This window comes from Engystomops pustulosus, chromosome 1, assembly GCF_040894005.1.
Source record: "Engystomops pustulosus chromosome 1, aEngPut4.maternal, whole genome shotgun sequence".
NCBI lineage: Eukaryota > Metazoa > Chordata > Amphibia > Anura > Leptodactylidae > Engystomops > Engystomops pustulosus.
Window position 1 is genome coordinate 51,989,048 of NC_092411.1, and position 288,358 is coordinate 52,277,405.

A 288,358-nucleotide genomic window follows, 5' to 3' on the forward strand; every position below is an offset into this window, starting at 1 on the left:
ACATCTAGGTAAGTATAAAAGATTTTTTTTTTTTTTAACATATAAAGACTTAAAAAAGGCGATTTGGTGCCCTAAACCTCAGGTCCATAAGGACCTGTAGTTGTTTTAGGATCTCATAGTATCATAGTTTATACGGTTGAAAAAAGACACATGTGCATCAAGTTCAACCAAGGAAGGGAAGGGATTGGATGAGGAACGGATTTAGGGGAAACAATTCTATATAGCATAACAATCAATGTTATTTAGGTGTAATAACACATCTAGACCCTTCTTGAAGCTCTCTGCTGTCCCTGCTGTGACCAGCGCCTGAGGCAGGCTATTCCACAGATTGACAGTTCTCATAGTATACAATCCCTGTCGCCTCCGGTGATTAAACCTTGTTTTTTCCAGACAGAGACAGTGCCCCCTCGTCTTTTGATTTGATTTAATCTGAAACAAGTTACCATCATGTATGTATGTATGTATTTTGAAACTGCTGCATAGAGGTAACAAAGATAATAGGTAAAGTTGTCTTACATCCTATGAGCTATTGATTTGTGGGAAAAAGAAACTACAGTTACTATTTAAGTGAAACATAAAATGGGAAAAATAGCTGAACCTTCAAGGGTTTAAAACAAAACAGGAAACATAAATTACAACAATTCATCTTTTTATCAAATAGGAAAAACATATATATAGGAAATCTGGTACATATTGCACATATTTTTGACGCTCAGGTTTGCGCTTTTTCTCAGGTATTGCTATCACTATGCAGTATGTAGATGAGGGAGGCACAACCTCCAGCTCTGTGCTAGAGGCTACACATGTCGGTGCAGTGACTACATGTACACACATATAGCGGGAGCCGGTACCGCAGCACAGCGCAGGAAGCTGCACACTGCATCCCCTGTCTCCCTACATCCCGCAGCTGCAGTGATGGTCACATGACCCGGACCATTCCATCCCTTCCTCACTGGTCACTGAATGGCTTCCTTCGGGAGTCCTGATTGGCCGAGCCGGCTCCGATCTCCGCCTCTATCCCGTGGTTCCATTGGCTGGAGCCGTGACGCTGCGGTTCGGTGACGCGCTGCCTGTCGGGATCAGTGTTGTCGGTGTTGGCGGAGGTTCCGGGCGGTGGACGAGGCTGCAGGTACCGGATAACTGTGGGGCGGTGGAGGAGGGAGGAAGGGGGTGTAGTGCACGGAGGCTGCAGGGTGTATGGGAGGTGTCGGGAGGACGGGGCCCGGGATGTCCTGTACAGTATACAATGTATCACCCAGCTCTCCTGCCCTGTGTACAGCCTGCGCCCCTCCCTGCACTGCACGTGCCCCGCCCCCCCGGGCACAGTATGGATACAGAAGAGGATTGTCACTATGTATCTCTGTGTACAATGTGTGACTGTCAGCTTACAGCACTGCTGGTGAGGGACATGTAGTAATGTTACTATGTACTGTAGTCAGGGCTCCATATACAGTGCCTGCGGGGAGGTGACCCTCAGGGCCCCCCTATGTATCCACAAGTTATGGGTGCAGCCTGATAATAGAGATGTATTTCCCAGTAGTATATGATAATGTAGGCGGTAATCCGGGGCCCATGGCCACCCAAACCACCCACTCATTTTATGAGAAGGACCTTCTTCCACGAAATCCTCATACATCTGTTTCCGCTCTCAATACACATGTACACGAGCCATTTCAGGACCTTTGAAGGTCCTGTAAACGTCCAGAAACTGCAGAAGCAAAGCAGGCAGAAGTGATGCATCCTCCATTCCCCGAGAAGTTTGATTCCAGTACCATATGTAAATGAATTCTGGACTTGTAGGAGCTATAACATTCGTGCAACCCAGAGCCCGTGGGAGTGTGGTGTTTCCACTTTATCCACTGCTTTACTTCAGCCACGGAAAGAGCTCAGAAAACCGTTCCCACTGCACCTACTACTGTGTTCACACATCAGCACCCAGGTATGACTGCTGTTTTGGCGGCGAGCTCTAGGCCCCGTGTCTTCCTACAGCCTTATGCCTGTTCAGGCTGCAAATTATAAAGCAGATCCTAACAGAGCGCAGCCCAAAAGCATATAACATTCTTGTGCATGAGCCGAGGTGATAAGATATTAGAAGATCGCATCCACATATTTCACCGTTATGGGTCATATCCATAACAAAATCTGAATTCAGACCTCGGACATTAACCTCTGTCACAAAACGAAAATAACAGAGGTCTAATGGATCTGTTAAGATATCTATCGATGTCAGTGGACCTTTAATCACTTCTGTTACTGCCTGTTTGCTCCGCTTTTTTTTGAGCGGAAAATATGGAAGCGGCAATTTTTTCCTTGTCAAATAGAAACACAAAAGTAAGTGGTGCAAGGGAAGCCAGTATAAACAATTTTGACAGAATCGTTAGATCTCATTCATAATTTTTGTGGTTGAACTTAATAGTGGCCATCCGAATGCTGGTGTGAAGCCGATCTTAAAGTATCAAATTTGCATCAGATTTACTGAATGTATCAGGATCTATGCATGTCTATGGCAGCGCTGAGCTAGCTGACTGTTTTTCTGCTAGCTCACGGATGTTCAACCGATTCACCATGAATTTCTCTGGAATTGCTGGTCCCATAGAGGGCTCTGTAGCTATGGTTGGACTAATGTACCAGAACTTTATTCATGTTAGTCATTCTTTTGACTTTGCTCCTCAATGCACATGAGCATCAAAATAACCAGATGATTAAAAAAATAAAGTTTTATTTGCTGTTAGTTTGTACCATGGAAGTGCAGCACTATCTAGGTGAGAATTGTCACAACACCAAATGATGTACCTTTGCAGCTCCCTTGTAGTATCTTCCTAGCATTGATGTAGAGATCTGTGTCCCCCAGACCTCCTGGTTGCCTGGTGAATGGACGCTGCATCCACACAGATGTGGGCTTGAGAATTGGAACATGCATCTTCCTTACATGTATGGAATATCCCATTGGTATACTACAATTGTTCATTTCAGGAAGGTCCAACCCTTCAACCAAAAGAAAATTCACTTACAGTATTTTTCTGACTATAAGGCACACCGGATTATAAGGCGCACCATCAATAAATGGCTGCTAAAACGTCAAGGTTCATATATAAGGCGCACTGGACTATAAGGCGCACCTTTGATTTCTAAGAAAATCAAAGGATTTTTTGTGCGCCTTACAGTCCAAAAAATACGGTATATGCATTCCTGTCTGTACAATCAGATGTAATGTTGGTCCTTATAGCTGGTTAATTGTCACTAACACTATGCTTGATAAAGATGCATTCTATCACCAAACGTTGCTGTGGAATAAAAGGTTCACCTTCTTTTATTCAAATATTGTAGTGCTACCTCTTCATTGGATTTACTAATGTGACCCTTGCCTCAGGGCTTTGCATTAGTTTTGTGGCTGTGCTGCTCTGCGCCCCTTTTTTTTCTAATTAAGGAGGTAGTTATTGTTTATCTCCCTTGACATGGCTCATATTGTGCAGCAGATATGTCAGCATACATTCCACACATAACTTGTACAGTCTACCAGTGATCGACAAAGTGGACAAATCTGCAAACTGAAAAGCACGAAAAGTACATTATATTTACTGACACTCAGTACGTTAAAGGAAACCATCAGCGGTTTCATGCATGAAATACTGACAGACCCTCTTATTACAAGAAAGTTACTTTTACTCTGAAGCCCCTCGGTGTTAGAAAGTCAGACACAAGTGAATAGGAGGAGATCTGTCAGTGATGCTGAGATGGTAAAAAGATTGGTTGACATCTGACAGACTTCTCCCACAACAGAAAATCAACCACTTGTGACATAAGCTTTTGAGCTGAGCTCAATTACTGGTAGTAGTATTCTTACTAATACTTACTGAAAACGAGTTATAAAAATATTTAAATTAGGCTCTGATGCTCCCGATTAACATAGCTATGCTCATCTCCTTGCCCTAAATGGGAGCTGGGGTAATCTCGTGTCAACTGGAAGTGCAGTGAATGTGTGAAAGTATGCTACCCGTACTGTAATGTTTTATACTGGTGGCATACTGCCACATTCATTTTAATGGGCAATACGGCAATTGCAATCCTATTTTCTCTGGTATTTCTATTCTGTATGCCCCATAGAAGTCTATAGGGATGTTTAAAAAACATGTTACATATCTGCTGCATGCGGTTGTGTACCATATGCTGCGGTAGATATGTGCAGCAGCCAGGGAGACCAGAAACAGTGGGGTGCATTCTATCAGCCAGCCATCATATGCCAGCCCACCATGTTTTATACGGATAAGGTACGGATGCAGTGACATACGTGCACATACGAATAATATATCCTTATACGTCGATTCATACGGCACAGAATTGTAGGAATGGAGAAGCCACCCACAGGGAACTTCCAGTCCGCGATGTGGCCGGCTCCTCCCATCCGTCCCTATCTCTCAACATTGTAAGCGCTGGGAGATGGTGTCGGATGAGAGCTGCCGGACGGAAGCTCCCTGTGCTCCCAGGCAATCAAACCGGCGCACAGATCTGATGAATGCGGGACAGCGTTGGACGAGGTAAGTACACGTTTATTATTTTTAAATAGCCCACCCCAGCACTGCCCTAAATTATGTCTAAACTCTCATAACCCCTTTAAGCTGCTTTCCTTATTCACGTTTATAACAACGTTTTCTATTATTATTTGTTCTGTTCATGCCTGAAATAAATAACTAATGGTTTCCAGCAGATAATCTGCTGCAGCGATCACACAACAAAGCTCATGTTTACCACAACACAAATCTGTGTGGACAACTTGATTCAGGCCTCGTTCCATTGTTTTTATATTATACATTTTGGTGAGATGATAATAAAGAGGTTTTTTTTTTTTTTTTACTTTATATTTGTAAGTTTGTAATTTTACATCCCGCTGCAGAATTTTATCTCCAGTTGCAAAGTTCATTGGGTTTTTGGGCAATTTTGCTTTTGACACTGGTGCAGTTTGTAGTTGGTTGGTTGAGGGAAGTAGTATCTGAAGGATCATCCATTCCAGTGCAAGGATAAGCCTGTTATCCAAGAACTCATTACCAACGGCTAGTCAATCACTGCGTGCTATATCCATATCTGGTTGCTACTTGTTAGGTCGCTCTGTTAGAAGTATAAAAGCTACTTGAAGCGCACTAGATCCACATTTTGCCTGACATCCAATATTTACTATAAATGCATTAAAATGCTGTAAATCTAAGGCTTGGTATATATGGCACCATCATTGTGGCTAGGTAAACCATGACCCCCCCCCATTCAAATGTCTTTATAAATTGGGAAAATTAAGTCTAGGACAGTTTCAGACGTGCTGTATCTGACCTTAGTGTCGGGGAAGGCACAGTGCTCCGTTATAGTGATTTGATATGATAGGGGGAATTCATTAATATGTTGCAGGCTCCAACAACGCAGGTCTCGAAAACACACATTTTCTGTGACAGATTCATCATTGTGGTGATCAATCTGTTGTAGTTTAAGATTGTTGATTTTTACTTTTACACCTGTGTTTAGCTGGTGCGCCATAATGTGACTCGCACTCCACAGACTATTTTCCCACATGACTACGTCTCCTTTCTAGAGGCTACACCTTTTTTTTTTGTCACATTAGACCTAAAAATTCCAAAAGAACGCCTTCATAAATGTGTTGGTAAGGTGTTTTAGTCCGTTGCTTTGGTCCAAATCTGCCAGGCTTTTTGGCACTGGTGATTTAATGAATTTACCGCAGTTAGTTCCTGCTTCACCAAAAAAACAGCAGCGCCTAAGTGTAGCCATGATTACAGTGGGGAATCAGGGCATATTATACCATTATATCTCCGGCACAACGGTAGTCTAAAAATCCTCTAAACTAGGTGGTCTTAAAATGCACCCAACAGAGCTTGATGTTATTATGACTGTCTAGTCTAACATTTAAAACTCTAATAAGTCCTCTTAGTTTCATCTTTTCATGTAAATGGATTGGCCGAAGGTTAGAACAACATGTCTGCTGTCTCCCAAAAACGTCTCCTCTCCTGACCCGAGGATGTGTGTCTTATGGCAAGCTCCATTCATTTCTGTACAGCTGAGCTGCAGTATCGGCACAAACCATGGTCCGGTGCATTGTTAGCAGTGATCATTGGAGGTATAAATATAGTAATGGGGATCTATTTCTCTAGGAGTGCCCATCATGGGAAAAACACACTGTAGATTAAGCACTACACATTACAAAATTAAGGTACAGTATATACTCGAGTATAGAAGAGGACCTGCCGGGGAGCGTTGGAAGGTGAGTACACTGTTTGTTTGGTGCGCTGGCAGGCTATGTACTGGGGAGGCTGTGACCAATGCATTTCCCATCCTCGGCTTATGCTCGAGTCAATTTGAAGTGATGAGCGCTTCGTGCTGTAATACTTTTAGCTTCACGATCATACAGCATTTTGATTTTGGAGAGGACATATCAGGGTCCTCATAGATGTTGTTTTTTTTTTTTTTTCGTTTTTTTGGACTATAGGGTCTGCTCGTATACACACGCTAGGCTTGTTCTCTACACACCTCTTTTTATGTATTGAAGTAATGCACATACATTATTTATCCAGGCTAAAAAAGAAATGATACTTGTACAAAGTGGCTTTTTGTGCTAATTGTTTTATCAAAACCAAAAGGTTGCTGTTTTGTGCTGAGCAAACAGTGCTGCTGATGAAACAAACTTTTTGTGTTTCCTTATAACTTGAAATAGAACTTGTCACTAAGAATAACCTCTTTATATTACAGAATTTCTGTGATGTCCTAATACAGATAATGCACTTACTAAGGATTCTTCAATTAAGAGACTTAAAGGGGTTTTCCCACGAAAGAAAATTCTCACATTCCAATCCCCTAGTGTTGCTAACACAATAAAGATCATTTTAAACCCTTACTTTACAATTTTACTCCGTGTTATTGCTGTTTTAGCTCCCTCGGCTGCTCAGTGCAAAATCCCAGGGTGTGGGTGGGGCCTCTTCAAGCAGACACATTATTATCCATCTAGTTCTATGGGGTGACAATGTTGTTACATTATCAGGGTACAGGGTTTATATGCACTTTCATCTGGCTTCTGACATTGTATTAACACACTGACACATAGTAGACGAGGTAGATCAAAGATGCATGAGATTACACAGACTTTTACACTGTGAACTTATCTCTTTGTAGTTTGCAGCTCTTTCTCTCTGCTCACTATCTCCTGGTAGGAAGTAATCAGTGAGTGTCTCTGAGCTCCGTGCAGGGGGCGTGGCTACAGTACACAGCAGAGAAAGACTGAAATCTCATCTACACGATCTACAGAAATCCAAGATGGCGCCTGACCCGGAGTTACAGGGTCGTGTCTAAGGGCAACTGAAGTTGTGTATAGAGAGATAAGTTGGAATTGTATCTGTGAAATACAGGCAGTCCCCGGGTTACATACAAGATAGGGTCTGTAGGTTTGTTCTTAAGTTGAATTTGTATGTAAGTCGAAACTGTATATTTTATAATTGGCGATCCAGACAAAAAAATTTAGTCCCAGTGACAATTGGAGTTTAAACATTTTTTTGCTGTAATGGGACCAAGGGTTATCAATAAAGCTTCATTACAGACACCTTACAGCTGATTATTATAATCTGGGACTATAGTAAAGCATCCAGAGAGCTTCACCAGAGGTCAGAGGGGTCTGTCTGTAACTATGGGTTGTCTGTAAGTCGGGTGTCCTTAAGTAGGTGACCGCCTGTACTGTATTTTTGTTAATAACAGTGAATTAGAGAATGTGTTATTTTGTTATCCTGCGTACATATAAGAAACTTGTCTTCGTGGGAATACCCCTTTGAAACAAAAACCTTTCCACACAGAATTGTTACTCTGAAAGTTTTGTAACTTCAAAATCAAAGGGAGACCGCAGTGGGGGAGATGCATTACGGCTTCTTCACCAGTTTTCTAGCAGAGAAACTATATGAATCTCCCTGTCAATTTTGGAGTTTCTCCAACCAACACGCCACTATGGGCCTGTCAGGGCAGGGTGTGGAGTGCAGGTGTAAACGCCCGGTCTCTCACATTTATTGTAGTCTATAGCAACAAACTTTGCTAGTTCAGATCTGGTCTATAGATCGGAACTGACGGAGTATGTACCCATATTCACTAAGAGGCTGGAGCTTCTCAGTCTGTATGGGCACCGTTATAAACGAAAGTCTTATTGAATCTTCCCCCTGTGACTTTGCACTCTGTACCAATAGATTCTGCTCTGAAATTGCTATGTGTAGTATATCCATTTTCAGAAGATTTGCAGCAGAACTCTCCTCTCTCAATGGAATCTGTAACGCAAGTTTAAGCAAACCTGTTTGGGATTCGGCATAAACGAGAAGATAGCGCTCGGCACAATCCAGATTATTACGGTGGCAAACACAAATCAGTTGTGAGGTAACAGTGTCCACTGCGAATAGACTCCGGTGATCAATTCCTCTCCATATGGCACTAACGGTGTTGCTCAGCTAATGTGAAAAATAGTCCAATGAGTATTCAAAGAGAAAAAGATAAGCGGCACTCACCATAACTGTGCAATCGGTATGTTTATTTCAGGTGCAAGTACAGGGAGGAGCGGGACCTGGCAACGAGTCGTTTCGCGCCTACTGGCGCATCATCAAGCCAATGACGTCGTAAGCGCGAAACGACTCGTCGCCAGGTCCCGCTCCTCCCTGTACTTGCACCTGAAATAAACATACCGATTGCACAGTTATGGTGAGTGCCGCTTATCTTTTTCTCTTTGAATACTTAAGCAAACCTGTTACCAGGAATGTCATTTTACCCTTTTAACCTGTGCTATGCTCATTTTAAAAAATGTTTTTATCGGCGTTCTGAATATTGCCACTACTTTATTCAATTTTATTTCTCATTACCTTGCTCCCTGCCCACAGGAGAGGGTGGGGGGGCAGCTGCAGCCTTTGTGTGCCTGCGTTTCTGTCTCTATCTCCTCGTGCATTCTTTTTCTCTTCTACACCATCCTCTTTCTCCCTTGCCTACTCAATGCAGATGACCAGAGGGAGGGAGGTGTGCAGGGAGCTGGATGAGTGTGAGGAGAGGAGAATCACATACAGGCTGCTACAACCCCTGGGACTCACACTGCCACACACTACCGTCCGGGAGCCAGGTAATGTGAAATAAAGTTTTATAAAGTAGTGGCAGTATATACAATGATGACAAAGGCATTTTTAAAATCTGCATAGCATAGGCTATTGGAACTGTCACCAACTAAAAATTACATTCCTGGTGACGGGTCTGCTGCACACAAACATGATTTTGGCCACTAAATCTCAGGGGCACTAGGCTGAGAGACGGGGCTAAAGAATCCTCCACAGTGTGTATGAGCCCATAGAAATACATGGGGTGTGAGATGACCACAAAAACCTTAGTCCGTATCACCTGAGGAAATGGCGTTCATGTGCATGAGGCCTAAGCCTCTGCATTTTAGACCAGATTTGGATGCAGGTATAAATTTTTTTTTTTTTTTTTTTTTAATTTAATCCTTTTGCAGTTGAAAATAGAGAAATATTAGTTTCTATTTTGCTCTTATAAACACAGAATCAAAGATTTTAATAAAAATGCATGCTGTTCACTTGCCGTCACACCTGACTTTCAAAGTTTCAAATGTGCTCTAAAAATCTATCATAACTACATGTAACTTTAAAGGAAACCTACCACTTAGAATGGCCGGGGTAAGCTGTAAGTACCGAGCACCAGCTCAGGGTGAGCTGGTGCCGGTACTTACTTTCGTTAGTGTTATAAACCACGGTATCGCGGTTTTAACACTTTTTAAACTTTAGAGCAGAAGGGGCTTTGGCGCTGCGCGCGACCGTGCGCGCGCAACGTCTCCGCTATTTCCTATGTAGGCGCGCGCACGATCGTGCGCACGCAGCGCTGAAACCTCTGCTGCTCTAAAGTTTAAAAAGTGTTAAAACCGCGATGCCGCGGTTTATAACACTAAGCTCACCCTGAGCTGGTGCTCGGTACTTACAGCTTACCCCTACCATTCTAAATGGTAGGTTTCCTTTAACTCTTCCACTAACCACATCCTGTCTATTATGATCAGTAATAGATTATGCACCCAGCATTCTGTGGGGTCGCATTGTGCGCCAGTCTTGGCGACGCACAGCATGGCGAATAGACTAATTACATGATTTGTAATGCTCTGCAGTATTATAATAAAAATGTATTATTATTATTATTATTATTATTATAGATTCACCTAATTTATTAGGATGTGCTTTTTAATAAATTTGGAGAATTCCACTCCAGCACACAATGGGATCAAAAACTTTGTATAAGATGCCAGTTTGATAAATTCCCTCCTGTGTTTTTGTGGAGGTCCTTCTGTGAAAACCGCTTTAAAGAATTAAAAAGGTACACAGCCCTTACCAAAGCAGTGGACCTATTCAGGGACGGCACATAGATTGTAATACCTGACTATCGACAGATATTGCCCCTTTTCCAACGAACAAATTTAAGAAGCTGGTAGCAGTCAGCTCTCATGATTCCAATGGATTCCAATGAAAAAAGTTTCATCTTTATTAAAAGAAAATCATCAACCATCAAAATCAAGCATGATAAACCAGCACTAATTTTAAGATCCAGGCACATTGCCTGTGGTAATCTTATTATATTTGTTATTCATGACTGACTTCCTTCCATCTAAAATTAACTTAAAATTTTGTGCTGAAATTGTGCCTTAGTGGCTCTGGTAGGTGTTTGCTGATTCATTGGCTGATACAATGAGCAGAACATTACTTCCCCCAGCAGGAGGAATTTTATTTTATGCTTATTTTATTGTAACTGAGGGGCTCTGGAAATATGCACAAGAGCCCCTTAGGTTCATTAGCATAATTAAAATATTTATTCTAACAAATATAAGAATATTACCACATTCAAGGAGCCTGGATCTATGAGTAATTGCTTCTGGTTTATTATGATGCAGCAGGCAGTACCGCTTAGTGTGAGCCTTTGGAAAAGGTCACAAATACAGGCGGTCCCCTACTAAAGAACACTCGACTTACATACGACCCCTAGTTACAAACGGACCACTGGATATTGGTAATTTATTGTACTTTAGTCCAAGGCTACAATAAACAGCTATAACAGTTATCACAGGTGTCTGTAATGAAGCTTTAGTGTCAGTATTGATTCTTATGACAATCCAACATTTTTAAAATCCAATTGTCACAGAGAACAAAAAAGTTCTGTCTGGGATTACAGTGATTAAAATATACAGTTCCGACTTACATAGAAATTCAACTTAAGAACAAACCTACAGACCCTATCTTGTATGTAACCCGGGGACTGCCTGTATACAGCTTGGCAAAACCCTCCAGAAAAGCAGGGGAACCCAGAAGCCGTGGTACAGTCAGTTGGGCCAAATGTTTCTACTACTATGTTTTTAGTAGTATAATACTAAATGATAGACTGTTAATAGGTGTGACCACATACTATGAGGTCTTTAGTGTGGTGTGTACTATGTGAAAGGTTAGACATTTCTGTTTTCTTCTTTGCTGGATTTCTCCTGTATGTCAGGATTCATTGCTGGTCCGATGACATGAGGAAGAACAAATGCTTGTTTTTTGTGTACATACACCCTGTGGTGTTGGAGATACACGGTGAATGGGGTAAAGCTATCCATTGCCTCTAGCTGTTAGTGAGTCCTCTCTGCATGTTTGTTTAGTTCTGAAGGACTACTATAATATTTTGTCCAGACTGTGGTTTGAGTGGATAGAGACAATTGTTGAGCAGGTGTAGCTTGATAAAACAAAGTGAAGTAACACATATTTGAGTGGCATCTGGAATTTAGAAAGAAAGAAAATTTAAATTGGAGAATTTAGAGAGTCTAAGGGCACCCTGGAGGGGAGCGCTGCTCACCCCTCCCCTCTCCATAGGAAATGGTGCCACCCAGCCATTCTTATGGCCAAAGATGGAGCATGCTGATGGAGTTTCGGTCACGAAACGGTGAGTAGAAGTTGTATTCACCATACCAAGCCCTGGGCGCCGTCTATGATAACTTATATCTAGCCAAAAAATTATGCCCCTTGAACAATTGTGTCAAAGCGGCAAATTTGCGCAGGTGGTCAGCGTGGGGAGATAAGAATGGCAGGGTAGAAGAATGAGGTGTAAAACGTGACTTATATTCAAATTGGTGGAAGTTCAATTGTAGTCAACGCAAGGTGTTTTGGGGGTGCAGGGGCAGTTTTTTCTCTAATACCTCCACAATTCAACTTGACAGGTAGGATTCCCCGCCTCTCCAAGGATAGGAAACAACTTGGAATCTATTTAAAGGGGTCCCTCCCCCCTGTTCCTCAGAAGCCTCTGCATCGGTAGAACAGATATGCAAGGCTGCCACTTGGAAGAATCCCATGACTTTCTTTCAGCATTATACATTGGACATTAATTCTTCCGATCTCTCTTTCGGGCTGAAAGTGCTCTCGGCTATTGTCCCGCCCTAGTCAGCACTCCTTTGATATTTCTCCTGTCAAGAGCCAATGTGGAGGTGTTGGGAAAAGATTAAGATTGCTCTTACAGGTAATTGGATTTTCTGTAACCTCCCCAATGGCAGTGTTTTCCCTTCATGTTCCTATTGTTAGTTTGCATAAAAGTTCAAGCATCTAACAAAGGGAACAAGGGGAAGGGACCCCTTTAAAAAGATTCCAAGTTGTTTCCTGTCCCTGTTGAGGCGGGGCATTCCTCCTGTCAAGTGCCGCACAGGGTAGATGTATATATCTGTCTACGCCAGAAAAGTGGGGTAATTTGCACCTGAAATGCCACATTTACTGAAGGTTTTAGAACATTTTTATGCTCTTTTCTGTGGTCATGCCAAAAAATTAACCCACGCTCCAGATAATTTAAAGGGGTTGTCCGAGAGTTATGAAAATTAACTAAAGGTGGCCGGAGGGGGCTGCTTAAAAAAATAAAGAACTACTTACCTTCCGGCTCCCTGTGGGTGTCCCACGCTGCTGACGCTCCGGTCCGGGCGCCATGTAAACAAACATGGCCACCGGAGCAGCCCTGGACTCAGCTTCTGCCCGTGGCCGGGCACGCCTATCCGTCCCTATTCACAGCATTGTGTATGCGGGCCGGAAAGTTGTCGGGTCCGGCTGGAAGCTGAGTCCAACGCTGCTCTGTTTACATGGCGCCCGGACCATAGCAACAGCAGCGCGGGACACCAGAGGGCACCGGAAGGTAAGTAGTTCTTTATTTTTTTTTTAAACAGCCCCCTCCGGCCACCTTTAGTTAATTTTCATAACTCTCGGACAACCCCTTTAATATCGTGGCGCAGTAAACTAGACCAACTAACAGGAGGTGCAGAGTACAACTCTTCAGTCTTATACTGCCCCAGATAAATCCTCCAGCATTAGACACAGTGATAAATACAGTCTTGTTCTACACTGCATTGGTCTAAAAACCGACACATTAATACATCTCCCCCAATGTGTTGTCAGTCTGTGAATAAACTTTTGGCCCTGACAGCAGCACAGATGCTGTTGTCACCACAGAGTTGTGCCTGTTTTATCCTCAACATCTTCTAGGGAGCCTCCGATCTCCCCATTTACCTTATTTATTACTTTGATGTACTTACAGGAATTTCATTGTACGCAAAACATTTTTTTCCCTATATTTATACAAAACCTGCTTTTTCATTCAGTCATATGGTCTTCACAGCTGTTTAGAGAGGACCTGTCTCCCTTAAAAAATACTAAAGAAAGCAGCTCCTAGTGCTACAACAGATGCAGCAGTTTTACACTGCTAGCGTTATGGTAATCCTCCAACAACACTAACAAACACTGCTGCGCTGTGCACTAGAAACGCTGGACCGCTCTCAAAGCGGTCCAGCATATTCATGGCCTCACTCCATAGGCCTGCGGTGACTGCCGCGCATCATGCGGCAGTCACCGCCCCTAATCCTGCCCCCTTATGAATATGCCGGACCGCTTTGAGAGTGCTTCAGCTTTTCCAGTGTACAGCGCAGCAGTGTTTGTTAGTGTTATCGGAGGTTTCTGATAACACTAGCAGTGTAACACTGCTGGCACTTTTGTAGCACTAGGAGCTTTTTATTTTAGGAAGCAGCTCCTAGTGCCGTTTTTGAGGGTGACAGGTCCAAATTTTGAAGAAGTTTAGTTAGCGTAGCTTGTTTTTGCTCTATTTTAATTGCAGCATTTAATTGGTAAGGTCTAAACCTTACATTCATTACGACTTATCTGACAGTTTTCTGTGGGGGAGAAAACACATGAAGCTTCCCCTCCCTGCCAGTTTTTTGGCTTTGCTGACTCGCATGCCACTTTTGGGTGTGTCGGCGGATAGAGAGCGGGCATGGGCCAGGCCTTCATGATTTACTACAGTCTCAACCGGAAAACCAGTGGAGACTATAGCAAAAAAACCTCTGAAACGGTAGAGTTTGTGGTCCCGTTTACCATGAGGCCGTAGCCTTTTAACGGACACGGGGCTGGAGTGCCAGCGTGCGTTTAAAACGCCAGTCTTAATGAATTCCCTCTATACAATGCAACAGTTAAGCTGTGAGAGCCTCTTGTGGAAAGGCTGTAGTCTAATTGTAGTTTGCACAGAGCTGGGAAGCACAGGTTACCAATGGCTGTAAAGCCTGAGCCTGTTTACATATAAAGCTTGTAACTGGGTGCGTCACTAATCATCACCAGATGGTCTATAACACTCCTTTAATATAGCAATAAAGATTAATATTGATGTGTTGAACCACAATCACATCAGGAAAGGTCCAACATGTAACCTTTTAATTCGTTGCTATTAAATAGAATGATTAACCTTGAAATAATGTCATCATATTACTAATGAAAGTATATATCAGACTGCTCCTCTGATGCTGCCCCCTACACTCCTGCATTGCTCCTAGATCACTTATCAACATGACAGATGGTTCCTTTTTGGATTCTTGTGGAACGTCCTTGGGCCTCCATGTGTCATAATCTGGATCCACATTGTGTTCTAAGCTGGGTTCTCATTACTCACATCCATGTTCTGACCATAAACTAAGCCCTTACAGTTCTTGTAATAGATTTTTCCTTCTTCTAAGAACTGCAGTGCATTGTCACTACGGAAGAGTAGTCCTCTTTGTAAATGTGTGCCATGATCTGTTTTTTCCACACACGAGTCTCTCATCAGTTCCTTGTATTGTGAATGTGTAGCCTGCAGCAAGGCTTAGTGAGCGGATGTTACTGACACTTGCATTCCTCTGTCTGCAGAAAGGAATTCCATCCAAACAGGATTTTTACCCAGCGGTCTGAAGTTTCTCCTTGGCCTAAAGACACCAGCTTCAGCATGCAAGGAAATGAATGAACTAGGTACAGTATGTAGCTAAATCAAAGTGATCTTCCAGGCTGCTAATAATGCAGATGTATTTTGCCCAATTGTGGTGGGGGTTCATTCGCACTCCTTACACACTGGCACATATCGGTTGAACAAGTTAAGATGACATTGCACAGAAGGGAAGGATGTCATTGTTGACTTTCTGGTAAAGCAACAAGAGGAAACAGTCCAGAAAGATTATTTAAGTCAAAATGAAAAATCATGCTTTTTTACTTTAGTTATTGAGCATATAGTCTAGCCTTGGCAGTAAATTGCTATTCAAGTGGTTGTCCAGGGAGTTTTTTTCAAAACTTGGCCAAAGAGTTGATGGGACCATCTTCTGTGTATTAACTATTTATAAACAAAGTTTAAAATGTATTTGTTTCATTAAATTTCCCTTTCCACCTTTTTATCATATATTTCTTTGTGTGGTAGTTATGCACTGGGCAAATATCAGTTGGGTTATCAAGGGAATCTCAAATAAGCTAAAGCCACTTCTACTGAAGGGAAAAAATAATGCTATTAAATTAAGAGATTACCGTATGTGTTTGAGTATAAGACAAGGCACCTAATTTTACCACCAAAAACTGAGAAAACCTATTGACTCGAGTATAAGCCTAGGGTGGGAAATGCATTGGTAACAGCCTTCCCAGTAGTATATAGCCTGCCAGCCAGCCCCCTGTGGTATAAAGGTAGGCAGCCAGCCAGCCCCCAGTAGTATATAGTCAGCCAGCCAGCCCCCAGTAGTATTTGGCAGCCGGCCAGCCCCCATTATGCCCAGCATATAAAACAATAAACTGAGTACTCACCATTCCGACGCCCTGGCAGGTCCTCTTCTTTTCCATGTACGCCAGCTCCAGGTTGCGACAGGTCTGTTCTCACGAACCTGGAGCTGACCTTGTGCTGATGGCACCGGTGTACATGAAGTAAGAAGATTACCTGCCCGGGGTCGGAAAAGTGCCTACTGGGTTTATATTTTTTTTATACCAAAGTATAAACCGAGTGGGGAATTTTCAGCATAAAAATTGTGCTGAAAAACTGGGCTTATACTAGAATATATACTGTATATCAGGGGTCTCAAACTCAATTTACCTGGGGGCCGCTGGAGGTAGATTCTGGGTAAGGCTGAGCCGCATCAAGTTTTCCACACAAAATGCGCTTACAAAATATCATTATTCAGATTCAAATGTCATGGCGTCTCCCAGCGCAAGGAAAGCCCCGAGCTGGGAGACGTGTTCTCTCTATGAACGCGTCCTGTGCACCGAGGGGTCCCAAGCTCCTACCGCACTGAGCCCAGTCAGGGACACTCCATCCCCCCCTCCCCCCCGGTACTTGCCTCCCCGTGTCCCTCCCATCGAAGAAGATGAAGTCGCCGCTCTGACCTTCACCAAGTGGGTTCAGAGCGGCGACTTCATCTTCTTCAAGTACCGGAGGGAAGGGGATTAACCGGTTACGGGCCCTTTACTGTTTTTTCATGTCCATTTTTCACTCCCCACCTTCAAAAATCTATAACTTTTTTATTTTTACACGTAAAGAGCTGTGTGATGGCTTGTTTTCTGCGTAACAAATTGCACTTCATAGTGATGGTATTAAATATTACATGCCATGTACTCGGAAGCGGGAAAAAAATTCCAAATGCAATGAAAATGCATTTGCGCCATTTTCTTGTGGGCTTGGATATTACGTCTTTCACTGAGCGCCCCAAATGACATGTCTACTTTATTCTTTGGGTCGGTACGATTAAGGGGATACCAAATTTGTATAGGTTTTATAATGTTTTCATACATTTACAAAAATTAAAACCTGTACAAAAATTATTTTTTTGATTTTGCCAACTTCTGGCGCTAATAACTTTTTTATACTTTGGTGTACGGAGCTGTGGGTGGTGTCATTTTTTGCGAAATATGACAATATTTTCAATTATATCATTTTTAGGACTGTACGACCTTTTGATCACTTTTTATAGATTTTTTTATATTTTTCAAAATGGCAAAAAAGTGCCATTTTCGACTTTGGGCGCTATTTTCCGTAACGGGGTTAAACGCATTGTAAAAAACGTTATCATATTTTGATAGATCGGGCATTTTCGGACGCGTCGATACCTGATGTGTTTATGATTTTTACTGTTTATTTATATTTATGTCAGTTCTAGGGAAAGGGGGGTGATTTGAAATTTAATGTTTTTTATTATAATTTTTTTTTTAAAAACTTTTTTTTATTTTTATTTATACTATTTTTCAGACTCCCTAGGGTACTTTAACCCTAGGTTGTCTGATCGATCCTATCATATATTGCCATACTACAGTATGGCAGTATATGGGGATTTTCCTCCTCATTCATTACAATGTGCTATCAGCACATTGTAATGAAGGGGTTAAAACGAAATAGTTCCGTAGACCCGAGGCTACCATGGAGACGGATCGCTGCCCCCGGGGGAGCGGCGATCCCAGGTAAAATGGCGGCGCCCATGCGCCGCTATCTTTTTGAGGCTGCCGGCAGCTTTGCCGGCAGCCATCGCTGTGAAAGCACCCGCGATCGGTGCTAGCACCGATCGCGGGTGTTACCGGTAAGCCTTTGCTGCAATATGCAGCAAAGACTTACCGGCTATGGAGAGGGCTCAGCAGCTCTCCATGCAGCGCGACCCGACCGCCGCCGTGAATACACGGCGGGCGGTGCTTTTCCAGGTGGGGGCCGCAAAATGTTGGCCCGCGGGCCGCAGTTGGCCGCGAGTTTGAGACCCCTGCTGTATATAGAGCTGTGAACCTGCCATTTGTAAAAAGCTTTTCTTTTTTTTGACCAAGAAAAAGTCTGTAAACATGGTTTAAGCTAAATGTCTTGTCCAGAGAAAATAATAGATGGCCAATCTGCAGTGTAAGCCATCAATATCTAATTGTTTGGGTGTAGGGGACTACAACTATATTGATCAAGGCTCAGCTGTGCAGAGCAAGCTACAACTTTAAATCCAAAGCCCCATTTGTGAAATCACCCTTTGTTTCTAAATGCCAGAAACGCGTTTAGCTGCTTTTGTAAAAGTTTTCAATATTGCTGTAAGTAACTGTGTTAGCATTAGGACATAGCTGCTTATTCTTTCAGCAATAATGAAAAAATAGCCAAACGCATGGTAACATCCAAAAATGCCAGGTGTGAACGCATCCAAGTGTGAATTTACTTATCATTAAAACGCTTGAAAAGATTAAGCATTTTTCTCATACATAATACCGTATGTTTCTTTTCCCACTCACTGGGCTAATACCACTCTACCCCCTTCTTCATAAACGGACATAGCACACTTTGAAATCTCTAACATATTTAGTTTTGGTTTACCAACATTGCAAAATGCAAGTATGTGAAGAGGAGAGGGGGGAGGCAGCAAGGTCATAGAGAGAAGCGGGGAGCAAGGTAAACGGATGTTGCTGCATTTAAAGGAGTTGCCCATTTGTACCTACCCTGTTAAAGTCCATATTATACTTGCCCTGTTAGTGATCAACACTTGTTATAAATCGCTGATGTCTGTGGGGTCTACACCCTTGTAGCTCCATTTCAGCCAAATTCTGATACATTGGCACCAAAGAATGGAATGGAAAAGATGCTATATTGTTTCTTGTTGATAAACATTCATAAGTGTTATGCATTTACTTACTGTTCCGTTGTTCAATAGAAATACTTTTAGAGAAGAATTTAAATATTACACTTCAAGAGAAATGACTGAGCAGCAACTGTTTAGTGATGTTATGTTTTTTTTTTTTCTTCTTTCAATTAGATAAGTGGCATAAATCACCTGAGGCTAAGTAACTGAATTTCGGAGTGGAACCAAATCCTGCTGCTGTAAAGTAGTGAATTGTAAGTTGTCTTTATATTCAGTTATCTCAGCAGTTTTGAAAAAGTAATTTATTGGATGCCATAAAGTGAACCTGTCATTAGGTTCCAATAGTCTATGTTATGTTGCAAACTGTGTCTCAGGCTCCTCATGCATTCTCTCTCTCCTCCTCACTCATCCAACTCGCTCAGCTCCTCCCTCTTTCTGTCATGTGCATCGAACAGGCAGGGGAAGGAGAAGGGGGTGTGGAGGAGATGAAGAATGTATTAGCAGACTGAGACACAGGCTGCTGCAGGATTCACCACACTCTACTGGCAGTTTTATAAAGAAGTGGCAGAATGCTGACCAAAAGCATTTTTGCATTTCGCATAGCAGAGACTAATGGAACCGGTCACCCAAAAAAGTACGGGGTCACTTTAAATTTAACTTTTTTAATGTTTTAGTTAAAGTACAACTCAATAGCTCTTGGGATTTAGGACAAATTTGCCTATTACTTTCATTACCTCTGTCCAGCAGTTTCATTTTAGCTTGTCCCTGCAGTAGTCGTCTCCCCTGGCAGTGTTGATTATGTCTGTAAGGCCCCTTTCACACTTGCGTTTTTCACGCGCGTTTTCTGCGCGTGCTTTTGACGCGCAGAACTTGCATTGCATTGCATTTAAACGTGAAAAACTCACCATACAAGTCTATGGAGATGCATCAAAAACGCATTGCACTCTGAGACACTTGCAAGTGCAATGCGTTTTTCACGCATCAATTGCCATAGAAAAGATAGAGCTCTGCGTGAAAAACGCATTGAAATTGCATTGAAATTGCATTGAAAACGCGCGTGAAAAACTGAGACACTGAACAAACTCTGACTGAAAACTGATTGCACTCTGATGCAAAATGCGCGTTTTTCACTGACCAAAAACTGATCGCACCCTGATCAAACTCTGACGTGAAATGCAACGCGAGTGTGGAAGGGGCCTAAGACCATGACTTGTATACTATAGAAACTAGTTAGATTCTAACTGTTGGAGAGAAAGGGCTGCTGCTCCCTGCTCACTCTGGAGAGAAGGGGAGGTGGTGTGATGCATTCTGTGTGTAGCTAGCAGGAGAGTCTTGTGTCTGTGCAGATATGTAAAAGAAGAAGCCTCCTGATAAGAATGAAGAACCAGGGTTCTCCTGTTAATCATCAGCCCTTCCATTCATGTCTCTGATTCTGCAGAAAATTCTCTTTCTCAACCTGTACCTCAAGCTGTATCACAGACTCCTCTGCAGTAACCCTCCCCACTATCAGATTTTTGGAAACTATATGGTCACAGCAGAGAAACTGTTAACCCTTAGTGCTCACACAGCACAATCTGTACTCTGTATGTAATTGATTCACTGCTGGTTGCTACTACTTTTTACATGCTTCATGTGCTTCCATGTGATGAAAACTGCCAGGCTAGTTAAATAGTAAATTTCATTGGATAAAACCCTTTTATCAAATTTTGCATCAATCAGTTGTTCAACAACGTGTTTTGTAATATATCTTGCCAACAAAGAAAGAATTCTTCCTCCGTCTTTTCCAAACTGATTTGTTACTCTCAAATTTCTGAGCCCTGTCTACGTCTCTCATGATAGCCAAGAGAGTGAAGACACACAGTCTCCACAATTACTCCAGATTTCTGTCTTCAACAGATTAATTAATCTACCCCATTGTAAGTTCTTTGCCGAGTGTTTTCCTTGTTGGTGTGTCCACGCCTTTAAGTTTTCCCTAAGGAAAATTTAATAATGTGGTTTACTACTCGTAAGTTTATTTAATTGACCGACATTTTAATATAGGTTATCAATGTGAAATCAGAAGGGGGTGGACCCCTGGCACTACTCTGCTACCACAACTGTACAGCTTATGGAGATAAAAGTAGAAACCTACCTACACTGTGTAGCAGCAGGGCCCAGTTACTGAAGCTCTGTTACATAGGCTGAGATCAAAATGGCAAACATTTTGGCATGTACAGGCGGTCCCCTACTTAAGGACACCCGACTTGCAGACAACCCATAGCTACAGGCGGACCCCTCTGCCCACTGTTTTCTCTGGTGAAGCTCTCTGGATGCTTTACTATAGTCCTAGACTGCAATGATCAGCTGTAAGGTGTCTGTAATGAAGCTTTATTGATAATCCTTGGTCCAATTACAGCAAAAATTTTAAAACTCCAATTATCACTGGGACAAAAGAAAAAAAATTGTCTAGAACTTCAATTATAAAATATACGGTTTCGACCTGCATACAAATTCAACTTAAGAACAAACCTCTGGACCCTATCTTGTATGTAACCCGGGGATTGTGCCTGTACTTGTTTGCTTTTATATTTGGCTTGTAGGTTTGGTGTTTTTTTATAATTGCCTAGCTATACAGAGGTATATAACATGGGTCTTTTTTTGCTGTACGTCTACAGTGAGCAGTTTCCCATTAAGAACCAGAGGTTTGGTGTCTGTGCTTTGATAATCAATGTTTTTCTTGCCAGAGAGGCGTATGATGAACATGTGTAATATTTGGTTGCTTCCCAAGTTCAGCTAATGTACCCAGCAATGAGGAGATAGTTTTCTGGCTGTTCAGTATATTCCACCCCTGCCTACTCTCTACAGCCCAAATTGAGAGGCAGCCAGTTGACTATTTAATGAAAACAATGCGGCTGCAGATAATTACAGAAGGTCACGGCCCCTCTAGTGACTAAATACTGTATAGTTTATCTCCAGGCTTCTCTGCAGGAAGACATTTTGTAAGACACAGATATGTTGCTTCTGTTTATTCTCTATGTATAATGTCTAAGTGCAAATCGGCATGAATAGATTTTTTTTGCAGTTGTCTTATTTCATGAAAGCTTGATTTTATGCTTTACTTTATTGACTGTATTGTATTTGATTTTAAACTGTTCAAAATGGGGGTCTGAAACCAAGTGATAACCTAACTGATTCCCATATCAGTCAGTCTGACACACAGCTAAGGCCTAAGGCCTTTAGAACTGGTTTCAGAAATACTGCTCACTGCAGGAAAATGGGACAGAACAATTTTTTTAATGTATATTATGAGGTTTACTATTTGTTAGAAATAGAAAAAGATTTTAAGGAGCTCTGGGGCAGCATTCCGTACAATGCACTCCTTATTAAAAACCATTTCTATTATGTTTTTAATATTTCAGTTTATAGTGTCATGTGTTTTATTTGGATAGTATTGCTATTGGAGAAAAATGATTGAGAGGATACAGGATATATAGAGTTAGCAACTATACTCCACTGTAAACCAGTAAGAGCACTACCCCCCCCCACTCCGTTTCTTAAGCTGCTACAGAGAGGGAGGGGGCCAGGGCTGAGGGAGCAGGGGGGGGGCGGTCTGAGGCAGTGGAGTAGCCTGTGAGGGCTCTGGTAAATGCCCCAGGAGCCAATAAGTCTCATTAGCAAAATTTTACAAGTTGAATTTAGAAGAAAGGAGTCCATTGATACCAAATATAAGAAGATTACCACAGTCACAGTGCCTGAATCAATTTATAAATGTCCTTGGTTGATCATCTTTATTTTTCTTTAAAGAAATATTTATAAAGTTTTTAAATAAAAAAAAAAAATTGCTATAAATTTTTAGTTACGGTTTAAATTTCAGCAGACAAATAATTTTTCACTTCAAATCAGCAGTGTCTATGGGTATGTTAACTTGTTTTAGCATTGAAAAACACAAGAAATAAGGTGTTTGAATGTAACAACCTGCATCGGGTGTGTTTTTCTGCCTCTGCGAGATAAATCATTGCATGAAACCTATATATAGAACATGAGGCAATTATAGTCTCCAAATATTAGATGCATCTTGAGTTGTCATCGCCTGCTTATCTGTGTCCCAGTTTTGAAATCTGTGGGTACAGAACTAGTTTTTCAAGATAAAAGGGCTGAGTTTTAATTAGTGATGCCGCCTGTGGGGTGTGTAATAAGTATAATAGCTGAATAGATGTAGCGACCAAGCAACTCTATTACCAATATGATAATTGTGAATTTTTTTTTTAATCAAATGATTTTTTTAGACTTTTTTAGCTCAGTGCTGGTTTCTAAGTGTCTGTTGTAATTGCGCTTTGCATGTACTTGTTTATTGGTTTATGTAGTTGCCACTATTGGAATTAGATCTATAAGAAGTTGTATGTGTCATGCACAGTGCTTTAAAGAATTGGCACCTTGCTGCCTTTTCTTTCTCTCCCTTTAATTCCAGAAAGCAGCAGGGTTTTGGACATTTCATCCGATTTTATTTTTTTTAAATATTAACATTTTTAATGATGTCCTACTTCTACATATAGAGTTACTTTGATCTGTATATACCTTTTGTATAGATCTGCAAAGGAGCCAAAAACTCCAGCACTTTAGTTGTGGACTTCTGAGATACTGATAAGTATGCATTCTGATAAGAGAGCACAGAAAACAATGAGCTGCCATAAGAGAAAAACATCAAACTAAACTAAAGATCTACATTTCTGAACATGAGAGAATATTTAATGTTTATAAAATACATTTCTTTGTACTTTTCTCTTTTTATTTCTACATACTCTTTTCCTTGCTCTAAAACTTAAGAAAAAAAGCCCCTCTAAAGTGAGTGTAAGGTTTTCCTGTCAATGCGGTAATGTAAGAACGTACAGCTTTTTAGTATCTCTTTGGATTCAGTTGTATTTGTACACATTAAAGGACATCTACCACCAGGATAAAGGATTGTAAACCATGCACACTTCCATGTTGGTATGCGCCCTCTCTGCCAGGATTTACTTTTCTTAAAGCTTTTTATGCCCTTGTTTTAAGAGAGAAGACTTTAATAATTATTTTAATGAGCCTAAGAGGCTCCAGGCTCCAATAACACCTACGGAACCTGGAGCCCCTCAGGCCCATTTTGCATAATTTTTAAAACTTGTTTTGGTATAAATCAGGGCATAAGAAGCTAAATGAAGAGCAGATCCTGCCAGGGCACACACCTGCATGTAAGTGTGCTTGGTTTACAGCCCTTGATCCTAGTGGTCGATGTCCTTTAAGTGTACAGTGACCATTTGAAGGAGGCTACCTTGAAAGGGAAAGATGATATTTTTGAAGTCCTGCTGATCACTACTTCCTGATACAATTTCAGCACACTGGACATGCAAATTTCCAGTCATATCATGTATGTCCAGACAGGACCCTAAGTGTGTGTGTGTTTATGGGGGACTTGTAGTGGGTCATAGTGTCCGATTTATTTTAAGCTACTTAAAATCTATTTTTGAAAAATTAGGCAACCTATTTGACATCTTGATGGACTACCCTTCAAGTTAATAGAAATTGTTAGCTGGGTAACTGTGCTGTATATTGTGCTATACATAAGTTTATAAATTGTAGGCTTAGAACTTTACCTTTGAATTTTAAATGTATAGCTATTAATATTCATAATATGTAAATTGCTGTAAAACTTGGCATGAATGTAACACTTGTCGATAATAAGTAAGCACGTTGTAATGTTGTTCTTTTCATTGTATTTTAGACGTTTGGGCATGTGCTGACCATTTTCCATCAAGACCAGACCCTCTAAGTGCCTTTGTAAAGATGGGGTTTGGCATGGACCTTAAATTTTCACATGATGCTTTGTTAAAGCTTCAAGACTGGGAGCTGCGTCTCCTGGAAACTGTGAAAAAATTCATGGCCTTGAGGATTAAAAGTGACAAGGATTATGCCTCTACTCTGCAAAATCTTTGCAATCAAGTTGATAAGGAAAGTGGTCCTCAGCTTGACTACATCAGCAGTGTATCCAAGGTAAGGGTAGGGCTGGGTTGACATGATTAATATGCCTTCCAGGGTTATTTGGATCTTTGCCTTACGTCGATCAGAAATCCTGAGAGGTTATATATACTAGAAATGCACATTATATTTTTTTATTACACATTAAAAATAATTATTGGATATTTATGAATCTTTTCTTAATTTACAGTCATGGCTGCACATGGTTCAACAGACAGAGCAGTTGAGTAAGATCATGAAAAGTCATGCAGAAGAGCTCAATGCAGGTCCGCTCCACCGCCTCAATGTCATGATCAAAGACAAGCAACAAGTGAAAAAGAGTTATAACAGTATTCACCAGCAGATTGAGGCAGAGTTGTACAAGGTATGTTTTTGGAAAGTCTTGTTCTTGTGTTAATTGCACATTTGGGACATTTTTGTATACACTGTTAACCCCTTAGTGCTCAGCGCCTTACTAGTACAGTGCATGCCCCCTCTATTACCGCTCAGGTCCGTAGCCGATTTGGCTCTGCACCAGAGCTGAGCCGGCATTGGGAGTCGAGGGGTGTCAGAGGTAATCTACCGCTGACATCCCTGACTAACACTCGTGGTTGGAGTGGGCTCCGATCGCGGGTGTTTAACCCGCTAAATGCCACGATGAGTGTGACTGCAGAATTTGGCCCTCCCCCTGTGCCATTTTCGTGGGGGAGGGGGCGCTGATCGTTCCCATGGCAGCCCTAGGGAACTTGTTACCGGGGTCCTCATTTTCACTAAAGATTGGTTGCAGAAGCCCATGACACCTGCAGTGCAAAAATGCCTCTTTGCCTTTTATAAGTATTTGCATTATAATATAATTGTGCGTTATAACTTACCTTGAACCCTGACAAAATCCTGTGTGTAGTCTTAGGGGTTGGGCTTTGGTTTGTATGCATTTCAAAAAACATATGACTTGCCTGTATTACTCACTCCTCAGTTTTTGGCCCCCACTTTTGATCTCCTGTACAGCATTTGGAAATGGGATGATGTATAGGGGGTTATTGAATTTTAAAAATGTAAAATTTCATTCAAAACGGTAATTATCCCCAAAATAGTCAATTCTGAAAATATGGAAAAACAATATTTGCTTTGTAAGCCACGTGACAATAAATTATCCAGTCATTTAAAAAATTATGAAAATGTAAAGTAGACTTATGTCAAATGTTATTAAGCAACTAATTTAGGTGGTAAATCTATCTGCCTTTAAAAGCGATGATATAGAATTAAAAAAATGCAAAACATTTTTTAAAAAATCATCTTTCTTTCTTTCTTTCTAAATGAATTCAAAACTTACCATCCAAAATTTTACCACTAAAATGAAGTACAACATGTGAGAGGGGTGGGGGGGTGGGGGGGGTTTAGAAAAAAAATCTCATAATCGCTTTGATAAGTAACATTGTTCAAAAGTTATAACCATATACAGGCAGTCCCCGGGTTACGTACAATATAGGTTCCACAGGTTTGTTCTTAAGTTAAATTTGTATGTACCGATAAGTGAAACTGTATATTTTATACTTCAGTACTGTAGATCCAGACACACACCTTTTTTTTTTTTTTTTTTGCCCCAGTGACAATTGGAGTTTCCAAATCGCTGCATTATAAATAAATCCTTATTACAGATACCTCTCAGCTCATCATTGCAGTCTGGGACTATAGTAAAGCAGCTTCACCAGAGGTCACAGTGGGCAGAGGGGGTCAGTCTTTAACTAGGGGTCGTCTGTAAGTCTGGTGTCGTTAAGTAGGGAACTGCCAGTAAAGCGATGTCAGAATGCAGAAAATGGGGCTGAGCCTTAAGCTATAAACTGGTTACGTCCATTATCACATAAGAGAAAATGGCTAGAGTGATAAATCGCTGATGTCAAAGAACACACCAATGTGAATCCTCTCTTAGTGTGAGACCATTATGTTTGTGAACTATTAGTTTTGTGAGAACCAAAGCCTGTCCACACAAATTAAATGTAGCACCGCCAGTTCTGGAAATGTATCTGCACAACCTGGTCAAATAATTTGTTGTAATATTTCATTTATTGTAAAAAAAAAAACCTTAAAGAATGGGTTCAAAAAACTAAAAGAAGCCATACTCAAAGCTGCCTAGGTTCATATCTCCTCTGGAGGCAAATTGATTCTATAAAATGGCAGTCCACTAAGGTGTTTTTGGTCCATTGGAGTCAATTGGGTCTTTTGGTCACCAATTGGTGTCTGTTCTAACATTCGTCAGGGGCACCCTGGGCAGCTGTGAACATTAACATAACGTTCTTCAATTCTGATGATTCTTTAGTATCTTGTTGCAGCTCAGATTTGGTGCCTCTGCGATCAATGATTGGTTAAGTTGCCCACAGCCCCCATTAAATTCTACCACCTACACTTGTAGAGCCTGATGGGGGCCCCGAGCAGCATTGAAACTGGTGTGACTGGTGTAATGTGCCTTTTATTTTCTTCCCCATTTACATTATCAGGTAACAAAAACAGAATTAGAAAAACTGAAGTTGAGTTACAGACAGTTAACAAAAGAAGTGAATTCAGCAAAAGAAAAATTTAAAGAAGCAGTTACAAAAGGTAAGGCACATACTGCATGTATATGGTGAAATATATTTATGCATATTATTCATTTCTTACATTTTTTTAAATCTATAGCTATTTAATTCCTTGCACCCACTAGAAAACAGACATGTATCCAGAATAATGTGAATTTCTACACTCTTTTGAACTGGTCACTGTTTCTTCTGTGAACCACTGATTATACATACCGGGTATATCCACACCCATGATATATATATATATATATATATATATATATATATATATATATATATATATATATATATATATATATTATGTATGTGTATTATATATATTTTTTTTATTTAATGCCAATAGTTGTTTCCTGAAAGCTAAAATACTTATTTTCCTCAGTATGCGCAGTACCCATGTAGGTTATCCAAAAAGACAGACCACTTGACATAATGAATAGCTCAGCTCCAGCAGTGACAAGTCAAATGGCACAGCTCATATTACATTTTATTAGGCCTTTAAATTTTAGAGGACCTGTTTCATGTTTGCAAATATTTCCTTCACTTAAAGTGTTTCTTGGCAGCAAGATATGTGCAGTAGGGCCGGCCACAATTCATCTGCTATCTCCCACTTGGTTCCCTATTTAAATCAATATTTTAAGAAGAGAGGGAGATGCTGAAACATTACACATTCTGTGAGCCATTGAATCGAGCCAATTCTCACTACTGGCAAGACAGTTTGTGTTTTATTAAAAGTTAAGATATTTAATTGGGTAAACTATGCGTCTCTTTTATCCGTGTGCCATCTGTGTATGGCTTTGGTATGATTATTGGGAATTCATCAGTTGGAATTTGATGCAACAGATCTTGTTCATCCCATATTTTTTAATGTATATATTATTTCATTGAGTTATCAAAATGTTTGGACCAGAAAATCAAAGGTTCATCTCTGTACAAAATATATTAAAATCATAAGAAAATAAAAAAAAATGAACCATAACAAAGTTATCTGTACGCTTGGAAAAGAAAAACTAATAAATATTAATTTTTTTACAAGTCTTCCAAACACATTGGACACTAGAACCAAGCCTTATACATTTTTACAGGTCACTGCTGCAGCTAATCACTGGCCTCAGCGTTGGTTGACCTGTACAAGGGCACATGACATAATGTTACAATATTGTGTTGTAAAGCTGGTTTAAGACTACTAGATTGTGATTCTTTTCTGGCTCAGTGAGTTGGCATAAACAAAAAAAAAAATCTACTTTGAAGATAAGTTGTAAAATGGTTGTAAAAGTCAAGGAGGTGAAGAGTTCAGCAATGCAGTCAAGCTCTCCTCGTCTCAGAACACCCAATATGTTTAAGATGACATCCTTGTATCCAGGACAATCTGCAACAGGAGGTCGGGTGCATGATGTCAGGCACATCAGAGGGGACAATCTAAGACGGAGCGAGCTTGACTTGAGTGAGGATCTCTCCACCTCTCCTCCATACAGCTACCGTAATTTACTTCTTGCTTCAAAGTTTTTGTTTTCTGGATTTCTGTTTTTCTCGATGGGCCATGATAGAACATTAACTGGAAGGAGTTAACCCCATGACAACAATCTGTTAGCAGTTTATTAGGACAATTTCTACTGACAACTTCCCTTTAAATGTTGTTAAATTGTTGTCTAATATGCACAAGGCTTATAATAGAGCTGCAAACATTCTAAGCTTTTGGTTATCTGTAAGCCTGGATATGTGTTGTTTTTGCGCTGGCAGTGCCACGCATCCTATACAGAGTCCTATATTAACATTTTATGTCTGTGTTAATAAAAATTCCTTAATGTGTAGGCAGGCATTGCCCTTCCATGCAGTTGTAGTATACTAATAATGTATACACTAAATGAACCAATTCAAAACTGAAAAATATTAAAAATTATAAAGGTGGTAGCACTTTAAAAGTTTTGCTGATAAACTTGTCTTTTTTCTTCTCAATGCAACACAGGAAAAGAGACTGAAAAAGCTAAGGATCGATATGACAAAGCCACTATGAAACTTCACATGCTCCATAATCAGTATGTGCTTGCCCTGAAAGGAGCCCAGCTTCACCAGGATCAGTATTACGATTCCACGCTTCCTCTTCTATTGGATTCTCTACAGACCATGCAAGAGGAAATGATCAAAGGCCTGTAAGAATATAGATTTATTCATTGAGTTTTAATTGGATGTTGTAATAAGTCAACTGCACAAAACTGAGCTATAAAATAGTTTATATTAATGGCATAAACCTGTATTAATAAGGCGAAGAACAGACCAAAGGTTTGGACACACTTTCTCATTCAAAGAGTTTTCTGTATTTTCATGACTATAAAAATTGTAGATTCACACTGAAGGCATCAAAACTATGAATTAACACATGTGGAATTATATACTTAACAAAAAAGTGTTAAACTGCTGAAAATATGGCTTGTATAGGTTCTTCAAAGTAGCCACCTTTTGCTTTGATTATTGCTTTGCACACTCTTGGCAGTCTTCATGAACTTTAAGAGGTAGTCTTCACATCACAGGCCTGCCCTGTCAGGTGTAATAAGTGGGATTTCTTGCCTTATAAATGAGGTTGGGACCATCAGGTGCGTTGTGCAGAACTCAGGTGGATACACAGCTACTACTGAATAGGCTGTTAGCTGCTTTTTTTCTAGCCATAATACAAATACTAAGTAAAGAAAAACTAGTGGCCATAATTACTTTAAGAAATGAAGGTCAGTCAGTCCAAAAATTGGGAAAACTGTCCCCAAGTGCTGTTGAAAAAACCATTAAAGGGGTTATGCCACGAAACAATTGACTGCAAAAAGCTGTCAAAGAGGTTAAAATATTTCAAAAATCTATTTGTAAAGGTTACCTGGAATTAAAGATTCCTTTCTATTTGTTATTATGATGCTTGTTCAGCTTCTATTCTGCTCCACACAGAAGCAGATGTGGGAGGGGCCGGGCACATGCACAGCACTGACAGCGGCAGTTATTCCACACCTCAGCGCTACAGAGCGCTCAGCCTTCAGAGTCTCCTTCCACCTGCTGTGCTCAAATAGTCCCTACTTTACTGATCCAATAGAAATGTGTCATACGCCCCATGTTAAAAGTGCACCAAAAAAAGTTGGTGCAGTCTGTCAAAGCAGTGCAGGGGGCACCAGATTCATGAAGAACGTGCACCAGAAATCCTGAATCTGGCGCCCCCTGCACACTACACAGGTCACTGCACATAGTACACATGTACTATGTATTCTCACAGCATCATGGTCGGTCAGGCTGACATGCATGGATGCATAGATAAATAGATGACAGTTTCTCACATGTTACTGATCTTTAGCTACTTTCCTGCTAGTCAGGGACAGGGGCCCCTTTGCAGGAGAGCAGTGTAACATGGAGGGACAGTGAATGGTGTAGAGTACAGGGGGAGGACAGCAGTGTAACATGGAGGGACAGTGAATGGAGGAGAGTACAGGAGGAGGACTGCATCAGGAGAGGTCAGTGCTACATTGCTATGATCCATGTTAGGGGGGACTCCTCTGTGCAGCAGATAGTCATGTATGTCTGCAGTTACCTTGTATCTGCTGCTGGAAGCAACTGTGGAGCAGTGGAAATCACCTCATTCACTGGTGTAGACGGCTGAGCTCTCTGCTCCCTGTCTCACTTCCTATTGGCTGCAGTGTGTCAGGTGATCTCTCAGTGTGGAGTGATCTATAGTGCAGAGCAGCTGGTGGAATGTTTGTGCGCAGACTCGGCCAGATCAGCTGTTGCTCAGGACGGGACACAGCTACCACTAGAGGGCGCCAGCAACCAGGACAAAAAGAGTTATCTCAGTAAGGCTGCATATTTTGTAATAAGTGTAAATGGTGAAAGTACTTGTCACAATGCATTGGACCCAATTACAGCCATTTGCTATGGTGACACAACCCCTTTAAAGCTACAAAGAAAGTGACTCACTTGAAGGACCACCCTAGGAATGGAAGACCAAGAGTCACCACTACTGTTCATCTGAGTTAACAGCAGCTCAGATTGGAGACCAGGTCAATTACACACATCTCTACAACAACTGTTAAGATGAGACTGTGTACAGCAGGCTTTTATAGTGAATTAGCTGCTAGGAAACCACTGCTAAGGACAGTCAACTAGCAGAAGAGACTTGTTTGGGCTAAAGAACACAAGGAAGGGGATATTGGACCAGTGGAAATCTGTGCTTTGGTCTGGTGAGTCTGAATTTGAGATCCTTGGTTCCAACCACCGTGTCTTTGTGCTGTGCAGATAGGGTCAATGAATGGATTCTACATGCCTAGTTCCCACTGTGAAGCATGGAGGAGGAGGTGTGGTGGTGCTTTGCTGGGGACACTGTTGGGGATTTATTCAAAATTGAAGGTATACTTAACCAGCATGGTTACCACAGCATCTAGCAGCAGCATGCTATTCCATTGTTTATTTTTTTAACACGACAATGACCCCAAACACACCAGGCTGTGTAAGGGCTATTTGAAGGAGAGTGTTAGTATGCTAGTTCATATACCTGGCCTCCACAGTCACCAGACCTGAACCCTGTCAAGATGGTTTGTGGCGAGCTGGAATACAGAGTGAAGGCAAAAGGGCCAACAAGTGCTAAGCATCTCTGGGAACTCCCTCAATATTATGTGGGAAGACCATTTCAGGTGACTACCTCCTTGAAGCTCATGTTGAGAATGGTAAGCTTGTGCAAAGCAGTAATCAAAGCAAAAAGTTGCTACTTTGAAGAACATAGAATATGACATATTTATAGTTGTTTCACACTTTTTTGTTAAGTATATAATTCCGCATGTGTTTATTCATAGTTTTCATGCCCTTAGTGTGAATTTACAATTTTTATAGTCATGAAAGTTCAGAAAAATCTTTCCATGAGAAGTTGTGTCCAAACTTTTGGTCTCTACTGTATATTTAACATGCATTGTACTGTTTTCAAAGACGAAATGGAAATGTCCCATTCTAAATGTTAAACTTTTTTTTTTTTTTTTTTTTCAGTAAAGGAATCTTTGATGAATATTGTCAGATCACCAGTCTTGTGTCTGATGAAATTGTTGCTGTACATAAAGAAATTGAGACGTGTGTTCAAGAAATAAATCCAAGCACAGAGTATGAAAGCTTTATTGAAAAACATAAGTAAGTTTTAACTTGTATTGAGCAATGAATTTTGCAGACGAAAAACAGCCTTTAACCACAAATGCTACTTCTAAGCCTTTGTACGTAATTGAGCTGGAAAGCTAGGTGCTTTATTGTTAAATCCAACGCAGGAACAAATGAAGATAAATATCTGGCACAAAATTAATTTGCCATAACAGACTAGAATAGTTGAGTGATTTTTTTTTTTTTTTTTTTTTTAAAAACCTGAGATTTCTCGTAGAATCTAAGTCTGTGTATGGGGCAGCAACCCTTGAGGCATCTCCAGAGAGTAGACTTACACTATTGAAGTGATTCCTGTGCCCTATGACATATGACTATTAAATATTTGGAGAGATGTAGCAAAGGGCAAAATATATCTAGAAAAATTAACAACCACTTTTTAATTGTTTTAAGATAGTGTGGAGGTGCTTTTATTTTCCACTTCAGTTGTATCTTTTTTTTTTTTTTTTTTTAAATCTTATTTGACTTTTCCTTTTTTAACATGTTTTGTGTTTAATTATGTTTTGTAACAGATCGCCAGAGTCCAAGAAGGAGGACATCGAATTTGACTTGAGTTTACTGGAAGAAATTGAAAATCTGCAGGCGAATGAGATCATGTGGAACAGCCTCACAGCAGACAGCTTAAATTCAATGTAAGATATATTAAAATGTAATAAAAAAATCTTGTGGAGTTGTTGTTTGAAAAAAATGTACCTTAACTCCTTCTGATGAGAAGCTACTGTATATAGTCGAGTATAAGTAATTGATGCGGTTTATGTAAGGAAAATCTCTGAGTTCATTAGAGATGAATGGAGCAGAACGGACATGCTTGGCAATCTGCTCTATTCATCTCTATGGAGCGACAAGGGGTTCGATGGAGGTACCTGGGACTCCGACTGATCAGCAAGTTAAGCCTTATACTGTGGATAGGGATAGAGCCTAACTTGATTGGGGGAAAAACCCCTCAGGGAGTGCCTGTACTTTATGTAACAATTCCTCATGGTTTTCTAGATCACGGCTTATGCATCTGTGTGTCCATCACACGACCATGGACAGATTTCTATCCACTGCAAGTAAACATAAGTGTTTTATGGCAGGACAGCAAGCAGAGATGTAGAAAGCCATTAGGAATTGATACAGAAAGTATATTGAAAAATTGTATAACTATTCCTCACACAAACAATACCAATTAATTGCTAAAAAGCGGACAACCCTTTTAACTGTATGCCAACATTCATCTAGTCACATGATCCATTTAAATAATTTTATATTTTAGTCATCTTGTTTTCATAGAAAAATTGATAATTCTGGATGGGGTTATTGTCATTTATATGGCTGCTTCCATTTATTACCTCAGATTAAGCGTGGACTGGGCAGAAGAGGTTAACTGCAGGAATCATGCCATTTCTGTTCTGGATCCCTGCACCAGGCTGTCCACAGGTCTTTATCAGCTCCTGTCACTCGAGCATTAGTGGTCCCTCCATCTCCTATACCCGGTATAATGAGCCACTGAGAGGCAGCCACTTCCCCCACACGTGGCAGATGTCTATTTTTTTAATTTTTTTGTATTACAGACTATGAAATCCTGGTATTGAACTGTTTGCAGGGGAATTACATCGTAAAAGTAAAGAAGTTTCCATACTCCTTGCAACCCTAACATAAAATGTATAAATTGACAACTGGGTGTTAACATTTCATGGTGGCCAAAAATAAAACCCAACAGGCTGACAAATAAATGGCTGATCCAGTTCTTATATTACTGCACAGTTTTCATTGACCATAGGACTATGTGATTTTCCCAAAATATAAATCATATTTTTGTTTAAACCCAAAGTTGTTTTTCATATTAATCTCCATTTTTAAAATTCTATGACTTCTCTGTGCCACCTCTCCTCATTACCCTGTGCGCCACTCCTCTCTGTCACCCTTCTTCTCTCTCTATGACCATCTTGCTATGTTACTCTTATCTCTCTAATGCCCCTCCTCTAAGTTGAACTCTGTAATCTACATTGTCCCCCTTGTCTATATATTTTTTCATCTATGCCGTCTTCTATCTCTCAACTTTCCATGCACCTTCAATCTACTTCACTTTGCTGGTAGCTGGAATCATCGTTTCCCAACTCTGGTCCGGTGGTGGAGCTAATATCATCCAGGATCTTAAAAAAAATAAAATAAAATAGAATACAGGCGGTCCCCTACTTAAGGACACCCGACTTACAGACGACCCATAGTTACAGACGGACCCCTCTGCCCACTGTGACCTCTGGTGAAGCTCTCAGGATACTTTACTATAGATTGCAATAATCAGCTTAAAAGTGTCTGTAATGAAGCTTTATTTATAATCTTTGGTCCCATTACAGCAAAAAAATTTGAAACTCCAATAGTCACTGGGGCAAAGGAAAAAAAAGATTTGTCTGTAGCGACAATTATAAAATATACAATTTCGACTTGCTTATAATTTCAACTTAAGAACAAACCTAGGGACCCTATCTTGTACGTAACCCGGGGACTGCCTGTACTCTTAAGATGCTTAGAGAATTGTTTGAATTCATTTGATAACTGGCTTGGCTCTATTTTACAGTGCCATAATGTGGCAAGGGGAATACTCTTGTATTCTGAACAAGTTTAGTTTTTTTGTATTTTTATTAGTCTGTTGATTTTCCATCAGCACAGTATAGTGTGACTTTCACAGGAGGGGCCCATTCTATAAATGATGTCTATTTATGCCTTTCATTTCTGAGAAGTTATTCTAGTATTTCACTTCCCCTTTAAGGAGTAGTAACAATGAGCGTCAGCAGCTTTGGACATTTTCCTCTATAGTGAGATTTGCATAAAATCTGAATTTTGCCACATACAAGAAGAGCTGAGAATCTTCCTAGGTTGACATAGTTAACAGGTGCTTGATGTTTTTGTCATCTCTTGGAAGTCATCCAGGGACAGCTCTCATGACTTTTTACAGAGAATGAAAATGAAGGTTTATCTTTCTTCAAACATTCTATTGAAGTCTGACAGGAATGTGACATTTTTGTTCATTTTTAGACACCATTTACCACTGGCATTCACTAGATTAAATGAAATGTCAGTATGATTTTCATTTACATTTTGTATGAGATTATTCAATGTCTGGAACAATTCCCCCTTCTAACTATGTCCACACTGGGCTGGAAGCAATGATGCTTTTATTGTTTATGATGACACATTCTTGCTGTGATGGCTTAGTGATTAGCTTAGTCTTGTTATCATAAAATAATTAAAGGGGTTAATCGGCTGTTAAAAATTACTGAGGGAAGTGCTGGGGCGGGCTAGTTAAACATAATAAACATGTACTTACTTCCTCTGGTGCCGCCGATGTCCCACGCCGCGGTCCCTCCGATCCATGCCCCTGTTTGTTTACAGGAGCACAGAAGCCACGTACAGGGAACTTCCGGTCCGCGATGTGGCCGGCTCCTCCCATCTGTCCCTATCTCTCAGCGTTGTAAGCGCTGAGAGATGGTGTCAGATGGGAGCTGCGCAGGACATCGGCAGCGCCGGAGGTAAGTACATGTTTATTATGTTTAACTAGCCCACCCCAGCCCGGCCCTCAGTATTTTTTAACACCTGGATAACCCCTTTAAAGGGAAATCTAATATCAAAATCGGTCCTGATGAACCAAGGAAACCTACTCATAGATCCAGACACTGTGACTGTGGTAATGTTCTTATATTTGATATCCATGGCCTCCTTCCTTCTAAAATCAACTTTTAAAAGTATGTTACCAGAGCCCCTCGGACTGTAGCTTCAAAGGCTGTTAGAATAAGCAGAGCAGCTCTCCCCTTTCTCCCCACTTTCTGCTGCTGCTAGATCATACAGGCAGAGGGAGAAGGAAGACAGCAGGTTGGGCAAGGCATGTTCTGCTCAGTGTATGAATCTACAACACTGAGAGGCTCTGGTAATGTTCTTTAATGATGAACTCTTTTCTCAATGAGTAGCGCACTTAGAATGCGCTTTGCTATTTTGTACGTTGACAATGCTGTGGACTGTAACATAATGGATCACAGGACCGGATTGAAATTTTTATATTTTGGGCTAGTAAAGTGAATTTTGCAGATTTTATGCTGAAGAAACGTGAATTTTTCATGCTTTCTAATTTTTAGTCTTAAAAGAAATTTGAAGCTCAAAAGAAGGAAAAACGTTGAAATATTTTTTCTAACCAAAACATAGTGTTACCTTAAAACAGACATTTTAAAAGTGTTTGGAACGATAAGGCGCAAACTTTGCTATATTATGTTATGTTTTAGTGTAACTGGGTGTTGTGTACATTTTTGCCCTTTATTTATTTATTTATTTATTTTTTTCATTTGCAACTCTCTAGTTTTGAAGGAAACCTGCCATTTGTTTGATGCATTATGAACCCAACATACTTTGAGAATGCTGCAGCTACACTGATGCAGAATAATTTCTTGTTTAATCCCTGTGCTGAGTGGTTTGCTGAAAAAACCGTTATAAACTTCAGAATCTTGGGAAAGCTGGATTGACATTACACACAAGGCTTCTGAACAGCCAAGACAGGACTAATCAACCTGAGCTGGATCACTCATACACAGCAGCTGGGGGATGGTGCAGCAATTGATTATTCTGCCTGGCGGGGAGAACAGTGAATGCATCATTCTGTGGTGCAGTACATAACTAATGTGAAAGAAAAAGCTCCTCCCTTCCCAGCTTTCCCAAGGTCTTGTGTTATAATAGTTTTTCCAGCAAAACCACTCAGCACAGGGATTAACCAAGGTATGATTCTGGTTTAGTGTAGGTTAAGCGTTCTCAAGGTATGTTTAGTTTGTAATGCATCAAATCAAATGGTAGATTTCCTTTAAGTTTATACTTTCTGCTACTTAGACAGTATTACTATGTGTTTCCTGGTGTTCTTTGTCATAACCTTATACTCAACATATTTTAATAAACGTGTATATTCGAGTATAAGCCGATGTGCTGAAAATCTCTAAATCGGCTTATGCTTGAGCCAAGAAAAAAAACAAAGTGTACTCACATTCTGACGCTACCCCGGCAGGTCCTCTTCTATCCATCGATGCTCCTGCATTGGCTCAGTGTACCCGCGTGGTCTGTGAGGTCAGCAGGTGGCTGATGTCAGGGGCCACGATGGATAGAAGAGGACCTGCCGGGGGAGGGGGGGCATAGGAAGGTGAGTACGCTTTTTTTTTTTTGTCTACAGGCATTATATTAGCTGGCTATATATACTACAGGGGGCTGGCTGGCTATATATACTACAAGGGGCTGGCTGGCTATATATACTACAAGGGGCTGACTGGCTATATATACTACAAGGGGCTGACTGGCTATATATACTACAAGGGGCTGACTGGCTATATATACTACAAGGGGCTGACTGGCTATATATACTACAAGGGGCTGGCTGGCTATATATATTACAAGGGGCTGGCTGGCTGTATATACTACGGGGGCTGGCTGGCTGTATATACTACGGGAGGCTGGCTGGCTGTATATACTACGGGAGGCTGGCTGGCTGTATATACTACGGGAGGCTGGCTGGCTGTATATACTACGGGGGGCTGGCTGGCTGTATATACTACGGGGGGCTGGCTGGCTGTATATACTACGGGGGGCTGGCTGGCTGTATATACTTCGGGGGGCTGGCTGGCTGTATATACTTCGGGGGGCTGGCTGGCTGTATATACTATGGGGGGCTGGCTGGCTGTATAGTATATACTACGGGGGGCTCTCTGGCTGTATATACCAGAGGGGCTGTGACCAATGCATTTCCTACCCTCGGCTTATACTTCAGTCGATAGGTTTTTCCAGTTTTTTGTGTTAAAATTTGAGGTCTCGGCTTATACTCAAGTATGTACGGTATGTAGCAAAAATAAGACATGTATTTTTTTTTTTTTTGCTTTTTTGGGTGCCAACATTGCAGCAGTTTATTTAAGTTAAAGGAAACCTACTATTTGATATGATGCATTATGAATCAAACATGCCATTTAAATGCTGTAGTTACACTGATGCAGGATCATATTTTGGTTAATCCCTGAGCTGAGTGGTTTTGCGGAAAAAACAATGATAACACTCAAGACCTTGGGAAAGCTGGGTCAGGCTGGCTGCCTAGATCAACACATTAGACACTCAGCTTGTAATTACAAATGGAGGTTAGTCAAGACATGACTAAGCAACCTGAGCTGGATCACTCATACACAGCAGCTGGGGGGGGGCAATTAATTATTCTGTCTGGAAGGTAGAACAGTGAGTGCATCTTCCTCTCCTGCAGCGAAAAACTCACGTGCTAGGAGAAGTGCTGAACCAAGAGCTGAAGAAGCCATAGAAGGGACATAACTTCATTATTGTAATGTTATATCTGTTTTATCAGCAAAACCGTTTGGCACAGGGATTAACCAAAATATGATCCTGCATCAGTGTAGCTACAGCATTCTCAAGGTATGTTTGCTTCAACGCATCAAATAAAATGGTAGGTTTCCTTTAAAGCCCATTAGTGTATTAACAATGAATGGGGAACTATAGAATGGACCTACACTGTCCTATGCAATCAATCCACCCTTGTCTTTGGCTTGAAAAATACAGAAAGATTACTGATAGTCTATATAAAAAGTGCATTATAATTCACACATAAGTATAATATTAGAATTGACTGGTATCCTTTATACTGTAGCTGAGCACCAGGTGATCTTTTTAAGATTTCAGTGCGTGTTGCTGTTATAATGGCCTGTTTTATTCAGGCAGCGACGTGTCCTGCTTGATCGTATCTTTTGCATCTTGGTGCAAGACCTTGTTAGAATGAAATGTGTTAGTGGCTGCTCTGCCTTGCTTAAGACTAAGCAGGATTTATCACCTTCTATTTAAATGCCACCTTTGTGGACAGAGATTTCATGTTGGGCTCAATTTACTCGTCTTGTGTTGCCCTCTGTGTCATCTCAGGAATATATCACAATTTGTTTTTCAGGTTGAAAACGGCGTCGGAGGAGCTTGCTCAGACACAGCAGTCTCTTTTAAGCAAAGAAGAACTTTTGGCTGAAAAAGAGAAAGAGATCCAAGAATCTGCTAATGCTTGTGAAAAAAAATCTGAGTAAGTTCCTTGCTGTTGTTTAGCTAATGGCAGTGGTTAACATTGATGGCTCAGTCAGCAAAATAAAAGTATAGTTTGTGGTCAAGTGGCCCTGACCTTAACCCCTTCTCCGACAGCAAGGCGTGGATGAAATCTTTACTTGATTTTTCATATGCCATACGCAAAGTAAACCACTTGCATTGAACAAATGTGTCAGAGTGGTAGGAGCTTAGCGCCTCAGTCTCAAAATATATATATATATATATATTTATATATATATATTTATAAGTATGGTGGCTGCCGAATACTATTCTTGAGCCCTGTTTATCTCATAGACAGGAAAAAAATACTTCCCTGATTGAAGTCATTGAAACTCTGTTTTAGCAGACTATCATAGTGCTTATTATCAAATAACTTTTTGGTGCAGATACCTGGGTGGACACTGAATGTTTTTAAAAATACTTTTCATTACATTTCAGTCCTCTTTTTGTTTTTTTTCGGTATCAAAAAGTGCACAAAAAGGTTACAAATAAGATACTACATGTGTGAATTCATTTTTACATGGAAGTTACTGACTATATGCATTTGGTTTGTTCCTCTGTTCTTAAATGGTTGCTACATTTTCAGCCAAACTTGTGATATGTCTTATCGGTGAAAAGTACTTCTTTCTCTTCTCCCTTAGCTTATCACATTCTCCCTCATTCTTTGATAAAATCTCAGCTTAATTCCATATCGTTAGCAAAATGAGCAATGGCTAACATAGGATTACACAGAGTGGGGAGTGCTAAAAAATACATAATATAATGAGATCGTTTATTGCCCAGAAATAGGATTAGGCCTTGTGCTAACATCCTACAACATACTTGATCTATGCAAAGTTTTAAGTTTTATAATAACATTTAGGTTTATTGCCATTCAACTTGTCTATTAAAGGAAATGTCAGTTAAAGGAAATCTACCATCAAAATCAAGCCTGATAAACCAGCGGCACTTAATAATAGATCCGTGCACCGTGACTGTTGAAGTATCTTCTATTTGTTATACTTTTAAAATTATGCAAATGAGTCTGAAAGGCTATTGGTGTGTTGCAACAGCCCTTTGTACTCTGGATTCACAAGCTGTTGTTACATTGCAGCAGTGTGTCTCTGTCTCACTCTTCTCCCTCCCCCCTGCACTTCCTGTAATCTCAGCAGTAAGTGGGCAGCAGTGATCACATAGTGTGTCCTATGTGGAACCAGTGTCTTTGGTGACAATCTAATTGTGTTCTAACATTAAAAATAGATATTTTTTTTTATCTCATCAACATCTTCATGTATTTTCTTCTTGTGAAATTAGTAAAGGTAGCATTCCACAAACGTTTACACCTGAAACAAATGCATTCATTAATATCAATCTTCTTTCTTCCTTTTAATCAGTATTGTGCTGCTATTAAGTCGGAAACAGTCTCTGGAAGAGCTAAAGCAAACGGTTCAGCACCTGAAATGTACAGAGACCAAGCTTTCTGCACAGAAGGAACTGCTGGATAGAAAAGTTCAAGAGAATGAAGGGAAGGAACCCCCTCCGGTAGTGAACTATGAAGAAGATGCAAGATCGGTAACGTCAATGGTAGGTGACTTCTTTCCGTTTAGACTTTTAACAATATACAAGCAGATTACAAACTTTAAGTGGGCAGTTGCTGTCTGTTCGGTCAGATAGACCTTTTTGGACACCATGCACTTGCTTTGTTTGTTTTAATGTCAGAAGAACTATGGCCTGTCCATAAATTCCTTTCCATGCACTGGCCTGATTCCATATACCTACACAGTGCGGCGGACTCCAAGAATCTTAATGATATACAATGCAAGAAATCATCCCAAAAGCCCAGCGCCCAACTGTTATCTCCTGATTCCATTTTGACACTGTTTTGTCTTTGCATCATATATCACTGTGATTCTCATAGTTCGGTCCTTGCTACTGTGCTCAGTCTGTGAAATCCGATCAGTGCATGGTTGCTTGTCTTTGACCTAAGAATGAAAACATAAGCACGCTTTAGCAAACTTTATCTTAACCTATGAAAAAAGTGCCAGTGGTTCCATTTTACGTGTGATTTATTGCTTATTAGTCAGGTTTCAGTCGAGCAAAATGAATCCAGGTGCAGCTAGAGAAATGCTTATTTGTTGCAGTTTCTTTAAAGGTGATTTAGATAAACTGTTTCTTGATGCTCATGAGCAGGGTAGGTACTAAATGTACTAAACATTAATCCTGAAGATGACTGTTCAGTGTTGATGCTTTGTACAATAGCTGGAGAGCTATAAAACAATTTGTTAATGTCAATAACTCTGCTGTGAGTTAGGTAATGTAGAAATAAATGGTCTAATCTCTGGCTATTAACCAAGACAATTGTAAAACGCCTATTAGGGAAATGTGCATTGATAAGTGATACTTTGTTTAGACACCCTTCTACTTGCTGAAACAATGGGTTACATTAAGCTTAGATATTGGAGAAGACTGTGTGTCCTTGAAGATTAAAGGGGGGTCTCAGTGATTAGACCCCCATAGGTCACAAGAATGGGGGGGGGGGGTCTGGTGTACCTCTGTTGGACCCCATGTCACTGCCGGTCCACATGCTGCCGGTCGCGCATGTCCGGGCTGCTTGTTCATCTCTATGTTGCTGACGGAGATTGCCGAGTGCCGTACTCGTCAATCTCTGTCAGCTGTACAAAGATGAACGGTGCAGCCTGGCAGCTCCTCTCTGGGAGTGACGAGGGGTCTGACGAGGGTACATAGGACCCCACATTTTTGTGATATGTTGGGGACTAATCGCTGAAAATCCAACCGATCAGCATCTATCCTGTGGATAGATTTCTTATCTTTTGTATATATACCTATTATATCTTAATAATCTGTCTAGTTTTCCCATATTTGAAGTGCAGTTTCTAGATAACTTTAAATGTACCACTAGATGGAGCTGTGAGTCAGGACATAATATTTTATATTACTTTTCCAACGTTTTTTTTGCAAAAGTTTTAATCATTGTATTTTTATTCTCAATTATTCTTTTTTCGCTTGTCATACATGTTGTAAATTAAATAAACCTTATATAAAAAAAGACAATCCTAAATTGCCACGCTGTTCACAGTAAATGTAACAGTTATATTGCATTGTTAAAATATGTTCTCAGAGTTTCAATTTTGCTTCTCGCATACAGAGATTTTATTTTTTATTGTATGGGCGCATCCAAGTGGGCTTGAACCGATTTTTAAATGGAAAAAATGACATCCTTTTCTGGCATTTGTTTGGAAAAAAGTCATGGCTGTGTTGTCTATTGTTTCATTCTTTCCCGGCTAGCCTGGCAGTAATGTTTCCTTTACCTCTTCACTTGACTTCACTTCCATTTCAACCTGGTTATATCGGTTGTAAAAAAGAGGAGATTTGAAAAAAAAGAAAAAAATGGCTTTGAGTGCCGCTGTAGGAGAGAGGAATAAAAAAAGCAACTGAAAGAAATAAAATTTACTGCTTTTAATCAACTTAAGGTGTTCACCATCTTATTTCTTCTTTAATATTTGTCAAGATGGAAACGCTGACCATAAAGTAGTGTCTGGCCCCTTTAATGAATGCCATCTCTCTCCATAGCTGCCGCACACTCGATGACAGATGCCCATGTGTACATTTTATATTCTGCACATTTACATGCAGTCACCTAAGCTCCTGTCATCTCAGTGCCAGGAAAATAAAGAGAATCGGTAAAGTCAGTGACTTGGCATTTGACATCAATTCCAGTCCACATTTTGTACGGTTCATTGTTCCATTACTGCTTCTTCAGGTGACATTGAGACTAAGCTGTATTCATTCTTGTTAATTCGAGAGGCCGGGGCCTGTTCTGTAAGCGTCCTTATACTCATTACTGTCCTGTCCGATTAAGTGTCTGATGGCTGAAGACGACTGGGACTCCTCATTTTTACACGGCTATAAATTGCCCTTCTTGCAGTTTGGCCTTTTAGTTATGGCACAAGATATTTGTGGTCAAATTCATGTTTCCGGGTTTACTGCCGTTCATAAATCAAACTATAGATATGTACCGATTTTTATTTTTTTCTTTATAGGAGGGGTTTTAAAATCTTTACATTGCCAACAAGAATTCGACTGATGGGGGATTAACTTTGGGCACCCACATCAATCAGCTATGGAGGGCACTGCTAGCACACACAGGGTTTTAAATTTACTTTCTAGAACGTAGTGACGTAGGTGTAATTGTTGTCCCAATGTCATCCTCTTCATCATATGGTTTCCTTGTGTACTTGAAGTAGTCTCTCCATCTATCACTATTGCAGTGATGGGTAGCTATGTAATAGCCATTGTATACATGCTTTCAACTGTCCTTACATTTTCAGCTTGGAGGAGTAGGACAGGAAGCATAACTGGGGAGTGAATTAATGATAAGATAAGGCACTCTGGTGATATAGCTGGAGCTCCCAGACTGATTAGCATAACTTTTATAACTCTATTGCCAAAATCACGGCATAAAGTTTTGGAGTCCTGGGAAGAACAATTCCTCAGGAGCTGCTTTAGTAGTTGTAGTCTACCATCAGTGAAACTGGTGGTAGATGTCCTCTTATAGAAAAGAAAAACATTAAAGGGGTAGTCTCATTTGGTCATTAACATTTATCTGTTATATTGTATATATGTAAACACATTTCTTTTACTAGGGCACAACCATAGACTAATCTGCTGCTTTGTCTGTTGCTCAGACAAGGAATGGTTACTTGACACTTTACATAATGTACTAAAAGCATTAAAGGGAACCTGCCACCATATTGTTCTTGGTTGCATCTAGTGACAGGTTCCCATGACGCCCTTTCAATTAAAGGTAACACTTTTTTGGCTAAAAATTCTCTCTGGAGTTGGCCAATATCGATATACCCCAATTGACTTACTGCATGTTCTGGCTGTATGCCAGGTAAGCTTACAAACTTACTCTTTGGGGGGTATAAATGGCAGAATTTTTAGCCGCAAAAGGGTGTCCTTTAGTTAAAAGGGAGCTATCGTAACCTGTCACTAGCTGCAGCAGTAAAAAATATATTGACAGGTTCTCTTTAAACCACTATATGAACTGGTCAGAGTGTACCAAAATCGGGTTGGGTTCCTAGTGTCATCCAGATCAAGCAGTGCAAAAGCTGTTGTGAATGGCCATAGCTTTGTCCATTTTACGTAATCATGAGTTTTATTCTTGTCTTGGCTATAGCTGCACTATATGTGCAGGATAGCTTTATAATGGTATACATTATATTATCAGTAGATCCGTTCATTGTGGTTGTTCATAATAGTGTTGGATTCCTGCCTGGGAGTAAGTAGTTCTAGTTGCCCATGGCAACCAATCGGTGTTCAGCTTTCATTTTATAAACTGCTGTGGGAAAATGAAAGCTGGTTTTTGATCGGTTGCTATAAACCACTAGAACAGTTTTGCTCATACACTTTTAAAAATCTCAATACTTTGGATACTGATAAACTTAGATATTGAGTTTTATATACCGTAAGTAGCTTTGTTTCTGTGAATTTCATAGTTTAAGCAAATTTTCTTATTGGCATAATAATTATTGAGTTATAGCTGCTTATTTTTTTTCTATATACAAAATTACTGAACTCTGTCTGCATGTGTATGGTGTGTTATAAATAATTGAAATAACGATAGACATTTTATGAGTTTGTCAGTGTATTTCTGCAAGCACAACGTTCTCTAAGGGTACATTCCCATGGCCGTATGTTCGCCCGGATCGGTTCCCGGGGCAAAGAGAGGTGCACTTTCACCGGTAGTCATAAAAGTCCATGGGGGCTGTGATCTGGTCTCAAATCAGTTTTTCAAAAGGTTCTTTTGCAAGGATTTCCGTGTTTTTTTTTTTTTTTGGTCACTCGTGTTGTGGAACTCCTCCCTGCAAAAAAACTTTTTCTTTTTGTACTACTGTCACATGCTGCCTGTAGATTGGAGACTACGTACAATGTACGGTACTCAGTGGCGCAAGGTCCATAGTAAATGTCTGGTTATCTCCACTTGCTTTATGACCTGCTGTTCGCAGATATGACAGTCTACTCGGCTCATCTTTCCCTATATCATTCTGCTTACAGATAGGACAGCCTGTATAATCTGCTGAGCGCCTCCTGCTCTATAACATGCTACCCATACATCTAACACTGTGTACAATCATCTTATCTCCTGCTTCTCCATTACACAATGCCTGCACATAGGACACTGTGTACAATCTATCATCTCATCCTGTTCTTTAATATACTGCCTGCTGATAGGATACTATGTGCAATTTGGACACACTTTTGTAGTAACTGAAAATGAAAATGCAAAAAGTTTTTGTAGACCCATCCGTAATCTGCAAGCCAGCTGTATGATATTTTTATGAGTGGACATCTGTTAGTAAATTGCATTCACCTTGGCTTTCCTATATAGTATCTGCAGATTTTATAGACCTTCTATGGACTCCTTTGTTATAATCTTTATATTGCTCGTGTAGCTTTTTTCTATATAATGGCACTGTATGACTCACAACTCTTAGCAGTTGACTAGCTATATGGCGGCACTTACAAGAAAAGTGAGACTGAAGTACTATTAAGTCATTTCATTAGACTTTTCCTTTCTATGTCAAATCAATCAGATCCACACAAGTATATTGTAATTGCTTTCTACAAGCCATTTATTATTTAATGCATTTTCCCTTCTTTGACTGGACATCTGTCCCTTAATTTTGCTTGATGCCGGTGGCATGTTCAGAAAATAAGGCAAAGGGAAAAGTTAATAAAAATTGCAGCAAAATGACTGAAGAAAACTCCTCATACTGCAGACATCTATACTTTGGTATAAAGCTATTATAATTTTTTTTTCTGCTATGATCTAGAAGATGCTCAGTTTGAAAGCTCATCTTTAGTTCTAAGTCACATTGTCTGATCCTATCTGTATGGATCTCTATACACGCTGCAGATGTTTAGGTGTAAGCATTGTAACTTTAGACAATATATCGTATTATAAAGCAATCTCATTTGTTCATTCCATACATAAAAAGGCCAAGGGGAGCAATGATAGGAAGGTTTTTCAAGTGTATCTGCGTTCACCTAAAATCTTCTTAGGATGTGTCAGCAGTGTGTAAATATAAGGCAAAGATCTAGAACTTCTAATGCTAGTTAGTGGTGTCCTTCACTTGTCGGCTATCTGTTTGATACATTTTGGTGTGATGTGCAGTATGTACAAGCTTTGCATTACTGAATGACTTTGCTTCCCCCTTATTTTGATAGATTTGATGGGGGATGTGATAACATTTTCATGTGTTTTATCAATAGCAGACTGTTGGGCTTCAAACACCCAGCACCCCCACAGATAAGCTGCAGAGGGAACAGAAAGAAGACTCCATTCTCTTTGCAGCGGCTGAACCAAGTCCCTGCAGCATAGCTCCCATTTAAATGAGTGAGAACTGCTATGCATTAGCTTGTTCTGACCTCTACAGAGGAGATGTTTGCTTCCTGTCCCATTCTTTGTGTATCGGCTGCTGAAAAACGTTGATCTGTGAGGATTTGTATCATCATCATCATCATTTATTTATAGACCACCATTAGTTACGGGTTACACACACATTACATTAAGACCAGAACAAATACAAATCTTGGCACATTTTGGTAGAGATTTCCAGAGTATGGGAGATATACGGGAAAAGTCCTGGATATGGTTGTGAGAAGTGCAGATGGTAATAGAGTGGAGCTGATGGTCCTGTGAAGAAAGAGATTACTTGTGGGATGGTATTGGCTGATGAGTTCTGAGATATATGGAGGGGACATGTGGATGGCATTGTAGGTCATGGCTGGCATTTTAAATAGAATTCACTGTGCAATGGGTAACCAGTGGAGAGACTAGTAGAAAAGTGAAAAAATCAAGCAATGCCTTAACTGGAGAGACTGGCAGAAAGGAGAAGCAGAGAAGAAGCTAGGTGACAGATGGATTAGCCGGGCAGCAGAGGCATTAAAGAGATACTGAGAGGCTTCTATATCAGATTGCCAGGGTTGCAACATCTAGAAGTCCTAATCTTTGCAAATTATTAACATGTTAACCCAGAATACCCTTCCAAAGAGAACCTGTCAGGACACTAAACCAACTACAAATCTCCAAGAATATGCTTGCCTAGATGAGGCACTGCACACTGACCTCTAAAGTTCCCGTGCCTCCTCTCGCAGTGTTTCAATGACACTGGCAAAGCACCCTAGCTTTAGCACATGCGCTGTGCATACGTGTGTACTACACTGGCTTCACTTGCAGCATTGAACACAGACAAAGCTCATACTTGCTGATTGGGGACCTTAAACCACAGGTCCATAAGGACATCTGAGTGGTTTTGTGTCTCAAATTGTCCGGACAGATTACTTTTAAGTTGAAATGAAAAACTTCAAATTTTGAGGTTCTACTGCAACACTATATTTCTTCTTTCTATCTTTTTTTTTTTTTTTTTTTTTTTTTTTTTTTTATAAAGGTTTTCCCTTATATTGGGGCTATTTATTTGAGCTGGTCATACATATTGGGTAGCTATCAACCGTCAGCCTTATAATTGTTATGATTTTTTTTTGATTCTTCAGTAAACACATGGTTAATAAGTCTTCCTGCATTGAAAGTAACTACTTCTATTTTGGAAGTAAATGTGTGAATGAGTTTTCCTGTGATCCCGTAATTACATTACAACAATCCTTTCAACAAGGTGTATTTGTAATATGTTAAAACACAGTAGCAAAAAATAAGCTACTTGGTCAGAGATGGTTTATTGGATTCTGATCATGAATATATGTTTAAGAGGTGACAAGTCGGTTCTGAGAAGTGTAATTTCCACAGGTCTGTGCTAGGTTAACCGTTCTTCTTGAATTGATTTAATGAAATTTTTTTTTTTTTGTTTTTGATCTCATCTTCTCCATCTCTGCGGCTTATACTCATTGACTTTCACAGCGTGTGCTTTCTGACTTTAATCTTCTGCTTCTCAAGAATGTTGTGACCCATGTTCAAGGACTGGAAAAGAAAGAAAAAAAAAATCTATGTACCTTATCAAAATGGATGTTAAATTGCTCCCCATACCCCGCAGAAGTATTTTGTTATACGCTTATAATAGGTGCTCTTTGGGAACTTTGACTAAGAGACTACATCACTCTAAATCTTATTAGGATGTTGTGTAAAATGGGCCAGAAGGTCTCAGGAAATTTAGAGTAACACAGATGGTACTTGGTAAGGCTATGTGCACATGAACACTGTGTTTGGTCGTGTGATAGTCTATGTTTCAGCAGTTAGCACACAGCTTCATGTATTTAAATGGGCATAGACGCATTACCGTGGTTTCCATGGCCTGACTATGAGCTGACTGCAGGGCAGAGTTTTTCAATTGTCATCGGCACATGGATGCTCTGCTCCTATGTGAGCATTGAGTGGCATTTATCCCCCCCTTTCTCCACCTAGACAAAATGACCCACAAACCATACCCTACTGAGGCCCAAAACAAACTCTAGGTCCAGTTTTACCGTTAAGTAAGAGGATGGTACATTCTCACATATTTCTATGTGCATAGAAATCTATTTTCAATAGACTTTTAATAATGGGTATTACTTGTGGTACATATTTAGTAAATTCCTAAACTCTCAAGAAGAAATGATACAGAGCTACAATGAAAGGCAATTACCCACTAAAATCAACGCATATGGAGTAAGCGAGGGCAACATATAAACCTAAAAGATAGGACACAATAAGATTGGGCAACAGTAACTGGCAAGGAAATAGAAGAAGAGGGAACCAAACAACAAGGACAAAGGGACATTTAGAAATTTTAATGTGTATTTTGCTTATACTTTTTACATTTTGGCCAAGTAATTTAAGTTTTGTGATAATCCTACTAAAATCAGTGTTACAGATCTGCCTGTCCTCGTGCTCTCTTATATGGGTATTCCCATGAAGCCAAGTTTTTTTATGTGCTCAGGATAACAAAATAACACTTTAATTCACTGTTATTAACAAAAATGCAGCATTTCACAGATATAAGTCCAATCTGTCTCGATCAGTCCTGTTGTACACAATTTCAGTTGCCCCTAGACATGACCCTGTAACTTCTGACTTTGGGTCGGGTGGCTGTCATCTTGGATCTCTGTTTGACATCGTGGATCTGAGTTTCTGTGTCTTTCTGCTCTGTACCTGTAGCTATGCCTCCTGCACGGAGCTCACACAGATTCACTTCCTGCCAGCACATTGTGAGCAGAGAGAAGCTACAAACTACAAGGAGATAAGTGATCAGGGGGAAGGGGGAGACAGGCACATATCTGTGAGAACAGAAATGTAGCAGTGCTGATGGTGTAAAAGTCAGTAAGCCTTTGTCTGTCATGCCTCTGTGCAATTGGCAACTCATGCATCTCTCATGCGTCTCATGTCTTTTTTCTATGTGTCAGTTGTGTTAGTACAACGTCTGAAACCAGATGAAGGTGTATATACACCTGTACCTTGATAATCTAACCACATTGTCACCCCCACAGAACTAGATGAATAATAATGTGTCTGCTTAGAGAGTACCCACCCACACCTTGGGATATTACACTGACCAGCCCAGGGAGTGATAGGAGCTCAAACAGCAATAAACCAGAGTTAAATTGTAAAGTAAGGGGTGAAAATTATCTTTATTGTGTAAACATCACTAGGGGATTGAGATTTTGCTTTCGTGGGAAAGCCCCTTTAACAAAAGTTTACACATTCGATCTATGTTTAAAACTGTGGGAAAATATTCATTGCTAATATTCAGTACTTATTAAGCTGGAAATACTGGCAGCAGTAGGGAAGAGAATAACATGCAGCAGGTTCCCCTTAAAGGAAACCTACTATTTAGAATGGTCGGTGTAAGCTGTAAGTACCGGGCACCAGCTCTGGGTGAGCTGGTGCTGGTACTCACTATTGTTAGTGTTATAAACCGCGGTATCGCGGTTTTAACACTTTTTAAACTTTAGAGCAGCAGAGGCTTCGGCGCTGCGTGCGCACGATCGTGCGCGTGCCTACATAGGAAATAGCGGAGATGTTGCGCGCGCACGGTCGTGCGCAGCGCCGAAGCCCCTTCTGCTCTAAAGTTTAAAAAGTGTTAAAACCGCGATACCGCGGTTTAGAACACTAACGATAGTAAGTACCGGCACCAGCTCACCCTGAGCTGGTGCCCGGTACTTACAGCTTACACCGACCATTCTAAATGATAGGTTTCCTTTAAATACTATAAATACTTTAAACATTAGAAAATAAATCAAGTGTACTTTGACATACTGAAATCTAATTGTTGAAACAAAAATAAAACCCCTGACAAATCTTATAATGGAATACTTTACTTCATACAGGTAGGAAACACTATAATTAAAGTGTAGCTTTCCCTCATGGACAATGAGGTTTCCAAGTCCTTTTTTATTCTTAAATTGGCATGTAATCTTGTGAAATGTAGTTGACCTCCAAATTGATGTCAGGGCAGTTGCTCTGTTATTGGGAAGATGGTCTTTTAGAATTGACATGCCCAATTGTATTGAAATAAGTCTGCCGGCGAGACCTTTACAAGAGTAAAGATGTCATAGAGGAATGTTTGCAGATCAGCATATAACTGAAAATTAAACCATCTATTTGTATGGGAATGGTTCCTTGGCGTATTAACCTCTCTAATATAGCAGGTGCAAATCGTGCTTGTCGCTGCCTGCTCCCTGAAGCAGGAGATTACTGTGAATTTATGAGACACATTCTGAGTTCGTTCTCAATGCTTCTTGAGACTCCGGCATTATAAGACGTGCAGCGTACTTATGAAGAATTACTGGTCAGTAGTTAAAGGTAGAATGCTCTGAACTTTTTGTTTTATGTTACAAGTAAAGATATATTTTTCTGTTTATGTGAGTTTACAAACCTTAATTGCTTTTGCTTAAATATTTTTGTGCTTGATGGTATTTTTTTTAAATGGAACTGTCACGAGTGCTCCTGCAACTCATGCCTTGGGTTGCAGGTGCACCCGTGTATCCCTGGCTTGAGGCACCTCAGTGCGGCAGCTGCAGGGTTACTCACCCGACCACGCTCCAACGACGGCTCCTGTGGTCCAGCATGCGCTTCCCTGCCCCCACGGCAGCTTTGTGAAATTTTAAGGGCCAGCGCGCCGCTATTTGCTGCTGGTTGGTTACTGTCCTGATTTATAGCCTGCCTCTTTCTTTGTTCCCTGCTGGCTTACGTGATCATTCACGATAGTTTGTTGGGTCCACCACCTTCGATCCTGACAGGAACATGATAAAACATAGTCCATTATGGGTCCAGTTCTGTAAGGATCTACATAATAAAATGTATTTTTTGCCATACTAATTATTAAATGATAAATTAATGGGCAAAGGTAATTTATGTGGATGTAAGGGAAACAATTAGCTAAAATAGGTCTACCTGTTTATTAATAGGGCCCTATAGGAACCTGTCACTAGCTGTATGTGAAGAAACCATTCTCTGTGGCAGATATGGCATTTTAGTGGTTCCAAGCACAGTTATGCCCCTAAACTACTCCCTTAGTGTAACATGGTGCTTCACATTACTGGTCTCTTCATATTCCCATTTCTCAATTTATTTTTTTTTTTTTTTTTACCCCCAACTAGCACTTACAACAGTATTTTAGATGGAATGGAACAAGAGGGGAAAGGGATAGTGAGCCAAAATACTGAATCTTGCCAAATTTTCCCTGCCTACTTAAGAACAGCCCTAAATGATGGCCCCTAACTGGCCAATGTTCCCTACATTTAGTAGTGGGAAACAACAAGAGTCAAAAAGAGCAATCAAAACCAGAGTAGTGCTTCTAGACAAAAATAACCCGCTAAAGTATAATATCTAGTCAACGTTGAAGTCATAATTTGAAGTACATTTCCTGTAGCAGTAGAATCCCTGATCCCTGAGAACCTTGGTATTTTAACGGCTGGTTTGGGTGAACGTGCATTCTACCACTGTGTGGTACATCCCATATGACATGGGTAAATTATGGATATGTTATAGATAAATATTCCCCTGATTGTACTTTACCATTGATGGCATAGTTAGACAGTTTCTCAATTAAAATGTCTCTAAAATTCTGAATTATTGAGTCTGTTAGATGGCTCATTGTACACTAGGAAGTCTACCACCTTTTATACTGCACAGATTGCCCCTTGTAGTGACAGCCTAAGTAACTGCTAAATGATCAATTGCTGTTCAATTTTTTTTTTTTTTGTTTAACCCCATAGCGCAATAAGACGTACCCTTACGTCTTGCTGCGCATGGGGGAGTATGAAGAGGGCTCACGGGTTGAGCCCTCTTCATACTCACCGGGCATTTGCTTCATGATGAAGCAAATGCCCGTCGCTAACACCCGATCGTTAACCCTTTGCTTCATGATGAAGCAAATGCCCGTCGCTAACACCCGATGTTAACCCTTTGATTGCCGCCGGCAAAGCTGCCGGCGGCATTAAAGAGCCGGCGGCGCGTGGGCGTCGCCATCTTGGCTCCGATCGTCACTCCCCGTGACGTCACCGGGGAGTGACGATCCGTTGTCATGACAGCCTCGGATCACATAAAGATCCGAGGCTATCATGATCTCGGCTATCTATTACAATGTGCGATCTGCACATTGTAATAGATGGTATGCAAAATCCCCATATACTGCCATACTGCAGTATGGCAGTATATGATAGGATCAATCAGACAACCTAGGGTTAAAGTACCCTAGGGAGTCTGAAAAATAGTAAAAAAAAAAAATTAAAAAAAGTTTAAAAAAAAAAATTATATTAAAAAAACATAAAAATTCAAATCACCCCCCTTTCCCTAGAACTGATATAAATATGAATAAACAGTAAAAATCCTAAACACATTAGGTATCGCCGCGTCCGAAAATGCCCGATCTATCAAAATATAATAACCGTTTTTCACTGCGTTTTACCCCGTAGCGGAAAATAGCGCCCGAAGTCGCAAATTGCATTTTTTTGCCATTTTGAAAAATAGAAAAAATTCTATAAAAAGTGATCAAAAGGTCGCACAGTCCTAAAAATAAAAGCGTTGAAAATGTCATCAGAAGTCGCAAAAAATGACACCACCCACAGCTCTGTACACTAAAGTATGAAAAAGTTATTAGCGCAAGAACACTGTAAAATGAAGAATTGTTTTTCTGTACAGGAGGTTTTAATTTTTGTAAATGTATGAAAACATTATAAAACCTATACAAATTTGGTATCCCCGTGATCGTATTGACCCAATGAATGAAGAAGACATGTCATTTGGGACGCAGAGTGAAAGCTGTAAAAACCAAGCCTACAAGAAATGGCGCAAATGTGTTTTTTCATAATTTTCACTGCATTTTGAATTTTTATTCCGCTTCCCAGTACATGGCATGGAATATTTAATACCTTCACTACGAAGTGCAATTTGTTACGCAGAAAATAAGACATCACACAGCTCTGTACATGGAAAAATAAAAAAGTTATAGATTTTTGAAGGTGGGGAGTGAAAAATAAAAACGCAAGAACGAAAAAGGGCCTGGTCCTTAAGGGGTTAATCACCTTATTAAATGTATATAATAAATGCACATCCACAGGATTTCAAGCCGACCTGAAGTACTGAGGAAGGGAAGGGTAGCATGATGTCCTTGGGGGGAGTTGTACTCTAGCAGACTGAAGCCAGTGTTCCTTTCTAATTTAGATATATTATATAGGTCCGTTAGCCTAAAAACTGAACATCAATGAAACATTGGGGCACATTTACTTACCCGGTCCCTCGAGGTTCCCGAAAGAGCATTTTCCGCCGATTGTCTGCAATTCAATAAGATCGTGTGCCTGATTTCCTGAATGTGTCGCTCAGGTCCGCCGGAGTTCACCTTCTTCTTCCCGGTGTATGCAACACAATTTTAAAGTTAAATCCCTCTCTGTCTGAATCAGTCGGATCGTCCGACGGCCAGCCCCCTGATTTGTGTTGCATGAAAGTAGTCGTGATTGTGCCAAAATCCGATTTGCATGCAGAACAATTGCCTGCTAAATCCCTGTCCCAGCAGCGATCCCTGAAAATGTTGGAAAACCCAACGGAAATGCGATCCGCGGACACTTAGTAAATAAGCCACGTTATGTTACTATGTTTAGTGAGGGGCTCTGTGAATCGGGGACTACAGATTAATGATGGAGAGGGTGGTGTAGACTCCATTTAAGCCTAGTTTTCCATAAAATCTCTTAAATTGAAAACTCTTATTTATAGTATATCAGTTATTCTGACAAAAATCTGTTTGAAGTTCCACAAAGTTTGATCTCTTAAGGATCCAGAAGTACAGAGAAGACGTACTGCTGGGCTCTGTTTAACACCTCGCACAGCTACAACGCCGCCTCTGCTCCCATTTATCAGTGATGATGAACAATGCCTTCTCCTTTATAGTTGTACATTTAATAGCATATGATTTGTCATAATGTATTTTTGTTGACAAGCGCTGGCAAAGACACCTGTTAACAAACATTAGCAACTAATTAATTTACAGTTAATGGGTTTTCTAGTATGCAGGGTGTCTTGGCACTCTCTCAATTTCATTAGTGTTATGCTAATACAGTTATACATTTATTGGTTTGTCTCCTAATTAGATTATTTTCATCCTCTTTAAAAACCATTAATTTTTATATTAACAACTGCAGCCTCATTCATTGACAATAAATGACTATTCATGATGGTGAAATACGTAGTCAGGTAGAATAATTATTATATACATATCATTGGTTTTTTTCATTAGTTATCCGCAGTCAGAATACAAAATATCCTCGGCCAACTAACAAAACGGGAATTATATAAAACATATAGCTGTGTGTAAAGAGGGTGTCTGTTCAGATTTTATGTTGCCATGACAAATCTCCTGATATGTCTCAAAGTAAATGGCGCTCCAAAAACTGGTTAATAATAAATAAACTATAATGCCTTATAATTTGTGTAAGTAAGTATATATTTTTTTTCTCCTAACTTCAGGACAAAAAAGAACGGGTCTCAAAGTTTGATACGTTGCGCCATTCAATAGCTGGGATTATACGATCTCCAAAATCAATGCTCGGATCTTCATCGGTAAGTTGAAGATTCACACAAGTGTTTTTTTTTCTTCAAATAAATAGTCTTTTTGTATGTGCTAAATGTTTGACAGAATAAATCCATTTAAACAAAATATCCAGTTCAGAGCTCAAAAGTTATATACAAGTCAGTACCAGGAGATCTTCTCTTTGTTTGGGCAGAGACTGAAATCTATGACTCAAACAGTCATACAGTGCCGTTCAGGAGTCGGAGGTAGTCTAAGACACACCTACTTGTCTCATATTTGATGAATCCTGCATCCTCTTATTGGCTCATGTTTGCTTATAATGTCTATCACATCAAGGGCAGACTCCTATATAATGTACGAAATACATGCAGTTCCCTACTTAAGAACACCTGACTTATAGACCCCTAGTTACAAACAGACCTCTGAAGTTGGTTAATTTAATGTACTTTAGCCTTGGGCTACAATAAACAGCTGTAACAGTTATTCAAGGCGTCTGTAATTAAGCTTTATTTTTAATTCTGGTTCTGATGACAATCCAACATTTTTAAAATCCAATTGTCACAGAGACCAAAAAACATTTGTCTGGGGTTACAATTATAAAATAAACATTTCCGACTTGCATACAAAACCTATGTTGTACGTAACTTGGGGACTGCATGTACTGTCCTTTCAGTAAGTGTAAGGGTGTCAGTGTAAATCTTTATTTACTTTATATTTTTTCAATGACAATGGTAGTCATTAAGTAAAAGTGAACTGCAAGTTTAAAATCCAATTATAACTAGTTATTATTATTTTTTTTTAAAAAAAGATAAACTTCTCCACGTGCCATCCATTAGTACAGTACAGGAGAGCATTAGATGTTGTTAAAATGCATATGTTCTGATGTGCACACCGGATTATTCAACTTTATAGTACTGGCTCCTTCCACTAAGGTCCATAGTGCATTACCCTAGTACAGTGGTGGCCAACCTATGGCACGCGTGCCAGACAGGGCACACAGAGCCCTCTCTGCCACACAACAAGCTGCTGCTGCGTGCCGGAGCTCCACTGATTCTCTGAGCATGGAGTAGCAGAGCAGAGTAACACACTCTCTGCTCTGCTACACACACATCAGCCCTCGGACGGACTGTCTGCTTCCCAGTGCACGCTGCAGCTGACCTGTTGTGCTATGACTTGTGAAGCAGCAGCAGCAGGTCACTGCCTCTCTCTTTGCTCCCTCCCCCTCCTCCTCCTCACTGAACCTGAGCCCGGGAAGACAGAAGCTGGCAGCCAGGAGTTCACAGCAGCAAGATGACTGATAATGAAGATAAGGGAATTAGGTCCCTCACTACAGGCAGGGGAAGCCGGGTTCTCCATTGTCTGCTGTCTGTGTAAGCAGGCAGCAGCTAAAGTGTTAATAATTGACTTCAGTGTTTTGTGCCCAACACCCACTTTGCCCCAGTGAGGAGATCTTGCTAAATAGTTTTCCCCATCCCACTCAGTGCCTGATAGTTTGTATTTATTTTACCAGATGCGACTTGGACCTCATTTAGTCACTTTTCCTGGCACATTCAGTCCCTGCCCCTGTTTCCCTCCCCCACAGCGCTGCTTTCATCTTCTAAATTCTGATTATGGCCCCTTTCACACTTGCAAGTGTGATGCGCTGAACTTGCATGCGCTGGATTGGCCGGGCCGAATGCTGCAAACCAGAACTGAACGGACATGCTGAATTCACTTCCAGTTTGCGGCGTTCAGGCCGGCTGATCCAGGCAGCACATGCTGCGAGTTCAGCGCATCACACTCACAAGTGTGAAAGGGGCCTTAAGCCTAAATTCTTGTGATTGAGATAGATCCCCAAATGTTTGGCTTGTAAACAATGGAAAACATGTGGTGCGAGTTCATGGATGCGATGGTGCAGTCAGATGTACCGCTCTGATTAAGTTTAGAAACAGAATTAAAGTGCATGGGGGCTAACCATGGCTCAATTTTATATATGTGTTTCTATGGAAACGCATGCAATCTTGTTGAATGGAAGACACTGGGTGCTAGTTGACAATCTAATGCACTTGCATAGAAATGCACATATGATCAGGCCATGGCTCGCCCCCCATTCACTTTTAATGCTCTTTCTAAACAGAATGAAAGTGGTCAATCACAGTGTGTGAACATGGACTAAAGAAGAGGGCTAATCCTAAGAGGAAGCAAGAAAGGGGATGCGAAAACTGGTGTAGCAGTAGCATTGGTGTCCTTTTACATGATGCCATATCTTCACTGTATGGCGGTGATAATTATGACTATATGGCACCAATGTTCATCACTGGCATTGAAAGCAATTACTGTATGGTGGTAATATTAAGCATGATTCCATTTATGTTGTTGTAATAGTGATGCTTATCATGTGGCAGTATTATTTGGCCTTTAAATAGTGTTATTGGGGGTATTATTGGTCTAAATTACCATGCTGGCACTTTGCGATAGATAAGTGGCTGTAGGCTTGCAGTTTGGGCACTCGATTTCTAAAAGGTTCGCCATCACTGCCCTAGTACATCAGGCTGAAGTTATGGCTCATTTGAGTGTTAATTATGTACTGGAAGGTTTCTATATAGGGGCCTTGTCAGGATCACTGACCTAGGTACAGGATGGTAGCTTGCCAGGTTACACAGGGCCATTCTCTCTACCTTCTAAAACCTAAGCTATTTTAGCCGCCACCATTCATCATGTACAAGGCTGACGAGATACATTGCATTAGACAATGCCTAAATAGAATATTATACTCTCTAGTTAAACAGTCAATGTAGGGAACATCTCTTCAGGTAATGGAGTCATTAGAACTCAACAGGGCTCTTGTTAAATTGGGGGTTATCATACAAAAGGTTACCACAAAACAAGCATTCATTTTACATACAATTTAAAGATAAACAGTTTCATAAAATAAAAGGAATCGAAAACAGAACTTAATAATTAAGTTCTTTACCACCAGGATAAAGGATTGTAAACCAAGCACACTGACATACTGGTGTATGCTCCCTCTGGAGGGATCTGCTCTTATTTTAGCTTCTTGTGCCCTGGTTTTTACAAAAAAAGGCCTTTTAAGATTATGCAAACTAGCCAGGAGGGCTTTTGGCTCCATAGGTGTTATTTGCATAACTTTTAAAGCCTTTTTGCCTTAAAAACAAGGGCATAGGAATCTTAAAGAAGATACTGTCAGAGGGCGCCCGCCAGCATGTCAGTGTGCTTGGTTTACAATGCTTGATCTTAGTTGTATTTTCTGTTAGTTCACTGCCCTTGAATTTTTCATAAAAAATAATCTTTCACACCCACCCATTTGATGAACTTGATCGGCTATCTAATTTGCATGGGGATGTCCCAACTTAACAACCAGCATCAGAAATATTTGCCAGAAGTATTTACAATATTGGTAGTCTGCTAACCACAGCAAATAATGCAGGTATAATGGAATTTTTGACTCTACTTTTCGGTCAATAAGTTATTGCAGACACGATGGGTCATTACATTGAACTGCACTGCAGCAAATTCCAGTATTGTCCCAATTGTGTCTGGATTACCTCATCTCAGGATTATTTTAATCAGCCGCCAACAACTATATTCTTTATTTTTAGTTCTTAAAATTGATGCGAATTTGAATCCTTTGAATCATGTTAGTCTCTGTTGTAAACCTAAGCTATTCTACCTTGCACATGGTTCGATGTATTTGGCTCCTAGCTGCTAACTACTTTATGTGCTTTCCTCCCATTTCTGTAAGCATTTAAGTGTATATTATGCAAATAAACCTAAAACTTAAGCTTTAAAAGATCTGCATGCCTGCATATGATAGAACTGGATGAAATAGCAATGGCTCCGAGCATGGCTTATGTGCTTTTATTTAGTTTATTTACTTTTCCTCCACCTCTACGCAGTATTTTTTTATGTTCAAAAGGCAAAGAATTTCTTTTTTTTGTAGTTGAAATGGAACCCGTGGGCTGTTTTCAGCAGAACTGAATGAGAGGTGCACAGTGTGAAGTCAGCAATTAACAGTAAAGCAGTGAGACGAGAACTGATACGAAAACTTATGGCATGATATAAACTGTTACTATCTTCCTAAGTAATGTAGAGAGGTTATCGCCATACAGGCAGCTCTTATAACTATGTGGGTCTGTGGCTTTAAGTTGAGAAAGAATTATCATTATTTTTCTACTAGTCATTGAACCACCTCTATGACCCTTTAAAGCTGCTGGCAGAGATGCAATGGAAAGAGCAGCGTTTAACATATCAGCCTTAATGTGCCTGATCTGAGAAATCCTTGTGTAAGTGCCAGGTGGTTGTTCCTTATATGTGCATGTACTCAAGCTTTTTGTATCGCTTCTGTGTCTCTCTGCGCTGACCACTCTAGTGTCCATTCAGGATTCTGCAGTAGCCATCCATTAGTGCTGTGGTTCCCAACATTTTTCATAGTAAGGACCAGACAACTCCACCATTAGCCCATTCCTAACATCATCCCCTTGTGTGGCCACAAAGTATAATAACCCTATTTACTTTCCATTTGCAATATAATGCCCTCCCGTATTGGTGCCCACTTTGCTTAATGCACCCTTTCCTGCAGCTGCTCCTTTATAATGCATACTCCTCTTCAGCCCTTGCTATAATGCCCCCAGTGCAGTCCCCCTTTTGAGCAGTCCTCAACTGTTTGGTTTCCCCCTAGAACTGGGTGTTTCATGGCCGAGTGGTAGCCTTCATTGCACATAAAGAGGACACTCACTGAGCTCTTGTTGCACCGAAAGCATTACAACTTTCAATACTCGGTCATACATGGAGGAATGTACAAAGCTAACTTTTTCCTATGTCTCTTTCAACTTCTGTCCAATTCCCTAAATACATAATACCTGGTAAATTAACCCATACTTTGTAATACCTCACAAATCCGATAATCTGCAGAAGTTTTAACATAGGCTACATTCACACTGACTTGTGCCCGCCACACTGTAGCGCTGCTCACCTCTGCCCCTCTCCATAGAGTAACATGGGGCACTGCGCCGTATTCTGAGGAAAGATGGGACATGTCCTATCTTTTCATGGCTACGGAACGGTACGGTGTGTGCTGCACCATACCGCACCATACGGCAGCGCGCACCCATTGCCGGGGTGGGGGCCTATATCCGACGTGTGTACGTCCCCCCAACGCCCGTGTGAATGCAGCCTTAGTCTGCAAGTGTTTCTGAAGAGCGGAAAGACCTCAGATGCCAATGTCTTTTTGGACCAAGTGGAATTAATTTGATTTCAGTTCTGTATACAGAATGCTTCATTATTGTCATATATACATTTCTTCCAGTTCTTTGATGTCATTTCAACCAGCGAGAAACCCTTGTCAGAACAAGATTGGTACCATGGTGCAATACCAAGAGTTGAAGCACAAGAGCTGTTGAAGCAGCAAGGAGACTTTTTGGTGCGAGAGAGCCATGGGAAACCTGGTGAATATGTGCTTTCTGTGTTTTCAGATTCACAGCGGAGGCATTTTATCATTCAGTTTGCTGATGTACGTCTGAGAAAATTTTTTATTATCTATGAATGTTTGTTATATAACTTTCACTCTAAATCTACATGTGTGTGAATTTTATTATTGTTATTGCCTCCATAGTCTTTATAACAATGTTCCAACTCCCCATAAACCTTCCCTAGGTGTTATAATCTGCTGGTAGCATATTGTAGAGAAATGCACTTTGATTTCCAGCATGCATGTGTTATTTCAGTTTATTTACTTTATTTAAGAAACCGCCATTTTAATGTATATGATAATGAGGTAGTTGAAGCATTCATTTGGGTGCTGATGACACACTGTGTCTACCAACTGCCTCATTAGCATACAAATTTATCAGGGGATATCATGAAAATGCCATAAGGGACTGAAATAATAATGGTATGTTCGATATCCGTGTATTTCTTCACAACACGCTTGATGGAGGTTGCATATGCAAACTATATTATACTATGCTCTAGGCTAGGACCTTCGTGTATGGGGGTTTACAAGACGGGCTGACCATTCCCCAATGTACCTAGCCAATGTGACAGCTACTAACAAAATCGCCTTCAGTGTTAGGGTTCTGATAGAGATTTCCTCAATAGGTTCAAAAAAGGGATGCTGTGTGACAGATTTCAGAATTATCGATAGATTCCAAGGAGGAACCGTAGCTACCTAACCAGTGTTAGAGAAAAAACTGCTTTAAAAAATCTAATTATCCATGGATGAGCAGCTAAGGGAATATCAAAGAGGGCACCTAAAGCTGAAACGAGGACCATCAGTGTTGCAGGCTTCAGTCCTTTGTCTAGTCCTCCCTGCAAAAAATCTAGAATTTTAGCAATGTTAAAATGAATTAGATCTAAATTAGGGTCTTGACAAAAGGAAAAGAAAACCGGTGCAGTCTGTTGTTCTTTGAATGACAGACTGGGCCCTGCTCTAAGAGATATGGGATGTCCGGTAAAATCCACAAGTTTTAAAGTGATAGCTCCCTTTTGGATGAAGTGGGCTTAGTTCTTGGTCCTGAGGGAGTTTTTAGGACACTCGCTCAGGCCCTGGAACGTCTTGCACCAAACTGTGTTCCTTATGCACATTGATTTCCATTGTGGATCTAACCAATTTTGATAGGTGGCCCGCATCCTCCACAGGGAACAAGGGTCTTCCCGCATCTTCCTGTTCTGAGTCTGAGATGGAACTCCCATCAGATTTATGGAAACCTCCTGGATGCTTTCTTACCCCGTGGTGAGGGGGTATGAACTTTTTTGATCTTGCCAATTGACTGCAATGAAATAAAGAGTGAAAAATTTAAAAGGGTCTGAATACTTTCTGTACCCACTGTACAGATTTATTTATACTCGCTTTTTGGTTTAAAGGTATAAAAAATATCTGCCATTCTGAAGGTTTTTTTTTTATATCTTAGTTATTGTTTTTGGAGATCAATGACCTGTCTTGTATAAATCTGTATGACCAGATGCATTGTTACTTCAGTGACTATAGAAATGAGCTGATACCTGCAACATAATAATAAAACAAATTGTTGCTGCAAGTAATAAAAGTCACATTAAATTAAAATTTGATTTAATAAAATCCTTGAGAACACTTTGTTTTCATCAATGGGAAGACTTCTGCCACTGAGTGTTAATGGCAGTGGTGTCTATGGTTAAATATGACAACATCTTCCTTAGAGATTTACATTGCTTTAGTCTTCTAGCGCTATTCCAACTATTGCTCTATATACACTAGAGATCAAAATTAGTCACTCATTTTTTAGAAATAGTGTAATTTCCATTGATCAACATTTCATGTTTTATTTTATAAGGGGTACACTATGCCACTAGAACTATGTTTTACCAAACTATATCAACATAAACGCATTATTTTTAAAAAAAACTAAATGATCGTAATTGGAAAAAAGCAATGACTGTAGCACATAGAAAGATTAGAACTACATTTTCTGAAGCTTTACACACTTTGGGTTCAGTCTTTCTCCAGTATATGAATGAACATAATGTTTCCTAATAGACCTAAATAAATTACATTTGTATTCATCACTAAAATGAACTGTGGATCACTTCTCTGTCCATACAACATGCTCCTCAGTAAAGAGGAGTCTAGCCTTATTGATTATTTTTGCTGATGGGAAGTTTGGTCACTAAAGATTGGGCTTTCAGTCCAAATTCTCTTAAACGTCGAGACACTGTATGAAGATCCTTAACCAGTTGAGTTCTAAACTGCTAATCAATTCCAGCTGTAGTATTAAAATGCTTATTAGTTCATGATAAGCACAAATTACTTACAGGTATCTGAAAGTGTTTTCTAATTTTCACCAGTCTTCAACAATAATCTCATTTGCATTTTTATTCTGTGCTTTAGAATATTATTCAATTTATTAAATAAAATTAAAATACTGCTAGTTTACTTATGTTCGGATGTATTCACATAGGACTACACAATGACCTTCACATTGAGGAAATTATATGGTGTTGTCTAATTTAGACCTCTATTGTAGATGTTAACATATTAAATGATTATGGATTTATAGTGTTAACATGTAATAATAGACTGTATGAATAGTCTGTGGTCCATATAGTATGCATAGTCCACATGTATCCTATTGAGCTATGTATAAGTATGGTATGATTATACTTTAGAATACTTTCTGTAAGGTGGGGACATGTTTCAAGTAGATTCTGAGTAACCTACAGGATGAGTGTGCCATCTCCACCAAGTGTTAGGAGTTGCTGGCAGCATGCTACAGGTGCTAAGAACAGAATTTAAAAAAACGTATGTTGAGAATTTCTGCTTTTATTATCATGCTTAGAGAGCTCTCTTTTAACAGCTGTAAAACAGGTCTCTGCAATGCGAATTATACCCAAGCGTTCTTCCATCTGTGGCATCATGCATATTCTGTGTCCTCCCATAAAGACATCTTCTCCCTATCCTGGGGATTCAACTACTTCTTCATGAAACTGCAGACATGCAGGCAAATTGCTTCGCATTAACAGATAAACCTAAAATTACAATGTGTCATTGTAACTAATGATGAGCGGACCCCTTCCGCCTTATGCCCCTCACCAGTAACAGCCGTGATCAGTGTTATCCTATTCACGCCACATCACATTGAGTGACAAGATTGCTGCCAAAATGGTTGCGCACATGCCACCACTGATCGTGGGTGTTACCAGTGGCTGAGCTGACCCTTCTAAAGTGTTTACACCTGCGATGGGTGAAAGCACTGATCGCGGTGTTCTGATTCCACCCTATACCGATGGGTCCCCTCATCACCAATTGTAACATAATGTATGATATTTTGTCATGGGATCATCTCAAATGGTTGTACTTGTTGTACTTAATATATATCCTTGAATAGTGAAATATTTTTTTTTCCTCTCTAAACAGAATTTATATAGGTTTGAAGGAACTGGCTTTCCAACAATCCCACAACTTATAGAACATCATTATACTACAAAACAAGTTATAACTAAGAAATCTGGAGTGGTTCTGTTAAATCCTGTTGTTAAGGTATGTAAACATTTAACTGTTTAGTGTCATTAGTAGACATGAATGGATATGGTTAGTGAAGTTGAGGATTGGCAGTAGCTTTTGACAGAATCAGAATGCAAATTATTGGTCTGGGTAAAAACACAGCTGAAAGTAGTGGTAACCTTTCTAAAGGTTATGTGCTGATAACCTTTCTAAAGATTTAGGTCCTTAATATCAGAAAAGCTCTTTACACATCACACACAAAGGCCAACATCGCACATACTTACTAAAAGCAGTGTAGTGTGCAGAGGGAGCAAGATTCATGAATTGTGGTGCACATTCTTCATAAATCTGTTGCTCCCTGCACTGCCTCGACAGAGTGCACCACTTTTTTGGTGCATATTTAAGATGGGGCATGCAACACACTTCTGTCGGATTTTGCATGTTAAATGTGGTGCGTGGTCCAACTGTAACGAAATATGTGTCGCATGAAGAAAAGTGCAGCCGTGACACGAAAGGGTCACGTGCAACACAAATGTGGCACAGGCACTTCTTAAATACATGTGCGAAGTCCGAAAGAAAGTTGGCGCAAGGCTCCAAGAAAATGTGCCCAAAGAATGGCACACTAGACGGCTATCTTTATTCTCTGTTATCATTAGAATAGGACACTGCAGCACTGCTCTAATTGAATCGAACAGGAGCTGAGGCCGCATTCACACAGTATGATATGAGAAGCAATCCAAAGGCTCCAGTCATCATTACATGCTGAGTTCACATTGCTTTTGATAAATGCGATGGAAATGCAATGTTACCTCAACATGGGACTATGGGTGAAGGTTTTAGATTGCGTTTCTAAGTGCACCGTGTGAACGTGGCCTCTGCTGTAATTCTATGTATCGGCTGCTGAGAAAATCTGCAGTGCTTCTGTACATGGCGATTAATGTAGATTCTGTCTCAGCGGCTTTAGCAGTGGTTTCTATTGCTGGCAGATTGGAATGCCAACATATACATGTATATACTCGTGAATAAGCAGAGTTTTTCAGCACAAAAAAATGTGCTGAAAAACGTCCCCTCGGCTTAACCCACTTTAAAAAATTAAAAAATAACCCACTTTAAAACAAATTAAACTTAATATATTCACCCTCCGATGTCGACGCGGCTCCCCGATGTCAGCACATCCCCTCTTCTTTCTTCCACGTGGCTGTTCTTCTTTCTTCTGTCATGGACGCGGCCATGTGACCAATGCATTTCCCACCCTCGGCTTATACTTGAGTCAATCGTTTTTCCCAGTTTTTGGTGGTAAAATTAGGGGTCTTGGCTTATACTTGAGTATACACGGTAAGCCTTTAGTCAATAGGGGACATTTATGATAGGATTTTCTTGACTTTTTCAGCCTCTCAGAAATAGTGGTTTAAGCATAGAATCACTGCTAGTGCAATTCCCTATAAAGCCATATTTATGCCAGATTTATATATTAAAAAAAGCAAAATAAAAAAAAATCCTGGTGTATCTGCTTGTGATTGTTTTTTTTTTTTGTGGTTATTTAAAAAAAAAAAAATAGGCAGACATTCCCTACAGATTTATTAAAAGGCCAACAACACTCCAGAGGCAGTCATGGAGCTGTCACAAGGAGCCACCTAATGATAAATAACCCCCATTGTTTCTGGTTTCCGACTGGCCCTGTGGGCCCTCTACTTGGCTTGATAAGGCTTAAAGATTTGGAGAAATAAAAATTTCCGCAATGTAATTGATATTTAAAATGAATTTAACCCAAAACTGTAAATCTCTCGATCATCATTGTTAGAACTTTATGTGACATTTCTGTTTAACAGCAGTTGCAGGGGATCAGAATATGTGAAAATTCCCATAAAGGACAGGTAGAAAGTAATTACGAGGCTGCACAAGGAGCTAAAGTGAATTAGGAGCCATTTCTTTAAACTCTGCACTAGGATTGCCTGTAGCTGCAGATTAAAAGATATCCTCAATGTAAGATGATATTCAGCATTTAACAATAATTCAAATAGGTCTGTATTAGTTACAACAAATTGCAATGTTTATTCATGTTTATGTAGAAGTTGCGTAGTTCATGCATAGACCTTTTAGTAGATATCATACAGCATATGATCACTTGCATATAAGGAAAAAAATGTGCGTGGAAAAGCTCGGATGAATAATGATTACGCAGGAATGTGTTTTTATTGGTTACTTCAATTTGGAGAGTCCCAGTGGTGTAACTAGAGTCCATTGGCCAACTTGCAAAAAATTCCTAATGGGGCCCCCATCAGGTTTCAGCAGAGTTGTGAACGTTCTAGAAAGTTTTCTTGCATGAAAACTGGCTACAATTGACTCCAATATCCTGCTACCCTCCTTTGATTGCCTAATTTACGACAATAAAATTTGGTCATGAAACACGCTTGCAACTGACTGTGTGTGCATTAAGCCATCTACATACACCCGTGAGAATGGGCCTGTAATACGGCCTAATCCTATGGGCAGTAGACAGTGCAGCAGATGGGAGTCATTGCATTATGCAGGTATTTAATGCAAGGGCGTCTTCTCTGCTAGACAAACTGCAGTCCCGGCACTGTATTAACTGTTGCAGTGTCACTGCTGTTGTTCATCATCATATATCACTTTTTACACCCTACACCACCCCACTGCTATAGCCCATGCCAGCACCTAGCACAGGTTATAGCACAATTGTAAGCCAAGCAGGACTTGGACATTTTACTGTGGCCTAATAATGCACATAAATACATGCAAAACATATGACACCAATATTGGACACACACACATCCACATACAATAAATATATACATACATACATACTTACATGCATGCAATACATATGACAAGCTAATTCTGCATCCGCACATACATACATACATACACACTAACTGTAGATATAGGTGTGTGAATTAACACCCCCTCCCCCCTGCAGACCCTAAACTTGACTCACCCCAGGCAAATATGATTCTTCTCTACTCATATGCACATGACTTTGGAAGAAAATTCTAGAAAGGACATGTCATACTCTACCTGCATTGTTTGTTGTGTACAACACGTGTTTCATGCTCCTAGGGTTTACATGCATGAAACGTTTGCCATGTATTATTTCCACTCTCCTGTTATTATGAAGTCTAGATGTCATACAGTACTTATTGATTGTGACACTGAATATGGTTTGACTGGGTCTTTATGTATTTGTCTTGGCAATACACACTATGTATAAACATGAAATGCGCCAGTTATTTGCTGAAAGATACTTTGTCACCAGCTCATTTGTCATTTCCTTGATAGAACTGCTTCAGTAGTTATGTGCCTCTTGTTCTCCATCACTGCTATGAGTAGATCAGCATGTTATGACAAATGATGCCTGAAAGTCTAGTTTTTATGACAGATGGTGTGCATTCATGATTTGATAACTATAAAGCAGTTAGATGCACTTGTAACTGGCTCGTTCAGAGGACACAAGTTTGCATTATACATGTATTCTTTTAAGCTCTGTGTCCTCTCCCTTAAAGTACACCTGATATACAACTTGTGCCCATTACAAACTGTTACTGGGTAGACAGGATGGATAAGGAAATTATGGTGAGATTACTGACCACCAACCTGACCCGTTAATGGTGTTGTACAGAACATCATTAACTTCTATTAACCCCTTAAGGACACAGCTCATTTTCACCTTTAGGAAACAGTCCAAATTTTCTAATCTGCTCATATCAAAATATGCAGTTGTAACTTTGGAACACTTTATCTTACACAGATTATTTTCAGACTGTTTTTTTCATGACATGTTGTACTTCACATCAATGTTATATTTTAGTTGACATTTGGAATTGGAAATTTTGATACAAATATTGAAAAATGAGCAATTTTCTGATTTCTAAATTTTATTCTCATCATATTGATAGTCTAACCACTCAAATTGGTTGCTAACTAACTGATTTATGTTCACAACATTTTTTAAGTTCTTTTATTGGGCATTTCATTTCAGATTAAAATTTTTTAGAGGACAATTTATCTTCAGGGATTTCAAAGTTCTATTTATTAGAAGCTCCCCACAAAATCGCCCCATTTTTAAAACTGTACCCCTCAAACTATTCAAAATTGTAATAATCTTGCAATAATTAAAACAAAATGTAGGTTCTATTTGAAATTTTGACAATAAAATGATTATTTAGTCCTAAAATGTACACATTCATACTGGATAAAATGAGAAAACACATCCGAGATTCTGTTGTGCAGCTTTCTATGGGTAGAGAAATACCGCACATGTGAACATAAACTACTCCAGGGGCCACAGTATAGTACAGAACAGAGCTTTAAGAGGGCACAGTTTGATTATGTTGTTCCTGAGGTACCAGAACATTGAACGCCCCCTTTATAAATGATCCTATTTTGGAAACTACACTCCTACACCCTTGAATTTATCAATGGTTATCCTGAGTTTTTTTTTTAACACTACGGATGTTTTGTATTTACATTGGCTTGTAGAAGTGAAAATCCTTTAACAAAAAAAACCTTTCTTTGGCCCCTAATTTTTTCTTTTTAGACAGGGTTACACAGTTAAATGCATTCCATAGTTTGTTACCCAGTTTCTCTAGAATGCAATAATCTCCCACAATCCCAACCATGACCACAAACTGCTGTAGGAGTGCACAGTGTGGCTCGTAAAGGAAGGAGCGTTTATTGGTGTATTATGCTCGAACAGGTGCTATGCTTCATTTCCTGAACCTGTAAGAAAGTAGGGCAGTAAAAACCTCCAAAGAGTGTGCCCATTTTAAAAACTAGAGCCCTCAAGTTTTGTGTGTGGTGGTGGGGGGGTGCGTTTTTGAGTTTTACACACCAAATAGCATAGCTAACATGTAACTTATGTTCTATAGTTAATGGTGATATCCCATTATATAGCTTTTAATGTTTTGACTTGTTCTAAAGAATAAAAACGCATCTGGAGAGAAAAATTACACTCATCAATACACATTAATTATGAATGAAGTTATAGTTCTGGCCCAGGAAGCTCTACTTCTACACTTTATACATGCATGTTACTTCATCCTTGTTTCTCCCTTTTTAATTTCTCTTTGCCTTTTATCCATCTGTTTTGCCCCCTCTTCTTCTGTTTCTCTCTCTCATCTTTCTAAGTCCCGCCCTCTCTAAACTGAACGTAGCATCTCCCACGAATTGGAAGAGTGATCTCCTAGCTCCGATGTTTTCTTTGCCATTATATTTCTGGAGAACTATGAGAATGAAAAAGCAGCTACTTGGCGTTGATTTCACAGTTCTCAGAGTTCATCAACCTGCTTTCTTAAATTTTTTTTTGAGAGGGCACTCCTGCCACTGATGTCAATGGACTTTAATGCCTCCTGTTGTTGTTCTTTTACGCCTTTCATTTCAAACAAAAAAAAAAAATTGTTCAGCTTCCGTCCAATGTTCATCTCAACAGAAGTTGTGAAATCGGACACAATTAAAATTCCAGTGACATTAATGAACATTTTATTGGATCCATAAGTATTCTATATCATATTTTGTAGAAAAGGTCTGCCTGATCATTTTAGGCCCTGTATTTTACTTGCCGTACTAGATGAGCAGCTTTAAAAATAAGTCATAATTTGAGGTAATCTGTCACAAATTGTCTAGTTGTTTTAGAAGTCTAGTAAATTGTAGCCGGTTTTGCTAGCATTTTTCCATTTAGTATTGAAATTGTTTTGTGTTAAAGTCCTTAAACAACTTTTAGCAAGAGGAACAGTTTACACTTGTACTTATTTAACTAAAAGTCACACAAATACAGGCAGTCCTCGTCTTAAGGCCACAGTTATGGACACTGTGACCTCTGGAGAAGTATCTGGATGCCTTACTTTATTTCTGGGCTGCAATGAGCGGCTGTAATGTGCCTGTAATTATTTTTTATTGATAATGCTTGTTCCCATGACAGCAAAAAAAAAAAAAAAATGCAGAAAATCCAATTGTCACTGGGCCAAGAAATTTTTTTATCTGGAGCTACAATCATAAAATATACCAGTTCCGACTTTCATTTTAAGAATAAACCTAAATAACTTGTATGCAAAATCCCAGAAGTGCCTCAACTTATTTGTCCATCTTTGACTTGCCTTGTCCACCCACAAAGGAAAAATATTGAAGATTTTAGCTCATATTTGTCATGCATTGCAGCATTGTCTGGTTTTTCTATGTTAATAGAGCTTGACCTTTTCTTTTTACTTTGGCTCACTGTGAAACTATAACTATAAAAATGAAAATGCCTTTTAAGCATTCTATATACTTCCAGAACTTTTTTTTATTATATGACACTTATTTGCATTTTCCCTCAAACATGAGTTCAATTACGGAGAACTTGTGAAGCTGCTTCTAATAAGATAGACTAATTTGCATGCGCTTGTCAATAAGGCTTTAAGATTGAAAGTGCTTTGACAAAGTTGATCACGTGGCGAATAATCCGGCGCTCTCTCTCTAAATATATGCAGAGTGAGTTGGGGAAATGTGTGCAATTAAGTAATCTCTCGGCAAACCTCTGCATGATAGAAAATAACAGTTATCAGCAATAAAATTCTTGCACTGACTAACATCTACAGTAATTTGATTTGTGTTTAATTATATGAAAGGAAATTGCCATGCTGTCCATTTCTGAAGGCTGCCAAAATGCTAAATGCTTAATTAAGAAAGAAATGTTTACATGTGATTGATCTCTGCTAATTTCCTAAGAGAAAAAAATAAGTACTTAACATGATAAAAACTTTGTAAAAACATTTTGTAGAGGCAGGTCTGGTCTCTGTCTGTCCTAGTTGTCCTGGAAAACACAGGAGAAGATACAAATGATGATGAATTTGCTCATTTCTCAAGTTATCATTTCTCAAGTTCACACTTGCATCTTGGCTTTCTTTGGTACTTTCTCCTTGAATAGTACAGTACAGAACTGTACTCTCCTTGAAAGTAACTAAAACACTCAGTTCACCCATCAGGTCTCTCGCTTGCAACTCTGCACAGAGGTAATGTTAATGTCAAAACACATAACTCAGAAAAACTGTCCTCCAGCACCAAATAGATCGTAAATGAGGAGGAACATGATAATAAAACATTCTAAATTATTCAAAAATGATGTAAAAAAATACACTGCATGGGATGGAGTAAAGCATTCAACTGTCTTAGTCGTCTTCTAATGACTTAAACTGTCTTAGTCGTGATCTAATGACTCCCAAACAACAAACAGTGTTTTTAGTAGTTATATAATGAATATGGTGTACAAGTCAAAATTGCCTGATGACTTTGCTCTGTTGCTGTGTGAGAGAAAATTTATTATCATCTCCATACTCCTTTACGATTTATGTGGTGCTGGAGGTCACATTTTTTTGCTCTAGTTAAGAAGAGCGTAACAAAAAATAAAAACGAAAGGTGGGTGGAAGGTCTTCCGTTTTCCCTAGACCCTCTGTTCTCTGCTGTTAGCCATCCTATATTAATAGTGGAAACATAGGAGGTTGCTGCTATGTAATGGAACCTGCTGAACACTGTTGTGAACTGTGGTAGGCCTTTTATCAGGTCAACCTTCCTAAGAATGGTTGTTGCTGAAAATTGAACCAATAAAATGATGGGATCCACCACATCTGGTAGGAAATCATTTTACAATCTTTAAACAATATTGAGCTGCCACATACTTCTCTTTACTCAATAATACAACAAGTTACCCTCTTCTATTATCTTCTTACTCACTGCAACACATTTGCAATGACCTTGTCCAGTTTCTCTCCTCCTCTGTCACTACTCTCTGTATTCATGTCACTACTTTATTTGTCTGTAGAAAAAATGAAGAATGGATTCCTCCAGCGAGAGGAAAAATTTGAATCTTCAAATCTTTATTCCATTTGAAAACCAAAAACATCATAAAAAGGTTGGCATATTTCATATGGAACCCATCCTCAGTCATAACATAACTGCATTTTGATCGTAGTGCACATATGTTAAGGAGGATGTAACCTCATCAAAGGGTGAAGAAACACCCAACCGTCTACATAAAGCTCGTTAGAGAAACCCTGTAGAGAAACAAACAAACGTTATTCGAAAATGTACAAAATTATCATTTGGGTGAAAATCCTGAATTTTCTCCAATCTCCACTTCTGATAGGAGGATTAACATTTTCTGTTTTTTACCGCCATGGATTCTTGTAAACAAATTCTCTTAAACAAGCTGTTATAACCTGTTTACTACAAAGGCTTTCTTTTGATCAGTCCTGCACCTTCCGATTTTCCATTTATCCCTAGACTCCTAGACCTTTGGTGCATTTTCTTTTTATTAATCTGTTATCTTTCAGATCATTGTCTACCCCTTGTAATCTTTTTCTTGCTTTTATATGTTGCCCTTTTTTTTAAAGGGAACCTGTCACCATGGCCTTCATTTTCACTTAAGACAGATTACAGAAGCCCATGACACCTGCAGTGCAAAAATGCCTCTCTGCCTTTTCTAAGCATTTCCATTACAATATTATTGTGTGTTATAACTTACTCTTGCATCCTGACAAAATCCTGGGGTAGTCATAGGGGCTGGACTGTGGTTTGGATGCATTTATAACACACAATTATATTGTAATGCAAATGCTTATGAAAGGCAGGTGTAAAGGGCTTCTGCAACCTGTCTTTAGTGAAAATGAGGTGCCTGGTGACAGGTTCCCTTTAAATATGGTTCCTGAACTGTTGTAATCAATCAATCAATCAATCACTTAATACTTTTGGTATGTTTCAGCTTTTACACTCTTACTTAGACTTCTAGTGTTTGAATTATTCAGTTTTCCTTTAAAATAGAATATTTTATTTTATTGTGGTTGAAAACTTAGAACATTGGGTCTGGGTGAGCACTGAACAAAGTAGAGAGTAGAAGTTGAATAGTTGAGTTTTTGCCTGGATTGTTTGCCTTTGGTTGTACTCTCTAAATTGTGAAAATACAGTTGCGTTTCGTTGTCGGGCACCTAGAATTTTGTACCCCTATGGCCCTGAGAGTTTTTGTTGCTACTGTAGTGTGCCTGGCATTGGGTATATTGTAAGGCTGATATCAGGTGAAACTCCGAAAAGTTGAATTTGAATTTCTTTTCCGTAGCAGGTACTTCCAACACAGGAGGGAGCAATGTATGAGCATTTTTTCAAGACGAGTTACTGCTGCTAAACAAACAAAAAAAAAAATCCTAGACAATCGCTTTAATCATGTATTTTCTCTTTTTTCAGTAGTCTAGTAGGAGTCAGGGGGGTGGGGGGTTATAATTTAACTACAGGGTTTGTTTATCATCTTTAACTGTGAAGACTTAAAGGTCAGCATAGGAGGCTGTAAATAGCGCCTGGTATAGTTTTTGGATCAAGATCAAACTTCATTTGTATGTTGATGCATTGGGGCACAAAATATTGGCAGATGTACAGTGTACAGAACTTTAATGTGTTTAGTGCAAAGTGTGATGCTGCGAAAGAACTACTGAAACAAAGCTAATATTTAAACTGGAAGACACACTTTCCATTTCCACATCACCATTCTTCCAATTTTAGAAATAAGCTTTTTATGGTGTCTTGTTTGCGCTTTCCATTTAGCCCTTTCTAACCCTGCAGCTTAATGCTTCTTAGTTTGATCCTTGGAGACATGTTCCTTGTTATATATCTCTAGAGTATTGTCTGGACCGAGGTATAAATAGTTTGTGCAGTGTTTTAACATTTCAGTAGCACTTTCATACAGCCTTTGTAGAGAAGCTCTTGATCTTTATAGGCCTTCTCTTTTTATTCTGTGCTTGAAATACATAAGTGTTTGGTTCTAAGAAATGTGAACTGAATCTTCTGGCAAGGAAATCTGATCCAATGTGAAAATGCTGCTCCAGTGTAGTAACTGTAAAAATCTAAAATAAAAAGGCCATCAATAGATATGAGTCACTTGGAAACCTTAATGCAATTAACTTATTTCCCTTTTTTAGAAAGGTTACCAGTTCTTCTACTCGAGTAGTAAGAGTGAATTTGTTGTATGAAATATAAAATAGCTGGGCGGTGCCTGCCAGCTGCGAAGTAAAGGAAGCTAACGATAACTGCAGTAGACAACCAGACGGGTAGACATTGGGGAAATGAGACTTGAACTTGTACAAAACTCCACCCATTGTGTTTTTTGGGAAAAGGAGGGGCTGCCTCCACTTATCTTTTGCTGATAACCTGCATTGCTTCTTGCAAGCAACTTGTTCCTCATGCAGAAATTCATCAGCTACTACTGTAGTCCTGTCTATCTGCAGAGCTGAAGGGGGTTGTCCAAGAAGGTAAAAAAAAAAACCCATTGGTGGCTGGGAGCGGTTAGATAAAAAATTGTTCCCCAAACTTTTTTACTGTCTGCTCGGGCAGAGATTTGAATAGATGGAGGTATAATTCACTGGTAGCATGGAGAAAATGTGACTCTTCTCTTCAGAAGTTGCCTCATGTCTAAAAACAGCTGTAATCAAAGTACAGTGCCTTAGTGACAAATAAGTTTAGGTGATATGGGGGAAGATTCTTAAAGGGCACCTACCACCACAAATCTACCTATAAAGGTAGATTGGGTGGTAGGTGGATCAATGGGACGTGAGGATAGCCCTTTTAAGGGCTAATCCTCACGTCCCTGCACTTTTTTGATAACTTTTATTAGATATATATTCAAATTTACTTATGTGGCTACTGGGGTGTGGAGTAGCCGCATCTGAGGTTACACGAGGCGGCTACTCCACGCCCCAGTAGCCACTTTAACCCTCAAACTCACCCATCTTCGGCGCACAGCTACGCGTAGCTGCGCGCCCTCGTCCGTCGATCCTGCCGTCTGCGCATGCGCAGAAGAGCAGGCCCGCGCCTGCGCGGTCACTGCTCCGAAACAGGCGCGGGCCTGCTCTTCTGTGCATGCGCAGATGGCAGGATCGCCGGACGAGGGCGCGGAGCTGCGCGCCGAAGATGGGTGAGTAGGAGGGGTAAAGTGGCTACCGGGGCGTGGAGTAGCCGCCTCGTGTAACCTCAGATGCGGCTACTCCACGCCCCAGTAGCCGCATAAGTAAATTTGAATATATATCTAATAAAAGTTATCAAAAAAGTGTGGGGATGTGAGGATTAGCCCTTAAAAGGACTATCCTCACGTCCCATTGATCCACCTACCACCCAATCTACCTTTTATAGGTAGATTTGTGGTGGTAGGTTCCCTTTAACCCTGAACTGATGTAAGGGGTAAAATTTTGGTGACAGGTCTTCTTCAAGTTACAAAGCTATTCATTGTACTGCACAAATATATGAAATTATAGAGTATTATTTCTAAACAGCCTTTGGTAACCTGGTCAACATTGGTGATTATTGACCCTGCAAAATTCAGACTCTTCCGCTAAATTACTTTCATATAATTATGATTTCATATTTGTGTGTATGTATATGTTTTGCCTCAGTCTTCTTTGCAATTCAGATCTAATTTTATAAATTTCCAACATTTTTGAAAAACTACCGTATATTACACATTTATTTAGATCATGTTCTTTAAGTAATGCGGGAATGAATGTTTATCATATGAAAGGACAACAATGGAGTTATTCCAAGCGTAAAATATTAGTTTGATAAGAATTTACTGAGTATTATGAAGGCTTCATTCTTATCTGCTACCATGTAAGTAATTTTAGCATTCAAAAGCAGACGGCACCGTATCTGGATCATTGTGAAATGGTACATGCTGTGCAATCCTTATAAATACGCCATCATGCTGTAGGCTTTACTCTGTAAAATGAAATTACAGCAATGTAGCTTTTAATATCCTGTTGTGCCAGAGTATTTTACGAGCTTTTAAGATGGTTTCAGCAATGTAGTAGTAATTGTAATATTCTCTACAGTTTCTCCCATCTGCTTAAGAGATCTTTTATCAAGTATGGGTTGATATGATTTTTTTTTTCTCTTTTTTTTTTTGTCTGTTTCTGCAGGATAAAAAGTGGATTCTCAATCATGAAGATGTGACCCTTGGAGAATTACTGGGCAAAGTAAGCAAATGGCACTTTAAAATTGATCTTTTACGTTGCCAATGAGAATGTTTGATTACCTGTGCTATAAAAGTTTTGAATAATGTTTTACCTTTTATTTTTATTGCGCTTCCTGGCCTCTTTTTTTTTTTTCCTTAGATTTTGCCCATTTGTCATAATAGTGTGAGGTCCCCACACATAACAGTAGAAAATAGACTGAAAATATTTCCATGAATAGAACCTATAGCTCTAAGGCATTCAGCTCATACACATGGCCCTGAAAGCCCTCTGAAATCCATCTGTCCATGTGCTTGGCGTTGAAATGACGGGAACAACGCAGACTAAAACAATGTTCGTTTACAGGCATGCTAAGGGTCATTTTTTTGGGTTGTTGAGAATAAAAACTGAATAATGGGCAAGCTAGGAATAAAATAAACTATTTAACATGTATCCCTATCTCCCACCCAATCTCAGTGTTTGCAATCATGCTTAATATAATTTTACTTTAAACTACACCTGTATGACTTGTACATTCACTGTCCGGTATAAATGGTGAATAAACACCAACATTTCTCGTGTTTTTGGGCAAGGCAGACGTTCCTCTTAGCCAACACAAAATAATGAATATAATTATTCATTATAAGCATATACAGGCAGTCCCCGGGTTACATACAAGATAGGGTCTGTAGGTTTGTTCTTAAGTTGAATTTGTATGTAAGTCGGAACTGTATATTTTATCATTGTAATTCCAGCCAGAACTTTTTTGGTCTCTGTGACAAATGGATTTTTAAAATGTTGGGTTGTCATAAGAATCAGGATTAACACTAAAGCTTCATTACAGACACATTTGGTAACTGTTACAGCTGATCATTGTAGCCTGGGATTAAAGTACAACAAATTACCAATATCCAGAGGTCCGTTTGTAACTAGGGGTTGTATGTAAGTCGAGTGTTTTTAAGTAGGGGACCGCCTGTATACCTTTAGAGCAAAAGTGATCCAATGTCCAACCTTGTAGAAATATCCCAATGTCCATGTAATAGAAATAAAGGTTTACAGAGATTTTCAACAAATACTCGTAGCAAGAGCAATGTTTCACAGGTATTCCCTTTCCTCAAAGTCTTGAGTCAATAATGGATCACAACAGGGGCCGGAGATTTTCAGCAGGGGATTTCAGATGGGGTTTTATATTATCTTTGCAATTGTATAACATTTACCACCAGGATAAAGGATTGTAAACCAAGCACACTTGCAGGTCGGTGCTCCCTCTTGCAGGATCCACTCTTCTTTTAGCTTCTTTAGCCTTCATTTTTAATATCTTTTATTCATAAAAACAATGTAAATGAGCCTAAGGGGCTCCAGGTTCCATTGACATCTGAGAAGCTCGGAGCCCCTCAGGTGTATTTGCATAATTTTTAAAAACATTTTTTCCTAAAATGAGGGCTAAAGAAGATCAGATTCTACAAGTTTATTTTATACCCTACTTATGGGTGACCCATTCTGGTAGTCTCTTTTCCCAGATGTCACAGCAAGTTTCCCACAGCTGTTTTCTTTTTCACCTAGTCTACTACTCCACACTATAATCTCTAGACAATTCAGAGATGTGCCCTTTAAAACCTGCTGTACTCAGTTTCCTATGTAGTTTGTGCTTTTTGTTACGATTTGAGAACCATTTTGTTCTTACAGGAATTGTTTGTGGTCATTGTCATCACTTTGCTCTTTATATTTGGATGTACCTGTCCGATTGTAGTATTAGAAATAATCCCTTTACTAGGACTTAATTTCATTTCCCATATATAATCGAGTATAAGCCGAGTTTTTCAGCACAATTTTTGCTGAAAAAGCCCCACTCTGCTTATACTTGAGTGTATTAAAAAAAAATAGTACTGTAGCTCTCACCCACGCCATCCTTTTCTCCCCTGGGATTGTTTTCTGTGCTTAGCTCGGGCTTCCCGACAGTGCAGGCAGAGGCGTGTCCATGCTCTCTGGCTGCATATACAGACACGGCGTGACGTCATCAGGCAGGGAGACGCCACGTCGTAGTGTCTGTGTTCGGGAAGAGAGCATAGATGTGCCTCTCCCCGCACTGCCGTGAAGCCGGATGTCAGGTTAAGAAGGCGAGCCGAGGGAGAAGAGAACGCCGGGGGTGAGTACTAAGTTTATTATTTTATCAGGGAATCTGCTGGACGCTTTATTTTAGGGGGCACTGCTGTACTTTTCTTTAAAAGGGAGTCTACTGGACATTGATGAAAGGAGACTGTTACTGCTACTGAATAATTGCTGCATTTTACACTTTAGGCTTATACTCAAGTCAATACGTTTTCCCAGGTTTTTGTGGCATAAAAGCGGTACCTTGGCTTATACTCGAGTGTATGCGGTACCATTTTTTATTCAGTAGTGGAAAAAAACTATATTCTGCCTGGTTTTACATGTGTGATGGATTTTTCTTTATTGCACAGCTTGGTAAATAATGGTGTATAAAAGCAGATTGTCAGATACCAAAAGTTACTTTTTTGTATTTACAATCTCCAGTTGGCAGGAATTTAAATCCTGTATTAATTTAGACATTTTTATATAATCTACATTTTTCAATACATATAATGCATGAAAATGTAAAAACAGATATTAGCTCAGGGCCCCAGGAGTCTGGAATAAAGAAACTTTATCATTTGTAGCTTAAACCGATTTCCATCTATTCTGCACTTCATAATTTAGTTCTTTCTGTAAATTTGCCTTGAATTCCAATTTTAGTAAAGGGCATGTTGAATATTTAACTACAAACTGTGTGCTACAACTCATACATTTTACTATATGATTTTGGAATTATTAACTTAATTTCGTTTGCTATACAATGTAGGATTGCACAATGTATCAAAACCACGGGTTTTTATTTTAATGGTTCAATATCTGGTTTTCGTTAATTTTTGGTACCGGGCACTGATTGCCTATGTTGTTCTACAGATCCCCTAGTAGCTGTGTAGACATTATTATTGGTTTCTACAAGGAGTCTTCTCTGTGTTAGGCAGTGGAAAGGGAGTGCATCCTTTGCTATTTCTACATCTCTGAATAGACATATCATTTAGAGCACAGTGGAAGTCGTAAAAACTAAACCCACAATGACGCAAAAGCATTTTTTTTTAACACACTTGGTATTTTTTTCCAGCTTCCCAGTATACAGCATAGAATAATAAATAATGTCACTAAGACATCAACTTTGCTATGCAGAAAATAAGCCCTCACACAACTCTGTACACAGAAAAAGTTTTTTTCAGATGGGGAGCAAAAAAAGCTGCATTCTTAAGGGGTTAAACAGCTCTGAGAGGATTAACCCCCCCCCCCCCATCCCCCTCACTTTCAGCTTGATGTTTGAAAATAATGCTTGTAGCATATTACAGCTAGGGAGAGAGCAGAAAGGGTTGACAACTACAGCTATATAACAAATGGGAGGACAGAAAGACCTGTCTAAAATCTGGTAGACAGATTTGCCCATCACATAAACACACACAAAGTGCCATATACAGGTGTACAACCTGTATACAGACACAGAATAGACAAACAGCATGTACACAGTACAGATAAACACACACACGCACACACACAGCATATATACCTCACTTATATGTTATATACTGTTAAGGAGGTCGCACTGGTTTCGGACGCCATCTTGACTACTGTCCGCCATCTTAGATACAGCGGCCACCTTTGGGGGGGGGGGTATGCTTCCCTTTTAGAAGCTATAGAGTTAAAATGTTTTAATTCAGCTATTTTTCTCATTTAAACTGTTGTTTGCCTTTTCACAATATCCTTGGCATTTCTTACCGTCCTTCGGGCCTCTGTATTCTTGTTATTTATTTTGGTTATGAAGAAGCTTCTAGGAGACATTGTGTATATAAGCATGGCTGTAAACAAGGCCTAGTCATTTTTCCCAGAATGTGCTGGTACAAAAGCATAATGGCCAATAGAATCTAAGTACCTTATCTCCATTCATACAACACCCCAAATGCTGATCTCTATGTTAAAATATAGCTGTATCTGTTTGAAATAAACAGTTTGATTTGAGTGCATCGGAAGACCGACTGTGTCTTTCATTTACTCTGTCAGCTTGCTGCCGGCAGCTATCTCATCCTCCCTCAAAGGGTTAATTAGGACTCGCCTTACAAAAGTCAAGAGGGCTGTTGGGGCCCTGCATAAAAATCCCTAACAATACTAATTATGCTGTATAATGTGCAGCATAGAATGCATATAATGGTGTACATCCTCCATTTTTTAGCGTGTCAGGTTGGATGTTGGGGCCCCTTCACACTGTGAGCCCCAAAGCAGCTGCTATTGCTGCTGCCATAACAAAGTAGAAGTAACATTATTAGGGGCACATTGCAGTCTGTTTTTTTACAAACTATGGAGAATTTCTTAGAAAAATGTTCACTACACACCACCCCACACAATATCAAAAATCCTCCGATTATTACTCTCTAAGGGGTTATAAAAAGCAGTTGGCATTATGGACATGTAAAGATTGTGTATGGATTATTTGATATTTAGCTTTTTGATACTTCTTTCATGTTCCTGTCTTCCTGTACAGTAAAGCTATTTTTGGCCATAGTAGAGCTTCCTACATGGAAACCTCTACTCATTATATCATGTATATCTTACATTTTTTTAAATCTTTCTTTGATATGTCTTGCTTTGGTTTGACACATCTTTGCAAGTGAAAATTGTATGGGTTATTGAAGGACAACGAGTAGACTTTCTTTTATGTCTGAGAGTGAATCGCCTAAATCTAGTCATTTTAGAAATAATTCTTAATGCCTGCTTAAACGAAGCAGACCAGGAGAAAAAAGGGCATGCTGTAGATTGTAATATTCCTTTTACTATTTTCTTGAATTTCTTTTTTTATACTGTACTTTCTTCTGGTTTGTAGCCAACTCGATTTTTCTATTACAGGGCAATTTTGGAGAAGTTTACAAGGGAACATTAAAGGATAAAACTCCGGTTGCTGTGAAAACATGCAAAGAAGATCTTCCTCAGGAATTAAAAATCAAATTTTTATCTGAAGCCAGGTGGGTAAAGACATGAACAGTAGTGTCCGAGTGCATTATAATGGTTATGAAGATGAGTTTTATCAAGTGCTCTTATAATTTGCAAGGCGATTTAAAAATCAGTTTCATTTAGAAGTGCTATTTAATGCCAGACCATCATGCAGCCATGATGGAAGAGTAGGCAAAATTAAAGAAACCCCGTTGTCCAAAGAGGATCATACTGAAAATGTTAAAAAACGCTGCAGTGATATATAAAATAGGTAAATAAACTCTACTTTTCACTTTATGCTGCAGTTTAGGTACCTTTCACTTTCTTGTAACTATTTTAGCCGTTTAAGGACCAGGTAATTTTAGTTTTTTTTGCATATTGATTTTTCACTGCCTGTCTTTAAAAATCCATAAATTTATTTTTCCGTCTACACAGCTTTACGAGGCCTTGTTTTCTGTGTAACCAATTGTCCTTCCTAGTGACTGCATTTCATATTCCATGCTGTGTATTGGGAAGCTGAAAAAAACATTTTCAAATGCAATTAAGGCTACATTCACACGGATGTATAAAAACGGCCGTATACGTACCGTTTTTTACGGGTTACATACGGCCACATTCATTGCAATGGACAATACGTCCAACCATTTATATTGCCGTTTTTGACACTGGAGTGTACATACCGTATACTGGCCGTATAAAAATATAGAGCATGTCCTATTTTCTCCCGTATTTCAGTTCTGTATGCCCTAAGGCTACATTCACACTAACGTATGGGGGACATATATACGGCCGATATACGTCCCCCATACACTTCTATGGGCGCACGGCACCCTACGGGAGCGGTACGGTGCCGCACATGTCCTATCTTTTCCCATAACACGGCGCCGTGCGCCATAGGTTGCTATGGAGAGGGGCGGGGGTGAGCTGCGCTCACCTCCTCCTCCTCTCCCCGTACACTGCCGTTGCCCGCTACGGTACGATACGGGCGGGCAACGGCAGTGTGAATATAGCCTTAAAGTCTATGGGCATGTATAAAATACGGGTTAAATACGTGCTGCATACGGATGAAAAACGTCACGTATATACGGGCTCATACGGCCCGTAAATACAGGACTCGAGAAATCATACGGTCGTGTGAATGTAGCCTAAATTGTAGAAAAACACAATTTGTGCCACTTTCTTGTCTACTTTTTTTTTTACGGCTTTTACTATGACACTTCTCATGTATTCTTTGGGTTAGTAGGATCACAGGGATACCAAATTTGTATAGGGTTTCTTATGATCTTAAAAAATGCAAAAATTTTTTGTTACAAAAAAAAAAAGTTCATTTGCCCTATTCTGACATTTAAGATTTTATTCATACTTCGGTGTGCATAGTTGTGTAAGATATGATTTTTTATTTATTTATGTTTTTTGTGGTACAAATTCAAGTTTTTACTGCTAGAATTTTGGGGACTGTACGACTTTTTGATTGCAGTACTTTTTATTAAAAATGTTATGTGTTGTAAAAAAAACTAAAAAGTGGTGATTAGGACATTTGGTCGCTATTTTGTGTTATGGGTTTCACCGCCAGCAACAACTGTTTTTATACTTTGAATGGTCAGGAATTTTGGGACTTGGTGATTCCCAACATATTTATGTTTTTCTTTCTTTTTTCTATGTGTTCTAGGCAAAGGAGGGTGATGTTAATTTTTGTTTTTTATGAATGTTAATATTTCTTAAAGTTTTTTTTCCCATTTTTTTTTTTTAATTTACTAGGTTTTTTTTTTTTTAAGATTCCCTTGGGTATTTGAATGCTAAGGGGTTTGATCACTCATGCAATATACTGCAATACATCTGTACTCCAATGGAATGTATTGTAATTAGAGATGAGCAAGCACTAAAATTCTCGAGTGCTCGTTACTCAAGTCGAACTTTTCCCGATGCTTGTTTCGAACCCCATTGAAGTCAATGGGAGACTCGAGCATTTTTCAAGGGGACTAAGGCTCTGCAATAAAATGTCATTTTATTGAGAAATAAGGAAGTCAGTCCTGTTTCTTCGTTTTTTTTATTCAATGGAATATTCATGGAACTTCATTCGTGACCCGTGTCATCTGCAATGTGTTCTTCACACATATTGTTCTTCACATACTATTGTGAAGAACACCTTTCTGTACTCATGTCTTCTGATAAGTTAGCAGATGTACGGAAACATCTGCACTGTGTTCTGCACTGTGTTCTGCACTGTGTTCTGCACTGTGTTCTGCACTGTGTTCTGCACTGTGTTCTGCACTGTGTTCCTTTAAGTGAAAGCTTGTTATCGAGCAGGCGAAATACTCGTCCGAGCAACGAGCCGTTTCGAGTACACTAATACTCGAACAAGCATTAAGCTCGGACGAGTATACTCGCTCATCTCTAATTGTAATACAATATGTATTGCAGAGCGTGGCACTTTCATGGAGAGATGAGCGGTTATGTGGGACCCCTCGTTTTTGTGATCTGTGGGGGGTCTCATCACTGAGACTCCCACAGATCAGAAAGTTATGCCCTGTGGATAAGTCCTAACTTGAATTTGGTGGGAAAACCCTTTTAAGCAGTTAAAAGTAGAATCATTTGGATTTCTAATCTGTTCGTATCTTCTTATTCATTTCTGTTAATGGATTTGTTTGCCTTTTTCACACAGAATATTGAAACAGTATGACCATGTTAATATTGTGAAGCTTATTGGGGTCTGCACGCAAAGACAACCAATATACATAGTCATGGAACTTGTGCCAGGTAAGTGCATTTAAATCGACTCCTGTCTTTGATAGTATGGCCTGGTTTATGCAGTTCTAGCCATGGTTCAGTCATTTGGCATCATTGTTTATTTGATTAAATTAATTTTTCTTCTAATATATGGGAAATAGAGGCAGATTTAATTAGAATCCCTTGCTTGGTGTCTGGGTGGACATGGTTAGGCAGTAAACCAGTGAGACGCAAGACTTGGCTACATGCCTTCTGGGATTTGTCCAGCCCTGCACAATGTGAAGCTCATAACTAATTATAATTTCTACCCATTGTCCCAATTTCTGGTGGAGGGATGGTATTGATCATGCATTCATTTCAGTCACCACATGACAATATTTTCTAGCAGGGAGACCTTTTTTATTCTGCTGACAACATTTTTTCTTTCTTATGTATTACACCTATTTCCTGATCATCTTGGCAGCTATACACTCTTCTTTTATACAGCCAGCCCTGTATAAATCGTATTTGGTAATGGGAAAAACTGCCAATTTCCTATGAGATTTGATTTAGTTTTCCCTCTCTTCTTTTGTCAATCCAGTGCTTTGTCAGTTGCCAACCTTCACCTACACAGAGCGTGCCACTTATATTTACCCTGCAGTATTTTGGTTCATCTGTGAAACTGGGTGAAAGGGGGTGCCCCCAACCGTGCGGCCACGCCCATGGTGCACTACGGTGCTACTTTGCATATAAATTAAGATATATCTCCATTGCTTATAATGTGAAAAATGACACTGACTGCTTTGCTTTTTTCTGCTTTAAATAACGTAAGGACCAAAGGTAAACTTCCTATGACCACACAACCCGGTGTTTAACATGACCTGGAGCTTCTGGTGACTAAAGAGCAACTTTAGCATTAGGGTCTTCTATTGGCCCTGTTTTTGTTTTTTTTGTTTTTTTATTAAGTGGCCAACCCCTTTTTATTGGTGACCCTTCCCCTTTAATTTCTATTGTCTGTGCCATGTTATTTTATCACCATTTCTGAATATTCTGTGCACACACATTAGTTTGTTGATCATCTTGTTTTGCATCTTTCTGACTTAGCAGAACATTTTCATTCTGTAGAATACATGAGCACAGTTATAATGCATCAGTCCAGTGTGGTTTGGTTCTAATGTTTCATTTAGTGCCTAATATCCCACAACAAATGAGGATGGAATAGTTTGAGCTGCCCACTTATCCAGACGCGGAACACACATTAATCCTGCAAAACTAGACTTATTCCCCTTAATTTGTCTCTTACTGAGGTTTAGAACCTGCTGGCAGATTACACAGCTGTAATAATAGTACTCTGCACATTGCCCCTGAGATGATACGCTACATTTCAGTAATGTCATTATACCTCTTTAGAGTTTGGCCTCAGAATGTTATTTACAAAATAGTTTTTGCAGGAAAAGTAACTTATTGAAAAATTGAAGTTCCTGGTCCCTTACATCTTCTCTGTACTATATCTGCTCTGAAAGTCAGAAACCAAGTGAACTAATATACACTCACCGGCCACTTTATTAGGTACACCTGTCCAACTGCTCGTTAACACTTAATTTCTAATCAGCCAATCACATGGCGGCAACTCAGTGCATTTAGGCATGTAGACACGGTCAAGACAATCTCCTGCAGTTCAAACTGAGCATCAGTATGGGGAAGAAAGGTGATTTGAGTGCCTTTGAACGTGGCATGGTTGTTGGTGCCAGAAGGGCTGGTCTGAGTATTTCAGAAACTGCTGATCTACTTGGATTTTCACGCAAAACCATCTCTAGGGTTTACAGAGAATGGTCCCAAAAAGAAAAAACATCCAGTGAGCGGCAGTTCTGTGGGCGGAAATGACTTGTTGATGCCAGAGGTCAGAGGAGAATGGGCAGACTGGTTCGAGCTGATAGAAAGGCAACAGTGACTCAAATCGCCACCCGTTACAACCAAGGTAGGCAGAAGAGCAACCTCTGAACGCACAGTACGTCGAACTTTGAGGCAGATGGGCTACAGCAGCAGAAGACCACACCGGGTGCCACTCCTTTCAGCTAAAAACAGGAAACTGAGGCTACAATTTGCACAAGCTCATCAAAATTGGACAGTAGAAGATTGGAAAAACGTTGCCTGGTCTGATGAGTCTCGATTTCTGCTGCGACATTCGGATGGTAGGGTCAGAATTTGGCGTCAACAACATGAAAGCATGGATCCATCCTGCCTTGTATCAACGGTTCAGGCTGGTGGTGGTGGTGTCATGGTGTGGGGAATATTTTCTTGGCACTCTTTGGGCCCCTTGGTACCAATTGAGCATCGTTGAAACGCCACAGCCTACCTGAGTATTGTTGCTGACCATGTCCATCCCTTTATGACCACAATGTACCCAACATCTGATGGCTACTTTCAGCAGGATAATGTGCCATGTCATAAAGCTGGAATCATCTCAGACTGGTTTCTTGAACATGACAATGAGTTTACTGTACTCAAATGGCCTCCACAGTCACCAGATCTCAATCCAATAGAGCATCTTTGGGATGTGGTGGAACGGGAGTTTCGCATCATGGATGTGCAGCTGACAAATCTGTGGCAACTGTGTGATGCCATCATGTCAATATGGACCAAAATCTCTGAGGAATGCTTCCATTCCTCAGAGATTTTGGTCCATATTGACATGATGTTGAATCTATGCCACGAAGAATTGAGGCAGTTCTGAAGGCAAAAGGGGGTCCAAACCGTTATTAGCATGGTATACCTAATAAAGGGGCCGGTGAGTGCAAGTGTCAGTGGCTTTTGGGACATTTTAATGAATTTTATTTTTATTTTTTGTGATTTTATTTTTTGTACTTTTTTTTGTTTTTACAGTACTGGCATATGAACTAGTGATCATGTGACCACTAGTTCATACTAATGCACTGCAATAACCATGTATTGCAGTGCATTAGAAGTGTCAGCCTATGCATCTGGCAGGTGCCAGTGGCAGACCCAGGGACCTTTATTAGGTGCCCGGCTATGAAGTTGGCACCCCGCAATTGCATTGTGGGATGTCGGGAGGAGAGGAAGCCCCCTCCTTCTACAGGTACATAAATCCTTCAATCATAATATTGACCGCGGGATCTAACGGGTTAACAGCCATCCGGACATAAGACAAGCTGGAGAAATCCTTCGGCCTAGCCTAAGGCCCCTTAGTGACCGACGGAGAAATCCATATGGGCGGTCACTAAGGGGTTAAACGTTTGCCCTTGTTATATGAACTACCCCGATCTGTGACTTGGATACATACAAATCTATCAACATTTTAAAAATGGGTACAGGTGTGCATCATGTCTGCTGCACTGCTTTTGCCCAGTGTTACCATCAAGCACCTTCAACTGCGCTTTTATTGACAATGCCTTGTGACACAACCAATTGACATACAAAAAATACAAGAACCCATATGCTATAAATAAATGAATGAAATGAACTCTATGTCATTAATCACAAAATAAAGCTTTAATAGTTTGGTTTTATGATTCACGAAATTGTATGGGCTTTCTAAAATAGGTAGTGTTATTTCCAAGATGGCCGCAGTTCTTAGTTACAGCTACTCCCTTTTATGCTCTGCTCCCAGTGAAGATGTAACAGACTGTCCTACTCTGTTACCGTAGTAGTGATGTGTAACTGCCATCACTGCACATTACCCAACTGAGATGACGTCTCACAACATCACTGGACACGCTGGATGCTTATTCCCGGAATACCTCTTTAATCATGGGGAGACATGATTTTTTCTGCTACAACCTTGCTGGACGTTTTTCTGAGTACTTCAAGTATTACCCTGCTCCATGGATAACTGTGTGCTCCTGTGTAGTAAGGGGACACAAACAAGGAGGGTGAGCTGATTATTTTATATTCAGTTATCAGGAAGCTTGTCCACGTTTACGACTGCTAATCATCTGTATGTAGTCTACATGAATAAGGAGGGGAAGTTTGTTTAGACACATTGCCAGGTTAAAGGGGTATTTCCATTTAAGCAAATTAACGTTAATGTTTTTACAATAAAAAGTTTTTCAATTTTCCTATTTCTGTATCAATTCCTTAGAGCTTGCTAGATCTCTGCTTTTTGTCTTTCTATAGAAAGTTTCTATGTTTACTTCCAGTGGACAGAAATCTGACCCTGGGGCCACAAGTGCACAGCTCGTATAACCCACAATCTCTGTGATAGCGAGCTGTGCACCTGACTATGGTAGACTGTCCTTCCATAACTGAATTATCAAGGGAAACATTCTTAAGCAATGCAGAGCCAGTCTTTGTCCTTTTATCCTTATCGGAAACTCTGTTCATTACAGCCTGATTGGTGGAGAGCGGTGATTGACAGTAACAAGAAAGGGGTTTCCCTTCTCACGAACTGAAGGAAGTGGCAGGTTGAGAATGCATCCTGTTTACCCCATTCTATTCTACAGGAGTTCTGGAAATTGCAGAGCATGGCACTATTGCTATATCTGGCACATAAGAGTGCTGGAGATAGCCGAGAGCTGTACCCGGCCTTGTGATCAATGAAGATTGGGGTTCTTTCCTATGATCGTGGGGATCCCAGCAGTAAGGACCCATCAATTGAAGTATCCCCTGTACTTCTTGTATTCTTTGTAGTTCATTAGTTTTCTCTTTGCCCTGCAAAACATAGGATTTAATCACACATAAACTGTGTGACGACTTGTCTTATCATGCTCGTATGATCAGTATTTTTTATTAAGACAAAATCTTGTTTAGTGCCATATACTATTTCAGCCAACTATAAAGCTAAAAACCCAATAAATCAATACTAAAAAGATGAGAACATTCTGTTGTAAAAGTCATTTGTGGGAAATTGAGTCTGTAAGACATTTCTTGCTTCTTATGACTTTCATCAAACAGTACATGAAAATCGAGTAACTAAATACAATATAATTGGAAACCATGGAGCTGGAGAAAAAGATTTTTTTAATACAATGCAATATGTATATTGATGACTGTTTTATGATTTTTTTTCCACTGTAACTTAACGAAAGCTCTTGAGTTATTTTATGAATAGTTTGCGCTTTCATGCAGAACAATATTACCTAAAAATACCAAAAATCTATGCAGATACCTGCTGTTTGGGTATGCAGAATATCGGCGTAAAAAATTTAAGTACGTTTATGTTTAAATATTAGAGAAAGGAAAATGCAGCTAATCTTTTATGGATGGAAAATTTAAAAAAAATGTAACAGCAGTGTTTATAGCAGACAGATTCCTCCAGATCTCTGGATCTTTGGTACCAGGAACACCAACCCAGATTCATATGAAAAAGGAGATTCTCCACTTTCAGGTGACAAAACCCTGAGAATCTAGATACCAGATCCAAATTTGTAGCCCTCTAAACCCCTTCTTGCTCTATCTTCTTAGCCAGCAGGATACTGGAAAGGTGGATGAGGCTGCACAGAGGAGCTACTCACAGAAATTCAACAATTTTAATGTTTATTTTATCTGTAGCTAAATTTTGGAAGCAATAACATAAACTAATGTTCATTATATTAACCCTTTCCTATACAGGGAACACTTTTGTCTTTACTTTTTTATCTGTTTAATATTAACCAAAACTATGCTTTCAGGCTAGAAATATTATTTCAGATTTAGGGATGGTGTGATTTATTCATGTGAACATATGACTGAGGTTTCTATGAGCTCTACACATGTTCATCTATCACATTTAGAGGGGTGTGAAGATAACTACGGTATTTTCTGTTTGGTGCACATTTCTTGCCATCAAAGTAAGGTTTTATGTACTTTTTATAAAATGTTACAGTTAGAATAAAAATTAAATGAACATGTCTGTCTATAAATTCCTTAATGCAATTTTGAAATGGGGCAAGTGTCTGTTTTCATAAAATATATGGTTTGTTGGGGTTTAGTTTTTAATTCATGATGTTGTAATTTTGATTTTATTTGCACAAGTCAAAATTTTTAAAATTGCTCTGGCCAATAACACAACAAAATTTCCAGAAACTTCTGTCAGAGAAAAGGTCAAATATGCAGTGGAATTCTTACATAAGAAGCCTTCTGATGTTTACCTCCACCAGACACCAATGAAAACTGTGTAAAAATAGCCTAATCCTAATTTAGTTCCTAAGTAGCAGCTTTTGCTTGAACCACCATCGTTAGCACCGCATTGAAGTGGCTTATAACAGCAATTCTCCAGCAATTCTTATGTGGGTTCATAACCATTAGATCTAGTGCTTATGTCCTTTTCCCTTTCTTTTCTTAAATAAAAATTGGTTTGGGGATTACACCTCCTGGTGTGTGTCCTTGGAGAAGCAACACAACCCTATAACTGCCTTAATGCTGTGACTGGAAAGGGATAGCAACATTATTTTTTGCAGACACAGCATTAGGTGGGATGTATAATAATAAATGCCCCTGGATACCTCACCATTTGGGAGGCAGGAAAATATGCAAATATGTTTTCCAGGCTCGGATAAGGAAATGTGTGCCTCTTTCAGCCACCTTGTAAGGCACCACCCTTGACATCAAGCATGACTTTCTGAAAGCCTAATGACATGATGCAGGTTTAAACCAGACCAGTACATCTATTCCAGAAGGAGCTGATTTCTTACTGTAGACAGTGCTGCTTCAATGTGGTTGCATCTCTTCAGTACAGTGTAGGTTAACTGGTTTGGCTTTTGACTAGGGTTGGGAAGTAAGATGTATAAGGTATGTGAGCAACCTGGGGAGCTGAGGTTGCTTGTATGTAGGGCTTTTTATGTATTATGGAACAGCAGGAAAGTTGGAGTATGATCCTTTCACAACTTTTTTTTATTCCAGTGTCCAATAAGGAAATAAACGAAAGGCAAATATGGGATTTGTGGAAAATGGCCATTAACTGTAAAAACTCTTAACTCTTAAACCTCCCACTTGTTATGTTTGGGCTCTATAGGGGTAGTAATAGTAGAGTGCTTGTGCAACAGGGTACATTGTTACAATATTTACAGTTTTTACCTTTCCTGTCAGCATTACTTGCATTTATTGGAACAACTTCACATCCCCCCCCCCCCACCTATTTGTTCACAGCAGACTTCACATGGCCACTGTCAGATTGTGTAAATTAAATAAGACCCCTTGTGATAAAGCCTATCAATTCAACTGAGGTTTAGTACCACAAAAGGGGGAAATAGTATTGCATGTCCTCTATTAAAAGTGAACTAGTCTAGAAAGAGCTAAATTTGTTGTGGAAAGTTGCCATCAACTGCTTTTCTTCTTCAGTGACTAGTACAAGGAAATGCTGTGTTACATTTGGCCAATTAATTGGAAATGGTCTGCCAGATGCAATGCTTGTTAGGATCACAGAGGGTGATCCTGAGCTGGAGACTCCTCTCATTATGTCAGTACTTTCTAACCTTTTCTGCAGAACAAATTGTACTTCCTAGTGGCGTAATTTAACCTTTCTGGTAAGCCTGAAGATCAGAATTGACAAAACTCTCTTTGGGCCTGTAGGGTGTGTGTATATTATAGAATTATAAATATAGAAATATATATAATATATGTATATATATTATTTTTCTATTTTTTAACTGATATAATACCTCTCCCAACAACACCCAGGGGATTGAACATGTGATCTTCTGTTAATTTGTACCTTATTCTACACAACTACCGCATTAAAGTATAAAGCATTTTTGTATCATGTCTGTTGAAGGCCGCTAGAGGTGCTGAGGATCAGAAAGCTCCTGTGCGATTTCCACATCAAAGGAGCCATTCGATCACTCCAATTGAAGGGATAATGGAAGGGTCTGTATATGGTGGTGTCACTGATTATGGCCTGAAGTGCCCTTTTTTTTTTTTTTTTTTTTTTGTTTTCTGCATCGCAACTTGTACATCCAAATGGCACTATATAACCCCTTATCACCGGCACTTGTTTTCAGTGTAATGATCAGACTCGATTTTTGGAATGTGTCACGATAATTGGTCGTAACTTTGGAGTGCTTTAACGTATCTAGGAGATTTTTCTCGTGACACATTGTACATGTTAGTTGAGCAATTTAAGTTATAAGTTTTGTGTTTTGTTGCTTGAATAAAGTGAAAAATTTGAAACCTTTTTTGAAAAATTATAAATTTTCAAAATTTTAAATGTTTTACTGTCCAGGAACATAGTCGGACCACAAAAATATCTTGGTAACTAACATTTCTGGAATGTCTGCTTTATGATGACATGTTTTTTTTTATGTGCCCTCTCACTATTGGCCTATCCTAGAACGTTACTGCTCAGTTAACGTTCTTTCCTTTATTCATGATTCTTGTAATAAATACATACCATAATAGGATGTTGTTAGACTTAGAAATTTAGGTGTGATTTTTCTCATTTTCATTTTCGGTAAGACTCATGTTTTAAAGGGACAACTCAGCTTTCAAGTGAATTTGAGAGGCCTAAATAATAATAAAAAATATATAAATAACCCCACTATAGAAACTGCACTTCTTAACACAAGTAAAACAACTCTTACAAAGTTTGTTAACCCATGTAATGTTTCACAGGCGTTAAAACAATATGGACATGCGATTTAGAAACATTAAAATTCTTTTTGAAAGATAGTCATTTAGGCCAAAAATTACACTTTCACAATTAATTAAATGATGAAATACTCAGCAAAGTTTGATACCCAATTTCTTCCGAGTGTATCCCACATGTGTTGGTGAACTTGTGTATCTATACACGGCCGAGCATCGAATGAAAACCGCGCCATTCAGAGCTGGTTTATATTGTCATATTGTACTTTTATTGTCATATTGTACTTTTTTTTTTTTTTTTTTGATAATGCAAACATATAAAGACTTATTATTTGCAGGATGAGATACTGTATAGTTCATTTTAGGGTGTCTATACCTTATTCATGAGATTTTATCAACTATTTCAAGGTGGACACAAAGAAAATCATCCATTTTTGTTTTGGATTTTGAGCCCTTATTTTCCAGCCGTTCACCGTAACTTAAAAATAACATTTTATCTTTTATTCTCTAGTTCACTATGATTATGGTGATACTTCAATTATAGTTTTTCTTATCTTTGCTCAATTTCACTGAACCAATATTGGAGAAAATTGCATTTGATTTAGTATCAAGAACTTTTCAGAGCCATAAGTTCTGTATTTTTGAGGTTGACAGAGCTGATTAAGAGTTTATTTTTATGCAAAAATGGTTGCTATTTTCAGGAACACGTACATTTTTTGATAGCTTTTTGGAACATTTTTTAGTGAGGGAATTTGACAAATTTTTTTTTTTTTTCTACGCTGTTCACCATGTGGGTTCAGAATTGCTTTGGCTTTATTGTACAGATTGATTATGAAAAATCATCAGTTTTTGACCGTTTACCTTGTCGTTTGGCTGCTTAGCATCTGTTTATCTTAATAGATAAACAGGTTCAAAGCAGCCAAACTCATCGTAGACAGTAAAAAAAACGGATGCGTTTTTAAAACTCATCCATTTTGGAATGTTTACCATGGGTTTGGCTGCTTTGAACCTATTTATCTTCATTTCTAGAAGTATAGGCAGCTGAGAAACATATTTAAAACCAGCCAAAAGCATGGTAAGTGTGGTGGCACACGTGGCGTGGCACACGTCTAAGCAGATGGGAAAATGTTAATACAGGATGATACTGGCCAAACACATGGTAAACATCCAAAAATGCATGCATATTCAGTGTGTCTAAAAACGAATGAAGAACAGACCAAAAACTGTCCAAGAACGCACCATGTGACAGTACAATAAAAGTAGAATATTTAGGGTGATGCCGTTTTTGGGTCGCTTTCGGTTAGTGTGTTTTCAGATTGTAAAAAACCGCATGCGTTAAAAAAACGCATGCGGTTTTGTCCGTTTTTAATTGTGCAAATTCAGAAAGCCTGACAAAAAGGCATGCGTTTTTACGATCTGAAAACGGCCTAAAAACGCCATGTGTGACATCACCCTCAGGTAGAAGGAGGATATTGTGAAGAAACGTCTTTTAAAATTGCTGCTTATCATTTTATTAAATATGTCTTTATACTACGAAAAGAACTGTAGTTAAAAAGAAAAAACTAATTTTAACAGTTTTTGCCCTTCCTTATGAAAAACTTATTATAACTGAAGGCTTTAAAACCTACAAACTACAACAGCTAAGGAGTAGCTTGAGGATAAGCAGGTGTAACATACCAGGAGCTGTCATTAAGGGAGAAAACCCATTAAGGTCATCACCTGAGGAGAGCCTGTTTCCTAAGAAGCCTGAAATCTAGAACTAGCACAATGGAAGAAATGTAAGGATGATGGCAATTAAAATGCAAATCCTTCACACAAACACTTCAGCTTAATATGCCAGAGCCTTGGAGACGCAGCCAGTCTGCTCTTAAATCTGTTTAATAACCCTGTATTATCCTGTTTATTGTGAAGCATAAGTAGCTATACATTGCTAAGAATATATTACATTGCTAATGTATATTTCTATTATAGAAGCCTTTCAAACCCCCACTTAACACAGTGGGTTACTAAGTATACCTAATCTTCCTCCAAACAAAACAATGTAGGCCCAGGCATCGCACCAGATTTTGCCAGCTTTATATATGCTTTAAATGGATATTGAAAAAAACTAAAACTGTCCTATGGGATAAATATTTTCATGTCTAAATTGTCAATTTTGTTTAATTGTTACAGTAATTTACATGCCACTTTGATTCCATTTAGAAGCCGAATCAAAGCGCACATTTGAAGCAGAATCAAAGCGCACAGGGGTGTCCCGTAGCCCGATTGCATATGTGTTTCTGTGGGCACTCATGTGATCGGTAGCCAGCATGTGGTGTCTTGCATTTAAACAATACAAGACACTGGGTGCTGGTTAGCGATTGCATGCATTTCCACAGAGACGCTGTGGCAGGCCAATATGCGCTTTGATTCCGCTTCTAAACCAAATCAAATCATTACATTTGCGCCCTTAAAGTGTGAATGGCTGGATTTCACAGACCAACCACAGTGTAGAGGACTCTGACCATCATAGTGATCTCTTATTGGAGAAAAGTGCCTCTTTCAGTTTGACGCACGACTCTAACACGCATGACAGGTTTTACCCCTTACATGCCACAGGCAATCATGACCATGGCATGTAAGAGGCTTACTGATGTTCCACCTCACAATCAGTTCCCACCCCTGTGTCACTTACCTGGGGGAGCCCCGTGAAAAGGGCTGCCGATGCCAGGTTACGTCAGATTCTGTCTCCGGTAAATTGTTTCGCAAATTCTTTGTCCACTTTCAATTTGTTGGAAGACACTACATCCTTCTCTAACATCTTCAAATCTGTGAGCCCATGGTTTAATATCAGTGGGATAGGTTTAACCACAGATCATTTGGGTGACCTGGAAAAGTCTCTTGACGGTTGACATCAGGGGAAAGTAGCTTTACATTTGATAAGTATCAGCAAAATTTTTATTTTGATTCTATTTTCTTGACTATTACTTTCTGCCAGACATAGCATGGACATTTATGGGAAAAGGTAGAGGATTGTCAAGCATTTTGCCAAAATGGTGTATAGGCATAAAAAAAATACTGGAATGGCATTCATTTATTATTGTAGACATTTAATATGTCTTAAAGCAATAAACCATTTTTTAATTTTAAATTAAACATGTTTATCTGAATCAATGATATTGTATTCTAGCATTTAACATCTCCTTCACTCTGTCTTCCTGCCAACTTCAACTGGGACCTGGACACTCTGGGCTCTTCTGTCAGACTGTGGCTACATTATAATACACTTCTACAATTTTTTGTTTTAACCGGGCCAGGTCAATTTTTGTTTTTTCATTTCCATTTTTCACTCCCCACCTTCAAAAATCTATAACTTTTTTATGTAGACATGTAAAGGGCTCCGTGATAGCTTGTTTTCTGCATAACAAATTGCACTTCGTATTGATGGTATTTAATATACCATGCTGTGTACTGGGAAGTGGGAAAAAAAGTTCCAAATTCATTGAAATTGGTGAAAAACTGTATTTTCTCAGTTTTCTTGTGGGCTTGGACCCCAACTGACAAGTCTACTTTTCTATGGGTTGGTACGAATACAGGGATTCCAAATTTGGCTAGGTTTTAGAATGTTTTCATACATTTACAAAAATAAAAACCACCTGTACAAAGGTTTTCATTTTTTTAAATTTTGTATCTTCTGGCTCTAATAACTTTTCCATACTTCGTTATATGGAGCTGTGGATGGTGTAATTTTTTGCGACTTTTAATGACGTTTTCAATTATATCATTTTTAGGACTGTACATTTGATATGTATCTTTTTATCACTTGATTTTTTTAAATATTTTTCAAAATGGCAAAAAAGTGCCATTTTTGACTTTGGGCGTTATTTTCCATTACAGGGTTGAATGGCGACGGATCACCGCTCCCTGATGATGTCATGGGGAGCAACGATCCTTGGCAAGATGGCCACTATCTTTTTGAAGGCGCCCGCAGCGATCGGTGGTATAACAATATGCAGTAGAGACTTACCTGCTATGGAGAGGGCTCAGACCATGAGCCCTCTCCATGCACCGGTTGTTTGATACCTGCTATTTCCTGAGTGTACTGCCTGAGGTGCCGTAGCCTTGTATGTTTTTTCTTCCCTTATTATGTATTTTGACAAAATTATATTTGTATAATTTTACATATTCGTTTTGGTAAGGGCAGACCCAAACTGCTGTATTTGCTCAATGAAACATGTATTGTGTTCCAGTCGTATTTCTTTAATTGCACACTGTTAAAGGAGCAGAAGATTAATGTAATCTATCTCTAGCCTGCCACCCATCCAGATTATTGTCTAGTACTCTGAAAATTATTTAAGGATAGGGTAGTAGTCCCACAGAGTGGCCGTGACAGAGAGCATCATATCAGACGGTCATGGCACTGTAAGCTGTAATTAATGCAGTGTTCCCACCGGTAAATATGATTGACACACAGTCCATGTTTCATGAACCAAATACATTTTTGGAAAGTTTATCTTGGTATCATTTTATTCAATGAAATTTCATTTTCTCTAAATGTCCCTTTGTCTGTTTTCTCAGGTGGTGATTTCTTGACCTTTTTAAGAAAGAGGAAAGATGAGATGAAAACTAAACAGCTTGTGAAGTTTTCTTTGGATGCTGCTTCTGGCATGGCCTATCTGGAGTCCAAGAACTGTATACACAGGTATTTACTTTTATAAATAATTGTACAATTAAGAGTTTCTCATTTACTTCTTTTATTTACTTCCTTTTCTTTAATGTCCAGTGATAAAAGCAGTACTTGAATATTAAATCCCCACCTTGTTTTCTTAAGTTATAAGTCATAATTTTTTAGCAATTTCCAGACCTAGAATCGCACATATGTAAGGAATGAGATTTAATAATAAACCATCAGTACTCAACTGCTAAATCTCCCCACCCATCAAAAGCTCTTTCGTGCAGTGAATTATGGTGTGCATAATTCACATCACCATCGCAGGTGACATGGCATGTGTGTTGTCTATCTATGGAAATTGCATGGATGACATCAAAACTGCTGTAACAGTGGGAAGGTTTTATGGGTTTGTGACAATTTTATTTCTTTTTATTAAATACCCTTCCCTGCTTGTAATTTTTTTTTTTCATTTTTCATTATTATTGTTATTTAAGATATCCTCTTTTAGTGTGCGTTGGCTGTGTTTCAAATTATTAAATTATTGCATGTGTGAATGGTCGCAAGTAAATGAATCAGACCAACGCTGATACAAGACAAGCTCATGCTATTTCCCAGGGCAGATCCGCACTGCGCAAGCTTTATTTGGTTTCACAAATCTATATAGAAAATGGGAAAGAAGCCGAAGAGGGATGAGAGTTCCCAGCTTATGAAGTCTCTTGATTGGAGAACTTACCTGCTGTCACACATTGACGTCAGGTCCACGTTCCTTAGCTTCAAAACTTTGAGGTGTGGTCTAAGATCTCGGCGCCATCTTGAGTAATTTGTTTCTATTACAGTATATTTTAGGAAAATAAGTAGAAATGACAGGATTTGATCTATCAGCTAGGTTTACCTTAACATTGTTATTTTACTTTTTGCTTTCGCACTGTGATGAATTTCTTTTATTTCGAGCCCTTTCTCCATGGAAATGTTAACCTGGATGGTGGATGAAGACCTTTTCTTTTGATGGATGTTCTTCTTTTCATAGGCGTGATTTTAGTTTCTTTACAGTTTGGGCTCTCCTTTTGTTGTCTCTTACTATCACATCTATCTTTAAGAGTTATGACTTTTGCTGTAGTGTAATGCTTAGTTAGAACAAAACAGAGAGACAGGCCTGACAGTTGATGAAGTAATTTTATAGAGAAATGCCTGCTGAAAATACACTGAGTCCAATTCATTTAACACTTGATCTCTTGAGTCCACTACTTAATTGGACCTCTTAACATTTACAGCACACTAGGGGACCTCTTGGTTTCTTGTCTGTAAAAGAAACACTTCAACTTTTATTACTGCAGCTATAAAAAGCACTGCATGGATTCTGTAATTTATTTTTTGTTTTTTAGGGTTTTTTAAATTTTATTTCTGATCTCAACTCCCCTCAAGTCATCTTTCTGCTGTCTTTCCAGTATAATTTGTTATTCAACATTTTATAACAAATTTACCAAATCAGACAGATTAATAATTCTTGCTGGCAACACGAGACTACGCAGTAGAGAGTTTAATCAGTTGAATGCCACTGGCATTTCTACTGATGATGAACTACCATTCAAGCTATGTTCATGTATTTTAAAGACTCCTCTAGAGTATGTTGCTAAGTTGAGCTTCTACAAATACATTTATAAAGTTAGCAACTTGGCTTTCGGGGAGCCCTTGGGTAATGTAATGCAACAGCATGAGTGATTTTATAGCTACTGTAAATGAAGTTAAAAAAATTGTATAACTGGATACTTCTTACGCTGTGCTTCATCAGATTATTGTATGGTTTTATGCTTCTAAAATTTACTTGGATGCAAGCAATCACACCATTGTTATATTGTAACCATAAAGAAAAAACATTACGCTTAAATGTCCTGAGTTGTACAGTTTTGGATTAACTTTACAAAACCTGTGTCAAAACTCTGAGAGGTGTAATTCTTGCAAAAGGATATGCTGTGGCTTTCCATTCCATGGTATCTCCTGTAGGTAGATAAGCTGTTTAAAATATTACACTGTATGAAAGTATTTAACCCTAAGTAGGGAACTACTTTTAAAAAGGACCCACCATGTCTCTATCTCAACATGTTATGATAATTACAACTAGTTGACCAACAAGACGATAACCAGTTCTGTTTACCCAATGAGGTGTCCCTTGAATCCCATGACATTGCAATCTGTGGCTATTATCCTGACCACTTTCCCATTTTGCTTATGGTGAGGCTGAAGTTATTGTCCTTGAAAGCTAGAAGGCTGACCAATTCTGATTTGACATCATCATTGAGCCCAACCTCACCCAATAGTTTTGAGCTTTGTTACAATTTTCAGATTCTTATTTCTTGCACTTTATGAAAGCGATTGCTTTCTACTACTTGGAGATTGTCCAACTAATTTTTTTTGTTTAATTTTTGTATTTCTTACGCATCCATTCAATTGAATAGAGTAGGAGGACACATGCTTGCCCTGATGCTCCACCAATCAGTCCGACCGGTATTGGCCGTTCTCTGGATACCTGGTAGTCCCGTTCTTTTCGGAGAATAGTAGGACCCCACTGTTCCCGTGGTTGGCGAAGAACCTAAATAGTTGGTACATACTCTTTAAAGGACATCTAACATCAGTTTAGTGATGGTAGATGTATTCTAGTAAGAGATTCCTAGGAACATCATTCATGAGGACTTCTTTTATGATAACTATATATATAGAGTTAAAAACTTTATGCAAAGTAGCCTGAGGTGCTCAGGCTACGTCATCCGAGTTCCTCAAGGAGCCAAGTATTTTAATCTATGCACAGACCCCTTGGCGCTAGTGGGGTTTGCTACAGGGGGTGTGCATACATTAATATACTAGGCTCCCTGAGGTGCTCGGGTGACGTAGCCTGAGCGCCCCAGGCTAGTTTGCGTATCGTTTATAACCTTCTGGATATAGCATGATGATAAAAGAAGTCCTGAGTGTTCCTTAGGAACTTCTTACTTGGATTATTCTACCATCTCTAAACTGATGATAGATGTCCTTTTAATGTATTTACTTAAGTGTACATGAATACATAGCACATTATTTCAGATGTAGTTATGTTTTAATGTTTAGTTATGTTTGTGTTTAAGTATGAATAAAATATTGCTACTACACACAGTGGTAAGAATGAACTCCCCCTATGCAGAGTTGTTAATAAGCAATCTGACTTTCTGTGGCAAATTTTCCTCTTGGTTCTAGAACAGTTAAATGTTTCTGTGATTTAGGAAGTTTTATTTTTCTTGTCCACAGAGTGCTTTCACATACAATCTCTTACAAACTCTATACAACCTACCAGAGGCACTTCTGCCTCCCAGCAGACTAGATTTTCATGAAGACAAAATATTGGTTTGTACAGCAAGATAGCAGAAGCCGTGTGAGCGATCGCTGTATTTGTTTTTAAGTTTCGTTTTATTTGTGATTCTGTTTTGAGAATTTGTAGTGAATATCCACAATATAAATTATGAACTTTAGTATGCATGAATTGCTCTAAAATGTATGAGCGCTAAGACATTTCCGTCTGATGAATTTAGAGGACCTCTCTTGGAAACCAGATTGACACACCTGTCATAACAGTAGTGTTTGCGCGCTTCATTTTTAATAGATTCTGTTTAATATAAATATTAATACAAATACTTGAAATCAACAATTTTTATTATTATTTTTTTTGTTGTATTTTGATATTCATTGAGACAAAGCAGAATCTATGCCCATTGCAACCAATCAGAGTTCTGTTCTCATCTGGGATTACACTGTGCTGCCTAATGCTGTGATCAGTATTTCCTTATCTGCAGGCTTTGTACAGACACAATGAAAGCTGTTGAATTTGAGCTCAGCAACCGAAAGATTTGTGAGAATTGACAAAAATTTCATTTATTATATAACAACATACTTTATGTAGATTAGTAATGCAAGGCCTTGGAACAATATCCTGTAACTGGTGGATTTGTCTAGGCTAAAATCGGAAGCAAATTGTAAAGGATCTTGCAACTACACTTGAGCAGTGATTTGCATGTTATTTTTGAATAATGGTGTTAGTAAGCAGAATTTGAGTTGTACAAAACCACCTAATTGGGCTACATGCATTTACGTGCATTCTTGGACATGGGCAACCATTTTATTAACCGGCAGCACACATGGCTGAGTTTTTCACAACCAGTGTATAAGCCGACTGTACAACCGGCAAACTTTGGAGCAGGACATATTCCTACCTATGGACAACGGACATGTGCAAGCAACCTAACACAAGTACATGGATAACAAACCCAAGGCAAGTCAGTCAACTGCCTAGGTTAAAAAATAAAACAAGCTTTTTCACAAATAGAGAAAAACCAAGAAAACGTATTGTTTATGCAGTATGTTACCATTAGCCACAGGCTCAGCACTGACTGTTTCACATAGGGTCATCTTTTTATACTGTAGCAGTGCTTGTGCTTTCTCTACCGTGGGAGAGGCTTGAGGCACAACCAAGAAAAGGGAGAGGTACCTTTTGGTCTCTACTCATTGTCCATACTAGTATTTTAAGTTCTTTTTATCCAGCCGTACTTGGGATGATGCCTTTTATTCTACATCATGAGCCCCTTGTGAGTGCTAAGGAGTGCTAAATAAGAATATTTCTAGTTTTTCTGTAGCAGTGCTGAAAATGGAAAAAGAAAAGTTAGACTGGGTATTCATTTTTCTTTCAGTACATTACACAAAATCCTGGGGCAAATGGCTGATGCATTGTTTTGCAGATACAACACTATTTGGAGTACTGCATACATGTGGGCCAATGAGTTTTGAAATCTGTTTACACTAATAAAGTATGGATAAGGTATATTAAGTAGCTTTCCTCCCACATTGTGTCACATACTCAGTCGCTGAATAAAATAACATGAAAGCACAAAAAGGTTTAATCACGTTATGAAAAATACAATAACTAATAGCCTGCATGGAAAATTGTAATTCTTCACACCGCACTGCATAATTAGAATGTGGGAGACGTTAGCAGTCGCTCAACAAAATAAACCATTTCTTTTATGATCGCCGCTCACCCAATCCGCACACATTCTCCTTTGTTTTTACAATCATTTCATTTTTCTTTTTGGTGATTATCAATAGAGATGCTAATGTGTTTTTTTAATGTTGGGCACCTATGGCTTTTGATTGCAGGTTGCTGCTGTATGTCAAAATAATTTAACTAATCCACTGTGCTTGCTTTCACATAGCCTGGAAATGTAGAGAGAATTGCCTTTGGGGATACATTTCCTGTGAATAATGACAGGCACACTGTTTTGTTGCAGAGAAATGGCACATATAACCTAATGTTCTTTTCCATTTCCTTCTCTAGCATGAAAGGTATCCATTAAAGTTAAAATAAATAATGAGATTCATGTCCATCAGCTAACCGAGAACTGGGGATGGGAAGAAGTTACACTGGAAGATTGATACTATATCATTTTAATGAAACAGGCTTGTTTTAGGCCATCTGACAGTAAACCATCTGTAGAAGGCCATGCTGGCCGGATCGATGAACAAGTGAAACTAATATCGCTCTTGTTTATTGTTATATAGTTTTTATGTTTTGTGACCTAACACTTGTCACATGCCACATTTTATTGATTCAGTTTTTGGTGTGTGTTATGGTCAATGCAGCCAATTTTTTGTCTGTTTTATAGGATGAAACCTTAACAAAAATATGGTTGTGTAAACTATTTTCCCAAAAATGTGGGAGTATAGAAAAAAAAACATTACATTGCTGTGGGTACAAAAGCTCCAATTTGACAATTTTTAGGAACAGCCACCTTAGGTTACAAATGGACAGTCCATTCATGATGCGTTCGAGATGCAGTTGATATGGCCAAAAGTTGACAATGAACAGTTTTCCTGTAATTTTCTTTTTTGGGTTTTGTAGCCTGTACATCCCATCTGTTAAGATTAAACATTCAAGAAATAATAACTAGTTATAAAATAAAGGAAAACTGTCTTAATTGTCACATCGCAACTGCAGCTTTGGATTGTTTTTTCGTACTCTTAGGTCTCCAGTGTAAGTGGAGTAGTTGTCCTTATCTGTGACCATTACCCAATGTACTATTTAATAAACTATTTAATAAAAACATTTTTATTCAGGCAATAATCAGTTGCCCCATTTTTCAAAAGGCTATGCTGAGATACTTTTTTTTTTATTTTGCCATCCAGGACATTTGCTGTTTGAGTAGTTGGCCAAGTGGATAAAACTGGGAGTTGTCCCTGGTACAGAATTTTTCTCAAGTAATGCATTAATTTAATGAAACTGCTTGTTTTACATGCACACGAACGTAGCTTTGTGTGCATCTGATGACAGGACGACATGTCATTCCGATGTACCCATGCATATGAATTTGTTTTATACAGATCCATGAGGAGGCTGTAGAAAACTCAGAGCGGGTCCTATTCCTGTCTATTCTTATGGCCTTTGTCTTCCGATAAAAGACAATTGGAATGTGGAAAATAAGGATGCCGTACAAATCATTTTTGCAGACGTAACGCTCAGAAACGGGTTACACAATGATGACAGACCGGAAAAAAAATGGACCACAGATCCATTGTTTGTGGCCCTAGAACGGCACACGTCCATGTGCTCTTAGCCTGACGACTATTTTGAACACCATGTGACCATACTTGATCATGGACCATGCAGAGTCTTGTCTAGTCTGACCACACTGCAGGGATGGGTTTCCAGACTTCATCTGGTCAACAGTCATTGAAATAATTTTTTTTTCCCCACTGAATATCATCTCGAGTTTATAAGGGTCTTTTTTTCCCCAATACATCAGGCTTCCCCATTGTGTCTTTGCATATCATATACTCATGTGTGGTTTTTTTCTTGTATTTTGTGCACACAGCCTAATTGTAGAATCTACCTGGAAGATGCACATATATTGCTTTCACCTAACAACTAAAAACTGTATATTTGTATGTTTACAGAAGCATACTCTTCCTTTTATTTATTACCCAGTAAGATTTTTTTTACTAGATATGAGCATCATAATCCAATGACAGTTTTCTTTATGAACATAAGATATTTTGCATGCTCGTTTTTTACTTATGCAATTTAGTAAGCTGTGCACGGAACAGGCTCCATAAAATAATGTTGCTCATGCCATAATTCTTTTCCAGATTTGCTTGAAGCTGTACACTGGGTAAAGAAAAATCCTCCCATTAGCTTGTCTTACTGTTCAGTCACATTAGAAGAATCCTTACTTGCAAAGTGAGCTTAAGGATGAGACAAAATTATGCTCAGTGTTGTTAGCCAGGAATTTGTTTTGGAGTATGATTAAAATTGCTTTATATTGTGAAGCACAAATTCAAGTCTTGGATACATTTTATGTTGTGAAGAAAAGAAGAGTGGAAAGGCTTTTGTTACAGAAATGATAACCACAGCCTCTATACATCTTGATATCGTAGAGACCGATATCTTTAAATGAGGGCTTCTAGTATTCCTAATGAACACCGTGCCTGGGTTTTCTGATGCTAGTTAGATTGCATTTCAAGCAGATGTATACTGTGGAAATATGCTTCTTGAACAAAGTGGCTGATAAACATTGAATGAAACTGAGAGAAGGCAGCTCTATTTTCATTGTACCAGGAGGCTGAGCTGCAGTGACTTGCTTCAGCCCCTACACAGCCAACAAAACTCCTTTTAAGTCACATAAATGGCATATTCAGATTTAAGTTCACAACTTCGCGTAACGAAACTGAAATTTGGTGTACAGTAGAAACAGCTGGTCTGTTTGAATGTTTATCAGGTGGATATAGAATTTAGAAAAACCCAGGTTGGTATAAGACGTGCTGCCCGAATAGGTCCGACACAGGTAGTGAGGTTCAAGGATAGGTTTATTAGTATAATAGAAGGACTACGCGTTTCGGGTGTGGTCTACCCCCTTCATCAGGTCCGTGGTAGGTACTTATGCGCCAAGGTGGTAAGATTAGGCTGGGTGTAAAGCCCAAAAGCAGGTAAAGATTGGCTTATGCGCCAAGGTGGTATGATTAGGCTGGGTATAGAACCCAAATCGTGAATGTTTATCGGTACTTTTTTTTAAAAAAAAATTCTCCATTATTGTTTTTATTCCTTTGTTCGCTGCAGTTATTTTTTACTGTCCATTAGGAATTCTTTTGAGTTTAAGGATAGTCAAGTGCAAGACCACAATATTAAATGGGCACTTACCCGTGGAACTTTTCATCATTAATCATCTGCGATGCTTGACGCTCTAATAATCCTGCAATAAATCATCTCTTGTCAGTGGGAGGGGCACTATTTCCTTTCTATCACAACTGTGTTTCAGGAATTAAGTCAATAAATGTTTTTAAACCCTTTCTACATATTAAAAGAAATATGACAAGTGGCTATTCTCATAGTTTTGTCTGTTTTCATAGTTCTGCTCAATTAAGCTTCCCAAATGTTCCTCTTGTAATGGCCTTTCTGTTGAAATGAATTGTTTATCTCCGATCATCAGATAGGCATTACCTATTGCTCAGCAGTATTGCTTTTTGTATAAATGTGTTAATTGTATTCATTAATGCTACTTTTTATTGGATAGGCCAGATTTGTTGGCCAACGTTATTGTAAACGGTTCATGTCTCACAAACCTTTGTAAGATTTTTGAAAATCTGTAAAAAAAATAAAATACAAATACAGTTAATCAAAAAAAAACTTTCCTTCCATACAGTCAAATCTAGAGGGTGCAGAGGGGGCATGGCTTCCTCGGGCTGACATAATTTCTGGTCCTTTAGCCTCCTTTGGCAAACTGTACTCCATGCATATATCTGTTCACATGAAATCACCGCACAGCTGCATGGAGGCATGAAGTAGAAGTCCATGCAGGCATGCACTTTATGTGATCACATTTATGCATGGTGTACAATTTGCTAATGTAAGAAGGCTAAAGGACCTGAAATGATGCTGGTCACGACATTATTGCTGAATGCTGATAAAAAGCAGCTGAATTCACCCGGGTAGGCCATGCCCCCCCTCGACACCCTCTAGATACGGCTGTATGCAAGACAAGTTTATAAGATGACTTATGGGGATGTGAGATAAACAATTTTTATCTAAAAGGAGGGTTTCAATTAGTTACTATGGCTCTATGTCACTAGCTGTATTTGTGAAAATGTGGTGACAGTTTCCCTTTAATGGCTTCCAACAGTGTCAGTTTACAAGACATCCGTTAGGCTTCCTTTTATTTCAGACATAAAAAAATTTGCCACTCAAATATTGGAAGCTCTTACAGTAGTAGTGCTAACTGAGAATAATGGATGTAATTAAAAGTCCATTAACAAGAATGGACTTTTCAACATATCCATTGTTATGTTATGGTTTTTGGACAGAAGTTAATTGACAGAAGTCCAAACACAGGTGTGAACTTGGAGTAACTTTGTCTCTCTTTTTCCTAACCACCCCTGTTTTCTACTAACATCTATTATGCCTCATCACTATTATACGGGTTATTCTTCAGACCAATTAGTTTGCTAATTAGTTAGTGCATACAGTACTGTAAACTATACATAGCCAGGAAGGATATTAGTAATATCACATAAAAGCTAATGGAGAGAAAAGAGAAACACATGCACGAATTAGTAAAATCAAAAACCTAAAACAGTCTCTGCTCAAAAACGTCAAATACGGAGGTAATGCAGAACTTAGCAGCAAATACCGTCCACCATCTGAAGTAGAAACTGACGAGAGAAATCCTTTCAAGTTGAATAGCCACAGATGTGCTATACCTCATCTGGATTTCAGGCAAGAACTGTAATGCTCTGGTGTATCCCATGTGCACCCACCACCTGGTGCCTCCTGAAACAGAGCCTAAAAAAGAGGGCTGTTGGAGAGGAAAGGATTGCAAATAGTATAATACCGTCAGCAATTCAGTGAGTTTAAAAAAAAAAAAAAGATTTTCACAAAGTAGGATTTAATAAAATCAACTTTAAAAAGTAAAGTCCATCGCTGGTGTGAAAAAGAGCTGAGATACAAAGATCCACTCTCACACCCGACCTGAGATTAGCCTTCTATAGCTTCCTCCAGGGCATAACCAATCAATCTGTAGCCCTTGAAAATATAGCCAGTTTTGGTTCATTTGGCTCACATCTGTACATACTAATCTCAGAAAATGATATTCTTTAATCCAAACCACAGTACAAAATAGATAAAATTATAGGAATGTATAAAAGACACAATGTACTAGACATAGCATAAATACATGTATCAAAAGTGCTAAGTGAATACCGTATTTTCCGGGCCATTAGGCGCACCGGAATATAAGGCGCATTAGTCCGATGCGCCTTATATATGTAATAATTCCATATATAAGGCGCATCGGACTATAAGGCGCGGGGTCCGGGGGCGTGTCGGAGGTCCGGGGGCGGAGCGGAGACTCGACGGGACGCGACGCGGAGAAGAGCCGCGACGCGACCCGAAGACGAGACGCGGCGACGTGGGGAAGGTGAGGGGGAGGTGGAGGAGGGCAGCGGACCATACTTACATAGGTCCCCGCTACCGGAGACAGCAGATCTCCAGCGGGAACTGCAGACCACGCGGCAGAAGTTGGTCTCCGGTCTCCGGTAGCGGGGACCTATGTAAGTATGGTCCGCTGCCCAGCGCCATACATAGGGCGCACCGGACTATAAGGCGCACTTTGGATTTCCAAGGAAATCCAAGGCTTTTAAGTGCGCCTTATAGTCCGGAAAATATGGTAGTCCTCAATTCTTCAGACCCATGCACCATTGGCTCTGTACATAAAGATGGCTTCTGTTGATGGCTCACACAATGATTCATTCATACACATATGGATTCATTTGTTTACTTGTTAATTCTTTATACCTTAAAAATAATAGCTGGAGCATTGCACTTCCTGTGCCGTCCTTTTTCAGTTAAGTTTGTAAGCTCTACTGATCAGGGCTTTAATTCCCATCTTATCATGATGTTATGATCTTACCATGTTGTCATGATGACATGATTTGCAAAGTGGAATATGATGGAGCTATATAAAACTTTTCATTCTATTATTTCTATACATGCTGAATAGAGCATTGCCAAGGAGAGACTGTACAGGCAGTTTTTAATTTAAACTAAATTATATTATAAAAATATTACACATACTTGCAGCCCACTCCAAACAAACATCAAATGACAGTAATATTTTAAGTAATACTTAATATTTGAAGTTGAGAGGTTAGTTCTAAAGCTTTTCTCGTAATGATCCAGTTTGCCTGTATGAATGTCAATGTATGAACCAATCATTTCCTACTGACTGTAAGTGGCTCTATATATCTACGAGATTATTGATTTTTTTTGTTCTTGTTTTAATGTCACCCCATCATGGGTAGTATAAACAAACTTTATAAAAAAAAAAAAAAAAGTTGCTGCAGGGAAGAAACACATACTGAAGTCGGTGTTGAGATATTATTTTTGTCATTGCCTGCTAAGAATTTTTTTTGCCTTTGAAATCTTCTAGCATGAAGAGAAGGGAGCTGTGTCTAAACAAAAAAAATCCCGCTTTGTAACTAGCCCATGAGAATCACCCTTATACATGTAAATCATCTTGGAGTATTGCAATTTTCAAATGCAGTGACAGAAATTCACGACCTTCTGCTTGGATTCAGGTCTTGACGTTTTTTTCTGGCGGACTTTTTGCTTACATGACTTGGATTTGTATTCAGTGCCATTATTTGTTGTTGTAGAGAAATTATCTTCTCTTTATAATGGCTCTGAGTAATGAACATTAGTTTTAATGACGGTGACTTGTTTTACTTTTATTCATTGCAGTATCTGACATGTCCCTTTTGCTACCAAGTGAAGAACTGATGACGTTCCAAACTTGTTTTCTGCTGTTCTATTGACAAACCTTTCATTCTAATCAGTTTTGGGGTTTTCCTAGCACTAAGTAGTTCATGTAACTCATGTGCATTATAAATTCAATGAAGAAAGATCATTTTATATCCATGGTAGTGTTCATTAGTATTCCACTCTGGTCTGCCTCGTCTCCTGGTGTTTCCTTAAAGCAGATTTTCTGAACACAATAATGGGAAAGTCATAAATGTGTAATATTCAACTTATATTATTTGTATTTGATAGCGACTGTCATTACATAATCTTCTATGTGTGCTGTCAGCAGTTGTAAATTATTATTTAATGAGAACACTAAAGCAGCGCTAGAAACCCCAGTACAAATAAACAAAACACTTAAAGACGGAGTCTGGCCAAGCCCTGCCAGTTATTTGTGGAGCTTAAAGTACCTGTGCTGTCATTATTGTTTGATTTATATGAAGTCGCCAGAGATTAATATTCATTACAACCTTGTGATTGCATTTGATTAGATGGTTCAAAGACCTAGGATATATGAAGGCACAACAAAGGGTTATTTCTTTATTTCTGTTAATGTGGAGTGGCAACGTATTTTACAGTACGTTACAGATCCTGTATTTGTGCAGAAAGAAAGAAATCGTATACATTTTTTTTTTAAAAGTATTTATTTTTGCAGTTTTTTGAATTTTTATACAAACATAATAAACAAAACCGAAGAACAAGATTGTCTGTTACATATTTCCTTCCCCCCAATACAGGATTATTAAGCAACAACCATGGTAACAGTCAGGTTCTTACTGCGTTTCAAAACTAACTGAGGGATATTACACAGTAGATAACAGCAGGATACTGTAGCCAGACATCTTGATACAACACAAATAACTATTGACACATAGACAATCAGTCACACACACACACATACCAGCACGCTCAGTCTCCTTCATCATGGAGAGGAGTATATATCATACGTGATTATAAGGCTGTATGGGGAGTCGCGCACCATCTGGACCAGATGCGATCAAACTTCTGGGGACACTTCCGGTTGGTATACAGAGACCGGTAGTGGGGAATGACACTATTAATGAGTAGTATCCATCTTTTTAATGGAGGGGGCTCCTGGTCCTTCCAGGTCATCACCACCACTTTTCGGGCGTAGTATAGGACAAACCTAAAGAAAATTTTGTCATAGTGGCCATTGACAACTTCGTTTATGATGCCGAGGAGACACACAGAGGGAGACAGTAAGCGTGGGAAATCAAAGTGTAAGTTTAGGAACTCCAGCACTTCGGACCAGAAGACATGGACCCTAGGGCAGGACCAGACACAATGCGGGAAGGATCCGACTTCAGCCTGACAGCGAAAGCAAAGGTCATTGGGCATTGCTCCCATGCGGAATAGTCTAGCAGGGGTGAAATATACTCGATGGAGGAATTTAGATTGGATCAGGAAGTCCCTCGCGCTCACTACAGATGTGAAGTAGGACAGTTCGACCTCCCTCCAGTCATCATCTGACAGGTCAGGGATATCCTGTCTCCAGCGTTCACAGGCTCTATCAAACGGTCTGGACTTTTGCTCTTGTAGAAGAGCATAGCACTGAGTGAGTGGCTTAGGGAGGTCCGGGGTACTCATCAGAGTCTCTAGTTTGGAGAATTTCACTGTCAGGCTGAAGGAGCCGAATTGGGCTTTGAATGCGTGTCGCAGTTGCGTGTAATGGAAGCTAGCCGTATTGGGTACCGTATGTCTCTCCCTTATCTCGTTGAAGCTGAGTAATTCTGCTTCCGGGGATAAGAGCTGACCTACAAATTTCACCCCCGCCGCCCCCCACATTGTCCAGCCCGGGAGGGAGAGGAAGTGAGAGAGCCACGGATTGAGCCACAATGGAGTCCTGGGCGAGAGAGGGGGAGGGCTGCCTATTTCTACCAGGGATTGCGCCCTACGCCAGCACACCGCTACCGTACGTAGGGGAAGTGGGGTATCAGATGGGGACTTGTATCTGTACAGCAGGTTTGTAAGGGCCTCGTAGGAACCCACCAGGGCACCAGCCAGTGCAGTAGCTGCATTACCCATGTCTATATCTATCCACCACTGGGCATATACTAGCTGGGAAGCCAGGTAATAAAGATACAGATCCGGGGCAGCCAGTCCACCCCTAGACTTGGGAGCCTGAAGCAGCGCTAGACTGAATCGTGGGGCACTACTCTGCCAGTAGAAGGACCTGAGAATGACGTCTATGCGTTTAAACAGACTCTTAGGAAGTAGTATAGGACAAGCATGAAAAAGGTATAGAAATTTTGGGAGAAAAATCATTTTAAATATATTAATACGCCCGTACAAAGACAAGGGGAGAGTGGACCAGGCTTTTAGGCGCGATTCCGTTGCAGCTATCAGGGGTGTAATGTTTAACTCCGTAAATGCCTGGACCTTGCGTGACACCTGGACTCCCAGATATTTAAAGGTGGACACCACCCGGACTGGGACGGGGAGGGAGTGTACCCCTACATCAGATAAGGGAAAGAGGGCCGATTTGTCCCAGTTAACCCGAAGGCCTGAGAACCCCCCATAACGTTCTAATCGTATACATTTTTAAAGAAACTGGGCATATTTTCTTATTTTCTAACTTAAAGGAAACATACTATGAGGAATCTACAATCAGAAGTAGATGTAATGGTAGAGCCCCCCTGTCTGCCTCTGCCATTTAATATTCCTGGAACCTAACCTAACGAGTTAAAACTTTATTTTAGTAGTACGTAAATTAACTGTAGAGGCTACTGGGACATGTACTAAACTTCGCTCCCAGTGCCCGGCCAGGCTAGTACACCCCCTATGGTATGTATACCTTTAAACATAAACTTAAACCAGGCAGTCCAAAGGTGAACCAGATTAATTACGGTAAGAAGTTCGCATTGTATAAAAATTCACAAGACGTTAGTATACGGTTAAAGGGGTTGTATAAACTTTGATTGTTATTTTGTAGCTACAGAATAAGTGATATTCTGATTGGTTGGTGTCCAACAGCAGGAGTCCTCTGGTCATGTGAATTGACCCCCATAATTCATGAGAATGGAGTTCTACAAGCCAAACATAGTGATGATCACATGACCTGCCCAGGCAAGTGTAGGACATGTGCAGTGGACATGTGACCAGCGGTCATCTTATGTCCTGCTTTTCCTTCACAAAGTCATAGGACTGATTAAAAGGCATTTTAATAGTAGCATTTTAATTCTTCATTATAGTGCATGTCCACAACATTATTCTGCTAAGGGGAGAAAAAATTTAAATGCAACTAATTACATTGTAGCTTATATTTAATGACCCATTTGAATATGAATTATGCTTATTCCTAGAATACTCCTTTAACCAGTTGGTCACACTTTATTACTCTTTTACTTCCTGACTGCCAATCCAAAGCGCCATAATGACCTAAAACAGCAGAGTAAATAAACATTTGTTGGTAGAAGTGAATATGAATTTCATTCCATACATAAAAACAAATGTTTTCATGTTAGGGGCCTTGCAGACCTGCAAGAGATTTGTTTTATTACAGATTCAATAAACTTTAACTTGACCTATAACACAACAAAATACTTTGAAAATTTTATTTCACCTCTACATAAATCTTGAGCTTTGCAACATTTTTAATCTTTTTGAACTTATTTTTAGCCTTGAAACAAACTTAAATTAAAGTTTATTATATGTTTCCTTTACACTTACAACCTTACTGTTGTATTTCCTATAGCTGCAGTATGGAGTTGTATGGTCTATACAATTTCCTGTATTGTCTTTTTGTGTATGAGTAGTAGATAGGATACAGCCAAGCATCAAGAAACGACCAGTATGATGGAGACCTTATTAGAGCTGAAGGAATAAGCAGAGATTTCTGAGAGACACTAAAATAGTTTTTATTGTAGTTATATTGAGTGATTTATTGGTCAGAGAACAGTTTCTACCTTGAAGAATGCACCGCAGTTCCCTATTTATTACTTTCTTCTCAAATGATGCAAATGTATGCGCCCACCCTGCCGTGATATTTAAATGTATTGCCTCTTATATGTTTATATATAAAACCGGAATGTGCAGAGGCAGTTCATAAAACATGCCCTGCATTCATGAGGAATTTCTTCAAATGTTTCTATGACTAGTGTACGAGATAAAAAAAAAGTGTGCATATAGTTGCATTTGCTTTGGTGGTTCTGCCTATTGTCAATTTAACAAAATTGTACCTCTGATCTTCATAATGATCTGTAGTGAGGAAACATTTCTATAGACCGGAGAATTATTTCAAAGTCACTGAGCCTCTACAAGATCGTATCAAACAGTAAAGATTAAAACCATTCTCCCATTAAGAATTGTTCTTAAATTAAATGGATGTGCGATGATAAACTGAAAGAGACAAAACATATCACCTTTATAATCTTCTACCGGTAGATCATAAATAACACATGGAAACAAATGCTTCTCCACTCTGCATATATACAGCACATGCAGCCCCCTCATTCTTATATTGGAGAAAATTCTGGAAGGAAATGTCATATAAAAATTCAAAAATTCGGCATAATCTTTCACGCTACTTATTACTGATGACTTTGTGTGTCATACTTAATATTGCTTCAGTACCATACTTGAAGAAAATTCCATTAATGTGCAGCTGATCAATATTCATTTCTCTGTCCTCGGCCTGTTTATGCATACTTCAAAGTGTTCGGCGTCTGGAGTAATCGTTAGTATGTTAGACATGTGTGAATGATCACAGCAAGTTTTTCTTCTCTTGATGACTTTTGCTTCTCAAAAGCTTTTTTAGTATCTGCAGTTTCTTGGCACAAACATTGTGACATGGTATAAAATGTTTAGTTCTTTCAATATAGCATCTTGCATGAACTTGGTTTCACAAACATATACCCTTATTTTATTTATACCCTACCATTGGTGAGCAGGAGATTCTCAAATTCCTAACAAAGAGTTTTTGTCAGATTTTCACTTTTGGGTTTGTCTGTATAGGAGTTGCAAGAACTGTATAGAACATCTGCGTTCTGCCATTTCTCTTACTCTAACCACTTCAGTGTTAAGAAAACGGGGCTTTTCTCCTCTCACCCCTCAAGCAGACTTCTAAACAAACATAAATCATGGTATAAATACTATTTGCTTCATTTTTTGTTTGTATTTGGCAACAGCACACGTAAAAATAGACTTGGGGCTCATGTATATGGCGAGGTTGTTCAGACATGTGATAGTTGTGTTTTTTATAGGTAGCACACGTGATCATTTACTTTACATGGGCTCATACACAAGGCCAATGGATTCCGTGCATGAGCAGGCTCCCTGGGCAGTAAAAGACAGGACAGGTCCTATTGCTTCCCCTACAGTGGGTAACGGAAGTATTCAGAATTAACTCTTTGTTTCATTGTAGCCAGGTGGTAATATCAAAATTCTTTTTTTTTGCTCATTATGTACACTCTGCACCCCATATTGGCAGGAAGAAAAACTGAAACAAGAAAAAATGAGTATAAGTATTCAAACCCTTTGCTCAGTATTGAGTAGACACACCTTTTAGAGCTAGTATGGTCAAGAGTCTTCTTGGGAATGATGCAACAAGTTTCTCACGCCTGGATTTGGGGATCCTCTGCCTCTTCCTTGCAGATCCTCTCCATTTCCCCCAGGTTGGATGGTGAACTTTGTGAGAGCCATTATCAAGTCTTCCCAGAGGTGCTCAATTCAGTTTAGGTCAGTGCTCTGGATGGGCCAGTCAAAAATAGTCATAGTGGTGTTCTGAAGTCACTGCTTTGTAATTTTAGTTGTGTGCTTATGTGAACCTTCAGACCAATCTGATGTCCAGAGCACTCTGCAAGAGGTTTTCATCCTAGATATGTGTACTTGGCCGCATTCATCTTTACTGCTTTTGCAACCAGTCATCCTGTCCCTGCAGCTGGAAAAAAAACCCATAGAATGATGCTGCCACCGGCTTTTTTTTAATGTTGGGCTTGTATTTGGCAGGTGATGAGCAGTGGCTGTTTTTTTCCACACTTACCGCTTAGAATTAACACCAAAATGTTCAATCTTTGTCACATCAGAGAATCTTATGCAGGCTTTTATAGATCTTGACTGAGGAGAGGTTTCTGCCAGCACACTCTGCCATAAAGCCCCCACTGGTGGAGGGTTGCAGTGATAGTTGACTTTGTAGAACTGATCTTGGTTTTCTTCTTCTTTACCTCTCTCTTTTTTTCCCACAATTGCTTAGTTTGGCTGGACAGCCAAGTCCAGGAAGACTTGTGGTCTTCCCACACTTCTTTCGTTTTAAGTATTGTGGAGGCCACTGTGCTGCAGCAATTCCTTTGTAACCTTGGCCAGATGTGTCCCTTGCCACAATTCTGTCTTTGAGCTTCTCGGGCAGTTCCTTAGACCTCATGATTCTCATGTGCCCTGCAGTGTGAGCTGTAAGGTCTTATATAGACAGGTTTGCGTCTTTCCTGATCAAGTCCAATCAGTTTAATTAATCACAGCTGGACTCCAATTAAGGAGTAGAACCATCTCAAGGAGGATCATAATGAAATGTACAGCATGTGAGTTAAATGTGTGTCACAGCAAAGGATTTGAATACTCGTGACCATGTGATATTTCAGTTTTAAATATTGAATAAATTAGCAAAATTATCTACATTTCTGTGTATCTGAATGAGCATTCAAAAGAACTTTTTTTTTAATCTTACCAATTGGCTGCAATGAAACTATGAATACTTTCTGTACCCACTGTATTGCTACCCATGTAGTCTTTTATTATTTTCATCGGCTGGTGAGTAAAGCTTACTCGGTGGGACCATTGTTTGTGTCCTATAGAAAGGCACATGCTGTGTGGCCTTAACATATTCTTTTTACCCTCATGTGTCTTCTTCAACCTCATATGGCACAGTGTCCACAATTCTAACATAAGAAGGATTGCAACAAAAATTTTTAATGTTGGCTAGTGTAGGCAATTGACTTGCTTTATCTGCTTGACTCGGGTCCTTCATTGCCTCCAATGATGGTCGGAACTCAGATGGCCTGTTTCATACAGTGTATAAGGACTGAGAGTGTTTTTCTTTTTATATGCATACCTGAGACAGCCAGAGATTAGAAGAATGTAGTCTCACAGTTGCCCTCAAATTTTTATTAATATAAATTGTTAGCTTTTAAAGTGTTTCAAGGTGTACGTATGCTGCATTCAATCCTTATTCCATACTGTCGTCATATATTGCAATATTGCTTATTAATTTCCCTGAAAAAGATAAAATGGTTTCAACTAATATCCAAGGATCTTGGTTGTGTGACTTATTTTGTGTCTATTTTGTGTCTCTCAGGAGATACTTTCTGTGTGTGTCCATGAGTCATATTGAGTCTCTCCGCCTCAGGGCATCACTAATTGCAGAAATTTGGGGAGGCAGAATCAAGGACACAGTCCATTGTTTCACAGAAGAGTCTAGTCTAGAGGTAGATAAAAACTGTAGGGCTGGAGCCTCAAATCCAAATATATTTGAAACTATATAAATTAGTTTTTGGTTACCTGCTGTCCATGCTGTACATGCAGTGTGCTTTCTGTGCTGAGAATTCACTCCTATCTTGCGATATGCTTCTCTCAAAGCAGAACAATTAGAAATTATATGTTAGAAATAGGAGACGAAATACAATGAAAATAAATATCCACAGACTACAAGGAAATGTTACTGATCTTTTTACCAGGTGTTTTATATTTTGTTTTTGGCTGCCTTAGAAGGAGAAACAAAATCACAAGTTGTAGAGTTATTCATGTGCTAGTGTTAATCTGTGGGTGAATTCAATTCCTTTCAAACACATTTTTGTTTCCTAGGGACCTGGCAGCACGAAATTGTCTTGTAGGTGAAAATAATGTTTTGAAAATCAGTGACTTTGGCATGTCTCGTCAAGAGGATGATGGAATATATTCATCTTCTGGTTTAAAACAAATTCCTATCAAATGGACAGCACCAGAAGCCCTCAATTATGGTAAGACTTATTTTCTTAATTTAAAATTCAATTATTTTTCAGTGTCCAAGAATATATATTTTATTGTGTTCTAGTATATGTTAATCACTTGTCAAAATTGTGTTAGACATACATGTTACTATAATAAAATTTTTGAAGCTCTATAATAGCTTGTCAGCGGAAAATAACGAGATGGTGAAAATATCTGCCTATGGTCCGAACCACCAAATGAGTAGTTGCATTGAATTTATTGCTGTAAGCTATTCATTTACTGAGTTTTATTGTAACAGTATTGTGAGTGAGATTTATATATACTCATCCACATACATTGCTTTAATTCTACAGGATGTTATTAATGATAACGTTTTCCACACTCTCTATTATTAGCAGAATAAATGGTGCATTTCAGTACTTTATAAAGCTTTATTTTACATTACCTGGCTCTTTCCCAGAAGTGTCTGGTGGGAAGGGCAGCATGTGTGCCTGTGTCCCCCCCCCCCCCCCACCCCCCCTCCCAGGGAGTCACTAAATGCTTCTGGCATGGGGCCAGTTAACATGGAAACATTTTATAAAGTACTGAAATGATTCAGAATATTGACAAAAGCTATTTTAAAACCAGCTTTTGGAACCTGTCACCAGCTAAAAATGACATTCCTGGTGGCCAAACATTTCAAGAGAGTCTGTCTTGGTTGCTCTAAACATTGCAAATTTCTCCTAAATGAGTTCTGATCAATTTTCTTGCCTTCATTAGTTGATCATGGGTGGCTGACTTTTGGTGGCACCACAAAGCATCGGTACAATCGCTACAGCTCCCAATGATAGTGCAGCTACTGGGACGTGAAGCCAACTGCTTCAAGCTTCATATCAAATAGGCCAATAATAGTGGTTACTGACCAAGTCAAGAGCTGTGATTGCTGTTTATGGTGGTTTTCTCATGTGTAATATTTATTACCACATGACATTTTATAAATACACGGTAGTTGCTGGTCCCACCTCTAAGATTTGTACCTAAGTGGAGGACAGGAGGTACACTGCACCCCTTTCCATAGCCTAGTGAAAAGGCCTCTTTCCATTTTAAGTCTATGGAAACAAAAATAGTCAGATATAAAATATAGAAAAAACTTTCACGTTAACAAATAATGAATTCTATTGCGAGAAATTAGTGTTGAAAGCAACTTAATTTAGTTAGTCTTCTCTAATGAGTATCCTCTCTGTATTTAAATTTCTCCTTAATCCACCCTATCTCTATACAATCAGCATCTCAAAACAACATAATCAGGTGAAGTAGAGAAGGGATGAACCACACCCATACAAATCATGCCTGATTCAATCACGGCCAGTGCACTCCACAAACACTTGGAAAAGACTATTATTTCTCTCGACTGCTTCATTTTTTGAAAATGATAAAAAATAGTCACGTATAATGACAATTATTTGACACCGCACTTCTGTTTTCCTTATGTTGGACTAATCTGAAGAGCTGGAGGTTTAAGTACTTCTCTCAACTTATTAGTAGATGAGTTGTAAAACAAACCATGGCAACAAAGAGGTGCAGAAGCAAGAATGTAATGGAACTATTGCTAGGCAAGGCATTCTACACTGGAGCAATTCATTCATACCTAACATTTGAGGCAAACTACCTATAATAACCCCTTACCGGCTGCGAGTAAATGGAGAAGGCTCACGTGCTGACCTTACCCTCTCCATAGCCAGTAAGTCTTCGCTGCATATAGCAGCTAAAAGATGCCCATGTGCCACCATTTTGGTGAAGATCATCGCTCCCAGTGACATCGGGGTTGGCGAGCGGTTGCCATGACAGCCTCAGGTCTTCCGTAGACTTGAGGCTGTCTCGTTTTAACCTTTATCATTACAATGTGTGATTCACACATTGTAATGATTGAGGAGTAGAATCCCCAAGTACTGCCATACAGTAGTAAAGTGCCCTAGGGGTCTGTAAAATAGCAAAAAAAGAAAAAGCTAAAAAATGTATAAAAAAAACCTAAAATCCTCCCCCATTCCCTAGAAATATAAATAAACAGTAAAAATCATAAACACATAAGGTACCGCCGCGTCCAAAAATGCCCGATCAACATATAATAACGGTTTTTCAATGTGTTATGCCCCGTAACTGGAAAATAGCGCCCAAAGGCAAAAAATGGCAATTTTTTTTGCCATTTTGAAAAATATAAATAAATTCTCTAAAAAGTGATCAAAAGAGCGTACAAAAAATAGAATCATTGAAAACGTCATCAAAAGTCTCAAGACATGACACCACCCACAGCTCTGTACACCTTAGTATAAAAAAGTTATTAGCACCAGAATATGCCAAAATAAAAATTTTTGTACTGGAGGGTTTAATTCTTGTAAATGTATGAAAACTTAATAAAATCTACACATGTCATCCCCTTGATCCTATTGACCCCAAAGAATAAAATAGACATGTCATTTGTGGTGCACAGGGAAAGCCGTAAAATCCAAGCCTACAAGAAAATGGTGCAAATGCGTTTTTTCACCAACTTTTTTTCCAGCTTCCCGGCATAGAATATTATATACTGTCAGTATAAAGTGCAATTTGGTACGCACAAAACAAGCCCACACACAACTCTTTACATGAAAACATAAAAAGTTATAGATTTTTGAAGGTGGGGAGTGAGTTATGAAAACGCAAAAATGAAAAAGGGCCTTGGCGGGAAGGGGTTAACTAGTCCTTTCATATCTTTAATACTTTCCTCAGTGGTTCAGCGAATTTTCATAACAGCAATATATAGGAATAGACTAATGCTTAACAAAAAAGTGTCAGCAGTCATAATTATCATTTTATCTATTCAAAAAGTGCTGTTCTGTGGTTTGTGAACTGATATTACTGTACTTACTAGTGTTTTTGGCTCTGCTTGTACTGTCTCGAGAAACCTAATTACATTTAACATTTATACCAGCGGAATGACTTCACTGAAAAGTGTTAAATTACAGCATGCCAAACTATGAAGTGAGTGGGTAAGCAGACAAGAAAACGAATGTTGCCTTCAACCGCACATTGAATGCCCTTAATTATGGTCTATTAAACTTGAAAACTAATTTAGCACAGCTGGAAAAGATAGTTAAAGTGCATACAGAGTTTGTTGACGGCAAAATGGTTAACATACTGTTACTACTATTTAGGTCAGTGAAATACTAAAGTGTAATAGGGTTAAGATTCCAAAATAAGCTTCTGCTTTCAACAGTATTACCGTATATACTCGAGTATAAGCAGAGACCCCTAATTTTACTATCAAAAACTGGGAAAAACTACTGACTCGAGTATAAGCGGAGGCTGGGAAATGCATTGGTCAAACCTCCCCAGTAGTATACAGCCTGCCAGCCCCCATGTAGTATACAGCCTGCCAGCCCCCATAGCCCTTAAAAAAATAAACTTATATACTCACCCTCCGATGTCGGCGCGGCTCCCCGATGTCAGCGTGTTCCGTCTTCTTTCTTCTCCGCGGCTCCTCTTCTTTCTTCTGTCATAGACGCAGCCATGTTTTCTTCTAGCAGGCGCATACTATGGCCGGTGCTGACATCATAGTATGCGCGGCCATGAAGAAAACATAGCCATGTCCATGACAGAAGAAAGCACATTTTTTGTGCTGAAAAACTTGGCTTATACACGAGTATAAATGGTACTCTATCCCATAACATATGTCCTAGAATATAGTATGTAATGATTATATTGGGAATAAGCTTTATGCACCAGTAGTGTCATATGGTACCCATCCTTCTCCTGAAGCAAATGATATACCTATTTTTGTTTTCCCCTACAATTTTTCACCAGTGCTTAAATAGCTTCAATCTTTAACACTGTGTCTTGGGATTAAGGACAATGTCCTTAATTAAGTCAATGTCCTGGGATTAAGGAAGTAACAAGCTCCATAAATATGTTAACTACATGTAAATGTTGAAAACATAGAAACAAATTATACAGGCTGTCTACAATGCTCTACAAACAGAAATGTACTCACTATGATACCTTTGCATGCCATCAGTGAAGTTATTAGTTTTCTGATGAATGTTCTCCCACACTGATCACACTTGGTCACGCCAACCAATATTGTCTCATACAAGTCCAGAGATTCAGTAGGCCCCGGCAGGACCATGAAACCACACTGATTGCTTATTGTAGTACAAGTGACATACGACCTTGTATTGTTGTGTTGCTTTTATCCTCACTAGTACTTGCTGCCTTTCCACTGCCTCTCGTCGCACAGCGGCTCATCATCATCCTCTTCCACACATTGCAATCCGTGTATGAAGAAAGTCTATAGTAAAGACCAAAACTTACATGAATTTGGATTGTCATACTTTGTACACCAGTAAAATTCTGTGTTTTTGCATCATCAAATGGAGTGCCAAGTGTTTTTTTATTATTATTATACTACTACTACCCATAGTAGTACAAGTGACATACGACCTTGTATTGTTGTGTTGCTCCCTGGAATCTGTTGGTTTCACGACCAAATGTCAGTGTGTTTGGAGTAAAAGCTATAGGCATCCGGCTATCCTACATTATGCGTACCCCCACCTTATTTCCACGAGTATGACCAAGATGGCCTACCCTCATTCATGTTATTGGCGTGTCAAGATGAATCTTGGCCTATCATTGTGGTTGGTAACCCATCCAGATTAAAAGAAACACTCCACTCAAACTTATTTCATTAATACATGGTGCAGGGCCTGAAGGGAGGAGCTTGATTTGTTTTAGTTGTTCTCCTAGAAACTTGCTAGAACAAAGAGTCCTCCCTTCAGGCCCTGTACATGGTATAATTCAATGAATCAGCTGTGACTAGAGTGCTCCTTTGACTTTTAGTCCTATGCCCCAGAATCATTGCATTGAAAGGCCTCTTTTTCCCTATTTCCTTGTCTGTTACTGTAGCTATAATTTTAAAATGAAAATGTTTAATTAAACCTTATGAATGCAGAAAAATAGCCTTTAAAGGAAATCAAACCTCAGGATGAAGCATGATAAACCAGGGACACTTCCTCATAGATCTAGGCACTATGACTGTGGTAATCTTCTTATATTTGTTATCCATGGCCTCTTTCCTTCCAAAATTAAATTTTAAACTTATGCTAATGATCCTGAAAGACTACTAGGGTGGTTCCAAGAGCCCCTCTGTGCTTAAGATTCACAGCCTTTACAATTTTCAAGGAGCACTTTCCAATGTGTCCTGAAACTTCCTCTGCTGCGCTGAGATTACATCAGGCAGGTGGAGGGATAGTGCCAAGCATGAGCAGAGGGGCAGGATAAGACACATAGATCTAACAGCCTATAAATCTACAGCAAAGAGCTCTGGGAACCGTTCCAGTAGCCCAGGTATTTCATTAGCATAAGTTAAAAAGTTGATTTTAGAGGGAAGGAAGCAATGGATAACAAATATAAGAAGATAACAGTCACAGTACCTGGATCTATGAGTAAGCGTCACTGGATTATCAAGCTTGTTTCTGATGCTAGATTTCCTTAAAAAAATTGTTTTTTATATTGCTTGTTATCTTTATCAAGTGTGTGGACTAGATATTATTTATTTTTCTAACCTTTATTATATATTTTTTCATTTGAATGTATATCCCTCATGTAACCCTGCATAGCATAGTGTAAGGCACAGAACAGATTATATTTCGAGGCAGTATGATACAATACCACCAAAAGAAATTAGTCTGGGCATAATGTTTTGTGCTCTCAATACCAAAAATCTGATTAAAGTTTAATGCAAGAAAGCTTTCGTAAGTCACAAAGGGTAACAACTTCATATAGTTTATAGTTAAATTAATCCTCTATTATGCCAATGTGTGCCGCTTTATTCCTTATTTTCTGTGTCATGTTTCAACATTACTTTTTGTTTTTTTGTTGCTACAGGACGATATAGTTCTGAAAGTGATGTGTGGAGCTTTGGTATTCTTTTGTGGGAAACTTTCAGTTTGGGGATGTGTCCTTATCCAGGAATGACCAATCAACAAGCTCGGGAACAAGTAGAAAAGGGTAAAATATAACCCTTTTTATTATGTCGTTGTCTCTGTTCACAATCCTACTTCTACTAACTGCATACACAAAGTTATGATTAATTAGGTTTTTTTAATATATTGTGGATTTCTATGCTACATGAACAGCATGCATTTGTTAACTTCACTCTGACAGGTGACTGCTTCTCTGCCAGTCGGAGGCAAGCAAACAACCAAAAAACCTGCTATCTGTAATTGGCATCACAGAGGAAAAACTCCACTTCAGACTAGCTTTCACCAAATAAAAGATCAAACATTGGATGCAAAAATCTATGTGCCAATTTAACTATATTGTTATTTATAATTTTGGTAAATATCATTCTAGCAACAATTGTGATTACACAAGTGGTAAAAAGAAATAAGGAAGCCTGAGAGTAGAAAGGAAAGTGCCACTTCTGACTAACAAGGAACTTAGTATAGATATGAACATTATACCAATAAACATATAGGATGCATGCAAAGATAACACTAAACCATCTAAACTCAGAGATCAATTCAGATACATATGTATAGTGAACAACACAGAGGTTTAAAAACAGCGGGGCACATTTACTTACCTGTCTGAAGACTTCACCCAAAGTGCATTGTTCCGCCGATAATGCACTCTGCCGTAATTCACTAAGATCATGCGCCCGATATCCTGCATGTGTCGCTTCCCCACTCAGATCCGCCGGGGTTCACCTTCTTCTTCCTGGTGCATGTAAGAGCTTGATCTTGCCTCACAATTTGAAAGTTAAATCTTGCGCTCAGTCCGAATTAGTCAGATTGTCTGACGGCCCGTCTCCCGATTTCTGTTGCATGAAAGCCAGCGTAGCTCAGTCCCTCAGTCAGAAATGTAATACAGTTAACTCATTAAGGGGAATTTACAGACTAGGTGTAGGCGGCAGACTAGCCCAATGAACATGGCCTAAGTATAGAAAACATACAGGAGACAGAGGGAAGAAAGAATGTATACTTGCCTTGCTCTAGCTCCCAGGTCCTATGTGCTGCGGTACTGCTGTTTTTAGTGCCGGTCACTTGACCTACATTATCCAATGAGTGTTCTCTTGGACTTCTCTTCCATTTTCCAGGGGACTTTGATTCTTGTGTTGTCCCCTAGCAAAGGAGGCCACTCATGGATATAAAGTAAATCCCTTGACCCTTTGGAACTCTCCCAGAAATCTTGAGCCGAGAGTTCTTTTCTCCTTTCTCCAACCCCTGACTGTTGGGAAGTTTAGTGTCCTTTGCTTCTACACAGTAATCTGTGCTTACCAGTGGCTGCAAATCAGTGGCTCTCCACCAGGAAATTGAAAGAAAGTAAGCAAGAAATTATAGGGAGAGCTGGGGATTACAATACCATATCTGGGGCCCCAAACCAGTTTTGATTTAAGGGGAGATGGTGGTGAAATAGGGGCTTAAAACCTATTGAATGTTTAAGAGGTAAAGCTCTATTGACTGTTTATATAACAATTTAATAATTGTTATATATTTTTTAACCTATTGAATCTTTTTTTAATTCTCAAAGATGCTGATTCTAGCATGCCACTATTTTGCATTATAATTTAAATTGTTTTGTATATTGAATAATTTTTAATGATTACATGATCATTGGTTTTACCATAATGTACTTTACTTGCAGGTTATCGAATGTCTGCTCCACAGAAGTGCCCAGAGGAAGTTTTCAAAATCATGCAACGGTGTTGGGAATATAAGCCAGAAAATCGTCCAAAGTTCATAGAGATGCAGAAAGAACTTTCATCAATTAAAAAGAAAATTACATAGTACCAAACCCACTGATGGACACTTACCTTGTAGCATAGTAGTTATTTTTGGCATATTAGTTAAAGATCTGGCATTTACCAGATATTGCCATTATTTTGTCTAGTAAATCTGCATGTGCCTTTTTACTGAACAACATCGTGATCACCACCGGAAATCTAACACATTGTCATCTAAATGTGCTAATAATGTTATGGTGTGGTGCACAGATTTTGTACTTCTAAGTTCAGAGACTTCTTTGTATTGAGAGTTCATACTAAAGTCTCTGTATATAATTATGTTCTCACTTCAGACAATGGCACACAATTAATTGAACACATTCTTTGGACACTGAAAGTTTTTAAGATTTATATATTGTACTTTATAGAACACATTTACTTCCTTTCCATGGATACAATGTAGCTTAGTTATTTTGGGCCAAATTTAACCTTAATAACCTAATTATTTTGTGCACTTTTTCTGTTAGGTTAATCAAAGTTACTGCATCTAAGTGACTCAAGAAGACTAATCAATAATAAATAAAATGCAAAAAAGTATATATTTATTATAAAAAAAAAATGTGATTCATGAAATTAGACTTAAAGCCTTTCTATAAAATCGATCCTCATTCGATTTATCTCCTTTGGACAAAAGAAGAGAGATGTAGAATACAACCCATGGCGATCTCTAGCAGTCCTATAGAGTTGAACAGATTAGAAAAAAGTAAACGCACATTAACCAAAAGATTGGAACTCTGTTCCAGTGGTTAGTGGGGGTCCTAGTTGTCAGGCATCTATCAATCAGACACTTGTCAAGTCTCTTGACAACTATTTTAAGTTCTGGATCCTGTACATTTGAACCTATTTTAGTTGTTGTTTTTTTTTTTTTAATTTACAAAAGATACAACAGGTCAATACGTATGTAAGGATTGCTACTTTTTGTCTTTGGAATTGCAAATTGGTCTAACGGTTACTACTTCACCCAAATCTCATATTCTTAGACGCAAAGCAATGCCAAGGATCAACACTTTGGATCTCAGAAAAGCTGGTTAGAGGAGGGAATTCCATTTTTATTTATCTTTGAAGTAGAAATTTTTCTATTTGTAGTTTGTATTTGAAGGTCACAAAAACTATTTATTGCACTAATTTCTAGAAAACTCCACACAGAGCAATTCAATAACAAGTTATTACCCTTGATGTAAAGAAAACTACAAATTATGCTTGTTTCTAAATCTTGGTGCAGGCAGTAACTGTACTTTATGGATATTTAGTCATCCATTCACAATACAGTAACTGGAATCAAGCAGAATCCACACATATATATAACAAATTATTTGCAAATTTAATGCAGTGTAATGTGCATATATTTTTCCGTTACTGCTAGACATTTAAAAATGTTAGAATCTGTTTAGTAAACTATACTACATTTGCATTACTTAGTGGGGTTTGCCATTGAAAGAAAACTCTCAAATTTCAATCCCCTAGTGATATAATAAAGATTTTATCCCCTTACTTTAAAATTTTACTTTAGTTTTTTTTACCTTTTTAGCTCCTATAACTCCCTAGGTTGTTTAGTGTAAAATTCCAGAGTCTCTAAGCAGACAAAATATGTGTGAAATATTGTGTGCTGACAGTGTGGTTAGATTAGCATGGTCCAGGTTTATAAACACAGTGTGCAGCGTCAGACACTCTCACCGCTAGACTTCTAATTTCGGGTCAGATTCTGAGGCAACAGAAATTGCATACACCAAGACTAATAGAGACAGGTTGCTATTATATCTGTGAAATGCTGTATTTTTGTTAATAACAGTGAATTAGAGAATGTGTTATACTGAGTATATTTATGAATCCTGTCTGGGAATACCCCTTTAAAAAGAATCATAAAAAAAATCTCCTAAAATGTCTGGTAACATTGACAGAGTTCTGATCCTGTTTAATTGTAGAAAGAGAATAGAAGCTCTGGGCAGAGGTTGACAAGTTTTGGATTTAATTAAACTAATTACAGCTGTAGTCCCAGCCAAAGATATAGGTTTTTTCCCAATAGGCTGCATGAAAGATGATTTCTTCTGAAGGACAAACTGTATATATACCACCTAGAATTGTTGCTGCCATTTGGCACATCCATTGAGGTTATAAATCATTCAGAAATAGGTATTTAAAGACCTTTACAGCAAGTGTTTAGTGTAGGCTATAAATTACTTTTATATGGCTTTACGGTTAGAAATTGCCTGTCGTCCCCATTTGCCTTTTCCAGCATCAGTTCAAGCGGTCACTTGTTTTTTTTGGTGCTCCATCAATAGTTCATTTTTAGCAAAGGGCTTATGCAGAAGTCTGCTCAAACGAAAACTTAATTTATAATGGATGCTCCTTAATGGGAAATACATACTGTTTTCCTTGGGAGGAGCATGAATCTATGTTCTAGCAAGGAGTCATGCTCCTCCCTTCAGGCCCTACACCAGGCATTATTCAACACTCCAGTTATTCAGGAATTGCAGTGTTCCTTATAGAGCACTTATGGGGCAGAAATTGCTCCCTGGCAAAATGTTATTATAAAAATGGAAGATTATCTCTCAAGCTGAAGAGATAGGTGTCTTTCACTCATAGTAAAGTTTCTTTCTAGCATGCAGACTCATATAATAGTTACCTCCAATAGTTGGCACTAAATATGCAGCCTTTATCTTTTTTAAATAGCAACTGTGACAAACAGAAAATACAGTGATGATACCTGGGATCCCTCCTTAGAAACCTTTAAAGGACAGCTTCTCTATGGAAAATGATGTATTCTCATTATAGAGTTGTTTGTAGCACATTTGTCAGTTGCCACAATCCCTCCCCTGGCCAGGCTTATTGTGAGTTGAAGCAGCATTGTCGGAAAAGAAAACTTGTATTGTGGTTAATTTAGCGAATGGCTTTAAGTGCTGTAATGAGCCTGCTTTTGGTAATACTTTGGAACGTTATTAGCAACACTAATGACTGCAACTTGGGATATTAAGTTGTTTGCCGATCTTCCGTAATCAAGAAGCAAGCATGTTCACTCACAAAACTAAATTAACTAATTGTACACACTATAGTATATTTCTGACATGAAATATCGGTGCCCCAAAACCTAAAAGGGTATTCCCACAAAGACAAGATTCTTAAATATACTCGGGATAAGAAAAATAACACATTCTCAAAAATACAGAATTTCCAACCTGTCTTTATCAGTCCTGGTGTACACAATTTCAGTTGCCCATGGTTCCGACCGTTAAACTTATGACTTTAGGGTCGGGAAGACATTTTGTTCTCCTGTCTGATGCTGCACAGAGCTGAGCTCCTCTCTGCACCATAGCCCCCCACCCTTGCATTCCAAGCTTACACAGAGACGTCCTGCCGGCAAGCAACACATCCATTGTGAGGAGAGTAAAGCTACAAGTTACAGACAGATAAGGTCTTTATCCAGGGGAGCGGGAGGTACATAAGATCTGACAGTGTATTTGGCTGAGATGTAGCAGAGCTGAAGTGTGTCATTGTGTGCTATATGCATCTCGTGGGTCTCATTATCTCTCATGTCTGATCTCCTTTTCTCTTTCTAAGTGTCAGATATTAGTACAATGTTAAGAAGCCAAATGAAAGTGTATATAAACCTGGACTCTGATAATCTAAGCACATTGTTGGCTCACAGGACCAGAATGATCATGAAGCGTCTGGTTATAGAGGCCCCGCCCACACCCTGGGTCTAAAACAGCAATAAAACTGAGTAAAATTTAAAGTAAGGGGTTAAAATTATCTTTATTTTGTAAAACATCATTAGGGGATTGAAATTTAACTTGGCATAACTGCAGTTTTAATTTCAAGCTTAATTCTTTTTTTTTTAACAATCTGTGCAGTTTGGCTCCTTTTTGATTCAATCAGTATAAGGTCATATGTAATTATTGCATATCAAAACCTATTTATATGTGACTTCTGTTCAATATTTGACACTTTATGGTCTGTAAGGGTGCCACATTTTTTTAAACACTAAATTATGTTTTTATTTGATATTATTGGAAAAAAAAGGTTTTTTTACAATGCAAAATATGAGTTAAAAATATTGCTTCATTTACATAGTTTGGTTAAATTTTGCTTGCATGCTACATCTGCTTTGTCCATTGTTTTTCAGAGGCAAAACCTATAGCAGGACTCATAGCAACCATGTTTATTTTAAAATATAATATGACTAGTGGTTTTTGGGCACTAGAGCAAAGGTTGGACAGGGATTTAACCAGCTCTGATCTGCCAAAAACACTTAAGCGTTGCATTAATAGATCATAGAGGTATGGATTTAAATCAACACTTTCTGTGTATAAATTCATTCCATTTTATGCATAGAAGGTCATGTATGAAGTAATGCAGTGGTTTCGGACCTAGGGTTCTCAAGATTGGTGCTATTTAAGAGCCTTTTTAAAGGGTTGTACAAATGTTACAAAATATGGATACTTTCTTCCAAAAACCGCACCTCTTCTGACTCTATGTGTTGTGTGCTATTGAAACTTAGCTCTGTTTATTTCAATACCGCTAAGATTCAATACCGGCAAAAAACACGGTCAGGTGTGTATTGCTTGTTTTGAAAGAAAGCAGACAGGTTTTTCAATTTCTGGATAACACTTTTAACTTCAACTAACAAAAATCTTATGGGTTAGACTGTGGGAGGACCATTTTTCAAAACTCTGCCTACTCAGAGACCTCACTGGGAGGGCACCTGTAAATATAAATGGCAAAAGCCTTATTTGAGTAGGTACTATTGAAGGTGTTGGTAGCAGCCTATAAACTATAAAATTAGGAACATGTGTAATATTTTCCCAGACACCCTACTCCATGTGTGTTAACGGCCTATACATATAAAGCTGTTCAAGGCAAAGCTTTAAAGCACCTGAAAATTGCTCATTCACTTCTTTGTTTTATATGCAATTTCACTGCATAGATGTGAATGAAGCCTCAAGGGAGTCTATGCCTTCTCAACAGGAGTATAACTGCCATTACATCAAGTAGTAGAGGTGTTTGCATTTTATGTTTATACAGATTGTTCTTCTAATCCAGCTATTTAAAGAAAACAGTGCAGCCTAGTGGGTAAATGTGATGCAAATTGCATAATCCTTAAATGGCATCCTTTACCTTATGTAACAACCAGATGTTGTTTCTTCAAATCTCAGCTAAAAAAAAAAAATCTTCGTAAATTTATAAAGGGATATGTTTAGGAGATTTTTTTTTAGGCAAATGGCAATATTATACTTTATTTCTTCTTATATCATATGAAAAAAATGTAATTGGTTATGAATAGTCTCATACAGTGAACTTGATGAACTAACTACTTCTTATATAGTATTACTGTTTTTTGTTTTGTAATACGTACGTAGGCTCCATACTACCCAGTTTAAAGTGTCAATGCATGCATTTGCTTCTTGACAACACATAAATAGTAGTTCATTTATCTGCACAAATATATATCAAAAACCTTCAAGCAGTAATTGACCTTCAATTTCATGGCTGTTCCTAAAGCGGAATCTGTATGGTTTATGGGTTCCATATAGAAGCTCTGTCAACACTAGGATGTTATATAGAGCCACAACATGGTCATGTGCAAAAAGCCTATGAACAATCCGTACTGAAAATGTATGAAGTGACCTACAGTTTGTTTGAATCAGAATAGATTAATAACTTACTAAAAGATCTCACCGATTTATATTTCTATAGAACAGCACAGGTAGATTTATTTATTCCTTTTTTTTTTACCTCCAGTTTTGGGTCATGCTTTATTAGAAATAAAAAGTTACAGAGATTGCTTAAATCAATAAATACTGTATGTATAAATAAGTTATTTTATAATAAAACTGCCCAATAGTGTAGTGGCCAATACATTTTTAAACTTGACTTATCGCCGCTCCAGATCTACATTGTGCTGTTTCTTTGTTATTCCTCATGAAAAAGGAAGAATAAATTGACAACTAAGCAAGATCAGTCATTGGGCAAACTCGCTGTGTCTGCTTGACTCCATTACTGGCCAGAACAACAAGCAACGGAACTGGACTGACCCCGTTGCTCAGTATTCGAGAGAGTCTCTCATAGTCTTAGTCCATTTAGACATAAACAACCCGAACTCATCATCCCTTATTGTAAGTTTATTCATGTTTTAGGTGGAACAAAGGCACAATACAACATTCAGTTGGAAAAGCAATGTGATCACCAATTTTTATTTTTCTGAGAGCACAAGTAAGCACTCAAACTATTTGGAGAAGCTCTGCAATGATAGTAACATTCCTAGGGAACTATGAATTCAAAAGGAGCAAAAATGTCATCTTTTTATTATTGGAACCCGTTTTTACTCTTTGTTAGGTTGGTATCAAAAATTATAAAAGACCATTGTTACCGAAAGGGTTGTAGTACATTGTTTGATATTATACTGATTAAATACTATGTAACTTGTGACAATAATAATGTCAGACCATTTTTTATTTATAGGAAAAAAATTCTATTGGATTTTACAGTGTGTCCTTGGTTCAACACAACATGTTTAAAAAACTTATTGAAAATGTTAGACTTTATTTTCCGTTTAGAAATTGTGACCTCTTTTTACTTTTATTCACTTTTTCATAGCCGTGCATGTCTCTGCTTCTAAAAAAGTATTTGCTTTAGTATTTAAATAAAATGTTCTACCTGAAACAACACTATCAGATGGAATAATCAACACCGCCTCTCCTAGATAAAGAGCTATTGCATCGCACAAAATTATATGCTTGAAGTATTTTTTTCAGTAGTTGAAAATGTGTCATTTTTCTAAAGCCTCAAATAAGTGATAGATTTTTTTGTATTTTTTTTTCACGAAACTTCTTGGTTATGATTCCAAAGATTTCTGGATAATGTCTTACTCTTTTTGTTACAGTATGGGATTAATGCTCTCATCAACTGGCATATGCAGCAATATATTGACTCGGTTAAGTTGATTGTTTTTAATCTTTAGTTAATGTATACTGTAAAATCTGAGTTTTTAACTTGATCTTATTACAGCCTGACCATGTGCCTGCTATGGTATATCTGTAAGAACTGTATGAGGGCAGTGTGAATATCTGTATTGGTTTGAAAGTACTGGCACAACTTGACCAGTGAAATTTCTACAGTTGAATTGTCGACAGTGAAAATCTATAAGATTTACTATATACATTAAATACCGTATACTATATGTTATAGCAAAGAGGATATCATGGCACACAATTTTGTATGTTTCCTGGTCTAAAATTGGTGCTTTTTTTTACTCAATGGCTTGTTTTAAGAAAAAACCCGCCAGTTCTCAGGTGGTATACAGTGTCTAAGATTTTTAAACATTTTTTGCTCTTCAATATATTCTTTTTATGTTATGTTATAATCTATTTGGAAATCATAGTCAGTTAAAATGACTGCATTTTTACCAGTTTACCACTTTTTGTATTTCTTTTCTTATTGAGGGGGCACATACATTCTTGCCAACTTATAAAGATGATTTCCAAAGAGTATACAGATATTTTTTTTATATGGTGCCAAAATAATTAATGTTTTTTTATGTGTTTAAAGCACCTTTTATACCTTTTTGTGAGGTTTTCTAGAATTCTTTATCTTTTTTTAAATGTAATATATTTGAAAGCCACGTACAAGCTACACTGGAAATGGGTGCTTCCGTTAGATAACATGCAGACTATTGCCACATTATTTTAAAGATAAAATATTTCTTTCTGCTGCCAGGTAAACATCTGAAAGTGGAAAAAGTACACTTTTTATTTCCTGAACTTGTTGCTTAAATCTGCCTTTTAATTTTTAATTGCCCTCATCTGCATAACACTGCCTTATGTGATAATGCTTATACTAACAAGTTATATTGTATGTATTTTTCATCTGGTAAATGTATTTTACAGTTATACCAGTTCTGTTTGATGGACCACTAATGTGTCTGCAATATGTTGTATTCAAATAAATGTTTCATATTTGTATTTCTTCAATGTTTAACTGAATTTTTAAAACTTTTGTTTCATTCAATAATGTTTTACACACATTGTTTTTTCCTTTAAACAGATAACACGAAACAACATTTAATAAAATGACTAAATGAGCTGCCTAGCCTTAAACCGTTCATCTACCCAAATGTATCTTCTTTTTTTTTTTTTACTTCTTAACTTTCTTTATATAAAAGTTGCAGAGAGGGCTGGTTTGAAGAAATAAAGAAAAGTAGCATAACACAAATCAAGGAATGATGCCATCCATTAAGTAATTAAGTATATGTTACATCAGGGGAGCAATACCTTCATGTCTGAGAGCTGATATGGGCCACAATTATAATATCACCATAGAAGTACCAAATACTATGGTTCAGCACACAATGGGAACCAATAAACAATATATATTGTTTACCCTTAAAGTGTAAATTAATGCCTTCAGGACTCGGCCTATTTTGGCCCCAAAGATGCAGCCCCATTTTTCAAATTTGCCCCGTGTCACTAAGTGGTTATAGCTTTGGAATGCTTTAACATATTCAGTGGATTTTGAGATTGTTTTCTTGTGACATATTGTACTTCAAATTAGTTTAAAAATGTGGGTGATATCTTTTATGCTTAGTTAAAATTAAAAAATATTAAAAAATGGAAATTTGGAAAAAAATTGGAAAAATTCTTTATTTTCAAAGTCATTTGAAGCAGATAGTGATAGCACCCAAATTAATTCATAACTTACGTTTCTCAAATGTCTGCTTTATGTTGCCATGGTTTTTTTAAGATTCCATGTATTTTTCTATAATGTTATAAAGCTTAGAATTTGGGTGCCATTTTTCACATTTTTTGAACCTATATTTATAGGGACCTGCTCAGCTCTTCAATTGACTGTGAGAGGCCTAAATAATAGCTAGGCTCGTAAATTACCCCATTATGGAAACTACACACCTCAACGTATGAAAGAGCACTTTTAAGAAGTTTGTTAACCCTTTAGGTGTTTTATAGGGGTTAAAACAAAATGGAGATGCTGTCTACAAATTGTAATATTTTGGACAATGCATTCATTTTGGGTGAAACATTTGCAATGGATTAAATGAAAAAAGGCTCCACAAAGTTTGATACCAAATTTCTCCTGAGTACACCGGATACCCCATATATGGTAGTAAACTGCTGCATGGGCACAAGGCCATAATTTTTTTTTTAATGTGTACTTATAAGGGCTTACTTTCTTTGCCATAATTTTTGGGTATCTATAGCGAATTAAAAAGATTTTGTTAACTCTGGTGGAGGAAATGAAAATCATCAATTTTTTTGACCATTCACCATATCATAATAATATTATACCATATATACTCGAGTATAAGCCTAGTTTTTCAGCACAAAATTTGTTCTCAAAATCCCTAACTCTGCTATATAATACAGTGGTCTTGCTGGCTATATACTGGGAGGCTGTGACCAATGCATTTCCCACCCTCGGCTTATACTCGAGTCAATAGGTTTTACCAGTTTTTGTGTTGAAATTAGGGGTCTCGGCTTATACTCGAGTATATATGGTATATTTTTTTTATTCTATGGGTCCCCACAATTATGAAAATACCTCAATTTATATAGATTTATTTTTTCCCAATGTTAAAAATGTAAATGTTATCATCACCTTTTTTTCAAATGCATCACTTTTTAAGTCTAGTTAAAGGCTTATTTTTTGCGGGAAGCATTGTTCTTTTTAGTTCAGTTATTCTGGAGTGCGTAACATTTTTTAAATCACTTTTTAGAGCATTCTGTTAAGTGTATTAATTAAAGTTAAATTAAAATCTTTTTTCGAAACCTTTTTTGGGCATTCACCGTGCGGGTCTAATAACAATTCTGTCTAATTATACAGATTGTTATGGACACGTCAATACCAAATATGTGGGGATTTTTTGTGGATTTTTTTATACTTCATTAAGTGTTTGTGCGGTAAGTGACATTTTAGGGCATATATTTTATTTATTTTTTATTTATTTTAATGTTTTAAACTTTTTTTTTTTTTTACTTTCTTTACTTTATACAAACTTGAACAAGCGATGCTCTGATTGCTGGTTCAAGTCCAATACACTGCTCTACAATAGGAATTCATTGTAGAGCAGTCTAAACTGTCAGTTTGCAGTCAGACCCGGAAGGGATCTGACTGTAGGATTTCTGGGGCAGCCTGGGGGCACTTGACAGACATCGGGGCTGCCCAGAAGAGGACCGGATCCCCAGTTAGCAGCATTAGGGGGAACACATGCTTGACTGTGGCGTGTAAGAGGTTAATACTCGCGATCGGAGCTTGTGCCAATCACGAGCGTCAGAGCGTGGTGTCAGTTGTAATATACAGTTAACACCCGCTGCTTCTGGTGCCGCCTCTGTCTGTGAGCCGGAATCAGAAGCTGGACATAAAAGCATGTCCTGGTGTGGGAAATATCTTCCAGCAAGGATGTACTATTACACCCTGGTGTATATAGGGCTTAAAATACAGACAATGGAATAAATATTATACACAGTATGCAATATAAATGAAAATTTGATCAGATCAAGTGGCTGGAGATATGATGAGGTTAGAAGAAATTAGTCAGTGCAAGCAGGAGCAGTTGGTAATATAAATAAAACAAAAATAATTCTGCTTGCCCTATTACAATATGATGCAACTTTATTGATCCCTGAGTGAAATTCTTTTGTGCATAGTGCTCAGGCATACTCTCGGTAATACAGACAAGGTTACATATATATGATTCGTAAGATACATACATACATTCTACAAAAAAATTTGCATTACGAATATGAGACTGCTTGCTATTGCTTTCTTGCTTAAATTTTCCTTTAACTTAATTTACGTACAACTTTTACGGTAAATACATGTTTTACATATGTTACGTAAACTTCACATGGTTACTAGCAATGAGACACAGGCTACAAACGCTGTTATGGACAGGTTAACTGTGGGATTGGGGGAAAAGCTGGTGTAGTAAACGGTGTTACGGAAGAAGTTTTCTTTAACCAGGTGGGTGCAGTTTGTGGGCCAGAGACCTATAGGTTAATGATGCATCCAATAATAATTGAAGAGTGGTGGGCATAGTCTAGCCAGCTACTCCTCTGTGTACATCTAGATTGCATTCCCAGAAGGCATGTATACTGTTTCTTCAGTTTCTCCTGCTGAAAGTATGTCACCGTTCAGACTAGCACCATCACACTCTCATCATCCTCCTTTAATTATATTTGTAGCTGGAAGAAAATATGCAGGCAGATGGTGTGGTATGTTCCAACAAAGTTAAAATTTATTTCAGTTCATCATACTCACATTAAAAATGCGCATATCAAAAATTCACATAACTGGACGCTAGCTTTCCTATCCGCCCGACCCAGGGTTTCGCCGGCAAGGCTTCTTCCTGTCCATAGCATCAATGCCTTTATCTTGAATGAGGTGCTGACGCACTACAGCCACATGAGGCCTAGCATTGTAAATTAGCAGAAGTAACTCGGGGTCCTCTGCAAATGGTCACACAATGGGTCTGAGGATCTCATTCAAGTACCTAAAGGCAGTCAGGGTACTTCTCAACGTACTTCTTAACCTGCTGCATATCTTGTTGGCATGTCCTTAGTTGGGAACCTTTTGGAGGGGGCGTACTGGACCTTGTTAAGACTGTGTATGGTGTAGAGGGTACCTCTGGCTGGCAAATGGAGGACTGTGCGGCACTCCAAATAAATTCCTTGCCACACCATTACTCACCCACTATCAAAACCGGTCATGCTGTAAAAAGTTGTAGGTAACAGAAGTTTTTGCACAGCTTCTCCAAACTCCTTTATCACATGTACTGATTGTGAACTTGCTCTCATCTTGGAAGGGCTCCAATGTCAAATCTGGCAAATTTCCCTGCATGGTTATGGGCTTTAAGTACGACAATGACTTGTGGATTTCAGGTCCTCATACCACCCCCATGGAGTCTGTTTTTCACAGTTTGAGCTGACACATGAATATTAGTGGCCCTAAAAAAGGTAATTTTACCGGGCTGTTGCAGGGGCCTGTTACCGGGCCTGTTCCTTGCACAAATAAGGAGGTTTTGGTTCTGCTGCTGGGTTGTTGCCCACTTATGGCCGCCTTCACATCTGCTAGAATTTACTCACTCCATGCGCTGATCACTCTTCTGACACATTTAACCTTCTTGCCACAGTACTAATTGATGAGTTGCACTACCCGAGAAACTTCTGTGGGTTATAGACACCACCTAATGCTACCTCTTGGGTTTAGAGCAATGACAAAATACAAAAGTGACCAAAACAACAGCCAAAAAGGATGAGAACAGAGAAACGATCTGAGGTCATCACCTATACAATCATTCACTTATAAAAGTTGCCATAATTTCTACCTGTTGTTTTTTACATTTGCATCGCAGCAGGTGAAATTGATCCACAATCAGTGTTGATTCATAACTGGAAATCTTGACTTCATAAAAGTGATTGACTTGGAGTAACATTGTGTTGTTTAAGTGTTCTCTTTATTTTTCTTTAATGTTATATAAGTGCACAGTTCTCATCCACCACTGGGTATGAACAACCTGAAAAAGGCAAAAGTGGTAAGTACTGCTTATTTCCCTCCAGGGCAACACCATAAATATATCGTTGTGCAGAGTTTAGGGACCTGGATTGCCCATCATAAATATATAGTAGGGGGTTCTTATATTGTTAAACACAGAGCCATGTTAATGCCCCCCCCCCCCCGTGCTCTATATCCTGATCCCCTATTGTATTCGGCCCATTAACTTCACAGACAAAAACGAAACTATACAAACTGATCAGAACATGCTGATAGTACCCACACAGCCCCACTGGCTTACTGACACTACACAGGCTGACACTGTCTAACACACTAATATCTCTCAGTGACAGACATTAGTTGCATCTACTTCCTTACACATGCCAATCTGCTCCATCAGGAAGACAACTTCATTGTGACCCGGCCATGGTTTATCACTGTTGCATTCGACACCTGATGTTTTCAACTCTGCAAAACATTTCCACACTGCATAAAAATACTAAAAATACAACCGTCACTTTCAGTATAATGGCCCCTGTATAACAATGTCCCATACTCTGCTGCTAAATAATATTTATTAATTATAAAATAAATAAATATAAAATAATTCCTATGTGCCCCATGTATAAAATATCCAATATATAGTCCAAATTATAGTACACTGTATACTGTAGCCTATTATAGGAGTAATATAGTAGTAGTACCCTATAGTAGTAAAATATATACCCCCCCCCCCCATAGTAGTAACTTATAGCTCCTGATAGTAGTGAACTTCATCACGCCCCTAGTTAAATTAGGTTTCCAGGAAGGATTCTTACTCGCAAATGTGTTTAGAACATGTACTTAAGGTGTTAATATTTATTTACACTGTATATTAATATAAACTTCTAAAACTACCTATTATAGGGGTAATATAGTACCCTATAGTGGTAAAATATATAGCCCTCCTCATAGTATATAGCCCCCCCACTCCTAATAGTAGTGAACTTCATCCCGCCCCTAGTTAAATTAGGTTTCCAGGAAGGATTCTTTCGCGCAAATGTGTTTAGAACATGTACTTAAGGTGTTAATATTTATTTACACTGTATATTAATATAAATTTCTAAAACTACCAAGCTTGGAAGATGTGGCCCAATTAATCGCCAGGTCATTACTGAAGGCCTCAGTTTTAAGATCTATGTATCCAGTCTAATAGGTCATGGCATTTGCTCTTGTGATTTACTGCCAGCAATTAGAAGTCATTGTCAATATAAATAAGAAGCACAATTTATTTTGTCTCGGATAGAGGACATTAATGTCATTTTCCATCTAATGTTGATCAAATTCAAGCTCATGTTGTTTTCAGAAGTTACACATCAAATAAATCACGGTGTAGCATGAGCCAATCTTCTGGTAGACTTTAGACTAAGTGATGAGAATATTAAAGTTTTATGTTATTGTTTTAGATTGCTCCATGCTGCCAGTATTCTGGATTGTCACCGAAAGCATTTCAAAATTGAATTTCTTCTGTTTAAATTGCTTATATAAACTATAATTTGACAGTGCAGGCAGCGCCCCAGCACTTACTGAATTACTGGAAAGAATATGTAATTAAAGCTGTCAATCAAAGAGATTTGCTATACGTGCCCCATAATACCTGTATATAGTTGATATCCAGAAAAATATGATTAATTTGGCATAAATATATTAAATGTGCATGGTAATCTTGATAATGGTATTTATTTACCAAACCAATATCAAACTAAATATTTTCATAGATAGACTTCACATTATGTCATAATATAAGAGAGCAGTACAGAGCCAATAGCAGTAGATAAATATATGTCCATGTATGATATTTTGTTTCGCTCATTTAAAGAGAAATAAAATTCCTTGTTATTTGGCAAAAATTAAAGCAATTTTGCATTGTAGGTCATAGCTTCATATCATTGTTGCCATTATATCAGTGAAAAAAAGACTTATGTCCATCAAGTTCAACCAAGGAAGGAAAGGCATGGAACGGAGAACAATTCTATATTATAATATAACCATTAATGTTATGTTGCAGTAGAAAAACATTTAGGCCCCTTTTTGAAGCTCTCTGTAGTTCCTGCTATGATGTTGTCTAAATTGTATATGCCATTATGTAATAATGGAGTTGGATTAAAGTGGTTGTCTGACTAAAATTTAACAGATGGACTGGGCAGGGCTTTTAAAAAAAAAAAAAAAATATTAATAAACCTTGACTTACTCCCTCCGGCTCTCATGGTGTCCCACCCCATAGTCTGTTGGAGCCATGCCCATGTATGTTTATAGGGGCACAGAAACTCTGCTCCAACTACTTCCAGTTGACTGGGCATGCCCATCTGTTACCATGTCCCAGCACCTGATACAGGGGATGGGTGGGCATGCCCAGCCAACCGGAAGTAGTTGTAGCAGATGACGCAAATGAAACAAAGAAGGTAAACCCAGATTCTCCCTTATGGACATTGAGATATATTTTCATGTAAATGTACTCCCTAACATACGAGTAAATTTTTAAATACTTGATAAACCAAATAATTGTAAGGCTTTTATCTAGTATAACTTCAACTTAAGGGTTAAGAAAATTGACTGCAAACACAACCGCTTGAGCATTTGGCACACAGAAACTGTCTGTAAAAGTCAACAACAACTTAAATTTTTGCCTTCCTGCTATTATCGCCTGCACAACAAGAAAACAATTTCAGCCCTTCGTGATCTTGTCAGTCACAACAGTGGAAATTACCAGCACTGTTTACTGTTTCGTTTTCCAGATCCTTTATTGAAAAGTTGGACCATGAATTAATTTGCAACTTGAATTGCGCTTTAGTGGTGTTCCAAGCAGACACCGGGGAGCGGCTTCAAAATAAAGACCTGCAGTGAATCTAATTTTGGAGGTATATATGTACAGCTTGTACTATTACTACTTGAAGCAATGCTTTTGTGTTACATTCACTGAAGGCTGTCTATCCTTTAAGTGCTTGCCTTTTAAACTCATGTATTGCTAAAATGGTATTTTTAACTCTTATTGCTTAGAATGCATGCAATATATAATCAATGTGAACAATTGCCAATAGAATGAGAAACTATTGCTATAAGTCTACGTTTTCTAGTAATACATATTATAGCCTATATTTCAGTTTTGAATGCTGGGATCAAATAGCATCATACAGGTTTCATGTCTTTGTACTGTTTTTCAGTGGTAGAGGGTGATAAAATATTCTAGCATCGTCAACCAACCCCCTAAATAGGCTTCTTATTGTCACATATGTGATCTTGATATTCACATTCTGGACCAGGCCCATTTTGGTTTTTGCTTTTCTGTTTTTCAATTCCCACACTCTAAAAGACATATCTAATTTTTTATGTGTTTTTTATTTTTTATGGAAAGCTGGAAAATACTTTTGATGGAATTGACAGGGAAATGCACCATATTCTGTGTTTTTACAGCTTTCCATCTATGACCTAAAAGACACATCCTCTTTGGGTCAATGTGATTACAGGAATACCAAATCTATTAAGTTTTTTCTTAATTACTTTTCAAAAACTTAAAAACCTTTGCATACTTTGTTGTATGGACCTGTTTAATGTGTCTGCTGAACAAGCAGATATTTTCATTGATACTGTTTTGAGACTAAATGACCTTTGGCTCACTTTTTATAAAATTTTTATGGGTGGCATAATTGCAAAAAGGGGCAATTAGGATATTTGGCTTGTATTAAGACGTATAAACCAGCAGTACCATCATTGATCTTAGGAGATGTTAGGTCCATAAAGAGCAAGATGGAGGAACTACAGTGACTATGCAAGCAGGATAAGGATAAGGCCTTCTCTGAAACATGACTACATAGTGGGGTAGAGGATTCTATTATAAGCCTTCCAGGCTACCAAATGGTCAAGACTGGCAGAGACAGGAAAGGTGGAGAGGTAATGCTCTATATTAACAACAAATGGAGCCAACCCCATCACTATACCATCAAAAACAGCACTATTGTGTAAACATTGAGCTACTTATTATTGGCATAAGTCCCTCTTATCTGCCCCGAGTTTGGCTTGTGTCGTATATAAATCCCCCCAGTTGTAGACACAGACACTGCCTGTGAAATTCTCACTGATAGTATCGTTGAGCAACAGAATAAATTCTCTAATCATTGTAATGGGGGATTTCAACCAAGCAGCTCCCACCTTGCCCTACCAGACTTCAAGCAATATGTACAAACAGTCACTAGAGAGGAAAAAACCCTTTACTTGATCCTGGGTAATTCAAAGGACGCATATAGAATAGTTACTGCGCACCAATAGGCAGATCAGACCACTAATTAGTCTCAGGGATACCTATCTACAAACCGCAGGCGAAGAGAATTTTACCAATAACCAAGAAATGCGCTGTAACCAGAAATGAAGCCCTAAGAGCTTGCTTTCACCTAACTGATCGGAGCATCTTCAAAGCAAAAGAGATAAATGAGTGGGTCGACAGTGTATCAGCCTATCTCAAGTTTGGTCTTGATCATATAACAAAGGAACAGATTTGGTGCTTCCAGAACAACAAGCCATGGGTATCCAAAGATCTGAAGGCAGATTTAAACAGAAAAAGGATGCATTTAGTAAAAAGGTGACCTTGAATTCAATTCAGAAAGAATTAAATTCACATATCGGCAAATTAATGTAATCCTCATTGTTTACTTCCAGTGGACAGAAATCTGACTTTTGTCACACAGGTGCACATAATGAAATTAGTGTCCGTTCTTAGATCTCTCATCTTATGAACGTGTATTACTGATAATAGATGAAGTGTGTTTCATTGTATTTCTCCTGAGAAAAGTAATGGGGTTTAGAGAAAAGCAGAACATTAGTCTATTTGCCTTGTAATGTATATTTTGTGTTCAGCAGACAAGCAAATATCCTGCTGGGCCCGCCAATATCTATTTCCATTCATTATACTCTAAAGTGTCATCTTCAAGACAGTAAAGGAAAGCTTTCTGTGGGTAGTTAGAACATTTAAATCATCATACAAAGCTTGTGTCTTTTTATAGATGTATATACTATTTTATTATTTTAATATAGTATAACACATTGAAAAACTCCACTGTGCTTCTCAAAATGAAAAAAGAGATCCATATCATTTTGTCTTCTATTGTAACTGTCCCATTAAACCAATCTAATGCAATTTCGTAACTGGCTAGACAAAAGCATATATTGAAAAGCCGGCTATCCTGTGACTAACCAAAAGGCAATGTGAGGAAGGACACAATCTCTGGGTTGCTTTTTTGCAGCTGCAAAAATGATAAGAAACCTTTTTGAATATTCAAAGGGTGAAAGGGATTGGACACTCTTTTATATAAGTTTCTCCATTTGCAATTACCGCCTTGTAGATAATCCTGTAGTAGTCCTGCTACTTACTTTTGTACTGTATGCAGACCTTCCGTGCTTCTTTCTTTACATCTTTCAGCTGTATGCGAGGAGCTGCAGTATGAGAGTTATGACTCATTCTGATCCCTTCTCCTTCTCTCTCCCAGTCTATGTCAGTGTGGGTGGAGTTTGAGGAGAGAGAGAGAAAATGGGTGACGTCGCATAGATAACCTAGAGCTGTGAAAGAGACTACAGATGTGTGTGTATGCAGAGGACAGCATACTGAGAACAAGGAAAGGCTGAAGCTTTCAAAGGAGGCAAAGACAAGCACATGAACATGTAGGAACAAGAAGAGATTTATTGAACTCTTAAAATTGTACTAGACTTAATTATTTAGATCAGCAGGTTTTTGACACTTTTATGAGGTAATGAAGGGGGCTGAGCTGCAATGCTAAGCACAGTGACTGTGGTCGCTTCAAACAGATGATCAAGGGGTGTGAGAGGTGTTGGGCACCATTTAATATTAAATTGCTTCCTTGATCAATGAAAAACACATGGATTCCACATTCAAAGAAAAGTTACCACAAAAATCATGGATAGCTTAACTTGCATCATGTTCTGAAAACGTTCTGGTCCATGATGGAAGCTGTGTGCCATTACCTTTCCAATTGTGCCATTGCCTTTATAAATAGTGTCAGGATGATCTACTGTAACTACAAAAATGACAAATAGTATTGGTAATGAAGGGTTAGCCTTGCCTGCTTTTTCCAACACATCTAGAATACAAAAAATAAATTAATAAAATTAACCTTTTGGAGGCCAGATTCAGAGCTAAAGGCTAATGTGTCCTGGTGAAAGAATTCTATTTCGGTGTCCACAAGTCCAGCATTTTGGTTTTAATAGATTTCAACACAGATTTGAAATCCCCCTGGCTCTGAATATTATTAGCATCATGTTGATGGGACACCAGTAGGGCCATGATCCCCCAATCCAGAGTCAACAAAAGGTACCATTTTACATTCAAAATTTTTAACAAATATGGGATTTTTGGGATACTTTTTTGGATATTTCTTTTTCACTCTCCTGGGCAATTATAATATATAATTTATAGTTTGGGAACTGCATGTTTTTTGTGTTCAATTATAATATTGTGACCCATCAATATATAATCGCAATCTAATGTATACAGCTGAGTGTAAGTGTGTGTGTGTATGTATGTATCTGTGTATGTAGGAATTTACACTGTTGCATTTATCATCACCTAATTTTGTACAGTCACTTTCTGTGACTCAGGGAATGTTATGGACCAAGTTGGCACACAAAAATTTCACCCTGTGCTTTCCAAAATCCACTTATTACCCGCAACATACAGGAGCCATTGTCTGCTGCTGTGGCATATAGAAGCTGAGCCGTGATTGGTTACTGTTCTGCCACAGGTCATTAATATGATCTTTGAGCTGTGATTGATTACTATAGGCAATGAGTTTAAGACACTTATGTGTGAGGTGATATGGATAGGAACATGACTGTATTATAGGGGGACGCACAAGGCGTGAGCCCTGGAGCCCCCACCACTTTGCCCTTAAAGGCGCCCCCACCAAATGTGGGCGATTAGTCAACAGTGTATTCGGCTCCAGGCTCCTCGGGCCGTATCCCACCAATGTCCTGCCGATCAGTCTATGGCAGAGGGGGGGAACCCCTTGCTGCCATCTTTGTTTACATCCGATATCCACCCTGACACCGCAATGGAAAGCAAGGAGGTTGGCACGCATCGGGGGAACGATGGAAGGTGAGTACAATTTTATTGTTTTACCTATGACTGCATTTAGTTAATATTGGGGGGTTGTATATACTTATTATGGGGGTTTTATATAGTTGTTATAGGGGGGTGTATATAGTTATTATAGGTGGACTGTATATAGTTATAGGGGGTGCATATAGTTATTATATAGGACTGTATATAGTTATTATAGGGGGACTGTATATAGTTATTATAGGGGTACTTTATATAGTTAAAGGAGGACTGTATATAGTTATTATAGGGGAACTGTATATAGTTATAGGGGGACTGTATACAGTTATAGGGGGAGTGTATACAGTTATAGGGGGAGTGTATACAGTTATTATAGGGGGTGTATATAGTTATTGTAGAGGGGCTGTATATAGTTATAGGGGGCTGTATACAGTTATTTTTGGGGGGCTGTATATAGTTATAGTCGGCTGTATATAGTTATTATAGGGGGCTGTATATAGTTATTATAGGGGCTGTATACAGTGATGGCTGGGGGAGCTGTATATAGTGATTGTTGGGAGACCTGTATATAGTGGTTGCTGAGGGAGCTCTATATAGTGATTGTTAATATTGATTACTGGGGGCTGTATTGAGTGATTGCTGGGGGAGCTGTATATAGTGATTGCTGTGGGAGCTGTTTACAGTGGTTGCTGTGGGAGCTGTTTACAGTGGTTGTTGGGGAGCTGTATATAGTGATTACTGGTGGCTGTATATAGTGATTGCTGGGGGAGCTGTATATAGTGATTACTGGGGGAGCTGTATATAGTGATTGCCAGGGACTGTATATAGTGGTTACTTGTTGAGCTGTATATAGTGGTTCATGGGAGAGCTGTATATAGTGATGTCTGGGGGCTGTATATAGTGGTTTCTGGGGGAGCTGTATACAGTGGTTACTGCAGGAGCTGTATATAATGATTACTGGGGAGGCTGTATACAGTTATTGCTGGGGAGCAGTATATAGCAGTTGCTGTTCCCCTGGACTACATTCAATGGGGGCCCCCACCAACCTTAAAACGGCCCTGGATAGGGATACAGATATGGGGGGATATTTATCAGAAATGGCTGAGGAAAAACTGTTCCACTTGCCCATGGAAACCAATTGGAGATCAGCTTTCATTTTATAAACAGCTGTGGGAAAATGAAACTTGAGTTCTGATTATTTGCCATGGGCAACTAGAGCAGTTGTGCTGTCAGACACTTCTGATAAGTCTCTGCATAGACAAAGTGACAGTCGGAGACAGAGACGGTCACTGGAATGAGAGTGTCAGAGACGTCCACCGGAACGAGGGTGTCAGAGAAACTCGAATGAATGTCAGAGACACTCGAATGAATGTCAGAGACAGTGACTCGATTGAGGGTGTCGGAGGCAGTGACTCGATTGAGGGTGTCGGAGACAGTGACTCGATTGAGGGTGTCGGAGACAGTGACTCGATTGAGGGTGTCGGAGACAGTGACTCGATTGAGGGTGTCGGAGACAGTGACTCGATTGAGGGTGTCGGAGACAGTGACTCGATTGAGGGTGTCGGAGACAGTGACTCGATTGAGGGTGTCGGAGACAGTGACTCGAATGAGGGTGTCGGAGACAGTGACTCGAATGAGGGTGTCGGAGACAGTGACTCGAATGAGGGTGTCGGAGACAGTGACTCGAATGAGGGTGTCGGAGACAGTGACTCGAATGAGGGTGTCGGAGACAGTGACTCGATTGAGGGTGTCGGAGACAGTGACTCGATTGAGGGTGTCGGAGACAGTGACTCGATTGAGGGTGTCGGAGACAGTGACTCGATTGAGGGTGTCAGAGGCAGACCATCACTGAAAGAGATGTTCAGTGACAAAGAGGGTCGTAGACAGTCTGAGACAGTCTATAGATACATCTAAAACATTTTTTGTTAACCCATTTTATTTGTTATAGCTAAGAGCAGTTATCTACTATCCTGGGCAACGCCGGGAGCTATAGCTAGTTTATTACATAGCGCTTCTTGAAAAAGATACCATGTAATGTTTTCTCTAAATAAGAATGGTACTGATCATTCATTATTGTAAACATCAGAGTGATCACCTACATTAAATAGAATATACAGTCACCAGAATTAACCAGAATATATTCTGCGGCTCTTAATAAGTAATTGATTACATCTAGAGATGAGCGAGCACTAAAATGCTCGGGTACTCGTTATTCGAGACGAACTTTTCCCGATGCTCGAGTGCCTGTTTCGAGTAACGAGCCCCATTGAAGTCAATGGGAGACTCGAGCATTTTTCAAGGGGACCAAGGCTCTGCACAGGGAAGCTTGGCCAAACACCTGGGAACCTCAGAAAAGGATGGAAACACCACGGAAATGGACAGGAAACAGCAGGGGCAGCATGCATGGATGCCTCTGAGGCTGCTTAATCGCACCATTATGCCAAAATTATGGGCAACAGCATGGCCATGACAGAGTGACCGAATGAGGCTAGATAGCATCTAAAACATCCAATAATTGACCCTGACACTATAGGGGACGGCATGCAGAGGCAGCGGCAGCAGCGGCAGGCTAGAGAGTGTCATGGCAACATACCCTAAATGGACTCAGGCTTCAAACCAATGGGTGGCAGAGAGGAACCAAAGGAGGTGAGCAAGAAGCGCTCAAATAATATCGGTACATGATAAAAGTTTGCCAGTATATTTTGTGGATTACACAGCAGGGTGGCGACAAAGTTAACATGGAAGCCATGAAAACAATCCAAAATTCTGCCTGACACAGCTCGTTTGATAAGGGGACCATATATGGAGGCAGTGAACTAGTAGTAGATTAAAGGTGCTGCAGTTAAAACTATGTTAGTTGGATCTTGGCATGGAGCTGGCGCTCCGCTGCCAGGCGAGCTTTCGCCAATCCAAGCCCCTGTCTCTAGGCTACTCCCCAAACAGCACTTCTAAGAACCTTTTGTATAAGATCAAGTGTAGTAGCGTTCTTATAAGTTTAGGATATGGCGGGTGAGGGGAATGTAAACATCTGCGCAAGAAGCGCTGAAATAATATCCGTAAATGAAAAAAGTTTTCCAGTATATTTAGTGGCTTACACAGCACGGTGGCGACAAAGTTAACAAGTTTGATGTGGAATGCCCTGTAATAGCTCTTGGGCGGTGTGCCTTTTATCACCTAAGCTCAGCAGTTTGAGCACCGCCTGCTGTCGCTTAGCGACGGCACTGCTGCTGTGCCTAGAGCTACCGACTGATGGCGCCATGCCCACGGATGGTAATTCGGAGGAGGAGGAGGTGGAGGAGGGGTGGGAGGAGGAGGAGGTATAGTAGGCCTGAAACACCTGGACCGAGGTAGGCCCCGCAATCTTCTGCGTCGGCAGTATATGACCAGCCCCAGGGTCAGACTCGGTCCCAGCCTGCACCAAGTTAAGTGTAGTAGCGTTCTTATAAGTTTGGAATATGGCGGGTGAGGGGAATGTAAACAGATGCGCAAGAAGCGCTGAAATAATATCCGTAAATGGTAAAAGTTTGCCAGTATATTTTGAGGATTACACAGCAGGGTGGCGACAAAGTTAACAAGTTTGTTGTGGAAGCCATGAAAACAACCCAAAATTCTGCCTGACACAGCACGTTTGATAAGGCGGCCATGTATGGAGGCAGTGAACTAGTAGTAGATTAAAGGTGCTGCAGTTAAAACTATGTTAGTTGGTTCTTGGCATGGAGCTGGCGCTCCGCTGCCAGGCGAGCTTTCGCCAATCCAAGCCCCTGTCTCTAGGCTACTCCCCAAACAGCACTTCTAAGAACCTTTTGTATAAGATCAAGTGTAGTAGCGTTCTTATAAGTTTAGGATATGGCGGGTGAGGGGAATGTAAACAGATGCGCAAGAAGCGCTGAAATAATATCCATAAATGGTAAAAGTTTGCCAGTGTATTTTGTGGATAACACAGCAGGGTGGCGACAAAGTTAACAACTTTGATGTGGAATCCATGAAAACAACCCAAATTTCTGCCTGACACACCTCGTTTGATAAAGGGACGATGTATGGAGGCAGCTATATGGACGACTTTTGGAGGTAGCAATGGAGACAACGTGTGGAGGCTGCTATGGAGACAATTCAATTTGGATAGTGCCTGTATGTGGCAGTCCAAAAAAGTTTTCAAACCAGAGGAGCAGGTAGGTGGCCCTCCATAAAAATGGAATAGATTGAGTGCCTGTATGTGGCAGTCCAAAAAAGTTTTCAAACCAGAGGAGCAGGTAGGTGGCCCTCCAGAAAAATGGAATAGATTGAGTGCCTGTATGTGGCAGTCCAAAAAAGTTTTCAAACCAGAGGAGCAGGTAGGTGGCCCTCCAGAAAAATTGAATAGATTGAGTGCCTGTATGTGGCACTCCCAAAAATTGTTTAAAACAGAGGACCGGGTCGGTGGCCCTCCATAAAAATTAAATGCATAAAGTACTATAGCTAGAGCCAGTGGGCCCTGTCAAAAAATAGCCAGTTTCCTCTGCTTTACTGTACAAAGAGGAGGAGAAGGAGGAAAATGAGGAGGAGGAGGAGTGGATAAATTATTCAGGTTGAGCTTCCTTCACCTGGTGGAGATTTGAAATTAGGAGAAATCCAGGCTTTATTCATCTTGATAAGCGTCAGCCTGTCAGCGCTGTCAGTCGACAGGCGTGTACGCTTATCGGTGATGATGCCACCAGCTGCACTGAAAACCCGCTCGGACAAGACGCTAGCGGCAGGGCAGGCAAGAACCTCCAAGGCGTACAGCGCCAGTTCGTGCCACATGTCCAGCTTTGAAACCCAGTAGTTGTAGGGAGCTGTGTGATCATTTAGGACGATGGTATGGTCAGCTACGTACTCCCTCACCATCTTTCTGTAAAGATCAGCCCTACTCTGCCGAGACTGGGGACAGGTGACAGTGTCTTGCTGGGGTGACATAAAGCTGGCAAAAGCCTTGTAAAGCGTACCCTTGCCAGTGCTGGACAAGCTGCCTGCTCGCCTACTCTCCCTCGCTACTTGTCCCGCAGAACTACGCACTCTGCCGCTAGCGCTGTCAGAAGGGAAATACTGTTTCAGCTTGTGCACCAGGGCCTGCTGGTATTCATGCATTCTCACACTCCTTTCCTCTCCAGGGATGAGAGTGGAAAGATTTTGCTTGTACCGTGGGTCCAGGAGAGTGAACACCCAGTAATCGGTGCTGGAATAAATTCTTTGAACGTGAGGGTCACGGGATAGGCAGCCTAGCATGAAATCTGCCATATGCGCCAGAGTACCAACGCGTAAGAATTCACTCCCCTCACTGGCCTGACTGTCCATTTCCTCCTCCTCCAACTCCTCTTCTTCTGCCCATACACGCTCAACAGTGAAGGACTCAACAATGGTCCCCTCTTGTGTCTCGCCAACATTCTCCTCCTCTTCCTCCTCATCCTCCTCCACCTCCACCTCCTCCAATATGCGCTGAGAAACAGACCTAAGGGTGCTTTGGCTATCAACAAGGGAATATTCTTCCGCCGTCTCTTGTGAGTAGCGCAAAGCTTCCGACTTCATGCTGACCAGAGAGTTTTTCAACAGGCCAAGCAGCGGGATGGTGAGGCTGATGATGGCGGCATCGCCACTGACCATCTGTGTTGACTCCTCAAAGTTACTCAGCACCTGACAGATATCAGACATCCACGTCCACTACTCATTGTAGACTTGAGGAAGCTGACTGACCTGACTACCAGTTCTGGTGGAAGTTGACATCTGGCAGTCTACAATCGCTCGGCGCTGCTGGTAAACTCTGGATAACATGGTCAGTGTTGAATTCCACCTCGTGGGCACGTCGCACAACAGTCGGTGAGCGGGCAGTTGGAGGCGGCGCTGCGCTGCCCTGAGAGTGGCAGCATCTGTGCTGGACTTCCTGAAATGCGCACAGATGCGGCGCACCTTCGTGAGCAAATCAGACAGATTGGGGTATGTCTTGAGGAAACGCTGAACTATCAGATTTAACACATGGGCCAGGCATGGCACATGTGTCAGTCTGCCGAGTTGCAGAGCCGCCACCAGGTTACGGCCGTTGTCACACACAACCATGCCTGGCTTCAGGTTCAGCGGTGCCAGCCACAGATGAGTCTGCGCCGTGATGCCCTGTAATAGTTCTTGGGCGGTGTGCCTTTTATCGCCTAGGCTCAGCAGTTTGAGCACCGCCTGCTGTCGCTTAGCGACGGCACTGCTGCTGTGCCTAGAGCTACCGACTGATGGCGCCATGCCCACGGATGGTCGTTCGGAGGAGGAGGTGGAGGAGGGGTGGGAGGAGGAGGAGGCATAGTAGGCCTGAAACACCTGGACCGAGGTAGGCCCCGCAATCCTCGGCGTCGGCAGTATATGACCAGCCGCAGGGTCAGACTCGGTCCCAGCCTCCACCAAGTTAACCCAATGTGCCGTCAGCGATATATAGTGGCCCTGCCCGGCAGCACTCGTCCACGTGTCCGTGGTCAGGTGGACCTTGTCAGAAACGGCGTTGGTCAGGGCACGGATTATGTTGTCTGACACGTGCTGGTGCAGGGCTGGGACGGCACATCGGGAAAAGTAGTGGCAGCTGGGGACCGAATACCGAGGGGCGTCCGCCGCCATGAGGCTGCGAAAGGCCTCGGTCTCTACTAGCCTATAGGGCAGCATCTCCAGGCTTAGCAATCTGGAGATGTGCACATTAAGGGCTTGGGCGTGCGGGTGGGTTGCACTATATTTGCGTTTCCGCTCCAGCGTCTGGGGTATGGAGAGCTGGACGCTGGTGGATGCTGTGGAGGATCGTGGAGGCGACGATGGGGTTTTTGTGGCAGGGTCCTGGGCAGGGGGCTGACTATCAGCTGACACAGGGGAAGGAGCAGTGGTGTGCACGGCCGGAGGTGAACGCGCTTGTTGCCACTGAGTGTTTAGCATTCATATGCCTGCGCATACTGGTGGTAGTTAAGCTATTAGTGGTGGAACCCCTGCTGATCCTGGTTTGGCAAATGTGGCACACCACAGTCCGTCGGTCATCCGGTGTTTCCTTAAAGAACCTCCAGACTTCTGAAAATCTAGCCCTCGCCGCAGGAGCCCTCGCCACGGGAGCTTCACTAGTTGACACATTTGGCGCTGATGCACCAGCTCTGGCCCTGCCTCTCCGTCTGGCCCCTCCGTCTCAGAAGCACTGTGTTCACCCGGCCTCTCAACCCAGCTTGGGTCTGTCACCTCATCATCCTCCGATCCCTCAGTCTGCTCCCCCCTCGGACTTCCTGCCCTGACAACAACTTCCCCACTGTCTGACAACCGTGTCTCCTCATCGTCGGACACCTCTTTACACACTTCTTCCAGTACGTCAACAAGGTCATCATCACCCACAGACTGCGACTGGTGGAAAACCTGGGCATCGGAAAATTGCTCATCAGCAACCGGACAAGTGGTTTGTGACTGTGGGAAGGGTCCAGAAAACAGTTCCTCAGAGTATGCCGGTTCAAATGGCAAATTTTGCTGGGAGGGGGCAGACTGGGGGGGAGGAGGCTGAGGTGCAGGAGCTGGAGGAGTGCCGATTTCGGTGACATGGGTGGACTGCGTGGAAGACTGACTGGTGGACAAATTGCTCGAAGCATTGTCGGCAATCCACGGCATCACCTGTTCGCACTGTTCTGGCCTCAACAGTGCTCTACCACGAGTCCCAGTAACTTCAGACATGAACCTAGGGAGTGTAGCTCTGCGGCGTTCCCCTGCTCCCTCATAAGCAGGTGGTGTCTCACCCCGCCCAGGACCACGGCCTCTGACCCCTGCAGTAGTTGGACGCCCACGTCCCCGCCCTCGTCCTCTACCCCTAGCCCTCGGGTTAAACATTTTGAAAATGAGAGTTATAACTTGAATTTTTTTTTTTACTTTTTTTTGTGTTTTTTTTTTTTTTTGTGTGTTTTTTAGTTTTTAAAACCAAACGATGCTATCCTATTGCTATGGCTATTTTCTAGCCAAGTATTAAAGCACACTACTATGCCAGATGAGATGACGCTGAGTTATGAAAAAAATAAACGTAAAATAAAAAAGGAAATGGCAGACTGTGCCTAATTGAAATACAACCCCGGGCCCTAATAAATTTTCCCACTTCGGTCTTTCCGATGGATATGTGCGTCACTAAGCGCAAAACACAGTGGTCGCAAGTCTCACTCCAAATTGCTCACAATTTGCTAGTAGATGCACTGCAGCAACTACAGCCACCAGCAGATCAACCAGAAATCAAATATATATAACGCTACTGTAGGCGTAAGTAAGCCGTTTGGATTCTCCTATGGCTATTTTCTAGCCAAGTATTAAAGCACACTACTATGCCAGATGAGATGACGCTGAGTTATGAAAAAAATAAACGTAAAATAAAAAAGGAAATGGCAGACTGTGCCTAATTGAAATACAACCCCGGGCCCTAATAAATTTTCCCACTTCGGTCTTTGCGATGGATATGTGCGTCACTAAAACACAGTGGTCGCAAGTCTCACTCCAAATTGCTCACAATTTGCTAGTAGATGCACTGCAACAACTACAGCCACCAGCAGATCAACCAGAAATCAAATATATATAACGCTACTGTAGGCGTAAGTAAGCCGTTTGGATTCTCCTATGGCTATTTTCTAGCCAAGTATTAAAGCACACTACTATGCCAGATGAGATGACGCTGAGTTATGAAAAAAATAAACGTAAAATAAAAAGAAACTGGCAGACTGTGCCTAATTGAAATCAAACCCCTAATAAATTTTCCCACTTTGGTGTTTGAGGTGGATATGTGTGTCACTAAGAGCTAAACACAACGGTAGCAAGTCCCCCTGCTAATTCCTCACAATATGGTACTAGCTGCACTACTAGTGCCAGCAAGCCCAGCCACAAGCAAATAAAAAAAAAAAGTATAAAGTTATTGTAGCCCTAAGAAGGGCTGTTGGGTTCTTGTAGAATCACTCCTGCATAACAGTAAGCTAATAGAACACCCTAACGCTTTCCCTGACCAGCAGCAGCTCTCTCCCTAGCGGCATCCAGACAGAGAATGATCCGAGCAGCGCGGGCAGCGGCTAGTCTATCCCAGGGTCACCTGATCTGGCCAGCCAACCACTGCTATCGACGTGTAAGGGTACCACGTCATGCTGGGTGGAGTGCAGAGTCTCCTGGCTTGTGATTGGCTCTGTTTCTGGCCGCCAAAAAGCAAAACGGCGGGAGCTGCCATTTTCTCGAGCGGGCGAAATACTCGTCCGAGAAACGAGCAGTTATGAGTACGCTAATGCTCGATCGAGCATCAAGCTCAGACGAGTATGTTCGCTCATCTCTAATTACATCATATGTAGCATGTTCCTGAATTAAATTTTATATGTCCCACTCAACTAAGTGTATTACAGTTGGAGCCCTTTTATGTTATAGCTATATTTGGCAACACCAAAAATGTAATTAATTACATAATATATAGTGAGCCCTATTTTTTCTATTATATATCGTGCCCAATTAATTAATTCTAGTATATTACCACTAGATTGCCCCTTTAATACATTTATATAGAGTTCTCCTTGAAGTGTATTATGTGGAATGTCCTGCTAATAACTCAGCAAATATGAAGATATTCTGTGAAGTGATGGATAATAAATAATCTTCCAGCAATCCCATGTCCTTTAACTTCACCTTTTCTGTCTGGTCTGCTCTACAACTATTTATGCTTGGATCATCGTGTTGCTTGCACCCTAGAGAGCAGCACACAAAGAGACAGGACTTTGCCATGCCACACAAAAACAATTGTATCTATGTCTAAAGCACAGATACAATTCATTACTTAAGTGCCCTCAAAATTAGTACTAAATCAGCCTGTTCTGGCTATATTTGGGTGGTATTGTCAATACTGGTATGGAAGAAGGCCCTGGCTCTAGCATAAGTGGCTAAGGAGGCATATGCAATTTTTTGCAATGTCCTAAAATCGAGTAATATTTGGAACTATTCATAATTCTCTCACCCATAACTAAAGTCCCAGGTCCAGCTTCAATAAAACAGTCCCAAAGAATAATGTTGCCTCCATGATACTTCACTTTGTTATCTCGTTATTTTGGTGATACAAAACATTGGATTTGCACCACTCATACCTTAGGAAATTATTGCCAAATTGGTCAACCTTCGCTATGATATGCATTTAACATAGTTTTGGCAGACTGTGGCAGTTTTGGCTTTGTTAAAACATCTGATATTGAATATCTCTCTCTCTTGCCACCCTACCCCACAACCCAGGAATATGAAGAATACAGGAGATTGTTGTTGCCTGCAGTACAGAACCAGTAGTTCCCGTAGTTCATGGAGTTACTTTTCAACGTAGGCTTCTCGGCAATCTCCATAAAAACAAACATGTCAGAAGAATCCTAGAAAAGCTTAACTTAGGGGTAAATCAAAAACACTTATAATAATGACAGCCATATATAGAAAACTATTAAACATGTGTATAAACATGATTGGCTAGTTCTGAACCCAACCACTTCCCCAATTATAACACTTTGAAACCCATTTTGTTAGTTTTTATGTTTATTTCCCATACTGAATGATTTCAATTTGTTTTTCAATGGATTATACACATTTTGGGTCAAATTGAAGGTCAATCATTTGTCTTATAATTTTCTATGTGGTCAGAAACTCAAATTTTACCAGGGGCAGGTAGACGTTTCCGATCAACTGTACATGGGTTACATTTTACATTTATTACATTTCCAGACAAGAGCTTTTAGCTGCACTGCTCAAAGAAAAAAACTATTGACCTTTCTAATGAGTGCTCTCTTTTATGTGTAATGCTTTATATTCTTTCCATTCATTTTTGCTAGAAACAAGGTCAAAGACATATTGTGACATTCTTATGAGTGAGCACGGCATTGATGAAGATTTCATTTCATCCAGCCCTCAATGTGATAGAAAAGCCACATATTCAGAGATAATTAATGTTTCACTGCTACAAAAGGTGAAACTAAATTACTAAAGTGAAACAAACAACAATTGGACACAGATCAGTAGTTCTTACAGCAGTTTTATCCTTTGTGTTTTAATGTCAATGCAAAGTTCAGAACAATAACTGTCTCCTGAATTGTGACTCAGATTCTCTCATTTTCGCTACGCCATGGACTGTTTCAGGGTAGGGCTGTACACCTTATCATTTTATGTGATTCTTTTTTTTTTGTTGGTAGAATGGAAATGCCTTACAAGTACTGATAATTATGTTTGTACATGGTCTCTTCTCCATTGCATTATTTTTAGGTTGGAGTAGCTACTACTGCTTAACCCCTTAACGACCAGGCCCTTTTTGGTTTTTGCGTTTTCTCTTTTCACTCCCCACCTTCAAAAATCCACTTTTTCATTTTTCCATGTAAAAAGCTATGTTGGCTTATTTTCTGCTTAACAAATTGTACTTCATACTGATGGTATTTAATATTCCATACTGTGTACTGGAAAGCAGGAAAAAAAAAAATTTCAAATGCAGTGAAATTGGTGATATTTGGCAAAATTGCGTTTTTTTCCGTTACAGTATTACACGCTCTGAATAACTGTTATTATATTTTGAACTGACATTTTGTGATGCGGCAATACCTAAAATGTTTTATGATTTTTACTCTTAAGATCAGTTCTAGGGAGAAGGGGGGTGATTTGAATTTTATGTTGTTTTTATTAAATTTTTTGACATTTTTATTTTAGTTTTTACAAATTTTTAAACCCCCTAGGGTACTTTAACCCTTGGTTGTCTGATTGATCCTACCATATACTTCCATACTACACTATGACAGTATATGGGGATTTCCCACATCATCTATTACAATGTGAAAATTGTGCATAGCAATGTCATTGCAACAGAACACCACTTCCTGATGATGTAACGGGGAGCAACGATGTAAGCAAAAATTGCAGTGCCCAGGGCCACTAGATTTTTAATGCCACTGGTGATCGAAGGGTTGACACCCGCAAATGATTCTAGCACCGTTCACGGTTGTTGCAGGTGGGTGTTTGCTGCAAGGTGCAGCAAACACTCACTGTCTATGGAGAAGGCTCAGCCACTGATCCCTCTCTAAACACCCGCAATTGATGCGTGACAAAGTAAAGCGTCACACATATAAAGGGGTTAAAGGGACCTCTCTCTGCAGTTGGAGATGGCTTCTGAGCAGATGAGATGTTTGCTGATGTCTGCCATTTACTGCTGTTATTGAGGAAGATAACCTGTTAGATCTGCAAAAGAACATGTATGGGTACAAACATTTAGGCACTGGTCGGTGCCCCCACGTTTATAGGGGGAAGGGCTGATTGGTTGCCATGACAGCTAGGGGACTCTCCAAGAATTCCAGGCTTGGCATTTAGTTGCAGTTATTACATTGTGGAGTTAAATGACAAGAAGTATAGTATATAAAAATAGTATTTTTAATAGTATATTTAATAGTCGTTAAAAACTTACTCCTATAAGTCTCTGTAAATAGATTAAAAAACTAAAGTAAAACATTTTAATATCAATCAATGTTTGGCTACCGTCTTTATTTTTGGGGGGGGTTTCCCTCCCTGCCATGCTCCTGTATATTTTGACTCATAATTGACCCAACTTGTTTCTTCTGCTGCCCTATTCTCCACCTTACTGTAAACCAGGGTCTTTCACTTACCCTTGATTCTACTTGAGTCACTTCTTCATCTATCTCATATGCCTGACTTATTTTGCTTACTCCCATATAAAGTCTAATACAATTTATTAAATCAATAAAGACACAAAAAAATAAATGTTTGCATAAACTATGCACCTTATGGTTCTTATAATGAAGCATACTTATTGTTCTATCTTAGGTAATCCTAAACCGGTATATGTTTCATGTGGTACATTGCTCTATAGAGAAATATCATGGTTTGTGAAGTAAAGAATCAGATCATCTTTACAGAGCCTAGGTTTTCAGAAAAAGAAATAAAATGCATTAAAAGGAGCGGTAATATGTTGCCATGAGAGCCTCAGGTCTAGTTTTAACTCATGTAATACAATGTGCGGTTTGCACATAGATGATGTAATAGATGATGTGTAAAATCTCCATATACTGCAATACTGTAGTATGACAGGATATTGTAGGATGGCAGTAGTATGGCAGTATATGGTAGGATCAATTAGACAACCTAGAGTTAAAGTTCCCTGGGGGGGGGGGGGGTCTGAAAAATAGAAAAAAAAGTAAAAAAAAAAATTGACAAAAACCCCCCAAAAATTACCCCCCTTTCCCTAAAACTGATATAAATATACAGTAAAAATCCTAAACATGTTAGGTATTGCTGCATCTGAAAATGTACATTCAAAATAAAAACCTTTTTTTCCTGGCGTTTTAACCCCTGTAAGAAATAGGTTAGGGATCGCCTTTGCTGGAGTCAAAGGTCACGCTTCTTTTCCCATCAATACGAGGCAAACAGCAGCAGGTAGGTAGAAGCTGACTCTGGGTCAGGTTTATTGCAGAAGATTGCAAGAAAAGAAACAAAAAAACATTACAAACAAAACTCCTTGCCTGTCCGGCACTGACTATACACAGTACAGCCCTAACTAACAACTGGAGGGCTTCTCCCTGCCAGCTAACAAACACAGCAGTATTGCAACCTTACTTGCATGTGGCTCTCACACAGACAGCCCTGTGTCTCCAGGTAGAGAGAGTGAACTGCCCACCTGACTTTCCCTAAATACCTTCCTTCTGAACACCTCATTAATTAGGCAGCAGGTGAGTCTCTGGACCGCACCCTCACATATGAGAGGAACCTTGGAGAAATATACGCCCCCTCCACAACCTGTCCTGCACAGGTATCACATATCCTCCCCCTCTGCTCAGGGCCCTCGGACTGAGCAACTGTAACCACAAGACAGTGCACACGTGACAATGCATCCGCATTTCCCTGTAATCTTCCTGGCCTATGCTCCACTGTAAAATTGTAAGACTGCAGAGCCAGGAACCACCTAGTCACTCGACTGTTTCTTTCTTTATTCAGGTTCATCCACTTAAGGGGAGCGTGGTCTGTGACCATCCTGAATTTCCTGCCCAACAAATAATATTTGAGAGATTCCAGTGCCCATTTAATGGCAAGACATTCCTTTTCTACAACTGCATAATTTTTCTCATGCTTATTCAGTTTTCTGCTTAAATAAAGCACAGGATGTTCTTCTCCATCTCTGATCTGCGACAAGACTGCCCCTATTCCTATTTCTGAAGCATCAGTCTGCACTATAAACTCTTTCTTAAAGTCAGGGGTTACCAATACCGGCTGGGAACAAAGAGCCAACTTCAGAGTTTGGAATGCCTTCTCCGCTTCAGGGTTCCACTTTATCATAACTGACTCTTTTCCCTTGATAAGATCAGTTAGTGGCGCTGCAAGAGAAGCAAATTTGGGTATAAAGCGCCTAAAATAACCAGTAATCCCAAGGAAAGCCCTCACTTGTTTTTTATTTAATGGTTGGGGCCAGTTCTGGATAGCATTAATCTTTTCAACTTGGGGCTTGACTTTACCTCTCCCAATAATGTACCCCAAGTACTTAGCCTCTTCCAGACCAATATGACATTTTTTGGGGTTTGCCGTCAACCCTGCCTTCTTCAAGGTGTCAATCACAGACTGTACTCTTGGTAGGTGTGTCTCCAAGTCAGGGCTATAAACAACTATATCATCAAGGTAGGCAGAGGCATATTGCCTATGTGGCCTCAAAACTCTGTCCATTAATCGTTGGAACGTTGCAGGGGCCCCATGTAGACCAAAAGGCATAGTAACGTATTGAAACAAGCCATCAGGTGTTGAAAATGCCGTCTTTTCCTTGGCTGCGTCTGTCAGGGGTATCTGCCAATAATCTTTTGTCAGATCTAGGGTTGTGATATAACGGGCCCTACCCAGTCGATCTATGAGCTCATCTACTCGTGGCATAGGATATGCATCAAATTTAGACACCGAGTTCAACTTTCTGAAGTCATTACAAAACCTTACAGTACCATCAGGCTTCGGTATTAACACAATTGGGCTTGACCAGTCACTATGGGACTCCTCAATCACTCCCATTTCTAGCATCTCTTTTACCTCCTTCGAGACTGCCTCTAGCCTTGCCTCAGAAATTCTATATGGCTTAACACGTACCCGGACCCCAGGTTCTGTGACAATATCATGTTTTATAACTGGTGTTTGCCCAGGCTTATCCGAAAAGAACTCTCTGTTCTGGGAGATCAACTGTTTAGCCTCCTTCTTTTGTATATCAGACAAAGGTTCAGCTATGTTCACATTAGGCATTACCGTCACATTTTGGAGGGGTTGTACAAAATCTACAGAAAGCGTCTGACGATCTTTCCACGGTTTTAGAAGATTCACATGGTAAATCTGTTCAGGTTTCCTTCTACCTGGTTGGTAGACTTTATAGTTAACTTCCCCTACCTTTTCCCTAATTTCATAGGGACCCTGCCATTTGGCTAGAAATTTGCTCTCCACTGTAGGGACAAGGACCAGTACCTGCTGCCCTGGAGAAAATGTACGCAACTTAGCTCCCCGGTCATAAATCCTTTTCTGGGCTCCCTGAGCACGTTCCATGTGCTCCCTTACAATTGGCATCACCGCTGAAATTCTATCCTGCATCTCCGAGACATGTTCTATTACGCTTTTGTACGGGGTGACCTGCCCTTCCCAAGTCTCTTTGGCCACGTCTAACAAACCTCGGGGATGTCTACCATACATGAGTTCAAAGGGTGAAAACCCTGTGGATGACTGAGGCACCTCCCTTATGGCAAAGAGTAAATAGGGGAGTAAAAAATCCCAATTTTTCCCATCTTTGTCCACTGCCTTCTTTAACATTTGTTTCAATGTTTTATTGAATCTTTCAACTAAACCATCAGTTTGAGGGTGGTAGACTGATGTACGTAGCTGAGAGACCTTAAATAACTTACAAAGCTCTTTCATTACCTTAGACATAAAAGGGGTACCTTGGTCCGTCAGTATTTCTTTTGGAATGCCCACCCTACTGAATACATGCACTAGTTCTTTGGCAATAGTTTTGGATGATGTATTGCGTAAGGGGATAGCCTCTGGGTAACGGGTTGCATAATCCATTATAACAAGGATGTGTTGGTGCCCACGTGCTGACTTGGTTAAGGGACCAACCAAATCCATCCCAATCCGCTCAAATGGTATCTCAATGATGGGCAAAGGTACCAATGGGCTGCGAAAGTGGGGCGTAGGTGCAGATATCTGACACTCTGGGCATCAGTGTTGGGTCCCTCATCTGCTCACTATGAAAGTCATCCCTTCTAAACTCTAGTTCAGGCATAATTGGTTGGGACTCCCCTTCAGTCTCAATCTCTGAGGGTGGTGCCTCCAAGTCTCCTGCCATAACTGAAAATGGGAAAGGTAGAGAACTATCTGCTGGCTCTTCCTCAACAGCCTCTTCTGTCGTACCGTCAAATGGTTCAGGACATACATCTGGAGCTGTGAGACTTACAGTGGTCCTTCTCCCAGGCACCAAGTTGTTTTCCCACAACCTCCAAAAATGTGGGAAATCCCTTCCCAAAATGACATCATGCATTAATTCTGGGACTAACCCAACCTTATGAAATACTGCTCCATAGGGAGTAGTAAGACAAGTTATTGCAGTTTGATATTCACAGGTATCCCCATGTACACAGGTAACTGAAAAAGTTTCTGTCGGACTGTTAGGGGAACAGACAAGGTTAGCTTTAACTAGAGTGACCACACTTCCTGAGTCTAGCAAAGCAATTGCACTCTTATCCCCTACAGTTAGTTCACACAAATGTTTTTGTAAACAATCTGAGCTTGCAGCAGAACACACCACCTGAGCAAACATAGACATACGCTTCCTCAAAAAGGCAACATCACATTGCATCGGTTCAGTAGTTAACGGACAGTTCATTGCAATGTGCCCCAACTCATGGCAACGGAAACATCGTAATGGCCATTTGCCAGGTCCATGCATTTTTGGCTTCTCTGGACCCTCAGTCTCATTATTATACTCAGCCAAAGTCTTTACATTTTTCCCAGCTCCCTTAGGCCCCGGAACAGTCTTACCAGGAACTCCCGGAAACCTTGTCATCCTAGGGGTCGAGGTCTGATGCTGGGTGTCAGTCAGTAGTCCTTCAGCTGCAGAATACCGTTCCACCAGATCCACAAGTTGGTCGGCTGTTTCAGGGTCTCCATGGCTTACCCACTGCCTTAATTTCTGGGGTAGAGCCCTAAGGTATCGGTCCATAACCACTCTTTGAACCACGTTAGGTGCTGACAAAACCTCAGGCTGTAGCCACTTTCTGGTCAGATGAATGAGGTTGAACATCTGAGAACGTGGTGGTTTGTCTGCTCTGTATGTCCACTGGTGCACTCTTTGCGCTCGGACTGCTAGGGCTACTCCCAAACAAGCCAGGATCTCTGCCTTAAGCTTATCAAAGTCCTGGGCTGCCTCTGGCTCCAAATCAAAGTAGGCCTTTTGCGCTTCCCCGGCAAGGAATGGGGCCAGTAGTCCTGCCCAACGTGCTCTGGGCCATGCCTCACACTCTGCGGTCCTTTCAAACGTGGTGATAAATGCTTCCACATCATCCTCTGCTGTCATTTTTTGCAAAAAACGACTCACATTAATAGTTTTCCTTTCTGACTCTCCTTGAGCCGCGGGAAGATTTGCCACCTGCTGCACTACCTCCTGTAGAATCTGGCGGTCTTTATTTGTAGCATCTATTAATGTGGTTAGCTGTGCTGACAATAAGCGGTTTGCTTCCTGCTGGTGTGCATTGGTCCGCTGTTGTTCTCTGGTAGCATCCTGCTGGGCTGCAGTAGACTGCAACAAAGCCTTTAATACGTCCTCCATCTTTCAACGTCACCTTAGCGCGTTCTCCACCACTTGTAAGAAATAGGTTAGGGATCGCCTTTGCTGGAGTCAAAGGTCACGCTTCTTTTCCCATCAATACGAGGCAAACAGCAGCAGGTAGGTAGAAGCTGACTCTGGGTCAGGTTTATTGCAGAAGATTGCAAGAAAAGAAACAAAAAAACATTACAAACAAAACTCCTTGCCTGTCCGGCACTGACTATACACAGTACAGCCCTAACTAACAACTGGAGGGCTTCTCCCTGCCAGCTAACAAACACAGCAGTATTGCAACCTTACTTGCATGTGGCTCTCACACAGACAGCCCTGTGTCTCCAGGTAGAGAGAGTGAACTGCCCACCTGACTTTCCCTAAATACCTTCCTTCTGAACACCTCATTAATTAGGCAGCAGGTGAGTCTCTGGTCTGCTACTTCACATATGAGAGGAACCTTGGAGAAATATACCTCCCCTCCACAACCTGTCCTGCACAGGTATCACACCCCCTAATGTAAAATAACAGTTGAAAATGACACTTTTTTCCAATTTAAAAAAATCAATTAAAAGTGATCAAAAGATCATGCAGTCCTTAAAATGGTTATATTGAAATCGTCACCAAAAGTTGCAAAAAAAGACACTACCCACAGCTCCGTAGACCAAAGTATGAAAAAGTTATTAGTGCCAGAAGATTGCAAACTGAAGATTTTTTTTTTGTAGAGGAGGTTTTAATTTTTATAAATGTATGAAAACATTTGGTATCCCTGTGATCACACCGACCCAAAGAATAAAGAAGACATGTCATTTGGGGCGCACAGTGAAACTCTTAAAATCCAACTTCACTTCATTTGAATTTTTTTCCCGCATCCCAGAACACGGCATGGAATATTAAATACCATCACTATGAAGTGCAATTTGGAACACAGAAAACAAGCCCTCACACAGCTCTTTACATAAAAAAATAAAAAAGTTATAGATTTGTGAAGGTGGGAGTGAAAAATGTAAATACAAAAACAAAAAAGGGCCTTGTCCTAAGGCCCCTTCTCCACTGGCGTTTTTCACGCGCGAGTTCTGCGCGTGCATTTGACGCTCAGAACTCGCATTGCACTCTGTCCCATTGTATTCAATGGGTCTTTCTCCATTTGCGTGGTTTTCAACGCGCGTGCTTGCGTTCGTTTGCACGCGCGTCAAAATCGCAGCATGCTCTATTTTTGCGAGTCACGCGCAATTTTCACGCCCCATTCAAGTCTATGGAGATGCATCAAGAACGCATTGCACTCGCAATCATTGCAAGTGCAATGCGAGTGCAATGCGTTTTGTACGTAAGGGTTGCTAGGTGACCAGAATAACATTATTTCCCCTGCTCGCGAACGATCATTTAATTAAAAAAACACAATGAAGAACAGTGAAGAATAGAATAAAACCAGTGAACACAGTGAAAACAGTGACCACAGGATCATTTAAGATAAAAACACAGTGCAGAACACAGTGCAGAATAGATTACAGATGTTCGGCACATCTGCTTACTTGTCGGGAGATACGCGCGGAACGGCGCGAACAAAATAGCATGTGAAGAACAATATATATGTGTGTGAAGAACAAATTGCAGATGTTTAAATACATCTGCAATGTGTTCTTCACACATATATATTGTTCTTCACATGCTATTTTGTTCGCGCCGTTCCGCGCGTATCTCCCGACAAGTAAGCAGATGTGCCGAACATCTGTAATCTATTCTGCACTGTGTTCTGCACTGTGTTTTTATCTTAAATGATCCTGTGGTCACTGTTTTCACTGTGTTCACTGGTTTTATTCTATTCTTCACTGTTCTTCACATCTGCTAACTTGTCGGGAGATAATATACGCGCGGAACAGTGAAGAATAGATCGCAGATGTTTGCAACTTATCAGAAGACATTATTTTTTAATTAAATAACCCATTTTAATCCCAATCCATGGTCCCTTTGAAAAATGCTCGATTCTCCCATTGACTCGCGCGTGAAAAATGCGCCGAAAACGCAAAAAAAACGCTAACAAAACGCGCGTGAAAAACGCAAAAACGCTAATTACTCCAAGGAAAAATGGAACAAAAACGCAGCCAAAAACGTCAGTTTTTCACGCATTGCACCCTGACGTGAAACGCAACGCTAGTGTGCAAGAGGCCTTAAGGGGTTAAAACTAAATTAAATTACAAATACTCTTAGGCCCCTTCCACACTTGCAGATCACGTCAGAGTTTGATCAGGGTGCGATCAGGGTTTGGTCAGTGAAAAACGCACATTTTGCATCAGAGTGCAATCCGTTTTCAGTCAGAGTTTGTTCAGTGTCTCAGTTTTTCACACACATTTTCAATGCAATTTCAATGCGTTTTTCACGCGCAGATAACGCGCGTGAAATGGACTCAGGACTGAGCTCTATCTTTTCTATGGCAATTGATGCGTGAAAAAAGCATTGCATTTGCATTGCACTTGCAAGTGTCTCAGAGTGCAATGCGTTTTTGATGCATCTCCATAGACTTGTGTGGTGCGTTTTTCAAGCGCGTGACTTGCAAAAGTCGAGATTTAAACGTGCGTTAAAAAAAAAACGCACGTGTGTGTGAAGAAAAATGCAAGTCTGAAAAGACCCATTGATTACAATGAGTCAGAGTGCAACTCAAGTTCTGCACGTCAAAAGCACCCGCAGAAAACGCGCATGAAAGGGGCCTTAGCCCATCTAGTAGGTCAACCACCAGCTTCAGTTATAATATGGACAACGGAGGGATTGCAGGAGCTCCCAATTTGGAGAAACTCTATAAAGTTGCTTTAAATGGAGTTCAGCAGACCCTTTTAACCCCTTACCGACATGTGACGTATTAGTAGGTCACATGCCGGGTCCTGGTGCATGGGGAGGGCTCGCGGGCCGAGTCCTCTCCATGCCGGCACCGATCGTGGGTGTTTGCCTGCTGTTCGCCGGCAAAGTTGCCGGCGGCTTCAAAAATAATTGTCGCTTCCGAGGATCGTCGCTCCCCGTGACGTCATCTCACGAAGACCCGAGGCTACTTCGGCTTAACCCATGCATTACAATGTGCTATCAGCACATTGTAATGTATGAGGAGTAAAATCCACATATACTGCCATGCTGTAGTATGGCAGTATATGATAGGATCGTACAGACACCCTAGGGTTAAAGTACCCTAGGGAGTCTGAAAAATAGTAAAAAAAAAGTAAAAAAAAAAAAATTATAATAAAAAAACCCTAAAAATTCTAATCACCCATTTTCCCTAGAACTGATATTAATATAAATAAACAGTAAAAATCATAAACACATTAGGTATTGCCGCGTCCGAAAATGCCTGATCTATGAAAAGATGATAGCGGTTTTTCACTGCGTTTAACCCCATAACGGAAAATCGCGCCCATATTCGATAATGGCACTTTTTTGCCATTTAAAAAAAAAATAAAAAATTCTATAAAAAGTGATCAAAAGGTCGCACATTCCTAAAAATTATAACATTATAAACGTCATCAAAATCTGCAAAAAACGACACCACCCACAGCTCCATACACCAGAGTATAAAAAAGTTATTAGCCCCAGAAGATGGCAAAATCCCCCCCCAAATTTTTGTACAGGAGGTTATAATTTTTTTTAAATGTATGAAAACATTATAAAACCTATATAGATTTGTTATCCCCGCAATCGTACCGACCCAAAGAATAAAGTAGACATGTCATTTGGGGCATACAGTGAAATCCGTAAAATCCAAGCCCACAAGAATACGGCACAAATGCGTTTTTTTACCAATTTCACTGCATTTGGAATTTTTTTCCCGCTTCCCAGTACACGGCATGGAATATTAAATACCACCATTTTGAAGTGTAATTTGTTACGCAGAAAATAAGCCATCAGTCAGCTCTGTACATGGCAAAATAAAAAAGTTACAGATTTTTGAATGTAGGGAGTGAAAAATGAAAACGCAAAAATGAAAAAGGGCTGCTGCGGGAAGGGGTTAATTGTAGATAGAGAGTTATTTCTAAATTCAGAGCCATTGCACCTGCAGATAAGGATGTTTCCAGCAGGCTATCTTATTTCAATAGTTGTCAATGTTACAAACCTTCTCAGGCAGAGAACTTGAACGTTAAATCTATAGGTAAAACAATCACAGTCGACTTTATCTGTTCTCAATATAAAATCGTGTGATAGGGAAATGTCACTTTATGTACAGAAGTCTTGCAGATACTATCTTGATTGCTTTTTGTTGATTTCAGAACTTGCAGACACGAACATGTCCACCAACATTGATTGCAATTACAGTATTGGATCTTTTCAAACATGTTACATGTTCAATATGTGTAACAAAATCCTGCAATACCCACTGAAATCAATAACCAAAAACCTACCTAAACAGCTTACAACTGCACAACTTTGGGAAGGGTTAAGGTACTTGGCTGACACCTAGGGGCATTGAGTAAGACCCATTCACATGTATGAAAAAGTTCTACCAGTCAGTGGCGTAACTAGGAATGAGTGGGCCGAATAGCAAAGTTTTGGCTGGGGCCCCTCCAACCATAGGTCCTCAGTGTTACATGGGCTTCCATTATCTATTATGGAGGAGAATAACAGAGACCGGCAGTAGATGTAGCTCTGCAGAGGTTCTGGCACTGGGGGAGGGGCTTCTATTTACTGTCGGTCTCTGTTATTCTCCATAATGGAAGAAGATAATGGAAACTCTTGATGGTGGTGAGAACCCATCAGTATGGCCGCTCCTGCTCAGTACCAGTGTATGTATGGTCCATATCAGGAGGATTAACCCTTACACTACTTGTCTGAAGAGCCATTACCTGCAAGAAAGCAGGGTAAGAGTTAAATCTCTGGACTTCTTGCATCATTTTACTAAAGTGACTAAGAAGCAGGAACAGGAGCAGCAGAACCTTCCAATATACGTTCCACCCGCTGCAGAACCTCCCAATACATGCGGCAATCACTGCAGAACCTCCCAATACATGAGCCAACTGCCGCAGAACTTCCCTATTTACACTTAAGCTGCTGCAGAACATTATAATACAAAACTCAGAGACCACATTTATAACGTGTCTGCGCCAGTTTTGTGTCGCAGCTGCTTAGTCTGAACGTGCATCACATTTATTACTGACCGCGCGCCACATTTATTACTGACTGCTCCACATTTATTACTGACTGCATCACATTTATTACTGACTACATCACATTTATTACTGACTGCTCCACATTTATTACTGACTGCATCACATTTATTACTGACTACATCACATTTATTACTGACTACATCACATTTATTACTGACTACATCACATTTATTACTGACTGCTCCACATTTATTACTGACCATGCGCCACATTTATTACTGACTGCTCCACATTTATTACTGACTACATCACATTTATTACTGACTACATCACATTTATTACTGACTGATCCACATTTATTACTGACCGCGCGCCACATTTATTACTGACTGCTCCACATTTATTACTGACTGCTCCACATTTATTACTGACTACATCACATTTATTACTGACTGCTCCACATTTATTAATAACCTTGCTCCACATTTATTACTGATTGCTCCACATTTATTAATGACCGTGCGCCACATTTATTACTGACTGCTCCACATTTATCACTGACTGCATCACATTTATTACTGACTGCATCACATTTATTACTGACTGCTCCACATTTATTACTGACTACATCACATTTATTACTGACTGCTCCACATTTATTAATAACCTTGCTCCACATTTATTACTGACTGCTCCACATTTATCACTGACTGCATCACATTTATTACTGACTGCATCACATTTATTACTGACCGCTCCACATTTATTAATGACTGTGTCACATTTATTACTGACCTCTCCACATTTATTAATGACTGCTCCACATTTATTACTGACTGCTCCACATTTATTACTGACCGCATCACATTTATTACTGACCATGTCACATTTATTACTGACTGCATCAAATTTATTACTGACTGCACCACAACAGCTGCTGCAGAACATCATATTAAAGTAGAAATGCAGAGGTGGGGGAAGATATGAGGGGATTATGCAGAGGGTGTCAGTATGTGCTTTAGGGACATTCAGAAGCTTCTTAGCTGCTCCTGCACACAGGACACTAAGGGGTTAAGGCAGAGTGTGAGGAGAGACTGGGGGAAGGGAGGACTTATCTCTGGCTGATTCCTGGCTGCTATGAAGGCTGCTGCTTCTCTTCAGGTGCTGACTTCTCCCTCTTGTCAACATGAGTCTCCCGCTGCTGACAGTCACAGCAGGGATTGGCTGCAGGAAGTCTCCTCCCCTCCCTCTCTCCCTCCTGATAGCAAGAGCCTCCATGCAGGCTACATGGAGCAGAAGGATGGTGCCCACCCCTAAACCAGCCCTGCAGCTCTGCGGTACCACTGCATTGCCCATAACAGGGGCGTAACTACAGCCAGGGGGAAAGAGGAGCCCGGGACACACGGTCGAGTACGGGCCAATGACCCTGCCGAGCCCCGTAGCAACTGCTACGTCTACTACTGCTGTAGTTACGCTCCTGCTACCAGTTACAAAAAGAAAAAACTGAAATGAAAGTTAATATGGAAAACCTATTGCCACAAATTTATTAAAGTGTTTGCACCAGTTTTCTGTCTGGCTTTGCACTGAAAAGAACTTGCAAACCACTTGCACATGTATTTATGTGTTTGCGGCAGTTTTGTCTCACGGCTGCACTGTGTCTGACAATAAAAAGGTGTACCTAAAGGGGCATACCAGTGCTTTGTCGGAATTAACTACACCACAATTCTGCCGCATGAACCAAGTGCACCAAAAGAAAGAATAAAGTTCCATGCAGCTCACTATAAGACAGGGAGAAATCTGGGGCCCATTTCCAGAATCTTTAGGGCTAGCGACCCCCATGTCTACAACAGAGGAAGCACATAGACAATATTCAAATCTTCATCAGAGACACATGGCAGGTACATGCATGTCAGTAGTCCTGTATGTAGACGCTACATCTGTATGTTGGAGGCAAGGTCAGCCATAGGCATTAGGGGTGACTGTCCATTCAACCCATTTGAGGATCTGCCATTGACTGTACTGCACGGGGTAGTCTATGGTAACCCTATGGTTCAATACCCATCAGACTTAAATAAAACCTAGTGAGAGGGGGATTTATCATAATTCTGTTTTTGCCGCCAAACAGTCGCATGTCCGTAGGGGCTAGTTGCTGTAGTGGCTAGACTATCACCCCCATCCCCTATCCAAAGTTACCTCTAGTTTCTTTAGGGACATCAAACATCTTTTACAAATTTTCAATCAGATGCTTTACATAGATTCTTTTACCTGGGCCACTAGTGATGTTATAGCTTTATACCATCCTTCACACACCAGTTAGGAATTTTTTCTTTGAAAAGCCATATGAATAAATTGAGTACTTATAGAGAATTGCTACAAACATATACACTTAAGGTCACCAAATTTTGGCCTTTTGATTTATCCGGCGGGGGCCCGCAACGCGCTTATCTGGCCCTGCCTGGCATAGAAATAAATGCAGCCAGCAACTTTTCACATGTGAAAATTTGCCGGCTGCAGTGAGTGCACAGGCGTGGGGATGCTTCCTTGGGCATGCCCCCTTCACACCCCACTGGTGTGAAGGCAGTGGATTGGAGAAAATAATAAATCTAGCATTTGTGATTATTTCAGGGCTTCTATGCAACTGACTTGGCACAGAGGCCCTGATAAATATCCCCCACTGTCTCAGTGAGCTAATTTACCTCCTGGATGGAATGCAGCAGAAATGTGTTTTTTTAAATTGTCATTATCTTTTATTATTGTTTTTAAATATACATTTCCGTGTATTACTCAACTATACCTTTCTGTGAGTAAGTTCCTAAAGACACATGGGGGATATTTATTGGGGCCTCTGCGCCAATACCGTCACAGCGTCAGTGGCTTAGAAGCCGTGAAATAATCACAAATGCTAGCTTATTGGTAGCCCTTGTAATTAGTGATTGTTTTCCCCAATCCACCACCTGCACAACCGTGGGGTGTGAAAAGGCGTGAAGGGGGCGGGAGTGGGCCAGGACATGTGTAAACTCACCGACTTGTGGGGATAAATGCTGCACAGTACCCGCTGGATACATCAATAGGCAGAAGTCGCTTGATGTATCCGGTTGTGCAAGATACTATGCGGGCTATCACACGCCGGTGCATAAATAACCCCCATGGACTTCATGTTGCTTTGGCTTCTAACATCTACTGTTCATATACAAGTTCACGTTCATCATGCATGTTCCGTGTTGGACGTTGAGTGTGTATTGGTCTCTTGGCACATTTTTTCTTTTATTTGTTGAATTAAAAACTTTTTTGAACAGACTAAATAAGGTATTTTAGATATCTATATTTATTAGAAAAGTTACACTGTGGAAAAACTATTTGGGAGCAAATGGTTAATGATTATTTTTGAGTATTCTTTGAGTAGACTTTTCATTAGTAAATCCCTGGTAACTGCTTTCTGTTCATCATATATTTTGCATAAAGTATTACTCTTGATAATACAATTCCTACTGTTATTTTGATATAATTCTGCTACTGACTACTGTTTCACTTATTTAACTTATTTCTTAATTCTTTTTATCTCAGTATCTAGATAACTTTTACTGAATTTCATTAACAAATGATATGATAAAATAATTGTATTCATTAGGAAAATCAAATTGCGATTACATCTGAATCTTAATTAAAATCTGCTCTGTCTTTATCTAGGGTTCATATCAACGGCATACATCCTGACTGCACAACGTACTAAAAAGAATTTGGCAAAACAAATAATTCTTTTTTGTGTACAAAATGTTTTAATTTTTTAACCCCTTCCCACTGAAGCCCTTTTTAATTTTTGTGTTTCCATTTATCACTCCCCACCTTCTAAAAATCTAAATTTAAAAAACTTTTTTATTTTTCCATGTAGAGAGATTTGTGAGGACTTGTTTTCTGCATAACAAATTGAATTTCATAGTGACAATATTTAATATTCCATGCCGTGTACTAGAAAGCAGGAAAAAAATTTCAAATTCCGTGACATTTTTGAAAAAACGCATTTGCACTGTTTTCTTGTGGGCTTGGATTTTATGGCTTTCACTGTATGCCCCAAATGACATGTCTAATTTATTCTTTGGGATGGTTAAATCACAGGAATACCAAATTTGTATAGGTTTTATAATGTTTTCATACACTTACAAAAATTAAAACCTGCTGCACAAAGAAAAAAAATCCATCTTCTTTCATCTTTGCCATCTTCTGGCACTAATAACTTTTTCATACTTCAGTGTACAGAGCTGTGGGTGGGGTCATTTTTTGTGACTTTTGATGTTTTCAATGCTTCTATTCTTAGGACTGTATGGCCTTTTGATCTCTTTTTATAGAATTTTTTTATTTTTTTCAAAATGGCTAAAAGGGTCATTTTTGACCTTCTGGCTATTTTCCGTTACGGGGTTAAAAGCTGTGAAAAAACATTATTATATTTTGTTAGATCGGACATTTGGGGATGTGGCGATACCTAACTAAATTTTTTTTTTTTTACTATTTTTCAAAACCCTTAGCGTACTTTAACCCTATGTTGTCAGTATGGCAGTAAATGGGGATTTCTCTCCTCACTCTTTACAACCGTGTGAATCCCACATTGTAATGAATAGGTTTAAACCAGACAGCCTCAGGTCTTTGGAAGATCCGAAGCTGTCATGTCAACCAATCACTGCCCCTGATGATGTCACAGGGAGCGGCGATCCTCACTAAGATGGCGCAGCCATCTTTTTGAAGCCGCCAGCAGCTTTCCCGGGGGCGATGGATGGGTTAACACCCGTTAACGGCTAGCACCAATCGCAGCTGTTACTGGTAAGTGTTTGCTGCAATATGCAGCAGACACTTACCGGATATTGAGAGGATTCAGCCTGTGAGCCCTCTACAGTCACCCGCAGCTGACGCGTGACATATTGCTACGTCATACGTCAGTAAAGAGTTTTACTGCATTTCCCCAGTATGTGGTACATAATATAGGCAGAAAACAAACATTCATACAGCTCTGTGCTTGGAAAAAAATAGTTATGGATTTTTTCAGGAGGGGAAATAATAGAAACGCAAATCCAAAAAGGGCATTGGCAGGAAGGGGTTAAAAATGAAAGTAACAGATGTTACTGTCAGTAAAGAACAGTTTGAAAATCTCCACAGAAGTTGGAATTGAAGTATTGGAACTGGTGATGCATTCAATATCCTTTCGTTGTTGAGAGAAATAATTCCTAGAAAACCATTGTCCTTATACTAATGTTATTTGCTTTGTTTAATCTCATCTGTTTGTAAACCCTTCCCATTTTTATTTTGAAAATCTGGTTAGTTTTAACATAATGTAAAGGTACTTTAAAATACATTAACCCCTTCCAGTTGCTTTTATTTTTATTCATTTTTTTCCCTCCACCTTCAAAAATCTATAACTTTTTTATATTTCTGTGTACAGAACTGTGTGGGGGCTTATTTTCTGCATAACAAATTTTACTTTTAAGTGCTGTTATTTACTATTCCATGCCGTCTTACAAAGATCCAAGGCTGTCATGGCAACCGATCACCGCAGCCTGATGATGTGACAGGGAGCAACGATCAGAAAAAAGATGGTGGCGACCTTGCGCTGCTGTCTTTTAAATGCTACCAATGGCTCTTCCAGTGGCCTTCAACTAGTTAACATTCGCGATTAGAGCTTGCACCAATAGCAGGTGTTAGCGATTGGTGTTTGCCGCAATATGCAGCAAACCCCAGGTCTGTATGACCGGGCAGCATTACCGTACTATTAGCAGATCTTAAGGAGAGATGATTCTCATACTATACAAGTGGATTTGGGCAATTTTACATTAACAAATACAGTAAGAGATAAAGAACCCCCCCCCCCCCCCTCATCCGTGCATCCATTGCTCCAAGGGTTTCACTTCTGTGTGTTATATTCCATATCAGTTATCTGGTACAATTTGTTTTATGTACACTTTGATTTTGAGTATCATTCCAAATCCAGATCTCCATTTATGTTTTATTGTTCTCAATGCATTCCACTATGTAATGAATAAAGAATTAGAACTGGAATATTTAATTTATAGAGATTTAGGATTTTGTATTTTAGAATTCCCTTTACTCTTTGAGCAGTATATATGTGTGCGTGTGTGTGAATCTTTTTTTTTTTTTTATGGAACGAGAAATGGGACCATTTTTTTCTGCTCCTATTGTAACTCAAGGCAAGACAACATAAATCCTTTTGTGTGTAATTTGCAGGTACAATTCCGTTTAATGTAATAAAGTAAAAAGCAATCAACATTAAATGTTACTTATCAGATGTTCGCAGGTTCATTCCAGAGGCGAGCATAACAAACTGTTTTCCTGTGTTGGTTTACTCTGGGAAGGTTAGGATTTATGGCTGGGGCATCTTACAGCTTTTCTAATTACAGAAAAAAAATCAAAGTTAATTTTTTCCCCAAGGACAATCTAAGTGATTACAAGGAAGGAATAAGTATTGTTCCCCGTTCTCTTCTAATTAAAAATATTTCACTCTGTTCTAATACTGTAATTCGTTAAATATAAATTAATGTGTGAGACCTCAGACAAATGATCTTTCATTTGTTTTGTGGATGCATCATTGAATCTAGAATAAATTGTTCAGAAATTTTTTTCACTAATAATGCTTTAATTCCTATTTATTTTCTTGTTTTCTTTAGTAGTCAGTTGAAATTCGGGTTTATCAACTTCGTCTGAATGTTTAAAAAAATTAAAAAAAAATTACTGTAAAATTGGCGTAATAAAGGGTAGAGTTCCAAAAAGTGTAAATCCAGCATATCGCAAGTAGACCAGGGTGAAAAATAAATCTTCTCCTCTATTCAATATAATGTTAAACTATCCAAACAGAAATAAGAGTTGGAGCCGACCCATGCATTTGGACTCTACAGAATCTTAATCGTGGTCATTCTATGCTTCCAATACTCCACATTTAAAAAGAAACTCCCGCTGTCACATGGGTAAAAAAAAAGTTCCACCCCAAAGACAGCAACATAAAAAATCACATTCAAAAAAGCATGTATATATGGGATCAAATAACACCAATATAGCAAAATACACAGAAATATTGTAAAAACCTGCAATACAACACATTATGAGCATTGCTAGATACACTGGGCAAATATGTTTCAGGTTTTGCAAAGATAAACCTTAGTGTATGTCATTGAAGGTACGATGAACCGATTGAATGAACCGATTGAATATATCGGAATATATATATATTCCATTTCCCAATCTAAGATGCCTATTGTGACTCTGGAACCCATGAATGACTACAAGCATCACTGCTTTCAGCCTATGAATGATGTGATGGAAAAAATACACGAATAGCATATGTGTTTGTCAATGTGAAATAAGTTTAAAATTAAGGGAATGCAAATCAGAAAGCAGGTAAAAGTACACTGGTGAGAAAAGAAGTATGGAGGTATAGACAAATATAAAGTGAATAACCTATAGAAATGACAACATTAAAGAGGATGTGAAATTCCCCTTTATCACAATTTTTTTTATGTTGTCTATCATTAATTCCCGAACAAATAATCAACTATTTACACATCCTCATATTGGACTTTGAATGAACCCCATATAGGCCATAAAACACAAACACATGCCTACTGATATCAAATTTAGGCACAGTGGTTGATGAAGAACCAATAGAAAAGTCCAATTTTATTCACTGTTTAACAGTTTTAGTTTATTGTCACCACCCATAATGGATCTGATGACTTTCTCAATTCCTGTCCAGGAGAAACCCTTTGTATTTTGGGCATCAACTTCTCTGAAATGTCTTAACAAAGCTGAGACATTGAATCCAACAAATGTGTCCTGACTTTTAGCAACTTTTTACTGTCTATTACAAATGGTACACATTACAAGATATACTGTCTTCCTTGTATTATGATTATAACATACATCAATTGAAACTATAAACGCAAACTGTTAAAAACAAAGTCATGTTGGATTTTTGTAATGAGCAGTTGTCAACCAATGGGCCTAAATTTGAGACAGGATATTATCCTTTTGTGTTAACAGGCCCATGTTTGTGTTTTATGGCCTACAGTACGTGTAAATGGACAATTATTTGTTCAGGCATTAATGCTAATAATATAAAATAATGCAGAATTGGTAGCATGGATGCAAATAATTCGAAGACTGGTAGTTTAAGGTAACACTGGTAGTGTAAGGTAACACTGACACAAATGCTTCTCAAACTGGAAGTTTAAGGTAACACTGATGCAAATACTACAAAGACTAGTACTGTAAGATAGCAGTGACACAAATAGTTGTAACATTGGTTGTGTAAGGTAACACTGGAGCAAATTCTTTTAAAACTACTAATGTAAGGTAACACTAATGCAAATACTTCTAAAACTGGCAGTGTAAAATAACGCTGATGCAAATACTACCAAGATTAGAAATGTAAGGTAACACTATTGCAAATAGTTTTTAGACTTGTCAAAATGCTTAATGTATAATGCTTAAAACGTAAATAGTACTAAAATTGCTCCTTTAAGATATTGCTGTATGTCGCTGGAACTGCAAATAGTACACTGCTACTTTAAGATATGGCTGTGTGATGCTGGAAAAGCAAATTGTACTAAAAGGGCATTTATTTCAGATTTCCACATGTCCCTAATCATGGCAGTCTACTCTCTCTACCTAGTTGCACAGAAAGGGCTATTGTTCGTTTTTTGATAGGGTCAGTCGATCAGACAGAGACTTATCAAGGGCAGCAACCTTTTACAGGAGGGTCACTTGTCCGACCTAGCCAATCACAGCCATGCTCAAATTGGGTCATGGGTGGGGTTACTAAGGGGCTGCTTCTTTGTCCATCAACCAGTTTAGCAGCATTTTCCCCAGTACAGACCTGAACGTTGCAATTTGGTCCACTCATCACTTGTATTGATATATTGTGCATTAAAAAATAAAGTTCTTAGACTGTGTTTGCTAGATTTCTTTATAGAGAACATTGAAAGCATGTTCCAGGAGTTGTAAGGTGATGCTACAAACTTCAGAAGAATATTAATTGGATAAAACTTTGCATTTTGCCTCTGTTCTTCATCAGGCATAATAAATAGATTAAAAACTCATCAGACCGCGTGGGGACACGGAGCTGATTCCGGAGCCGCGATGGATAGAAGAGGACCTGCTGGGGGTGTCGGAAGGTGAGTAGACCTTTTGTATTTTTTCTACAGGCATTATATTGTGGGCAGGGGCTGGATATATACTACAGGGGGCTGGGGTCTATATACTACAGGGGGCTGGCAGGTTACACACTACAGGGGCTGGCAGGCTATATACTACAGGGGCTCGCTGGCTGGCTATATACTGGGGGAGCTGTCACCAATGCATTTCCCATCCTCGACTTAAACTAGGTCAATAGGTTTTTCCAGTTTTTTTTGTGTTAAACTCAGGTGTCTCGGCTTATATTCGAGTACATACGGTAAATGCCCAGATGAAAAAACCCCTTTAGCCCCCTACCAACCCTCAAGCCAGATGATAAAAGATAACAGGCAGGAGAAGTTAAAAAGTTAAAGGTCAGCGAGCCATGTGAGTAAATAAAAGATAGGTACAAACAAACAGCTAGTCAGTACATAACAAGACATGTAACCACAAACAAAGGTCACTACTAATAATAGTTTGATCCTGAAAATAAATGGATATTGAGTCAAGAGAAATAGAATCAGGACGTAGACATGAGAACCATAAACATCAACATCTACTATCATGTATCTTGTCTTGCAAAATAGACCTGTTTTTGTACACAATAATTTAAAAAGTAATTTGTTGAATATTGAGATTTTAAATAAATTTCCTGTGGGCTGGAAGGTTAAGCGCATCATGACCTAATAACTAATTCAGAGGTTAATTCAAAGGACACCCAGCAATAAGTATAACACCTGGAAGGTACATTTGAAAGATAATGTGATTTTCGGTCATGAAAGTTTCTTTTCTTTTTTACATTCGATTTCAATGGAATTTGTATTTGAAGCTTTCCTGATTATAGCTGAGTAATGCATTGTAAACATTACAAATACTTGGCTTCTTTCAAAGCTGCTTATTTTACTCTTCAAGGCATATTGATTGGAGACTTTATGATGTGAATCACACATTAGCAAGAGAAGAATGTTGTCACTGACTTGGAAAATTAGATTAAACATTGTGTCCCGGTTTTGGTATTAATATTTTCCAATTTTCAATTTGATCTTTTATTATTTATTTGTACTTTACTTTTATGACAGAAATTTTAACTGTTATAGTACAGCAGGAAATGTTCAATGAAAGAAGTTTAAAAAAAAATGATATATATTGACCATACATTTAAACAATGACATTAATTATACTGCATGTAAGCAAAACCATTTTTAAACCCAGATTCAATAGATGTTTTAAAATGACTTTAATTTTATTACCTAATATCCAAAAGTACAGAGCTCAAGATCGCTTTGTTATCATTTGCAGACAAACCACAGTCACCACTTATCCAATGGGAGACACTGAAAGGCATGTTCCGACTGATCTACACTAAACATGGGGCTCGTCTAAAGCGAGAGAGATCGGCCAAGACCATGGTACTTTTGTCCAAAATCCACTCCCTGGAACTAAATCACAAGGCTATTGGGTCCCTGGAGGGTTGTTGAACCCTCGGAAGGAACTGAAAGAGTTCCTTAATCATCAATACCTGCGATTTCAGGATGGAAATAAGCGGTTCTTTTACAAGCATTCCAACAAGTGCAGAAGGCCCTTAGCTACCTACTCTCGACTGCCACGTATATAAACCACATTAAAGATTGCTCAGATCAACTGACGCATGACCCTCATGCCATTAATACAACCTTTTAAATGTACTATCGAGACCTATGTAACGTTCAGGGGCCCTTACGGGAGTTGGCCTCCGATAGGATAGAGGCTTATGTCTGCAAAATGGCCCTCCTAAGCCTGGCAAAGACCTCTCTGTATGTGCAAACTACTGCTCCATTTCTCTCATTAACGTAGACATTAAACTGCTTTCCAAGTTAATGGCCAATTGACTGTGCCCGTTCCTTCCCTTTATTATTCATAATGACCAGATTGGCTTCATCCAGGTGAGAGAGGTTCAAGACAACACCAATAAAACTATGTTACTCGTATCCTGAGCCAAAGTGACTAAGCAACCACCATAATTGTTATCAGTAGAAGCAGAGAAGGCTTTGTTCACTGGAGGTTCCTCTGGGCTTCTTTGACACAGATTAGAATTGATCCCCAGTTCCTAGTATTGGTGAAGGCATTATACTCGAATCCCTTGGCACAACTGAATAGTTTTGGACTCCTTCCCTATCAGGAATGGCACCGGACAGGGTTGCCCCTTGTCCCCTGTCCTGTACATATTGGCCATGGAACATCTGGCTGTTATGTACATCTGGCTGTTTCGGAACAACCCCAGTGTGAATGGTTTTTAAGTGGGCTCTCGGCAATACAAAACCGCTCTCTATGCTGATGACCTCCTTCTAGGATTTCCTTTCTAGCCATACTGGCAGAATTTTGGAAATCAGCAACTTCAAGGTCAATTTTGCTAAATCTGAAGTGCTGAATGTCTCTCTTCCCGGGGCTAATGCCCACCACCTATCTTCCCAGTTCCCATTCAAGAGGTGCGACTCCCACATTCGCTATCTTAGCATTAACATCCCAACAGACCTGTCCCCTTCGTATGCTCTAAACTATAATCCCTTGTTGGAATGTACAATAACATATCTCACCAGATACCAGAGCTTACATCTCTCTTGGTTTGTCCGCATATATGTCCTGAAAATGGATGTGCATAAAATAGTATGATCAGGCTGAAGGGCCCCATGACCAGGGGCATAACGATCGAGGTTGCAGGGGTCGCGACTGGGCCCATTGCGAGTCAGGGGCTCCTACTGACCCCTGCGCTGCGCTGATAACTCGGCGCAGCACAGCAGGCAGATTTTTTAAATTGTGACAGCCGCGGGCCTTCCTGTTACAGCGCACGGACTGTTCTGCATCTGGTCCGTGCGCTGGATCAGGGGCTCCTGGAGCTGTCACATTTCAAAATAAGAACGGGCCCCCAATCCGCCCACTGTCCCACCCACCTCATCACACCTCATCCATCGATTACACCGACGCAGGCTTAATGACGCGTCTGCCTGCACCGAGTCTGCTGAGGTCTATGACCCATCACTTGACCTGGCAGACACCTCATCAGCCGTTGCCTGCCCTGGATCTCCAGAGGAGAGAGAGCGCGAAGAGGAGCGGAATAAGATAAGAATTTTATTTTTTATTTTGCTTAAATATTTGGGGCCCTGTTTCTATTTGGAGAATGGGGGGGGGGGCATAGGTGAAAGTTAGGAAATTTGGGGGGTTTTACCTATGGGGCAGGGGCGTAACTTGAGGGGGTGCAGGGGTTGTGATCGCACCTGGGCCCAAGAGGGGCCCTTATGCTATCACTTTCCCATATGAGAAGACTAGTATTATATACCATACATTATAGTCGGGGGGCCTGGCACAGACTTTGCACTCGGGCCCATCAGGTTCTAGTTACGCCACTACTATGGGGGACATTAATTATGGCTACTGGTGGGGGGGACATTAATTATGGCTACTGGTGGATGGGGGAACATTAATTATGGCTACAGGTGGGGTGACGACATTAATTATGGCTACTGGTGAGGGGGGACATTAATTATGGCTACTGGTGGATGGTGGGACATTAATTATGGCTACTGGTGAGGGGGGACATTAATTATGGCTACTTGTGGATAGGGGGGCCATTAATTATGGCTACTGGTGGGGAGGGACATTGATTACAGCTACTATTGTTTAATAATCCTGCTACCCCTCCACGGGATGGGCAGACAGAAATTTCTATTTTAGGAGGCTTTCTCGGATATCCTGCTAGGTCAGATTGTACACGGCACCTCTATCCCATCTATATCTCTCTCGTGGCTAGAATATTGAAAATTGTCATCTTACGTGTCAGCTAACTCGACCAATATAGGTTTTAGCTCCTCCCCTACTGCCATTGAGGCCCTCTTCCGGACATCCTCTTCCCAGACTCACATGCTTTCCGCATCACCACATATTACATAGATGTCTCCTGATTCTGATGGATACAAACTATGGGGGATATTTATCATACGCTGGCGCTCGTGTGCCAGCGTATGATAGCCCCGCCGCTGCAAATTCGCAGCCCGATACATGAAGAGGCTTCCGCAGCCGGCGACTTTTCACGTATGAAAAGCCGCCGGCAGCAGCGAGTGTGCAGGCGCGGGGACAGTAACGCCTCGCGCCGGCTTACTCCAGTCCGGCCGCGCCCCCCCGCTCGGCCGGCCGCGCCCCCCCTTCATGCCCCTTTACGCACCACTGGCGTGAAGGTGGCGGATTGTGAAAAATAATCGCAAAAGCTAGCAATAAGCTAGCATTTGCTATTATTTCAGGGCCTCTGCGCACCGCCAGGTCCTGATAGATATCCCCCTATGACTACATTTCACCTGTACATTGCAGAAAGAATTTAGACCAATAGGCAGTAATTGCCTAGCTATAACTCTATGGTGACTATGAAAAGCTATATGTTATACAGCATTTAATTCCTTTTGTATAACATTACATTATGTTCAAAGATCACAAACTATTCAACGTGACAGATATATAATTCTAAGAAATGGGTGGAAAATACTTAACCGCTGAATACATATTATAGAATTAAAATAGGTTGGTTCTGCTCAAAAAAACTAAGTAAAATAAATGGAAAAAGCTAAATTTACATAAAATTGCAAGTCACATTGTAAGTGAATTACACTCTCCTGGGTAAATTTTTGTAAGCAGTGCTCTACAGTTACACATATATGAGGGCTTTTTGATAGCTTAGCTCTACTGTGACAAAAGGAAAATTTTATTCTACCTTATTTCTTTTGCTGCCATGGCTCTTTGCCCAATGCACACCTCAGGAGACATTGTGATTTCACCGAGAAACAGTTTCTTTTGTAATATGACTGGGAAATTCCTTTTACAACACAGTCATATAAATATCTCTCTACAGGAACAAAAGGTACTGGAAAGAAAGTCTGGTATATTCAGTACCCAAGCTCGATATCACATATTCACCTTTAATGAATGATTGATGTATAGTTAGAGCTATGTATAGTTATAATTATAATTCTAGGTTCTTTATCATACAGATCAAATTTAAGATCTGGATTTTTGGTGTGATTTAGAAGTATTGCTGTGTATTGTAAAATAAACTGTTTCTTGATGAAAGCACAACTGTATGAAACAGAATCTAAAAATAAGTTCCAGAAAATCACTACATGAGATGATTATTTAAACCCCTTCCAACCAGCAATAATACTGCCTCTCTCAAACATTTTAATTTGAAACCTGTACAAGGTTGGAATGAGATATAGGACAATAGGCACGCATCTTAGTTAGAAAATTGTTGGCACAATTATTACAAAATGGAAGAAACATAAGATGACTGTCAATCTTCCTCAGTCTGGAGCTCCTTGTAAGATATTTCTTCGTAGGATAATGTTAATTCTGAGCTCGGGAATCATCCCAAAACTACAATATTAATGTTAGTAAGACTCTTTGCATCACAGATTAACATCCTACACAGCAGGCAAGGCCACTCTGCTATCGCCAATTTGAAATGAATTTCAAGTGGTCAAATAATGCCAAAACAGAAAATTTTGCATCATCTCCATTTGCTGTGTTTAGAAGAGGAATGGGGGTGAATACATCCCCAAGAACGATGTCCATCTGTTAGGAAGGGTGTGAAGCTTTTCTGCAAAGTTGACAGGAGGATGGCACTGTATTGCAGGGAGGAGGAATAGAGCCATGTATCGCTACAGTAGATTTTGGCCAAAAATCTTCTTCCCTCAGTAAGAGCAATGAAGATGGGTTATAACTATGTCTTCCAGCATCACAGTGACCAGTAACACATAGCCCAGTAAACTAAGGAGTGGTTCTGTATGAAGCATTTCAAGATACTTGAATGACCTTGCCAGTCTCCAGACCTGAACACAATCAAAAATATTTGCAGGGAGCAAAAACTTAATGTTGCTCAGCCACAGCCCTTAAAATCTAAGAGATATGGAAAAGATATGTATGAAGGGTTGATCTGAAATTCTTTCTACAGTCATGAACTACAGGAAATGTCTGACCGCTAAAATTGCAAAAAAAGGTTTCTGTACCAAATATTAAGTTCTGTTTTTCTATTATATCAAACATTTATCTAATTCAATAAATTGCTAATTTAATATTTAAAAATCATACAATGTGATTTTGGGGATTTTTTTTAAATTCTGAATTGCACAGTTAAAGTGTGCCTATTCTAAACATTACAGAACATGTAAATAATCCATGCACAGCTCACCAAACAACCTCCAAAAATAACACTAGGTGAACTTCATTAGCGAGTCTTCCGATGCACAGGGTCCATGCTGCGTGGACTGCAGCCACAGAAACTCACATATGGAATGGTAGTGGATGCCAGAACCACAAATAAAACCTCTTGTTTTATTTAATAAATGTTAAAAAAATGTACAGGTTGATGTTGCCATATATAATAGCTGACAAGTTTCGGGCGGACAGCAAGATAAGTTAAGTGCCCTTAATCATAGAATGGAACCTTAACATGTCTTGCTGCCTGAAACGAGTCAGCTACTATAGAACCTGCGCCCCCCACCTAACCAGTCCCTGCAGGTCCCATCCACAGACTAAACATCAAACTGCCGATCATTGCTTGTCTCTTTTTTGTCTTTTTATCCCCCTTTTCTTTTTGTTCATATCCCTAATGTTATTGTTGTCATAGTTTGTGCTTCACTCTCTGTACCCTCTCTGCTGCTGTAACGCTGTGAATTTCCCCACTGTGGGACTAATAAAGGATTATCTTATCTTATAGATGACAACATGGACCTGTAGGTTTTTTCAACATGTATTAAAAAAACAAGATGTTGACTCATGGAGCAACTTCTATTCCTTGTGTGAATAAAAATTACAGACCTTTCTTTTCAAATACAATTCCACGAGCTCAGCTCACCTGGCCCTCTCCCATCCAACTGGTGCACATTTTCTTCCCCGAAGCAGGTGCCAATCATAGTAGAAAAATTATTGTACTTCAGCACTCAATCAGGTATAGACTAAAAAGTTTATTGAAATTTAAATTTATTGAAATCTTAAAGAGTCCATAATGCACATAACTTGTATCCCTTAAACCGATGAGTTTAAACTGAATTCAGTCTTAATCATGGTATAGAAATGGGGAGTGACATACTGATGTTTATAACCGGAAACGCCTCCCTCTCTAAATTTGATCATTACAAAAGTTCTTGAAATACATACACATGCACATAAGTCTGTTTAAAAAAAGCATACACATATAACATGGGAATAACAATGAAATTGTACTTCGCAGTGCATATTTTGTTGAGATTAAAAAATGCAACCTTATCTCCATATAAAATGTCACATACTGTATTTGAAAACATACCTTCGTAATACAAAGTTAGTCTACATTGAGCCTATGTAGCACTGTACTCCAAATATTAAGTTCTGACTCTCATAATAGCCACCAGGAAAAAAAAGGGAACATGGGAGGTTTAAACAAAGCGGAAGGAAAAGTGGTTATAAATATCTGTGTGTGACTCTCCATTTCTATACCATGATTAAGACTGGATTCATTCGAAACGCGTTGGTTTAAGGGATGCAAGGTTTGTGCATTATGGACTTTTTAAGATTCCAATAAAGCTTTTTTGCCTATACCCGATCGAGTGCTAGAGTACAACAGTTTTTCTATTCAAATACTTATATTTTCTGCTCTTTAGCAGAAAGTAAGAGAAATAAAGTAATACAGACGCAGGATAATTATCACATAATAACTGGGTGTATTTTTGCTGGTTATAAATTTGTTTTAAAATATATTTTAAGCAACCAAATTCTGTGATTAGTTGATGCTTAATTGACCATAGCAAAGCCTCTAGTCACTTATTGATTGTAGAGGAGGGACGCTACTGCTTGATTAATAAGAAATTTCAACATCAATAAACCCATTTCTGGTCCTAAATTGTAATTCAATCCAGCAAGCTGTGGAAGGCTGTAAAATTAAAGACGCGTGTTACATATTTATAGACAAGATAGACAATCAATTACACTGAAAGTAAAAATGTATAACTTAATTCCGCTGGTCTTTAAGAAATTGTAGATTTAATCTTCAATTGTAAATATTTATTATTGAAAAGTATTAGTGTCATTACACATCAGTGTGAATCATCTGAGAAAATGTTGTTTTCAATATAAATTCAATAACAGAATCATTCTGTTTTGATGCATGAGAACCACATCTTATTCAAGGGACACTGTTAGGGTAATATTAACTACCTGGCTTCATGAAAACCACAATAAATTGCTCTAGTGACCTCGCCCTGGTGCAAACGGATGACTTTATAGATAAACTAACAAAGGAATTATCACATTATCACATTATCACTGTCTTGGTCAGTGTGCATCAGTGTACAGTTTGTCTAGCACAGTGGTGGCGAACCTATGGCACGGGTGCCAGAGGTGGCACTCAGAGCCAATTCTGTGGGCAGTCGGGCCATCGCCCAAGGACAGCGTTCACCAAATAGGATCAAACTTAAGAAATGCTGCTTTTAACGCTATTTTACAGCGACACTTGATTGGCTGTTTGGAACTGCAGGAAAAGTGAGAACTGGTGAAAGAACTGCAATATCTTTGGAGGTCCTCCTGCTGGACCAACCATTCTTCCACTACAGAGAGGAAAGGCCAATACAATTGAAAGATGAGGAAGAACAGGTAGCAATAAGTTACTACTTCAAATGCCATGTTGGCACTTCACAGTAAATACGTGGATTTTGGCTGTAGTTTGGGTACCCGGTCTCGAAAAGGTTCGCCATCACTGTTCTAGCATGTAGACCATGGCGATGTAAATGGTTTTGAATGTTCTGATGTGACACCTTGGTGGCTCTCACTTCCTATAAATGTTACAGTAGATGTGTGGCATTTATCATCTAGTTCTGCAGGGCATTGCTCACACTGAAGCGGTCATTGGTGTGGGATGTGGCCAAAGGACTTCCACTTTTCTGTAACTTTTCCATTCTCTCATTATCTCTATTGTAACCTGCTTTTCATACTTCGTGAGACTCTAAAATCAGTGGGACAGATGTATCAAGCAATGATGCTCCGTGTTCCACCTTTTGAAATTATCCCTGTCCATCGGCCCAAACCAAATATATCCATAGTATATCAGACCTGTGAGAGGGCTCTAAAAATAAAATAATTTCCCCATGTAGTGCAGTACATAATTATTTTTCACAGTATAAATGATCTAGCAATCACAGTTTCAAGCCCCACTGTGGATTAACAATAAATGGTTTTTTAACAGATTTTTTTTTTTAATAAATCAAAACATTTTCACAAATATACCTTATATATACATATATGTATAAAATATAAAAATTCAAATCATCCCCTTTCAGTAGATTACATATGAAAGTAAAAAAATTCCCATACAAAGATCTAAAAATTATTATCCTGTATGGTGAACAGCAAACTGGTCAAAAATCTCAATGTCTAAATCATAATTTGCTTTTGCTATTTTGCCATCCAATTTTTTTTCTCTTTTTAATAATATTGGTCAAAAGGTCATACATAAATGATATCATTAAAAGCTATGACCCACAAAATAAGAACTCCTTACAACAGCATTAAAAAGTTATAAATATCAGAATATGGCAATATGAAAAAGAAATTCTCAAAGACTGAATTTTAAATTTTATAGAATAAACTGAAGATAAAATGACCCAATTCATTTTGCTAAATGAATTTGGTAAAAAGAAAGGCCATAAATAAATGGTGTTTGGATTTACACATTGAATAATAAATGGTGTCCTTAAAGAAATTAATTCCATTGAAAATGTATTACTTTTACCTACATAGTATGGCACCACCTGATGATCAGTGTATAGAATGAAATTCTAATGAAATTCAGCTGTAGCAATTACATCTCTTTAACTACCCACCATTCATTTTTGTCACACCAAACCAGTGTACACATCACCTATTCAACATGCAATCTTACATCCAGCTGCTTTCAAAGTTGTTAGGAAGTATAAATGAACTTATTGTAATTTATAAAAACAAGTTTACTATGTTTACAAATATGGTAATGATAGAAGGATATAAATTAAAACAAAGCTGGGTGAATAAAGAATGGGACCAGAATGTCCTCCAAGAGCAACTTCTCCCAACCGTCCAAGAGCAGTTTGGTGATCAACAATGCCTTTTCCAGCATGATGGAGCACCTTGCCATAAAGCAAAAGGTGATAACTAAATGGCTCAGGGAACAAAACATAGAGATTTGGGGTCTGTTGAGGGGTGAATGGTGAACTGTTTGTCTTCTCTGTGTGTTTGTAACTTTTCTTCTTTTTCTCCTCCTGCTGGCCAGCAAACCTTTGTCTCTGTCCACTATTGTTTCACCAGACAAACCAGTTCAGCAGCCACCACTCAGCATTACCTGATCTTACCTGTGTGTGTGCAAAACCTGAGCAGAGGGTGAGCTGGGGTTATATAGCTGCATCTGATTACTGCCAGGTGATGCTGAGCTGAAGCCATGTGGTTTATGTTTGCATTTCTAACTTTGGTTACTTTGTGTATATTGTAAACTCCCCTTTTATTTTTATATTGTGTATTATATTGTATTGTGGCATTATGTATATTAAGTAAGAAATATATCTTTGTGTGATGTTTGTTGTTAAAGGTGCAACCCAGGGGTGTATCCCTTTAAAACTCAAGGGAAATAGTTGGGTATTTAATGACACCTGTGTGTACATGGATTGTCTCTAGGTCAGAGTGTCTGATCTGACCACAGGGGAGCTGCTTGTTCCAAGGTAGCTGCAATCTATCCCCTGAATTATCAGCATTTTTGTTCTGTACATTTTATTTTTGTGCAAATAAATGCAAGCCTTTTCTTTGGACCTGAAGCCTGAGTAAAGATTTATTTTTTTTTAACGGCCAGAAGACCCCACATCTCAACATATGGTGGCAGCGGTGGGATGGCTGTTTGTACTGGACTAAGTACAGTTTACTACTCAGCTGATGGCAGGACGTACCAGGAGGTTTATAACGACGCAGTCTGCTAGACCACCGCAGCGCGCTAAAGCATCTGCACGTCCCAAACTGGTAGAAGGATCTCGCCAAAAGGCAAAAGCAGTTCCTGTATTGGAGATGGAGAGCACCCAGCCAGAGGTATGCAAACCTGTGATTCCAGAGGAGGGCGCTGCAGCTGGTACTGATCCACCAGTGAGTGCAACTGCTCCAAAAAGCATGGAGGAACTCCTTGTATGGTTGGTCCAGCGCCAAGAGTTAAGTGATCAACGTAGAAAAGAGGAGGAAAAATTCTACCGTGAAAAAGAGCAATGGAGGCGAGACAAGGAGGAGGAGCAACGCAGAATTGACATCAAGCAACAAGAGGTGGAAAGAGCAAGGAGAGATGAACAGTTTATCCAGGCACTACAAGCCATGCAGCAAAATCTTTCTCCTGCCACAAAATTAAAGCTGACCAAGCTAACAGAGACTGATGATATAGAGTCATATCTAAAAGTATTTGAAAGAGTGGCTCAAGCAAACAAGTGGCCTGAAGATCAATGGGTCCTTCATTTAGTGCCATTCCTCACCAGCAAAGCACAGCAGGCATATAGCCAGATGAGGACTGATGACGCTGAAAATTATAAAAAAGTCAAAACTGCAATTTTAAGACGATACAACATACATACAGAAACCTTTCGCCAAAAATTCCGGACCTACAGTTACCAAGATAAAGATGGACCTAGAGAGGCCTACACCCAGCTGAGTGAACTATGTTCCAAGTGGATTCCCCCAGAGGGCAAGACTGTCCAGCAGGTGTTGGAGACCATCATCCTTGAACAGTTTCTGGAGGTTCTTCCTACACCAATGCGAATATGGGTAAAGGAACATCAGCCTGATAGTGGTGAGCAAGCTGTGACACTCGCTGAAAATTATCTGCTTGCAAGGAAAGGACTGGTCCAGAAGCCAAGTGTGGTAAGACCTTCTTTCAATACTATCACTGATAAGCCAAAACATGAGACTGTAAAATCTAAAGGTCAGCATAAAGACCTTACTTGCTTTGCCTGTGGTAAAGCTGGACATTATGCTAAAGACTGTACCAATATAGCTAGCAAAAAAGTTAAAGGGTCTGCAGCAAATTGTGTAGGACTTGTGAGAGACTATTTACAACCTGTTACTGTTAACTCCCAGACTGTGACTGCACTGATTGATACTGGGAGCCAGCAGTCTCTGATAAGATCAGACTTGGTGGACTCTGCTAATACTACAGGTCATTTGTTCCTAACCTGTGTGCATGGTGATAAAAAGATGTACCCTAAAACTGTGATACCTATACAAATAGCTGATGTAGAAGTGTCTTTAGAAATGGGAATTGTCCCAAAATTGCCATATCCTGTGGTTTTGGGCCAAGACCTACCTGGTTTTTGTAGCATGATTAAAAGTGACAGTGTAACTTCTGCTGTGACCACAAGGTCTCAAGTTAAAAAGGTGTCTGATGCAGAATCTCTGGGTGACATATTTCCATTGCACGATGATGTTTTCCATGGTAGTGGCAAAGGTCACCTTTCTAGGAGAGAAATGCGCCTTTCTCGTGCGAAATGGCGGTCTGCGCATTCTCTCTTAGAAAAAGGATCCCTAAAGTGGGAAAATATGTCCGTTAAACAAAAACAAGATGGCACCCTTGCTTCAGCATTTTCTCAGGTTAAAAATGAAGGGGAACCCAAACAGTTTCCTATGTACACTTTAAAAAATGACCTCTTGTATAGGGTTTGTGAGCATCCAAAGACAAAAGAAAAAGTGTGGCAACTTGTGGTTCCCTCTGAATACAGGGAGTCAATTCTGAAAGTATCTCATAGTATACCGCTATCTGGACACCTGGGTAGGAATAAAACACTGTCAAGGATACTAACTCGATTCTTTTGGCCTAAAGTACATGCAGATGTTGCCAGTTTTTGTGACTCTTGTCCTGAATGTCAGTTTGTTTCCCCAGGTAACAAAAAATGTAAGCTGATCCCTGTACCTGTGGTTGATACTCCCTTTGAAAGAATAGCTCTGGATATAGTTGGTCCTCTTGAAAAAAGTAAAAAAGGTAACCAATATATTTTAGTTATAAGTGATTACATGACCCGCTATCCAGAGGCTATTCCCTTAAGAACTATCACCACAAAAAGAATTGCAGAGGAACTGATGAAGTTTTTCAGTCAGATGGGTATTCCTCACACAATTCTAACAGACCAAGGTTCAAATTTTCAGTCCAACTTAATGAAGCAAATCCATCAGCTTTTAGGAATCCAGGCAGTAAGAACTGCTCCCTATCATCCACAAACAGATGGCTTGGTGGAGCGCTTCAACCAGACGCTTAAAAGAATGCTTTGCAAGTTTGTGGAACAATATCCAAAACAATGGGATCAGTTGCTCCCATATGTTTTGTTTGCCTATAGAGAGGTTCCACAGGCATCCACTGGTTTTTCTCCCTTTGAGTTACTCTATGGTAGAAGACCAAGGGGACCACTGGATGTGATCAAAGAACACTGGGAAAACCCTAGCCCAGACCAAAAAACCTTAGTGGAGTATGTCATCTCAATGAGGGACAAACTTGCCGAGTTAGCAGAGTTTGTGAAGGTCAATGTTACAGATGCACAATCCCACATGAAACAATGGTATGATAAAAATGCTAAAGATAAATGTTTTATACCCGGGGATAAGGTTCTACTGTTACTGCCAACATCTGATAACAAATTGCTAGCAAAGTGGCAGGGACCCTTTGATGTCTTGCGTCAAACTGGTCCAGTAGATTATGAGATTTTTATGCCTGGCAGGGTTCAGGAAAAGAAAATCTTCCATGCCAATCTACTTAAAAAATGGGTTGATAGACCAAATGTGGCCTGTACAATTCTTTCAGAATGTCATCCAAATCTTCTTGATCAGGCTTATTCTATTCTGTCCCCCGTTAGTTCTCATGTCTCTGATATTCAGAGGGGAAGTGAACTTTCTGATGACCAGAATAAAGACTTAGACCATTTGTTGCAGAAGCATGAACACACCTTTGTCTCTACACCAGGTCACACCAAGTTAGTCCAACATGTGATTGACACTGGTGATGCCAAACCAATACGTCAGAAACCCTACAGGGTGCCTGAAAAACTGAAGCCTGTGATGGACATGGAAGTTCAAAACATGCTAAAATTAGGGGTCATTGAACCATCCTGCAGTCCTTGGTGCTCCCCCATTGTTGTTGTACCCAAGAAAAATGGGGACATTAGATTCTGTATTGATTTTAGAAAACTCAATCAGATCTCAAAATTTGACAGCTACCCTATGCCCCATATTGATGACCTAATAAGTAGCTTGGGAAAAGCCCAGTATATATCTACATTTGATCTGACTAAGGGCTATTGGCAGATACCACTTGAAGGTAATTCCCGTGAAAAAACAGCTTTTGCCACCCCACAGGGCTTGTTTCAGTTTACCTGTATGCCATTTGGCCTCCATAATGCCCCTGCTACATTCCAAAGGCTAATGGATACAGTAATCAGACCACACTCCTCATACTGTGCCGCTTACCTTGATGATGTCATTGTCTTTAGTTCTGATTGGAAGTCTCATCTTTTGCATCTGGAAAATGTCATCTCAGCCTTGGCTAAAGCTGGACTTACAATCAATCCAACAAAATGTACCATAGCTCAGAAAGAAACCTCTTATCTTGGATACATTGTAGGTGGTGGGAAAATTAAACCAGAAATTTCAAAAATTACAGCTGTAAAGGATGCCCCAACTCCAAAAACAAAGAAGGAAGTGAGGTCATTTTTAGGGCTGGCTGGCTATTACCGCCGATTTATTCCAAATTTTTCTGATTTAGCCGCCCCTTTAAGTGATCTTACAAAGAAAACAAAAAAGAACCTTGTGGAATGGACACCTGAGTGTGAAAAAGCATTTAATACTTTAAAAGAGAAATTGTGTAGTGCACCTGTATTAAATAACCCGAATTTTACTCTGCCATTTCAAGTCCAGGTTGATGCCTCAGAAAGGGGTATCGGGGCTGTTCTCTGCCAAATGCAGGATGGAGAAGAACATCCAATTCTGTATATTAGCAGAAAACTGTTCCCCAGAGAACTAAACTATTCTACAATAGAAAAGGAATGTTTAGCCATAAAATGGGCCATAGAAAGTCTACGTTATTATCTATTGGGTAAAGAATTTGTGTTAATTTCTGACCATCATCCTTTATTTTGGTTGAATACAATGAAGGGTAACAATGCTCGTCTAACACGTTGGTACTTGGGCTTACAGCCTTACCGGTTCTTGGTACAGTACAAACCAGGGAGTCGGCATAAGAATGCCGATCACTTATCCCGATTTGGTACCCAAGTCCAAGAGAACTACTTTGTGGAAGGGCAAGCTTCCACTTAAGCAGGGAGGAATGTTGAGGGGTGAATGGTGAACTGTTTGTCTTCTCTGTGTGTTTGTAACTTTTCTTCTTTTTCTCCTCCTGCTGGCCAGCAAACCTTTGTCTCTGTCCACTATTGTTTCACCAGACAAACCAGTTCAGCAGCCACCACTCAGCATTACCTGATCTTACCTGTGTGTGTGCAAAACCTGAGCAGAGGGTGAGCTGGGGTTATATAGCTGCATCTGATTACTGCCAGGTGATGCTGAGCTGAAGCCATGTGGTTTATGTTTGCATTTCTAACTTTGGTTACTTTGTGTATATTGTAAACTCCCCTTTTATTTTTATATTGTGTATTATATTGTATTGTGGCATTATGTATATTAAGTAAGAAATATATCTTTGTGTGATGTTTGTTGTTAAAGGTGCAACCCAGGGGTGTATCCCTTTAAAACTCAAGGGAAATAGTTGGGTATTTAATGACACCTGTGTGTACATGGATTGTCTCTAGGTCAGAGTGTCTGATCTGACCACAGGGGAGCTGCTTGTTCCAAGGTAGCTGCAATCTATCCCCTGAATTATCAGCATTTTTGTTCTGTACATTTTATTTTTGTGCAAATAAATGCAAGCCTTTTCTTTGGACCTGAAGCCTGAGTAAAGATTTATTTTTTTTTAACGGCCAGAAGACCCCACATCTCAACAGGGTCCATGGCCTGGAAACTCCCCAGATCTTAATCCCATTGAGAACTTGTGGTCAATCATCAAGATACGGGTGGACAAACAAAAACCAACAAATTGTGACAAAATGCACGCATTGATTGTGCAAGAATGGACGGCTATCAGTCAGGAATTGGTCCAGAAGTTGATTGAGAGCTGCCAGGGAGAATTGCAGAGTTCCTGAAGAAGAAAGGTCAACACTGCAAATATTGACTTGCTGCATTAACTCATTCTAACTGTCAATAAAAGCTTTTGTTACTCATAATATGATTGCACTTGTATTTCTGTATGTGATAAAATCATCTAACAAACCAGAGGACAACAGATCAGGTGAAAATATAATATTTGTGTCATTCTCAAAACTTTTCACCATGACTGTAGGGCTACCATTCCTGACATAAAGCAAACTAATACAAACTCCCATAACTGATTATATAAAAGGCAAATAACAAAAACATGATGAAAGGAAAAAGATTCTTGCACAACAGGAAATATGCTAAATGTCTTTGTCACTCACATATCATACTATTTATCGGTGGAAACATAATATTTTGGAACATTTAGTCCTAGTGCCATCTGAATTGTGAATAGTTTTGTAGTCTGTCTTTCAATCACTGTTTTAATTGTCTGTTAAGGTTAGGTTTTATCTCCACACCTTCTGTCATTTGGGGTTCATTATATAATATAATGAGCACTTGAATTGAAAATCTTTGCCCTCATTTCTTGATTAACTACTATACATCTGGTGAGTCGCCATATGTTCCCCGCAGCAGAACAGGTGGAGTCTGTGATCAACAAACCTGTCTAAGTTTTCTCCGATGAAACTTGGAAAAATAGGCATTTGTTGGTATCTTCAGAATGACAGCTATAAAATGGGATTTGAGACTAAAAGCTTGATCAAATAACATCCACTAATAATGTAAGAAGTGTAGAAAGTTAATTGGATTTTTGTTAAAAAAATATTTTTTTCCGTGAGTCTCTTCAGATCACAGGAATCAGGGAAGGTCATCGTGTTGATCATGACGTGTAGTCCAATCTGCAGGTAGCATGTTATATAGCAGGAGGAGCTAAACAGGTTATACAAAATATCTATATCTGTTATATATATCATATCCTATCTGTTATAGAGCTATAGATACTGCACATATTATACTTAGTGTATATGAAATTGACATGTATTAAAAGCAGGTCATGTATACAATAGACAGCACAAAAAACAGAGGTGTTGTAAAGGATGAAATGCAAAAAATAAAAATAAAATGAACATCAAATACATTAGTTAAAGTGAGAGTACTCAGTTGTTGATACCTTATATTGGCTAAGTAAAAAGGTTGATGACAATTGCATTTGGATAAAAAGGAAGATGCTCCTGTCCAGCTATGCTTGTGTCTGTAGGAGTAGCTTCAGTTTCATATAAATATGGTACATTCTGGTATCTTCCATTTTACAAAAAAGCTAAAAGATTCTTTGTACAGTGTTATTCAGTGGTTAGCCATAGGTCACCCTTCGATGACAGCTACAACCCACATCTTTAAATACCAAAGAGAATTGCATACACATAACATCCTATTTTACAAAAATATGGTTGCCTCTGTATTTCCAGATCTCCCTCTTCTGTGCTGTAGACAGGCCTCAAATTTCAAAAACATCTTGATCAATATCTCACTATTCTCTCCTACATGTAAAGTCATGGCATGATTATGAGTGTTTGTTGCATGATTATGCTATATTGGATATCTGCTTTTATCATGTAACACCTGGACTATGAGAAAATAAAGATTTGTAGCAGAATATTCTCAGTGCCGGAGTGCATTATCTTTTTCTTGGTACAAAAGCACAAAACTGGGGGAAGGAAGGGTGAGGGGTGAGTGCTCTTCACCCCTCCTCCCTCCATAGGAAGATGAGCAGCCACACCACAAATCTGCCAAAATATAGGACATGTCCTATATCTTCCAGTTTGGCCGCCTGACTCATGCATGGGAGCCATAGGGGTTTATGGTGGCTGTGAGATAGCTGCAAATCATGTGACCAGATCACTGCCCCCATAAAGGCTGTGTGAATGAGCCCTTATCGTGTGTACCAGATGTCTAACCAGAGCTCTATACATTGGTGAAACAGGACACCAACTTAGAACAAGGAACAACTCTCATCGTCACACCATAAAATAAAAGAGGACTGATCTACCAGTAGCAGAACATTTTTGCAGCCCTGACTACAATGTTGAAGATATGAGAGTAAATCTATGAAAAGACAAAGTGAGAGGAGATATGGGAGCACAAACATATGATAACATTTGACACACGCAGAAGAGTGATGAACGCGTCTCATTATAATTTTAAGTGATCTGCTCCTCAAACCTGGCGGGGTCATCAAAGCCAGGACCAGATCTCAATAAGAGGACAGAAAATTCATAACAATCCCAAAGTGCTACAATATTTACTGCTATCATCTCTTCACATTGGTTGATGTGTTCAATATCCCTTGTATCATTAGTGTATCCATTTCAGTATAAAAATGTGTTCCATTCACATGTTGTCTTATACCATGCCTGGTATTTTCCAATGTTGCAATTGTCACCAAATCTTTTGTTAGCCAATAAAAGGTATCAACCACTCAACCACAGAAGACTCTCATATTTATCACCTTTATGACCACTGTATAGGATTTTTATGGTCACCATTTAAGGTACTTGATGTAATGTCTTTCTACAGAGCTGAATCAGAAGAAGATTGCAGGACATCAAGTTCTGCAGATTCCATAGCGGGGCTGTGTTATCACAGCACGACACTAACACTTATCTGATCCTGGGTGCTCAACCCACTATACTTTGACCACTATGGCCAACCATGGACTTCGTTGACTAAGCGAATGCAGAGGGAGTTTCCCTGGATCTATAAGTAATTGTAAACTTTTACTTAATTTACAAAGTTCAAAGACTTTGCATCTAATTCCAGTATAAAGGTATTGCACAGCGCACAGGCGTCCAGTTAACAATGAAATTGGTTAATAATTTACAAGAGTGTACATCCCTCTTTAAGGAGTTACAGTATTGCATGGGAGCAAGGAATTTATTAGTCTACTGAATAGCAGCTAATCCATAGCTGGACTGAGTCATGTATACACCCAAGCAGTTTCTTAGTTTTATAGTGAAGTTTTGTTAATTTAAGGTTGGTTGCTGTACACTGAGATATCATTTCTCATGAACAATGCAGAGGGAAATAATTGTTAGACATTACCATCAAACTTGATACATAACATAACATTTGTGGAAACATAAAACATTTCAAGTAGATATGTTTTAGATGGAGGGCTAAATAGTATCCCTCTAACATAATTGATTTGTAAAGAAGTGTTGCCAACTGCATTATTTTAGGTATCTTTTATAGTTCTTCATTTATAATAACTGGGATTGTGATATTATATATTACAAATACATTCTACTGCACTTTACAGGTAGTGATACGAATGAATATATACAGAGGCGTCTTCCATCACTCCAGTAGATTCTTACTTTCTCTTCAAACACTGCTATAGGCATTGCTTGTTCATGTTTTTAAGCATTTTCAGGTCATGTGAACCAACAAAAGCCATTTTTGGGACTTTTGTGACGTGCCATGATCTGCTGATGTGCTACTGGACAGGTGGTCGGTGCACTCACTACTGAATACCAAGAACATCAGTAAGCACCTCCAACCACTGATATGGAAGTGGTGTTCATGGAGGGACCTCTATACCATGGAGGGTCCGGAACCCGCATGACACAGCACTTCACAGGAAGTCCCAAAACAAATGCCAATAGGTCACATGATCTACTGCTGCAACAGTTAGAAATGGAAAGTTTTCTAGGGTACATACAATATGGGTGACCCTTTTATGGAATTGTACTTACCCTGGTAAATTTTCTTATGCCCGACAAACATCTTCTAACACATCACTGACAATTTTCACTATTACTCTGTAATTCCACGTTGATATCACCGGTACCAATACAAAAAGTCAACCTCTCTAATAACCTAATAATAATTCCTTTATTTATATAGTGCACACAAATCACAGAGCTTATCAAATCAGTCCCTGTCCTCAATGGGGCTCACAATCTAATCAACCTACCAGTATGTTTTGGAGTGTGAGAAGAAACCTGAGGACCCAGAGGAAACCCATGCAAACACATAGAGAACATACAAACTCTTTGCAGATGTTGCCTGGATGGAACTTGAATACAGGACCCCAGCGCTGAAAGGCTGTAGTGCTAACGACTGAGACACCATGCTTCCTGGATCAGTCAAACATAGGTGACATAGCAAGCTTACAAAGACTGTCATACACACAAGAATAGTAGATGTTACTCAATCAACTATTAACAATAATCGTGTGTGACCAAGAGTTGTTATTGGTCCCACATAGAATATTTATCCAAAGGAAACCAAATGCCATCCTACCCTGGCAAGTCAGACCCCTTCATTCAGGAAAGGTTTACATTTAAACATCTTCTGACACATTTCCAATGATGTCTTCAGTATTTCTACACAGATAATAAGTGCTTTACTTCAAGTTCATAAATATTTTCAAACTTTTTTTATCTAAAACTATAAATCACACAAATTTTCTGATTCTAATTATACTGTCTCCTGATAAAAAGAAAAATAGAGAAATATTGGAATAATATTGTGTCCTTAGCATTGATTTTTCATTTCCTAACATCTCCGTTTCCTTTAGTCATATTCTATTATCATGTAAATATTATGATTTTTGGAAAGCCCCAGCAAGCAATATTTCATGTACTGACATTTATGACTTAAAATCATAACATTAATTATGTCATTTCAACAGACGTGACAGAATAATTATGTAAATCCATAAAACTCTGCTTGGACTGACATCTTATAGGATATATTTATCCTCCCTACTGCTGCATCTTAGCCTGGTTATTGCCATCAGGAACATTTATACTTCAAGAGCAGCCAGAAATGCCATTACTTGTCCAACATCATTTTTTATATTTCCTCCTTTCTAAAAAAAAATAGGACTAATGTTTTGTCAATCTGTTCTTTAAATAACACTCTGCAAGCTGCAAATGTTTAGGTTTTATAATTTTATATTTTAACTGATAAACTGGGTACTGGGAAAAGTGATGAGTTAAAAGGTTTCTCTTTTATTAAAATACTACATTACCAAAGGACTATGATTTATGTTGTTAGGAGCTTAAAGGAGTTGTACCAATTTAGGAGGTGACAGGTTGATTGACCAAGGTACAACTGGGGCCCCCACAGTCGCAAGAATGCTCACTCACATATCATATGGTGGAGGGTGCACGGGAGCAATAAAGCTGTGTCGGTCAGCTCAAACGATTCAGAGGAAAAGCAAAAAGAGTGCTGGATCTCGATTTTGTTTTTCCTTTAGTCACAAGAATGGACCCCAAGAAATACAGTCAAAGGGAGTTAACTAATTGGAGTGTTAGGATGAGCTTGCATCCTGGCGCTCAATTCAATTGAGTGTCAGAAATTGCACTCAGCTATCCCCAGCATTCCTATTCACTGTATGTGCGAGTAACTGAGCTGTGCGTGGCAATATCCAATACAATTGAATAAAGTAGCAGGATACAAACTTGACCTGTCAGGCCACCCATTAGTGAGAACAGGATTTCCGTTCTCTGGATTGATGGAAGTCCAAGCAGTTAGACCCTCACTGAACAGACCTACCTGCTGACTGTTTCTTGTTCTCAGTTACTCTACAATCCTACTTATAAATACCAAGGGCATTTATATCAGACTTGACATTTATTGCTGGTTTTTTAATCTCGGTTCACAAATAGCTGTTCGTTTGTAACTTACTTAAATCTTCCTTATCTGGTGCTCTGATCTTGGCTTGATATCAGGGATTTCTTGCGCATGCTGGATTTCTCCATTCTTGTAGGGCTCATACCTGTCTTGTCTACTGTTGTGATCTCTGCAGTTGTGCTTCAGTGCTCTCCTAATTGTCCATGGTATAGTCTCTTCTCAATGTAGTTGTGTTTGGTGTCCTGTTATTTTACTTAGATTCCTTTGCCACCAAGCCCAACCATTCTTGTGAGCGCCAAACCATCCACCAAGTAAATATGGCCTTTGGATATAATTTGAAAAAAATAGAAAAGGCATAAAGGCAAGCCTGAATATTTCGGCTTAAGCCATGAATTAGGTTTAATACCGTTTGCCTTGTTTGCCTTTATGTTTTTTCTATTTTTTCCACTCCTCTGTGCTCTATGCTATTTTTTAAAAAGGATTCAATAAATTTTTTATTTTTTACCCGAACATCGACTTCCTATGCCTAGTTGGAGAATTGTTTCTTCTTGAATTTCACCTCGTTTGCATGTGGTCAAGGTTATCCATGCTGGAGCATTTTGAAGTCGGAGAAATGTGGGCTGTTTGACCATGGCGGTGAGCTGATCATACCAAACTATTTTTTTGTTAAAGTTATATAATTTGAAGAAAGTCCTTAAACTCTTCAGCGCTCTTCATGCATGTATGCTTGTACTGTATCAATTTGAAAAATGTGCTTCTGGTGCTGTATCTACTTCGAGGTTAGTGATATTGGTGACTTTTCAAAAGTATAAGCTGTCCCTATCAGATCCATTAGTCTGATATCAATCAATGGCAACATCTGATATCAGTATCAACAAAGAAAATTGATTCAGAAGTACAGCTCCATTCTATATGTAGAGGCCAGCCCTGTAAACTACATATGATTTTGAGTAATCAAATGGAAACATTTTTCTTTTTTACCCTACAAATATAATTTTTCTAACAGATAATTTCTTCAGTTCTGTGATGTGTTTTTGCAATACGATTGCAAAAGTTCCAAATACAATTTTCAGTGTCTATTGTAGTAAATGGAAATGCAGTTGTCATAAAAGATTGCACATTTGCTTGTGGAGTAATTGTCCGTTTTATAAAAAAAATATCATCATTTCTCTTTCCTCTCTGACTGTCAATGAATATGACACATAGGTCATATTGCTTTACAGTTTTATAACCCTTCTCACAATATAATGTTGGACTTTCCATAGTCATTTAACTTTCACCATCTTTTTGATGCATCCTATGTCCTCATGACTTGGAGTCCAAGGCACACATATGGTCTATGGGGACATTGCCAGAAGCCTTAGTATCCTGTTGCCAGCTCGCTTACTGTGTGTCATTTAGAGGCAGCTGCAGAAGATGCTGTGTTTCCATACCACCATTGCCATGTCATGAATAACGCCAGGAATATGAGATAAAAGGGTAACATTGTGAATACAAAAACCTGTGTTCTAAACAGATTGAAACAATATGCATTTGGCAAATTGGTCACAACGCCACTTCCATTTCTTACAATTAAATGATTGTGGATGAGAAATACAATTGAATGCCAGCAGAGGATTTTACCAATGGAAGATATGTAAGGTATATTCTACAAGAAATGTCTAGTATCACTAAGAACAATGGATCAAAACAATTCTAACCCAATGTATTATACTCCAGATTTATATTTCAACTTTTAATATACATTTTTTATATGGCTGTTTAAAGGGAAGAGGGGAATTTGAACAAATGTACAAATATACATTCTGAATTAAATTGTCAGTTTTTAGAGTAAGTTTTGAGTGACAATCTGACAATAATTCTGTAAACCCCCTTCACCATCTGTATCTATCCTAAATTCTCAGTGACAAAAGCTGCAATACATGTATAACATGTTATGGCAAATACCTTTCCTGCATCATACTTTAAAGGGGTTGTCCACTTTCAGCAAATATTTGATATGGTTTGTGTAAATATTTCATGCCGGGTACTAAGAAGCTGGAAAAAAATTCCAAATACCAAACTGGCACAAGTTGTATTACATTTTAATACATCGAAAAAAATGTTTTCTACAAAAAAAGAAAATTTTCTGTTTTGCCATATTCTTGCTAATAACTTTTTAATATTTGGTGTACGAACCTTTGCAAGGTATAATGTTTTGCAGGGCAAGGGGATTTTTTCTTTGCTACCATTTTAGGGAGTATACAGGCTTTTGATGACTTTTTATTAAAACTTTTATGTGTTGCGAAATTGGGGAAACATTTGGGTATTTCCGTTATTGTCAGTTTGTCCATGTGCCTAAGACAGCTTGATAAATGTGGCACATGTTTTGTTAATGTTTGCATTCGATTTGCGACTTTTTGTTACATTTTCCTAATTCCTAAGTATTTCTTACACCAAAAGGTGACTGGTGTGAATTTGCATTTTCATTTGCCCCTTTTGAAAAGTTGCACTTTATAAATCTGTGTACTCCATCTAGATTCACTTATTAAATCTAGCATAAAGAGGCTAAAGTGGAAATAGGAGCACTGTAGATTGGCAAATGTCTCTCATTTTTGTACAAATACCAATTGAGGCATTTGTAAACCAGACACCAAATCATTGTTATGAGTAGGTGATTGGAAGGGATTTCAAAAAAAGGAGGCAATGCTAAAAATACCTTACCTGAAGTTGGTTTAACACGTTGTCTCGTGTTATAATGTAACATCATATCTTGGACTGACAGATCCTGAAACTGAAGAAGTTGCAGTCTCAGGAAAAAGATGGGTAAAAGCTACAATTATTCATGTATCATTCCATTTCTGACTATTCTGGCACAAAGTTTTACGCCAACTTTTATAAGGTACATCAGCAAGATATTCCTGTCCATAAAATGGCTGTAGGTTGTATGATCTGTAACTGTGCATGAGCAATCACTCTGCAAAGGCCTTAATCTTATATTTACGAATCCCATCATAAGGTCCTGGCAGGGCGATTGCTTATGGTCAGAGATCCCTTGACCCTTCATCTGCAGCCATTTTATGGTCAGGAATGTCTGGCTGAAGAGGTAAAAGACAGTAGGCTTCACTTTTATATATCATGTAGCTTTTAATGGATGTATATGGGTGCACTATACTAACACACACATTACAAAAAACATGAGGAAAAGGGCCAACTGCTTTAAGCCATTTATTACATAATAATAATAATCTTTATTTATATAGCGCCATCATATTACGTAGCGCTTTGACATAGAATGAAAGAGATTTACGATGCCAGTTTTCTGGCGGAGAAGCCATGTAAATCACCAAATCCCCAACAGTTCAGGCATGACAGGATGGAGAGCAGGGCGAGAGGCAGGTGTTGCCAACAGAATCGGCTTGGCAGGGATTTGATTTTGTATCTTCTGAGAGGCTGGAGCCTCCAATTAGACCCCGGGCTTTGAAGTGCGTTTAAATGTCAGTCTCAATAAATAATAACAAAAATCTTTATTTATATAGCTCCATCAATTCCATAGCGCTTTAAAGATTCTGGGGTACATATGCAACTACACTACACTAGCCACTACAGAGTAACAACAGTCATATGGAACAATAGGAATGAGGGCCCTGCACGCAAGAGCTTACAGTCTATGAGGATAAAGGGGGTGACACAAGAGCTTACAGTCTATGAGTATAAAGGGAGTACCCACAATCAGTTGATAAAGAGTTAAACTTGTATGCAGTTAGTGAGTGTGATAAGCCTGCCTAAATAAATTAGTTTTAAGAGCACATTTGAAGCTTTGGGGGTTGGCTATTAGTCTAATAGTCCAGGGTAAGGCATTCCAGATAATCAGTTCAGCTCTGGAGAAGTCTGGGAGACATGAGTGGGAAGCGCAAATTAAGGAATAGAATAATCTAAGATCACTGGCAGATCGGAGATCACGGGTTGGATGATAGATTGAGATAAGAGAGGAGAGGTAGTGGGTGCACCATTATGAAAAGCTTATTCCCCCAATGTCTATTCTTTTTTTTCCAAATAATATTTATTAAATCCTTCAATCAATAGAAAGAAAAATAAAACCCATAAATATATACATAAAATTAATACAATTCATAAGTAAGAAGAAAGTAAAGAAAAATCAAAGAAAGAAAAAGCAATCAGTATTATGGAAGTGCATCCACAGTAAATTCCCCCAATGTCAATATTATGTTCCCTACATTTATCCATAATCCACAGTGAATCATCCAAGGCATGTTTGCAGCTCAGACCGTCTTTTTTCTTTTGCCATTGGTACGTGAGCAGACCTCAAACCCCAATGACACACAGTTACATTGTTAGCGGCAAGTGCAAGTAAAATAGTTCTTATTTGATGTCAACTGCTAATGAAGCTTTGGTGGTTATGCTTAAAGAAAAGAACTAAAATAATTAATTCAGTGCCACATTTTATGAAAAACTGATGGTTCGTGTAGCATGGAATCAGATAATCACCACAGCTACAGTATATACAGTCAGACTTTTGCTTGTACACATGGGCTTATGCAATGTGCATATTCATTGGTGTTTCTTTCGAAAATGAAACATTCGCACAAATATATTTTCCAGGTATTAAGTTGTGAGTATGTATAGTACAAAAAGAGTCCAAGGAAAGCACATGGTGAAAAAACCACATTTAGAATTTTCAACAAAATGACTGATGGATTTACACATTTGCTTCTCCATTTTTCTAAAAAAAATAGGAATTAGGGGGTGTGGAGGGAGGGCTGAATGCCCTCCAGTCACATGCTGGTCATGTATCACTGTTTTTTCTCATTTTATTGATATATTTGTGGGGGGGGGGGGGGGGTTGGCACATTGGTAGATTTGCACAAAACATTGTTCCTTTTTTACCTGCCCAATACATTTTGCCAAAATCAAGTTTTCCAAAACCTCAACTCTCCTCAGCTGTACTGTGGTTTTTGGCACGTCTAGAGTTTTGTTTAATAGTAGCAGCATGACAATGCTGTCCTTGAGCCGAAAAAAGGTTGTGCACCCCTGATTTAGATTTTTTTTTTTTTTTTGCAAAGTACACTCTAGCCTTTTTATCCTTGACGTTCATGAGATTATTGAAATACCTACATCCTGGAGAGTGTTCATTACTTGGCTGGCTACTGTGAAGGGGTTCCTCTTCACCGTGGCAATTATTCTGCAATCAACCAGCACTGTTGTCTTCCATGGACATCCAGGTTTCTTTTTGCATTTATGAGTTCATCAGTGCTTTCTTTCTCAGTGTGTACCAGACTGTAGATTGCCACTCCTAATATTGTAGCAATTTCTCAAATGGGGTTTTCTGTTTTTGCATTTTATCTTGCCCCTTCATGCAGAGCTTCTTTGAAAGCATTTATTTTTACAGCTAAATCTTCCAAATGCAAGCACCACACCTCAAATCTACTCCCGGACTTTTATTTGATTAATTGAGAATAACATAATGAGGGAGTTGCCCCAACCTTCTCATGAAACAGCCTTTGAGTCAATTGTCCAAATTTAATGTGGTTACTCTCAAATGAAAGCTGAAAGTCTGAACTTCATGTCCTTGTCCATTATAAAACTATAACTTGAATATATTTCAGTAAACAGGTAAAAAAAAGCTAAATTAATGTCAGTGTCCAAACATTTATTGACCTAACCGTGACCTAACTGTAGGTGTCTTCTTGTTTAGACACTCAATACTTGTGTATTTTGAAACCTCTCTTCCCTTTCCACCCCATTCTCCATGCTATATTGTTTGATAGTCCTCTTTCACCTTCAAATTGCAACATAATCAACTGCTGAATCTATAAAAATGTGATTTAACCCCCTCATGTGCTTTATGTATTCCTCATTTCAAAAACCCAAATAAAAATTTCCCCAAAAATATAAAATAAAAACTGGTGTTAAGAGGCACCATATTAAGGGGGTATGTTGGTGGAAAGAAAGAGATAGACATGTCCTTTGCTACCGCCTTTAAAGGGAACCTGTCACCACATAATTCACAAATACAGCTAGTGATACGTTCCCATAGAGCCCTAGAAACTAACTGGCTAACTTTTAGCTTAAAATTGTTCCCCTCAGATTCCTATATATTCAACTTTATCATTTTACCTGGTGTCTCAGCATTAATATAGCAAGACGAGGTCGTCGTGGCCTTCTCAGGCTGAATCCAGCAGCTCCTTCCCTTGCTATCTCTGTGTGCAACAATAATGTCATTTGACCAGAATGACTTCATCGGGGGTCCTTTAGCCTTCTAACATTAGAATACTGTACACCAAGCATATATCTCATGAAATCACAGCATATGATATCACATGATATCACAGCAGCTTGCATGGAGAGGAATAGAAATCCATTCAGGCATGCTGTGATTTTTATGTGGTTAGATATGTACATGGGTTACAGTTTGCTAATGTTAAGAGGCTAAAGGACCTGTGATGATGTCACCCTGGTCACATGCCATTAGGCCACGCCCCTCGACTCGCCTTAAAGATATATAGATTGGCAAGTTTAAAACTCTGATTTTCTAGGAACCTGGGGGGAACAATTTTTAGCTTAAAGAAGGGTGTCAGATAGCTCAATAGGAACCTACCACTAGCTGTAATTGTGAAAAAGCTGGTGTCAGGTTCCCTTTAACTACTGCTTCATTATTTACTTACATTTTCAGCTGGAACCAAGTTCATGAAATTCTTGATATAGCATGTAATATGAGCTATTTGCTTTCTCCATTTTTAGCTCCCAGGCAACCACCGTTTATGGAATTTGGGAAACTTTAGAAAACAAATAGCTTTACTTATTCTACTTTTTAAGATCAGTCTTACATCTTTAAGATTGTAAGATTAAGACACATTGGAACCTAGAATACAGTCCCTCTACACTATGTGGGGAATTGCTCTGGTAGTTGACTGGTAGCAGTGCAGGAAGCAGTGACACACGCAGGTTTAAAAGTCCAACTTAAGTGTTTATTCACACTTGCAAAACAGAACACAAATTCAGCCTTGGCTTAGGCACATGCAAAAACATTATAAAAGTAATTCCTGCCCGGCTAGGCGCTGTCTAATACATTTGGAGGACCCTAGCTATCCGGGTACCAGGCTGCCTGGCACACGCTCTTGGCCAGCAGCAAGACAGGAGACCCTCAGTTACCTTTGCTGTGAGAATGCAATCTCACTTTCAGCTCTCCAGGTAGGGCCTCCCCTACTGCTTCTGGCCTGCAGACTAAATCAGACCCTAACGAGGCCTGTGACCTGCACCTGTGGGCTATACAAAAGCCCAGGACCGAAGCCCGGGTGGAGTAGGAGTCCCACTACCAACCTACCCCTACTCCATAATAAGCAGGCCCAGTACGGACATTACAAATGTGTCTGTGTTAGCTAGGCCAACACAGACAAAACAGACTATTCCTGCTTATCATGTCTGCATTAACTCTTGGGTTACTGCAGACAAACCCAGGGCTTTTACCACATGCATTTCATCTGCCTGTAGGACAGATAGCGGTTTTCCCACACAACACCTCTCACTTTCTCACATACCCTCCCCCTCAGTTCAGACCCACCGGGGCGAACTCCTGACATTAAGCAATGCGTTCGGGACAAGGCATCCGCATTGCCCTGTAGCTTCCCGGCTCTGTGCTCCACCATGAAACTGAAATTTTGGAGGGACAAGAACCACCTAGTGACCCTGGCATTCTTCTCCTTAGTTCTACTCATCCACGTGAGAGGAGAGTGGTCAGTTATGAGACGGAACTGTCGTCCCAGCAAGTAGTACCGTAGGGACTCTAATGCCCACTTTATCGCCAGACATTCCTTCTCTACGATACTGTAATTTTTTTCAGCTGGCGTGAGCTTCCTGCTCAGGTAAGTAATGGGGTGTTCCTCGCCATTCACCTCCTGAGACAGGACAGCTCCCAGTCCTACATCTGACGCATCCGTCTGCACAATAAACTCTTTCTTGAAGTTTGGCGCAATGAGGATGGGAGATCCACACAACGCAGACTTCAATGCCTGAAAAGCACCTTCTGCTTGTTCATTCCACCACACCATGACCGGCCTTTTACCCTTCAGCAGGTCTGTCAGGGGAGCGGACATGGTGGCAAAGTTTGGTATAAACCGTCTGTAGTACCCTACAATGCCCAGGAATGCCCTGACTTGCTTTGTGCTCACTGGTTGAGGCCAACCCTGTATAGCGTCAATCTTGTTGATCTGAGGTTTAATTATACCTCGACCGATCACATACCCCAAATAGTGTGTCTCCTCCATTCCCAGCGCACACTTCTTGGGGTTTGCAGTCAGGCCCGCTGCCCTTAGAGAGTTTACTACGGCCTGTACCTTGGCCAGGTGACTCTCCCAGTCTTGGCTGTAGATGATAATGTCATCTAGATAGGCGGAGGCGTATCTCCTATGTGGCTTTAACACTATGTCCATTAACCGTTGAAAGGTAGCGGGGGCCCCATGAAGCCCAAACGGTAATACAACATAGTGAAAAAGGCCCTCAGGGGTGATAAAGGCTGTCTTTTCTTTAGCCCTATTTGTCAGGGGTACCTGCCAATATCCTTTAGTTAGATCCAGGGTGGTGAAGTACCGAGCACCCCCTAGTCTCTCAATAAGCTCGTCCACCCGGGGCATGGGATAGGCATCAAACTTAGACACCTCATTCAATTTTCTAAAATCGTTGCAAAATCGCAACGTCCCATCCGGTTTGGGAATTAGAACAATTGGACTGGCCCACTCACTTTTGGACTCCTCAATAACCCCTAGCTTCAGCATCTTCTGAACTTCTTCTGATATGGCTTGTCTACGAGCTTCAGGGACTCGGTACGGCCTTAATCTTACCTTTATCCCTGGCTCAGTGACAATATCATGTTTAATTACAGATGTGTAGCCTGGCAACTCTGAGAACACATCTGTATTTCTTGCTACAAACTCTCGAGCCTCTCGCTGTTGCTCTTTGGTAAGGGTATCGGCTATTCGCAGTTCTGCCTCCGGCACAGGCTTATCTGCAGCCTGTGAGGGTATCGCAGGAGGAGGACTAGCCAGGACCATCTCTGTATGCAGACTCTCTCTGTCTTTCCAGGCCTTCAACAGGTTTACATGATAAATCTGCTCGGGTTTTCTCCGTCCGGGCTGACGTATCCTGTAGTTCACCTCTCCTATTTTCTCTATAACCTCATACGGTCCTTGCCATTTAGCGAGAAACTTACTTTATACAGTGGGGACTAGCACCAACACACGATCACCGGGACTAAAGCTCCTTACTTTTGCTGACCTGTTATAAACCCGGCTTTGAGTTCTTTGTGCCTCCTCCATATGCTCTTTGACAATGGGCATGACGGCTGCCACCCTGTCCTGCATATCTGCGATATGGTCTATTACACTTTTGTGGGGGGTGGGCTCTTGTTCCCATGTCTCCTTGGCTATGTCCAGGAGACCCCTGGGATGTCTGCCATACACTAACTCAAACGGTGAGAACCCAGTAGAGGCTTGTGGGACCTCTCGGATGGCGAACATTAAATATGGCAATAGTACATCCCAGTCCTTCCCATCCTTGTTTACCACCTTTTTTAGCATACTCTTTAAAGTTTTGTTGAACCGTTCTACCAATCCATCCGTCTGAGGGTGGTACACAGAGGTGCGTAAATGTTTAATATTAAAGAGCCGACATAGCTCCTTGGTGACTTTTGACATAAAAGGAGTCCCCTGATCTGTGAGGATCTCCTTGGGAAGTCCCACCCGGCAGAACATGGCAAACAACTCTTTAGCAATTAGTTTCGCAGAGGTGTGCCGCAGTGGGATGGCCTCAGGATATCGGGTAGCATAGTCCATGACTACCAGGATATGCTGATGCCCCCGAGCAGATTTAACTAAAGGACCGACCAAATCCATGGCGACCCTTTCAAAGGGTACCTCAATAATGGGCAGAGGTACCAACGGACTTCGAAAGTGTACCATGGGAGCATGCAATTGACAATCAGGGCAAGTTTCACAATACCTTTTAACCCTATCATATGCTCCTGGCCAGTAAAAACGCTGCAAGATGCGTTCCAGAGTTTTTGTGGTACCTAGGTGCCCTCCCATCACATGCTTATGTGCAAGGTCTAACACCATCTGACGATATGGCTGAGGCACCATTAACTGCTCCCTGGTTTCACCGTGGACCTTATCAATGCGGTACAATAACTCCTGATTTACCACCACACGAGGGAACAACTTATCCGCACCTGGGTGCTGAGGTACGCCATTAATTTCTACCACATTTTCTCTGGCGCGGACCAGAGTGGGGTCCTGGAGTTGGGCAGTACCAAAGTTGTCACGGGATACCTCCAAATCAGACAACTGCGGTCCTGTCACTACCTCCTCAGTTTCGCCTGCCATAACATCTAGGGGAAACATTACACTTCCATCTTCTGTGGCGGTCACCCCTACGGCAGGAACTCCAGAGTCTGGGTCATCAGGCTCGGCTTCAGAGATTTGACCAGACAACACAGGACAACAACCCCCCAACTCTTGGTTTCCCCGCCATAGAGTCCAGAACATGGGGAAGTCCCGTCCCAAGATAAGGTCATGGGGCAAGTTCTTGACAACCGCTGCCTCATGTAGTGTCTCTCCACAAGAGGTCTGGAAGTTAATAACTGTGGTGGGGTAGTCCTTTACGTCCCCATGGATGCACAGGACTCCAATTGTGCGCCCTGTGACCGCCTTGGGGTCTGTGAGGGACCCATTAATCAAGGTCACCCGACTGCCTGAGTCCAGCAGGGCCAACGCTGGATGCCCTGCCACAGTCACCCGGCACAGGTGGCGCTCATCAGCAGAGTCGGGGCTAGTAGCTGTGTAGACAGGGGCAGCATAGAGAGAAACCCTTCTGGCAGAACTGCAGTCCATGGGCTCTGAGGAATTGGGGCAATGGGCTTCAATATGACCTGGCTCATGGCAGGTCCAACAGGTGGGAGCCTCCCCCCTCCTCCTCCCCTGGGGTACTTCCCGGACATTGGGCGTTGTCCTGCCCCGGGAATTTGTGGGTGACAAGACCTTCCGTGCCTTAAGGCCTGTCTTGGTATAAGGGGCTTTCTTTGTTAGGGCCTGAGTGGCACAAAACCTCTCCACCAACCCCACCAACGCATCGGCATCAGACGGGTCCCCGTGTCCCACCCATTGTTGGATCTCACCCGGCAAGGCCCTCAGGAAAAACAACCTTCTCGACCATCTGGGCTGGGGTTGATGTCTCCGGCTGAAGCCACTTGCGGACCAAGTGAACAAGTTGGTGCATCTGCCCCCTCGGTGGTAGCGCCTCCTGGTATCTCCAGCTATTCACTCTTTGAGCGCGTAGATGCTGATCCACTCCTAGTCGGGCCAAGATCTCTGCCTTTACCTTGGAGTAGTCCCGGGCATACCCCTCGCTCAGGTCGTAGTATGCCTGCTGGGGATCAGCGACGAGGAAGGGGGCCAACACCTCTGCCCAGTGTTGCTGTGGCAACCTCTCTCGGGTGGCCACCCTCTCAAAGCCTGTCAGATAGGCCTCCACATCATCCTCGGCGGTCATCTTGGTCATAGCTTTGCGGACCTCTTTCCTGGCGTCCTTCACCGTCATTGCTGGGACAGTCCTTTGCAGAGCAGCGGTCAGGGCTGTTATCTGCTGGAGCAGCAATCTGTTTGTCTCTTGCTGCTGCACGTTGGACTGGAGAAGCTGCTTGATTAACTCCTCCATGGCTGTGGCTTGCAGCTTCAGTGCTGTCAACTTCCAGGACATGCACTAGTGTATACTTCACTGCACTTTGCCCGCTCCAATCCACCATATGTGGGGAATTGCTCTGGTAGTTGACTGGTAGCAGTGCAGGAAGCAGTGACACACGCAGGTTTAAAAGTCCAACTTAAGTGTTTATTCACACTTGCAAAACAGAACACAAATTCAGCCTTGGCTTAGGCACATGCAAAAACATTATAAAAGTAATTCCTGCCCGGCTAGGCGCTGTCTAATACATTTGGAGGACCCTAGCTATCCGGGTACCAGGCTGCCTGGCACACGCTCTTGGCCAGCAGCAAGACAGGAGACCCTCAGTTACCTTTGCTGTGAGAATGCAATCTCACTTTCAGCTCTCCAGGTAGGGCCTCCCCTACTGCTTCTGGCCTGCAGACTAAATCAGACCCTAACAAGGCCTGTGACCTGCACCTGTGGGCTATACAAAAGCCCAGGACCGAAGCCCGGGTGGAGTAGGAGTCCCACTACCAGCCTACCCCTACTCCATAATAAGCAGGCCCAGTACGGACATTACAAATGTGTCTGTGTTAGCTAGGCCAACACAGACAAAACAGACTATTCCTGCTTATCATGTCTGCATTAACTCTTGGGTTACTGCAGACAAACCCAGGGCTTTTACCACATGCATTTCATCTGCCTGTAGGACAGATAGCGGTTTTCCCACACAACACCTCTCACTTTCTCACAACTACTGCTCAGGAACAAAAGTGTATTAAATGATACATTGAGCAAAAAGGTTAAATAATCCATTACACAAGAACCAACAGCCTGTATACAGACTGCAATGAGCCTGCTTTATCTGAGAGTCAACTACGCATGATAACTACTTTACTAATGCTCCAATTTCACACTTGTCATGTTGCCCTAAATGATGGCTCTTCTGGCCACCTTTAAGCTACAACACCAGCCTTCCCTAATTGAAAAGCATTTATTCTACTGTGCCTCTTTCCCAATATTGTAGACTCAGATTTTCCGCATTGAGCAGATGCTTTTGTGATAATTTACCTAAATGTTTGCATTTAACTTCTTTCACAGTGGGACTGTGAAGAGAGCACAAGGGAAAATTACTATAAATGCATAAAAAGTGTTGAATATAAAAGAGAAAATCTAACTAGAATTTCTGTAACCCTTTGTTCCATATAAGAGCAGCAGAACATTGAAATGTCTATTCAATCTACTGCTGTGTGTCTCCAGGTTCTCCTAGCCCATCATATGCATTTCAAGAGATGTTGTGTTTATTTAAAACATAACCTCAAATTCCAATTATATTAATTAACAACTAACCTAAGTTATCAAGAATTAGATAAACATCCACTGGTTACACATGGTTCTACCCCTTGTCCAAACTGTAGATGAAGATAAAATGTGTGATGATATGGATAATAGGTCAATGGTGTATTGTATAGTGTATTAATATAAACTACTGATATTTGCATTGACATTGGGACCATATACCACAGTGGTTATCAGTACCAGATGCATAAGGAATTTATGAAGACCAGACATTCAAGGATGCGGTGTATGCGTTGGAGCTACAGTGTTCTGCCAAGAACGACCAAGTATGCATCTCCTATACAGATTTCCATTGCCATAGAATAACAGTAGCTAAATACTAATGGTAAATCCATGACCATCATTTCTCAATTTACCACCAGTTTGGATAAACCGATGTGCAAGGAATTGTTTACCTTAACTCATAGAACATGGATGCAGAAATATATGGTGGCCGACCTAGAAGTCCCAAGGAATACTGAATCAGTTAGAAACAACCCAGTAGTGATTAAGAAAGTTATAATTCTTGCATTTCATAATTATATATTCAAAACAATCCACAAATTATTAGGTTTTAATAGGTTAAAAAAAATTACAAATTAAAATTAAAAGGCCAATAACTGGGGGCGTGGCTTAGGCATGGCGGAGTGAGGACGCTCGTTTCAGGAGCTCCGTACTGACAGGTGCCTTTACGAGCCCGGCAGCATTATAACCATGTCGGGAAGGAGGGGAAGGAGTGCGGTCCGGTTCGGGAACGCAAAACCCCGACACCCGGCACCAGAGCGGAGCCTGGACAGGTTTCGGCATCAGCCGCGGGAGATGACAGTTCCGCCTGTCACCTCCAATATGGCGCACGCACGTGCCGCGCATCACCCCCCTAACGGAGCCGACAGAGACACCTGCTCCGGAGACACCCTCGTGTCATGTAGCTCCACTCACCCCAAGGAGCCGTTGGACACAGCCGATCGTCACCAGCACGGTTGGCAGGTGGACCCGGACCCGCTGCCAGAATCCAACATGGCGCCCGCCCCTGCCAAAAGCAGCGCAGAGGACAGGAGGATGTCTGCCACATATGAAGGCTCAAGCTCCTCTCCAATCCCAGAGCCAGCCCAGTCACCAAGCCCAGGATGGGTAAACAGGTATGGGAGCCCCCAGAGTGCCCAGGCTTCTCCCCCCCCCCCCCCACAGATGCACAAGGGAGCACAATTTATTCGGAGTTCCAGCTCCTCAGGGAATTGATACAGGCTCTCCCCACAAGGCAGGACTTAGATTCTGTGATCCAAAGGGTGGAAGCCGCTCACCAGCAGGCTCTGGGGGGCATTAGAGAAGATATTGAGATACTTGCAGCCCGTACTGTGAACACTGAAAATGCTACTGTCTCTCTAAATGAGAGGGTCTCTGCCCTGGAGCGGGAAGCCAGTAACTCAAGACAGCACATGCAACATTTGGCCCTCCTCTTAGACGATCAGGAAAATAGAGGCAGGAGAAATAATGTCCGTATTAAAGGTCTCCCTGAAAATCTGCCTAATGATAACTTACCTGAGAGGGCAACGTTCATCTTCAACAAATTACTTCGTCGTTCCCCAGACGCAGAGTTACTTATAGACCGCATCCATAGAGTGACAAGGATGTCGACCGCGGCCTCTCCAACGCCCAGAGATGTACTCTGTCGCCTGCATTATTTCTCCGATAAAGAAAAGATTATACGAGCGGCATGGTCTGAAGATACTGTCCAGATAGAAGGGTCTGAAATACACATCTACCCAGATGTTTCCACCCGCACTCTAAATATGAGACGTTCACTACAACCGCTGCTACATGGCATCAAAGAGCGAACATCCTTCCACGGCTACTATACTTATTCCAGGCTGTCCCAATCCACTTACCCACAGCCTTTTTTCGCTCCTTAAACACCATCCAGCACAGATTTGTGTGGGCAGGCAAGCCGGCAAGAATCAGCCGCAATACTCTGTTTAGACCCAAGAGGTCTGGTGGACTGGGCCTACCTGATTTCCGGAACTACTGCAATGCGGCACATTTGGCAAGAGTTTTAGACTGGTGCTGTAATCAAAGCACCAAGCCCTGGATCCATCTGGAGCAGTCCTTTACACAAATTCCCCTCCAGGTTTTACCTTGGTTGGAACCCTCCGTGACTATGTCTTTGAAACGTCACCCCACCATCGGTCCCACGCTCTTAATTTGTCAGTCTAAACGCACTAGGGAAAGACTCCTACCTCCAAAATCTCCTCTTACTCCGATTCTTGGCAACCCGGATTTCACTCCTAGCATAGAAGACCAAGTCTTCCAGCAGTGGAGAGGGTCTGGTAGGTTCAGAGCGGAGCACTTCATCAAAGATTCAGCTTGGATGACGTCCCAATACCTGACTGAGCTCACGGACCCGTGTCCTCTAGGGGTGTGGAGATCAGGTCAGCTACAACATTTCTTAGTCTCCCTATCTCCCTGTGAACAGTTCACAAAGGAGAAAACTACTTTTGAGTGTCTTTGTGGCAATGCAAATGGCTTACGACACACATTATCCTTAACATATTCATGCCTACTCTCAATCCCAGATGACCCTGGCCCTCTCTATCTTTCACAATGGGAGGGAGACTTGAACATCTCTCTGACCACAGAACAAAAGGACAGGATATTTGAGCTTTGTCATTACGCAACCATTAGCTCCCGCTACCAAGAGGCTGGCTACAAACTGCTGGCAAGATGGTATAGGGTACCTACCAGATTACATGCAATTTTCCCACAGGTTCCAGATACTTGTTGGAGATGTGGGGAGGAGGAGGGATCTTTTCTACATGTGTTCTGGTCCTGTAATGTCCTGACCCCTTTCTGGCAAGACTTGGGCAGAACTATATCCCATCTGTATGGGGAATCTATCAGATTGGAGCCCTCTCTTCTCCTCCTTCACCATTGCGATATGTCTGTCAAACGATACAAGAAGTCACTGCTCCGGTTCCTCATCATCGCTGCGAGGGCGTGCATCCCGCTGCTGTGGAAACAAACTGTACCACCAACCATGGCAATGTGGGTGACAAAAGTCAACGATCTCATGTACATGGAAGAACTTACTTCTTCTGTTCATGGGACCTATGAAAAGTTTCACAAAACATGGCAACCCTGGATTCAATTCAAATCGTCTTCTGAGTACGGAGACCTGCTTTAAGCCTGGAATTACTATACGCCTCATTTGACAGTGCTCTGCCTCCTCCCCCCCCCTTCGGTTTCCCCACCCCTTATGTACCACCTACACCCCTTCTTATCCAAGTCTTTTTGCTTTTGCTCTTTCTGTTCTCAGATCTAAAATTAAAAACAGGTTAGCAGAGCGGGTGTGAATTCAGAGTTTATTTATAAAGATTAGTTTACATATAGACATGTTAAACTTGTTTGTCTCTGGTTGATACAGTGCTTTTCTTCTGATGTTCTGCTATGGTGCTGAGACATCGCGACCTTCTGTACTTGACATGTCATTGCCTGATGGAATCTCTGTTCCTTTGTAACCCGTTTTTCTACCTGTATTCAATAAAAAGAAATTATAAAAAAAAGGCCAATAACTTTTTCACACTTACAGACCTATGCATGGTGAAATTTTTTCGGTATGAGCTGTATTAAATTATATCAATTTGGGACCAATATGACCGTTTGATCTCTTTTTATTTAAATATTCATGGATGAGAAAAGGCAAAAAAGTGGTAATTCGAACATTTGGGCACTATTTTCCGTTACGGTGTTCACTGGAATATTCTTTTGTATATTTTGCTAGAATGGGCATTTTGGTACGTGGGGATACCCAACATGTTTATGATTTTTATTGTTTATTTTTATATGTGTTCTAGGGAAAGGGGGGTGATTTAAACTTTTACTTGATTTTTTTAACTATTATTTCAAACCCTGTAGGGTACTTTAACTCTGCAGGGTGGGATTGTTCATCCTACATACTGCAGTTCTACTGTATTGCAGTATATAGCAATTTTACCGATGATGTCTAATAGCCAGCCATCTTCTGGTTATTGGAGATCATTACACACGGCAAGCCTACAAGTCTCTATGAGACAGTAGGCTGCCATGGCAACTGCCACATTCTGATGATGTAGAAGGATAGGGAAATATTCCAGCACTCAAAATCTTCTAAAATCATATCGTTTTATTCTTCATATTAAAAGCGTGCAGCCATATCTGGTGTGACCACCGATACACGATCTACGTGTTTCAGACTAAACTGTGAAGTCCTTAGTCATGATCTAGGTAGCCCCTGGGGACTGGCACTTCTGGTTCTTCTGGTGGTGCTAGAAGCGTTCTCCGACCTCCCGCACGTATCCGCACAAACTCCACCTTTCGTCCGCTACCAGCTGTGCACCCCGGACAGCGGCTGCTAAGACCTCGCACTGTCTAGGAGTTGTTTTCTGAACTGCTAGGACTTGTGGTCCCTTGGCATGGTGCCTGCTATTGTGCTTGGTTATTCTGCACCATAAGGGGTTAATTCCCAGAAGTTGTCCAGCTCCAGGTTCTGGAGGTGGGGTTCTGGCTGCATAAATTGCAGCTTCACCAGTCACCTGTGCCAGTGTTTGAAATCCCTTCATCGCTTGCTCTCTGCATTAGGCTTGACTTGCTCCTTATCTGTATCGTTGTGACCTCGGCTAGTTTTTGACATTGACACTTTGCTTACTGATTTTGCTCTTGACGTACCCTCTCGTTGTGACTCTGGCTAGTTTACCACTCTTTTGTGTTTTATGTTTGTCAGTCTGTTCATGTTTTCCCTTCCCACACTTATCCAGTGTATTTCGAGTCTTCAAGTAGTCGCCCCACGGTTTAGCGCCCCCCGGTTTAGGAACAGAGTTTGGGGCAAGCTCAGGGCACACTATCCCCTGTCTTCTGTATTACCCAACCCTAACAAGTTTACTTCCTTTTTGTATATAACATGCATTATGTCACTATGGTTTTAGGCTACGACTAAGGACCATGTCTGATCCGAAACGCGTCAGATATGTGACTTTTGAATATTACGTTTTTAACCCTTTTTCAATTAAGTGCCAGATTTTATATTTTCACTTTTTGCCTGGATGCTGGATTCCTTTTCAAATTTATATAGGTTTTAATATGTTTTAATTCATTTTAAGGTGAAAATCATTTAAAGAAAAATGTTTCTTTGCTGAGTTTAAAGATGTTTCATTGATAACATTTTGGGATATGACCTTGTGAGCACTTTTTCTTCATATTTTTATGAAAAAAAATCAGCAATTTGTAATTTTTTTTAATTATGCCGTTCACTGCATGCAATATTTATTATGATTTTGTGATAAATTAAGTATTTTGGGATGCATGCATACCTTACATGTTTACGATTATGTTTTTTTATTTTTATTTGGGGGATTTTTTTTTTTTTTTTTTTTAGATCTTGTTACTTTATTTTTTACTATTTATTAAGGCCCCCTAAGTGTTATGAACACCTACAATTGGTGCTAGTCCCATCTGGAGTGTTAGTGGGAGGTGATTGCGGTATAGTACAGCGGTCACCTGCTGTGCATGGGGTATGTAGTGCACAAACCCTCTATACATACTTAACTACATTTTTCAGTGTTACATTTGAATGTTGATTTTTTCCTTTTTTGTCTTTTAAGCACCAAAGGCTCAAATCTTTATAGATTTTCTATAGATGGCCTCCAGATCTAATGACAAGATAACATCTTGTTGAACGTCTATAACATGGAGTGTTGAGGTGCTATCTGTTATGATAAATAGAATGTCATAGAGGTTAGACAGAAAATTCAGACAAATAATGTTTGTATTGTTGGGATTTAAACACATTTACAGAAATACTCCTCTTCTAGCATGTAATATCAAACTATAAACATTTTCTTTTTTTTAATGACCTGGCGAAATGATTCTCAATTTCATATCTGACCTAGACTTGGGTGCTGTAGGATGTGTTAAAGCATTTTCTGCAAGATCCATTTGATGGTTACAGCAATAGATACATTTCACGGCTCAAAGCTCTAAGGTCTATTCTGTGTTACTGAGATTACAGTTTAAGTACATTTTTTCAGTGGTTGTTTAAATCAGAACAAGTAAGTCACTCAGTAGCAGACCACTTCTTCAGCTTGGCCTCATCCACTTTGCTAAAAGCATTTTAACACCACGTGAACCGACTTGACAATGAAAGGGCAGTATAGGCCATTTTTTAAGGTCACTATTTACTTTAGATTTTTTTTCTTCAAACTGAAGGCAAGAGCAAAATGCCAGGTTCCTGCTTTCTGTATTCTATCACAATGTGACTGTTTTGATCTCCATCAGTAAAGGCATCAAAACCTACCATGGTCCAAGAATTATATCCTATGGGAACGTAAAAGAAATTGACTTCATGCTTCGTTAATCCTTCTGACATATTTGTAGTCATTTATGGACGAAAAAGTGTTTATAATGGTGGGGTCCGTGTTGATGTGCTAGGATCGTTACCCCAATACCCAGGTTATTTACATTTTTATTTTTTTGATAAAGGGACTAAATTAATTATTTTACTAATATTACTTTCTAGTTTATATGTTGCAATGATGTGAATTGCAGTTGGTATACCAGGAGTTATATATTGGATATTTTGATATTGGTGAAATATTTGTAACAAGTGTGGTTGGTGGTCATATACATTTAAGGGTAGATTTATCTAATGTGTATAATACTTCCTTTATTTATATAGTGCACACAGATTACGCAATCTAATCTACCCACCAGTATGTTTCTGGAGTGTGGGAGGAAACCCACACAAACACGGAAAGAACATACAAACTCTTTGCAAATGTTGACCTGGATGGGACTTGAACCCAGGACCCCAGCACTGCAAGGCTGTAGTGCTAACCACTGAGCCACCGTGTAGAAAGTAAAACATCATAACATTAGACTAGGAAATATGCATATACCTTTACCAGGATGGGATAAAGAAAACCTTGTAAGGCAGCCCCCTTAAAGCCTAATGACATGATGCGAGATAATAGCCAACGCAGTATATCTATTCCAAAAGAAACAGGCCACCAACCGTAGACATCAGTGTTTCAATGTCTTTGCATCTCGTCAATACAGTGTAGGGAACTGGTTTAGCTCAGTAAGGATAGAGATTATGTTTGGGAAGTATGAGGACTACTTAAGGGGACTTTGCCATTAAAGGCCACCTCTGCAGACATGTGGAGACTTACAGCCATTGATGCTTCCATAGGGGGATGACTGCAAAAGTTAGTGACAAAGTCTCTTTAAGGAGTCTTATTATGTCCTGTACAAAGTTAGACTAGACAGTCTTGTGCTGCACCATATTTAACAAAGTGTCTGACGTTGGATAATAAGTCTGGTATGTTTTAAGACTGTTTGGTATAAATTAGTGATTCCTATTAGTTGGCTTAATATGATTTTGGTTCATTTGTGATGAACATTTGGTGCAACCCAGGTCACACCCTCTTTTACAGAAGTCATGGTCTCCTCAAAAGCTGTCTTAAACTCTTGATAAACATACTGCAAGGTGTTTTATACATTTTTGGTGCATATTACAACAGAATCCTGTTGTAAAGAGATTGAAAAATTTGCCAGATAGAAAGCCACATGTTCCTAATTACCTACAATACAATACAATACATTACAATAAAACGTTATTGATCCCATTCGGGAAATTGTTTTGTACACACTGTTTGAGCCAGGGAATTAGGGAAACAACGTAAACACATACTACATACTGTACAATTAAACACACTTAAAAAATGAAAGAGAGAAACAATACTATGGCAATACGAGTATAGGAACACTAGGAGAATGTATTAGTGTGACGGAGTATGGATAGATTTATTAAATATAATTGCCTTATTAAATTCAATTGCCTTTGGGACAAAGGAATTTTGGAATCTTGCGGTTCGGCAGTTTAATTGGCGGTAACAATCGCCAATTGTACTTAGTTTGCTGTGATTAGATACAGCGGATGCGATTTGTTCTTTGTTATTGCGCCAGACTTGTGGATGCACCTATTTTTCCAAACTTCTCCAAACAGGCATAGGGGTGTGCCAACTATGTTCTGAGCTCTCTTAATGATTTTTGAGATCCTGTTTTCATCTTTTTTTTTTATGGAGCCCCCCACAGCAGGTGACAGCAAGAATATTACACTTGCAATCGAACATTTTTAGGATCTTGTTGCATACATTGAATGGCTTGAGTTTCCTAAGGAAATACATTCTCAAAACTGCTTTCTTAACCGCCAAGTTAAGGAAAAAATGATAAAATCATATATCACTTGCTAAAACATGGCACCCGAAAGAAGATCAACTATAATCGGAAAAATCTGTCTTGTTTCCTGTGAACTATGTTGTGGTGCCCATTGCAAATGTAATTTCCATATCCTGGTATGTAGACTGGCACTCTTTTTATGATATTGCTTATCCTATACTTATCTTGAGTCACTTATAGGCATTTTGTTGGTGTCTCTGGAAACAATTACAAATTACAAGCTTCATTGTAGATTCATCCCTAACAGTATGTGGGACAATTCCTGTAGCTCATCAAATTACAGTTAATCCATTGGTCTATTTCACTGCCAAAGTACAAATCAGCATGCGGTTTTCTAAACTACCGTAAATGAGCAACAATTTTGCCTTAGTTTAGACCAAAAGTGTGATAAACATGTTTCAGTATATGTTTTAGATACTTTTTATCTTAAATAATTTTTTTTTGAGTTACAGTCATGTAAACATAGCATCTCAAAGTAGGACATCTGTAACTAATTTTCAATTTACTTTTCATAATAGAAAATATCTAAAACAAATCAACATACAATAACAAATTCAAGAAACAGCTTTCTATGACCCCCACAAAAGGGATTCAGTTATAAGAAGTTCAGTATTGTAGATATCATTTTGTTACATCATTGTTACATTAATGTCCATTGGTCAAATCTACACCAGGGGTCCCACATACAATGGAAAGCAAGCAAGTTTTGTTGACGAAGGGCAAATATTTTCTCATATGTATAGTTTATTAATTCTTTATTATGTTTTTTAGACATGCAGTACAACAAAGAAGAGGAATGGCTTAGGGTGAAACAGGACACAGCTTGGTGTGGCATAGCCAAGCAACACACATTCTAAACATAGACTAAACATTCTATAGAAGATAACAATCTTAATGTGTTGCACACTTGGCTCCTAGGAGCTAGCAATGGCCCGGAAGAAGCTGTGTAGGCGGAACCCAGGGTCGGGTGGACATGGGTGACTGGCTTCCTGCTTATGTTTAGATATGCGCATTTTTACAAATATTTTGTGCGTATATTTTTAAATTAAATTTTAAACTGCAAAGAATATACTTCACTATTCGTACGCGTATTTCTTCTAGTGAAATTGTCTTAAAGAGAAAGCAATGAAGGAGGATTAGGAAACGCGATGGAGTTGGTCTGAGTGGTGACCTATTCTTGTCAGAAACCTGTGGAGACGTGCAATACTCATTGAAAAGGATTGATGCGTCAAGCAATATACTTTGTTGGATTCATAAAGAATTTATAAAGGAGTGTTGGAGCTCCGGTCAGAGCAATTTCTCTCTTTCTTTTATTCTATAAAAGAATCAAGTTATCTATTTAGCTTTGAGTCTACATGAAGTTTATACTATAAGAATTAGTCAATCTTTCCAAAATTGCAACTTTTTATTTCGATCATATCTCTATTTAAATGGAAAAAAAATAAGTTCTCAATTTTCAGGATTAAATGAAACTCCAATGATAAAATATTGAATATATTAGAACATAATGTATATAACATTCTTTTGAACATTGATGGGATATATAAATTTGCTTATAATACCTTGCTCCATAGTTGTCATCTGATGTATCCTATAATGTAGACTAGACAGGACATTTTTTGTGATCAGAATGAAATAGTTTTTTCCAGAAACGATGAAACGAATCAGTTGCTTGTTAGTATTAAAAAGAGTACATTTTATGTAGGAGAAGGGAATTTCATAAGTACCATTTGTTCCACCAAAGTTGACAAGACACCATGTTTAAGTGAATAAGCCATCTGTTTATATTGCCAGCTCGTCTCAGTGTTGACATTTCTCTGTTCTCTCATATGTACCTGCATGCCTGAATGCATATTGCACATTAACAAGCGACACAAGAAGCAGATGCTGTAACTTTAGCTGAGTATTCTGTAGAAAAATAAAACAGATTGCCTCCTGTAATTTAGAGATTACATTGTTTGGATAGCCAGGGCAGTAACAGTTTAGTTGCTCAAATTATGTGACATTTCCAGGAAACCGAAAATATTTTCTAGTTTAAAAAAAGAACACTTACTGATATTAATCAAAAATAAGAAAAATGTGTGTTTGGGAACACTATGTGAGAGTTTAAATCAGGTAATATGTAGTTACTCATAAAAAAAAAAAATTTTGCGACTTATTTTTAACTACAGATCAATTCTACATTATTCAGTGCTCAAAAAAAAAAATCCTCAGTGCCTTTTGTCACTCGCTTTTGGCAACTACCACTTTATCGGAAAGCTGTTATAGTATCTTCTATTCTTTGCCTTTACTAATTGGGCTTTTCAAAGTTTTCTTATCCTATTTACGTGAAAAATGTCCTTTTGTACAGTTCTTAGAATTTATAAATCATGTTCTTAGCTTTGAGAACATATATAAATATGTGCGGCACCGTAACGTTCTGTAGCTGGGAGAAAGATAGGACATGTCCTATCTTTAACCGGGATACGGTGCTGTGCACTATATATCACTATGGAGAGGGGCGGGGTGAGCGGTGCTCTCCTCCTCCTCCTATCCCGGGTGCCACGTGTTCCCTCCATACTACGGTACAGTGGGCACACGTCAGTGTGAATGTAGCCTTACACTGTGAGAGAGACTTCCCATTCAATGGGGCACATATATCATAGTTTTTTATCTGCCACTATTTCAAGTTTCCTGAAGTCGGCCTACTTAATCATTGTAATGTATCTTACGTTTTTTTCCCTTTGTGATTAATGTGATGACTTTAGTGGTGTGCAACTTTTTAGTCACAAATAGTAGCTTCCAAAAGTAAGTCTGGTCTAGCATGCTCTATTTTGGGACCTATGAGGTGCAAGAATGGTACAATTTCAGATCCCAAAAGTCTCACAAGTTGAACAAACATATGGGCTACAAAGATAAATACGACACATTACAACATTACATCCTTGAGGCAGCTAACTTTGGAGCGCTGCTTAATAAGTCTCACAAAAAGTTGCACAAAAAAAGAAACAGAAAGCCCCCCAATGTATTACTCTACCACTCTACCCCACTCTCTTCCACTTTACAGCTTCCCTTTGTCATGCAGAAAATTCATCTATAAATCTGTATAAAATCCGCACAGTTTTATATGCTTCTATGATGAGGATTGTATTATGTGTATTGAGTTTTTTGCCTTTTTTAAAAAAAAAACTGATCAGATATCATTTCAAGGGAAATCTGCAGTTTTCTGGTGCATAAAAGTGGCCCAATCACACATGCATTTTCAAAACATGGTGCTTGTGCTTTATTAGAAGGCATATGCGACTGGGGCAAGCACATTCCCATTCCGGTTGACTTGCGTTTCTAAACCCAAATCAACCGAGCATGTAAAAACAGCCTAAGACAGTATAAAAATTTGTTTTTAAGATCCTGCATAATGATACACCCCCTCAGTGCAAATAACATTCACTCTAATGTTACTGTATTACGATACACATTATCACTCAGATTGCACTATTTCTTAATTAATAAATACACAATATATATGTGGTGTATATAAAAGAGACATAATCATTGGACATTCAAGCAACAAATGAGCTGGGCACCGTAATGCTTTACTTTTATATAACAACAGGTTCAATTAAAAGCAAAACAATGAAAGTGAATCTGAAACAGTCTATACAGAAGACCAAAACACATTCAGAACACTATCTTATTTTTTTTTAAACTTTAAGCCATCTTTTGAGCCATCATTAACATATAATATTAAGTAAAAAGAACATAGGGACACATTTACTAAGGGCTTTGTGACAGTTTCACGTTGGACTTTGCACCTTATTTCCAGTGTAAACTGCTTGCACGGGTGTTTAAAAAGGGTCTGCAACACAAATGTGTCTTACGCGATCGTCTTGTGGCACGGCTGCACTAGGCACCATGTTACATAACTTAGGGGGAGTTTCGGCGCTCAATCGGACCGTGCACCAGGTATAACATGCAAAGTTTGTTACACGCCCTATGTTAAAAAGTTGGTGAACTCTGGTGGGCCAGTGCATGGAAGCGACAGTTTCATGACTTCTTAATGAATCTGGTGCACTGAGCATTATACGCAGGCAGAGCACTTTTAGTGCAGTTTCCTACATTCTTAGTAAATGTGCCCCATAATGTTGAAATATTATACATTACCACGATATCCAACTATGAAAAGCAGAAAAGCACGTAAGGGTTTAATACTTTTATCTCACATAAAGGGGTTCATTCACATGGCCGTCTGGGGGAGGTACCAATAGATGGGTAATGGCGGCAAGGCGGTGGTGCGGTGCCACGTATGCCACACATGAACATACTCTATGCTCTGAGGCCACCTCCTCTCCAGCACACGGCGGTATGCCCGCATGTGTGAATGCACCCAAAAGCTGTAACTTAGTCCAAGTAGTCATATTGCAAAAAGACATATTTTGGAGAGGAACAATAATAAAAATGTTCATTCCACTTTTCCCAATAAAAATTAAATTACTCAGCAGGACCCTGTTGGAATTCCATCAACCATTTCAAATACAATTTTTTTAATCGTTTATTGAGACCCATCAATAAATTTTGTGCTTGCCATATCTCTAAAGACCATCCCCTTTATCAATGGCATCTCATATCCTACACATTCTAATCTAGATGCTACAATTTATCAGCTCCTATAGTTTTAATATTTTTAAAAACAGCTAGGACTTCAGTGCTTGATTTCTTCTAAATGCTTGTTCCTAAAATCCATAAACTACAGTTTTTTTGTGGTAAGAAAAACAAGCTTTTTACTACTAACCGTTCCAACCCTGACTCCGTTTCCGTCGTTGGTATCAACAAAACCCTGAGGCAGCAGGAACGCTGTCTTGCAGTTGGGCGTCACTGGTATTAACATAACTCCGAGGCAGCAGGAATGCTGTCTTGGGGTTGTGCTGGATGCAGACCTCTGATTCACTCTCCTCTAGACTACTGTAACTCCCTACTAACCGGTCACCCACTTACTAAACTCTTTCCTCTACAATCTATTCTTAACGGGGCTGCCAGAGGTGTATTTGAGCCCAAAGGCTACATGATGCCTCCAGTCTGTGCCAGTCACTGCACTGGCTGCCCGTCTCCTACTGAATATAGTTTAAACTAATCACTCACATCCATGAAGCTCTGCACAGTGCTGCATCTCCCTACCCAGTCTATGACAAAACTCATAATCTTCAATCTCACAGTAATCTTAGATGATTCTATTATACTCACATATCCAGGACTTCTCCAAAGCTGCAACAATTCTCTGGAATACCCTACTCAGAATATCATACTAATACCCAACATCCAAAGATGCCATCTCCTTAGGTAGCCCTATCACATTCCCTGACTGCATGATATGTTTTACAAATCCATTTTGTGTACTCCTCTCACCATATACTTAGCTGTAAAGAAGATGGTGGCTGATGGGATCAAGCAGCAAAATTGTTATTTATTAAATTAGTTTTTTTTCTCCATTCCCTTATAAAGAATGTCTGGTCCATTGTACAAGCTCTTTTGTCACCCCCTCCTTATCCTTATATGAAAGCACTTGCGAGCAGGGCCCGCACTCCTATGGTCCCATATGACTATGTTTAATTTATTTGTATATGTCATACATATAATCCGCTATATGAATAAAGATTATTATTATAAGGATTCCTGTTCCTGTGTTAGCTAAGAGCAATGAAAGATTTGACAATAACCACTTTCTTCTGATGAGTCTAATGATTTGATTATCTTTCATGATATTCTAGTATTGGTCTGCCTTCTATTTCCGTTAAGTGTTGATTATATTTGATGTTCTTGCTTTGTAGATGTAAAACAAGCGATTATTGAGTAAAGGAGCACACAAATTACTCACCTCAAACTACTGCACTGCGTGTTCTCAATTACTAATAGATGACTTTCATTTGTTCGAGTAATGGATATTAGCAGAATCCAGGTCTAGCAGATACTTAATCTTGTCATGTGTCTATACGTTTTAGGAACAGACTTGTTACAAATGTATGTGTGTGTGTAATATTTTTCTTTTCTGTATATTTTATTAATAATTTGTTAATTTGATTTACCTTACTTAAAAGAGTCAAATTAAAGATGTTGCCCTTTGGTAATAAAATACTTTTCTGCACTCTGTCCCTATCCCCCCTATGTATGTATCTATCTATCAGTGCTGGAATGGTTATCTCACCAATGTCAGGGGCCTACCCCCATTATCAATGACATAGGGGCATAACAATGAAATTCATATAAATATATGTACAATCCTGTTGATAAAATTGATGTTCATAGTGCAATCATGTATAAATAGTATACAAAATCAAAAACCTGTTAGCAGACATATATAGGTGTAATAATATCCACAAGAGTTTAATCAGTGACAAATACCGTATATGCCGGCGTATAAGACGACTGGGCGTATAAGACGACCCCCAACTTCTGCCCTAAAAATATAGAATTTGGTATATACTCACTGTATAAGACTACCCCTCTCCCAAATGAAAAAAAGTCTGCTTAAAACTTTGCAAAACAAACAAGAGAGCAAGTGCCTGGTGATCATAACTGTAAGCTGCGATATTAATGAAGATCCGACATGCTTCTGTAAGTGCCGCCTGTGACCCCCAGCTCTGTGACGCCGACCGCTGTGACAGGGCGGCTGCATTAGCATACAGCGCGCCGCCCTGTCAGCGCGTACTAAGCCTCTTCTAATGACTGTGAGAGGCGGACTGCCGCGCATGCGCGGCGGTCCCAGGAAGCGGCTCTCTACGCGCTGACGGGGAAAAAAAACACCTCACACAGTGCGGCCCCCGTATATCCGGCGTATAAGACGACCCCCCACTGTAGCCATTATTTTAAGGGGTTAAAAAGTAGTCTTATACGCCAGTATATACAGTACTTTAATAGAAAAGTGGCAGTGCTTATTTCCTCTATAATGAAACCACATGAACAGCCACTGAATCTCACCAGAGACTAGCAGTGGGAACAGACACAGATTATATTGAAGGAGAGGACAGATCAAACTTACTGTATACCTATATTAAGTAAACTACAGAAAGAAGGATGATTACAATATATACTCCGCTATAAGTCGATATAACCCAAGGCACCTATGTAACAATGTATTATTCAGTTGAATCAGAAAGCCAGCAGAATTCTGGTTTTGGCTGTGGATGTTAACAAAACCCTACATACAGCAAAATAATTACTGTGCTGTTGTAATCTTCAGTTAAGACTAGGGATGAATGGACCTATTCGGGTTAGTTCAGTTCTGTCAAACCTTGAACAATAGGTTGGTTTGGGTACCCCAAACTTCAGGTTCAAGTCTTGGTTTGGGTTTAGGGACCCAAGCCTGCAATCTTCAGAATGGACCCGAAGTAAGATAGCCTGATTGATGTTCTGTTATTGACGTTTTATTGACAAGAACGTATCTCATATGTCCTCAGAGGGTGACACCTCAATGGCTAGGGATATATGAGATTCTAGGAGCCATAACTGTTCAGTTGTTTTTTTCCTCCTTTTTTTTTCTTCTCTTGCATATGAATATAGGATTGTGTTTTGTGGTGTCAGGGATCCGGAGATCTTTACGTTTAAAGTGACAGTTTTGGCTGCAGGGCTCATTTACTTACGTGGCTACTGGAGTTCACAGAAAGTGCATTGTCTGACAATAATGCACTCTGGCGCGATTCACTAAGATCGTGCGCCCGATTTCCTGCATGTGTCGCTTCCCGTTCAGGTCCGACAGAGTTCACCTTCTTTCTGGTGCATGTAAGTGCATTGTTTTGCGACACAATTTGAAACTTAAATCCCACGCTCAGTTTGGATCAGTCTGATCATCCGAAGGCACGCCACACAATTTCTGTGGCATGAAAGCCAGCGAAACTGCGACACAATTCCAGCGCAGACTCCTGTTAAATACCTGTCACAGACCAACGAAAGTACGGTCCACGACCCTTAGTAAATAAGCCCCAAAATCCCCCGCACCTACAAAAACAAGTCTAGATTCATATGACAGAGGTGATTCTAATGTGACTACATATTAACACTGTGGCCCATAATTTGCATGTAACAAAAAAAACAAACACACCAGAATAATGTATTTATTTCACACCATCCCTCAATTATTTATACCTACGGTTATACTTTCCTTTCCATTATTGTGCCGCTAATAAAATGGCGCACATATTACCCCAATCTAAAAGTGACCTTTGTTATCTCATTAGCTTGCTTTGTATATGTAGGTTTTTACTTGGGTTATCATTGTGTAAGGGAGTGTACAATAATATATCAGTGTGAAGCTCAGAACAATTTTCTGCAAAAATTTTTGGCACATAGCAGATTTAACGCTCACATTTTGTTGAATATACACAAATTGGATATGTATAAAGTCTGCACATCTTACTGTTTTTATGATAGCACAGTTTCTTTATGTAAGTAGTCTAGATTTGCACATATTTTTATGAAAATGTAGAATTTTATTACAGTTTGCAGCAAAGCTGCATGAAAGTGGTTGTGGGTATTAATTGATAACAAAATCCAGCATGATAAACCATAGAGCATAGTTTCAATCACCGTGAGTGCGGTTCATGTCTTTTATTTCTTATCAATGGCCTGTTGCCTAATACCTAATATCAACTCTTTAAATTATGCTAATGAGCTTGAGCTTCTCTAACCCCTCAGTCATCTAGCTTTATAGGCTGTTACACTGTCTCCCCTCCCCCTACTCCTGCAGCACTTGTACAGTGAGATTACAGCAGGAAGTGCCCACTGCACAAGTGCACACTGATATTTTTGACAGGTTGTGACTGTCTTAAAATTTCTAGCTTAAAAGCAGATTTTTCGTTTTAGTGATTTTATGATGATTTATTCTCGTGAACATATGGTAATGAGGTATCTTTGAACTCTACACATGACCATCTATCACATTTAGGAAATGTGAAGCACATTGGGGGTCATTTACTAAGGGCCCGATTCGCGTTTTCCCAACGTGTTACCCGAATATTTCCAATTTGCACCGATTTCCCCTGAATTGCCCTGGGATTTTGGCACACACGATCGGATTGTGGCACATCGGCGCTGGCATGCACGCAACGGAAATCGGGGGGCGTGGCCAAACAAAAACCTGACGGATTCGGAAAAACCGCCACATTTTAAAAAAAATGTGTCGCGGAGCTTGCACTTACCTTCACTCAGCCCGGACCGGTGTATTCCATTGCGTTCCAGGGAACTTCAGCGCAGCAGCGCCACCTGCCTTAATAAATCCCGTCCGGACCCGAATCCAGCGCAGAAAACGCGCCGCTGGATCGCGAATGGACCGGGTAAGTAAATCTGCCCCATTATTTTCTTATTGCGGCACATTTTTTGCATCAAAGTAAATGTGTATGCATTTTTTAAATAAATTTTACATTTTGAATCAAAATTAAAATTTTAAAAATCGAACAAATATCTTCTTTAAAAAATGTGTGGTTTGTTGCGGTTTAGTAGAATACTTTATGCTGTAATTTCTATTTTATTTGTACAGATTGCTCTGGCCAATAACCGAGCAAAGTTTCCAGAAACGCCTGGCAGGGGAAGGGTTAAGGTAATTGCTTTGCTACAGCTACATTACAAGATAGTTTTCATGGTTGAAACAAAAATCTATTTTGTTGGAAGGTTTGTTGCACAACAACCACATAACATGTAAGTATTGGTATTTGGTATTTGTTGTTTTTTTTCATGCGTCATTTATATTTGTGACTTTGATCCAATAATTATTGAGCTTTTGTGTTCATTCTTTCATATTTTTACTTTTTTACGTCTTTAAAATGAAAAAAGATAGGAAGGAATCTGTCCTAATTTCCAACTGCATGTTTATCAAAACCACTCCTAAAAATGTTTCAAGGACATACATAAGATCTATACATAATTTATGAAAATCATAGCAATGTAGTCAAAAATAGTTCATAGCATAGCAAAAACTCATAAAAATGACAGAGAAATATCAAGCCTAAGCAGGCGTGTAGACTGAATGAGTTCTAACCTAAATGTGTCACTGTCTTCAGCTGTCATTCTATATGCTCTGTGCTCTCTATTCTTCTTAGGAGTAACTTCAGAACAGATTTCGGTTGAACAGCAATACTATGTGTATTAAATATTTTTCAATATTATGGCACATTTGCTTTCAAGATATTGTACAATGCATGTGAAATACTGAGATGGTTTAATACACAATATGGGGCACATTTATTTAACCGGTCCCACGAAGTTCACGAAAGTGCATTGTCAGACGATCATGCATTGTCCACCGATTCACTAAGATCATACGCCCGATATCCAGCATGTGATACTTCCTCGCTCAGGTCCACCGGAGATCACCTTCCACTTCCTAGTGCATGTAAGAGCATTGGCTTTCTACACAATTCGAAAGTTAAATCCTGCGCTCAGTCCGAATCAGACGGAACGCCCGACAGCCCGCCCCCTGATTTGTGTTGCATGGCAGCCAGCGCAGCTATGCCTAAAACTGATCGCGTGCGACACAATCCCCTTATAAATCAGAGTAGCCTGACAGGATCAATCCAATGAGATACTCTTGGAAAGCATCTCTAAAAAACCCCACAAATATTTTTCCCACAACTGTAGTTAAACTCACAGATCTGTAGTTTCCAGGATCACTTTTTGATCCTTTTTTGTATATTGGCACCACATTTGCTATTTGCTATGCGGAAGAGAACCTGTCCTTAAGGCATCTTCAAATATTATAATTACTAGTATGTCTATCACAGTACATAATCCATGCAGTACCCAGGGGAGTACTGGCCCAGCTATTTGTCTATTTTTGTGGTTTTTAGGTGGAGCCACACCTCTTCCTGGGTTAAGCAGCTGACATTCAAAAGAGAATTTACATTCATTGTGTACTCCACCATGAGATTTTCCTGTTGAGAAGGCAACATTGAATAGATTGCCCCTTTCTACCATTTCCTTAGGTTATTCCTCAGAGGTTCTTGTCATTTATCTAGTTGAATAATAATTTGGGATTATTTTTAATTTCCTTGACATTTTTTCTTTCAGTCTCTATTTCTGCTGCCTCTCTGATATCCTGCAATGCCTCAACGGTATCTTCTTGTTTTAGCAACTTAAACACTTTATCCTTCTGTTTTTTTACTTGCCTTACAGTACTAGTTACCCAAATTGTTTCTCGTATACCTTATATTTTTGAAAATGTACCATGTCTTCCTCTGTACAAATGTAGTTACCCTCCTCCCTGGTCTCTAGTTTAAACACTCTTTCAATTAGCTAGCCATTTTTTCCCCAAAGCAACTGCATCCTCCCTTTGAGGTACAGTCTATCTCTGCTGTAAAGACTGTAGCAGACAGCAAACCCAACCCCCTCCTTACTACACCAACTTTAAAGCTACTTGTTTAACTCTGTAATCTCCTGCTGCCTTTCTGTTGGGAAAAGTGGTAAAGGCAGTATTTCAGAGAAAACTGCCTTGCAATGAGGTTATGGCCTAAATCCCTGAAATAATTTTTGACTACCTCTCACCTACCTCTTATTTTTTGCTACCCCTAAGTTGATATCCCTCTTATCTGCCAGCTTGACAAACGTATTGGGGTGCACCAGATCAGGATTAGACTCCCTGCAACTCTTTACTCTACCCCGTGTTCTACATGTTACCCATCTAGCTGCCCCCTCACTCTGAACCTCCATTCTTCCCCCCATATTTCCCAGTAAGTTTTCACTCAAGGAGCTGTAAGCTCTCCTGCATATTGTTAATTGCACACCTTGAAAATTTCTCATTTATATCCAGAATCTGGTCTTTCAAATAAGCTCATCCCACATGTCAGTATGCCCCCTTGAATGGTTTCTTAAGGAAAGCATACATTGCACGGGGCGTACACTATGTAGCATTGGCCCTTAGGTCCATAGCATTAATGGGGAATACAAGAGTAACTAAGGAAGAAAAGTAGAATTGACAGTTAAAGAAAACCAAAAATTAAAGCAGTTGTCTGCTAAAGTCCCTGAATCTTAAGTTCCACTTTGGACACGGAACACACTAAAAATCAACACACACTCCAACATCCGCTTTTCTGCATGTTTTTTTTTAAAGGTTTAGATGCTTTTTTCTTGCATCAAAGATCTGGCAGCAAACGACAGAAGTATATAATGGTTGATCATTAGATAGCCATTCCCTACTAATTATTAGGCTGCACCTTTGCTCGCCTGTCTAGATGAGGGGAATGTCTCAGAGATTTTACCAACAATATACCACCCCTCATAATTTCAGATTCTGCAAATAAAAGTATCTTCAGATCTACTTGGTTGCTATATTTTCAAGAAACACCTACACAAAATATTATCAATGTGAAAATGTTTAAATGCACTTAGCTATCTGTTGCTGGATCCAAGTTTACCTTGCAATGTGTATTCAACTCCAGACTAGGGACACTTTTTTGATATTTTCTTTTTTGCCCCTTTACTAAACGGGAGATATTTACTAAGGTTTATACTGGCATAAAAGCCTATAGCCTGTGGCAGTTCTTGTTTGTCATAGAACCATCCAGCTGCACAGTCATGCCCCCCATAGAGTTGATACAGGTAGCCATCTATCTCAATATATTGTAATGCTGTTAATGAAGAAGACAACACGCTCTACCCATGAGATAGGAAGGATTTTTTGACGCTTTTCTTTTTAGGGCAATTCCTGTGTGACCTTGAAAATGACTGGAATTTGTTCTTGCAACTAAGTGTAACAGTGACAAAGACATTATATTGCACTGTACATTTGCACCAATTTATGTAAATCATGTAAAAAGCTTCATGTATTTAGCCTAATAGATTACCAGTCACTATCACTTAATCAAAGAGCAATTAGCATTTTACATAATGTTATGGACGGGCTACAACATTAAGCAGCACTAAGATTCCACTTTTCCATCTGTTACCATCACATTCCTGTAGGAATTGTGTTGAGTTTATGAAGAAAAAGCACACAAAAAAGATAGATCTGCAGTATTACATTGTGTCTCATGTCTCCCGTGTGTTTGTCACATTTAGTTTAATGAACATTGTTTTTGAAGGTCTGCCAGAAACAATTAAATAAGGTAGCAGCCCGTAAAAGCTTCTACTGTAAAATGTGTGACCTATATCAAATCCAGCAGAAATTGTTCAATTTGCTTACCAGTGACAAGAGGTACAAGGTCGCAGCGTCCATGGTGCTGGGCTGGCTTCTGTCCTTAATTTAACATGGCCCCTCTGGAATTCTAGTAAAGGGCAAGAGCTACAACTTGCTGAGCTGAACTTTACTCTGATCTTTTCATCCACTCTACTGAGAAGCATTATTGGTTTATTGTAATTCCATAGAGTCAGGAAATATTACGGTCATAAATAAAGGAAGTTGCATTTACAGATTACAGTACAGCAAAAGAACCACCTTATTTCATTCAATATAATTAAATGTGATATAATAGTAGTAGTGAAAATAAATGTAGGCTTTGTACCACCTATTTTAAATTGTTCACTATAGTAACTTTGACTTTTTGTACCTATTGTCAGGATGTCTGGGATGGGAGTCCGGGAGAATGAGTCTGTGGACCCCCTGGACCGCCGTGGGAGATGGTACTAGCCGACACCTGGGACCGGAGTCTAAGTGGTAACTGGTCTCTGCTAGGGACCCCCGCAAAGCGGCATGGTCTTGCTGCGGCGGGGTGCCTACAGGTCGTTTCACAGGTGCAACTAGGCCCGCGGTGGCAGCCAAGGTAGTATGGCAGGATACAGTCCGAGCCTGGGATGACAGCAGGAGAGCTGTGCTGGAAGGAACCGTGTAACACGCAGCAGGAACACCAGAGCAGGCACACGGTGCAGGAATGCTGAAACAGGAACACAGGAAAGGGTAACACAGTGGAACACTGGTAACACAGGAACATGGAGGAACATTGTAAACACAGGAAAACTGGAAGGCTTTCACTTTACAGGAAATGGTTGAAGATCAGGCAGAGAATGATGGGAGCCGCCAGGTTACATAGCAGAGCCGGAATTGACCAGCGCCAATCAGGAGAGGGGAAGCTTGAGAGCCGGCTCGTGGAAAAGTAAAATCGGGCCTGGTGACGGAGCAGTTAATGCTTGTTCCAAAATGTAAAAGTCTCCCCTTGAATTTTAATTCTGCTTGAAAACATTTCTTGTAATGAATGACCCTACACACAAATGAAGAATGAAAAACATGAAATGGGAAATGTGAAAAGAGAAGAAAGTGCCAAAAAACTGAAAGAATTTTGGTTTTGCAAAAATTGTTATTCAAGCCTAAATCTAAACTAGTAAAGGCCCTAAATATAAATACCATACCAGACTAGTAAATGCTGCCTTTGAGCACATTCTTAAGGCACCCACAATATGGAAAATGTTATAAGGGCTAAATGCAGATTGTAGAATAGCATAATGTCCATTAATTATTTGGCTGCTTTAAATCTTACAGAGCAGGATCCAATATTTCTTAGTGTTTTGGAGAATGGATCATTTTTCAGTTCCCTGTTAATGGTTGAATACAAATGTATCTTTGTATAGTTTATCTTATTAACCCTTACATGACTCAGCATTTTTTTGTTTCTGCTTTTTTAATCCCCTCATTCCAAAAGCAATAACTTTTTGCTGTTTACAGAGATCTGCGGGACAAATGTACTTTTAAGTGCCACCATTTATTATTCCATGCAATGTACTAGAAAGCTGGATTTTTCTTGTGGGCTTCGTTTTTATGGGTTTTATTCTGTGTTACAAATGACTCTTTCTTTTTATTATTTGGGTCGTTACGATTGCAGGGATATCAAATTTATATAGGTTTTATTTTAATAGATTTTTACAAAAAATTTTATATTTTACACATATAAAATATTTGCTATTTTTTTCACACTTCTTTTTCACACTTTGGTTTACGGACCGAAGTAAAGTGTAAAAGTGCTAGCGTATTAATTTATAACAATATGGGACCTATATGACTGTTTGATCATTTTTAATTAAAATATTCATGGTTGGAAAAATGGGAAAAAAGTGGTGATTCTGCTATTGGGTGCAGGGTCTCATTGCTAATACAATTCTACCATATTGCTGTACTGTATATAACAATTTTACTGCTGACCTCTACTGCAGTTTAATGTGAATGTTGGCTGCTATGACTGTCAATCATGCCATAGCTAAAGGATTGGCGTGGGTAAATAAATTAAAAAAAAAAAAAAAACTAAATGAGATGGAATCTTTAAAAAAAACTACATGTGGAAGAGTAGTAGGAGTTATACACAAATTTCTAGGATAACAGCAGCAACATCAGTTTGGACTGAATAGGTTGGGACTACATTTTTGCACAGTATTCATTACAATGAGCCACTGGCTCATTGTAACGAATCAGCCGAAACCATGCAGTCATGGCAACCGATTGCCGCCCCCTCCCCCCATGATGGCTGCATCGGAACCGTCAATAGCTGCGATCGGTGCAAGCACTGACCACGGTTATAAGCGGTGGGGGTTTGCTGCAATATGCAACAAACCCCCCCCCCCCCCTGTGTATGAAGATGGCTCAGACCGTGAGCCCTCTTCATACACCCCCTGCACCTCTGCGCCATACCGCTACGGCACAGAGGGTTAAGGGGTTGGTTTGGAAACTTTACCTCATGCTTTTGTAATGTGTGTGTGTGTGAGGGGATGATATTAGATTATTTACCAATTATAAGTTCTGCACAACTTTCCTGAAATTTAAAGCTCCTGGTTCAGGAATGTCTTTTACGCCATCAGCTGCCACTACTGTCCATTAAATGGTAGGAGATGGAGGGCCATGTGATCTCTAACTGTACATGACCAATCACTCTTCCAAGAACTTATGGTAGTATTCCTGAATTTGTCACATTACAAAAAAACAAGAGGTAAACTGGCCAACTTTGTTTCAAATTTTAAAAAGTCATAATTGCTGTGGCAAGTCATCATTTCTGACATTTTTAACATATTTATTTTTTACCACTAGATCTTTCCAAAGATCATTACTTTTGTTCACTTTCATAAACTTCTACATCTTCAATGGCTCAGAATACAAGTTTAGATAAGACAGAGCATCAACTACATCAGTCTAATTATATGCAGGATGGAAAAGATCACAAAATAGATTGTTGAAGCAGATTGTAAGCTGTGTGAAGATGCACTGGGGACATGTGGAATAAAAATCCTCTCAATCAGCTTGGGAACAAGCAAGCTGTCTAGCACTCACGGTCTGTGTCTGGCTTAGCTGACAATAAAAATCTGATCTTTATGTAAGCTTTTAGAATATAATACCATGACATTATATAAGACCAAAGTATATTGCAAAAATACAAAATTGGTGTGGAAATATGGACAACGCTGGACTGTCTACTGCCTGAGATGGCAAGAGAAATTGGGCTTCACAAGTTTCTTAAAGCAGAGCACCGACTTCAATTATAGAAGAAATGATGTCCGCGCTTCAGGGGATATGCAGGTAAAACAAAATTCCTTTATTTTGCATCCATATAAAATCCAAAAATGGCAAGAATACAATTGTGTGATGGCCCAGGTATGATGACCTACGCGTTTCGCCCTCTCTGAGCTTAATCATGGTCTCAGACCATGGTCTCAGACCATGATTAAGCTCTGAGAGAGGGCAAAACGCGTAGGTCATCATACCTGGGCCATCACACAATTGTATTCTTGCCATTTTTGGATTTTATATGGATGCAAAATAAAGGAATTTTGTTTTACCTGCATATACCCTGAAGCGCGGACATCATTTCTTCTATTGTGGATTTTGTGCCTGTGGTCCGTGGGGCTTTACTGGATGTATCTCGCGCTGGAGGTCAGCCATGCCAGAAGGTGAGCAGGAACTTTGAATTTCTTCCCTTTACCGACTTCAATTATTACAGAAAAATGGAAGTTATAGTCCTTATAAGCACAGTACTCATATTCTGGTTCTGCACCAACTCCCTCGCTTATTTTTTTGCATTGTGAACAAAACGTACCTTGAGAATTATGTAGCTACACTGATGCAGAAACATATCTTGTTTATTGGATTGTTTTCTCAAAAAACAATTATAAAATTCAGGACGCTAGGAAAGCTGGGTGCATGCTGGCATAAACACATTACTGAACTGTCCAGACAGGAATAATCAACCTGAGCAGGATGACTTATACACAGCGGCTGGAGGATGGTGCAGAGATTGATTACTTCTGCCTATCAGGGAAAACACAGTGATTACTATTCTCGGCTTAAGCAGGGCAGGACAAGGCTGGAACAGTCCATAATTAGGATGAGGAGAGCACCAGGGCAGCCACACGAGTGACAGACCGTCATAAGTGTTAGTCAGCAATTGAAAAACTTTTAATACTGCTTATTTTCTACATGTTATAGTGAGCCTTGCGGGTAATTTGTGTTGCCCCTTTTTAAAGCAGAATATGTTATATTGTGATTTAGTGTACAGTAAGTTTATATGATTTTGATTAAAAACATCCTCTTCAGTCACTCAGAGTGTTGATGACTCTGTTCTGTTTCATTGTGAGTACACAGAGGGCTGTCAATCATTATGTATTAATCGGGTAACAGCACCCATCTAGTCTAGTGGTTCATATATTAATTACTCTGCTCAATATCACAGGAACTCAAATGTGGCACCAGAATCCACCTGACAAGTTTTGTTAACTAACGGTAAGTTTGGAGTGATGGGTACAATCTGTTTTTGGCAGAGAGGATAGCCTGACAATTACAGCGGATTAACCTACTTATCAGGGTCCTAAAATTATTCAATATTGTGTTCTGTTACACAACAAAAAATGTTTTAAATTTTACTCATCTCCAAATGCTGATCCTTCTATACATTATGTTGCATTTATGTCTGTAAGGTGGATACCCTTTCATATTATCAAGCAACAGCAAAATTATTTGATGTTCCAACCATAATGCTTTCCAGATCTGCGCCGACCAGTGTACTGCCTGATCTCTCATAACACTCAAGGAATATATTCTCAGACGATAAGTCAAGTAGAAGTTGAACATTTTTATTGCCTTAAGAATGCCTTTAATGCCAAACCTATGACATACATCACTACATTTGTTAGTAAGCAGGGGGTTCTAGTGCACTAAGCACAAAATTCCATTTTGTATAATCTAGTCACATCCAGTCAACTACCAGTCTAATCATATTCTATAATGGGATGCCTATATTTCATGTTTTAAATAAAGAAAATGAAAGCATGACTGTTAAAATAATTATTTTAGTTTTACAAATTAGCAAAACATCAAATGACAACACAGTGATAACACAATAATAAAAAAATATGTGATAATAATTCTTTAACCCTTTACCGACATTTTACATATTATTTCATCACATGTTTGTTGCAGATGTATGGAGAGGGCTCATGGGCTGAGCCCTCTCCAAACACGGTGGGTGTTTGCTGCAATATACTGGTAACTCAAAAGTAGTATGGCAGTATATGGTAGGATCAATCAGACAACCTAGGGTTAAAGATTTTTTTTTTGGACAGGAGGTTTTTATTTTTGTTAATGTATGAAAATATTATAAAACCTATAAAAATGTTTTATGCCCATGATCATGCAGACCCAAAGAATAAAGTAGACATGTCATTTGGGGCCCGCAGTGAAATAAGAAAATGGCGTAAATGCATTTTTTCACCAATTTAACTGCATTTGTAATTTTCCCACTACCAGTATACTGCATGTAATATTAAATAACGTCACTATGAATTGCAATTTGTTAAGCAGAAAAGAAGCCCTCACGCCGCAGCTCTTTACATGGAAAAAAGTAATAGCTCCCCTCCGTACTTCCTTACCTTTCCACACTCCTGCTCCGGATCCAGCAGCCTGGCGCGAGCACCCCTGCCTCCTAGGGCACGCAGGCACCGGCGCTCGAAGATTTAAAGGGCCAGTGCACCGCTAATTGAGGCTGGCCATGTCCAGGAATTCCATAAAAGTCGGCCACTTCCTGCATTCCCTGACGGATCTTTGTGCTATATGCCTCAGAGAAAGCTTGTTTTGTTGTCTAGTGCCTGTCTGCTGATATCCCGTTGTGACCCCAATTCCGTTCCTAATTTTGACTCCATGCTGCCTGTCCTGACCTCCTGCTTAGTTCCTGACATTGATCCCGTGCTGCCTATCTCGACCTCCTGCCTGTCCCGGACCACGATTCTGTCTCATGACTTTGTACCACACCTTGGCCACCACTGCAGGCAAAGTCGCGCCTGTGGAATGACCTGGTGGTACCCTGCCGCAGTAAGTCCATCCCGCTTTGTGGTAGGCTCTGGTGAAAACCAGGTACCACTTAGACTCTGCTGCTAGGTGTCGGTTTACACCATTGCCAGCGGTGGTACAGAGGATCCACTACCTCAGATCCTGACACTAAGTTCAGGTTGTCAGAATATGCTAAGTGCAAAGACATGATTCTTCATTTATAGGTCAGGGAACAATTTTGACAATACATTAAAAAAAAAGTTTTGTTTTATAAGTCTGCCCTATTTCATTTTATACATTGAATATATCTTTTTTAGGGGAAATCTTCAAGAAATGCAGTTTTTCCACTTGTAATCTATAGGAGCATAATGGAATAAGCAAATATAACAATGGAATATAATGGAATAAGCAGTATAAGCAAATATCACTAATATTTAAGAGATCACATGCTATTGGTTTGGAAAATGCAGATTATAAATCAGCTCAGAGATTATTAATTAAAAGTAATTCTAGGCACTCAAAAGAGCAGTGCTTGATCAAATTTACCTTGCCTAAACTTTCGGATCACTAAGCTGTGCGATGATCTAGCTATAAATATGGATCGTGGCCTTATAGTTAGAGGAGTTGCTATTGATTCCTCGTAGTCCTTTGATACAGATAAGAATACAGAACATTATTGGATTTCACAAGAATAGCTGCTGCTGGTTTGACTCACAGTGGAACAATGCAATGTTTTTTAGAATAAAATAACTGGACTTAAATGTAACCCTCGAAGACAGGAATGAATATTGAAGAGACCAATATGTGTGGGCTCAAAATTGTATCCTGAAATTAACAATATTTAATGCTCCATTCTGAGTTGATCAATTCATCACGCGTTTGTCTTGTTCTCCTCATTATTGTATCTTGTCTGCAGAGGTAATATTGATTTTGTACTTATTGCTGGAGGCGCTTATTTTTTTGCATTGGTTTCTTTTAATATCAATTATCAGCATAATAAATTCTCAGATCTCTTTAACTATAGTAATAGGTAATAATGTTACTTTCCTAGTAAGCTGTATTGCTTGAACCATCTGTGTATTCACTTTTCTGACCTCTTCTAGAAATGATTTATCGCTTGTACTGAGTGAAGGATACAATGACCCCAAGCTGGCAAGTACTGTATTATGTGCTAGCTATCAAATTCAGCAAACTCTGGTTTCTGAAGAGGAAAAAAAAAGTTGAGAAAGCAGAAAATATGACCCGAAACAAAAACTCTGAAAAGCAATCAATATGCATTTAATGCAGTCGACCCAACATGGTTGCTAATGTACAGAATTAAATACAGTACACGAGTTATTTTAATTGTTTTTTGCCTCTATGGATTAAATTTAGAAGATCTGAGCTCATTGGTATCATTTGGTCAATCAGCCTGTGTTCACACTTTAGATAAATTGGCAAAGTATATAAGACAGACAGGCTTTTCTGTTTTTAGAAGAGTGTGAAAAATATTAAAGCCACATTACAGGGATGTTAAAATTAGTAGGTAAAGTAGACGGTAGTTGCCCAGCTAAACATTGAGACCGGGGCACAATTACTGAACTACAAATACCTACATCCAAAAAGACATTGGGGGAGATATACAATGAATTCTCTGAACATATACAAATAAAATAGGACATTAATAATATAGTCATATGAAACAATAAACATCATCCCTTTTAACCTTGAAATGTTTCTGGTTTGGGTTTAGCTTATAATAATATTAAATCTATGTTTAAATAGTGGCATCATATTCCGAAGCCTTTTGCAAATCAAATATATGCATTACATAAGAAAGGTAACTTACTACCAAGTTAGAAGTGCTTATATATTAATACACCTTAACAATAAATGCAAAATTAAGATAAATATTCAACAATCAAGATTTTAAGTTAACAACAGATAGTACAACTACTTGAAGTTCTATAATTTTTTTAAATAAAGGTAGATTAGGAAGTACGGATCAGCAAAGTCATTAAGACTTTGATCTTAATTTTAATTGATCTTAAGATTAAGAATCTTAAGAGTCATTAAGACTGTTAATCATAGAATCGATGATTAAGAGTCTTAATGACTCGAAATGCGTAAGATTGGTGGATCCCTATGTCCTGTGTTTGGCCATATGTTTTTTAACAGAAAAACAAATATTTTTACTACTATAAAGTGGTGGACTCTGCTGATCCATACTTCATAATCTACCTTTGTTTCTAGGTGCTGCTAGAACATCAGCTTCAGGATCGTGCATTCCCAGGTCACTGTGCGTGAGACATGGGGGCAGATTTATCAAGCTGTCTGAAAGTCAGAATATTCCTAGTTGCTCATGGCAACCAATCACAGCTCAGCTTTCATTTTACCAATGCTCATGAATATTTTAAAGGGGAGCTGTGATTGGTTGCCATGAGCAACTAGGAATATTCTGACTTTCAGACAGCTTGATAAATCTGCCCCATGGTGTGCTAACTGCACTATGACCGTACACATTAGACCTCTATGGGGGCTCACAGCCCTCATAATGTATATAGTTCTGTACTTGAGGCCTAAGGATAATTTCTATACGAATGTCCAATTTTTTCCCCTTATGTTATGCATTTGAAACAGCTTTACATATCATAAAGATTTATACTTATTTTTTTCATGACATGCAAGACTATAAAATAATAGCATAGTTTTATTAATGAAATGTTTTGTCTTTATAGAATTAGGAAATAACTAAAGAAAATGTACAATAATTTTTTTTAAGTAGGAAAATTTTAATAATTCTTTACCAAAATATGTTAAAAAGATATATGCGTCAATCTGTTGCCCTTTCACAGGTTTAGCTACAGATGCAGAGGGTGCATGTACCACTACAAATTATCAGCTCTGTCTCCCTGCAGCTCCTTCTCTATTCTGGCTTCGGCTGACAGGATGGAGGGGGGAACACTTCATATGGTTATATTTTCTCAACCATGGCACCTAGAAACACAGTTCTTCCCTTTTCATATCATGCCAGGATTGTGCTTCTAAGTGTAACAGAATCAGGGGTATGCACTGTTGTAATAAGTTGGGAATGGAGAGCAGTATTTAATAGTCACATTTTTTACTCCAACTTTAAAAGTATATATCTTTAGTTCTGTGGCACTTAGAAGCACATCTTTATATCTCCGGTGGCCGACTGCGCTATTTTATAATTCTGCTACTCCTGAAGCAGGGCAGGAAAGATGCCCAATGAGACCCCATTCATGTCCTTCCACACCCACTTGGCATTGAGGTAGCGTGAGAGGGAAAATAATCGCAATTCCTGGTGGTGTTTAAGGAATCGCGATTACCCCAGGGTGTGCACACCAGAAAACTACCATTCAAACCTCGATAAATTTCCCCCATGATATATAATCAGCACTTTGCAGGTTGAGTATGAACCCATCTTAGCAAAGCTCATTTATATTAAGTATAAGTATTCCAGATCTTTCAATAATGTATATTAATTTTATGGGTAGGATTATAGCAACAAAACATGGATGGTGATCAAAGATAAAGTTGGCATAAGTAACTTAAAATAAATATGTATTATGAAAGGCACTACAACATACTGTAGATCTTTTAAGAAGTCAGACCAGTTGCACATAGAGTTAGGTACAATTTCTCTTAGCACTTCCCCCCCTCCAAAAATAATTAAATTAGAGTGATATGCAGCATTATCTAGGAATATCAATTTTACTTGTGTTTTTCTGGGATGCTCTATTCTTTGTATTGGGTACAATACATTTGGCCTGTATCTGCTTACTTCATATGTATTTATTTACAAATATTGACATTGCGCAGAAAAGAAAAGTGAGAAACATGCAGATTCTGTAAGATACAGAGCTGCCGTTAACATGGCTGCATAATGTAAGCCCTGTCTGCCACCAGCTCGTATTAAACTAATTACAAACAGATGTGCGCACTCGGAAGAGACTTTGATAGAGTGACACACGATTCAATTAACTTTAATTGTTGTTGATAATTGTATAAAAGTGGCACACAGTGTACAGGAGGAGAATTTGCAGAAAATTCAGGCTGTCACTCTACCTATCTGCATACAACCTTACTGACCTTATTTATATATTGTATATCGTATTCCACTATTGGACTAAAGAAGACCAGCAATGTATCTAAAAAACTCAAAGATCCATGTGGGGACTCTATGTTACATTAGAGAAATGCAATGCTAAATTAAAATTGGTTGTCTAGTCTATCCAATGCAACATAATATTCTGTATGTTTATTGTTTAATTGGGATTCCGATATTTGTAATCACCATTGTAAGAGGAAGAGTTAGGCTACATGCACACTGACATATACCCACATGGCTACGGCGGGCGAGCATACGTCAGCCGCGATGATGGAGAGGAGGGTTGCCCCATCCCCTCTCCATATTGATCCATGGCGCATGGCCCGTAACATGGGGAAAGATAGAACATGTCCTATCTTTTCCCTGTGTATAGAGCGGTACAGTGCCGTATTGCTCTGTGCCGCAATTGCCAGTCTAGCTTGCGGCCATACATACGTCCTCCTATGACTGTGTGAATGCGGCGTAAGACTGGGACACAAGGGGCCACAAGGGCCACAGGGAACCACTTAATAACTAATGATAATGTATGTGTTTTTTTACTTACAAGCTGCAAACCAATAGTTGCAACTTGGCAACATAATTTTGCAAATAACATAGTATCAAAAAACCTTAGTAGATAAGGTTGGATAACAGTAGAGTTAATTTTTTAATTATGAGCTTTAGAGTCCTAAACAATGCAAGAAAAAAGATAATAGCAGCACTGTCCTTATAATCTTTGCATAAAGGAACAACAAAAAGAATCTTCCATGAGTTGCTACAACTCTTATATTTCAAGTGGTATACGGACTGCTTCAATCCTGAGAAATAGAATCCATTTGTGGCACAATGAAAAAGAGAAAAAAGACTGGCACTCACCGATCTTCCAAAGTAAGAATAGCTTCTGTTATCTCATAAGATAAAATGCATACTTACTTAGAGGACCAGGGTATTAGGTAGGAGGGAGTGCGTGCAGGTAGCCCACAGTTTTCATGTAATTCATTCAAATTTCATAACAGTATCTCCTCATTAATTTAGATAGCATAGTACCCCATTATAATTTTAGGTAGCACAGTACCACCTTACAAAAGTGGTACAGGAACACTGTATAAAAATATGGTAAATATGTTTCCACCCGCCTAGGGAAAAGTTGTTCTTTATTTTATCTGGACTTTTCTCATTCTGTATTTGCATTAAAGTTTGATGTAATTTATCCTGTACCACTTCTTTTGTACTAATGCTTGATGTCTGTGATTGTATTCTGTGCTTCCCGAAGACGAGTGTTGTTTTTTTTTGTATGTTCTTATGCTTTTTGAAAAAAGTCTGCAGGTACCAGTACTAATGTGCTGCCTGATTACTTTAATCAATGGTATATGGGAGGGGTGGGGGGCTAATTGCCTACTAGTCATCCTGGAACTAGTTCCAAGTTATATAGGTGTTCTTCTACTGTCTGTTCCTTTCCCTAAAACTGATTATAGGGCAAAATGTTGGCTCAGTGGACAGCACTACAGCCTTGTAGCGCTGGGGTTCAAGTCCTATCCAGGTCAACATCTGCAAAGAGTTTGTATGTTCTCTCCATGTTTGCGTGGGTTTTCTCCAGGTCCTCCACACTCCAAAACATACTGGTAGGTTGATTAGATTGTGAGCACCATGAGAACAGGGACTGATCTGGCAACCTCCATGCAGTGTTGAGTAATCTGTGTGCGTACTGTAAGGCCTGGCAAAAAAACACTAAACATACCCTGTCTTCCATTTTTCTCAGCCTCGGTTTACAACTGGGATACCAGTGTTCATCATTCTACTAGGTAATGATTCTGCTATGGTGCTCTTAATACGCCACCCTTTAGCTTATTTACAGTACTCAATATGTGATTGATAAAAAATTATTTTAAGGCAGAGAAAGTTGATTTTCCACATAGCACGGTATAAGTGAAAGTACAATCAACAGGAGTCCTGTTCCAAAGAGTTATCTGGAGGTATCTCTGATCAATATTCTGCTCTACAGAACACAGAAACCAAGATAAGGCTATTTTTGATGATGTTAGAGCAAAAACGGACAGAAAATTTTCCGTTGCATGTTCATAAGTTTTCACTATTTTGCCTTTTAGACTCAGCTTTAAAAATGATCATGGTAAGTCTGTAAAAAATAACTGAATCATTTGAAGAAAAACAATGCACAAAGGAAGGAATAGAACTATTTATTGGATCCATTTAACCCATGCAATTTTAATGACCCAGCCAAATTAAATCTATGGTGACTAGGCATGGGGGCAGGAATGGTGAAAATGCAAAATTCATTTTGTGATGAACTTTTCAGTGAAAATCCTCTGAGCACATTATTTGACATGCTCCAAATATAAAATGTGCTGGAGATGTCACTTGTGCTGCAGAATGTGTACACCTCCTCTGTGCTGCTCTGCTTTCATGCTGTGCCCCTCCCCTCTGCTCCGACAACTTCAAGAAGGAGTGGCAGAATGACGACAGAGGAGTGGACTGCCAGACACAGAGGACACAGTAACACTGGCCATCCTCCCCTCATTGCTGTGCAGAGCCTCATGCTGTTTCTATAGTAGAGAAGAGGGAAGGGGAACGGGATCACAGACACGATTCTTCCCTTGTCCGCATCAATTGCAGTGCTGCAGGTAGTGGCAGAACAGGGACTGTGTAGTCCTTTTTTGATGTAAAGTGATTATGCATTACATAATTACAAAGGGGAAATGAATCTCAATACAGGGACATGTTTTTCTTCTCCTTGTATCCATTTATCAATTCTGTAAAAAAACAAATCATTTTTATGTGAACAATGTTAACCAGCTATTTCTGGAGTAGATTAGAAATAAAAAACTATAATTAACCTAAAGATTATGTAACATGGAAGAGAGACGGGACAGTGAGCCCTATACTGAGTCAGCCTGCTTGCTTCAGGGTATCCTATGTGTTTCTGCAAACACAGAACAAGAAACAAACACTAAAAGTGAGATCAGAGGTCCGGGTCACAGGAAAGGTAGTAAATACAGCACAAAATCAAAAGGCATAGTTAAAAATACTAAAGCCAACATCTAAAGCCAGTTTAACCTGTTTAACCCTGTGTAACAACTTATTTTTACTTCCACTCACCTCCTCAAACCCCATAGAGTTTCTTTGAGAAGCAGGGTGTGGACCCACTGTGCTTTCTAACCAGTTTTACTGCAGTCAACACTAAGTTATCTCTGGACCTCTCTGGTATACACCCTTTCACTCCTATACAGGAATCTGAACTTTGTTGCAGATCGATTACAAGGCCACAACTTCTGGTGGTTGTCATGATGTGTGCAGCAAAAAAGCACAAGGGGTGAGGCAAATTAAATCAAAGACAGTTCAATAGTCATGTCAGATGGCAATACAGCAGAATCCAAATAAAAAGGTCAGAGACAAGCAGCAAACAAACGTCCAGGAAAAAGGCAGAGGTCAGGGCACGGAGATAAGGATCACAGCCAGGTCAAGCTGGAGTCTTCAACAGAGCAGAATATGGACACATGGAGCAGAAATGGAGTCTGGAAACATAGCCACGGCCAAACTCAGGAGTTCAAGCAGAAGCAGTATTGCAACAGGTGAACCACAAGACAAGACAAAACCTCCTAGCAGGGGAGGGAGACGTTTATCACCATGGCTTTGTATTGGTAGGTATTAGATGTGTGCCCACCGACCCTTTAAAATCAGGGGCTGAGATGCAGCAGTCCCTCAAGACCCAGAAGTAGAGCCCATTGAGGAACAACTACAGGATGGCAGCTATGGCAGAGAACGAGGCTACAATCCTAAATTGCTACCATTCCAATGATTCTGGAAATAAGCCGGAATGCAGAACTGGATTAGTATTTTCCTTTTCAGTTACAGGAGCTTATAAACAAAAATAATAGCAGTATTGGATCTATCAGAAACAGACAGCCACGACAAATCGCTGACCCCATTCACTATCCGCTCATTTGTTTTCTTCAATGGTGCCAGTACACTATACTAAAATTTTTGCCTGTTTTGGTAGAATCTGCCTTCAATGTAGATGTAAAATACCATTTTTTTTTAATTGTGACATGTTTAACACAGTGTCATTGGCTGAGCTCTTCTACATACCTTTAGCACAATAAGTAAATGTAAGGGTTACAGGGAGACCAGAAGGAAAAGACATTTAAATAGACATGATCAGCTACACATCTACATTTCCCTGAGATTGTGCAGAGAACAAATGATACCTTGATGAAAATTGTCTATATCCATAGAGAACATATTCTGCAGATCTCAGGAGAATAACAATCTGAAATTCTGGGCATTGTGCATAATGACTGTGTGATCAATGTTTATCCAGGAACCTAAGCTGTGAACACATTTGCAGAAATCGTTTTCATCAGGCAAATAAAGTATTATTCAGGAAAAATTACATATGTGCAATAGAAACACACTGTGAATTTCCAGGCAGCTTTCCTAGCCCCTGGCTTTCAACATGTTTGAGTTTTATCTTGTACATTTAGATTATGATGGCAGAATTGCAGTTTAATGTTAGTTTTACGACATTTTATGCTTCCCAGTGAGAAAGACGATGCATTTGACCTTGAAAACCTTGGCTTCCATTGAACACACACACACACACACACACATATATATATATATATATATATATATATATATATATATATATATATATATATATATTAGTTCTCCAATTCATTGAGTGGGGCCATAACATTATATTGGGCTAGACTATTAATGGGTGAAAATGTGGTGCAAGGGAAATAGAAAAGAGTTTCTGATCTCTAACAATCCCTGACTACATACTAACAAAATAGATCCATTTTACAGTTTATTATTACGTTCATTATTGAAAACCAGCCAGCTGGCTTTTTATACAGTCTAATCAACTACTTGTAAGTCATAGCCCATCCCTTTAAAGATACAAAAGCAGAGGAATAAATATTAAACAAGTAACACAATGTAATCTATTACAATAAACCAAAGAAAAGGAGCCATACAACAAGCAATTAAATGTGTCATGTGACAGTAAGGTACACCAGAAGAGCCGAAAAAAGCCTCTTGAGAAATGACAGAAAATACCAAAAAAACAAAAAAAGAGTAAATAAGAACCAAAGCTTCGAAAGAATTATGAAAAATAATAATCTTTATTACAAATGAAGACGATATAATGTATATAAAATGAGTACATCTCAGAAGGAGATACACAATGCACGCCAGGTAATAGGTCCTAAATACACAAAATATTGTAGAAATAATACAAAATATTAAAGACAGATATAATGTGGCCACAGAGTACACTGAAATAGTAAAATAGACTACAGTCTACATATAAATGCCGAGGTGGCAATAATATAAACAGTGTGAATGGCACAGAAAAAGTAAGAGCCCAAAATCACAGAAGCACAAACACATACAGTGATAAGAGAATGAACGCCAAATCGGCAAGGATAGCGCTGATGTGAAGGACAAAAGGACAAACTATTACCTGGCGTGCAACCACAATGCGGCTTTCAACCGCAGCAGGTCTTTGTCAAGGGATGTGTGTCTTTAATATTTTGTATTATTCCTACAATATTTTGTCTATTCAGGACCTATTACCTATCTCCTTCTGAGATGTACTCATTTTATATCCATTTTATTGTCTTCATTTGTAATTATTATTAAGATTATTATTTTTCAGAATTCTTTCGAAGCCTTGGTTCTTATTTCCTCTTTTTTTTGTTTTTTGGTATTTTCTGTAATCTATTACCAGTTTGTTCATGGTGCATAGAGCAAATTTTTTAAATCACGCCCTGATCAGGGCTTGGCCAGTAGCCTGCTAAAGTCATGTGATATCCCACAGATGCGTGACTCGTTAGTATCAGTATCTGTGTGATATATTGAGTGATGCAATTGTGTGACATCACATGACCATAGATCTTTTTTTTTATCCACAGGAAGTACACAATGAGGCTTCCTTCTGAATGACAGGAAGAAGAAATGTAGAAAACAGGGATTTTATACAGAAAGCATATTGGAAAATTGTATAACTACTCATTACACAAACACTATCAATATCAGAGGATAAAAAGGGGTGCTATGAGCAGTGGAATATAATGTCACGTGGAATTGTTTATGCTAAATGGTGTTGATGCTTCTGGAGGGCAATAAGGGCACATTTACTAAGAACAGTGCAGTCTGTATTATGTGCAGTTTGCCTGTGTAGTATCCAGAGGGCGCCAGATTCAGGATTTGTGGCTCAAGTTCTGCATGAATATGGTGCCCCCTGCACTGCCCCGACAGAGTGCACTACTTTTTTTTGGTGCACCTTTAACATAGGGCATACAACACATTTCTGTTGGACTTCGCATGTAAAATGTGGCAGTCAGTCCAACTGAATGCCCCCTTCAGTGCAGAAATTTGTGTTGCATGAAGCACAGTGCAGCCACGCCACACAAATGTGGCACAGGCACTTCTAAAATACCCGTTCAAGCAGTTTTCACCCAAAATAACATGCAAAGTCCAACAGAAAACTGGCACACAACCCTTAGTAAATGTGCCCCACTGGATCTTTATCTGCTTTTATACTTATACTTCATGTCAAGAATGTCTTTGAGGACCTCTACCATCAGATTTCCTGTTATAGATGACTATTACAAACCTCCTTGTCCCATCCCTGTGTGTACCAAGCTTCATTTCTTATATCTTTGCATGGTTTCATTTCTGTAAAAAATACATCTAAAGCTGGAGCTCCTGGCATTGCCGGGGATAGTAAATAACATCTCTTAGTCTGTCACCGACAATCTCTTTCAGTGACTGTCTGTTGCCAGCAGTCTCTTTCAGGGACTGTCTGCTGCTGGTAGTCTCTTTCATTAACTGCCTGTTGCCGGCAATCTCATTTCAATGACTGTCTGTCGCCGACAATCTCATTTCAGTGACTGTCTTTCGTTGGCACTCTTATTCAAGTGACTGTCGCTGCCATTTTCATTCCAGTGACTGTCGCTGCCATTTTCATTCCAGTGACTGTTGCTGCCACTCTCATTCCAATGACTGTCACCAGCAGTCTCTTTCAGTGACTGTTTGATGCCGGCAGTCTCATTTCAGTGACTGTCTGTCGCCGGCAGTCTCATTTCAGTGACTGTCGCCGGCAGTCTGTTTCAGTGACTGTCTGTTGCCGGCAGTCTCTTTCAGTGACTGTCCGTCGACAGCAAATTCATTCTAGTGACTGTCTGTTGCCGGCAGTCTCTTTTAGTGACTGTCTGTCGCCGGCAGTCTCTTTCAGTGACTGTCTCTCACTGGCAGTCTCTTTCAGTGACTGTCTGTCGCCGGCAGTCTCTTTCAGTGACTGTCTGTCGCCGGCAGTATCATTTCAGTGACTGTCTGTCGCCGGCAGTATCATTTCAGTGACTGTCTGCCGCCAGCACTCTAATTCCTGTAACTGCCTCTGTTATTTTGTCTATGGGGGGATTTATCAGAAGTGTCTGAGAGCAGAACTGCTCTAGTTGGCAATTTCAAGCAATCAGAGCTCAATTTTTCTTTTTGCACAGATGTTTATAAAAGTACAGCTGATCTCTCATTAATTTCCATGGGCAACTGTAACAGTTTTACCTCAGACAATCTCTGTATCCCTAACCATCTTACCTCACACATAAGTTGTCTTCTACTCATTGCCTATAGTAACCAATCACAGCTCTGAGCTCATATTAATGACCTGTGGCAGAACAGCACCCAATCACGGCTAGGCTGCCAACTGCCACTGCAGCAGCAGCAGACTATTGCTCCTGTATATAGTGGGTAATTAGTGGATTTTGTAAAGTGCGAGGTGAAAATTTCTGCTCAAAACGTGGTCTATGATGTTCCCTGAGTCATAGGCAACAACTGTGCAAAATTTGGTGATTGTAAATGTGACAGTGCAGGTGATACGCGGTTGGAATTATATTATGGTGGAGCCTGACCAGTAAGCACCACAGGCTAATTTACATATCTTATAATACATCTTTTACAGAAACGATGCCATGCAAAGATATAAGAAATGAAGCTTGGAACATGGGGACAGGACAGGGAGGTAGGTAATAGTCATCCACCATCAGGTAATCTGGTAATCTGATGGTAGATGTCCTTTAACTTCTTGTATCTCCAGTTCTCTAGCTCACACAGAGCCACATGTGATCTGAAAGAAAAACTCTTATCTTCAATATGACACCAAAAGTATATTTCTAGGTAATATAGAATCAGGTAGAGGTAGAGACAGTTCATCTCCATCTTTTCAAGGTGATTCATCTTGGGAAAACCTTGACTGTTGTCATCTCTTTCGCATAGAACTTTGGAGGTGATTTATTTTTATGGGAAATTAGTGTTCAAATAAAATAGGAAATCCTTAAAAAGGATATTTCATACCCTGACCGATGGGGTTCATAGGTTAGTTGGGTAAAAGCTGGAGACAAAGGCCCTGTAAAGAGGAGATGGGTTAGAAATCAAGGTCCTGTACTTTACAAGGCACATTTGACAGCAAAATATTCCTTTTTTCATCATAGTCCTTTTTTCTAATATAATCTACTGTATGACTAGTTAAATAAATAATAACTAAGTAGTAAATCTTATCCAGAACAACAGAATAGGAACTGGATAAATATTTAATGTTACTTTTGCTCTTTTACAATTTTTTTAGCCTTTCTAAAACCCTTCATTTTTTAACTGCTTCCCCCAAGCAGCTGAAATGATATTGTATTTTTAGCAAACATTGTGTCTTGGCATCAACATAAATCATTTATACTACATGACTATAACTCACATTAATCATGCCCAAAAACGATTGATCAAAGCTTGATTCTTAGTGAAACTCACCTCCAGCACATAAGTCAAACTACAACAGTGCTCTGGAAAATCACTCTAGGTGCCGATATTACATTTAGTTAGCTAAGGAATAATGACTTTATCTTATACATGCATTGTGTCATTCTTATTTTTTTCTTTTTCCCTTTAATGCAGGAAAAACTATAAATGAAGGAATACAATTTGATACACAATACTTGAATATAGGTTGTAAAAAATGTGGCTAACTAGTAATTCATCCAGACATTAAAATAAGTGAGGCCTAAAAATCACAGGATTGCATGTTATCCAATATTAAAGGAGTAAATGTATGTTCCAGTTAAGGGAGATGCTTGATCCTAAAGTGAACCTGTGATCAGGATTTCACCATTTAACTTAATGACAGTTTTCTGCAGAAGTGTTCTCACTGTTTCCTGTTCAGTTTACATCTATGGGGGCACTCTTTTGGACGTTACATCTATGGGGGCACTCTGTTGGACGTTACATCTATGGGGGCACTCTGCTGGATGTTACATCTATGGAGGGCACTCTGTTGGACGTTACATCTATTGGGGCACTCTGCTGAACGTTACATCTATGGGGGCACTCTGCTGGATGTTACATCTATGGAGGGCACTCTGCTGGATGTTATATCTATGGGGACACTATGTTGGACCTTACATCTATGGAGGGCAGTCTGCTGGACATTACATCTATGGGGGGCACTCTGCTGGATGTTACATCTATGGGGACACTCTGCTGGACCTTTCATCTATGGAGGCACACTGCTGGACCTTACATCTATGGAGGCACACTGCTGGACATTACCTCAATGGGGCCAATCTGCTGGACATTTTATTAATTGTAGGGGCTGCTGTGAACATTTCATTGATGAGGGGAGACTACTGGACATTTTATTAGAGAGTAGTGGTTGCATTTCCCACCCTAGGCTTGTACTCGAGTCAATAAGTTTTCCCAGTTTTTTGTGGTAAAATTAGGTACCTGGGTTTATACTTGGGTAGGCTTATACTCAAGTATATATGGTAATAAATATATGAGCTATGGATTTTCATAATAAAAGCTGAATGGGAAACCATGAGAAGACTTCAGTGGGAATAGGGAAAACCTGATGACAGGTTCCCTTTAAGAGAGTCTAGAGCAATATTCAATGTCAGAGCAATCCGCAGTCTGTGCATGCAGGGCCAGCGCCAGCAATGGGTATACCGAGACAAGTGCCAGGGCCCAGAGCTGCAGTGGGGGACCACATAAGGCTGTACATAAGGAATCCGAGGGAGTGAGGGGGGCTGTATCTAATGAACCCATAGTTTTAGAGGGATTTAAATAGAATAACTATAAGGTAGCTGTTTGGTATGATAAATTAGGGAATAGTTTAGGGAACAGGAAACTGTTTAAGTTTTTTAATGCCACCATGTGAGTTTGCTGCAAAGGGGCCGACTGAGGCTCTGTCGTCCAGGGGTCTACTGAAACCTAGAGCCGACCCTGGTCATACATATCTGGAGCAATCCCTGAGGAAACACATAGTGAAAAGGACCTAAAAAGGCAAAGAGGTTGAATCTGTTTCCATGTCCAACCCAGGTCAGGAAACAGACTGCCTAAATAAATAGCTCTGAACACATTCAGCACCAGTGTAGTACTAGCTATAGCAGCAGTGTTTAGACTCTGTCCATTAACATTAATGTTCATTTCTAATGCTGTTCAGTTTGGTAATATTACCGCTTTGTGTGTGACCACTTTTCCACATATCTGTGTATTTATATTGTACTTTGTCTGTTTATGTTTTTAATTTAATATAGTGAATTTGTCACAACAATAGAAGAGATAAAGGAGGTGTCTGTACTTCACCGACATTGAAATGACTAGATGGTAGCTTGCAATGCAGTTACGTTATTCTTTGGTGTGCTTAAAGTTCCATCGTATAAGAGCGATAAAAGAGTCCACAACAGGGGACAAGACCAGTGTCTGTTTCAGGTTTTACCTGGTCTGCTGGTGAATCAACATTTGGAACGTTGACAATACTTGTTTAACATAAATAAAATTAACTTACAAAAATGTATGAAATTCATGTTTTATTTACAAGCCATGTAAATGTACAAAAACTAATTGTGAATAAGACTAAAAGCAGTCAGTGAGTGGCCGAACCCTGTGACTTTCTTGTAAATAGGTCAAACAGAAGCTCAAAAAGAAGATATCTCTGACTGCATATGTCAAATTAGTACAATGCGTATCATTGGTAGATTTACTACTCAAGGAGAACAATGGGGAACACAATAACCCAACCTACCAACTTTCCTCTAGAACTATGTTTGGAAAATTAGTACAGAAAATACTTGGTTGCTGAGGGCACCCAATCCCTATTTATTTTACACTATTACATCTCCTACCCATTGAGCTGTGTAGTGGCTGGATGGGCAGCCAACGCTGCACAACATTTAATTCCTAGCCAGACTATGCTAATGTTTAGAAACTATCATTTTACTTCTACATGATCCAATAGTGACACTAAAAACTCAGCAGCTGACAAAGTAAAACCAACACAGCGAAACCACAAAACACATATAAAAGAGAATGCTTAAAGGGGCTATTTTCAAGGCAAATGCAAAATGTTCGGTGCACTGAAATCAGTTATGGATGTAGTAAAATAAAAGTTCAAGAAATCCTTCTGGTTCAGCATTAAACGCATTAAAGCACACCACAGAAGGTGTAATAAAAAGTAGGTACTCAAACAGCTTGCCAAAGTAAGGTGAATAAAACAAGGAGTGTGATGAAGCACAGGGGATATAGAAGTCATTAAGGACTGTCACATACAGATAATAAGAAGGAAGGAAATAAAAGAGCAGCTGAAAATTAAGCAACCAAGAAAAACTCAACAAGGAAATGCTTATAAATGATCACAAAAACTGCTGTACTGAAACATAATGGAAAGCAGAGCTGAGAGAAACGCATCGCCAATTATTTCTATTCAATATGCATTGCACAGTAAAAGAGGCGCAGGGCCAGAGATTACTGGGTGTGATACATCTTTCCAATTCTTTTGTATAGTCCCATACTATATATTTTCACACTAGTTAAGAATTGATGATGTGTGGCGGTGAATAGAATGTGTAAAATAAACATGAAAGCTCACTGGTGCGAAAATAATTGAAACGGGAATAATTGGAATTGTAGTTTTATGGAAGAATAATCAACAAAATACATCATCTGCAGAAACAAGAGACAAAGAAATACCTGTTTTGCATAGTCCACTTAATTTACAGAAAATTTAGAAGAGCAACACACCTGAAATGTGAGTTACCCCACTGTTTGCAATTATCAACTGTTTTGAGGAATCAGACAGAAATCTGGGGGTAGGCCATCAGACAACCCGGCGGATTCGGACAAACTGCGGAATTTAAAAATGCGATTGTGCCGCAAGATCAAGCACTCACATGCACCGGGAATAAACAGGTGAACTCCGGCAGACCTTGGCGACGGATGCAGGAACTCGGGCGCATGATCTTAGTGAATCGCGCCGGATCCGAATCCTCGTTGGACAACGTACACAACAGAACCAGGTAAGTAAATCTGCCCCATTATTCATACACTGCTTTCTTATTATCCTGTAACCTAACCTAACGAACTCAAATCTTTATCTTTTATTTATGTAAACTACCTTTAGAGTCTACTCCATGCCCCAGTAGCCGCCTGCTTTTGCCTCCAGCCGCGTCCCTGCTATACCTCCCGCCGCACTGCTTCTTGTGCACATGCATGGGCAGTATAAGCCCAGTGTATGCGCTTTGCCGGCTTCATCAAATACGCCGCAAAGTCAGAGTTCTGCGCATGTGCAGAAATCAGGCTGGCGGTTGCGCTATCCCTGCTCTGAAGCCAGAGCTACTGCGCATGCGCATAACGTAGGCTTCACAGACGAGTGTGTGCAGCTCCTCGTAGCTCGTAGAGTGCAGCTCCTTGTAGAAGATATCTAGGTAGGAGGATCAAAGAGGCTACTGGGACGTGGAGTAGCCACGCCGTGTAGCCTTAGATCTGATTACTTCACGCCCCAATAGCCTCTATAGAAAATTTGCAGATTATCCAAATTAAAGATTAAAAAAGATAGAGGAGGATGAAGGATTATCCCTAAAAAGGGCTATCCTCGCATACATTAGATGCACCTACCACTGGATCTACCTTAATAGGTAGATCTGTGGTGGTAGGTTTCAGGTACTTCTTCTATTTTGGTGCCTTAGAAAGGAGGCAGTGCAGGAACCTGTGTTGGGCTATGTTATCGCAGCCCAGCATCAGCAGTAACACCTAGGAAAAGTTTTAACCCCTTAGACATTGCAGTCAAACATGGACCACTCCGTCTAAGAGCTGCAGAGGGAGGGAGCTCCTCCTGCGATCACTGGGGTGCAGAAGAATTCACAGGATTGCCTTATTAATTTTCTATTAAGCCATGCTAGAGGTATCAGAACTGACATAAGTAGTGCAGTGTATCTCATGTTAGTTGTCCCTTGCGGGACAATGGAATTAATAAGTGTACAAAAATAGTAAATTGTAAAAAATTGTAAAAAAAAAAAGTTAAAAACACTAACACACAAAAATTGCCCGACTCTTTAACAAAAGAAATGTAAAATCGCACGTTTTGTACCCCCCCTGAACCAACCCTGGCAAGAAAATTATCATTACTATTATAACCAGTATTAATTACTATTATAACTTGTATTTGTCCCATACAATAATACATTTTTAAAAAATGAAATACAATCAAAACGATGACCAGAATCCTATTTTTTTAATCATCCATCACACACAAAAAAATGTCAGGATGATTTGGGGCACTAAACCATCCACAGGTCCCTATGGACCAGTAGTTTTATGTCCCTCGGTGACCTTTTTTTTAAAAAAAAAAAATTTATACTTGAGTCCGATGAGTTGCATCCGGTCCAACTCCCGTGCTCCCTGCGCCTGCGCAGTTCTTCAGTGAAACTAGAAAACTAAATCCTAGCTTCATTGCACAAGCACTAAAACATGAGGTAAAGTGGCCAAACCCTTTAAACCTCAGAAAATAATTGTTATAGGAAAATACTAAATGCAAAAAAGGTAAAATACTGAATATTCTTCTTCGTCTCATGGAATGGGAAAACACGTAGTCACAATTAATATGCCTAATTCATACTCTCCTAGTGATATTTTCTTCAGCCGGAGATGGATTAGTATAAACCTCAGCAGTCTCCTTACTTTTTGTCTGTAGCTTTATTCTGCAAACTTGATGCAAGCAGCAGATATATTTTTCTCATTCTTAATTACGAAGGGAAGCGTTTACATACCCTTGGACAGCAGCCTCATACCAGACTGTGTTCCGATAGTACAAATCATTGGTGCAGCAGCATGAACTCTTCCAATTCAACTGCCAACAAGGGATCCAATTAAACCAGACGCATAAGAAGTATTTCATGATCAACTCAATGGCAATACCCGACAGTGATAATAAGTATATATTTGGCACGGTAATGTCTTCAAACTTTGTTCTTCTTTACTTTCCTGCGGAACACAGTTCTCTGAAAGGTTTGTTTATATGTTCCATTTGTGTTGTCTCTTTGTTTAAGTGCACATCGTCACCAATGAGGCTACACAGGAACAGTGAGGTGCACACATTCAATTACAGAGAAGAGAATTCCATGTTTATTCAATCATGGTACAGAACTGTATACCACAGGGGGCCGACAATCTTGCAACTCTCCAGCTGAGCTCCTCTCTAAGTACATCAATAACTGGAGAGCGACAGGAGGCCTTTATGTACTATGCAGTGTTCAGGTACCGCTACATGATTAAATGCAAAGTAAGAAAATATGCAAAGTTGAAACAGAAAAAATCATTTCATAAACAGCAAAGAAATAGTACACTATATTTATAGCTCATCTGAAGGAGGAATAGAGCTTGCGGTAATTTAAAGTAGTTTTCTACCTTTATAAAGTTTATAAGTACAGTAAATATATTGTGCATGTTGGTTGTCTTTTCTCAATACGTCGTCACAGTAGTCCATTTCTTTTTGTGCGTGACATTGTAACGGGCACAGTTGTACAGTCGTGTTCTCTAGATTGCATGCTGAGTTGGCCTACTAAATGAATAAGTTGAGAAGGCACACAGTTTATTGGTTGAAGGGGCAGAGTAACGTGGCTTATTGATTACTATATTCTGTATATGTGCAGGTGGAAAGGACTACTGTGTTCCTTCACTACAGATATGCAGATATGCAGTGAGATACACTCTTAAAAGAATTCTACCAAAATAAAGCAAGGATGATAAACCAGGGACACTAACTCATAGATCCAGGCACAGTGAGGGTTGTAATCTTCTAAAAATTGTTATCCATGGCCTCCTTCCTTCTAAAATCAATGGTTAAAATTATCATAAAGAGACAGAGCCCCTCCATGCTGCCACTTCATAGGCTGTTACATTGTGTAGGAGCACACCTACCCTTCCCCCGCTCCTTCAGCCTGCTGTATTCCCACACACTGGGACTAAGATACAAAATCTGCAGGAACTAAGCTTCACTATTTCTGATCAAGCTTGCTGTACATTTACAGTAACAGAACCAAGATTACTCTATAGATACGGTAAGAGAACAAAGCTCCTTGTATAGGTATGGTTACAGAATCAAGCTTACTGTATGGGTCACTAACCCTCACCCACAAGCCAAGAAACACAAATATAGAAAAAAACAAGTGGCACTCACCCTATGGGCCACATTTACTAAAGTAACCTTATCCTTCTAACCCTATCACACTAAATCTTCCTCAAACAAAATCTGCTTGCGCCAATGACTTGGCATTGGCAGGGGGAGGAAGCAGGGGCAGACTGAGCAAGGCAGAGGGCACTGAAAGAGGAGGAGGGGAGAAGGTGTTGAGAAGAAAATGACTTGTGTTTGAGCTACCCTCTCTCCTCCCTCCCCACGGGACTCACCACACTCTGCTGGCAGAGAGCAGTTAAATCAACATATCAGAGGCTATTGGAACCTGTCAGCATGTAAAGATTACCTTCTTGAAGACAGGTTCCTTTTAGGAAACATCATACTGTGTAACGAACTCAGTGATCATACATTGTGAGGTAAATTACCCTACTACTACTAAACACATCTTTTAAAGCAGTGTGGACAAGTTTAGGGATCCCAAGCATCAGAAAAACTGAGCTTTGAACTCTATTAAGATATCAGCACAGAATGTGGGTCCAAAAACCTCTTGATGAACTTTGGATATTCGTTACCACAGTAATACTGTACCATTGTATCTCACCTTCAGATTTGTAAAGTTATAAGATGCCTGCCCATGTTATCTGTGCACCTTGACAACATTGGTCGATAGCCCGGTTTCTATTGAACAATTGTCCCTAGAAGCAGAGAAGAAAAAGATGCTAGCCAAGGTCTAATCATATCAGGCATTGTTCCTGCCGCTGACCTACCCATTAGTTAGCTTGTTATCACATAAAAGCAATGGAGAGCTTAACACCTGGTCTTTAGTTTGAGGAATGTGTTTATTTAACCCAGGCTTCTCATTCTTTTTCATCTAAAGGATTGTGGATATCAAAGTGAATGGCCTCCATAAGGTGATGGACTGCTTGTTCTAGGCTATCTGCATTAACTACAGTACAGCTGAAAAAATCAATGAGTATAAAGTATATTAAAAGCTTCTCCATCATTGTTTGCTCTGTCTTGATTTAACTGTCCTGTTAAAAGCTTTATGGAGGTGTGGAAATGCTGCAAAAATAGAAGTGTTCGGAGATTATTATTATTATTATCTGAAAAAAATGCAAAGATGAATAAACTAAAAACAAATGTAATCAGATCAATTTTTGGTGTAATCATCCCCTACCTTCAAAATAGCAGCAGTTCTCCTAGAGACACTTACACACAGGCCAGAAAGGAGGATGTTCCAAACATCTTGCAGAATATATACAACCAAGGAGAACAAGGAGTTCTGGAAATTATAATAATATGTAAGATCTGTAGTTATCTCTCCGAAATGTGTGGAACAACATCACTGCTGAGTTCATTAACCCTGGAAACACAGCCTAAAATGATTTTAGGACAGTGCACTTTTTTCCATGCTTCACTTCTAAAGGAACTTTTTTAAATTCTTTATATGACATAGACATATGAGGGTTTGTTTTTTTTTGTAAAGAGTTGTCCAAATTGTAGGAGTTATATTATATTTATCCCCCCCGGGAAGCAGAATAAAAAATCTTAAACAATAAACAATAAAACAATAACAATAAAACTTTTAAGCAGTTCACCATACATCATTTTAAAAAAAATGCTAGTTTTCTGTAAATGTTAACCTTTTCCCTAAATACATATATTGGTTGCATGTCGTTTCCAGATCTTGGCATATGTTCTAAATGAATTGAATTAGAATAAAGAAATGTCTCTTCAAAATGAGCCAGGAAACAATTTGCAAACCGGGGGACCACATAAGACCCATTGCAGTTCCTTGTTTTTGTATGTTTAACTGTTCCTGAAAGAGAAAATAATTCTATCAAGAAAACATGATAATGTTTGCTTGACTAGAGGGGTTAACACTTTTTCTTAGAGAAAGAATTGACTCTGACAAGGCTACAATGGGTCGATCAGGTGGTTTTTAAGGGTTTTATAGAACTCAGGTAAAATATAATCATTGACCCCTTGTTGTGAATAATGTGTAAAGAATTGTCGTATTTTGTCTCTTATTTTAAAAATGGGTGCTGATAGTGAAATTTATCAAAAGTGTCTGCGGTAAAACTATTCCAGTTGCCCATGTAAATCAGTCAGAGCTCAGCTTTAATTTTATAAACAGCTGTTGGCAAATGAAAGCTGAGCTCTGATTGGTTGCTATGGACAACTAGAAAAGTTCTGCTCTCTACATAGTATGATCGTTAAGTTGGTGGTGTATGTCTGCCACTTAATCTGTTTTGTCCATTACCACTAAGGCGCCACCTTTATCTGCCAGTTTTATAATGCTATCCTTATTTTCAGTCCAGGTTCTGAGGGCCTGTTATCTTCACCGCTTAAGTTTGGGACATCTGTAGACAAGTCTAATGAAGGCCACTACACCACCAGACGACTTAGGAGGCATATACTTGCCCTTATTATCAAGTCCAAGATTTCATAGATTAATGGTTGAACCAGAGACAGTAGTCTCAACATCATGTGGAACAGGTTCAGGTTTATCGTGAAAATGTGTCTTCAAGCTCACCAACCTAAAGAAACGGAGGTCCATATACAACTGAAATGTAATAGGGTCATCTATGTGGGATACAATGACGTGGAAGCAATATTTATCACTACATATGATTCCCTACCTGTGAACATGTGGTCAACTGGGGGGTTGCATGATTGATTTCTGACTGTCCCACCACATCTTGTACCATGGTTTAATGGATGTTGGTATAAAAAAGAACCCCGAGTTTGGTTTCATGAGTCTTGGCCTGAATCGGGTAGAGAGGACTCTCTTGAAGTTCTCGGCTTGGCTTCCTGTGTAGGGGTTAGGCCGTGTTTCTCATCATTATTCTATGGGCTACTATTACAAATGACTACAGTAACTAATGTAGACATTCATTGCCAATTCTATATTGTCCTTAATATCCTTTATTATCATTTGACTTTGAGTTATACTTTCAACTGATTTCTATAGAAGGCATAGATTTGTTTTGTAGCAAATTCATATAACAATGCGGCCATATTTGTGAAGAGAGTGATGTTCCTGGTTAGAGATGAGCGAACATACTCGTCCGAGCTTGATGCTCGTTCGAGCATTAGCGTACTCGAAACTGCTCGTTGCTCGGACGAGTATTTCGCCAGCTCGAGAAAATGGCATCTCCCGCCGCTTTGCTTTTTTGGCGGCCAGAAACAGAGCCAATCACAAGCCAGGAGACTCTGCACTCCACCCAGCATGACGTGGTACCCTTACACGTCGATAGCAGTGGTTGGCTGGCCAGATCAGGTGACCCTGGAATAGACTAGCCCCTGCCCGCGCTGCTCGCGTCATTCTCTGTCTGGATGCCGCTAGGGAGAGAGCTGCTGCTGGTCAGGGAAAGCGTTAGGGTGTTCTATTAGAATAGTGTTAGGCAGGAGTGATTCTACAAGAACCCAACAGTCCTTCTTAGGGCTACAATAACGTTTTATTTTACTTTTTTTTGGTTTGCTTGTGGCTGGGCTTGCTGCTATTAGTAGTGCCGCTAGTACCATATTGTGAGGAATTTGCAGGGGGACTTGCGACCGTTGTGTTTAGCTCTTAGTGACACACATATCCACCTCAAACACCGAAGTGGGACAATTTATTAGGGGTTTGATTTGAATTACGCCGAGTCTGCTGATTTATTTTTTTTTACGTTTATTTCTTTTTAGAACTCACAGTAATCTGCCAAAGCAGTGTGCTTTGAGTGTGGGCTAGAAAATAGCGATAGGAGAACCCCAACGGCTTATTTAGGCCTACAATAGCGTTATATTTTCCTTTTTTTTTGGTTTCCTTGTGGCTGGGCTTGCTGGCATTACTAGTGCAGCTAGTACCATATTGTGAGGAATTTGCAGGGAGACTTGTGTTTAGCTCTTAGTGACACACATATCCACCTCAAACACCGAAGTGGGACAATTTATTAGGGGTTTGATTTGAATTACGCCGAGTCTGCTGATTTATTTTTTTTTACGTTTATTTCTTTTTAGAACTCACAGTAATCTGCCAAAGCAGTGTGCTTTGAGTGTGGGCTAGAAAATAGCCATAGGAGAACCCCAACGGCTTATTTAGGCCTACAATAGCGTTATATTTCCCTTTTTTTTTTGGTTTGCTTGTGGCTGGGCTTGCTGACATTAGTAGTGCAGCTAGTACCATATTGTGAGGAATTTGCAGGGGGACTTGCGACCGTTGTGTTTAGATCTTAGTGACACACATACCCACCTCAAACACCGAAGTGGGACAATTTATTAGGGGTTTGATTTGAATTACGCCGAGTCTGCTGATTTATTTTTTTTTTACGTTTATTTCTTTTTAGAACTCACAGTAATCTGCCAAAGCAGTGTGCTTTGAGTGTGGGCTAGAAAATAGCCATAGGAGAACCCCAACGGCTTATTTAGGCCTACAATAGCGTTATATTTTCCTTTTTTTTGGTTTCCTTGTGGCTGGGCTTGCTGGCATTAGTAGTGCAGCTAGTACCATATTGTGAGTAATTTGCAGGGAGACTTGTGTTTAGCTCTTAGTGACACACATATCCACCTCAAACACCAAAGTGGGACAATTTATTAGGGGTTTGATTTGAATTAGGCACAGTCTGCTGATTTATTTATTTTTTACGTTTATTTCTCTTATAACTCAAAGTCATCTGGCACAGCACAAAATCCAGTTGTGTGCTGTCAGTGTAGGTTAGTGTTAGGGTAGGATTCAAGACATCCTCTTTTAGTGTGCGTTGGCTGCGTGTTTCTAATCAATAAGCATGTGTGCACATCATAAGAAATTAATTCAGACACATTTGCTGATTTAAATTTCACTCATGCGATCATGGCCATGGCAAATCTGCACTGCTAGAACTTTATTTGGTTTCACAAAACTATATAGAAATTATGGAAGAAGCAGAAGGGGCGGAGAATTCCCAGCTCGTGTAGTCTCTTGATTGGAGAACTTCTATGCTGTTGCTTATTGACGTCAGGATTGAAGACTTGTTGACATTCTTTATCCTTAATTGTTTTCATTATGATCACGATGTCGGCGCCATCTTATAATGAAGTCTCTGTTACAATGATTTTAGGAAAAAAGAACAAGTAGAAATGACATGATTTGATCTATCAGCAGGTTTACCTTAACATTAGAAACTAGCCATAGCAATAGGATAACATCGTTTTGTTTAAAAAAAAAAAGCACAAAAAACACACACACAAAAAAATTTGAAGTTTACACTTTAATTTTGAAAATGTTTAACCCGAGGGCTAGGGGTAGAGGATCAGAGGCCGTGGTCCTGGGCGGGGTGAGACACCACCTGCTGATGAGGGAGCAGGGGAACGCCGCAGAGCTACACTCCCTAGGTTCATCATGTCTCCAGTTACTGGTACTCGTGGTAGAGCACTGTTGAGGCCAGAACAGTGCGAAGAGGTGATGTTGTGGATTGCGGACAATGCTTCTAGCCATTTGTCCACCAGTCAGTCTTCCATGCAGTCCACCCATGTCACCGAAATCGGCACTCCTCCAGCTCCTCCACCTCAGCCTCCTTCCCCCCAGTCTGCCCCCTCCTAGCAAAATTTGGCATTTGAACCGGCATACTCTGAGGAACTGTTTTCCCACAGTCACAAACCACTTGTCCGGTTGCTGCTGAGCTATTTTCCGATGCCCAGGTTTTCCACCGGTCGCAGTCTGTGGGTGATGATGACATTATTGACGTAGTGGAAGAAGTGTGTAAAGAGGTGTCGGACGATGAGGAGACACGGTTGTCAGACAGTGGTGAAGTTGTTGTCAGGGCAGGAAGTCCAAGGGGGGAGCAGACTGAGGGATCGGAGGATGATGAGGTGACAGACCCAAGCTGGGTTGATAGGCCGGGTGAACACAATGCTTCTGAGACGGAGGCGAGTCCTATAGCACAGAGGTCCCCAACCTTTTTTGCACCAGGGACCGGCTTTAAGCTAGACCAGTTTTCCATGGCCCGGTGGGGGCGGGGCTTTGGTCATATGGGGTGGGGTTATGGAGGGGTGGAGCTTATAATATAAGATATCAGGGAGTGTCCGGACCAGATCCATCATATTGGTTTGGTGTAAAAATAAAGCAATGCAAAATGCATTCAGCGTATCGCCATGTAGTATAAAATGCATGCAGCGTATCGCCATGTAGTATAAAATGCATACAGCGTATCACCATGTAGTATAAAATGCATGCAGAATACCGCCATGTAGTATAAAATGCATACAGAATACCGCCATGTAGTATAAAATGCATACAGCATACCGCCATGTAGTATAAAATGCATACAGAATACCGCCATGTAGTATAAAATGCATACAGAATACCGCCATGTAGTATAAAATGCATACAGAATACCGCCATGCAGTATAAAATGCATACAGAATACCGCCATGCAGTATAAAATGCATACAGAATACCGCCATGCAGTATAAAATGCATACAGAATACCGCCATGTAGTATAAAATGCATACAGAATACCGCCATGTAGTATAAAATAGATACAACGTACCACCAAGTAGTATAAAATGCATACCGAGTACTGCCATGTAGTACAAAATAGAAGCCCTGATAAATATCACAAATGCTGCATATACATACAGCATATATACACATAAACAAACAGTAGATACAGCATATACACATATACACATATATACACACATATATACACACACACACACACACATATTACATATATTTACACATATATACACATATTACACATATATACACATATTACACATATATTTGCAAAGATAAAGTAACCTTACCTCTCTGCAGCGGTGGTGGCGCGGTGAGGTAGCCGGGAGCGGGTAGGTCTTGAGAGCCGGGAGGCTAGGGAGCCTGGAGCTTAAGCGTTGGCAGGGGGAGCCGGGAGCCGAGAGCCTGGAGGGGGGGGGGACGTTAGCAGAGCCGGGTTGAGACGGGAGTGGAAGGGGAGCCGGGAGCAGAGAGCCGTAAGCGGGTAGGTCAAGAGCCGAGAACCGGGAGCGGGGTGGCAGAGGGAGCAGAGAGCGGAGAGCGGAGGGAGCGGTAGGGGAGCTTGAGCAGGGGCAGGGAGCCGAGAGAGGGGGTGGGGGGGCGTTAGCAGAGACAGGTTGAGCCGGGAGCGGAGAGCCGGGAACCGGAGGGAGCGGAGAGCCGGGAACCGGAGGGAGCGGAGAGCCGGGAACCGGAGGGAGCGGAGAGCCGGGAGCAGGGAGGATGTTAGCGGAGGGAGCGGGAAAGGAGCCTGGAGCTTGAGCGGGGGCAGGGGGAGCAGGGAGCCGAGAGCCTGGAGGGGGGGAGCTCGGTGCCGGCAGGGTCTGGGGGCCGTTGTAAGGTGCCGGCGGCGTCGGGGGGTGGGCGCAAGGTGTTGGCAGCGTCGCGGAGCAAGGTGCCGGACACAGGGCTGCAACGTGGTCCCGTCCGGTGCGGGAGCTCAGTGCTGGCCGGTGCCGCCCCTGCGCGGACCGGCTGGTGAACTCCAACGGCCCGGTCCTGGTCCGCGGACCGGCGGTTGGGGACCTCTGCTATAGCAGAACAGGTTGGAAGAGGCAGTGGTGGGGCCAGACGGAGAGGCAGGGCCAGAGCTGGTGCATCAGCGCCAAATGTTGCCCGTAGTCAAGCTCCTGTGGCGAGGGCTAGATTTTCAGAAGTCTGGAAATTCTTTAAAGAAACACCGGATGACCGACGGACTGTGGTGTGCAACCTTTGCCAAACCAGGATCAGCAGGGGTTCCACCACTACTAGCTTAACTACCACCAGTATGCGCAGGCATATGAATGCTAAACACCCCACTCAATGGCACCAAGCCCGTTCACCTCCGGCCGGGCACACCACTGCTCCTTCCCCTGTGTCATCCGCTAGTCAGCCCCCTGCCCAGGACCACGGCCCAAAAACCTCCCGTGCGAAAACCCCATCTTCGCCTCCACGATCCTCCACAGCATCCACCAGCGTTCAGCTCTCCATACCCCAGACCCTGGAGCGCAAAAGGAAGTATGGCGCAACCCACCCACACGCCCAAGCCCTCAACGTCCACATCTCCAAGTTGCTTAGCCTGGAGATGCTGCCCTATAGGCTGGTAGAGACCGAGGCCTTTCGAAACCTCATGGCGGCGGCTGCCCCTCGGTATTCGGTCCCCAGCCGCCACTACTTTTCCCAATGTGCCGTCCCAGCCCTGCACAAGCACGTGTCAGAGAACATCATCCGTGCCCTGACCAACGCCGTTTCTGACAAGGTCCACCTGACCACGGACACGTGGACGAGTGCTGCCGGGCAGGGCCACTATTTATCGCTGACGGCACATTGAGTTAACTTGGTGGACGCTGGGACCGAGTCTGACCCTGGGGCTGGTCATATACTGCCGACGCCGAGGATTGCGGGGCCTACCTCGGTCCAGGTCTCAAAGGCCTACTATGCCTCCTCCTACTCCCACCCCTCCTCCAGCTCCTCCTCCGAATTACCATCCGTGGGCATGGCGCCATCAGTCGGTAGCTCTAGGCACAGCAGCAGTGCCGTCGCTAAGCGACAGCAGGCGGTGCTCAAACTGCTGAGCCTAGGCGATAAAAGGCACACCACCCAAGAGCTATTGCAGGGCATCACGGCGCAGACTGATCTGTGGCTGGCACCGATAAACCTGAAGCCAGGCATGGTTGTGTGTGACAACGGCCGTAACCTGGTGGCGGCTCTGCAACTCGGCAGACTGACACATGTGCCATGCCTGGCCCATGTGTTAAATCTCATAGTTCAGCGTTTCCTCAAGACATACCCCAATCTGTCTGATTTGCTCACGAAGGTGCGCCGCATCTGTGCGCATTTCAGGAAGTCCAGCACAGATGCTGCCACTCTCAGGGCAGCGCAGCGCCGCCTCCAACTGCCCGCTCACCGACTGTTGTGCGACGTGCCCACGAGGTGGAATTCAACATTAACCATGTTATCCAGAGTTTACCAGCAGCGCAGAGTCAACACAGATGGTCAGTGGCGATGCCGCCATCATCAGCCTCACCATCCCGCTGCTTGGCCTGTTGAAAAACTCTCTGGTCAGCATGAAGTCGGAAGCTTTGCGCTCGTCACAAGAGACGGGGGAAGAAGATTCCCTTGTTGATAGCCAAAGCACCCTTAGGTCTGTTTCTCAGCGCATATCGGAGGAGGTGGAGGAGGATGAGGAGGAAGAGGAGGAGAATGTTGGCGAGACAGAAGAGGGACCATTGTTCAGTCCTTCACTGTTCAGCGTGTATGGGCAGAAGAAGAGGAGTTGGAGGAGTTGGAGGAGGAGGAAATGGGCAGTCAGGCCAGTGAGGGGAGTGAATTCTTGCGCGTTGGGACTCTGGCGCATATGGAAGATTTCATGCTAGGCTGCCTATCCCGTGACCCTCGCGTTCAAAGAATTTATTCCAGCACCGATTACTGGGTATTCACTCTCCTGGACCCACGGTACAAGCAAAATCTTTCCACTCTCATCCCTGGAGAGGAAAGGAGTGTGAGAATGCATGAATACCAGCAGGCCCTGGTGCACAAGCTAAAACAGTATTTCCCTTCTGACAGCGCTAGCGGCAGAGTGCGTAGTTCTGCGGGACAAGTAGCGAGGGAGAGTAGGCGAGCAGGCAGCTTTTCCAGCACTGACAGGGGTACGCTTTACAAGGCCTTTGCCAGTTTTATGTCACCCCAGCAAGACACTGTCACCTGTCCCCAGTCTCGGCAGAGTAGGGCTGATCTTTACAGAAAGATGGTGAGGGAGTACGTAGCTGACTATACCATCGTCCTAAATGATCACACAGCTCCCTACAACTACTGGGTTTCAAAGCTGGACATGTGGCACGAACTGGCGCTGTACGCCTTGGAGGTTCTTGCCTGCCCTGCCGCTAGCGTGTTGTCCGAGCGGGTTTTCAGTGCAGCTGGTGGCATCATCACCGATAAGCGTACACGCCTGTCGACTGACAGCGCTGACAGGCTGACGCTTATCAAGATGAATAAAGCCTGGATTTCTCCAGATTTTCATTCTCCACCAGGTGAAAGAAGCTCAACCTGAATAATGTATCCACTCCTCCTCATTGTCCTCCTTCTCCTCCTCTTTGTACAGTAAAGCAGAGGAAACTGGCTATTTTTTGCCAGGGCCAACTGGCTCTAGCTATAGTACTCTATGTATTTAATTTTTCTGGAGGGCCACCTACCCGGTCCTCTGTTTTAAGCAATTTTTGGGAGTGCCACATACAGGCACTCAATCTATTTAATTTTTCTGGAGGACCACCTCCTCTGATTTGAAAACTTTTTTGGACTGCCACATACAGGCACTCAATTTATTTAATTTTTCTGGAGGACCACCTACCTGCTCCTCTGGTTTGAAAACTTTTTTGGACTGCCACATACAGGCACTATCCAAATTAAATTGTCTCCATAGCAGCCTCCACATGTTGTCTTTTTAGCTGGCTCCACACGTTGTCTCCATTGCTACCTCCACACGTCATCGCCATAGCTGCCTCCAAAAGTCGTCCATATAGCTGCCTCCATACATGGTCTCCTTATCAAACGAACTGTGTCAGGCAGAATTTTGGGTTGTTTTCATGGATTCCACATCAAACTTGTTAACTTTGTCACCACCCTGCTGTGTAATCCACAAAATATACTGGCAAACTTTTATCATTTACTGATATTATTTCAGCGCTTCTTGCGCATCTGTTTACATTCCCCTCACCCGCCATAACCCAAACTTATAAGAACGCTACTACACTTGATCTTATACAAAAGGTTCTTAGAAGTGCTGTTTGGGGAGTAGCCTAGAGACAGGGGCTTGGATTGGCGAAAGCTCGCCTGGCAGCGGAGCGCCAGCTCCATCCCAAGATCCAACTAACATCGTTTTAACTGCAGCACCTTTAATCTACTACTAGTTCACTGCCTCCATACATCGTCCCCTTATCAAACGAGCTGTGTCAGGCAGAATTTTCAGGTGTTTCACCAGATACATAGTGGAACTCGGCCCATCTGTCGCCGCCATGCTGGAGACCTGAAGTTGCAATCATAGCAGCGCAATATGGATGCCCCATACTGTCGCTCTTAATCATGGAACTATTTCCGTAAAAACAATTAAAAATAGAACCACTATGCTATTCCATTATTCCTAGGTGAAATATTCAAAGGACCCGGCCTGCTTTGAAAATTATAATTTTTTCAAAGTAAACGCTTCTGGCCCCCAGGCCCATTTTGGGTGGGGAGGAGCCGAGAGACAGGGGCTTGGACAGGCGAAATCTCGCCTGGCAGTGGACCGCCAGCTCCATCCCAAGATTAGGCAGCCTCAGAGGCATCCATGCATGCTGCCCCTGCTGTTTCCTGTCCATTTTGCCTCCACAATCCTCCACAGCGTCCACCAATGTCTCATTTCAACTCTCTATACCCCAGACGCTGGAGCACGAGAGGATATGCAGCACATCATCCCCTTATCAAACGAGTTGTGTCAGGCAGAATTTTCAGGTGTTTCACCAGATACATAGTGGAACTCGGCCCATCTGTCGCCGCCATGCTGGAGACCTGAAGTTGCAATCATAGCAGCGCAATATGAATGCCCCATACTGTCGCTCTTAATCATGGAAGTCGTCTCCATGGCTGCCTCCACATGTCGTCCCCTTATCAAAAGAGCTGTGTCAGGCTTATTTTTCGGGTGTTTCACCAGATACGTTATGGAACTTGGTCACTATGTCGCCACCATGCTGTGTTATCGACTAAATATACCGTCAACCTTTTGTTCACATAGGAAATCATTTCAGCGCTTCTTGCTCACCTCCTTTGGTGAAGCCTGAGTCCATTTAGGGTATGTCGCCATGACACTCTCTAGCCTGCCGCTGCTGCCGCTGCCTCTGCATGCCGTCCCCTATAGTGTCAGGGTCAATTATTGCATGTTTTAGATGCTATCTAGCCTCATTCAGTCACTCTGTCATGGCCATGCTGTTGCCCATAATTTTGGCATAATGGTGCGATTAAGCAGCCTCAGAGGCATCCATGCATGCTGCCCCTGCTGTTTCCTGTCCATTTCCCTGGTGTTTCCATCCTTTTCTGAGGTTCCCAGGTGTTTGGCCAAGCTTCCCTGTGCAGAGCCTTGGTCCCCTTGAAAAATGCTTGAGTCTCCCATTGACTTCAATGGGGCTCATTATTCGAGACGAGCACTCGAGCATCGGGAAAAGTTCGTCTCGAATAACGAGTACCCGAGCATTTTAGTGCTCGCTCATCTCTATTCCTGGTGTTTCCCCTCCTTTGCCACGGTGAGGAACGTAATATGAGATTGACTTAACTTGAGAAGTTCTATTCTATATAAGATCTTTGACACATGTCACTTGTAAATATTATGATGTATAAATATCTTATGTAAATATGTTTGGTCTATTGTAGTGTTTGACAAAGACCTCAGGTAAGTCGAAATGTTACACATTTAAGCCACAATAAAAAAAATCACTTGAGTAAGCAAACTCTGGAGTGCCAGTATTATTTGTCTATGTTAATCTTTTCCGTGTTATGTTTCCTTGTCCTGAAATTACAGGTAGTCCCCAGCTTAAGGACACCCAACTTACAGACAACCCCTAGTTACAGACGCACATCTCTATCCACTAAGACCACTGGTGAAGCTCTCTGGATACTTTAGTCCCAGGCTGCAATGATCAGCTGTAAGGTATCAGTAATGAAGTTTTATGGATAATACTTGTTTTTTGAGGAAAATTCATTGTGTCGCTATATTCTCAGAGCTATAACTTTTTTATTCCTCAATCAAAAGAGAATTATTAGGGCTTGTTTATTGTGGGATAAGATAACTTTGTAATTGCTACTATTTTGTAGTTTTGGGGACCTCCTAGACAAGGTCACTATGGATGCAGCAATAACCATTTAGTGGAGATTTTTCATATTATTTTATTTACTCACACACTATGGGGCAGATCTTACGAAAAAAATCATTTCTTAAATTCTGCAGTTTTTCCGAATCCCTCGGGTTGTCCGACGGCCATGGCCCCCTATTTCTGTCATGTGAAAGCCGGCGCTGATGCAACACAATCCGATCGCGTGCGCCAAAATCCCGGGCAATTCGGCGCAAATCGGAAATATTCAGGAAATCCGACGAAAGTGGGGAGTTCGGACCCTTAGTAAATGAGCCCCTATATGTATAAGGAAAGAGGAATTTTTTTTTTTATTATTTCAAAAATAAAGAAACAATAATCATAATACTTTATTCATTCCTGAAGGGAAAATCAATATTGCAGAGATAACTCCAGAATATTATTTTTTTTAACTATTTTTTTTTTTTACTATTCCACTAAGGGATTTTCTACCTGCAATACCATGATTGTTCATATAATATACAATAGTACTTCTGTTATTCAGTTTATTATAACTCCTTCTTTTCAGACCCAGACTCAGGCTGATGATCGGATATTCATTCTGGTGATCTTGTGACTGAATCCCCAGTATGCTGATAATGAGAGGCTGCTGTCTGGACCCAGCACAGCAAAATAGTTACAAATGTCACTGCAACTGTGGACTTTTACCATGTATCTGGGCATTCACAGCAACCCCAGTTAAAGTGGAAATGCAAAGTATACTGAAGACATTTTTTTTTAAGTTCTCATATATCTCAGGTTTTGCATGATCTTTATGGAACATAAGCATTAAAATACAGAAAAAAAGAATACATTTTAAGAAATACAGAAAAAAAAATTACCCCAATAATGGGGCACATTTTCTTACCCGGTCCAGTCGCGATCCAGTGGCGGGTTCTCCGACGCTGATTCGGGTTCTGCCGGGATTCACTAAGGTCCGTGCGCCGATATTCACCAGGTGTCGCTGCTGCGCTGAGGTCCGCCGGAGTTCACCTGCTTTTTTCTGGTGTATGTGAGTGCTTGATCTTGCGACACAAATGGTTTTTTAAATTCTGCGTTTTTTCCGAATCCTTCGGGTTGTCCGGTGGCCACGCCCCCCGATTTCTGTCGCGCGAAAGTCGGCGCGGTTGCGCCAAAAATCGATCGCGTGCGCCACAATCCCGTGAAATACAGTGCAAAGCGGAAATATTCGGGAAAAACCCGACGGATTCGCGGCTGCAGACCCTTAGTAAATGTGCCCCAATGAGTTTGACCCCCCAGTCACTAACGTCACCCTGTGCAACACTTAGTTGTCTTTTGATATACACCATTCATGCCCAATAGATAACAGAGACTCCAGTGGCTTTCCATCATGATGTCTGTCATTGCACAAAAGTAATAGTGAGGTAGGTTTGTTTTTTTTCCCAGAACTTGTGACTTAGGTTTTCTAGAAGAGCCTTAACCCAAAACTAAATATATTTTCATAAACATTAGAAAACATTGTCCATATCCCTTCATTGTTCTTCTATGTGCCTATAAAAAGCTTTTTCATGAGTGTCATGCACAGCCACACCCCAAGTACTTGACTGACAGCCTGTATACTGATGTGACCCCCCCCCCCCCCGGTGCTGGCTACTCTCTATACTTCCTGGTGCTGGCGCCCCCTGCAGCCTGTGTGTACATGAGATACTGCTATACACATGACTGACAGCCTATATAATGATGTGACACTCCAGGTGTTGACTCCTCTATGTGCTTCCTGGTGCTGGAGGCCACGTTGCCTGCAGCCTATGTGTGTATGGAATACTGAATTAGACTGAAAGGATCTGGGGCCTTACCAGAGCCCTCCAGTGCTGCAGAATCAGAGGCTGTTACAATGAGCAGAATATGGCTGACCCAACCCCCTGCTCCCTCCCTACTCCCTCTGCCTGTATAATCTAGCAGCAGGAAGTGCTGGGGAAGGAGGAAGTCTGCTCTGCCCGTTGTGAAGCTACAGCACTAAAGGGGCTGTGGAAACACCCACCAGAGCCCTTTAGACTCATTAGCATAATTATAAAAGTTGAGGCCATGGTTAACAAATATAAGAAGATTATATCCAGTGCCTGGATCTATGAGTAAGTGTCCCTGATTTATAATGCTTTATTTTGATGGTAGATTTCCTTTAAATGTTGACAGAGCTATATATCATCCGGATGGGATAATAAAATTGTATTGAGAGCACCAGAAGTAGCAGGGACTTGTATTAGTAATCACAATCTGTGCACATCACTATAATCTTTGTAATCTGCATTTCTGACTGGAAACAAGAGCGACATACTTGGCTGACTTGTCACAGTCTGGCAGTGATAATATGATGCTCAAATCCACTTACTGAACATATTCTTCACTGAGATGCAGACATGGAAGCAAAACTATTTGCAAGAGTTCAAGGGCAGCTGTGGAGCCATCTGAAGCTGATGTACATCCTTATTCCAGTATATTCTGCAATAAATGCAATAATGAAAAGCCACTTCTTGAGCTCTACAGCCACTCACATGGGGGCGCTATATCAAAATCTTGATCTTGGGCACTACAGGCTATGGCAAATTAGTGACCACGGCATAGCTGGAATTTTACAGGTTTTTTTGTTCTTTTTTTCCATATTTTTCCATATAAAAATGCATTCCTTCTCATGAAAGAAGACAGTTGGTGAGATTAATTTTGTCTTATTAGGTCATAGTGTTTTGTACATATGCAGCACTGTTTATGCATCTGTAGTTTTGACTACGTATCTTATCTAGCTGATTTAACCCTTATACTAATTCTTTGTAGTGCCTGTTTCCCTTGATCTAAGATCAAAATCTAAGTAACTGTGGATTAAGGGGAAATCTTATATTAATATTTATAGTAAAAGTCAAACAGATGGGGGGAATCTATTAAGAATGTTCTTTCAATGCCAGTTTTAATCCCCCCTTGCAGTCAAGATATACTGGATATACTGAACTCCGGCCTGGGAGAGATTGCAGCTATAGTCTAGTAGTCCAGTAGAGACTTTAGTAAATATGACGGACTGATGCGGCATGTGGGGCAGTTTTTCGACAAAACTGATGAAAATTAAGATAACCTACATCAAAATAGCCTTGTCCACCAGGAAAATACCTCCTACATAGTGTCCAATCTGCAGACATCAGGGCACATTTACTAAGGGCTTTGTGCCAGTTTTGTGGAAGACTTTGTACATTCTTTTAGGTGTAAACTGCTTGCACAGGTATTTAAGAAGTGTCCGTGCCACTTTTGCATGCAACCTTTTTGTGGCGCAGCTGCACAGGTGAACCGCATTAAGAGCAGTTTACTAAATGTGCCCCATCATGTTATAGACTAGAATAAGTCAAGCGAAGAGTCCTATCTGTAGGCATAAATAAAATACAGAATCATGAAAGAATAATAATGCTTTATTAAATATATCAAAATACCAAAACAACAAGTGCAAATCCTCCAAAAAGGGGAAAGAAAGGCTTAAAAACAGTTAAAATTGTGCCAAAAATTAAGCCAAAACAATTTGCCAACCCTATTATACAGATAAAAAGTACCAAAAAAGGGGAAAAGAAGCAAAGAAGACAAGTCTTCTACTTTTAGTGCACATGTGCAGTTAGCGCTCTGCCTGTCTATAATGCTCGGTGCAACAGATACATTAAGAGTGTGTGCCAAAAATCATGAATCTGGAGCTTCCCTGCACTGGCCCGACAGAGTTGGCCAACTTTTTTGTGGTGCACCTTTAACGTAGGGCGTGCAACAGATTTTGCATGTTCAATATGGCGTATGGTCCGACTGAGAACCGGAACACCCCCTAATTTGTGTCGCATGGTGCCTAGTGCAGCTGCGCCAGAAAAGGGTGACAAAATTGTGGTGCAGACACTTTTTAAATACCTGTGCAAACAGTTTACACCAAAAAGAATAAGAAAAGTCAGACAGAAAACTGTCGCAAAGCCCGTAGTAAATGTGCCCCAATAAGTAACAATTAGAGATGAGCGAACATACTCGTCCGAGCTTGATGCTCGATCGAGCATTAGCATACTCGTAACTGCTCGTTGCTCGGACGAGTATTTCGCCCGCTCGAGAAAATGGCAGCTCCCGCCGTTTTGCTTTTTGGTGGCCAGAAACAGAGCCAATCACAAGCCAGGAGACTCTGCACTCCACCCAGCATGACGTGGTACCCTTACACGTCGATAGCAGTGGTTGGCTGGCCAGATCAGGTGACCCTGGGATAGACTAGCCGCTGCCCGCGCTGCTCGGATCATTCTCTGTCTGGATGCCGCTAGGGAGAGAGCTGCTGCTGGTCAGGGAAAGCGTTAGGGTGTTCTATTAGCTTACTGTTAGGCAGGAGTGATTCTACAACAACCCAACAGCCCTTCTTAGGGCTACAATAACGTTATACTTTTTTTTTTAATTTGCTTGTGGCTGGGCTTGCTGGCTCTAGTAGTGCAGCTAGTACCATATTGTGAGGAATTAGCAGGGGGACTTGCTACCGTTGTGTTTAGCTCTTAGTGACACACATATCCACCTCAAACACCAAAGTGGGAAAATTTATTAGGGGTTTGATTTCAATTAGGCACAGTCTGCCAGTTTCTTTTTATTTTACGTTTATTTTTTTAATAACTCAGTGTCATCTCATCTTGCATAGTAGTGTGCTTTAATACTTGGCTAGAAAATAGCCATAGGAGAATCCAAACGGCTTACTTAGGCCTACAGTAGCGTTATATATATTTGATTTCTGGTTGATCTGCTGGTGGCTGTAGTTGCTGCAGTGCATCTACTAGCAAATTGTGAGCAATTTGGAGTGAGACTTGCAACCACTGTGTTTTGCCCTTAGTGACGCACATATCCATCGCAAAGACCGAAGTGGGAAAATTTATTAGGGCCCGGGGTTGTATTTCAATTAGGCACAGTCTGCCATTTCCTTTTTTATTTTACGTTTATTTTTTTCATAACTCAGCGTCATCTCATCTGGCATAGTAGTGTGCTTTAATACTTGGCTAGAAAATAGCCATAGGAGAATCCAAACGGCTTACTTACGCCTACAGTAGCGTTATATATATTTGATTTCTGGTTGATCTGCTGGTGGCTGTAGTTGCTGCAGTGCATCTACTAGCAAATTGTGAGCAATTTGGAGTGAGACTTGCGACCACTGTGTTTTGCGCTTAGTGACGCACATATCCATCGTAAAGACCGAAGTGGGAAAATTTATTAGGGCCCGGGGTTGGATTTCAATTAGGCACAGTCTGCCATTTCCTTTTTTATTTTACGTTTATTTTTTTCATAACTCAGCGTCATCTCATCTGGCATAGTAGTGTGCTTTAATACTTGGCTAGAAAATAGCCATAGGAGAATCCAAACGGCTTACTTACGCCTACAGTAGCGTTATATATATTTGATTTCTGGTTGATCTGCTGGTGGCTGTAGTTGCTGCAGTGCATCTACTAGCAAATTGTGAGCAATTTGGAGTGAGACTTGCGACCACTGTGTTTTGCGCTTAGTGACGCACATATCCATCGCAAAGACCGAAGTGGGAAAATTTATTAGGGCCCGGGGTTGTATTTCAATTAGGCACAGTCTGCCATTTCCTTTTTTATTTTACGTTTATTTTTTTCATAACTCAGCGTCATCTCATCTGGCATAGTAGTGTGCTTTAATACTTGGCTAGAAAATAGCCATAGGAGAATCCAAACGGCTTACTTACGCCTACAGTAGCGTTATATATATTTGATTTCTGGTTGATCTGCTGGTGGCTGTAGTTGCTGCAGTGCATCTACTAGCAAATTGTAAGCAATTGGGAGTGAGACTTGCGACCACTGTGTTTTGCGCTTAGTGACGCACATATCCATCGCAAATACCGAAGTGGGAAAATTTATTAGGGCCCGGGGTTGTATTTCAATTAGGCACAGTCTGCCATTTCCTTTTTTATTTTACGTTTATTTTTTTCATAACTCAGCGTCATCTCATCTGGCATAGTAGTGTGCTTTAATACTTGGCTAGAAAATAGCCATAGGAGAATCCAAACGGCTTACTTACGCCTACAGTAGCGTTATATATATTTGATTTCTGGTTGATCTGCTGGTGGCTGTAGTTGCTGCAGTGCATCTACTAGCAAATTGTGAGCAATTTGGAGTGAGACTTGCGACCACTGTGTTTTGCGCTTAGTGACGCACATATCCATCGCAAAGACCGAAGTGGGAAAATTTATTAGGGCCCGGGGTTGGATTTCAATTAGGCACAGTCTGCCATTTCCTTTTTTATTTTACGTTTATTTTTTTCATAACTCAGCGTCATTTCATCTGGCATAGTAGTGTGCTTTAATACTTGGCTAGAAAATAGCCATAGGAGAATCCAAACGGCTTACTTACGCCTACAGTAGCGTTATATATATTTGATTTCTGGTTGATCTGCTGGTGGCTGTAGTTGCTGCAGTGCATCTACTAGCAAATTGTGAGCAATTTGGAGTGAGACTTGCGACCACTGTGTTTTGCGCTTAGTGACGCACATATCCATCGCAAAGACCGAAGTGGGAAAATTTATTAGGGCCCGGGGTTGGATTTCAATTAGGCACAGTCTGCCATTTCCTTTTTTATTTTACGTTTATTTTTTTCATAACTCAGCGTCATCTCATCTGGCATAGTAGTGTGCTTTAATACTTGGCTAGAAAATAGCCATAGGAGAATCCAAACGGCTTACTTACGCCTACAGTAGCGTTATATATATTTGATTTCTGGTTGATCTGCTGGTGGCTGTAGTTGCTGCAGTGCATCTACTAGCAAATTGTGAGCAATTTGGAGTGAGACTTGCGACCACTGTGTTTTGCGCTTAGTGACGCACATATCCATCGCAAAGACCGAAGTGGGAAAATTTATTAGGGCCCGGGGTTGGATTTCAATTAGGCACAGTCTGCCATTTCCTTTTTTATTTTACGTTTATTTTTTTCATAACTCAGCGTCATTTCATCTGGCATAGTAGTGTGCTTTAATACTTGGCTAGAAAATAGCCATAGGAGAATCCAAACGGCTTACTTACGCCTACAGTAGCGTTATATATATTTGATTTCTGGTTGATCTGCTGGTGGCTGTAGTTGCTGCAGTGCATCTACTAGCAAATTGTGAGCAATTTGGAGTGAGACTTGCGACCACTGTGTTTTGCGCTTAGTGACGCACATATCCATCGCAAAGACCGAAGTGGGAAAATTTATTAGGGCCCGGGGTTGGATTTCAATTAGGCACAGTCTGCCATTTCCTTTTTTATTTTACGTTTATTTTTTTCATAACTCAGCGTCATTTAATCTGGCATAGTAGTGTGCTTTAATACTTGGCTAGAAAATAGCCATAGGAGAATCCAAACGGCTTACTTACGCCTACAGTAGCGTTATATATATTTGATTTCTGGTTGATCTGCTGGTGGCTGTAGTTGCTGCAGTGCATCTACTAGCAAATTGTGAGCAATTTGGAGTGAGACTTGCGACCACTGTGTTTTGCGCTTAGTGACGCACATATCCATCGCAAAGACCGAAGTGGGAAAATTTATTAGGGCCCGGGGTTGGATTTCAATTAGGCACAGTCTGCCATTTCCTTTTTTATTTTACGTTTATTTTTTTCATAACTCAGCGTCATTTCATCTGGCATAGTAGTGTGCTTTAATACTTGGCTAGAAAATAGCCATAGGAGAATCCAAACGGCTTACTTACGCCTACAGTAGCGTTATATATATTTGATTTCTGGTTGATCTGCTGGTGGCTGTAGTTGCTGCAGTGCATCTACTAGCAAATTGTGAGCAATTTGGAGTGAGACTTGCGACCACTGTGTTTTGCGCTTAGTGACGCACATATCCATCGCAAAGACCGAAGTGGGAAAATTTATTAGGGCCCGGGGTTGTATTTCAATTAGGCACAGTCTGCCATTTCCTTTTTTATTTTACGTTTATTTTTTTAATAACTCAGTGTCATCTCATCTGGCATAGCAGTGTGCTTTCCTACTTGGCTAGAAAATAGCCATAGCAATAGGATAGCATCGTTTGGTTTTAAAAACTAAAAAACATACAAAAAAAAAAAAAACACAAAAAAAAGTTAAAAAAAAAATTAAAGTTATAACTCTCATTTTCAAAATTTTTAACCCGAGGGCTAGGGGTAGAGGACGAGGGCGGGGATGTGGGCGTCCAACTACTGCAGGGGTCAGAGGCCGTGGTCCTGGGCGGGGTGAGACACCACCTGCTTATGAGGGAGCAGGGGAACGCCGCAGAGCTACACTCCCTAGGTTCATGTCTGAAGTTACTGGGACTCGTGGTAGAGCACTGTTGAGGCCAGAACAGTGCGAACAGGTGATGTCGTGGATTGCCGACAATGCTTCGAGCAATTTGTCCACCAGTCAGTCTTCCACGCAGTCCACCCATGTCACCGAAATCGGCACTCCTCCAGCTCCTGCACCTCAGCCTCCTCCCCCCCAGTCTGCCCCCTCCCAGCAAAATTTGCCATTTGAACCGGCATACTCTGAGGAACTGTTTTCTGGACCCTTCCCACAGTCACAAACCACTTGTCCGGTTGCTGATGAGCAATTTTCCGATGCCCAGGTTTTCCACCAGTCGCAGTCTGTGGGTGATGATGACCTTGTTGACGTACTGGAAGAAGTGTGTAAAGAGGTGTCCGACGATGAGGAGACACGGTTGTCAGACAGTGGGGAAGTTGTTGTCAGGGCAGGAAGTCCGAGGGGGGAGCAGACTGAGGGATCGGAGGATGATGAGGTGACAGACCCAAGCTGGGTTGAGAGGCCGGGTGAACACAGTGCTTCTGAGACGGAGGAGAGTCCTCGACCAGAACAGGTTGGAAGAGGCAGTGGTGGGGCCAGACGGAGAGGCAGGGCCAGAGCTGGTGCATCAGCGCCAAATGTGTCAACTAGTGAAGCTCCCGTGGCGAGGGCTCCTGCGGCGAGGGCTAGATTTTCAGAAGTCTGGAGGTTCTTTATGGAAACACCGGATGACCGACGGACTGTGGTGTGCCACATTTGCCAAACCAGGATCAGCAGGGGTTCCACCACTAATAGCTTAACTACCACCAGTATGCGCAGGCATATGAATGCTAAACACCCCACTCAGTGGCAACAAGTGCGTTCACCTCCGGCCGTGCACACCACTGCTCCTTCCCCTGTGTCAGCTGATAGTCAGCCCCCTGCCCAGGACCCTGCCACAAAAACCCCATCGTCGCCTCCACGATCCTCCACAGCATCCACCAGCGTTCAGCTCTCCATACCCCAGACGCTGGAGCGGAAATGCAAATATAGTGCAACCCACCCGCACGCCCAAGCCCTTAATGTGCACATCTCCAGATTGCTAAGCCTGGAGATGCTGCCCTATAGGCTAGTAGAGACCGAGGCCTTTCGCAGCCTCATGGCGGCGGCCGCCCCTCGGTATTCGGTCCCCAGCCGCCACTACTTTTCCCGATGTGCCGTCCCAGCCCTGCACCAGCACGTGTCAGACAACATAATCTGTGCCCTGACCAACGCCGTTTCTGACAAGGTCCACCTGACCACGGACACGTGGACGAGTGCTGCCGGGCAGGGCCACTATATATCGCTGACGGCACATTGGGTTAACTTGGTGGAGGCTGGGACCGAGTCTGACCCTGCGGCTGGTCATATACTGCCGACGCCGAGGATTGCGGGGCCTACCTCGGTCCAGGTGTTTCAGGCCTACTATGCCTCCTCCTCCTCCCACCCCTCCTCCACCTCCTCCTCCGAACGACCATCCGTGGGCATGGCGCCATCAGTCGGTAGCTCTAGGCACAGCAGCAGTGCCGTCGCTAAGCGACAGCAGGCGGTGCTCAAACTGCTGAGCCTAGGCGATAAAAGGCACACCGCCCAAGAACTATTACAGGGCATCACGGCGCAGACTGATCTTTGGCTGGCACCGCTGAACCTGAAGCCAGGCATGGTTGTGTGTGACAACGCGTGTGGCGGCTCTGCAACTCGGCAGACTGACACATGTGCCATGCCTGGCCCATGTGTTAAATCTGATAGTTCAGCGTTTCCTCAAGACATACCCCAATCTGTCTGATTTGCTCACAAAGGTGCGCCGCATCTGTGCGCATTTCAGGAAGTCCAGCACAGATGCTGCCACTCTCAGGGCAGCGCAGCGCCGCCTCCAACTGCCCGCTCACCGACTGTTGTACGACGTGCCCACGAGGTGGTATTCAACACTGACCATGTTATCCAGAGTTTACCAGCAGCGCCGAGCGATTGTAGACTGCCAGATGTCAACTTCCACCAGAACTGGTAGTCAGGTCAGTCAGCTTCCTCAAGTCTACAATGAGGAGTGGACGTGGATGTCTGATATCTGTCAGGTGCTGAGTAACTTTGAGGAGTCAACACAGATGGTCAGTGGCGATGCCGCCATCATCAGCCTCACCATCCCACTGCTTGGCCTGTTGAAAAACTCTCTGGTCAGCATGAAATCGGAAGCTTTGCGCTCCTCACAAGAGACGGGGGAAGAAGATTCCCTTGTTGATAGCCAAAGCACCCTTAGGTCTGTTTCTCAGCGCATATCGGAGGAGGTGGAGGTGGAGGAGGATGAGGAGGAAGAGGAGGAGAGTGTTGGCGAGACACAAGAGGGGACCATTGTTGAGTCCTTCACTGTTGAGCGTGTATGGGCAGAAGAAGAGGAGTTGGAGGAGTTGGAGGAGGAGGAAATGGACAGTCAGGCCAGTGAGGGGAGTGAATTCTTACGTGTTGGTACTTTGGCGCATATGGCAGATTTCATGCTAGGCTGCCTATCCCGTGACCCTCGCGTTCAAAGAATTTATTCCAGCACCGATTACTGGGTGTTCACTCTCCTGGACCCACGGTACAAGCAAAATCTTTCCACTCTCATCCCTGGAGAGGAAAGGAGTGTGAGAATGCATGAATACCAGCAGGCCCTGGTGCACAAGCTGAAATAGTATTTCCCTTCTGACAGCGCTAGCGGCAGAGTGCGTAGTTCTGCGGGACAAGTAGCGAGGGAGAGTAGGCGAGCAGGCAGCTTGTCCAGCACTGGCAAGGGTATGCTTTACAAGGCTTTTGCCAGCTTTATGTCACCCCAGCAAGACACTGTCACCTGTCCCCAGTCTCGGCAGAGTAGGGCTGATCTTTACAGAAAGATGGTGAGGGAGTACGTAGCTGACCATACCATCGTCCTAAATGATCACACAGCTCCCTACAACTACTGGGTTTCAAAGCTGGACATGTGGCACGAACTGGCGCTGTACGCCTTGGAGGTTCTTGCCTGCCCTGCCGCTAGCGTCTTGTCCGAGCGGGTTTTCAGTGCAGCTGGTGGCATCATCACCGATAAGCGTACACGCCTGTCGACTGACAGCGCTGACAGGCTGACGCTTATCAAGATGAATAAAGCCTGGATTTCTCCTAATTTCCAATCTCCACCAGGTGAAGGAAGCTCAACCTGAATAATTTATCCACTCCTCCTCCTCCTCATTTTCCTCCTTCTCCTCCTCTTTGTACAGTAAAGCAGAGGAAACTGGCTATTTTTTGACAGGGCCCACTGGCTTTAGCTATAGTACTTTATGCATTTAATTTTTATGGAGGGCCACCGACCCGGTCCTCTGTTTTAAACAATTTTTGGGAGTGCCACATACAGGCACTCAATCTATTCAATTTTTCTGGAGGGCCACCTACCTGCTCCTCTGGTTTGAAAACTTTTTTGGACTGCCACATACAGGCACTCAATCTATTCAATTTTTCTGGAGGGCCACCTACCTGCTCCTCTGGTTTGAAAACTTTTTTGGACTGCCACATACAGGCACTCAATCTATTCCATTTTTCTGGAGGGCCACTTACCTGCTCCTCTGGTTTGAAAACTTTTTTGGACTGCCACATACAGGCACTCAATCTATTCCATTTTTATGGAGGGCCACCTACCTGCTCCTCTGGTTTGAAAACTATTTTGGACTGCCACATACAGGCACTATCCAAATTGAATTGTCTCCATAGCAGCCTCCACACGTTGTCTCCATTGCTACCTCCAAAAGTCGTCCATATAGCTGCCTCCATACATCGTCCCTTTATCAAACGAGGTGTGTCAGGCCGAAATTTGGGTTGTTTTCATGGATTCCACATCAAAGTTGTTAACTTTGTCGCCACCCTGCTGTGTTATCCACAAAATACACTGGCAAACTTTTACCATTTACGGATATTATTTCAGCGCTTCTTGCGCATCTGTTTACATTCCCCTCACCCGCCATATCCTAAACTTATAAGAACGCTACTACACTTGATCTTATACAAAAGGTTCTTAGAAGTGCTGTTTGGGGAGTAGCCTAGAGACAGGGGCTTGGATTGGCGAAAGCTCGCCTGGCAGCGGAGCGCCAGCTCCATGCCAAGAACCAACTAACATAGTTTTAACTGCAGCACCTTTAATCTACTACTACATTACATTCCCCTCACCCGCCATATTCCAAACTTATAAGAACGCTACTACACTTAACTTGGTGCAGGCTGGGACCGAGTCTGACCCTGGGGCTGGTCATATACTGCCGACGCAGAGGATTGCGGGGCCTACCTCGGTCCAGGTGTTTCAGGCCTACTATGCCTCCTCCCACCCCTCCTCCACCTCCTCCTCCTCCGAATTACCATCCGTGGGCATGGCGCCATCAGTCGGTAGCTCTAGGCACAGCAGCAGTGCCGTCGCTAAGCGACAGCAGGCGGTGCTCAAACTGCTGAGCCTAGGTGATAAAAGGCACACCGCCCAAGAGCTATTACAGGGCATTCCACATCAAACTTGTTAACTTTGTCGCCACCGTGCTGTGTAAGCCACAAAATATACTGGAAAACTTTTTTCATTTACGGATATTATTTCAGCGCTTCTTGCGCAGATGTTTACATTCCCCTCACCCGCCATATCCCAAACTTATAAGAACGCTACTACACTTGATCTTATACAAAAGGTTCTTAGAAGCGCTGTTTGGGGAGTAGCCTAGAGACAGGGGCTTGGATTGGCGAAAGCTCGCCTGGCAGCGGAGTGCCAGCTCCATGCCAAGATCCAACTAACATAGTTTTAACTGCAGCACCTTTAATCTACTACTAGTTCACTGCCTCCATACATGGTCCCCTTATCAAACGAGCTGTGTCAGGCAGAATTTTGGATTGTTTTCATGGCTTCCATGTTAACTTTGTCGCCACCCTGCTGTGTAATCCACAAAATATACTGGCAAACTTTTATCATGTACCGATATTATTTGAGCGCTTCTTGCTCACCTCCTTTGGTTCCTCTCTGCCACCCATTGGTTTGAAGCCTGAGTCCTTTTAGGGTATGTTGCCATGACACTCTCTAGCCTGCCGCTGCTGCCGCTGCCGCTGCCTCTGCATGCCATCCCCTATAGTGTCAGGGTCAATTATTGGATGTTTTAGATGCTATCTAGCCTCATTCAGTCACTCTGTCATGGCTATGCTGTTGCCCATAATTTTGGCATAATGGTGCGATTAAGCAGCCTCAGAGGCATCCATGCATGCTGCCCCTGCTGTTTCCTGTCCATTTCCCTGGTGTTTCCATCCTTTTCTGAAGTTCCCAGGTGTTTGGCCAAGCTTCCCTGTGCAGAGCCTTGGTCCCCTTGAAAAATGCTCGAGTCTCCCATTGACTTCAATGGGGCTCGTTACTCGAAACGAGCACTCGAGCATCGGGAAAAGTTCGTCTCGAATAACGAGTACCCGAGCATTTTAGTGCTCTCTCATCTCTAGTAACAATACATGAGAAAATAATCACCTCACATGTGAACAAGACATACAAGTCTGGCAAAGACAGTTGTGGGGGGCATGTCAGCTGTTTGACTGTTTGGAGTCTGGGGTCCAGTGGGTGGTCCTAATCACTAATTGAGAGAGATCTATTTACATTGACTTATAAAACTAAAACTGTTAATAAGTTACTGGACCCTTAGAGCAGTGTGAGCAGGAATTTAAATGGATTTATTATAGGTAGAAATGAGTGGACCTGAACGTTATGTTTGGTGTCCTTTGTTTGCAGCTGTGCTTAACCCAGATTTGTTGCTTCGTGCCCTGCAGAGCCAAATCAGGCACTTTGACAACTCTGACAATAAACAGATCCCTTTAGGTGGAGCTTCCAAATGGGGGACCTAAACCTGCCTAAACCTAAAGCTCAGGTCTACTCATCTCTAATTGTAGGTTATGCTGTATCCTTTCCCACCATAATATATTTGGATATGTACAGCTCCTCCTGCTTTATATGTGGATCTCCAGAGATCGGACTGCATGTCCAATGCTGTGTTTTAGTATGACACGCACATGACAGCTGCCGCTCTTAAAATAGCTTCACTCTTCAATTCCATGGGCAATTACAGAGGCCAACTTCACCAAATAAGTGAAACGGGAACGTCACCTGACAAGGTAACGTCTTTACCTGCTCGATAGGACTGATCTGAGGGCCAAAATCCCACTTTTACATCAAAGAGTGCACTTTTTTTACACTGACATCAGATGATTCCATAAATGATGACAGAACCTGTTCTGGTAAACGCGGATACATGTAGAAACCCCGCAAAAGAGTGGAGAGGGTGTCAGCAGTGACATTGAAGTCACTGATCATTTTGCCCTTCATTTCATCTGTCTGTGTCTGCTTTCAATCGGTCATTAATCCATCATCATAAAGACAAAAACAAACAGGAGTGGATCCAAAATAAAGATGAAAAGTAAATGGGATATTTGCTGTGTCCTGTACCCAATCCTGCTTTTGGCAATCAATCCTGAGGCTTTTCATTCCTTCTGACAGATGAAATGAAAGACAGAGAGGCGGAAGAATTGAGGAACCCGTTGACAACCAAATTGAACATGTGCGCCATGCAGGGCGCATGGACCATCCCTCCTTGGTGCAGCGCAGAAACCATGTTCCTCCCATTGTCTGTCACCATGGTTCCAGCTGTCAGTTCAGTTGTCGCAGAGAAAGCCACAGATTGATTTCTTCTTGCATGACGCAGAGCAGTTCCTCCCCTGTGTGACTCCGTTCGCCCAGGCAAACCAGGTGTAGAACTGTGTGATGCCGCTGTGCCCTGCACATGTGGTATGATGGAGCAGCACTTGTGGAGGCTAAGGTGGTGGTGGAGAAGGAGGACACTAGTGCAGCAGTTTGACAATGTGGAGGAGAAAGCGGCATCTCTTGTTCAAGTTATTGGCGTTTGGCTCCCGTCCTCGCACTGTTGCCACCCTGCTGACTCACGGCCACAGTAGCGACTTGCTGCCTGCTCCGCTGCCTGACGCACAAGCTGATACTCTCTTCGCCCAACGATGATGATGAATCCCTGGCTTCACCCGGCTCCCAAGTGTGATTGGCTACATCACCATCGATATGTGTTTCCTTGTCACTGCTATTCTCCTCAACGGTCTCAGTATGTACAGCCCAACTACTTGCAAGTGCAACATAGCCTCCTGTGCCACCAGTGGAGTAGCTTGAAGTTGAAGTGCCCCAGTGCAAAGTCTGTACCAAGCCTCCCGACTATATTGTATGTTTTATAGTACTAGTCTTCTCATATGGGAAACTGACACCTTATGGGCCCCTAAGCCTCCTAGACCCGGTTGCGATTGCACTCTCTGCAATCTCTCAAGTTACGCCCCTTTGTGCCACTCTCCTCATCTCTCCTTTCCCGCCTACTAAATGGACACACTGGGATTTGGAGCAGAAATCACTCCAGAAAGTATGTGGATTTTACACAGATTTCTTCCCATTCAGTTCAGAAAAAAAGAACTGCTATTTGGGGTACACAGCTCCCCCAAAACGGACATCATGGGATTAGAGCAGAAATCTCTACAGTACAGTACAGTACAAACAGCTAAACACTGGAGACAGCACATGCAGTATGAAATGCCACGATTGGAAATGGCTGCCTGTTTTTATAGGGCTGTGACATCACAAAAGCCTGCGGGTCGCTGATCAGCTTACAGGTCTGCACATGTGATCAAGGGTGTTCCTTTCTTCTTCCCAGAGTTCTCTGCCCCATGTAACATGTTGTGCTCATGCCCATTTTGGCAATAAAGGAGAAAAAAAAAACTTTGTTCCCACGAATCACCGTGAACTTCAGATTCGTGACCAATTGAATTTTCCCTGAAATTCGGACCGTATTCCACTTTGTTTGAATTGATTCACCCATCTCTAGTTGTTGGTGTCCGGAATGCTGATTAGATTGATGTGGTTAAGTTTATGACTAAACTGCTCACAATGTCATCACTTTAGATCCATAGTGACATGACATCTCCGTAAAAGACTAAAACGCCTGTATTACCTCATATGAATCAGCCTATCATAGAAGAACAGATGTTATATGGTAGTAATAGTAGTTTATTAAGGATTCATTGCTGGGTAGGAGAGTCCTGACCTATAATATTGCAGCCTTTTTTCCACCAGAGAAAGACAGATCTGAGCAATCTCTTTGTACTTAAAGAAGGCTCAATTGTCGAGATCAGGATAACAGGCCATTTGTCCTCTGAAAGTAATGGTGTCTTTCCCCTCAGCATCATCTGGAAATTCCACAATTCACAAATGATTTCTTCTCTTTCGATTCCCTGAATCATCAGTCTTATTTTGCAGAATGTTTATGGTGCATTTCTCTTCCCTTAAGAGAGATTGCCGTCTGTGCTGTATCTTGGCATTATCAACTTTTCTTTCTGCATCTGTGAGATTGCTTTCTTGCTTCCCGAACAAATCTCTCAATTGCCAGGGAGTAAATTTAATGTGTCCTCAGCCATCAGATGTTATCTGTTGTTTACCACTGTTCTCTGTAATTAAGGAAATGATATGTCACTTGGCTTAACGCATTCAAGTCAGAAATCATAGAAAATCTGTACTTTAATGTACATGAAAATTCATTTG

General features: G+C 40.3%; 1 protein-coding gene across 1 annotated transcript; it reads left to right on the forward strand.

The window, feature by feature from the left end:
* The first annotated feature begins 995 nt into the window (after positions 1–995).
* Positions 996–125,611, forward strand: FER (FER tyrosine kinase). The gene is made up of 21 exons (XM_072140454.1): positions 996–1,129; positions 15,228–15,326; positions 19,091–19,170; positions 24,648–24,916; positions 25,092–25,265; positions 27,373–27,472; positions 29,414–29,597; positions 32,449–32,586; positions 33,120–33,239; positions 39,551–39,673; positions 41,067–41,256; positions 55,646–55,738; positions 61,015–61,218; positions 64,597–64,719; positions 76,626–76,682; positions 81,600–81,715; positions 84,346–84,440; positions 97,464–97,587; positions 117,230–117,384; positions 123,251–123,373; positions 125,012–125,611. The coding sequence occupies exons 4-21, from the start codon at positions 24,710–24,712 to the stop codon at positions 125,152–125,154; spliced, it is 2,469 nt and encodes an 822-aa protein (XP_071996555.1). The 5' UTR covers positions 996–1,129; positions 15,228–15,326; positions 19,091–19,170; positions 24,648–24,709; the 3' UTR covers positions 125,155–125,611.
* Positions 125,612–288,358: the final 162,747 nt, after the last annotated feature.

Bases quoted from the DNA above. Each gene is read 5' to 3' on its own strand.
- FER (XM_072140454.1), top strand. From the start codon at position 24,710: ATGGGGTTTGGCATGGACCTTAAATTTTCACATGATGCTTTGTTAAAG. The intron at 25,266-27,372 runs GTATGTTTTTGG...TTACATTATCAG, and splicing joins TTGAGGCAGAGTTGTACAAG to GTAACAAAAACAGAATTAGA. The intron at 27,473-29,413 runs GTAAGGCACATA...AATGCAACACAG, and splicing joins TAAAGAAGCAGTTACAAAAG to GAAAAGAGACTGAAAAAGCT.